The following is a 263,205-nucleotide window of genomic DNA, read 5'->3' as shown; positions in this document are numbered from 1 at the left end:
ATGGCAACCGGTTAATTGCTTATCTTTTGTGGTCACTGCTAGCAATTTCGTGAAGGTCATCTTCCTTAAAATTCAAAGGAGAATGATTATGGTCAAAAATGTACAACAATATAGTTAATTTTATCTCGACCAAATATACTTAGGAAATACTAAAAATGTGTTCACAAAAACGCATTATCATTTTTTATTTTATTTATTTATTTTTAAGTATGTACATCTACGTATAAATGCAGTTCTTGAATCGGTAATACTTAATCCTAGTTGCAATTTTAATGTCTAAAAAGTTATAGGTAATTCCAGCACGTCTCAGTGCTGCAATACATTATTGGTACAAAAGTTACGAGCTCCACTAACTATCAACTATCAACAATCTTTTAACATTCTATTGTTCACTTCACAATTCATAAAAAAATGAAATAAAATAACGCTAGTTATCGCTCACCAAGAGGCTGGAAACAGCTTAGAACAAAGGAACTGAGTAATAAGAGCGCAAAAGAGAAATATCAGAATAAACATAATCGCTCGTAATCAACATCGTTGCAGTTTTATTACCTTTTTCACTACGTAAAAAACTCCACCGGAATGAATTCGAAATTTCAATCTTCATAAATCCGCCATTCGCATTTTTCACAGATCGAGTGATAGTGTCCGACTTCCAAAATTACCTTCAAAATTAATGCAATGCAACAAACTGATGACGTCATCTCAAATTACTGCCAAATAAATATTTCTCTAAATAAACCTAACCTTTGCTAACCCATTTTTTCCACAATACCAGAAAAATAAATTTGGACAATCAAATTTGATACTTTTAGATTTTTTTAATAAATGTTAACCCTGCTGTAAAAGTGAATTTATTTTATCGTGTTTTAGTGACGAATAAATAAATTTAGATCTTCTTTTCACAGTCATGACAAACCTATTTTAGTGTAATTTACCTTAAGCCAAATGTAGGATATTTATTAATATACAGAATGTGCCAATGGTATTTTATCGAACTCAACCAAATGTTTTTTACTACCTATACTGCGAGTACGACGAATGAGACAAAGACAAAAAAGAGAAATAGACCAACTTTGCTAAAAATATTACATTTGATATTTTGCAATTATGACAAATGATAGTATATTTAATTAAGACTGTGTGTTGCAAAATGATAATAACAATAATAACAACCACAAAATCTATTCTTTGTGTGATGTGCTGCACACAGCATTTGGTATTTTTATAAAATCTAAAAACGTGCACACTTTCTTGTAATTGAATTCTTTGTGTTACACATGCTTAAACCAGCGATAACTGATCTGGAATCGCGCCAATCCCACCTTTATTTATCTTACTCATAATTTGGCAAACCTTTAAAACGAATTAATGAATAATTGCCATTAAAAAATGATTTCAGAAATTGAGTGAGTCATCACTCATAAAATTCGTGCAAAAATCAGCAGAGTTAGTAAACACTATTTTTCACGTCTGCTACAGGTCGATATGGTGCCGGAAGCACAACAAAAGCGATAAACCGGAAACACTACATGGACACTCATGAAATTTGTTATGATCGTTATGTACTATTTCATTGCTCGACGATTTAACATTGACGAAATACAATGTAACAGAATAAATTTATTTATTTTTCGACGCGAAAACCAACGTGTGATATGTTTTTGACGCAACTTGTAGTATATTACGTATTTTTTAATATCATCCAGTGTCAAAATTGGCGGGAGAGGAGGCCTACAGCTAGGGTGCAACAAGGGGTTTTGGAAGGGGTGAGTAGTTGCGATTTTTAGGTCATTACTAAACGAACCACCACAGAGCAAAATCATCACTGATGCTGGCAAAATCGTCAACGCTTTCATTGGAATCCCATTCGCGTCTCCTCCAGTGGGAGATTTAAGATTTACGCCACCCCAGAAACACCCAGATTGGAATGAAACGCGACAGGCTACCACCTTTGGGCCTCATTGCCCCCAACTACCACTAAAACCAGGCGTCAATGATCAAGAGGATTGTCTATACTTGAACATTTGGGCCCCTGAAGTACTAAACAATTTAAACTAGTCCAACTGTCTCTCAAAAAACGCTATTTCAGAATGCGGGTTTGTACGCCCCGCTGCCGGTCGTGGTATTCTTCGAAGGCAAAAATTTTTACCAAAGTAGTGAAGTTCCCATCAGTGGACAGGACTTCGCTGCCGAAGGTTTGGTAGTAGTGACCATGAACTACCGTCTCAACGTTTTTGGTTTCTTCTGTTTGGGTATTTCCGAAGCCAGGGGCAATTTGGGAATGCTGGACCAGTACTTCGGTTTGTTATGGATTCGAGAAAACATCAACAAGTTTGGTGGAGACCCCGAAAAAATCACCCTGTATGGTCACCAGTCGGGGGCTGCTAGTGTCACTCTTCACATGGTCTCGCCAAGAACTGCCGGTGCGTTTCGCTTACGCACTAACTTTTAACCTAACGTTGTGTTTAAGGGTTCTTCCAAAGGGTGATTATCTCGTCTGGAAGCGCTGTGGCGTTTTGGCAACACCAAAACGACCCGATTGTGGCCTCTAAACAGATAGTAAGAATGTTGGGTTGTGATGCTTACACGGTTAACCCTGTTAAATGTCTTCGGTCGAAGAAAGTGGAACATATTTTGCAAGCACTTGGAGAGTATTCAGAGGTGTGTCGCAAAAACGTTATAACTTTAAATATAAATTACTTTGTAGTCTTTCACTTGGAATGATAAATTTTTGCCGGTTGTGGATACTTTCTTACCCGAGACTAACCGCTACTTGCCTTTGGACCCCACTAACGCACTCAAAGATGGCACGTACTTGCAAGTACCAATTCTGACCGGAATTTCGAAACCCATAGCCGACGAACAATTCAGTAAACACAAATTTGACGCAAGTGTGTCACGTTTTACCATTTTCTTTCCAGTGCAATGGTTGGAGTTAGCTAGTCAAGGTTACCCTCAGTTGTTACAATATGTAGAAAAAGCCAAAATTCCAGAAATCGTTCGTTTGTACAAACTAAATACATCAAACAAAGACCAAATTTATGATCTGATTAAATGGAAATACTTCTCGGCGAATCAAGGAGACGTTAGAATTTTGTACGACGAGTTAAAAGATCTTGAGTTCCAGTCTAAAATTGAAGCTCCACATTTTTTGCAACTGTCGTACCTTATTTCGTCATATGTGCAACCAATTTATGTTTACTATATGGACGACATTGGGTTTGTTCTTAACACCACGGATTCTACCATCACTACCGACTTATTATTGTTGTTTGGACCCATTTTGCTTAAACAAGCACCCAGGAGACGGTTTAACACAAACGAGAGAAATTTAAGCCGACAGATTAAGCAATTGTGGACTAATTTTGTCATTTTTGGGTATAATGTTGTCGTTACGTGTAATAGTTGAGTAATGGTAGTGTTACAGCAACCCTACTCCCAACAATCAAGCGAAATCGTGGAGAAAATATACAGCTGGGGACTTTTATATCGAGAATTTTGGACCCGTGGTTTCTTACATCAACGAAGAGAATAAGAAAAGGGTTCAAAGAGTGACGTTTTGGAATCAGCTTATACCAAAATTTGCAAATGTTAAAAATAGTTTGTCGAATAACATTCCAAAGGAGCTACAAACTAGTCCAGGTAGGAAAAGATTAATCAAAAATTTGTTTATAACTTAAAATTATAGATCCAGCAGCGGGATTTAGACACGCTATGTACACATTGGTAGCACTTGTTATTGCGTTGTTAGCGTTACTTTTAATTTGTATTGTTTTACTAAAGAAGAGGTCTAAAGAACGCGAAAGTCACTTGCACATGGGATATTGAGAACAATTTTCTAGAGATTATAATAGTCCACATAGACTGGTTCGTACCTGTTATGTTCTGTGGGGGAAAAATCACAAATCATCAGATTAGAAGAAGATGAGTGTTTCCACTTCATAAAATTGATTGGTGATGTAATTATGACACAATTTAAACTTAGATTAATCATTATTTGTCTATTTCCATGAAACAATAACTGTGAAACGAAAAGTAAAACAAAACCTATATTTTTAAAAGGGTTTTGTTTCAAAAATGTAGTCGAGACTTACACACATTTCAAATTTTTACTTTTAGCGTGCAACAGATATGAAAGAGTGACAACAGTTTATTTTTGGATGTTATTCTCTCATACGCCCTGTATAAAAATACGTATCCTAAAATAGTTATTGCTTCCGACCTTGACTGTACATACTCTCTGCTTTGTCATTGGATAAACGACTCCCATGTTTGTACAATAAAGTATACTTTCCACCAATAATACTACACATAGGCAAACGGAGGCACCTTATTTGTCAGAATAAAACAACTGAATTTAAAAACAGTTTTTAAATAGTTGTATTAAAAATAATAAAATTGTACCACAAATAAAAAGTAATGAGATATTTATTTGTTGAGCGTTTATTTTAAACGAAATCCCGACATTCTTAACCCAGAAACCTAATTAACGCAGGTGTAAAAAATATAAATACAGTCAAAATGCAAAACATGCGTCATGGCTGGTTTAATGCAAAATAACAACTAAAGAGGGTTTAAAACCACCGATATACCCAATAAATGTAAAATATATAATATTTTGGCTTTGGACAATGTTAGCATACACATAACCTCACAAACTCAAAAATTTTAATTATAATAAAGTGTTACGTAATAATGTTAATAATCATTGAGCAGTGTTATGTAAACCATAGTTTTTACATTAAAATTGGCCACTGACAATGAACTGATGGACAATAATCTCCGCAACATATATAACATAGTGGACTTTGTGCATCAGTCAGCGATTGTTGCTCAATTAGATAATTATCTTTGATAGCGCCTAGTACTGTTAAAAGGAAAAAATGTCTTCCCTGTGGAATAGTGTTTTAAAACTACGACCTCAAATCAAACAATTTACCGTAAGTTAGCCAAAAACTTCTCAAAAACATGACCTAACCTACAAAACTTACAGGTTCCGGTTCGCAATTTAAACCTTCTAGAGTACCAAAGCAAGCACCTATTACGTAAAAATGGGGTTGCTGTTCAAGATTTTTGCATGATTGACGAAAAAGGCTGCTCCGAATTCGAGAAATTCAGTAAGAACTAAAATCAAAATTTGAGGTTATGTTATCTTTGTTTTTTTAGACGTGAAAGAATATGTGATAAAGGCTCAAATTCTTGCTGGAGGTCGCGGGAAAGGTCATTTTAGTAACGGTTTCAAAGGAGGAGTACACGTGACCACAAGGTATTCACATTCACAGACTTACAAAATTACTAATTGACGCTTTTAGTCGCAAAGATGTGGACTCCATTTCGAAGCAAATGCTTGGGTACAATCTTATCACAAAACAAACCCCAAAAGACGGCATCGAGGTGAAAAAAATCATGATTGCTGAAAGCGTGACTATCAAAAGAGAGACATATGTTTGCATTTTGATGGATAGACAAAGGAATGGTCCTGTTCTTATTGCATCCCCAGCTGGTGGAGTGGATATAGAAGCCGTGGCTGAAAAAACTCCCCACCTTATCAAAAATATTCCCATTGATATTTTTGAAGGTGTCACAGACTCAATGGCCAATGAAGTTGCTCAGTTTTTAGAATTTAAAGGTCCTTTGACAAATCTCGCAGCCGTAGAAATTAAAAAACTGTGGCAGTTTTTCCTGGCCGTGGATGCCACTCAGCTCGAAATCAACCCTTTGGTTGAAACCGACGAGAACAAAGTCATATCAGTTGATGCTAAGATCAACTTTGATGATAATGCGCAATTTCGCCATAAAGATATCTTCGCGTTGGAAGACCTCGCTGAGAGCGATCCTCGCGAAGTGGAGGCTGCTAAGCATAATTTGAACTACATTGGAATGACTGGGAACATAGGTTGCCTGGTAAACGGCGCCGGTTTGGCCATGGCAACCATGGATATCATCAAACTCCATGGTGGTGACCCCGCCAACTTTTTAGACGTAGGCGGTAGCGTAAAGGAAGAGCAAGTTCGGGCAGCTTTCAACATCCTCACTGCCGACAAAACCGTCCGTTGCATTTTGGTTAACGTTTTTGGTGGAATCGTTAACTGCGCTACTATTGCTAACGGAATTGTTGGCGCCATGAAGTCCATGAATCTTAAAGTGCCTTTAATTGTTAGACTAGAAGGAACCAACGCTACCGAAGCCCGCAGAATTATCAAGGAATCAGGACTGGATATCCAAACTGCTGAAGATCTTGACGATGCTGCCAAAAAAGCAGTTGCCAATGCTGTTTAAATGTGATATTGTTTTAGGTTTAAGGGCGCATGCGCCAGCCTTCGATGCGCACTTCGGTTCGTGTTGGTAGAATTTTCAGGGGCCTTCTTGTGTTCATTCCAAGGTCTTGTGTGTTTCTATTTTTTACTGATGTTGATGTTGTGTAATTGACTTGTTTATAATAAATTAGATTTAAATTTTGACTCACGATGTTTTCAATCATCAGACGTAAAGTTGAAATTTCCCGCAAGAAAAGTTGACATTGTTTTGAAAAATGACTGCTGCGCATGTGCAGTGCAGCTGATTTATAATTTATTGCACCATCTTGGTCATTGAGTTGGGTTAAAATGTTTGTAGTTGGTTTTCTGGGTTGTAAAATTTTATTATTTTTTAATTCTACGTTTTTCACTTTGCCACAGTCGTTTGAGATGTCTGAGGAAATTTCTTGGACTCTTCACATTTGTAATTTTGCCTTTTAGTACTGGTGTAGTGTGTTAGTGACTGAAGTTTAATATAAGAAATTCATTTCGTTTTAACTGAACACAAATCCTTACAAGGGATTACTGAAACAACAAACATTCACTAGTAAAGTCTTATTAAAATTTATTGCTTTATATCCAGGAACGGTTTGTAAAATATATTTTAGGAACCATTTTTTATTTAGTTACAAGCTTCATATAAATACAGATGGTTTCTATACTATAAAGTGGTCTCTAAACATGGAACATATTCTTCCATTAAGACAATGTGTGTACTTACTTGGTAGTTTATAACGCCATACCTCTGCTCAACTTTCATATGTACTCAACTTAATGCAGCTTAAAATTTTCCAGCAAGATTCTCTATCCTTACAAACAGCACTTTTTTTGTGAGGACACTTGTAATTGCACTATTATTTTTACGAGAAATTTTGCTTCTACTGGTTAAGTTTATATTAGACAGAGCACCACACAGCAGCTTTTAGCAGCGTTAGAAGTTAGAACTCAGGACACTTGCATTTTAATAACACTTTGTTAGTTTAAATGTTAAGTAAGAAATGAATGAAAGAAAACATATAATTAAGGAATATTTATTACTTCAAAGAATTCCAAAAACCAAAAGAGTAACATAAGGAATTAAACCTTTAGTAGGGAATAAATTAAATTAGAAATATCAAATTTTACAAACTGTCTTTACCATAAGGATCATAATAATTTTACAGTTAATATAACGTTCAACTAAGTCAAAATGAGAAAAAAACTGAAAAAAAATAATTAAACTATGTCATTATGAAACTAAGATAGTGAAAATTGCAAACAAGCAAAAATCACAAACAAATTAACAGTTTCATTATTAAGATTATTTTTGTCTGTTCAAAATTTAGCTTTAATATTTAATAGTAGTAGTGTTTAAAACTAAGCATTGAACAGTAGTAGTGTTGCGATTTTTATATATTTTTTTTGTCGTATGACATGTTTGCAATTTTTTTAATTTTCTTCTTATCTGTGTAGAATGTATTTACTCCTTTTTGATAGCGGCCTGCTTGGCTTGATGGGCCTGCAAGACAGCAACAGCTTCCTCCACCTTGGCTTTGAGGGATTCATTGTGCTCCAGCATATGCAACAGCTCAGAATTGTCAATTTCGAGTAACATACCGGTGATTTTGCCCGCCAAATCAGGATACATGCGTTGAATAAGTGGGAAGAGCCTCTCACCCAGCATTTGCTTTTGCTCTTGAGGCGGGGCAGCTGCCAACATGGTGGCTGTCAAAGGCTCCTGGCCTTGAATGTGGACAGCTTGCTGGACGGGTGCAGCATTGCTGATGCCTAAACCTTGTGGAGGATTACGCATATTTGCTGTATACTTGTAAGTAGTTGGGCGATTACCTGCAGGTGCTACAACGCCTTGGCTAGCTAAGGGTCGTCCCTGTATATTCGGCGGCTGCTGGCCCGTTATGGGTCTCGGCACATTGATACTGCTCCTCATCGCGGCTGATTGGTTTGGCGGGCGCGGTGCGGCTCTGTACGTGGTCGGAATAGTACCGTATGGGTTAGCGCTACCCTGGGCGCCGGGCCGCACGGGGGTCTGGGCCGGCCAGCGCGGATTGGTACGGATCTGGGCCATCTGCGCGGCGCCATAGAACCTTTGCGGCGCGGGGATGGTCGGCACGAAGTACCCACTTGACGTCCCGGGCTGGATGAACTGGCCCATTTGGTGCATGCGCATGTTGGCCATGCGCTGCATGTACTGGGAGGTCAAGTGGGCCTTGCGGTCTTCCTTGCGCTGCGCCAAGGCCACGTATAAAGGCTTCGAGCCCACAATCCGACCATTCATCTCGGTCACGGCCTTTGTGGCCTCCTCAGGCGACGAGAAACAAACAAAACCGAATCCTTTACTCCTATTATCCTCCATCATTACTTTGGCCGAAGTTATTGTCCCGAATGGGGAGAATTCCTTACGCAAACGCTCGTCGTCTATAGTATCATCTAAATTCTTTACATATAGATTCACTCCTTGGTAGCGGTTCAGCCGCTCCATTTTTAGGGCTTCAAAGCGGCGTTTCAGCTCCTGCTGACGCTCCGCTTTCTTTTGAGCGCGACCCACGTACAGAGGTTTGCCTTCAAGGATCTCTTTACCTAAACAACACAAACAACATACAGGTTAACCCTATTTACGCAGTTCCTACGAACACAACATTCCGAACGTAGCTACGAATTAACCAACCAACCACATACAAATCTATACATACGCATGCAAATCGGTTGTGCTACATGACCCGAAGATTGATAGCAACACGGACGGTACAACGTAAAAAAACAAACCAACGCATTCATATGGCGTACCCATTTCCAAAATGGCGACCATCGCCACTATCAACTACAACTTTTTGTTAAATCAAGCATCAACATGTTTTTCCATTATTCCGTTTTATGACACAAAATGAAGTACTGCGTTAGAACGGGCGCCATTTTGGAAACTCTTATCAGTACTTTTAATAATAACGTTATCTTTGCATGCAAACAAACGTAGTTGTGGTTGGCGAAACAAATTCTCAATTAAGGATGCCAAGAAATATCAATTGAAACTCGCATAGACTACTTTACTAGGAACTACGCGAATTCTGGGTCATTCAACATGCAAACGATCTGAAAAATTAATTTACCGTTCAAAGCTTCGACGGCAGTTTCCGCGGCTTCTGGATTTTCGAAAGCAACGAATCCGAATCCTTTGGATTTGCCGTCGTCTTTGCTCATTATCTTGTAGCTGGTGATCTTGCCGTACTTCTCGAACATGACACGCAGCTGCTCCTCGGTCAAATCTTCTCCAAAGTTCTTGACGTAGACGTTGGTGAAGAGCTTGGCCTTCTCGCCGAGTTCCTTTTCGCGTTCCTTACGTGGGATGAAGCGGCCAACGTAGACCTTCTTACCGTTGAGCAACATACCGTTGACTTTTTCGATGGATTTATTGGCCGCTTCTTCAGTTTCAAAGTGGACGAAACCATAGCCTTTGCTGGTGCCGTTTTCGTCTTGAGCTACTTTACAGCTAAGAATATTTCCGAAGGCCGAGAACGTATCGTACATGGCCTTGTTGTCAATGGAACGATCCAAGTTCTTGATAAAAACATTTCCGACTCCGGATTTGCGAAGGGATGGATCGCGTTGGGACCACATGATGCGAATAGGGCGGCCCTTGATCAAATCGAAATTCATAGTGTCCAAAGCACGTTCAGCTGTAAAAAAATTCGCATATTGTAAACGATGTCTCAATGTTGCGAAGTTGTAAGATCGAGGGAAAGGTGGGGGGGAAGGTTATTCTCAAGGCGCATGAAACGATAAAATACCATATGGAACATAACACGGACACAAAAGGGGTTTCCCGAAACATGGAAAACGTGGATGACTCACCGTCAGCGGGTTGCTGGAAATTCACATAAGCATAACCTAAAGAACGCCTCGTTATCAAATCTCTGCAAACACGGATCGAAAGAACTGGTCCAGCAGTGGAAAACTTCTCAAAAAGCATCGCTTCCGTGATATCGGTGTGGAGGTCCCCCACGTAAAGGGACGCCATGGGGTAGTTTGGAGCGCCCGGATTCATTTTGCACGATCTTCACTTGTTCGATACTACACAGATTTAAATGCTACGCGACAACATAAGAAACGAAAAATATACAGTAACCGTTTATTTTCGTTTTTTTCCACTGTTTTTCGATTTTTTTGGGGTTTTTATTGAATTTTTATATTTTTTTGGATTTTTGTAAATATTATTTCTCTTTTTTTTAGGTGGGTTGTGTGTTCTAAGAAGATACACAACCACACGCTTACACCACTAACAACAGTAACAAAATGGAGTATTGGAAGAAGTTTTCGTACTTATACGAGCCGGATGTGACTCATCATGGCGATTACAGTGTTGCCACATTGCGGAAAACTTTAACTATTTACTATTATTTTTGTTATTTTCGCAATAATTCGTTAATCTTAACACTGAACAAATTTGTACAAAAATGGGCTGTGTTTTTACAAGCAAACTATATTTTTTTATCAACAAATTTGAAAATAGTTTTATCCATACGAAAATTCAAATTGTCATAAGTACGACAAAAAGAAACCATTATCGTAATAGAAAAATATATGCAAAATTATGAAATAGTTTAATCTCACATTTAAAAATAATTACAAATATTTGTGTATTTGTGGCAAGTATGAATTCAGTTGTTGCAGGAAACTCGAACTAGTTAAATGTCAAAAGGCGGCTGTGGTTACAGTGCCATCTACGGTATCGATTCTATCCATTAAAAATGACGAAAAACCATGAGTAGTTTCGGTTTACGTTTGAAAAAAGTTTAATATTTTAAATATGCCACAGCTAACTTACATATTAAAGGAGTTTTAGATTTTGTTGAATCAACATGTCCGTTTTCGTTTAATTTTGTAAAAGCAAAACATTATGAAAGATTATAAGTAATGTTGTGCATGGCTCAATTAAAACTAAATATTCTTTTTGTTTCTATTTTTACTACCCTAGCGGAGTAAGATGGAGAAGCTGTAACAAGGTCCAATTGACATGTAATTTTGTTTGACAGCAAATCTCCGACCAATAGACAATAGAGATGTACCGACTGTAGGTCTGGCCGACTAACCGACTAGCCGATTGTTCGGCCAGTAAAAACCGACTAGTCAGCCGACTGTTCGGCATTGCTAAAACCGGTTTATAAATGCAACAGACAGTGTGTTTTTTTTCTATTTCTCTGACTACCTTAAAAAATTGTTTTATTTTAATAAAAGGAATAACTAAAGTTCCTTTGTTTCCAAAAAAATGTGTTAAATTTGTTTGGATAATTTTAACATTTAATTTATTTAGTAACTCAGTACAAAAATAAACAATAACACAATTTAGGGCTAGTTTATACAATATTTTAACTGAGATTAAGTTGATCACGCATTTAAAAAAGTCATTAGTAGAGATGTACCGACTGTAGGTCTGGCCGACTAACCGACTAGCCGATTGTTCGGCCAGTAAAAACCGACTAGTCGGCCGACTGTTCGGCTTTGCTAAAACCGGTTTATAAATGTGACAGACAGTGTGTTTTTTTTTTCTATTTCTCTGACTACCTTAAAAATTTGTTTTATTTTAATAAAAGGAATAACTAAAGTTCCTTTGTTTTCCAAAAAATGTGTTACTTAAATTTGTTTGGATAATTTTAACATTTAATTTTTTTTTAGTAACTCAGTACAAAAATAAAGAATAACACAATTTAGGGCCAGTTTATACAATATTTTAACTGAGATTAAGTTGATCGCGCATTTAACAAGGTCATTAGCGACGTCTGATTGGCGTTGAGTCGGTCACATGGTAATTTAACGCGGGGTTAAAAATTAAATCGCAATTAAATATTTAATTGAGGTTCTGTAAACCGGGTTTAATTGTTTTATATACTATTTTAATTTTAATAAAAAAAGCCGACCGATCGGCTGTTTAGCCGACCAGTCGCCGAATGCAGCCGACGATGAAAAACGGCCGAATAGTCGGCTTATCCGACCGGTCGGCCACTAGTCGGTACATCCCTAGTCATTAGCGACGTCTGATTGGCGTAGATTCGGTCACATGGTACTTTAACGCGGGGTTAAAAATTAAATCGCAATTAAATATTTAATTGAGGTTTTGTAAACCGGGTTTAATTGTTTTATATACTATTTTAATTTTAATAGAAAAAGCCGACCGATCGGCTGATTAGTCGACCAGTCGCCGACTGCAGCCGACGATGAAAAACGGCCGAATAGTCGGCTTATCCGACCGGTCGGCCACTAGTCGGTATATCCCTAGTAGACAATCAAATGCTAGTCAAAATTTGTCTGATTATCTCCATCAACAACTTGAGAACGTCGTTTCAATCAAAATTATCTATGCAAATTCCATTCAATTTTACTTATCGAGCGTAAATAAAAAAGTATAGTAATTGAGTCCATCAAGCGAACTGCCATTTTCATAGTTTCTCGATGTGTCATGACCTCATGATCTCTATCTAGAGTACGAAAAAAGTGGTTTCCGTTTCCGTCTGTCTGTCGTCTGTATCCATTTTATCAGACACGTAATTTGCGGATCGATTGTTGTCAATTTTGTATGTATATAGTCTTTGCCATTGCTATTGAAATACCACTTGTTGATTGTAAATTTGGCAACGTTCATATTCAGACAATTTTCTAGGTAACAACCATTCACAATCAATCGAAAACTGTTACTAAATTTTAAGCAAAATCAACAGATGGTGTTTCAATAAAAATGGCAAAGATAGTATTAGGAATATCACGTAGCTGGTAAAACGCTGTTTCTCAGAATTGTGAAGTGGGGTATTTTATGTTTAATTAAAAAACGACTTATCTATTTTTTCTAAAATTCTAGAAACAAAATGCTGTTGTTACCACTTTTAGTTTATTCCCGTGCACAATGATATATGTACACAAAATTTTAAATTATTTGAAACATACAACCTGTTTCTGTAACTGTTGTTTAATAATCGACCTCTACTCTTAGATCATATAATAAATAGATACCAATACTCAAACTGAAAGCTGTGACTAGACATGAAGCTATCTGTTGTCGTTTTCTACGTCAAGGGGAGTAGTATAATGCTATCCTTGTGTGATCACCACATCTTCATCTTTGTTATATGCATTTCATCTGTATATGTCTATTTCACTTCCATCCTTGTACCGCACCAGCGCAACAAATCGCTTTTGACAGATGTTTCTTCTAACCTCTCTTTCGAGTTGTTGTACAAAAAACAATTTTAGAATTTAGAACAAAGATCCTATGGGTGATGTAGTCATAAAGGATGACAATTGCTGCCCAATAATTTACTATTCCTTTCGTTATCTACTGTGAATTATTTATAAAATCAAGCTGTCAACATCTTTCTTCCTAAGTTAGTTCAGACATACTTCCTAAAATTTAGGCGCGCAAAATTCAAATAGTGATCAGGCAAGGATAGCTTCATTGTAATCCCTCCATGCACGAGAGAGATGTGTGACAGGAGGATGTCGTCACAGGCTTTCCTAGGGAAAGAACACGGCGTGGTGGTATCTATTTATTATATGATCTAAGCCTCTACTTCGATTTTAAGTTACAGGGAAAATAAAGTTCAAGAAATCAAGTTGTATAATTTATCAAAAAGTTGCCACTTTAGGACATTAGAAACGTCAGCGCTCAATATAAATGAATTATAATCTATAGTTTTTTGTTAAAAAAAACCCTTTCTTGTTCTTTGCTTTTGATTTGATGTGTTTTCTTTAAACATGCTGGTCTCCCGCGATGACTGAACGTCGATGTGGCAATAATGCTGTCATCTGTTGGCAGCAATAACAAAATCAATATTATCTAAGTTTTAGATACTCACATTATTTTGTTCTCGTTTCAAAATTTGTCTATATTTTCTCAATGGTGGATAAAAATTCAACTTATGAAGATTCTATCGATATTTTTCTGTGCGATTTTATGTGAAAACGGTTTCTGTCGATATCAAAATTTGCTGTAATTCCTGTCAAAATATATGTATTAAAAGTGTGCAGATGGCGTCACATGTGCGACCTTCTTTATCCCGTTTTGTCTCATGCATGTAAGATGTGACGTAAGAGAGATGGACGAATAATAGTGACAAAAACTCTGGAACAGTACGGCGCGTTGTATTTGGCCTGTCAATATCGTTTCAGTATATGATGTCATAATTTTTTTTCGAATTGTTGTATTAGAAACAAATCAAAACTCGTATGGTTCGTGAATGAAAATGTCCGTGTTATTAAAAATCTGGACAGTACCGTAACATAATAGCATTGTGTAGTGCGAACAAAAAGAGAGTGCAATGGCAGGAATGGATATCGATATAAATTCGTTGTTGGCCCACAAAGACAACACTATTCGGGAACAACGGGACCAAATAATCCGGCTGAAGCGAGAACTGGATGGTGTTGCTAGCGAAAGAGATCTCCTGCTGTGTGAAAACAGCAACCTCAGATTCGAATTGGAAATGGTGGAGCTGAAACGACTGCAAGAAGAAAGGTGAGATGGGTGAAAAATTGGTATAAACAGCGATTTTTATCGTTAGGGCATCAAGGGCGAAGGTTTCCGCGAGTTTGGTCACGTCAGCCCGAGATAAGATTTATAGATTGCATCTAGCTTGATTGTATTGCAAATATTTAGATTAAAGCGTGCCGATAAATTGGCCAAGATAGTTGTTTGAGTCGTTTTATGGTGTTTATTTTTTGTTGTTGGGTTTGTTGTGGTTGTATTATTTATAATTCTAGGACAAGGATGTTGTAAAATGTCATAAACGACGCCTCCCACTGACACGGCTGCAGTACGCATGCGTGGGAACGTCGCGACGCCGACCGTTCACACGGTCAAAGAACATGGCTTTAATTAAATTAACGTAATGGGCTTAAGTACTTCGATTGGTGGTGACGTACGACCCGATTGGGTGTACATCAGGCTTGTGTTGTTAGGGGTTTTTGGTTTTCACCACCAGTTCATTAACCTCGGCACTTTGGTGGCTCCTGGTCGCGGAAATACGCGCTTATGGTGCCACAAAGTGTCATATATGCCACAGTCGAACGTATTGATTTCTAAATAAGGGGAAAGTGAACGGATATCCTCAGGCTAGTCTATACTTCTATAGCGCTGTCATTTTTCAAGCGATCCTTTAACTGTACGTTTCTTGGTATTGGTTAAACCAAACGCACCCACACGTTCGCGGTAATTGCTCGTGCATCAGCCTTGACGTTTGTTTGTTTCGCGCACATGTCGCGTCCTCCTCCTGGTACCCCCATTAGACTTTTTCCACCCTTGAGCCCCCCAACAATTCGTGTTCGTGTGTGTGTGCGCTACCAGTCTTCCACCTCGACAACACAAACTTGTTGTTTGTGTGGTGATGTAACACCAAGGACTGTTTAGTGACGTCAAATACCCCGCTCTCCTTAACTGTGCCGATCGTTCCGAGGCACGGTCAGCTGACATTTACAATCGCAGTTTCTACGTTAACAACCCTATGGTCGCGTGGTCCTGTGCTTCCCCCATTTCCGGCCAACAGTGATTGGCATAAACCAGTAGAAAGTACCACTTTTACTATCGCCGTGCAAGAGAGTGGACGTGTAATCATGAAATTTGTGTTGTGAGTGCTGTAATGCGTGGACAGTCGCCAGGGGGTTTTCCCCAGCCCTACGTCAGAACGACCCCCGTACATGCAGTCGACGTGTGCGATCGGACTGTCGTCAGGGTTAGACGCACGGGGGTGCAGCAGGAGCGGATCAGGGTTGTTTGTACCACCAGAAGACAGCATGTCAGTCGACTGGTTACTGTCACCGACGCCTGTCATACCCTACCACCCTTCAGGAAACATGTCACTGTCATCAGGTAATGCCGTTTCCGAGATTTCTCAATGTCATTACGAGTGCTCAAGAAGGAAATGATTCAGGCAAATTGTCGTTTATACGCATTTGGGTACACCATATAACTGTTACCGCGTCCACTAGACCTGAACCGAGTTTTTGGAAAAACTTTTACATGGCGACTGGTTAATGACGTTGATTGGTAAATTGTTTCAATTATGTTTTTAACAAGGATAATGGAACAGTACAAGCTGCGCGTCATTGTTGCTGTTTTATCACGAAACTTTAATAAAAAAAACTGCTAATTAACTCTCCCAAGTTAAGTGGTTAATGCATTGATAACGCTAAACAATCCTAGCCTGTTCGTCTCTGCACGCTATCTTACTTGCCACAGATTGCGACACACTTCTATTATTAATATAATTAAGTACTAAAATAGAGCAATGAATAAATTATTGAACGCATTCTTGACCGAACCACTTTTTCGCCTCGGAAGGGTAGCAACTTTTATTTATCGCTGCGACAACCGAAACGAGAAAGAAAATAGAACATTGAATAAATTATAGAGCGGTCGGAGTCCATTAAACTCTCCACGAGTTTTAATTGTAGAAGGACCACGGCTAATGTTTGTACACGGAAACGCAATCATATTTGTTGCACAAATGAATTATTCAACATGGTTGTCACATGACGAGACACGAGGAAGTTTCAATTCGGATGGATGTCTGTCCAAAGTCGAAATATACCCGTGACAATCCGCCCGAGTCTACTAAAAACATTACGATTACGTGACTAAGTGATTTCAGTCACGAGAAAAGCCGCCACAAATGGCACTTAATAAAGACGTGTTTGTGTATCCTCCCGAGTTTGTTTGCTTTTAGTTAATTTCGGCATTAAGGAGATATTTTAAGTGTGGCTGGAAGAATAAATACCGAGAAAAGCAGCCGCACGAGTTCGCAAGAGAGGGTGGTGTTTGGATGGTTCACAGCGTTTAAATAGTGTTATATAAAAGGATGTCCCTATTTGGTGCTTTCAATCTATGTAATTGCTTGTTAATTTGAAAAAATTTTGTTTGCACGCAGTCGTGTAATTGTTTCATGGAAGCGACACTTGTTTGTTTAACAAGTTTAAAAACTACACTGGAAAATATCAGAAATTTGCAGAGTGGTAACCACAACGTTAAACAATGTCGCATAAGACGAATATTGTTCACTGTATGACTAGACTTTGAAAAAATATTTTAGTACTTTGTTGCAATGGGTCTAAAACGAAAATAAACATGTTTACACTATCGAAATTCTTTTATTTTGCTACAAAAAGACGGATAAAAATGGATACAGGATTTGCCGCTCGGAACGAATTTTCATAGACTCTTTGTTCTCTTTTGTGGCGAGGAACAACAAATGTCATAAAATGTGAGAAATATTTTTATTACCACCATCTTTCCTGATAGATACCAGTAACGACGTGTTGCAAAACGAAAGAGGGTCGTTGCTTCAGTCTAGAGAAACGCATAAAATTTATAGGCATTGTGACCCAAGATAATGGAAGATGGCAAAAATCCGTTTCGATTATAACGAAAAGCAAATTTTCCGCAGTTAATATAATATTGATACACTTAATGAAATTTATAATAGATGTGTATCTAAAGTACTACAGATCGATCAGTGAGATAAAACTAATCAAGGTCACAAATTTGGATTCGCAAATTAGAATCATGCCATTGTTTGATAATGATAATATTGAATCTTTAATATTTTTGCAACGAAAACGCTCACCTGTGCATGAACAACCACAAGATCGAAGTGTCTTGATATTACGTATCGGTAGTTGTTTTGTGATTTTAGTGTGTGCTATTAGGATTTTCAATATTGTGAAAGCTTCTTTCTGCACAAACGGTTAACAGCTTACCATTGTAACAATGTTAAAACCTGCAAGCCTTTGTTGTACCCATTAACCGGAACGGCCCTCACCATAAAATTGATTTTGACAATACCAGCCGGGGGCGTTTCTTTTCTACGTTTGACGGAAAGGTGTTAAACCATCACTTAAGTCCCATCTGCGTTTGTCAGTTTTTCTGACATAACAAATACTATTCTCCACTTGTTTGGCGACATAAACTTGAAAGTACCACGCATTTTTTGGTTGTTTGTGAACTTTGGCGACCTAATTTATACAAATAACAGTTCATTGATTTCTAGGTTATGTTGACACTTTTTGAACTAAACCATTGTCAGTCGTTTTTAGTGTCAAACCGAATTTGATAACAGAGCGAAATTTTCTTCTCTTTCTAGTAGTTCTTACGTCATAGAACAACATTGGATGAGTCACTTGTACCTTTTAAATCGAAAATTTAAATCCGAATGTGAGGCAGTGTGACATTTTGCGTCGGTTCGATTGGCTCTTCCAATGAATCATGGTGTATAGGTGGGTGAGGAGGGCACGGACCTCGTTGTGCATGTACCGTTGGGGTAATTAACATGCGCCTACCGTATTAGTTTATTTTTGCTTTGTACCTAGGTTGCTAATGCGCCATTAAACCTACATTTGCTTAACTGTAGTCGATTGCGTTTTATATGTAACACTTCGGTCACGTTACGCGGTTTTTACTGAGACAGTTTTCACTGTGAAAGCCTGGTTTTTCACGCCCCTGATCGTATTTTGCAATTTGTAAGTTTATGCTGTGACAGGGTTGCCGGCGACGTGGCAACTATGCGAAAGTGGCGAATGAGGGTATCGGACGGCGTCCCGATATAGTCGGTACCCTAGTTTGATAAGCGGAATGTAGGTACCTTATTATAATAATTGCTTGCATGCTACTATGCTGGGCAGTATCTAGTTAAGCAAACTTTCTGTAATGAAATCAAGGTTGAGTGGAGGAAAAAAGTGGCTTTACGCGTTAATTCGTTAATTAAATCAGATTAATGTATCGAGATCTATAAATTAAATGGAGTAACTGTAACGCTAATTGGTAACGCTTAATTAGTTGTTCAGACACAAAGCATTAACACGCACCCGTCAAATAATATATAAAACTCGTAACGTTATGTCACCTGTTGGACAGATGTTTTTTCACAGATTTAGAAAATCTACATTTGTCATAGCACACGAACGTTGAATATTCGAACAACTTTCTCCTTTATCGTTTAATTATACGCAATTTTAGAATGTAAAACAAACGGACTTTTTCCTAATTTGAATTTATTTACACATAAATGCCATATCGTTTACTGTTATTATGTGCATCGTATCGATTGTATATGCATTGCTTGTGGCGAACTTCCGTCTTCGCATCACTGTTGAACGTCACTTTGACATTTTGTTATTGTACTGCCTATACAAACAACTAACTTGTGTCATTTCATAGTTCCATTTCAAATCAAAACACCATCGCCATACATGCGCGAAATTAGGTCGTTCATTATGAGTTCGCCAAACAACTAAATTTGAGCTATATTTTTCCACAAACAAACCGTTCACGCCTTGACCAGAAACAAAACCCGAAACGAACTAGAATCCATGACCAGCCTTGATCACTTTTTAGCGTTTTATCGATCAGTCTGACCCAAATTTTGATAATGCAGTGGATTCTGTAAGTGACGCGTTAAATTTATGCCGTTAACATTTCCAACTGAACTGTAACAATTTTCTAACGCCGTCGCGATCAATAAAACAGTTTGACTTTCCATACGTCACGAAGGTAGTGTTATCGGTTTAGTTGCTTAGGAACGCATTGAACCCGAGTGTCTTGTGTAGCAAACCATTGTAGCGAACTTTTTAATGATTAAAATAAAGTCGGAAAAGGTTTTTGGGTCCGATTTTTTTTTTTTTTTTTTGTTTTTTGTTGGTTCGACTATCGACTAGCTCGTGAGCCGGATTCGTTCGTCTGGTCTTCCGTGTCCTAGGCGGTTACGCTCCCGTTTGCGTCACTTGACCGCTGCAGAATCAGGAGTGGGACTAATTATCGGAATATTTGCAATATTTGTTATCGAATTAGTGACAGATATTTTTTGCACTTGTTTGGTAACATTACAGCTCTCCGGCAGCTGGTTTATGGAAGTTGTCGCTTATGCAACGAACTGATATTGTGGAACTTTCTATGATTTCAGCAGCCAATAAAGTCAGTCGACATTTTCGTCACGAATTCATTCCGTCCATCCCGAAATAGTCAACAAATTAATTTCGCTTCGACGAGGAAAAGAAAAACACACAATTGACGTCCGTCATTATTACATTCGAACGTATTTCGTTGCGTATGTACGTGGCTAATTTTAAAATTAATTGCTGAATTAGGCGGGCGGAAATTGCTGCAAATTATCGAGGTCGTAAAACCGTACAAGTATATGTCGGTCGGTTTTATTTAAAAAGTGAAAATTTTCGGACGAGAGGATGTCAATATTTTAAGAAAGTGGATAAGGGAAGGAAGGGGGACGAAGGTATTCGAAAACATCTGCTTTTCGTTCGGTCACCACACGCCACACATGCTTAGGGCCGCCACCTGCCGACCCCTCCCTTTACGCCTCACCTCAGGGGTTGCGTGACGTGCTTGCTGGACACGTGCAACGTGTCGTATCTTCGAGAAATACGGCCGACGGACCTGGGGGGTTTCGTTCCCCGAAAGTACAGCGAGTTCGACAGAAATGGAGTAATTTCGACGTGCAGAGGCTCCAATTTAATTGTGGACTTTGACCGAGCGGAGAGTGTTCGGAACAGAAGACATAAACGCGAATCAGTAAAATCGCACTCAGTTGTGTCCGAACTATATTTGTAGAATTTGTAAACGGTAACTGCAAGAGTGGCGATCGTGTTATTTGGTTCCGTTCTTTTGGAACAGCTCGTACTGTCAGTACCACTTTCGCAATTATTCCGCCGTGTATGATTTTGGTGTAATAAAAAACGTCCACACAACTAATAATTTCGGTAAATGTCGCTTCCTGGAATCCCACAATCAAGGCCAGATTTGGTGAGATGTTGCGATAGCAAAAACACATTGTCGATGAAAAAAGAGGCGATTTCCCGCAATATGGCGAGCTAAAGGTCGCGGCACCATTGTCTATTTGTTCATGAGTAACCTAATAATGTCACTGAATGTTTCCAATTGCTCAAAATGTAATAAATTCAGGTTTTAAGAGTTATGTCACGTTTGTCGCTTGAAAATTTTCTGTGATGATGAAACAAACACATGATGCCCGTGTTACCAAATGCGCCAGCTGCTCTTCTTCGACCTTATTTTTTCTTTATGCTTCATCTGACTACCTGTGATTTGGGATTGGAACCATTACCATCTTGATTTTAGTTCGCCAGCTGCCTCCTTAGGGTGTACACACTCGAGACTGTGTTACCACAAACTGTATATGTTTATTTTGTTTTATGTGCCAGTGTTCACGTGGTGTTCACGATGATTATATGCATATCAGGATTTTTAGTGGGAAAGTAAGATTATTATTATTATTATTATTAGTTTTTTCGTTGTGGTCAAAGTGAAATAAAATTTACCCCACGGCTCTTCGCGGTTTCATCCATCACTAATGTATGCAGAAATGATAATTTATTCTCTCAATTATATCCATCCTGTAGCAGAATATAAACAAACCGTGGTTTTAATTTTTCGTAATTAAAATATTTAAATTAATCAACCCCGGTGCATGCTTCACAAGAATTTAAAAATAGAAACTTCAAGGTTCAAGGATATCCGTCATGTTGAGAAATACTCTGATTCGGTTTGTAGTACTATCTAATCTTGACGCGGATTTAAAAAAAATGACAATCATGACGCGTTTTGGTTTGCTTCGTGGTTATATTGCTGCAACAATAAACATTAAGTTGGAATCACTTCCGGAAAACGTGACGTTTGACAAAAATGTATTTAATAGGTCGTGGGTATACGTGGTTTCGATTAATACTTTCCTTAAACACTACTTACCACGATCTAGTTCAAAAAACGAAAACGCATATGGACTTAATAAAATTATTATTCGAGAGCCATGAAACCCGTATTGTTTTTAACGTGCTATTACTACAACTACACTGGTTGTTGCGTCACTCATGGGATTAAGACATAGTTTTTATATAAGTTGTGTTTTTGCGACAACGTTTCAGAGTATGCCATTTTACATTGTAAGGATTATTCTTACGGGTGATCTAACGGTCATTCACATTTTTTTAAGTCCACCGTGACCTAAAACGAATTCCCTGGTAAGTAAACGTAACCTAACATTCGTTTTGATTTTAACAAAAAAAAAAAAAAATCTTATTAAATATAATAAGCATCTGGATTAGACTAGAAATCGTAGACAAACATATGGAGAAGCTTATTTTTAATTAGATGCGATGTCAGAAACAGCAAAGGGCGCTACAGGCGACAAGGATTTAGCGAAGTTTGGGTTCTTGACGTTGCTATTTGTGTTTAAGAAATTCAATAATGTAGAGAACAGCCTGAGGGATATGGAGTGAGCGAAGCTCCCTATTGGAGGCTGATAACAAGTTGGCGAAGCAAGAAGTTAACTTAATTGAATAAAACAAATCTGTTTATTGTTGTCATTGTCGACGATCGCGACAAATATTATACATGCGTAAACGAAGCGGTTGATTTGGCGTCCGTCTTTCCTTTAGTTTTGGTTCGTTTTGGCCGCGTGAGCGCGTAGTGGCTGCAATATTATGTAAAAGCAATCCCGACCCCGCTGCACCCTCGCGTTTCCTAAAAATATAGTTTTAGTGGATTGGTTTGGTTCCGAGCCCTCGCCACACCCGAGCCCTGTACATAAACATAATTAATCCAAATATAAGACGTCAAGATGACGCAACGCGATTTTCAATAGTGAAAATCGTGCGAGGGGCGTTTAGAAATATGAGTCGCGTCGTGTCTGTTATAAAATTTTCCGTCGTTGATTCGAGTGCTTAATTGAATTTATGTGTACAGTCGTCTTTTTGTGCAATTTAACCAGGTAAAGAAATTTGAGTTTCTCTTGTTTTATTTTCATGACATTACGTTTATCAGGTTCCATGATTGTTTTACTGTGTTTATAAAACAGTTGTGACATTAAAATGGTTTTGTTGCTCGCGTGGTAACAGGTCAATAACAGAAAGTTCACAGCTGAATTCTACAAGGTTATCCGCGATATTTTTTACACTATTTGTTCTTGCAGCGTGATCGTTATCCCATTGTTTATTTTTTCAGCTTTCCACCGAAAATGGAAAGGTCCCAGATAGTGAATTCGATGGGTTCTTCTGATCACATTCAAGAACAAACGTACATTCAAGCGCCGAGTTTCGTACAAGCACAGAATTATAGCACTCCAACTCCGAGCCCTATCTACGCCAGAACATCCCCCAACAATTCTACGTACGTCAATGTAAGCCAGCCTCTTCAACCCCTTCACAAGAAGGGCTCTTTGCGGAACGGAGACGTCTTGAAGAGGTCGAGGGTTCAGACAACGTAAGTATGAGAGCCAGCCTTTGGGACAAACCTAATTTGGATGAATTTAGATACGAACTGTCTCAAGACATCCTCGATAAGCAGATCGAAGTGCTAGAACGAAAATACGGCGGTGTAAAAGCACGAAATGCAGCCCTCACGATCCAGAGAGCGTTCAGACGTTACACGCTCCTTAAAAAATTCGCAGCTATCACAGCTATGGCCAAAGCCGAGAAACGTATTAGTCGCCGCTTTCCTCCGAACACTGAAGACTGTCGTAGCGCAATCGGTGAGACTGAACAACAGTGCCCTGAGTACGTTAGGAATTACGAAGGGCACGAATGTTCGACTGTGAGGGTTCTTCCGGTTAGATCGATGTCGCTGAGGGAGAGAAGAAACATTGACAATATGCCGATTCCACGGAGCCAATCCGGTACTCCGACCGTGTGTTGGGAGAACTATTCCTCTTCTTCTCTTCAGCATTACTATTCGCCCGTAGACGCGAAATCCGACTCTGCCGGAACTCAAGTCACCGCAAGTCCTAGTTCCTGTAGTACTCCCACGACTTCCACGAACGGTTACACGCGCACTAGACATTTAAGCAGTAGGAAAGTACCGCCGGAAGTACCGAAACGAACTTCGAGTATCTCGTCGAGGTCTATTGATCCCAGACATCACAAAACGAACGGGTTAACCAAAACAAACGAAAATGGTTCGCTGTCGAGTGTCCAAAGTTCCGGGAGTGACAGTAGCATATCGACCGAACGAGTGCAATGCGAGTTCTCGGGATCGCCAGTTTGGAAACGTAAAGGAAATCACATTTCTGAGTACGCTGAACCGACTCTGGAAACAAGCTTAGGGAGTATCTCTAACACTAGTACGTCTACGTACACTCTGGAGAGAGTTAATGAACAACAAGCACCCACTAGCTACAAGATAACTGAGACTATAAGAAAGAGACAATATAGAGTGGGACTTAACTTATTTAACAAGAAACCAGAAAGGGGTATTACGTATTTGATACGTAGAGGTTTCTTGGAGAACTCGCCGCAAGGTGTGGCGAGATTCTTAATTTCGAGAAAAGGACTGAGTAAACAAATGATAGGTGAATATTTAGGAAATCTCCAAAATCCGTTTTGTATGGCCGTTTTGGAATGTTTTTCAAACGAGTTAGATTTGTCGGGTATGCAAGTGGACGTGGCACTTCGTAAATTCCAGCAGCATTTCCGGATGCCCGGGGAAGCACAAAAGATCGAAAGACTTATGGAAATATTCTCGCAGAGGTACTGCCAATGCAACGTAGATATCGTCGCACGTTTAAGATCTCCTGATACGGTGAGTCACTGATAAGATATTGAGAGTAAAGTAAAAAGTAAATAGCGCAACGGTTAAATTCCACAGAATTACCAAAGCTTTTTATAGCGCGGCAACACCTTTGTCTTTATCTTCGCACATGCGATATGCAAAAGCCATTATTTGCATACTATTGGTCAAAGAATTCATGCACAAAATACTTAAATCTTCAACCAGCAACATAATTTGTGTCAACGGCGTTCTGCTTGAAAAATCACATGACCGAATTTGAAACTTTCTCCATTCCCTGATACCGAGAGAACGACTGTTTTACAATAACGTCGTTGATTTAAATGAAATTTGTTGTTTTTGACGTAAAGGTCAAAGTCTCCAAGGGGTCTAGCGACTTTGGCCCTTACAGTATGTTGGCATCGAGCAGCACGTAATCGTCTGTTTGTTGTTTCAGATTTTTGTTCTCGCCTTTGCGATAATCATGTTAAACACCGACCTCCATACACCAAACATCAAGCCTGAACGTCGCATGAAGCTGGAGGACTTCATCAAAAATTTACGAGGAATTGACGACTGCGGTGATATAGACAGTGATATGCTCACGGGCGTTTATGAACGAGTTAAAGCGAACGAATTCAAGCCCGGATCGGATCACGTCACACAAGTGATGAAGGTCCAAGCGACCATCGTCGGTAAAAAACCGAATATGGCGTTGCCGCATCGCCGACTAGTTTGTTATTGCCGATTATACGAGATTCCTGATATTTACAAAAAAGAAAGACCTGGTGTCCACCAGAGAGAAGTGTTCCTTTTTAACGATTTACTCGTCATTACGAAAATCTTAAGTAAGAAGAAATCCTCGGTTACGTACACGTTCAGAAATAGTTTCCCTTTGTGTGGGATGTTGGTTAATTTATTTGAGGCTCCCCGTAAGTTTATGACTTTTTTTCACGACTTTGTGAAGTAGCACGCTTTGTTTAGATTACCCATATGGCATACGTTTGAGTCAGAAGGTGGATGGGAAGATCTTGGTTACGTTCAACGCCAGGAACGAGCACGATAGGTGTAAATTCGCGGAAGACTTGAAAGAGGCCGTCAGTGAGATGGACGAGATGGAGAACTTGCGGATCGAAGCGGAGCTGGAGCGGCAGAAGTCGAACAGAGGAACACGGACAGGTGGGTGTCCCGCAAGGCTCCCATCGGGGGCCGCACCTTTTCAGCTATAAATTTCGAAATTGTGTGTGCAGGCACCGAGAATCGCGACAGCGGGGTGGCCGACGTGGAAGTGTGCTCCTACCAGTGTCAGTGTGCTCAGAACCAGGCGCTCGGAGGGTCGGAGTGCGCGGAAGAGGCCTGTCATGACACCCAGATCAAGCGCTCGGCTCTCAGTAACTCGTTGTTGGATATCCACGAACAATGTAAGTTGCTTGCGTTGGATTGCCAACCAATTAGTAATTTTGTCAGTGTAGTTGCAGGAGAAAAGGCGCAGCGCCGAGGTAGTGTGGGTTCGCTAGATAGCGGTATGTCCGTTTCATTCCAGTCTACGTCAGCTAGTACTTGTTCCCGCTCTGATAAACTAGCTAACAAAGGTAAAGCAGGTCTGCACAATCATCAATCATTCCTAGGAGGCCTCTTTAACAAAAAACCGAACAGTGTGGTGGTGAAGTCGACCGAAGTGTAACTGTGAACAATCCAAATATTGACTGTATAGGTGTAGTTCTTTTTTGAAATTTAACTTGTGCATGTTATGAATAACCAAATACACTTTCACCATTTATAAGTGTTACCAAATATATTAATTATGGCTGTCTAATTTCGCCCAGTGCGTACTACTTAATTTTTGTTAATTTGTTTTTTTCTTTTCTTTCTTGTTACAAAGGCAAACTTAATGTCCTTTTTACTGTATTTGTTATATTTATTATCGGCGGTTTGACGGCTAATCAACATTAAGGTTGCCTTAAAACAGCTCTCTGTCTTAAATGGCATTGAACATTTGATAATTGTCTTCTAATGTTGCCTGTAAAGGATTTGTAAATAGTTAAATTATTGAGAGAGCAACATGTTCTAGTCGATTGTAAATATATTAGCAATCTCTACTAATGATATTAAATAATTTAAATGTATGTAATAAGTGTTTTTTTAATAACTAATAAACAGTCAAACCTTTGTCAGTTCTTTCCTTTGCGTCAGTTTGATCCACGCTTCAAATTGATCTGTTACTCCGTAACAGACATTTTGTAAACGTGCGCTGATGCTCCTTAACGTGGTTAAACCTCTTAACCTTTAAACCCCCTTCCAAAGTGTGTCTATGCACATAAAGAACTTTGAACCAACGTCATCTAAAGGCAGTTCGATGCTGCGTGCGTTTTATTGTCTGAGATTCAAATTTAACCTCACTTAAAAGACAGATGTGTAACTAAATTATGAGTCACAATCACAATGTAAAAATTTTAGTGGCATAGGTTATAACAACGTACGACTTATTACAAAACAGAGTAAATAAGATGAAATTTTATTAAAATTATTAGCAGATTATACATAAAAAGTTTCAAGTATAAAACGCTAAACGTGTATGTACAAGCTCATTGGCACTACTGGTTACAACAAAAAAGTAATCCTAATCCTACGTACGTCAAAGAAGGCAGTGAAAGCTACATATTTACATGACATTAATTACACTGTTTATAGTACTGGACTCGTTCTCCAATCTTTGCATTGTAGCCATTCATTAGCCTTATCAGCTCTTGCAGTTTGTTCTCTAAACTCTCTAAAATATCATTTTGGGAACTGTTTTCTAACTTATTGATTTCTTCTTCAGTGCTTGTCACTTTGGCAACTAAATCCCAAGCTCTCTTAAATAAATCGGTAGCTTTGTCTTTGGACAACTGTACTTTGTTTAAACTCGAGGACAAATTTACTTGTGCTTTAGTATATTGTGCTTGTAGGCCGTTAAAGTTGTCGTATGTACCTTTAGCTTTTTCTAAAATGTCGGAGGATTCATTAACAACACGATTAGCATACAGCCCATTGTTCGTTATATTTCTTTGGAGCTGATTAAGTTGGTCTCCCAACTGCTGTATATCATTTGAGGTGGTACTAGTTTTTTCTTGTGCAGATTGAGTTTGTCCGTCAATCTACAAAAAACAATTGCACATAAATTTCTAAAAAACGTTTCAATGAACACACTATACCTCTTCTAAGCGCTTTTTAACAATTCCAATATCTTCTAAAGCTTTATTAATGGCCGTTTGCGCGTTCTCTTGCGCAACATTCGTACTTTCAAGAGCCGTATTCACATCTTCAGCACCCGTTAAAATTCTGGTGGCGTTTAACCTGCAAACAGTCATTAGTTTTCTCAACGAATCTTTTATTTAAACTTACTTTGCATTTTCGGCGTTCTCTCTTAGTTCGTTAACTAGAGCTAAGTCATCCTTTGTTTCTTCAATAATTGGGTCTATGTTTGTTAAATGATGCACAGCTTCTTTTATTTTATTCGCCATTTCTGTAATCTTCTCAGGCTCTAGATCAATCTTCATCGCAAGAATCTGTTTCGTCAAGTTCTTTATATCTTCAGGTTTTGTGTTATTCTGTGCCATGAACTCCCGAATTTCTTTTTCCAAATTACGGGCGCTATTCAACGTATTGTTCGACCGGATTAAGTTAGATTGCGCTTTACTGAAAGCATCCTGGGCTATGTTTCTAGTTTCTGTAGAATTAATTTGTGACACCTAAAACACACAGTTATTTTAGACGTTACAATAATCTTAAATTAATTACGTTTCGGATAAAGTCGTTAGCCATTGCCTCCTTCTCTCTCAAAGCAGCTTCTGTACGATTTGCCAAAGTCAGCGCAGTTTTGGCTTGTTGTTTGGCTCCGTTTTCGCAAGAAATCGAATCACCACAGGTACCACAACCAGCACCCCCGCAGATCGAATCGCACGGGTCACCTCTACCGTCACAAATTAACCCATTCAAATCCGGCAAGTCTTTTTTAAGACTATCCAACTTCTCATTTAACTCGTCCAACTTTTTCTCATTGTTTTGTCGTTGCTCTTTAAAGTTATTTAACGTTTCATTGATTGCATTTTCCGTGGCTTTAATCTGACGTTCAGCATCACTGATCGTCTCCTGAAATCGCCGCAAACAGTGTATAACTTATTAAAAATCGTTTCTAGTATTCATACCTCCGTTCGTTCCGCCTTATGAGCTGCCAAGTCGGCCTTAACCTTCGCATCTTGTATTAGCGTTAAAGCCCCCTGAACGTTAGCTTCTTGAAGTTGTGTACCGTTCACTTCCAGCTCCTTTGTTTTGTTTTTTAGGTCTTCGATTCTTTGTTTCAGGTTCTTGAGCTTGAGTTCTGTTAACAACATATTCTCTTTGGTGTTGGCTATAGACTGATCTAACTTCTTGACACCTTCATGATCAGTTTTGTTCACTTCCGCGCGTAAATTCTCGAGCTCTTGGTCAATCGCATCTACATTAATTTCGTGAGTGTTACTCAATAGTTGTTTGATTTCGTCAAGCTGGAATTGCATATCATCAAATTCTTTTGTATAGGCCCCAGTCGCACCGACTTTTTTGATGTCACCAGCCCGGGTGATCATGTCTAAAGTTTGATCTGGAAAAAATATATAGTCAAAATGTCTGAATCTCCGAGAACTTACTCCGTGTTTCCTGTAAAATGCGGTCCCAGTTGTCGAAACACTCTCCACAAGGTGTGCACTCGGGTGCCTGCCCTAAGTAACCCCTGTCGCATCTATCACAGTTGTACCCTCCTATTCCCGGTAGACATCTGCAAGCCCCCGTCTTCATGTCACACTGCAAAGATCGGGAGCCTCTTGCGTCACACTTACACTCTGTAAAGATAAAACAACAATGTGTGTGACTTCACACGACTTGTAATTACCCCGGCATTCCACTTTAGGATCTCCAAAGAACCGAGCCATGCATTCGTTACATTGTCTTCCGCCGAATCCAGGTTTACAATCGCATTGTCCATCGAACTAAAACATTCATTTGAGTATCGTGGTAAACCAAGTGCTATATTTGTGTACCAAATTACACTGTGAACGGAATGACCCTTGCGGATCACAATCACAAGCTTCACAGCCTACACCGCTAGCTATCTTCCAGTGATTTGGAATACAACCGTCGCATTCTAGACCCGTGACGTTAGGAAGACAAACGCATTGACCTGAAGATGGATCGCAAGGGCCAGCCGAGCTATTAGTACCCAACGGATTGCAAACGCACTCTACAAAAAACAAAAAATAACCATCATCACAATGGATTCTTGAATGACTGACCTTCGCACATTTGGTCCTCTCGGTATCGGAAGTACCCGGGTCTGCACATCTCGCAATGATCGCCCGTGGTGTCATACAAACATTGCTTACACTTTCCTGTGTGAGGATCGCAATTTCCAGGTTTCAATACATCAATCTTGTCATTACACTCACACGGCTGACACGAGCCGCCTGGTTCTTCTGGATTTCCGAAATAGTTATCCGCGCAGACATCACATCGCGAGCCTGCGTATCCTTCCTTGCACTCGCAGATGACATCTTTGGTGTGCACCTCTAAGCTACACCGTTCGGCGTAGGAGTGATTGGACCCTGGAATACCCGGACAGGGACAAGGTCGGCATGGAATATCCACGTTTAAGCGCGGATCTCCGTAGTACCCTTCGATACACTGGTCGCAATTATGTGCTTCAGTATTGTCTTTGCAGTTGAGACAAGCGCCGGTCTTAGAATCGCAAATGTCGGCATGGCCGTTGCAGTCACAACGTTGACAGTTAGGGAAATTCCAGAAGCCCGTTCTACACTGGTCACATTCACGGCCGTAGGTGTTCGCGCGACATTTACAATGGCCTGTGGTTGCGTTGCAGAAGTTGTCAAGAGCCCCAATACTGTTACAATCACAAGCTTTGCAACCTTCGGGCCCGAAACCGTAGGTACCCGGGGCACACTGGTCGCAACGGCGACCCACGACGTTGATCTTGCATTTGCAGTGACCCCCATATTCGTCACAGATTTTACTCACGGAACCCGTAACGTCGCACTGACAAGCTATAACAACAATTAGAAATAAAAGGGTTTGTAGGTTAGAAGGAACATACAGAAAGCTCCGTTGAAGATGTACGCTCCAATACTGCTGTAATATTTTTTACAAACTTCCGGAATTTGACCAGTGTGGATTAGATAAGGTGAGTACGACCCGCAATGATTGCGTTCGAAGTCAACGCGTCGGGCTTCAGCGGGAACGGAGCCATAGAACCACGGAATTTTTTCAATTCTTGGCAGCAGCACGACCTGCGGAAATGCCACAAATTACAAATTAATACATGCTGAGTCAGTGTAAGATGAATCTCGTTAAACGGTTCAAGACTTCCGCTTTGTTTTATGCTTATGCAGAGGTTATTCTCCTTCCGTATTCGTATTGTATACAAAACAAAATAAAATTGTGGTGTGAATATCGCATTAATGCTGAGTTAGCGTAAAATTCAGCTGGCGCAGCACAAACAACATCACGATTGAAAAAATTACCGAATCAATCAGGACTGAGGCCGACGGCGTATCTCGTTCGTAATTCGACCGCCTAAACGTCAAACGGATCTTGTAAGTTCTTCCGGCTTCTAAACAAATCGGTGGATACACCGTCACACTTCGGCTATTAGAAGGTAAAGCTACTCTTCGCACGTCGTCTCTTGCATCACGACACGGACCATTCGGATCGACAGGACCAGGACGTTCCAACGTTACTTCCACTTCTTCCCAGTTACTCGGCAACGTGGGTTCATATCTGACAACAATCTCGTAATCCATTCCAGTTTGTATATTATCAACGGTAAATTCGATGAAGGACCGTTCAAAGGCTTTCATAAAACCGATTCCGGTCCAGGTAACTTCGGAACCATCTCTTGGGGGTTCTCGGATGACGACTTGGCAATTCTAGAAAGCGGTTACAGGAAGATGTTTACCAAACGACGATAGGTACTCACGGGTGAAGACCTTGCAGATTCCGCTTCGTACAACAAGAAGTCTAAGCTTGCAGTGTAATGTGTTTGTTTTGGGATACTGCAAGTTCTTCCAATCATCTGTTCTCTACAGGGGCACTGGCCACTAATAACATCACAGTTATTGTCGTAGGAACCGCCAGGATCGCAATCACAAGGTTGGCAACCGTCGCGTTTTTCAGAAAGTCCCCAGTACTCAGGAAGACACTGATTGCAGTCACGTCCGGTGACGTACCGCTTACACGTGCATTCTCCGTTGTATACATTACAACCTTGATTGTCGACTGTTCCAAAAATGTTACAAGTGCACTCCTGGCAACCCTCTGGGTTGCTCTCCGTGAAATTCCAGTACCCGTTTTTGCAAATATCGCATCTGCGTCCTTCCACGTTAGCTTTACAGTAGCAACTACCCGCAACCAGCCCGTTTTCTGCATTAGTGTTTGAGTCACAAATCCCGTTGTCCAAAGAACCGTCAGGATCGCAGTCACAAGCTACAAAAAGAATACAATTTTCGAAACACAGTAGTACTTTTACATACGTCGACACACTTCTGGATCTTGGATATCCCGATCTGGATCTTTGTAGAAAAAGGGTTTGCACTGTTCGCAGTTGGGACCCATGGTGTTGTGTTGGCAGCCATCGCAAACCCCGCCACTGATGCGTCCGGTTATCTCATAAAGAGCTGCGTCGAAGTGACAACTAGTTGCGTGGTTATTGCAGTTGCACTCTACAAAAACACAGTAAAACTGAGTTGGGGGCGGGATTACTTACACACTTTTACAAGCATTGGTTTGTTTTCCTATGGCTGGTCTCCAAGGTAAGTCGTTGAAAAAGTCTTCGCACTTTTCGCAGTTCCGGCCTTTGGTGTTGTGGGTGCATTCGCACCGCCCGTGGACCATGTCTGGTTTAGGTTCGATTCCTGGTAGTGGCAGACACCTATTGGCGTGACCGTAGCATGAACACGATCCTCGGACTACCATGTCAGTGATGGCATAATAATACTTCTCTTGAATGTCCTCCCGCTTGTCGAGAAGGTCATCACCGAGAGTGTGTAATTTCGTGAAATTTATCCTCAAGTTGGTCATTTTGAGCAAATTTTGGACTTGTTCTGAGTACGGGTTGTCGATATGGAGCGTCGGCGGTAACACTCTGTAGATGATTTCTCCGTCAGTTGACGGATCAAGTCCGGAGTAGCGAGATTCGCAAACGACGTCTGTTAAATTATGAGGGTAACGTTCTCTTACATGAGGAAAACTCTCAGCACAGTTATACGCAAAATATCTATAAACGTGCCAAGTTTGCTTAAAATCGTAAGATCGTTCGATTAACATAGCGGCAGGCCTGAATGTCTTGAACGTGATAATCAGATGAGTGAAATGAAACTCGGCTTCCAAGTCCAGTTGGATGTACACGTTTTCTTTGCCGTTTTCCGACTGCCACCATGATTTTTGTCGAGTTCTGTAAAAATCCCACTGACTGCGCCATTTTCGCATCTTTGAAAAACTTACCCTGGGTACATGCGGTAAACGATGTTACTAATATTATGGTTAAATAAGGGATTTGGTTTGTTCGTGGGTCTCGAATCACATCTGAAACACTTCTTCCTTTCTTCCAAATGCGACACTATACAGTATCTCTGCTGTCCGTGGAGACCACAAGTCGACGAAGCATACAACTGGGGTTCTCTACCTATTAACAGGTTTCCTGTTGCTGGATAACACGAACTTTGCTCACATGGGTGCAATTTTACTGGCACGTAACCTAAAACGAAGTCAGTGAAGAAACTGCAGAAACGAGGGTGAAGAAAGACTAGTTAGTTTGGTTATTGATAAACCGACACCACAATCGTCACACCATTATGAGCTTCAACTATTAGTGATTGTAGCAGATAAAAAGCCCACACCTCATTTTTTTATATGAGTTTCACCCACCATGACTATGACCGAACCCGTATGGTCGACGATAACTGAAGACGTCGGTCAAGGGATGAAGGAGGTCGCCCTCTGGGTATTCACTATCAATATCAGGAGGTGGCGGTTGGTCACCCCTTTTTATTGACGCTAATTGAACAAAAGGCTATATGTTTAAGAAAAGGTCATTCGGTTATTACACTGCAGGCAAGGTGGACTGAATCAAGGCCAGTAGATTTTCACTATTTTAAGGTACTTAAGTCATTTCGAGTGTATTTTCAGGTACATGTTATGAGGGAGGTTTATGGCTTGCTATTACTCTATTAATAATCTCCAGCTGCAATGAACGCATACGTGAAAGGGGCAATTTGTTCCGGACTTTTGGTGCGTTCTTTTTTTAATTTCGCTGATTGAGTTTCAGTTGTTATGTCTGGCCATATTCAGTCCTGGGTTCATAAAACGATATAGTTGAAAATATTGCGATTTTATTTTTACAAATTTGGTTCGGGAATGGCGTTCCATTTTAATTTCATAGTACTGCTAGACACTTTTTTTGTTAAAACAAGAAAACCGTTGGTGAATTTTTGATTACAAAATTATTGACATGTTAAATTTAAAAACTATAATGTGGATTTTTTTATTTCCAAGGGGCCAATAAGGTGAGAGTGTGCATCACATCTGTCAATAAAACAGGCGACAAACACAAACAAGGCAGCGACTTCCGACCGGTGCTGTATAACTTGTTCATTAAACTTTAATCAGCAACTTAAATATAAAGTTATCTAAGACAACAAACAGAAGAGCGGAAAATTAGATTCAAGTATTCACCGTTTTCAACATATTTTTATCAGTGTTAGATAACGATTCAGCAACATTGGTGTTCTATTTCAGTTAGACATAGTAAAGCCAATAGAAAAAGTTATCGTGTAATAAAGCTGTAAATTTTACGAACTAAAAATAGATCGAAATTTATAAAAAGTGGCGTCACGGAAAATATTATACAACACATATATTATAACAAGAAAAAAAAAAGGGAAAATACCTCCGGTTGGATTTCCTCGTATCCTTGCGCCCGGATATTGCCCAAATACGTGGAAATCTGTAATAGTCGTTGTAATATGACATACACGGTGATTCAAAATACGTACTATTTTGTACTATTTGGAGAAAAATCAGGGCGAGAGGAGTCCACATTGCCACTCTGGGCCGCGACATGGCTACAGACAGACGAACGGGTCACCCTAAAGAAAACAATAAAATGTATGGCTTAATGCTAAAACACAGCAACTTTAGATTCTAAAATAGTTTCAGTTTCAGCGTCCGTTCTAAAATGGAAACTATAAACAGTTGTTCTGTTTTTTAATTTGGAACGAATGAACATAGAAGGCAATAGCGAATATTGTGCCGCGAAAAAAAGTCTGAAATGGTTGAAGATGAGTTCATTCATTAGCAATAAATGTGATGAATGACATCACTGGTCTGAAGCAATGTTTAGATGCAGACCTATTAGAATAATTATAAAGTGGTCGTGAAAATACAGCATGGTCCGGAGGTTGTTTACCTCCGTGTTTACCTGAAAACACGTGCACATGGACTGAAATAAACTTAAACCAATCACACCACACGACTATTGAAAATGCAAATTTACAAAACATATCACTGCTTATCCGCCTCCGAGGGCGACGGCCGCACTGTCTCTTTCCTGGCCAGGATTTATGGCATCGGAGTCGGATGAACACTTTTTAAACATGCACAAGGTCTTATGGACTTACCAGTCGGGAAGTTGGCCGTCTGTCTTCTCTTTCGCCTGGGGCGTCCTCCTCCTACCTCCCTACACAACGAGATTCCTGCTACAAATTAAAACCGAAGCGAAATGCGCTCAAGCTCAGCTTACTCGTGGTAATCTGAGTTAAAGAAAACATGTGTTGTACACTTGTGAGCAGATGAATGGGACGCGGCGCGCAAAAGACGCTTTCGAACCCTTATCACAACAATTTCGGCCAGTAAACCAATTTTTGAGGACACTGACTCCAGTGATTGATCTTCGACACTGTTATCACCCCAGAATTACTAATTTGTTACAATGCTTGCAAGACCCGGACAACATCTTTTCACGCTATCGTTGACGCGCGCTACAAAATGTACCACAATCATATTTTTATCGTTTCCGAGCACCAAGAACTTCCTTAGCGTAGGAGACGATAATTCACATCCGGAACGTCCATCCCATACATCGTTTCATCTTTTTGCCAATCGAAATAAATCATCCGCGCTGCGCTCGGTAAGTTTGAATTTTAAATTTTCGCGCGCGGGGATGTCATGCTCATGCGCACTCAGTTTGTTATTGGAATGTTACAGCCTACTATGTTTTTCGACTATTACTAATTCTAAGTCATTATTCTTGTTATTTATAAAGAGAAATGCGTTGTTAGAAGGACAAGGGTTACTTAGAAGACAGACTTTTTGTTTTAAGGAGTGATTCAACTTCTTTATTACCCTTTTACGAGCAAAGCGTCACCGCTCCACTGGATACCATTTGGATGATAATTACCCGCGGAGGCGCCAATTTCAAAAATGAACATTCTGAGGCGACTCCCTCTCGTGACGCAAATCAAACCCAAATTAACCCTCCACAAGGGATTCTTTTCGCAAAAACGAAACGACGAACGTTTGTACGATGAAATTTTGAACGACGACAGGTAAATAAAAAAAAATACATCAGTATGCTTTGAATTACAAACAAAAAACGAACTGCCACCACTTTGACATTTCAGCGAGTATTTATCATTCACAGAAAAATACCTTAAGTTAGACCCTTCCAAGACTTGCTACATTATCCAACCGTACGTGAAATGGGGCCCCCAGAAAAAGGAAGGGATTACCCCAGAGGAACAACTAGACGAAGCTAAAGCCCTAGTCAACACTCTCCCCTCTTGGGATGTAGAAGACACCATAACAGTCCCTTTAGAATCCCTTGACAAGAAAGCCCTCTTCGGTTCCGGTAGTTTAGAAAAACTACGCCAACTTATACGTGGAAACGCTGGTGTTAACGCCATATTCATCAACGTAGGGACATTAAAAAAATCTCAATTGTTAAATTTAGAAAAAGAATTCGGTGTTCCGATTCTCGATCGTTACAAAATCGTTATGCAAATTTTAAAATTACATGCGGTTTCTAAACATGCCAAGTTACAAGTAGCTTTAGCTGAATTATATTATGTGCAGAGGACGACGTTTCGGGAAGAGAATTTTGGCAAGCCAGAGCGTGAAAAAGTCAAATTGATGTTTCAAAATCGGGAACAGAAATTAAAAAATGCAATTAAAGAATTAAGAGCTGAAAGAGCGTTACTGAGAAATAAGAGACAAAAAATTGATTATCCAGTGGTTGCTGTTGTTGGATATACAAATGCGGGGAAAACTTCTGTCATTAAAGCCTTAACAGGAGAGGAGAAGCTTAAGCCTAGGAATCAGCTCTTTGCTACTTTGGATGTTACAATGCACGAGGGGATGTTACCATCAGGACTGAAAGTTCTATATGTGGATACCGTGGGGTTTATTTCAGATATTCCTACAAATTTAATTGAGTGTTTTGTAGCAACTTTAGAAGATGCGGTTTTAGCTGTAAGACGAATTTTCTTTTTTTGTCTGTGTTATAAAAAGATACATTGTAGGATGTAATATTACATGTTGAAGATATTGCAAGTACATGTTTTGAATTTAAAAGAAAACATGTTTTGGATACGTTACGAGACTTAGCAGCTAAAGCACAAACTTCTCATGTTTTGAATAAGATTGTAAGTGTAGGCAATAAGTGTGACTTAGTACCAAGGGAAGTAAATGTGGGAATGTTAAAAGTATCATCTAAGAACGATATTGGTAAGTTTTGGGGTGATCTTTCAAACAACAAATACGTGATTGTAGGACTCGACGTTTTGAGACTCAAATTAGAAGAATGTATTTTGAGTAATACCAACAGAAAGAAGTTAAAAATCAGAGTACCAATAGGGAGCGAGGCCATAAGGTTAGTGTCATATTAATTATTCCTGTGCCCTTAATTTCTTCCCTTTTAGGTGGCTTTATAAAAATTCAACTGTAATCTGTGAGATCCCAGACGAAAAAAATAGCCAATTTGTTCTAGCAGATGTTATCATAACCCATGGCAAATTATCACAATTTAAACATCACTTTTCACCCTAGTGTGTAATGTCAATAAAATTCTTTCTACAAAAACTGATTCCCTTTAATATAAAGTCAAATTTTAACATTGTGCACAGTTTCTATGAAAGAGTAAACCTTGTCAGGACAGACATCTGGGTATATCCCATGTCCCAAATTAACAATATATCTTTGGGTCCCAAAGTCATCAATCATTTTTTTAGTGAATTTTATCAGATTATCTTCAGAAGCATAGAGAGCGCAGGGATCCAGATTCCCCTGAACTGTGACGTTTTTACCTTTTAGTAATTCTCTAACAACTTTGGGGTCCACTGTCCAATCAATTCCAAGAACTTCATAACCCAGATCAGCTTGCTCTGGAAGACAATAATGGGCACCTTTTGCAAACAAAACCTACAAAAGAATTTATACAAATGTTCATTTATATGTAAATGAATTCTACCATAGGCACTTTTTCCAAATTCTTCTGTTCAAGTTTTACAAGCACACAATCTCTAATGTCTTTGATATATGGTAGACAGAACTTGGTGTAAAGTTCTTTATTAAGAACCTCTGCACTGCTGTCAAAAACTTGCAAAATTTGGGCCCCTGCTTCTACTTGCATAACAAGGTAATCAACTATTATTCGTGTTAGCAGATACATTAATCTATGGCAGACCTCTGGGTAAGCATAAAGCCACTTTTTTGCTTTACTCAAAGTTCTAGAGCCCCCTCCTTCAACCATGTAACCCAGGAGTGTCCACTGAAGAAAAACATTAGTATATGATTACATAATTATCTGAAAGACATACTGGAGCGCCTGTAAAACCAAACAATGGAACTTTTCCTTCTAGTTTATGGCGTGTTAAGGTAATTGCCTCTCCTACATATTTTAATCTTTCAATAACACCCTTTGGTTCCAATTTTGAGATATTTTCAAAAGTTAGAGGTTCTGGCAAGACCGGTCCCTGCATATCACAAAATTAATTCCAAATAGTTTCAATGTAAAATACATACAACTCCTGGTTTCATTTCAACGACCATTCCCAAAGCTTGTGGTATAACTAATATGTCGCTAAAGATAATCGCTGCATCTAAATTGTAGCGCTTGATGGGCATTAAAGTTACTTCACATGCAAGTTCTGGGTTTTGGCACATTTCAAAAAATGAATGGTTCTGGCGAAGACTCATAAATTCTAAAATAAAAATCATTAATTGTGGTAACGCAACATTTTAAATTAAACCTGGTAAATAACGCCCGGCTTGTCTCATAATCCATACCGGGAGCTTATCTGGGACTTCGCCCCTCGCCACTTTTAGAATTCGGTCATTTTTTAATTGTGGAAACTGAGACATGTTTACGACTTTAAAACAGACGACTTTTTCTCATATCATCACAAGTTGTGGTTTAATCACTATTACTAATTCCAATGTCACGTAATACATAACCCCACTTCTTTTATTTACTCATCGCATCGCAATTTTTGTTGTCAAAACAAAATTGGCCGATTAGTGCTGCCGCCTCACGGAGCTTTTCGTAGCTACCGCTGACTACGTATTTTATGTGAAGAATGCCGCGCCAAACCGGATGTTTTAAATTATGTTTGCTCTTCTTAATCATTTTAAGCAAATATGTTTGAGTAACAATCTTACAGAAAAGTTAAGTGTTTAATGACTTTGGATGGAGATTTTGTTAGTGTTTAAAAATGTCACGATTATTTATGAAAAAGGTCGAAAATGCTTTATTTTATGTTTGTTTCGGAGAAAACGAGCCACATTCTGAAGGTTTTCTCACATTATGACTAGAAAAGCCTTGTATGATTATCTCTTACGTAAATTTATTATTATATGGTAAAACGATTTCGTTACCACGTTTAAAAAGTGCTGTGGTTGAATTTCTGTATTTTACGTAGAAAAAAATGTTGGGTCCTTGTGGTACTAACATCCTTGAGTTAAATTGAAAAGTTTACTTAAAACATGTGACTGAAAAAAATCCTGATAAAGATAGAAGATAAATTTTAGTCGTGTTATCATTTCTGAGTAGGTGTTACAGGTGTTTTTTATCTACAACTTTCCGTAAGCAGTTTTATTTTTATCATTTATTTTTTTACTGAAGATAAATCGAAACGATGAAATCATCAATACGACCAAAATATAATCATGAATTATTTAACGCGAGCGGCAAATTTAGTTACACTGAATCGTCGACAATTATGTCAACCTATTTTCTGTATTTTGTTTACTCACCAAGAGTGCAAAGAGTAGGTTTAATTAGTTGAAGTGAAAAGCAAACAAACGAGAAATAAGTACTTATTTTATTTAAATACATATAAATAATTTACATCACAATAGTGTATAATGATCACTAATAAAGGCGCAGATGCTCCCAGAGCAAGTAAAGTCATAAAATAAATTATGTATAAAAAGTGGTTGTCGATTCAACAGTTCTTAAGTATTTTGGCAAGAAAAAACTTGTATGTATCTAGTTTACGAATCTAATAAATACACGTTAAGTCTCTCGGTTTCGTTTTCTCACAAATATCTAAGTATATATACAATTATACACAGTAAGTACGTCGATTTAACAATCGTAGCTGAACTTGCATTGTCATTATTCTTTGTCTCTGCCCCTGCCGTATCTGAAACAAAATCACAATAGTAATTGCGTGCCAACAATTGTCTTTTTTTGTCACTTAGCCCCACCCATTTAGTAATTTTACGGATAATAATTAAGGAAATTACCAAAATTCCACACTTTCGTCGTGGATTTGACAGTCGGTAACGCGCTGGTTGGTCTTGGGATCTTGGTAGAAGTTCTAAGACCTGGAGGATTCCGCGGCGTCGTATAATTACCTACAATTAAAACGTTAGAAAGAGATAACGCACAGTCGCTATAATTACATGTATATAAACTAGTTTTATTCAACTGCATTCCGTAATGCAGAGGATCTATATGTCTTTGGCAATGTTCTCCCGCTTCCTTTATATAAATTTCTCTATTTGACATTTTCACACCGACGAAGCACTCGTACGTCCCAGCAGCCACATCACGCCTTTGTGTGTAGGTATATAAAAAGTCCGACTCCCGCCAGTGCCCTAAACACTTATACTCTCGCTCCTCGTATATTTCGTTCGTCTTGCAATGAGACACTTGATAGTACATCAGTTCGGAAGTATCGCAGTCCGACCACAATTTGGCACATAAGTCTTCCCCGTCCGGAATCACGCCGACGTATTCTCCTGAAATTGGACATCTCCCCGTGGGCACCGTATCCAACGCGTCAGTTCCTGAAACATCAAAATCAGATACATTCCACGCACCGGACCGTCACCTACGCCCTTGAGTAATCCACGAATCATCTTGGAAATTATCGTCTGAACACAATACGAACACGTCTTTGGTAGTACTAGCATTCGAACCTAATTGAAATTCTAGTATATTGTCGCTCCTCTCCACAATACGCATGCAGTTGTACCGCTCTTCGTCGCTGGAATATCGGTTAGTCAAAAGATCGAATCGTACCGTAAACACCATACCATTGCGTCCTACTGAAGACCAAGTATTTATTCTCATCTTCCTGAACGCCAACGCACTTGATGGTATAAGTTTTAAATGAGGAGTGGTCCTTGTAGATCATGGTATCATCGTCGACTCGAACGTGTTCCCATGTTCCGTGCATCCATTTTGGGAAACTACACGTTCCGAAGGACGCTTCCGCCGGCCAAAGATTCTCCGCCCGAGGTGTCAGTAGAAATGTTTCGAAACCGTGGGTGGAATTAATCAAGTCCGTGGTACAAGTGGAATCGCGGCTTAGCGCCATTTGGATCTCGTCGGTGCGGTACTCGTGGTGGTACAGCTGAAATTTTTCGTTAACGGTTTGGACAAACTCGCGGAACCGAAACCGTCTTGTCCGTTATGATTATACACTTCACAACATACAAAATTGTATCAAGAGTTTTGATTGAAGACTGTACCATAACGAACAAAAGGGTATACAATGTCGGTACTTACAGCGCATCGATATTTCGGCTTTTGCCCATTGAGCTGTCTGTTATTATCGGAAAAAATGAGATAGTTCTCGTTATTCGGACCCTTCCAACTTGCCATGCACTCGAATCGTAAGTCGAAGGTATTGGGGGTGGCCGTGCAACCTCTCAGGCGAAAATTCAGTATAGACCCCGAGGGACACGAATCCATGCTCGAGTCATTCCCGGTACACTCGTTGGATTGCTCGGGATTATTGTTTTTGTACGTGATGGAGTATTTACCATCAATCGGACAATATTCTTTCCGTGTGTAATAGCCATTCCTTTCTAGAATAACGCCCTTGTAATATAAATGTGATAGTCATCTAAAGGCAACTCACTGAATAGCAATATTTCCGCTGCTTCACGATTCGCTAAAGATTCCTCGGAAGGACAATTCTCTTCCGCTAACTTTTCATTCGTGTAGCATTTCGAAATGATTTCCTGATTTAGTATAAACACTTGTAAAACGTTGGCGGATCTTAATTTCAGGTGTAAACAACGAATACAACTTGTTTCCCTGTAGCTGTGAACGCGTTAATTAGATGAGTTCATGGGAACAATTTTGGTAGCAGTTCCACTGGTATTCGTGAGTTTTTCCAAATTACGAAGACTAATTTACACTAAACAAAGTACATTGTTAGTCGCGGTTTTAATAAATAGGCAGGAAGTAGAAGACGTGTCGTTGTTGGTTCGGATTTGTAAAGACCGGTTAAAACAACGAACTGTAAAAATCTACCTTGTATCGGTTCGTTCTTTCAGTCTTTATCACGCGGAAAAAAACGCACCGTGGGCACATTTGGTTCCCCGGAAAATACACTCCTAGATCTGGGACCTGGGACCTCCAAAGTGTCTGTCTAGTTATAATTGTCCCCAAAGCACCGTTGACAGTTTGCAGTCTTGTTCAAGTCACATTAGGGCACACAACCTTAAAGAATTTCCCGGTTTCCCGTTCTAGACTGTGACTCCAATACAATGTGCGCGTTTTTAATATCAATTTCGAAAAAAAAGGTTGAATATTCATTGCCAACTTAACGAAATGCATATTAGAATGGTCGTGGTTTTGTTTTTAGTTTTTTGGGTTGGGCGGTAACACCCTGGATTGGACTCCCTCCTCTCGATTGGGCATGGCCATTAAACTTATCATGCCCATACGGGTTAAGATGGTTTTTGACCTTCATCTTCCGCGGAGCAATTAAAGGTTTAATCACCTCAGTTTGCAAAAGTTATTTAAGCAAAAATACATTTCCGTCCATTATCTGGTTCATTATAGAAAAAAGTGAAGCGGATACTTTTAATACTATGAAAATTAATAAGTGAATTAATGAAGTTTGGAGACAACTTGTTTACATAACGCGGATGTAGCAATCATTAGACGGGCTTAAGCCCCCACATAATGGGGCATAATTAGAGTGTAATAAATCCGATTTCTTCGTAGTGCAAGCGAATTTGTCATCGAATGGCTTTCGGATATAACGTTTTTACGTCGGCAATCAAAGTTTTTTGGCTGCGTTTCCACTTGGTAAATATCAATTTTCAATGTCAGCGTGTTACATAGAGCATGTCCAAATAATTTGACCGCTTTTTTAGCCGGTTATTATGCACTAATAAGAACAGCGAATCGTTTGGTCAAGTTTTTAACAACCAAAGTAAAGTTGGGTAAACGGAATACCAGTAGAACTGTGGTACTTAACATACTTGAGCATGAGTATGAAATTGTTGTTGCCTTTGCGCCGATGGCAGGTGCCCCAAATGGGAATGGACGTGGAGGTGACATTGACAGTGGTGTATTGCACGCCTGTGCCCAGATTCGTCGTCGTTTGCATGACGAATTCCCCTTGGAACTGTTGCGGGAAGTAGCACACAGCCTGCGAGGCTCTCCCTGGAACAAAAACAATGTTTTCTTTCGCCTCACTGGTCAAGTATTTCATCTTGGTCTTGAACTAATTGGGAATTTGGGCAACGCTTCACCGACTTGGGATCGTTCAGTGGGAATGGGCCCAGATCTCTAGGCCGCGCGACCTTAATGAGGGTAATAAGATGGCCTACGCGGCCATCTTTCGCATAAGAACAGGTCATAGTATGGATGGATTGTTATGGTCCGATGAACGCAAAGTCACCGACCGGCAGTGCGACGAAGCCTGGCGAGTTACCATAGTTATTGCTAAGAGATAATGGATAGTAGGTAAAATTGTAAAATACCCCGGATCCTGCTCGCTTATTTCCGTCCTTGTGGAGATTCCAACGACATCCGGCGAATACCTGCAATACCGGTTTAGATACCCGGGATACCGGGATGCTGGACATAATTATTACCACTTTCTCCGCCCAGTTAATCAATCTTTTCCATTTTAATACGCACAGTCGACAGGTTTCAGCAGGATTCACTTTCAAGACCTACTAGATTCATATACCTGAATTGTGTTTATTGTACATTTTTTTTTTATTTTACGAAAGACAGCATTTTTGCAAAGTATTTTAAAAGTGGGGTTAAATTTGATTTACGTGAATGCGAACCACTGAATATACATCCTATAACATCCACTACATTGGAAGTTTCGTGTTTAACTTCTAAGTATTGCCTATAAATTTTCAGTACTAAAGTATACACGATACCCTGTAATACGTTTAAGATAAAAAGAAAAAAGTCGTAATTTTTATACCGCCGTTTGAAACGATGCCCCCGCTACGTGTAGAATACACCGTGATACTTATAGCGGTAGCACGCCAATTTAAAGAATAACAGTGCGCTAATGATTGTAATTCTGGTCAGAACCACAAACCTTAGATATTAATTTAACTATAAACTATTTATAATAATAGACATAATGGGTTAATTTACCGCAGCAGTGGGATATTAAGGCCTACATAGTGTACGTGCATCAAATTCGCAACATCCTTATAACTCTGCAGTCCTTACGTAAAACTCATTATCTACTATTCTGATGGAAGTACAGTATACTTATATAGCTGCAAGATGAATACCAAACATTCTCCGGCTACGGCAACCGGAACAATATCTGAAAGGATGCTATAAATTCGCTTGACTTGACACTGAACGCAAATTCAATACTTGACGGCAACGGCGTTTATCTACCTGCTTGCACTTTTCCTCCAAAACCGTTCTAACCGATTTTACGCAGTCGCTAGCCGTATAATTAATTTAACACAAAAAGTAAGCTTGGCGCCATGAAAAAAAGTAAATAATCAATCTATCTTCTTTTTGTGGAATTTTCTTCGACTGGTGGTGCTTAAGTTTTTTTTACGAAACGTCTACTCGATTTTAGAATTTTAATTGGTAATTTAAAGGGGTACCGTAGTTTGAGGAGTTTTTCAAGCATGTAGGAATATGGTGATTTCTACGCCGGTAAACCTCAGAATTCTTCGAAACCCAATTCTTTTACGGTATTGCATCCGAGGAATTCAAGAGTTAATAAAAATAGTCGAATACTCGACTGCGTTCACACTTTTTGTGCTTAGACAGAAAAAAGCTCGGTGAGAATTTCGATCGGTTCAATCAGGTGGGTTACACATACCTATAACGTAATTTTGATTGGGAAAGTTTGTAACACAATATTGGAAGAAATTTATGGCGTACTTGGGGCAAATATTGACGTTTTGCAGTACGTAATATCAAGTTTCCATACTAAAAATGCTCTGTCTTTGTTCCTTACACACTATGGTTTTGTGTCTTTGAATTAATATGTATAGTATGTATTGCATTCAAATCGTGGTACCAAACGTATTCTACAATCAATATTAAAATATACTTATAGAATTTGAGTTACATGAAAACTTATGCATTTGTGTTCCAAAATATCCGTGATGTTTACCATGTAACGACTTTGTGAAAACCTTGAGACGCCTTTTCCTGAGATAGAACCCACCATGGACTCGCATAGCATATTCACATATTGCATAAAAATTTGCATAATAACAACTAAATTGAAAAAATAGGCGTATAATTAGTGGTTGTTGCGATAATGCAGCTAAATGGAAGGGTTGCATGTTTATCTAATCTTTACAACTTACATAGGTACCCACTTAAACCTATTGTCACAATGTGAGATAATTGCTCGTGTAATTTAGTTAATGACAATGAAAAGACAAGTGCCATTTTGTTGGTATTCAATTAATTTGAATTTGTTTAGTACGCGGTAGTCGTGGCGTGTTTCCGAAATATAGTCGATTCCACATGTGGGAGCAAAATATGTAAGGGGTTAATCTTGTAACGTCAGCAGTAACATAGTTCATGGTAGATTACCGAGTCAAGAAAGGAGATTCTTCTACTCTAGTCGTCCTCCAGTGGGCGGTACGACATAACTTTTCAGTCTGGTCGACTCCTTTATGGGTAAAACTACATTTCGATATGTTACGAAATAACAATAAAACAAAAATTCAAATAAATTTAATTTGAAATTATGATCAAATGGGCGTTAAGTTTTTGAAGAGCAAATTTGATTTGTGTACCGTTTATGCAAACAATACCTCGAAATTACTATGTAAAACAGATACAGAACTATGTTGCGAGCAGCTTCTCGGAACCCATTGTTGTTGAACGAGTTTATTAAATTAATGTATGTTATTTATCCCGCGTTATTAAAAAGAAACTGTACATCGAGTGTTTGCTTTGATGAGGTTGCAAAACTATCGATATTGTTAAAATTGTTTCAACGACAACAAAAAACGCAATTCCACCGTTCCAGTCAACCAAAACTCCGGTTTTTTAAAGTTAAATGGCGTTTATTACTATTTTTAGTTGTTTCAAATTGTAAATTGCCGTATCCTAAAAAAATGGGAGCTGGTTTTGCTCGTGAAAAAACTGGATGCAGTCTTGCTACAGACTTAATTCAGCCCATTAAAATACGTAAGCCGCAAGATTAGGTAGTACAGGTAGGTACTACAATTACAGGCAGGTGTTCAACTGATTTAGAACGGCCTCTTTAAATGAAACACAGGTAGTTGGAATGTCGGAATAGAATTACTTTACCTGCCTCTACCTTTCACAATTTTCTAGTAAATAAACACATAACTGTGCACCCTAAATATTTTCGCAGCGTATCGTACACACCGAGAAATTTCATTGTTAAAAACGCCTCGACACAGCGAATCGGTCTTACGAAAAAGTAGATTGGAAATTGTAGCAGTGGGCTGTGGAATGGCAAAAATGCGACTGTACTTATTCGTACTTTTGACGCTGACTATCTAATTTCTGACGTTTTACAAAAGTGAAGGTTATGTTCTTTTATTCATTGTTAAGGGTGAAGATTAATCACTTTTAAATAGTGTGTATATTTTTGTGTTGATATTTTGTTTTTAGTGATAATTTCAATTAATTGTGGCAAATTTTGAATCAAATTCCATATGGCATAAATCGGTCAGTTGTTCTGGAAATCTGCGAACAATAAAGAGTGAATGCACTTTAACGGCGTACATGGATGTTTGAATAGTTTGATAAAATCAGAAAAGAAACTAATTAAAAGTTTAACTCTCAGCCTTAATTACCGGGATTAAATCTTTCCTTTTTAATCAAATTTGAAGTAAATGGGGAAATGTAGTAATATCTTAGTTTACTAAATGGAGTGAAAAACCTACAAGGCGGAACGAAATATGACGCAAAATGCAAATACGCACTCCTTGGTAACTCTCTTCCGTATCGTGAGCAAACCCCCGATAAATTAAAACAAATAAATTATATACTACATCGAAATAGGGTGGGTCGACCGTATTACCATGCGATAACAAGTTGTACCCATTTCATTCCACGAATTCTTTCCTCCTACTAAGGAGCACCCAGACCGACGTGAAAATATTACCATAAGCGACCACAACACTACATTGTTCAACAACACCGTGCCCAGAATATTTAAATTTCACTCGAAACATTAACCCCACTATCATTGATTTTTTATACGTGCCAAGGGAACCAATTTCGTTTTACTGCCGGAATCTGGTAAATTGCCCGCACCTGATTCGATGGGGTGGGAAAATCTCCGTCCTACTTACTTATGGCCTTTTTAATAGCGTATACACCGTCTCGACGAATCGCAATACCCCATTTAGTTTTTACACATAAAAGGTCCGAGTCTTGCTGCAGCTGCATTATGAAAGCCCGGAACAAAGCACAAAGCTTATTTTAGCCCGGAATGCCACCGCCAGTTTAAAAGCACAAAAGTCGAGGGTTAATTCCTAAATATGAATAGACTTTCCGGCTCTCAAATCCTCGCTTCGGACGTTAAAACAACCCACGTTAAACGCCGAATTACGTCATTCTTGAAAAATTTTCGTTGGGCGGGAAGAGATCCAACCTGACAGGTAGGAAGGAAAGCGGAAAAGAATTAAAGTGTGGAACATAATTAACCGCAATACTTCAGCAGGTAGTGCCAAAGCCCGGAACTCTACCCAGCACTCTTGACACTTATTGATACACTTCAAAATTGTGTATAGGTTACGTAGTTGAATTACCAAATTTGTGACAGTGTGACAATTGGTCATAAATATTCAGCATCCAATTTAGCACATTTTGAATAGTTTATACACCAACTGCTATTTTCTCTCGTGACAAAAGCAAATTGTCAAATAAAAAATCACCAAACTAGGAATCCTAATCCATAAATGGTACGAAAAACTGATTTTTGACTATGTGGATATTACGTCACTAGACGTGGAGACAGCTAGAAATATGATTCTAATTCATTTTGAAGACCACATGATGCTTAGAATACCATTTTCTATAAAAAAACGAACATTTATCAAATGTCAATTTGCCGGTAAGCAAAAAATAAAGATAAGCAGTACTTAATTAGATTTTTTAACTTAAGTCTAGCTAAGTTATTTAATATAAAGAATGTTTATTTTGGTTAAATTAAAAGAGATACAGTTAAATAAGATCACAAAATCTTAACTGGGAGCGAAGTGGTTGCACCGTGCTGGTGCGATCATTAATATTCCTTTCAGGTTTGATAATTCTCAAGCATCTTGATCTGATCAGCAATTATTGTTTCGTGAAAACGTTAACTAACTGTGCTTGGTTCAATCCACTTGTTAGAATAATCTCATTAGGAAGAACACAATGGGATCATTAAATCTCAGAAAAATTATGCAAATCCGGATCGATTCCTTATTTGTGTGGTAAACCTCAGGCGAACATCCCCCTGGGACGACCTCCGAGACAAATATGAATCACGTTTTATTTTTAATGAATCATTACAATCTCCCAAGAAGCCTTCAATTTAAGGAAGTGGTAATTGGCGATCTTCCACTTGTGCCTGTCGGAAGTCCTCCAATTTCTGACTAATTGCGTTTACAAAGAACTCTTGACGACGACTTCTTCGCCGAGATGTTGGCCCGTAATTGCATTTTTTCACATGACATTACATTCCGCGGTACCTCGAGATCGAAATTAGTTTAGTCACCGAGCAAGAATGCGCCTTCGCAGACTAATAAATAAACAAGAATATTAATCACTGCACACTTACATAGACTGAGGAGGGCGGCCAAAAACAATGTCACTTTCACATAGAAGATGTCCATGATAGAGGCAGGGGTGGATCAGCACATGGGTTGGTCACTCGCGAGTACCACCGAGCAATGGTACCGAGCGGGCCGAAGGCTGTGACGTTTCTGGTCGGCCCCGGGGTGGCAGGTAGAGAACACGACAGGTGCACGGCGTGCTTTAGACGCAACGTAATTGAATGAACAAGCCGGAGTTATGAATGAAGTGAAGAACGGCATGGAACGGGCCCACTGACCAGCTAGTACTGAGCCGCGGGCGCAAGCGCAATCAAATTGATGCTTAGGAAGGACCACAAAAGCGCTTCTTGAGAGGATACGAGGATCCTCCACTTTTTCATAGGGCGTTTAAGCTAATAGACATCAACGACATTATCAACGACCAACCGACGATCCACGGACTGCAATTTTAAGCTACCAGAAATGTTCAGTTTTTTTTAATAAAAGTCGCTTCCCATTTTTAGAGCTCTTTCGTTGACAGAAAGCTTAATCTTTATTTTTCGGCACAATCATCACAATCAAAGATGTATAGTTTTTTCAAAATTTGAAAATTTCTATATGTTATAAGGTAAATAACTAAAAGAACAAAAATTTTCATTTTTTTTATTGAGTAATAGTGGGTACTAATCTCGGGCGGTTCTGTTCACCTTGTCGTAGACCTCGGCAAACGCCTCTTTGCACCCCAGCCGGGTTCTCATTTCGTCGTACAAAGAGTGGTCAAACATGCGTCGAAATTCCTCCCTCGACATGTAAGTGTCGGCGTACAGCATCTGAAATCTAAGCAGCCCCATTAAACAAACAAAACAAGGGATCGCCGAAGGCGACTTCATTAGCCCCGAATCCACTCGGGTGCTAATTATTTTCCCAGTTAATTGCCTATCTTTGAGGGAAATTGCACAGTGGGCCGTAATTTTCTGGCCGAATGAAATAAACGATGGTCAGTAAACTGAAAATATTTTCTCTTTGAAATTAATGAGATGTCCGTTTCAGGCGATCTGTTTGAACGATGACAAAGCGGTTTACATTTATTTTAATAAGAAAACGTAAACAGTTTTTGATGGTCCACTTTTTTTCTACAAATTCAACAACACTAAAGATTCCATTTATACGTGACGCGAGTTTTTCTCGCGAAGCGTATTGTTCGTGAAATTATTTCGATTTATTTATTGTGCGAAATTTTTAAGGCTGTTGTTGGTTAGGCTTTTTGTGCTTCAAGTGTGCCGACGGGACGGAAATAAGATAGCGGCATTATTATTAAAGATATCTAAATGCGGTTTTTTACAAGGTTATGCCTGATGATTCAGTATATTTTAAATAATTAGCGAATCATGTACCCACCGAGTTGCTGCAGTCATCTTGGAAATATTCGCAAGCTGTGAGCACGCACCGATGGTCAGCAGAACGCCCTAAATGATTAATTCCGAATGTTTTACAACTGAGACACACTGTGATACCTTCCGGTGGAGTTATAAAGACATTTATTATTATTATTATTATTATCATCAAAATTATAACTGTTGTCAGTGTCTCACTATTAAAAAAAAACACAATCATTATACAGTGATAATAACAGTAATTAATATAACAGACGCTTTTAAATTTTATAGTTATCAGTTCAATATTTAATAACTGCAACACTGTTGCTTATCTAGTCTATATACATATAATTACTTGTTTCCACTTAAAATTGTTTCCTGCATTATAAGTCGTGTTTTCGAACAAAAAGTTGAACAGGAAAACTATTTATAAACGTCACTTTTTATCGACTTTAATTAAATTTTTAGGTGCCATATACAGATGTTGTGCGGTTAATAATAGTTACACCTTTATATTCAAATTTGAACATACGTCGATGACATTTAAGTCAACTTCAACACACACGGCATGACATACTAAAGAAATTTCGACCACACGATATTTACTTACCCGTTGGCATCAATGACGAATTTTTCAATTTTTCTGGTGGCCTCAATTGCTGAGAAATTGGTGGCCTTTGGAACGCCGTACACCCCGATATCAACATACACAGCGGCAGTATTTTTCGCGGGATGTACCATTCCTGGGTTTGCGAACAGTTTAAACGGACAAACCCACATGGGATATATTTCCATAGTTTCGTGAAATTTTTCAATACTGGTTTTAAGAGTTTCGATTGGTACCAACATATCCTGAATGACGTGGTTATTTTCATATAGCTTTTTTATAGCGTCGGTTTGTGTTAGTTTTAGTAGAGACACTTTAGGAGGCACAACCCACCCGAACAAATACCTGAACACTACATTATTTCCAAAAGGAATAATGTCCTAAAACCACACGGTCACACTTATGTTAACTCCCACGATTAAAGAACCTGAAGCTCCCAAAAAATCGACCTCGTGTGTCTGTGATAGTAGTCCCTCAGAGGTACATACTCCACGACGGTTTTATTTTTCTTCAAACTTGCCTCCACGTGTTTGAAAAACCATGGTTTGTACCATTTCCCTATCGCATTTACCTAAAATTTCAACTAAAATTAACACACTTTGACTTAGTCGTACCTTCCGGTTGTCAACATCGTCGGTTTGCACCCCTGTCATTACTACCGCGTCGTCTTTTCCATACACCAACGTTTCGACGAACTCGTTTTCCAAATTTTTGCTCGCCAGTTCCGTCTCCTGTGTTATTTTTTCCAGCTGCCGCACGGGTTTGTAAGTTAACTTTACGTATTTCTTCGCTGGAATCAAGCGAATCTCAACCGCTGTTAAAATCCCTAAAGTACCATAGGACCACGGTACTGAATAAAATAAGTCTGAATTTTCTTCCGACGAACACGTTACGACTATCCCATCACTAAGAACTAGTTCGTACGAGGTGCATATGTGTTGGAACAACCCGTACTGGTGTGAAGACGACTCTATTCCTGTACCCATGACCAAACCTCCAACTGTCAAATCGTCGAGCTCTGGTACTACCGGGATGGTCCAACCCAGAGGGTTTAAGGTCGCCGTTAACTGTCCCATGGTTACCAAAGGCTCCACACGCACAGTCTGTCTCAACATTTTAGTTGTTGTCGTTTTATTGTCAGTACGCAGTTACCTTTTTATCTAAGTCTATGTCCAAAACATCAACGAGGTTCACATCAATGTTATACATCGTTTTTTTGTATTTGGGTCTGCGGAAAGAAACGGTCTGCCAGCCGGGCCTTGCAGTACAAATGAACTGCTTCTTGCCCTTCTTGGCCCATTTTCGTACCTTTAATAACAATATAGCTATAGCGTTATATAATATTTTAATTATTCTTTAATAATAATAATAATGATGATGAATTCGCGCCTGGAATGCTCTGGTTCTGGCCCGGCCACTGGTTCTGTTAATTGCCTTTATTTAAATATAAAAATCTGGACTTACCTGTTCTTGCACGTGTTTGACTTTGGAATTGTGTTGTTTAGGTGCACTGCTCAGCTTGAAAACAATCCAATTTCGAAAATACAGCCAAATGTCAAAAAGGAAAGAAGCCGGTAGGAGAAATAAACAAACAAAAACCCATCTGTAGTGAATTAGGATATACTCGAAAAGGCCATCCGGTTTGTGGGCCATGTTAAATAATTAAACTGATAAAAATTTACTTGTGCGTCCAAGGTTAAATCAGTTCATTTAGATGTATGCGGATGAGCGTACTAGTCTAGCGCGCAGCTGTTTCAGTATTAACAATTTGTTTATCTATTTTCCTTATAGTTGCTATAGGACTAGTTAGAGACGGCTGTCCTTATATCAGGCGATTTTATCGAAAATCGATCACCGAAGAAATTATCAAATCTATGAGGTGGAAATGTCAGAGTAGAGCAAGTAAATATTTTATTTTGTGAGCATGTTTATTCGCTTTGGATGATTAAATGAATTACCCTTTTGTACCAAAGTTTATTAAGTTGACCCGCATTGCTTGGTAATTAATAATTATAATCAACTGGAAAGGTCCTACCTATTGTTACCTATGCCGTATATTAAATATTACACATGTTAACCCAGTTTTTGCTGTTTGCACAGTAATAAATTCCCCTGCTATAACTATTTAAGTGCATAATTATTATATAAACAAAACAATTTGCGTCGACAAGTTGAGATATTTCACGGCCGTACTCACCGATTAAGAATTTAAAAGCACAAGGTAATCGTACCGCATTATTCTTTTAGGGCGGATGTAAAAAAAGGTAATGCAATTTACTGTTTTATACGTTAAAGTCAAAAGACCGTAACTGACTTTACTGCAATGTTGCACAAAAAGTCACAGTTATGTCATCTTGACCTAAAAATTATCGTGTCGTTTAATGTGAAGGAAATGTCAGACCGCCATATACAATATTAATAAAAACCAATAACGGCGTTCATAGAGAAAATATACCGAGTTGGAAGGAAATGTGGTGTAAAAATAGCAAATTTCATACTAAATTATACAATTTTTCAATTTACGTAAATCTGAACAGCGTACGTCACTAAACATGAGACGCCATTAAACAAATTCTGAGAATGAGCAGTTGCACTTTTCAGTATGCGATTGTCAAAACGTGTCACCAAAGTAGGGTGTTAACTTATTACTGCGCAATGAGGAAATGATCATATTACAGCTCTTATAACGTACTTAATGGCATGTTATTACGCTATTAAAGTATTTACGAAAAGAAAACTGCGTTGAAAATTGTAAAATAAATTATTTTAGTTTGCGTTGTCGTTAAGTAATTTGCTTCGTTAGATTATATCACGATTTTGTCGAAAAAGTGGTTTGGTACTCACCACAAATACTCAAATCGTATCAAAGCGCATGCATTTTATCGATACGTTGAACTGTCTGATATGCGAACATTGATTTATTGTTTAAACAAACAACGACACTCGAAAGCTTCTTCGTAAATAAATTCTTTCCTATAAATTTTGTATTTCGTACGTATTTGCACAATTCGATTTATCTTGTCTTTGAGTTCCAGCTTTAATCTAAAATTGCTGATTTTAATAAAAATTTGCATATTTAGTCGCCCGACGACATATTTCATATTCGAATTTTGTATGTGACGTAAAAATATTATTATTTTGTTTTACAATTTTGGCTCATAATTTCGTGTGCTTTAGAAACGATACTATAAATTTGCTTTCGTTCTAAAAATATACGATTTTTTTCAGCTGGGAAACAAAATCTCACAGGACCACTCTGTCCCTTGTTTTATTCATGTAACGTCCGTGGAAATTTATTTCACAATTTTTTGTTTTACAAATGGAAAACGTAATATTTTGAAAGGTATTACGTAACGTGAAATAAGAATACAGGCTGAGACGTCCTTGCTACTAATGGCGTGTTCGTAATGCCATCAGTATTCTAATTAAATATTAACCAAGTTCAATTTTCATTTAATTAAGGTGATGCTGATGTCGTGTTTGTCGTAATAAATCTACAAAGTTTTAATGATTAAACTCTTAAAAACTTTCATTCATTTCCCCAATATTCCGGAGTTATTTGGGAAATGCTACTAATTCGAGATAAATTATATTAGCTGTCAGGTGACACGAATGAATAAAACTGGAGGAGATCGGGGGCGAAAAGTATGTGGAGAAAAATGTGATAAATAGGGGTGATAGGTCGGCGAACGTCTCCACTGACCGTTCGCCCTTCATTTCCACGTAGTGACATTCTGCCAATTTCGGGTCACTGACCTCGCTCCCGAATTTCGTCGCCCGGAATGAGCGTCGTCGGCGATTTTAGAAGGGTTTCTGTTTCAGGTTAATTGCCTCTTTATCGAACCGAGGCGAATTAAATAAAGCAACGGCATCAGCATAGAGTCCATCAAGTGTAGTTTATAATTCAGTGTCCTTTTTGTGGATGGCGCTCCAAGTAACGCAGTTGGAAACAGGAGGAGAAAAAAAAACTGTAGCGCAACTGGCGCAACGATAGAATTGCATAGAGCAGGCGCCCGTCTATTGATTCTTAGCTTCACTTGAGCCGTCGTCGACCAGACCACGGATTGCCAATAAGGTGGGGCTCCTGTCATGCTGCACGAGCTCTCGTGTCCATCGAGTCTGTCGGCTCATTAAGTTTTCGCGACCTACGCCGTCTCCTCTCGCGTTTTCTGGCCGACCCCGAAGCTGTCCGGTGTATGGCTTCTTGGGCCGAAAGTTAAAACTTGGAAAAAATCAAGTGTCCACTCATTAGACCTGATGATTGGCTCATTCTGGAATTTGTGCAGAGCTTGCCCGTCGATGCCTGTCGATAAGGTAAGAGGGAGCGAAGATTTTCGTATTTATCGTTGCGACGTTGATTTTTTTTTTTAATGAGCCGGGTTCGTTCCAGCTGCACTCCGAGTACCGGAGTACTTACCGATGGCACGAGTACACCGGGCCCAGGCAGGAGGTAGTGCGGAGGCCACCCCAGCCGAACGCCGCTTCAGCCGCCGGTAAGCCTTTTGACACGATAGTTTACCAAATCGATACTACCCCCAGACATCACTTAATCACGTCGACGGTTTTAGGCGAAAAAGCTAATGACACTCAGCACTCCTCCAAACAAGAGGATGACGTTCATAACGAACGTAAGTCGATTTCGTGAGTCTGGTGGCCTAAATTAGTTTTAATAATGTTTTTGGGGTTTAGTGCCGAAGTTAGAGCCGGCGATGCCGAGACGAAAGAAGTACCCGGACTTGGCCTATCGTCACCACGAATTTTTGATCAGCGACGGGGAGATTCAAGCGAACGGGGTCTGCAACACGGAATCAAGAGCTAGGGTAAGCGTTTTAGAAATCGTGCACGCATTTCTGCATCTGGTCTATTACCTCGCGCGTCGCTCAACCGCTAAACGTAAAAGTAGTACTACATTTTTCACAGTACCAGTACTTGTAGAGCGTTTTGTAACGAATCCAGCTAGAACGCAAACGTAAGTCCGTTCTGATGAAACGAATGGCAAGGCTATACGTAAGCACTCTGGTGCGTAATATGACCGCCGTGAAGTCTCGAAACCGCCACACGCAAGACGCAAGTAGTGATTGCACCCGCCGCCGCTCCCGAGAGCGTCGACCGCTAGGCGCTGACGGTAGTTAAACCAAAACCCGTAAGTCCAGTAGACCAAGTTGCTCTCTCCGCCTTGCCTGCATGACGATCCCGGGCCATCGATCGAAAGGAGATCGATTCGAGGGCCAGCACCCGGTAACCAGTCCAGTATGAAAGACCCTAAACGGGACGAGTGCTGCATGCGACGGTAGACGGTACACGAACGACTGCAAGAAAGAACTGACCGTATCGCCTATTAAAATGAATACGTTTCCGTTGTCAAGGCATGATTGTAAGAAAATGTATTCATTTTAATTGCAGTCGGAGGAGCGAGGCCCGCACTGGAGGCCTTCCCGGCGCAGCAAGTCGGAGGGACCACGCTGTGGCGCCCACGGGGACGGCATGCGGGAGCGGGAGCGGCGTAGGGAATCGGACCCCGATTTGGAGAACATGGTAATAACACACACGCGACACGATCACACTACCGTACCCCTCTCTTCATCCGCTTTGATCTTACCATCCGCAACCCCTTCGGTCCATAACATTTATTTACAGGGACGCGAAACCGGACTTCTCCGGAAGGCCATTTCCAAAATTAGCACTGAATACAGACTACAATTCGCTTGGCCTCAAGGGCATACTTCACGTAGAGATGCCGCCGATTCTTCGGCACCTCGTAAATCCCAATCTATGGGAGCCCTTAAACCAGCCACCAATGCTATGGTGCACAAAAAACGCATCGATTTGGAAAATAAGGATGGTAAGCATCAAACTATCCTCTTCCCGCATTACTTACACCCTAAACCACCATAATGCACTATCAGCCAGTGAACTCGAACCATTAGTCGATGAAAGAAATACTCGTGAAGACAAGACTCACATATTCAAGGATGAATTCAATACCGAGTACAAGAAGAAGTTTAGACCCTTCTCCCAGTACGAGTACTCCGAGGGGCGGTTCACCAAACGCGGCGGCTCCGCCGAGGACGCCGATGATTCGGGAGGCCAAAATTCGCTGCCGCCTCAATTCGAAAAGAACGATTCTTGGTACAGAGAGGTCGTAGAACTGCGCAAGAAAGCGGGAGAATACAAGGTATGATACTAAGCGTAATGGACCCATCTCTCCTGTCATCTTCTATCCGAAACGTTTTTTCCACGTCACACTCAAAAAATCAGCACCTACAGCAAATATTTTTCGATTTTCCTCGGCGTACGACCGTGGCTAATTCGTATTCCACGCAATATTCACACAAATGAATTATAAATGAGGCCGAAATTATTTTACAACCCTTTCTCATTCGCTTCGCTGTTTTCAAATTCGCCTGTCTATTAGAAAGTTCTTTTGCATATTTAGCAATTTACTCTTTAATTTGAGGAAGTTGACAGAATTAAAGCGATGCAGCTCTAATATAGCGAAATTGCTTGTTACGCTCAATAAACAGCCGCAAACTAACGGAACTGTGCTCGTTTTTCTTTTTCATTTCGCAGCTATAATTAAGAGGGCAGGAGCGAACGTTCATCGTAAAAAATGTGTTATTTTCACGAATGATCGATCGATCGAACGAACTATCAATCCCAATTTGTCAACTTGTTGTATTTGGAAAGCGTCTGTAAATACGATCACTGATTTAGTAGGGCGAGGGTATATTCTTGTGCATACCACTTGTACACACTACGTTGATTAAAATCAACTTTGCACATGATGAAAACTATTTATTCCATGTGAATATTTGTGACAGCACCGCGGTTGGGGTAGCGAACTTGCTCCAGACAGGCTTTCTGATATATACAATAAGCAAGTTGAACTTTGGGATCAAGTTTCACGGAGAAGTTCTCTATCAGCCTTATCTCTCGCTTCCATGACACACAAGTCCTATACAAAAGAAGAGAAGGAAGTAGATAATAACAACAAAACTTCTCCGTCGAAGGCAGCTCGTAACGCAGAAAACTCTGCCAGGATTATGCGCGACATGATCAGACATCATCTAGAAAGAACAACCGGAGGTTCAGGTATCACTTATTAAAATCCCTCGTGAAAAGTCGTCGTTTACGCCCGAATTTTCTCCAGAGCTTGACGGTTTGATTCTATCTCCGACTAGAGAAAAACTCGAACCGACCATCCCACGAAAAGATGACGACTCTAGAGGATCCCAGAAGAACAGCCCCAAAAAGAATTCTCCGCTGAAATCATCATCCTTGAAGCGCCATAACCAAAAGGCTTCTTCGAAGGGAGGTCCCAAGAATCGTAAGTTGACGGTGTTTTGACACTGTTACAGATATATGCTATATTTTTCGTTACAGTACGGTCACAGTCTGTTGGTCCTATAACAGATACTACCGAGAAGCGATCTCCAAAGCGTCAGTCAAGGTCTGCCACAGTAAAAGAAAGAAAATCTTCGGCAAATCAAGCTAGCATCAAAAGACCTCGACCTTGTAAGCTTCAGCATGTGATTAAATCGTCAGTGTGTGCCAAGACTCGTGATGTTTGGCTTGGCTCATTTCACTCTGCAATATTTAAATGCTTTTAACGTGCAAAATTCAATCGGTCCTCACATAAATTTATTTTTTTTTATTTTTTTCGTGGTGTGTGCAACGCTTTGGAAGCACATCTTATGTTCGAGCGAGTGCATGGAAACATCATGATAAGATGATCTTTCACTGCAGTTTATTGCTTTTGCAACTGTGTGAAAATGAACGATTGCACAGCTTGTGGTGACTGTACTATTAGTAACAAATTTCCGGTGTTTTAGCATCCTTGAACACCACTGCCTCATCCCGATCTAAACCTAGTTCGGTTACCTCTAAAAACGAAGACGACAGATTGGCCAAAGCTATTTCAAAATCTCAAATCACTAATGACTTCTCTAAGCAAAAGCTAGGCTCTAAACAGTTAGAAAAAGGAAGTACAGGAGGTAAGAATAAAGGCACGACCCTTGGCACACGCATTCTGTTTTAACTAGGATCAGTTCGGCAATCTCCTCAATTATATAATTGTGTATCAATAGCGGAACCGCCGAAAGCCGAAACTACTAACGATTCAGATGCGAAGAATACGACCGCGGTCGAAGGGCCCGAAATAATCGATTACGAACCAGTGGTGAAATCGCCTCCGGAACCCACTAGGGTTAAATCTCCCGAACAAATTCTGATGCGTTCTCCTGATCCCGTCAACTGGACTGTGCCACTCGACACCGGAAAAACTTTTACGGTCACGCAAAACGTCAGGGAGGGTAAAAACGAGCTCGAAGCGTCCGGCCAGACATGATTAATTAACGGAGGAAGTATTTTGTTTCAGGGGACATTAGTAGTCGTCCTCATAGCGAAGTAAAGGCTTGGACTCCTCCCGATGTACCCCCTCCCATTGCCCAGTCTGCTCCACCGACTTTAACTGATCAAAATAAGGAACAAGGCATGTCGTAAACTCGGACCCGATTTCTGCTTACCGTATTCGATTTGGTTATGTTGCTTTAGGTATGGATTTAGCAGTGAAAGCATGAACTCGGGCCAGGGCAGAGTCATCGCTGCACAGGCAAGTATTTCTCGACGATCGCCCAAATCTTACTTATTGCGCAATCGGTCGATTACATTTTCCCTTTGGGGGAGTTTTATAGCTGTCCACTCCCCGACCCCGATAATCCTATCGATTTCGTGTCAAAAATAACCAACTTAACAACACAATTCTATTTACTCGAAACAAACGTTCGAATTAAAAGGTCGCCGCAGGGTGGCCTCGACGAAAAAAATATATTACTTTTTAATCCCCGCGTCTCCATTTACGACTTTCGATGTGTTCTGGAAGGATAATCGATCTTTGGTCTTGCCAGATTACGTTGTGAAAGTCAGCCGAGGGTCCCTTTTAGTCACTTCGTGATTTATGTTTCAGCTGAGAGACCTCCAATCAACGGTAGAGCATCGTACGGACCGACTTCGTCGGTCCTTTAGCACCTGCATAGTCGTACGACGGTTCCATCTCAGACTCGTGCCAGTGAGCAATTTTGCTCGTTCCTTCAACAGGGTAGTAGCCAGAAACTGTCGGTGCTCGTAATGGCAACACGGTTTTGTAATAAATTCCGTGGTGTATGTTTTCTATGGACAACGTAACGATGAATATATACCACGGCCAATCGCGCCATTTGCTGAACCTTATTTAAGCCGTTTGCCCAGCTTTACCTTTGTAATAATCAACAACTGCTTATGTTCCATGCCATCCGTTTACTAATCCGTCAAGGTGCCAGAAAAATCGATTTCGTTCAGTAAATCATGGACGTCCCCATTATACAAAAATTTGTGATCTCTAATCAGTGCACTCGTGTTTTCTGCCACAAGGAAGTCAGACGAAAACTATCTATGGTTGACATATATTCATATATTTTGTGTAGATGCGTTTGCTTGCCAACTCTCTGGTTAATTTAGTGACATCGAACGCACTTATATTATTTATTATTAATCATACAGTAAAGAGTTATATAAAAGTTTCTGTTATCCAAGACTTTTATTCTATTCTCTCTACCCTTCCCTTCCTTTCCTTTCCGTCAAACAACAACTTTCAAAAGGTATTGTGTACTATTGTAAGACAAAATCAATACTCCTTTACAAAATCTTTATTGATTATAAAATAGCTTCATAAACTATATATAATATATGCTATGTAACATGGAAATAGTCATAAATAAAAATAGTTGACGTACAAATTTAAAGATTATATACGAACCGTATTGCACATGTGATATGTGGGAATGCTAGCAATTAGGATCGCCGGTCGAAGAAACGGTACTTGCAGCAGCAGATCCAGTAGACGGCGTTCCAGTACCTGAACTATATTTTAAATCGCCATCGCATATATATTTACCAGAAATAAACCGTCGCTTGACTAGAGACAATCGATACCCAGATCCTACCAACTGAAATTCTATCCCCGATAACGTCGTACCTTCGCAATTGAACGCAGCCGAAATAGTAGCAGGTGTTGTCGGACCATTTTCAAGATCAAACCGACCTAATAATGATCCGACGCCATGATTATCCGAGTGTTGTGACAGTTCCGTGAATTTCCATATAACCCTATTCGTATCGGGCGCCCTGTAACCCAATCGGTCAAAATCGGCTATTTCATTAATTACCTACCGACCACTGAGCCGCAGGTTTTAAGTGGTGATTTTTGACACCACCGTCCACAGGAACTGCCACAGTAACGTTCAATAATGGCGTTGGGGAACTCATCGAGTGTGAATTATATTTGTAATCCACTTTTAAATCTGTATGCGAGCTTGTACACTTCCAATAGGCCACAAGTTGAAAGGGGCACGAATTTGCCCCTGGCTTAGGTTTTATCTGTGGACAAGTCACATTGTTACCGAAAAAAGTACTCTTCCGAACACGAACGGGTACTTTCAACTACCTTCAATGGTACTTACTTGATACTTCAAAATATCTACATTGAAATAGGAGGCGCTAGGATTCTGTTCCGATTGCTTCTTCAACAAAGCACTTAAAGCAGACATATTAAATTCCAAGACTAAATTATCAGTTGCTGATTGTCCGTTATCACTGTAAGAAGCAATTGAAGATTAGAAGAAACAAGAAACGAGTCCTTACATGGCCACTAATTGCTTATTTGGTAAAATACTGGTAAGTCTTTGGGTATTCTTTACCCGGAATACCAACTTCGCCGGATTTGGATTATTTGCAAGAATTGTAACTATGCCAGCCGGGAAAGATAGCATCATTTCGCCAGACATCTTCACTTGACACCTGCGGGAATACACCTTTTGGTGTCGAACCGAACTCCTACAAAATCCCTAGCCTAAAGATCGGCCCGTTTTTCCAACACAAATTCGAAAAAATAGTGTACCGCCGCAAACACGGTAGTTGTTTTTGGCGCGTTTTAGGCTAGAGGTGTTTTGTGTACCTGGTTTCGTCGGCCCCTCGGAAGTACGAGTGAACAATCTCATGGAAAGCGACGGCCAAGGGAATAGTATCGGCCATTCCGATGGTAAGCGGCGAGGGTCCTCTAGAGACTCCCACAGGAACACAAGCAGTGCGAAACTCCAAGCTATTAATGCTATCAGCTCTTGAAATATTACTTTGATTCATGTGTCGAGGATCTGAACGACGAGACGGCGGTCTGGGAATAGACATATACCCAGACGTGGGAGTTGGGGTTTGTCGTAGTGGTTGTTTTGTAACACCACCTGATGGAACTTCACCGTCTTCGGATAATAAATCACCTAGATCTGGAAAGGCTTGGGTGAATAGTGTCTGGTTTCACCCGATTCGTAATTACCTGCATATTTGGATGAAACTGAAAGAGTCGGAGAATTTAAGGCTAACTGAGACGGGCTCTGCAAGGGTGCGTAAGGATGTGAACTGGTAGGTGTAGAAGAATTAGAAGCGTTAGGGCTTTGCACAAAATTTAGACCTAATAAGTCACTACTTGGTTTACCAAGTTGTTGGGAGACCGACTGTGAACGTTTCATTGCTAAATCTTGATTATCTAAATTGGAACCGCGTCTGCCATAGGTACTTCCTACAGGGGATAAATATATATTTTCTACAGTGGCTCTTAATTCATCTACTGAAGCGGACATAGGTGCAGATCCATTATTTAGCGGTTTTATTTCGACGTGGATTTTGCGTTCACGTTCATCGTCTAAAAAAACGTTTGGTTTTTCGTTGTTGTTATGGGTCTCTAGTTTGAATTACCGGTATCAGAATCTGAGGACGAATAGAAGCTTCCTTTTTCGTTGTTCCAACTATGAGGAACATTCGGTGGTATAACGTAACCATCTTCGTCTACTTCGGGTGCTCCTGGTTCCACAGCCGTGGTAGTTCTTTGAGATTCGTCTTTTTCTTCCCTACGTACCAACGTCATTACAAGTTTTAACAACGCAAAGTCAACTTACATATCAGACTTTTCTTCTTTATTGCTTTGAGTATCAACATTGTCTTTGACTTTCTTTTTCGATTTCTTTTGTTTCGCTTTTTCGCGCCTACTACGTAAAAACCCTACAATATGCCATCGTGAGTAGAACATAATAACGGTCAGAGTATGAATAATGAGATGTATATGAGTCGTGTAAGCAATGGTGAGGGAATATGTATGTCTGTAGCGTGCTATGCCCTGCCAACACAGCCTGATTTAACAATAAACGTGCAGGTGGTTCAGGGTACGTAAGAAAATCCGGGTCTGCTACCTGCTAAAAGCCCAACAGCACAGTGAGAGTGGTAGCAAGCATAGAATCTGTGAAAGATGACAAAATAACCGCCACCGTCATAAAACAGCTCGAGCCGACGCCAGACATGCAGGACATCTAGTAAAAAGAAGTTGAGTTACACTTTGATCCACGGTGGGGGTGTCGAGTCAGCTGTTGGTCCCCTTCTGGGCTCGTAGGGCTCGAAGGCGCGCTGCATGGGCCGGCTCGGCTCTCGCGTGATCCTGAAAACACAGCCCTTGCCCGGGTTAATAGTGCTACAGCGACCAGGAAACTGACACGTACCCTGGGAGTTAGACATGAAGAGATTGAGAAGGGAAGTTGTACGGCGGGATGTTTTGGCATGTGTTGGCACGGTCTGGTCGCTATTGCCATTACCTTCACGCTTTGCTGGCTTCGAGCTCTCAGAGTCCTGGGTCGGCGACATCAGCGCCTCCTCTATATCAACTATACCTTCAACAAAACCACACGTTATCCAGCGAACACCACAAGGCGACGGGATAAACACATACTACAAACCTTATCGCATGGATAATCGGCTCGTGTAAGCGGCTTAAAAGGACACTGCTTAACATTATCGTATAACAATGCGACCTAATAAAATAATAACCACAATAATTTATTTAGTGGCCTGTTTACGCACGAAATGAGTCAGCATGAAGTCCTCGACGGGTTTCAATTTATACACCACGAAAAGGACGCAACTGGAAGGACGGAGCGAACGAAGCTCGTGACTTTCATCTATACGTCAAACATATAAATAAATGCTGTGGGCGCCCAGTAAAACGTCAATCTTCTTTCAAACGAACGCATAACAAACAGTTCTTTAAAAGCTTTATTGGCTTCAACCAGTCACAAAATACGTTACGGCTAAAAGTGGAAAGCATGAAACCGTATGAATTGCAAATTTCATTCGCAATGATAATTTACACAAAAACTTTCATTATATAACAATATATCGACGAACTTGCCACGCATGCGTATATTGACATGAGGAATTTCGCGAATTTTCTAGTTCAATCGCCCCAAAAATCGTTAATTACGATCTTCAAGAAACTCGTCCGAGATTACCCCTTTTTTCCTTGTAACGCGATTTTCAAGAAACAACACCTTTCATGAAGAAAGAATTTTTCTTAGAATATTTATATCGCCTGAAATATTTTTTCAAATTAAATCCTGTTAATGAGATTGCGTCATATATCAGACATTCGATCACAAATTTAATTATGCACCAAGCAATCGTGAGCAAATTACTCAGTCTACTCACAAAAACACGAAATTTCCAAAAAACCTGGTCCATAAGGTGTGCTAAAATACATAAATATATGTACATACACTAGTACCCTTCAAATCATTTTTGAAATGTCCTGTTCTTGTTTTTGGGGCAACAATAGTTGCTCCACAATGGACACACACTCTACAGCATTTTTTTAAAGATTACTGTTTCCTGAGTACTAATTTTAGGTTAAGATTATAGTGATACTTTCCAACAAAGCGTGCAATCACGTTGCCTCGAAACTGATTATTGTTGGATACAAAATGATCAACAAATCGACTTCCTATAATTAGAATAACCCCGTTTCAGCAATTGTCAGAAAAATTTCAGTTTGAATTACGTAAGACAAATTACGTGTAACTGTATTGAGAAAACGATGACCTTTCAAAATAATGACGTAATGTCTTTCTACGTAGACAATAGTTTTTGACAGTCGTTCGGCTGAGGCATTCTTTCTCACATTCAAGCTTCCGTGGGTAAACGGCACGTTTTACAAAATTATGGTTCACATTTACCTGGTCTCTCTAGTCCGGTGGATTTGTTGCGAACGAATTGGTCCAGCAACTGATCCACCGTCAGTTCAACGCACTGTTGTTTGAATTCTTTGTGTACTTTTCCCATTTGTTCGTGTGTCCATTCTACGACTTCAGCATATGAATTGAGGAACTCTTTCATGTGGACCAGATGTGCAACTTCAAGCTCTTGAAAATTTTTACAAGTGACTGACATTTTCTTCTCGAAATCTTCTTTAATAACGGTATATTTTTCGACATATGACTTGTACTCTTCCTGAGCTTTTTTCAACTTTAATTCGGCCTTTTCTATTTCTTTAGGGCTAGCATTGTCTTTTCTTAACTTTTCTAATTCTATACCCCTTTGGGTATAAGTGTCTTTACATTTTTGTACCATAAGAGTGACATTTTGCATTGACTGTACAGATTCGAGAGTCCCGGATTCGTCTTCCTTCACCTATAACCGAAGCGTGAAATTTTGAATTAACTTTAGAGATTTTTGAATTACGGTTTTGTGTTTTTTATGCAATTCTTCCGAATATTTGTTAACTTCTTTAACCAAATCCGTGACTTTCTGCACCATTTGCATGTGTAAAGCGGACAGCCGCTCGGCTGATGTTTTTAAGACTTGCCATAATGGAGCGAAAGTGCCTTGATTACAACAACTTCCTGCCTGTTTAGCGAATTTGCTAAGTAATTTAGAGTTGTTTTCTTCAATGTTTGACCTGGTGTCAAGAGCGTGATTAAATTGACGGTCAAAAAGGTTCGGGCACTTACCGCTCTCGAAGTAATTCAGCGAAATCTTTGCTTGCTACTAGGCCATACTTCATGTTATGGTATAGAACATCGAATCCATTGTTCTTCTCGCCCTGTGGACATTAAATTTCGGGTTTAATAATCTTAATTAGATTAGAAACGGACGTCAATACAACTTCCTGAGATAGGTTATACTGTTGTGACACTCACCCAAAAATAATCGTTGAAGTCGACGGTCATTGTTCTGCTATGATCATGCCAAATGACCGAAAATTAGTTATCACTAGCCGAATAAGTAAGGGCACATTACTCTGATTAATTCTTGGCGAATATAAACAATCACAACCGTCATTCGTTTATTACTCCCTCTTCGAATCACGCACCGAAAATCACATAACAACTAAAGACACCCAACAAAATCAACAATTTACGCGAGTAATATTCAACAAACATCAACCCTCCGAATTATTTTACCATTTAGCATTTAACGACGTTCGGACGATTGACGGTATTTAATTGCGATAACAAGATCGTAGGGGGCGGATCATCTCGAGCTTGTTATAAGTCAAGTGACGTATGAGGGCGTTACCGTAGTGTCTATGCAACCAAGTATACACCAAACTGACAGACACGTATGAAAATTACGTTCAATGCAACCAACAGTACACTACGTCGTTTGGACTACATACCCCACGTTACACTTTTAATCAGAGAGTAATAAATTCATAGTTAGTGTGTCGATTTCGAATCAGTAAGGCGCGAAAACATCTTCCAATTAGCAGTAATTACTGCGATAATAATGATGGATGTCTGCTGATAACAGCTTTAAATAATGGTTTTATGTTTGAACACAACACATTTGTCATAGCGTGTTCCGACTATTGTTAAAACTTTTTTTAGCGTTAAGTGTTCTCTGACGGTGTATCAAGAGCATCTATTCGAGTCGTTAGATGGTAGCCATAGAACATCTTTGGGTCATAATTTAATTTAAAAAGTGGGTGTTCAGTCAAATTGATTATTATCCATAGATTACTACTGGCTTTTAAATGGTCGTTGACCCGTCTGGGAAAATCGTTTCAGCAGTAGAACAGGAATGGCACGTCGTAAGTGAAACATCTGGTATGATTAAAAAGTTTATTTGAATAATTAAAATAATAAAATAGTTAGCACTATATAGAGGCAACAGCAATAATCAGTCAAAATGATAGCTTGTAAATTCAGCAATAGCTAAACATAATTAAAAAAAAAATCAAAAACCAGTTCCCATTAAGTGAATTATTGACGAAACATGGTCCTCGCATAATTACGATTTGTTATAAATGAAATGGAAAATGGGTAAGTCCGAAGCTCCGCGAAATCGAAAAACAAGCGCCCTGTACCTCGAATGTGAAATCCCCAAAATGGAATCAGGTTTTTGCGTGCGTAATTTTAAATGCCGGAGACGCACTTAAAATCGTCAGTCGGTCTCCCGCCGCATACTTAGAACCGGCCTAAATATCAAAAAGCAAGAGATCTTCAAAGGATACTTGACGAGTTGAGAAGTCCTATTTTACAATATCAACATGAAACATTCAATAATTTACTTATCATAACAAAAACAGTCTCACAAAAAACTTAACATATAACGTACAAAACGCAAGCGAAGCGATTAACTGACGTTGACTTGGGTATGAGCAAGGATGAGGATGTCCTTTTTCTCTTTGGGGAAACGTAACTCGCGTCCTGCAAGTCTCGCCGATTCCAGTTCCCGTTCGGCTTGGTTCAGCTCGCGACGGAGAGATCCGGCGCACTCCTGCTCCCGAGCGATCCAGTCTAAGGCCATCTGGGATCGCATGTCGTCGTCTAAAGCCCTGTTGGAGTAATGCGCCACCACTTCTTGTCGGCTGCACTGCCGCTCTCTCATGGCCTTCAAGCTGCCGTTCCAATGCAACAGCTGAAACACAGTCATCAATTCTTGGAACTCCAGCATGGTGCGTCCCTTGTTCGACTCCAGCATGAACCGGAACGCGCCTATCCCGGTGTTCGGGTTGTCCGCCTCTTCGGGATCCCCCTTGAAGGAATTCCGAGCCTCGGCGACTGCCTTCTCGATGAAGTCGTCCGAAATGCGACGGGACGGATGCTCGTTGAAAACGGAGTTCATCAGTGCGATCTTCGCTGCGCTGCGGCGGGCCTCAGCTTTGGTCGGACAGTTCTAGAATGAGCACGAGAGGGCTGTAGTACACCTGAGGGAGCATTGAAAGAATTGCAAAGAATGCCCGGAGTCGGACTGGAGTGCCGAACCGTGGTTGTATGAAAACAAATAAGAACGAACAAAAGTAGTGCCTAAAGAAGATATATCGCAAAGGTTGTCCCTTTTAGAGCGTGCAGTCGACCCGTAACGACGATGGCATTCGTGAGGGACTCGAGTCATTGTGGGTTTCCCGATGTCAAAGATGTCTAATTGGATCCTAGTGACTCGCTGCATAAATATGTTGCTTTATAACCTGATTTCACGAGCCGGGCCGAGCCAGGATAGGTTGCTTCTCTTTAGGTAAACGTCGGGTTATTGAAAGACATGTATTCTATTTTTGTATGGTCTGTATTGTAGTAGCGAGTTATTAGTAGCAGGGTGGGGAAGTTGGGTTGTGGGAAATTAAGTGGATTGAGTGTTTGTAGTATCCATTTATTGTTTGTCTGCGGTTAGATGGTGTCGGTGCGACTAACCTGGAAGCTGCCGAAGCAGGAGCCTCCAGGAAGGGTGACGTAGCAGACGTAGGGTTGGGCGTTGGAGGGTACGGATTCGTATATGACGAGGGCCCCGTTGCGGAGGTCGGCGCCGCGGGCATGCTTCATCTGCCAAAACTCTTGCAAGGCTTCGACGACGTTTACTAGAAAACGAGTAGATTAATAGTCGATTGTGAGTAACGGGATGTCATATGCGAGATAATGATCTGGTTCTTGTGATCGGGATCGCGAATGTCGTTGACATATTTGTAGAGGCATGAGCGGTCGAGCGGGCCATCTGAGGCATGAGCGTGTCTGCACGGAGCCAGTTTTTAAAGATTTAATGGTACGAGTTACGGTTTATGCCGAATCGTGGTGTTTTTTGTGGTCGCGAATGCATGTGTGGAGCGTTTGACGCCCGACCGGTCGTCGAAGTCTCCGCGTACTCACCTCGGTATCCGACGTCGTCGTACAGCTGGAGCATGGGTGCCGTGGCCGAGCAGCTCCACTGGGGGTCGGGATAGACCATCATGTCCGTCCGGGCGGCGGCGGCGGCGGCGGCCGCGGCGTCTGCTCCGGACGGTTCAAGAATGCGCCGCGAGACGAGATCGCGGCCCGCACATGCACTCCGCATCAATGGTCACTGGAGCACTCCGGTTCTGGGCGCTGCATCTCGACTGTCAATGCTGTTGCTAAGGCACCGGTTGCAGCGCCTCTACGGTCTGCGTCGGTCCGACAGCGACAACGGCCAACCGCCTACCGCTCCCCGACCGGCACTGCCGTTGCCCTTGCTCCGGTTCCTCCTCTTCCTCCTCCGGCCACGGATTCGCGATATCACCTCCGCAGCTGCGGCGGTCGCACCAAAACGCTTCCAATCGCCGCTTCGGACAGAGGTCAACTCGCAGATTGCACCTCCGTCTGCGCTCTGCGGTTCTCACATAAACGCTGCACAACTACGCGCTTCGGCGCTTCTTTGTCGCACAGCACTCGCGACTCGCGACTGCTGCAAATTCGAAACCTCGAGGAAGAGCAACGCGGCGAACAGATACGGCAACGGGCGGCGAGGCGACGCCTCGCTCTCGAGTGTTGATGTTGACCGAGTTGCCCGTGTTGACTCTTTCTTGCTTGTCTGATTGTTCGACTGCCAACACTGCCAACCGGCTTCTTGGCCTCTCGACGCTCGCTGTCTCTGCCACTAGCACCACGGTCACATGATTTTTGCATTCTAACCATTTGCCTTTTTTTAATTAAAACAGGTATTTCTTCCCAACCTACCGTTAACTTGTAAAAACGACATTCTAATTAACCAATCTGGTTCACCCACGTCGCCGCGGAACCTTCGCCACACACTGCACCCAACAATCCAACAATTCGCAACAAATCTCTTTTATTATTGCTAGCAATAATTACAACAGGTAAAAAATATCTTACAATTTCTGTTACATAGGTGTTTTGTTACTAACTACATGCCCTGGTTTCTCACAATGACTCAAGGAACTAGAAAATCTCAAAATAAAATATCTCTTGCTTATCACACCATATCACTTGCTAAACCTTCGTTGACGTACGCAGCTTTAGATGGTTCGATCTCTCCTTCCTTCAAACCTTTGTCCTCTTTTATCAAATACTTGGAACTTATCCACAACCTTAACTTATGTAGTGCCCAACAGATAATATGCACGATCACAAGAAAACCAAGGACAGCTATGCAAACTGCACTCGTAATTCCGGGCTTACTCCAGTCCAAGATGTTATAGATGAAAACTTTCCCCTCTCTGGAACACCGATTAACTAAGACGTAAATTCGATCATCACTCCAACTCACCTGCTGATGCCACCCGCTGCGTAAAAAATGACACTAAATAGTGCGTAACATATTCCAAACACAATGGGGTAGCAGCAGTGGAGCAGCCGAATCGGATGCGCCACAACGAAGAGATCTATCATCATCAAGATCGAATTATTAGCGTGAACAAAGAAGTTCATCGCGTCCAGATCCATCGACTTTTCTGCAACACCACGATTAGTTTCGAAACGAAAAGTCCAGGGACGCCACTATTCTTCCAAACGATAATTCTGTCTCTCCTGCAAATAGAATTCAGGAAAGATAGTGGCGTCCCGCGTCCCATTTCGATCCCGTACCGTCGTAAATCAAGGACCAGTATAGCGACGTGACCCCGAAGGCGATATCGGTGCCTACGACGTTGGTCACCCAGTAGAATTTATGGAGTTTGAGGGCCGAGCTTTCCAGGTTGGGTTTGCTGTGCAAATAAGGTGCCAACACGCAAATTGACAGCATAATAGCGGCGAGGAGAGCTTGTAGCGTGCACATAGTGTAGCCCCAATTTGTCAAGTAAATTAACCATTTCGCTCTAAATGAAGACGAAGCGTCTGGGTGCTTCAAGTCGATGATTGATATCACGAAAGTAACGAAGAATATTATCGCTATCGCCCATCTGTAAACGAGATAAACGATGCTCGGCTTCGGCTCCCTTTGCCACTGGAATTTCATCATTTTGTTATTTTGTTATAGAATCAGCGAGCTACTTACTTGCGAAACCACGAAGGTGATCGGTTTATCGTGCTGCAAGGATAACTGTTTCAACGAAAATTGTTTTTTCCATGAGTCTAGCATTTTATTTGCCAGGCGACTGGGGTGGCGCTTGACCAGTCGCAATCTGAAACAATAAAAACAACCAATTATTAAAAATAATAATTAAGGGAGGGGCGGCATTTACACTTATGGTAAATGTGACAGTACCATACGAGAAAACAATTCAATCGAACAATGGGACAATTGCGCCACTTACTATATTTACTAACCGACAACTACATTCGTGAAAATGCCCATCACACACAACCGCCGCATCGCGTTGTTACGACACGACTAATATTGAGCATTTCGCTTTCTGTTATTACAATTATGTAATTGCCGGGAAATTTCACGTAACAGCTAGGTTATGATATAGTTTTCAAGTTTTTGATGACTTGTATAGAAACTGGGAATGGAAGAAATCATGCTGACGGTCGTATAATTTGAAAGGCCAAAGGAATTTCCGGACGATTATTCATTTTTAAAGCTCACCGAACAATCATCGTAAAATTATTAAACAAACGAACAAAACATAATCATTTACCTCTTTGATCTTGGAAGCCATAAAACCTGAACAAATGAAACTTATTATGTTGACTGATCAACCGTTATATACAGATTATTCCCATAAAGGTGTTCACAAGATAGATTTCGCTAATGCAATGTCTATTGACAGCGCTACTAGTTAGTAATTTTACTTAAACATAAAACAGTGTCTGCAAAAGAACCGCATAAATATGTATATTCATGTACTAATAAAAGTTGGTGAACGTAATATAAACAAGCAATGTCATTTACTACTAAATTTAATATAGGGGGTGCCAAATTGGGCGTGACACAAAGTCAGCTGAATCTCTAAGTGGATTACGACCTGTACGAAAAACAGATTATTCGATAGAAAATCTGCAAAAATCTGTTCAGGAACGTCATAAATTTCATGGATGACATTTGTTAAAATACACCGAAACGCATTGTTGTATAGGGAAATTTCAAGTTAAATAGAAATATTAAAAGGATTCAGTTCCATATGATTGAAAAAAATGTCGTCTAGTAGGCTCTGAAATTAATTTTTAAAATAATGATGTTGATATTACAACTTTTTGATATTTTATTTGACAATTATTTGATCGTAACTGTCAAACTTAACAAGGAACGCGTTGGTGCTACCAACATATTCTTTTAACATCAAATTTCAACGGTTGCTACCTGATTTTTTTTTATATGATACATTAAATGTACTCAGTCTTACTTACTATATACAAAGTGATATAAATTGTGTGCTTTCGTATTTAGAGTTCGTCGTGTTTTTGTACACTTTTTATTATATGATTTGTTTGGATCAAATTTGGTGTGAAAAAACTATAGGTTTAAAATTTTTAAATTATAAAGCTCTTTACAATATTATTGTTGGTGCAAGCATTGTGTGTGAATGTTGTAACATCTTCCAATTTTCTAACTTACGTTTTCCTTAATCCACCACGCATTCCCGTCATCAAGCATACTAGTAACAATAATTAAAATAAATAAGGTAATAAAAATTTTTTAGTGAAACATATTTACTTAAAATGCTCATAACAATAAAGGGGACAATTATCGACGTGAAACACTGCACTTATTAAATCACGTGACATTCTTAATTAATAAATAAACAAATATTTCGCAAACAAGACAGAATGCAAACACTTTTATCACTGTTTTTATAAAGAAAAAACAAGGGAGAGATAAACAGGCGAGAAGGTAACGATTTACTTACTGCTTCTTCATTTTTCCTCAGGCTTGTGTACGTTTCTTTTATGAGATTTACTGTGTTTATAAAACCTCTTTACTGCGTAACAAAACTTAAAAAACTAAGCCATCAGTTTGACAGTGATGTGGAAATTGACAAGTGGTATTGAATTCTTTTTAATTAACTTCTTTGCGCAAAATCTACTTGAGTCTTTCGTTATCAACCACGGATTTGTGTGTCAATTTCCGCTTAATTTTACACAAGCTATACTATTAAGGATGTAATAATTGCAGCTTCAAAATTTTTGCATCATCACTATACCAAGAGTGATATTTTAAATCTACGCTTTATAAATTCCATCGACTTTTGTTTGTCTAACTGTTGGAAATTCAAAATTCAAAAAAATAGAACCAAAATTTACCACCGCAAGTGTTGGCATTGTGCGATCGAAAACAACGGGAATTAAAATTGGCTGTGGTTTTGATATCTGGGTTGGTAATTCTGCGCTATGACGCTACGCAATGATGTAGTATATTTCGAGGTCTTATTATATTCCAAAGGCATAATCGTCATAAATTATATTTGTAAAAATGTTAATTTTTAATTGTTATTTTAAACACAGGATGTGGAAGACAAAAATATAGAATTTGTTCTTTACGGTTATTACAAAGATAACAATATCTCCCAAAATTTAAACAAGTTGAAGTTTTCATAATAATGCAGTCTACTATAATAAAGTATGCCATTGTATCAATCCGTGAGGTCGTTCAGATCGCGATAATGTACATCCACTCTTTATCCAGAAAGTGTTCATACTCCGACGTTGTCGATCGTCATTATTTTTGATCGCTCACCATCTTGGGTTTTTCCTTTTATACGTAAAAGTGGTTACAGTAAACCTATATTTAGAAAGAGTGACAGGCGACAGTACGAATTACGACCTTATACAAACATATTGTTAACGACGAGAAGCACGAATTTATTCGATTTAACGCTGCAACTTTATTGATTCATACTAATTACATTATGAATCGTCGAGAAACGGATTTTACGTTAGTGGATTTTCTATTTTGTTACGTAATTCGTTGTCATTTCTGACAATTTCTCCATCGAGTGTTCCTCAAGGATAGCATTTAAAACTTGCTCTATTCACATTATTTGTTAATGACATAAAGAATATTTTCGAGTTTTAGATGTCTTAAGTGATATGATTTAAGAGTAATTACAGAGTCGCGTTTAGAATTTAATTCCACTGACAGTTTTTATTGTAGTATATATTATTGTTCTTTATAACGCCTACGTTGATAGTTTAACAAATAATTGTTTGTTTTCATATTAAGGTTACTGCTGCAACATTCTGTTTTCTATTGTTGACAGTCACGTGATATCATAAACTGCGAAAAAAAAATAGAATACTTTTCATTTTATGTAGTATACAGTCAACTGTTGCATGTTAGTGGACATAAACTTTATATGGCGCCAATAAACCTCTCGATCGATGTAAGATACATACAAATTCTCCAAGCCAGGTAGTCAATAAATTTGATGGTAATCGTTTGCATTTCCAAAAATTGTTTTGATGTAATATTTATGATTATTTCTGTGTATGTTCATTTTACCACTGTAATTAATTACCAAAAAATTAATTGGCACATTGAGTTAAGTAAGTGTATTAACGTTGCAATAAATTTAACCTCAATTCGTCCATAACGTCACACGACGTTTATGAAACAGGAGTGCCAACTGCAGTTTTAAAGCCATGACCGACTCTCATTCCTTCTTTTAACGCGCATTATTTCTTGTAAACGCGTACGTGTTGTTTTAAATCAATCTTAGCAATCACCCTTTCGATTAACGATTTACAACACTTTAACTACTTCTGAAATGAGAATGATACTTGTTTAAAAAAAATTCTCATAAAGTGAAACTTCTCCATGCTTAATTGTACATTTATAAGGAAGATAAGAACAGTTACTGCTTTGCGCTAAATGTGTAAATGTACAGCCATAATTACCTTTTGTTCTGGTCATAACTTTATTTCTTCCTAGAACCTCACGTCGATGATTGACGCTGTGTATACGACGTGCTTTCCGAGTAAATGATATACACCAACTCATTAAAACAAGTGTACACAAATGATTGTTCCATCAATCTACCGCTTGAAATTTCAATTTTTCAATTTTGCCGCTTACTTTACAACGACACTAACATTAAACATTGACATGTACGTCAATTTAACAATTTAATCGTAATCAGTGTTTCGACAAAATGACGTAACTCGACGCCTACTTTGACAATTATTTATAGACATTCTGTATTAACTAATTGAATACACAATTATGAAAACTGGAATACATTTATTAATTATTTCTAGTGACTGGAAAACTTTAATACCTGATTTGTCGTCTATATCGAGTATGAGAGTGCAAAATGTGGTAAAACAGGTGAAACACGATGATTTTCACTTTCTCATTTAAGCGCGTAATAAAAAATGCTCCGTTGACAACAATGAAAGTTCGTTTGGGAATTACCTACCACACTATAATTACTTTTGATGTGGCGACGATCAAATTACAAACAATTAAAGAAATTGGTTGCGTTGAGTCTATCTTCATCCGACAAAGACAAAAAATAGAGATGCGACGAGTCGATTGAACAAAGCGCTTAAAAAACGAAAAAAAGTATATCCGTCTCTAGAAGACAAGAAAAGTGTTTGTATCCCCTTACTGTCCTTAAATTTCGTAAATAAATGAAAATGACTCCACTCTCTCATGTCATAAAAATGCGCTTTGCGTAGGTCATGTCTGACAAGTGTTGGTAATAGAGTTCGCGTTGTCTTTTTTGTCGTTAATGAGAGAATAATTGTCTTCATGGCCGCTGCTAGATCAAACTAAGAAAGAATACAGAAACCTAAGTTTTAGTTAAATTTAATTTTTTAAGTAAAGTTTTGGAGTGGCAACAATGCACGAGGCATTCTATAAAATTCAAGGACTATAGACTAATAATGGTAAAGAGACCACCGGAAATGCGTCTGGTTCTTTCTCACAGCATGCGATCTTATAGTTACCTCAGCGTGTGGGATATTTGCACCTCTACTAATTTCAAATTTCTAACTGTAAAACAGAAACTACGATTTTTTTTTTTCTAGTTTTTGGTCTCATGATTAAGTTGTATTTATTTCGTGTGAATAAATGTTTTCTTTAGTTTTAATATAATATAATCGTATTAACTAAAGCAGGAAATACACATCCGAAATCTCGGCTTCCAAACTTCGGTTTTGCTATCTGATTCCTATTTGTTCGAATTAGAAAAAACGTGTCGTCACCCCGCCGGCGGTCATATTGAAGTAGGGGTCAAAATTAGCCGTTTTCTGAATTATTAACGCGGTAGTGCTTTCAAACGGAAACACACTTTCCAAATTATCGACTCCCCTTACAATTACGGTGCGCTGAAATATTCATCTCCTTAATAAATCATGTTCATGCGTCGGCTAAGCGTCGATTTTTTCTGAATTCGATTAATTCCTTGCATGCAACTTATTTTAAGCAAGCAAAAGAAAGAAAAAAAAAAAGCGCGCGTGGTTTGCGCCAGCGTGCAGACTAAGTTTTAACTTGTGTCTATCAGATATTTGGTGATCGCAATAAATTGGGCAATTAGAAAATAAATTGCGTGCAATTGAGTTTAAAGTGTGTTATCGATTCGCTGCAAGTTGCACTCCAGTTTGCTCACGTGTGTTGCACAAAGTGCCGGTTTTGGGTGCATTAAACACAACTTACTGAAAAGCGCGCCTGTTATCAGGTAGGACCGGTGGCAGGTAGTTGGTCAGTAGCGCGGCGAGGTGATTGTTGACGTGACCTGCACGAGGTGGTGGCAAATGATCTCCAAGTTCGTAGACCCCAAAAGAAGCACTACGCACCACCGCAGCAAGCAACGGGTGACATGTTCGACGTTAGTGCGATTTCGAACGAGGACCACGTGAGGGCTAAAGCGGCCTGCGCTGTAGACGATGGCCTAACCAGCCCACCTGCAATTGACTGGACCGCAGGTCACCGTTTAACCTCTGCCAATTGGGAAGATACATCGGATTAAAACGAACAGGCTGCGATTGCAACGAAAAAATTACAGATTGCTTATTTGCTTATTTGATTATTTAGCCAGCGCTGAGGACTGCGCACGCTGATACGAGGAACATATTGACGCATATCCTGCATTCATGTTACCCCAATTTACGTCACTACTAAACGTGGGGTAGTCATAGTTGGGGTGGAATTGGAGCGACACGGCCACTTAGGGGGCGTCGACTTTAATAACTTACACTTGACAGTAATAAGCACTTAACGGAAAAGTTTGCGACGACCCCAACTTTTCTCAAGTGCCTTCGGCTAGCTTGAGCCTCGCACACTTGCGGTTTTAACCCCCAGCTAACCGTGGGCGAAACAACCCAATTCAACGATGACTCATTGTAACTGAAACTTCTAAAAATTGCCATATACATATATTACATAGTTCCATATGTCGATGTCTGTATGGCAGGGAAGTTATAAATGCGAAGATAACACAAAAACTCCAATCAACTGCTTACAGTTCATCAATCGCAAATCTACGTTACCGCAATAGACAGGTGACAGATACCATTGTCATGTGACTTTACTTAAGTATAGTATAAGTTTATACACAGGTGCCATGTTATGTATATATATATTTTTTTAAAGCTACGTATATAATTTTCCTAAAAGTATCATTTGATGTTCATGAACCTAACGCCAAAAGAGTCGCAGCAGTTTTAGCTGCATCCACGGCAGTCCACTAGAGTAAGAAAAAAAATTTAAGTCACTGTTGAAAGCAGGAAGCCAATGACTCGTAGTTAGTTGGTTTAGTGAAGGATAACATCTAACTCAGGCGTTAGTTAATCTACAAGTAATTATTGTATTTTGTGTTTTTGAAACAAATATCTTCAAGTTTAATCTCAACCATATGTACAAAACTCTTAAGACGCAACAATGTCAAACAACTTTAAGTGGTGAAAGTTTTTGTACTCTAAATACTCAGTTCGTTCAATATTTACAAGTTCGTGCAGTTGTCCATCGCTTGAAGATGTCAACTATTCACCTTTTTCACCAAAGTAAACACGTATATTTGGTGTTATGTTACTTAAGCCACTGACCAAATCATTATATTTTCAGTTGTCGCAATAAACGTAACACTACATTTCGGAAAATGAGACAAAATTTTTCAACAATTGTATAGTAATAATAGCTTACCTCTTAGAAACTACTTACTTTAACAAAATTATTCGTAATGCGGCAAACATGTTGGTTTCAAGTTTTGCATTCGCTGTCAAATCGTAGAAAATAGCCACTACCAAAAATGGTGCAAGAGAGATACGAGATACGGGTTACACAATATGTCAAATATACACATAAAGGACACAAACTAACACCGTAAAAGCAAAACTGTGTTAATATGTCGTTGTTTCAGCAAGCAATGTTATTCGACTACGAATTCCACACGTTTATGCATATAAAATGCACAATCAGCGGCATATTTTAAAACAGTTCTACAATTTAAATCGAAACCAAAAATATAGATATTAAAATTTCATTAATCTTAATAAAAACTAAAGCGCTTTACTCTCGAATCGCGCGATTACATCTTCATCTACATCATAATTCAATTTTCATGAGTTAATTGTTAAGTAATCTTGAAAGTCGCACATTAATCCTGAGATAATTGGTTTGTTACAAATAAAATCTACTTCGTATAGTTCAGTTTGATCTTTCATTTAGCTATTCGGGTTACTACCAACAGGCAAAAATAAAAACAACTTTATTTGCAGCAATAAAAAATTGAGGTTAACAGTATTATTATATAACGTTACTTATGTATTTGACTCGATCATGTTATGCGAATGCAGAGAGAAAGTGGGAATCTTGTCAAGAAACTTGCAGAAATAATTCCGCATTCGCACTTTCCGTTAGCAAGCACTTGAGAAATTCGTATATACAGGGTGTAACCAACTGTTTGACTAATTTTGAAGATGATATTATTTTTTGCGTGATGACGTCATGCGCCAAAACCGCAAGTAAAACTATCACTGCATTGCGCACCCTTGAGTGAAGCTTGTCAAAATTTATCAGATTTGATACAGGTCTCTAGATGTCAAACTAGTAAGGTCCCTTCAGAACATATCCTAGGAGTTTCATTTTAAAGAATTTATCAAGTGTTTCTACGCATTTATTATATACTTCAATTGAATCACTTCCAACAATTAATAGTTCAAGGCGTTCTACCAATTCTTTCGGATCTGAAAAAATACCGATTCCTGTTTGCTATCTACTACTACCCTTTTCACAGAAATGAATTTTTCGAATGTCATCCAAAACACTTTTATATTTTTTCAACTGTAAATACACATTGTAAATTATCAATTTTTTCTTGTTTTTATGGTTTCTGTGCGTTTGTAATGTTTTTAATTTAGTTGATATTTTGGGTATCGTTGTATCAATTTTTGCATTTCGATTTCTTGTCTAATGATAATAAATGTGAAGGTTTTTCAAATTTAAATTGTTTTTCAATAATATCAAAATTTAAATCTTTATTCGGATCTAAACTTATTGAGGAAGCAGGTGAAGGTGATTTTGGTAATGGTAATAAATGATCTGATTCGCTTACATCATCGCCTTTGGCCTGCGGGTCATTGGCTTCTGCATTCTTTGAAACATTTTCCTCGATTGCTAAAACATTTTTTTTGTCCAAATTAAGAATTTCTTGCGTAAATTTGGTAATATTATCAAGTTTGTCAGTTACAGGCTTCTGTAGTTTTTTAATTTCCTCCTTCGTTAAATGTTCTTTAAATTGTTTTAAATGGATCCTATTTTTTATTATTTCACGATTTTTTAAAATAGCGTCAATTATTACAGTTTTATTGTCAATGTTAGTCAAAAAAATATATTCCGGAATGGGGATTCGAACCTTGGACTGATCAAAAAGTTTGTAACACGTTGACCACAACTTGATGCCATTGCTCTATCAATTCTTATTCAATTGTAATGCATATTGTTAATAAAAAAGCGACATCTAGCAGGTAAAGCTTGAATAACCAGAAATTCCTAATAAAGAAATCACATTTATATTTTATTTTTGATAATAATTTTAAATTTTGATATTCGGTTGCCTTCAGAATATTTAATATCAAAGTTGATAATTGAATTATCAACGGAGTCGCTTTGAAAAAAAGTTTTTCCGTGATCAGGATTTGAACACGCAGCAAATGAATGCACATCTTCCGCGCGCGACTCTTAAACTTCTGCGCTAACGCGGTTTAGCTATGAACGAATGCGGTTTGCATTATATAATAATTATAGGACTAAGCGGTTCTGGTAAAACAAATACTGTTGTCAATCTGTTAAAATATATATTTTTTGATACTTTGTATTTGTGTGCGAAAGATTTAGAAGAAGACTATTGTCAGTTACTACAAAATGTATTTGATGATGAAAAAATTCGGCCTAAAGAACCTCATGAACAAAGCGAAATTCAAAATACGCGCAATGCACATGAAGGCCAAAGACCGATTATTGAATCGTATTTTTCATCAGATATAGAAGACATAGTCAATGTAGACGAACTAGATAGATATAAACAAAACTTGATTGATGTTGATGATTTCGTAACGGAAAAAGATCAAAAGAAATTTATAGATTTAGCTATACGCGGAAGAAAAATGAATGCGTCATTGATTTATATAACGCAGGATTGGTATAGAGTACGAAAATCAATTCGTTTACAATGTAATTGTATTTCGATATTTCCATTGTGGTGACCGAATTTAAATCAAAATTTTCGCGCTGAAATTAATTAACAGGGGCGCGAAATCACATTTGAATAATTTGAATTTGAAAGAGAAAAAAATTCAATCACAAAAAAAGAAATCGTTAAACATAGGCAACCAGGTGCACGGTAACGCTTGCTGGACAGGTTGGTTGTTATACAGAGGGCGGCATGGCGGAGCGTCAGTCTGAATGTGTTTTTGTGAATGTAAACACGTAGTAACAGCTAGTTTAAATTAGTTGGTTTGGTAGTTAATAAAAGGGAGGAAGCCTTGAAGAGGGGTGCAGGCTTTGTATAGATTCAGTGGGAACGGTCTGGACGATGGGGTGTTGTCGGCTTGACTTCACTCCTAGTTTTCGACCGAAACGACATGTTCGTAATGGAGAGATGCTGTGCGGTAGGCTTACCGATAGATTGAATCACCGTCGCGGGGGTGGGGCCAGCCCGAACCGGTAGCCCCAAACTCCGCCTGTGCTAAAACGCCACAGGGGTACTTTTGTTGTGCTCCTGTTAACTGCCGTAACTTAAAAATCTGCCGCCACACGCCCGCAATAACTTGTGTATTTGCATCCAGTTACTTTAATTCAGATTTTGCTTTGTTTTTATTAAATTTGTGATATGTCTGTCAATTCACGAGAGTCTTTTCTTTCATATTTTTAAGGTGTTTCATTTGAAATGTAATATGTCCGTGAATATACGATAGGGGGTTTTTGGGGCTGAGAAGTGAATCTTCGCAGTTGCTATTTGTAAATATTGTTAAAGTATTAAAAAATTTAATGCTAATTGTCTTGATCGCATATTATTTGAATTCTTAACTGATGGAATACTAGACTTTGTTAACGTGTAATCTTTTTTAATTAATATGTTTATCTTTTGTTTAGCTGATTGGCTTCGCCCTGAGCTGACTGTGGAGCCGTAGTCCCCTTCAGGGACGCTTTGTCAGATTGTTCCCTTTTGATATTATGAGTCATTTATTATGAAATAATATCTTCCTAATAAATGGAGAGTAAAGTTTGGCAATGCCAGCCCAGCGGCAAGGCCGAAGTTTGCCAGACTGATCATGAACAAACATCTCCGAATAATGAGTCGTTATTAAAAAAATATTTTAATTGTAAAACAATTAAATCTCATTCAAATTTTGTTAAAAGTAAAAATCAGAAATACGGAATTGGATATATGTATGTTATGACTGTAAAAAAATACAAAATGATAAATTTAGTTGTAATATATGCTTTATAGATGTACCGACACGATATAAAAAAAGACATTTAAAAAATATATGGCATGAAAAATTAGAAAAATATATTAGTGAGTTAAAAGGTGAAGACAAAAGTATTAAAAATAACATCTTGCGTTTGTGATAACCCACACAATACAAGCTGTATTTATTTTTTTTGCAGTAACACAGATGGGATTGAGCCCTCCTGCCGTTCCCCAGTCTCATCAACAACTGCATCGCCCCCGTCCAAGTCGTCGCCAACATCAAACTCATCATAATTTTTATATTCATTTAAAATAAATATTTTTAAAAAGTTTGTAGGAATTTTGTTATTATTATAGAGGAATCACAATAACGAACGTTTCGCTGAAGTGACCCAACAAAAACAGGGACAAAAGGGCGAATTTTAAGTGTTTTCAAAAGTGAATTCGCTTCGCATGCTACGCACTAGTCCACTGTGTGGACGCTCATGAGGACTTGTCCGAATTTGATTGGCCGAAATCGTATTCATGTGTGTGCTGAAGTGGCCCAATAGAAAAAAGGACAAAAAGCAAATTTTAACTTTTAACAAAGGTACTTTGAAGAGACGGGGGTAGATTTAATAAAAAAAAATGGTGTGCGCTGAAGGGACCTACTAGTACAAAATTCAAAAACAGGGTAAAATCTTTGAAAAATGTTAATTTTAAAATATACAAGACAAAAATGCTTAAAAAAGCAAAGTGTTCTGAAGGGGTCTTACTAGTAGTTTTATCAGGTTGGTTTTGCAAATTACAACAAAAAAACAACGTATCAATGAAACGTAAGTAAAAAAACTGCTGACTTACGGTTTATATTTTGTTTCCATTTCGCAGTGAGCCACATTTAAGAACTGTTCCATCACTTGCATTTTACTTTCTTTCATAAGCATTTGACTTAACAATCACCAAATAGTAAAAAACATTAGTGGGTTAAATTTTGTAATGTTATAACCATTAGTGAGTTCACGTATGGCTTTATTTAAATAAATGCGTTTCTAAAAATGCTCGTTACGTATAAAACGTTACAAATGGTCAATACATGCATGAAATATAGGTGCAAGGACGAAAGTGATTATTTTGTGTGACACCGGAACTAATGACTAATGACTTAATGTGTGTTTTTAGATTTACTGATATGAAAATGAACGCCCATGTTGGAGAGGGATTTCCAGCTTTGACGTTTTTGTGATCTAAATAATTTTTGAAAAATCCAAACGTTAAGGAAACTCATAAAAATGTCTAGAAATATAACTTTTTTAAGTTTTTTTGACTAAAAAATCCTAATTTTGTCTATACATATTGTGATTATTTTGTTTTCCATAGGCCTATATTTCAAAATCTTTGCAACATTCATAAATTTTGTAAACAGTTATTTTCTATTATGAAATGTAAATCGAACAGTTAATTATTTGGGCTCCGCTTATTGTTAGTGTGTAGACGCAAATATAAACTCCCACTTATCTGATTCAAAATTTATTTATTATTGTAAGATCTTTTGAGCTAGATTCGGCGATATTTATGACTCAAGATTCCTTTATTAATGGATTTGGCTAACGGAGTGTTCGAATAATCGAGTTAGTCATTTAAGCCGATGTAATCAAGCGAACTGGGAGTTTTTGAAAAGATACGTTTTAAAATTTATACTGTTACTGTATTTTTATAATCACCTAGAGCAAACTAGGCGGTATATGTATTCTCAACAATCTAAACAGGAAATTTCATTGGGACCGGAAATTCATGAATGTTATTACAAGGCTCCAAAGTTCTCTTCTGTAATAATAAGGTTATTATTGTCTGTTATACTCAACATGTTTGCGATCTCCCAAGAATATAATTATTCCGTTACAAGATTCCACCTGTGACAGTAGGCGAAAATAAAGCCGGTGACACTCGCAAAACCGACGTTTGATGAACAAATTTAGCTATAGGTCCGTAAATCGGCCGAATGAATCAAGATCGGTTATATCTACCTGTTAGTTTATTATTATGATTAGCTTGTACGATTGCCAACATAATAAATTGCTTTTATTGATTAAAGTTTGTGAACAAAAAATACCATTGGTTCCCAATGAATCTCGTTGAGCTTAACAAATCTGATTGATTCAATTAAAATCTCATTTATTTTAATTTATATAACTATTATGGATACAATGCGAAGAGCACGAAGTTAAATTAATGACCTCTTGTATATAACAAATTATTCCTGGAAGAAAATTAGTAAAGTCATCATTTTTTTAACTAAATATCAACAATCCATCTCTGTATTGCAACTAATTATATTACTTTGTCTTCGTTTCACGATTACGTTAACGGTTGTCGTCGGTGTCAGATTGTCGCCGCTAAAAACTTACCTACTCTTTCGTCATTCGCTCTTTAACGAGAAAATTTCTATAATTAAGTACAGCTGGAACTCGACTTAAGTACGAAATTAAAAATCTTCACTGCACAGACGAGTTGCGGAAAAAAGCACACTACACTTTTATGTCGTCGTTATTTTATTACCGATACGGATAATTATATCACTTTATCAAGAGATAATGACGTATGGTTGTTAACAATGAATGAAATTTTAAGCCAGATTAGTGTCTCCTTGAACAAATGACACAATAACGGTTGCGTGTTGTTAGAAATCCTCCCTTGGTAGTTCTTTGTTAATTTTTAATTACATGATTCAGCCGCTAATGGCAATGATTACAACGATAATGCAACGATTTTAATAGTTGAAGACACGATATTCTTCGACTACTTGAGACTAAATTGCTACCATTGCGGCCACAAAAGACACAATTATGTTCAAGGATGCTCACATTATTTAACAAAGACGGCGGCGTCTGAATAATGACATTTGTAAAGAAAGGAGAAGGTGTGAGAATTACTCGTCCACTCATTTCGATGTAGAACACACTGTAAATACAGCTTACATACCACCAGAACTAACAACCATAAAAACTTGTTAAAATCTACAATGGTTTTTTAGTTATGCACTGAAAAAACTTCGTTGTTTATTGAGAATTAACGGTATCTTTTAAGTCAACAAATCCTTGTATTCCATCTCATAATGACGCAAGTTACCTACCTGTATGTTACTTGACGTTAAATGTATTGTTTATCTACCACATAAAACTAGTAACCAACACTGCAAGCCACCCTAAATAATACACTTTTACGGTACTCATTCAACATCATAAGGGCTTGGTAGGTATCACACACGCATTTCAGAAAGTAACCCCAGCGGCAAACGAGATGCACTTTTTTTTCTGGCGTTTGATCGCTGTCTGTGCTCTAAATTCGGCAAAACAACAAATCAATTTGCGAATTTCTACCATCGGGGTTAAGTGAGGCCAATGTCGACGCTAGTTATCGCAAATCTTTTAACTATTAGAATACATTACCCATTGACGATAAACAATAGCGTTGCGTTGATCCTTAACGGAAACGTGACCATAGTGAAATAATCCGCAACTACGGCCGTGAAAACCTACGCGTACAATATACATATTTTTAAACTACTTGTAATAATTCCATTAAAACACGTAGGAGGTTCCAGTTGATCAAAGAACCAGTGCGAAAGTGCAGCGCAACTGCTGTAATAATGGAAGGCGTATTAAATATTTTTCTTTTTTGGCTTTTATACCGGCTGACCGCAAAAACTGTCCCTGCACGCAACTGAAATAATTACGTCGGATGGATAACCAATTATGTATTTTCGATCCCAAAACGAGAAAAAAACTTGTCGGATGGAAAAAGAAACACATTGTTAGGTAGAATAATCTGGAACTGCATGTCGACTTTCTCACGAGACGAGATTCATGCAGAAATGACGTCACTTTTGCAATTGTTTGGTTAAGATGTACACGGGCTATATGATACCGACAAATGCAAAAATCATCCAAAACAATGGGGAATAAAATTAATGATTAAACACAAAACAATTTAACCATTCTGGCTGCTCTGCCATTAGTATGCATGTTACACAAGCACTTTAAATAACTTGATGCTGCTAAAGTGAGATGAGCATATACTTGATTTCTGAAAATGGCAGTTGTCTTTTATTTAATTTACTTTAGTAGTCTAATATATGTAATGTTCTAACTCAGATTATTATGCCTAGTTTTCTTAGTCATTTTCCTATTTTCTATGCATTTTTTTTCAACAAAAACCCGTATTTCTACCAAAACATCAAAAAACAACATTGAATTTAATTTTTAACCCAAGTTCTAACTCAGATTTTCCCAAATCATCAATTTTTTTAGGAAAATGAGTCGATTTTCAAGTTTTGTCGTTAAAGTTTGTTGAGCCCATTGAAGTCGGTTCAAAAACACAAAAAATTGAAAAAATGGCTTGTTTTTAGGCTCATTTTATCTACTGAAACATCAATTTTTTATGGAAACTACCCCATTTTTTATAGTCTTTTTAAAAATGTGAGCCAGACGTAACAACTGAATCTGTGGTTTTTGTTGACAAAAAATGCATAGAAAATAGAAAAATGACTAAGAAAACCAATTAGTTTGCATCAAACAAATATAGAAATATCTAGCATTGAATCATAAAAATAGAAGATCAAACTGGTTTAGAAATTTTAAAAATCGAATACCATACAAATTTTAGTTATCATTTAAAAAATACCTTGCTCACCCATCATTATCAAGTCATTATATTACTAACAAAAAATTTTGATAAATAAATGGATAATAATCAATCGAAGTCTTGTACAAAATGTAAAACTGAAAAGACTTTAGAAATTATTATAGGAATAAGAATCATTCACATGGGCATCATGCAACTTGCAAAGAATGTTGGAGTTATATTGTTGATAAAATTTTAGTCAATCAGTTCCAATTTAAACCATCCCGCCATAGTTATCACGACGTGGACTTACTTTAAACTGCGCATGATAGCGACACTGGCGGCACAAAATGTCACCATCTTCTAGATAGAGAATTTTAGATTTATAACCAAACTGACAAACTTGATAATCTGTCAACTATGTGTCAACTCGCCTACTCCCCTCTGCCAAAAAGATTCTCTGCTCCCTGTTCTCTGCCATTTACGTTCTGCACCCTCTTCTGCAATATACTCGTGTTTCTCCCAATCTCGAAGGATATTGTCACAACATGGCGCTAAAGTACCCTAAAATCGCGCGTATAGTCCGCAGTTTTTAAATCTCCCTCCTAAAAATCAGATAGTCCGCAACCTCGCGTATAATCCGCGGACAATGTGCGTGTCTGTATGGTTCGATAAGGTTCGATATTTGCTATTTAGGTACCTAAATTTAAGTATCTAGGTACTTTTGAGAATCTTTTTATTTTTGTTATATATTTTATTTTTCATTTATATTTAGAATGCCCAATAATTTTTTTTATTTTGCGTTTAAATTTTTTGTTGGTTTTCCTACAGAGTATAGTCCGCTCTCGCCTATAGTCCGCCCTCGCACATAGTCCGCACCCGGCGTCAGGGAAAACAACGTATAGTCCGGGGACTATACGCGCGATTTTAGGGTAACTAAAATTTGTATGGAATTCGATTTTTAAAATTTCTAAACCAGTTTGATCTTCTATTTTTATGATTCAATGCTAGATATTTCTATATTTGTTTGATGCAAACTAATTGGTTTTCTTAGTCATTTTTCTATGCATTTTTTGTCAACAAAAACCACAGATTCAGTTGTTACGTCTGGCTCACATTTTTAAGAAATCGTAGAAATCAGAGTAGTTTTCCTTATTTTTAGCATAAAAATCTGGCTCACACTTTTAAAAAGACTATAAAAAATGGGGTAGTTTCCATAAAAAATTGATGTTTCAGTAGATAAAATGAGCCTAAAAACAAGCCATTTTTTCAATTTTTTGTGTTTTTGAACCGACTTTAATGGGCTGTTTTTCCAAACTCAACAAACTTTAACGACAAAACTTGAAAATCGACTCATTTTCCTAAAAAAATTGATGATTTGGGAAAATCTGAGTTAGAACTTAGGTTAAAAAGTTAAATTCAATGTTGTTTTTTGATGTTTTGGTAGAAATACGGGTTTTTGTTGAAAAAAATGCATAGAAAATAGGAAAATGACTAAGAAAAATAGGCATAATAATCTGAGTTAGAACATTACATATATTAGACTACTTACTTTACGTGGGTTTCAAAGTGAAAGGGAAGCGGCTACTGCTTCGGAGTATGCAACACACAATACACTACACAATGTCAAAAGCCGCACTACCAAAAATAAAACAACGAATAATTATAATAATTTATTTAAAGTTAAAAGCTGTTTACTAACAAATATAATAAGTTAGCTATCAAAAGTATAATTCCACGTCAACTATTGCACGAGAAGAACAAAGAACTAAGAACTACACCAGTCGTATACGACATAAGGCTAGATGTTTCAGGAATGTTGTCATATCCTGCAACATTCACAACTCACAAATAATTGATAAATTTAACTAAACTATTGCTTTCTGATTACAAACACACGTTCTTCTCACATCCCTTATATTCCTTAGCGCATAGCTAATATGCGTTATGAAATACAAAGAACTGAAATTACCACGATGAGCAGCAGCTGGACGGCTGAAGAGTGGCAGAAAAAACCTTCACATAACTTGTAAAATCTGACTGGCTTCAAAAGCCATGCCAGGCAGTAAAATAACAGGACTTGACACATGTCCAGACTCGACACATACCATGTTTGGATATTCGTCGTCTCCAAAATCGTTCATTTCCTTGGCATGATCCATCCAAGGATTCCAAATGACAGTGTCAGGAAAATTGCACTTTTGTATGCGCATCTTACGCCCTGAGACAACATTTGTTATTATGTGTTCATGTGGTGTGTTTTGATAAATTCTATCAGTCCATTCTCCAATGGTGACAACGTCACGAGTTTCTTGATAGAGAGCCCCTTCGTTCGACGTTTTATCTAGGAATGTACAACCCTGTAGACCTGTTATTTGGCAACGTCGCACGTCAGGAACTTTGAAATAAGTGTGCAACAACAAGTTAAAACTAAACGTTGTGTCTTTACTTGGGTTGTACACGGCAATGTTGGAATGTAACTCCTTTTCGCGCAGGATTAGTCTGTACGTCAATTGGAATCTGCATGAACAATAAAAAAAGTCGTAATACATGTAAATGAACAAATTACTTAGCAACTACTGCGCACTATCATCAAACATCTATTATTATAATTAATTGCAGATGAGTAAGCTTTTTCGGATTATTATTGACTTGACTAGCTGCTACAAGCGATTATATCCTGTTCAAAGGAAAAATGAGAAAATTATGACTTTAGTAGTTAACAAAGTTAATGAAAATGGATAAATAAAATCGTTACGTTTTATAGACCAATGTCGTGTTTTCAAGTTCATTGTAAAACTTCAAAACCGCGACTTTTCAGTGTAATTTCAAATATATTTTGTATGTTATCAAACTTTGAGCGACAACCGACGTCATATTTTGATTTCCCTGAAAATGTTGCGCAATGCAAATATAAAAACCTGTTCTATTCTCCTTTGTTTAAGTCATTTCATTGTTATAAGTACACAGTTTCATTCAAAAACTATAACTTTTATGCATATCAAAACCCAATTTTTTATTTAACCTTGAAAGATTTAGACGATTATTAAATATTCTATAATTGTTGTTGTTGTTCTATACTGGACTAATAGATTAAAAAATACAATCGAATTCGTTTGTGTAACCTGATCACCAACATTTTTGTAGTAAGAAGTACCAGATAAGATTTGAGGCATTTAAAAATGGTTTAGACACAATTATTGTTTTACATTTTAAGAATCGTCATTGTTGGAAACATAATTTTGATGAATAGAAGATTTGAGCATTTATTACCAAGTCACTGTCAAACAGCGACACATAATCATTACCGCACCAAACTATACTTGAAAGTAGTGTGAAAAAACTTTTTGAAATGAGTTGACGGCCTTTGAGAAATATACGCTTAAGCGAGTGACACTGTAAATAATCTTGAACCGAAAAAGCAGCCTTGACAAGCGCCTAGCATCATGCTGCTCATTACAGTTCTCATCCTATTTCTCTGGATTAGTGTGCATTAAATTAAGCCTTTTTGTTACTGTCCAAGTCTCTAAATCCCAGTGACAAAAAAGTACAAAAAGAACATGCGCACCAACCGTGAAGTTGCAACCCGTCCATAAGTTGTAAATCGCGGCGGCACGACTGCGCATGTGCAAAGTTTGAAAATTCTCAATACTCAAAAACTCACTCTAAAATCAAGTTTGCTTTGAACATCAAAAACCATAAATGACAATCGGTCTAACGTGACTTTTAGTTCGTGTGTATGTTTGCGGCGGGACGCCAAATTTTGAGGTTAAGTTAGATACTTACGGGAAGCTCCAAATGGAGCGAGTAAAATCCGAGTCCATGAGCGAAAATATGGCCTCAACATCTCCACTTGCTAATCTCTCTGGAGCTTTCTCCAGATTCCAGCGAACAATCCTCGCGAAACCGTGTTGTGGCCCAAACGTCCAAGGACCGAATTGTGCTGGAACAAAAAACTAGTCACTATGCGCCCAAGCGAGTTTTGGGGGAAACTTACGAAAGACGAAGGGAATTCCGCCCCGTATGGCTTTTTTACCGTCGAATACTGCTTGTTTACTAAAAAGGTACAAGTTTTGAAAAAAACGTTCAATGGTGGAAATAGTGGTCACATACCTAACGAACAACTGTTCTTGATTGTTGACTCTCCAGGAGACAACGGTGGCACCTGTAAGTTAGTCATAGTTAGCGAAACGAATACATGGAGAGGTTATGTTTTTATTGTTTGGGGGCGGCATTCAGCGGGGTTGGGGGCAGTATTGGCGCAAAGCTTGGTCATACCGTGCAAGTTTATGGTGCAGGTGGTGTTGTTGCCCCTGTCGAGCACGACAACACTCGTAGCAGCCATGACCGATGTATGTGTGGCCACCGGCCGAACACACGATGCTCCCGCGTTGTTTTGCTATTCCCGCACTTGGTTGCTTGGTTCACACTTTCACGCGTTGCTACCTGCGCGGTCACACGACAGGTGCAAGTCCCTCTGTTGGTAGCGAAAAAAATAAGATCCTTATCGATGGACAAACGCCCCGACGAATAGCTAACGTCGATACAACGAAACTAGGGATGAGATGCGAAAGCGCACTGGTTTCTATCCCCAGTTCTTAATATGCAGAAGAACGGACGCGACTAGTTTTTCATCATTATACAAAAAACCGAACAGTACAGATAATGGAAGCCAAGAATTCAATTTGCGCCATCTATGGAGCAGTAGCTCTTCTAAACGTACAGGTGGTGTACCGACTGGGTTCGCGTAGAAGCCCGCGAATCAGTAATCATCATTATCCTTGTCTTTGTGCTATAAGAAATAAGTGTACAAATGACATACGCAACAGTTTCAGCGATATTGACGTCGAAGAGTATCTCAGAAATATGTTGTCTGTGAAGTTTTGGTTTTTTACATTGGCAACCAAATGGTTATGAGACAAACAAGAGTTCCAACGTCAAGGACACTCATGTCGATTTTGTTGGCAACAGCAGTCGGACACTCGGACATGGAGAACCAGTGTATCGGTAAAACATCTTTCATGAAAAGTTGTTTGCTTTATACGTTTATAATTGTATTTAATCACAATAATACGATTATCGATGGGGGATGTCACGAATGTTAATAAAAATGAGAATGCAGTAGGCTGTGAATATCAAATGGTGTCAATGACTCATTAGAAATATCCAATTTTCCGGTTTCACTTAAAAATTGTGATCAATATTTCATAGTTCAACTTGAGATCCAAGTCATTCAATTCAATTTTTCATGTTAAAGCGCCTCTGGGTTCTGGGAAACCAATGCTGAAACGCTCTCCTAATTTTGCCTAAATAATATTCATAATATGCTACAATTTATAAATCCGAGTCACAGGACACCAACTTATGCAAAAGCGTAATTTGTGACAAAGCGAAATTGGACGAAAGGGAAAATGTGTACCGTAAATAGAAAAAAAGGAGAAGGTGAAAATATAAATACGTTGATCTTGTGTTATCACTCTATTATATTGTTGGTTGCATATATATTCGTCTAAAGATACGTGATCTTGTAGCTTTTTCTACTTTCCAACAAAATTCCGGTTGTATATTCTTTTTTCGCCTAATTTCCGTTCGTTACAAATTACGTTCGCCTATTACGCGCGTCCTCAGAAAGTTTTTTCTTTTAATTTATCAAAAGTACAACACCGCTGCATAACTTTATTGCCGTCTGCGACTGTTCTTATTTGTCTTTAAATTCTATTAGTCTAGACTTCGGTGTATTATACACTAAAGTTTCCAACTGTGTTTGAAGTTTGCTTTGGTATTGACCAAGAAGTCGACGAAAGTTGGGGACAATAGAAAGTATTATTACATGAACAAGTGGATCCAACACAAGAATTTTAAACAGATCTTGATAGAGCAAACTCAATTTACGTAATAATACAGTGGGGCGTGCTACATTACCACTTTTCCCTGCCTAGAAACTAAACTGTTGCTTGTGAATTTTATTAAAATGTAAAAAAATTAACATAATATGACACTTAAACCTGGTAAATTTGGTTTAACTGATAACTCAGACGGTTTTAAAGTAATTAATCGTCGGCTGCATGAAAGCGGGAGGTAATGTTGACCTGCTTATTGAGTTTTGCGTTTTTCGCTTTATTGACTGCAGGTAGGACCCATCCTTGGGGTGCAGTCGCCAGTAGTTCCATAAATTAATGTCACAGCTGTTCGTCAGACGTCGTTCGCTTCCGCGGCACGGCATGCTGCTGGTGTCTATAAACTTTGATTTTACGAAACTTCGCGCGCTTTCTGGTTTTCCTCTTTTTCGAAAATTCACACGAAACCTTAATGGTGCTTACTCAGCAGTTATTTTTAAATAGTGATGAATTCGTTCCTGCTACAATTATGCATTGTATGGAAATGAACCAAATATATTCACTGACGTCATTGGGGTTGGCGAGCAGTCCGGTCGATGTTCATCGTCGTGGTGGTAATTGAAGTTGTTTCAATAATTTTGCAGCGAATTTCGATTTTGTGCCGAAGGTGTAGGTGTGTTGTATAGAGTGGGTGTTGTATCAACTTGCATTCTAGATTCAATTTCATTATTGGTAGCGGTTCGCAGACGTGCGTGATCAAATTAGGTATTCAGTGGGGGATAAAATGTCGTTTTTATTTATATTGCAATATAAAAAGGTATAAAAGAGCGGTTTATCAATATTACAAGGTCGTAGGGCTTAATCGCGTCTAGAACAATACGTTTTAATAGCACGAGTGCGATAAACTCTATTTACCGTAAACAAAAAATAGTAATTTCGTTATCGTATTTGGATACGATAGGGGGATTAAGGGATTCAAACAAATATGTATACTATGTAATTTTATTTAATATTTTTATCCAATGAACACATTGTCAATAATAAGATAAACAGATTGCGCCATTTACAATATGGGAGAGATACCAGGGTGAAACGATAATAAAGGAACGTAGAAAAGTGATAACGACTTGTTTTGGACAACGGAAAGTATATTGAACGCCACTTGGACGAGGGCACCAACAGTCATAAGTGGTTGATGTACAATGGCGTAATCTGGCAGCAGCTAATTTAGTGACACATAGATATAAATAAATAGAATTTAATTTCAAGGTACCTTTAAGGCTAGTTGAGATCACTAGTGCACTATTATCTCTACGGCAGGCCGCACGAGACAGAGTCGGTCGCAGCATGCAAGAGAACTGATCGTGAGTGAGCACTGTCACCTGTCACAGCACGGAGAGCCCGCCCTCCGGCGGTCGGTATAGATTGTACATGTGAATATCCTATCACTTCATAATTAATTTGACATTTAATACAGTAATTATTAGTTAATATTGCTCAGTAATGTTCTTATAAGTATATACCATATACTCGTACTTTACCACCTAATGAGATTGAGATGATAGCGTACTTAAGTACACACCAGTTTATGTTTATTGAATAAAAAATGACACTCTAAGTACCGATATTAGTTGAGTGTAAAACAAAGAGTCGCTGGACATTAAATGTAATATGATATATAACATAACTACATGAATACACTCGTTAGTGTTAGCAGTATTAGGCTATTCTACTAAGTCTTACGCTACACCCTATCATAACACTGCATGCACTCAAGTGGCATTTGGCTTGGCCCAGCCGTTCTTATGAAAAGTGAGCACTTCGCGGAACATCATTTTGATTTGATACAGTATTACATAGGATAGAGAATCACGTCGGTTCCAGTAGGAGACGGTACAGAAAAACGATTACCATCATTCTACCTGTACGTTCTCCAACTTCGCCGCTCATACAATCTATAACATTGAGAAGAATAAATAAGTATCTCTTTGGCATAATCACTATCCAGACGTGGTAACATTTTATAATTAAAATACTGTTCGGCTATCGCCATTTCCATAGCAAAAGTCCTTTGATTAAATGCTTGACTGTCGGTTATCAAAACCGACATTCCTACTTCGAAATATACTTAATCCATACAACAAATTACGAATAAATTGTGATAACTTCTTGGCCACCGCCGCGGACCATGAGCACGCGTTCTAAGCCTTCAGTCAGTACTTCTAAAAATTCCATATCTGAAACGAAAATCATGAAGAGAGCGCAACACCAAAAACGTCCCAAACTCACAATTAGACTCTCGTTCCATCTTGGTGTCTTTTGGAGGGCCGGGTAAATTCAGAATCACTAGTTGAGCTTCATGGGAACGATTTACTATCACTTCGTTTAATTTCACAGCAGTGTGCATTCGACGCACGTTGCCTTCGTCACTAAAATCACCAAACGTTTGAAAAAAAAAAAAAAAATTAAAATTTCAAAAATCCTTACGGGGTTATCGTGACAGGCTTCTTCTTTTCTTCGGAAATTGAATTTTCCTTCGTTTCTTCGTGGCATTCCTTTTCCGAGAGGTCCTCTTTCTCCGTCGTCGAATTCTCATTATCCTCCGTTTTGGTTTGCGAATTAGGCTGAAATGAAATTAATCTAACGCGTCTTCCAACAATTATAACATACCTCGTTCGTCGGTTCATTTTCCGTAACCTTGTTATCCTTATCACCGTCGGCACCGGGTTCCTGGAACCTAACTTTCGTGGCGGTTTTAGCGTCGATGTTCGGATGGTGTTGATCTACGATTGATTGTACCTAAAAATAAATTCATATGATTTGTTTACACGAATTAAATCTGGAATGGGCGCGATAAGTCCGTGTGGACGGGAATCAAACCAAAGTTAAACACACTCAATGATGATGTATGGAAACTCAACAAAAACGTGCACAAATCAATATACCATGAGCCAATCTAGCAAAACATGGTGATGCTTTACCAGAGGCAGCTTCTCTTCGGTTGACATTTCATTGAAATCCACCAAATCCACCTTGCATGTCAAATTATATATTAGTGAGTAAGACAGTAAAAACAATTTCCCTCTGTGTATAGCATTACGAAAAAACTTACCACACCCAGACTTTCTTTTTTGTTGAGGCGCAATTCCCTCAACATTTGGTTGCGCTGTTCCATCATCAGTGTCCTTTCGTACGTATACGCCGAAATGTCGCTATCCATCTAAAAGTGCACAATCATAGTTGGAAGAATCGACTCGTCGAATACGAACCATTTCGACAACTTCGACTTCCGCTTCTATTCGAAGATGATATAAGAACGTTTTTAAGTCTTTCTTCATTTGGATTGAATTGTCTTCCATTTGAGCAACAGTAAAGATTCGCATTTTGCAATTTTTCCACGTGCGGTGCTGTTTGAGAAGGAACGGCAAAAGCATAAGGAGACCGCCGTCATGCACTATCCACCAAATATCGATATTGCCGAAGACTTTATCCGTGGAGTCCGGGAAGAAGTTAATGCCTTTAGGAACTAATAACGCCATCCGAGCGGAAGTTACGTTTCGAACGGTTTGCAAAAATACTTGCCACGTCCGATCATCTTCCGATTGCCGCCAACCATACGGCCACCCTAAGATGACCGTATTAGGTTTCATACCGCCGAGACCTGCAGTTTGCACCCTAAAAATAGAACGTCGCAACCGAGAACAGTATCAAGGGCAGGGCTTACAGATTGGATAATCCTTCGGTAATGTTGCGTGCCACTAGAATATCGACGAAACCCTTGACCCGTTCCTCGTCCATGGTTTTTCTCAAACTTTGTTTAGCTGCCATTGCTTCTCCGTAGGACCGAGTAAAGTCTCCGCCAATAACAGCCGCGCATACGGTCAACCCTTTGCCTAAAAGTTTCTGCTTGTATTTTTAAAGCGACGGCTGACCGCGTCGATAATTATTTACCGGCTTTGAGCTGTGACGCAAAAGCGAACAATTTCTTGTATTTGGGAACCAGATCGGATGTCAGTTTAACGAGAATGAGGAGCTGAGGCCTCCAATTCTTGGTGTGGGGAGGACCTTCTTCTAATCTCAGTAATGAGTATCGCGCCGCTGACAACGCTAGACCTCGAATACCGTCACCCCATTCTTTCTCGGCACTGTGATGAATTGCCCGGTTATTTAGCGATGATTTTGTCGCTTAATTAACTTACCCTCTGTATTCGATGTATTTATAGATCATTCCCGCCATTCCCATGGCGAGCAGCGCGAAATACCAAGACGTCATGAACATTATTGCTATACACAAAGATAAGCCGATGAATGATAGCGACCAGTGGTAGTACTTGAATCTCGGTCGCCAATTGGGTGTTCGCAGTAAAGTCTGTAGGGCACAAGCGAGATTTACGAAACCGTAGCACATTAAGAAAAACATCGAGAGTAAAGGCGCCAAGAGATCAACGTTTCCTAATAATATACCACCTTGACAAATTACGATAGTTAAAAGTAGTGCTCTAGTTGGTTCGCCGCGACTAGACGAAACAGCAAACGGTGCTAAAAACGGGATTATACCATCCTTAGCGATAGCTTGAAGTAAACGAGGTGCTCCAGTCAAAGATTGAAGGCCAGCACCGAGGGTAGAAAGAAACGATCCTATTAATATTACCCATTCGTTTGGCCACGCCATATTGGCTACAACTAATTTACCACCTATAGATACACCAAATCTGAAAGAAATCGAACTTAGATGTCGTTATCGTAGCGGAGGATACTAACTTGTCTCTAAGTAGAAGGTTGTCAACGGTACCAGCAAAGAGAATCACAGATGATAAATATACAGTCGACGTGGTCAAAATGGCACAAATTGTTCCGATTGGAATAGATTTTTGGGCATCGGCCAAGTCACCAGAACGATTTGATCCGGCCATAATGCCAGTTACCGATGGGAAAAAAATTCCGATTAAAATTGTAAACGACGTTGTGATATCTGCCACTACTTGGCCGTTTTGTCCACCCTCTGCGATCATCGGTTCAATATCTTCGGGATTCTTTCCAACAGCAACATACTGTCCGTTTTCCAGAAAACTATCGTAAATATTGTCTAAAATAGGAACTCTTTAGTTGCGACTCGGTATTTTTAAACGATTATCTACCCAAAAGAACACCCGACGATAATCCTTTGATTCCTTGTATTATCGATACATCGTGACTTTCGTAGTACGGATCGCAGGAGTGAGTTCCATTTGGACAAAACATTTGGTATATGGCGCCGGAAATATTTTTATGACAATCGGTAATGGCTACTCGTAATAATCTTTTACCGAGGACACACAGTCTGGAAATAATTAATTCTAAGTACTATCGTCGATATGTACGTGTCGTAAAACCTTTCTAAAGTACCTATCATTTGTTCTCCAAAAAACAAACAAACACGTCCAGGGGGTCAACTACAAAAGCCACACCAATTTAACGATGGATGCAAGACAACTTTGAGGATAGGGTACACACGTGCACTTTTGGAATATGTTGAATGGTGAGGGTTAGTATGTGCATGCTTACAAGGGAGGATGAACAAAACGTGCGAAACGGTTATACTAACTGCAAATCATCTTTGCCGTTGATATTGCGAAATATTCCAATGTACACAGCCATTATGGAGAGGATGACGCATGCAAGAGCAACTGCGGCAAATTTGTTGACAAACTTGACACCGACGAACACAATAGTTCCCATCACCACGAGTAAACCAGTTCCATATACCCGGAAATTGTTGTACATTGCGTCCTGATCTTTCGTAAAATCCCCAAAAATCGATAACCCAGGAGCCATGTAGGTCTGGAAAATATTTTCCCGAAAAGGCCAACAGCGATCACTTGACAACTTACCAGCACGATTTCCACCGCACCAACGATATACATGGCGGCCGCTAACGTCGTCCCCGTGTAAAACAGCATGCCGACGGCGCCGCCAAACTCCGGGCCGAGGGAGCGGGATATCATGAAGTAGCTCCCGCCCCCCGGCACCACTCCGTTGGTGGCGATAGCCGACATGGAGATGGCCGTCAACATGGTAACGCAACAGCAGCTCAACACGATGAGGAAGCCTTGCAACGCCCCCGCCGTGCCCACCACCCAAGTCAATCGAATGAAGAGGATCACACCGAAAATATTCTGGATGCAGGGGAGATAGACACCCATGAGGGTACCCATGCGAGCGCCCCCGCCGGCCGGCCGCGCATCGGGGTCATTAGATGCCGGAGGAATGGTGTTCGAGTAATTCGCCAACGAGCTAATGAGAGTAGATATCCTAGGTCTGTCCTCCATCTCCTCGGAGTAGAGGTACAAGTTCGTCTCGTACCCGGACATCTTCTCCGACACGAATGGCTGCTCTTCGGCGCCATCTCCTGCAAGCATACTACAAATCAACAACCCCCGTCACACGAGGCGGCTTTACGACGCGGTCAAAACTCCTTCGAACACACAGATTAATGGCTGTTGGAAAACTTCTCGAACTAGAGCAAGCTCAAGCTTTAACGCGCAGCTGACTCCCGCCATCGCACGACACGAAAAACCATCGCCAAAGTGTTGCGCTCCATTTGAGAATGCAAATTTCTGTTTAGCACTAAAGGGTCTACTAATCGAAGCGTACATTTTTTATCAAACACTTAACTTACGAGTTAGTAAAGAGCGGGCTACGAGTAACTTTTAAGGGTTTTATTAGAATTTTATGGCGCGCTTTAATGCCTGTTACAGCAGCGTGATGGTCTACACAAGTGTATGGAACAGTTAAAATAAAATGAAACGGTCGAAAATGGTTATTGTTCCTGCATCCTATATGTTGTCTTCTTCACTCTAGTATTTATCATTGTCATCCGGTCTGATCTCCACGGAGGAAATGCAGCTGAAACTTTCACTAAAAGTAGTTTGCGAACTTCCACTACAACGTGTAAGGGACTAAATTGCGGGAATCTACAATTCAGATAGTTTATTACACAGGCGTGTAACACACATATCTGGGGAGGATATGCATATGAATATTTAAATCCGTGTTTATAACTATTTAACATTCAATATGCATTCGACGGCTCCAGAATGTTTTTGGCATGATTTGAACACGTGTTTCTTGGTTCCAACACGATTGTATACTGCATAAGTTCATATGCGGATGATCGCATATATCCATTTTAACAAAACATGTAATCTATTCTTTGCTAGTATAATGATACAGGTTTTGAGTTCTCGCTCTCGTCGATGCAAGAGCAGAAAATTATCAGAAGCAAAAAGCTGTTCTAATAAAGAAAAAGTGTGGTGTTCGGTAATAGTACCTAAACCAAGGTTGAAAAAGTATTCCAATACTGTCAAATAGGGTGTAGCTTCGGTCGTACCTCTGTCATCCATCTTTCCTATGCCATAGGCTACATTTTTCTGACGATTTAAACCCGAGAAGGTATCTTGTTGCCAAGTTTACAATACGAATAGACTCTTTAACCTCAGAGAGACGCGACTTTTATCAAAATTGACCTAAGGGGACTAACATCATGGAGGTTAGGATAAAACCAATTTGAATTTGAGTGAAGTACCTTAAATGGTACTACTGCTTCACTCGGTGTGTCAATCTAATCACGTTTGAAGAAAAAATGAAGCGTTAAAATGTTTGGGGCAAGTTTGTATATTCATTAGTTAGTGAAGATGAAGGCTAATCGCTGTGAAATTTCACGTGACAAGGTTCTCGCTGGGTGCAGGCGAGTAAATTAGCACCTTGACTCCATTATCAGTCAAGTTATTATCGTTTAGCAAAATGTAACGAAGATAATTTGCATCATTTAATTAGAAAGTCTATTTCCATCATGAAAACTTGGCAGAGAATAAATTCCTGACAATCTTCTAAATAGTTAACTCGAAGTGCACGTCAAACTTTAATAAGTTACAGTTTCAATTTAAAGTTCGCCCCACACGTGTAAACCAGAGGCAAGGCTTTATGTGAAGAGTTTGTTTGCTTGCTTTTTATTTGCGGATTGCTCTGAAAGCATTCATCATAAAACGAAGTTGAAGTTGTAATATAAACGTCAACAACTCATCATATGCAGTCAAAGCTAAACATTAGAACGAGAGAGACGTAAATCCGTGATTTTCCACCAATTTTGAGCTCATTCAGAAAATTTGCATCACGCCTATACCAGATTCTTATTATAACAGGATTCCATCAAAAATTCATTGCTTTTGCTCGAATATTCGTAATGGGAATGTAAAAAATGATTGCGTCAATATTCGCATGAAATGAGGTATTAGCGCAAACGTTCAAATCACACGTTGCTTTTTGCTTTGAGTGTTTTCTCTTTTTGATCGAAAAGCAGGTGATTAGCCTTTGTAGAGCCGTGGGTAGTTTGTCGTAATTTGGATTCCAATTATCCTTGATAACGCAGTCGATCGCTATTTAGTTCATTTAAATGTCAAAAAGCCGATTTGTGAGGTACAATTAAAGATAAAGTGATACCGTTACGTAATAAAAAATATGGCAAGACTTTGGACGATTATACATCATAAATCTAAATGCACGATATTAAAAAACAATTGTGAAGCAATGAACGTCGATTAGTTTAATCGCTGGATCAAGTCGAGACGCTTAATCCGGGGGTGTTGTAATAAGCGAGTAAATAATTTTTAAGTTGATTTTCCTCGATATGAAGTTCCTTTGCTTCTCGCCGTCAGCAAGAATGGAGTTAAAATATTAAAGGCGCCGAAATTGAGTGTATATAACTTTTTCTTAATGGGAAACTTATTAATAAGATGATGAAAAGTGGAGCGAGACCCTCGAGGCCAAATTATATTGAATTTGCAAGTATTTCGCAAAGCGATGATTCTGCAAGAAAGTGTTGACTACACAAAGGAAAGTTTATTTCTGCCTTCCTTTTCCACGTTTTGATTTATTTTTGTTGCGTTGGCGTTGATCCATCCATTCCACCCGAGCGGAGTTGATCCTTTTAATTTAAACTACATTTACCGCGCGCTTACGACAGTCAACAGAAAGATTATTGGTTTAAGATGTGTATCTTATCATTGTTACTCACGCAGCCTAAGTAGGGTAGTTCCATTAGCGTTATTAAACTGTAAAAGTTTTTTTAAAATAGCTAAGCGACGATCGGAAATAAGCGGATGAATTATTGCACATAATCCTTGACACTTTTATGGTAAAACGTATTGTGCGAGGAGCTAAAAGGAAGCCACCGAAATGAGCTAAAGGTGAATTTTTTAAACGAGAAATCAACAATTTATTCAAAATTCAAACCTTAGGTTCATGAATTTTAACCCCGCTCGGAGGATTTTTGAAGATTCGGACGATATCTATGTTTTATTTATTCAAATGCACCTGAACAAATTCGCGGCACAACTTCACGTCGTGATAAATAAAAGATGGAACTTAGCGATGCGACGACAAGCCCGTGAAAAATAAATCGACGTCGGGTAATTTACGACGGCTAAATGATTTTCGCCAGAAGAAAAGCTTGAAGAAAATGTAATTAAGGAAAGTACGATGGTATCTCCACTTTTTACACCACACCTCGGGACAAAAACAAATATTTTTCAATAAATCAAAAACCTGGTATTGATTTCCAGTCACTTTTTACCCGCGTTATGTAAGCGATGAGAAAATTTCGTATTTCGAGTGTTTTAATTTATTATAATAGCAACTCCCGCAAAAACATGATTGATTGCTAGGAGAAGACGCGTTCGGATAAGAACTCCAAGAATAATCTTTCTGAATTTGAGTCAGACGTGTTGCGCTTACCGAACGCGGAATTAAAAGCAAAACTAAAAGTTATTAAATCGGGAAGACTCCGGCGTTTATCAAAGATTGAGCGAACGTTCGGGGTTGGTAACACTGCGAGATGAAAGAGAAGAGGCGACGACGTCGGTAATCTAACGAATTTAATTATTAAAGTTAATTAATCCACGTATAAATCCTTCCCATTTTAGATCAACCAGAAAATACCGTCTTCCGTCGGCACGGAAACCTGTGTGACGACATCGATCCCAGGTTTTGGTTCATTTTACCGCCACATTGATGACTTTGGCTCAATTGCCACTAAATCTCGACACAGAGGGCGTCCTGCTGTCACGGCACGCCGTCAACTCATCTCCATGAAATAAATAACTTCCACAATAACACACACGGTGCTCGCTAAGGAATCCGTTCACAATTTAAAACGTCAAACTAAAGTGACATTTCCAACTTTTCCACACCCCATATGTATATATACTTTTTCAAATTCGATTTTCTTTTTTAGGATTGGCGGCGTAATAAAGACCGCCCTACCTGGAGTACAATGGCACGGTTAATAAAACGGACCCTCGTCATAAATTTTGTCCGTCTAATAATTCCTCCAAGACTTTCTCCAGTCGATACTCAAAAATTGACGAGCGTGCCTTGTCGACGCCCGAATTTACCCGTCGTTGTCTTTACAACCCATTCGATACACCCTCACCATGCCATAATGGATACGGCATGCTGTAAAAACGGAAACAAATTTGGACTGCCATGCTACATGTGGCCTGAATGCATTTTAAATGCGATTCCCACGGTGCGGTGCGACGGATAAGCACACGACACGCGATCAGCTGTTTTAGAACAATACCAGACGTCACCTGTCGCACGGTCGTACCGTGCGAGGTGTCACAAGCTTCCTTTATAACTGTCGTCTCTGTTAAACATAGAGACAAAAAGTTTTATGAGGAAATTTAACGGAAAAACTTTGTCCCAGGTTCTAATAGCTGTCGAATGCTCAGTGGACTGGCTACAGTAATAGGATGATGTTGTAAATGGAACTCTGATGAGTAAGCAATAACGGCAGATGAAAAAGCTCATCGTTTCTTCGATGTTACTATTATATGAAAAGAAACAGATGTTTAATTATAGCGTCGACCGAGATTTCGTTTTTCGCGCTAATTTAAAAATAGCGCGGGAACACCCTGTGTATGTCGACGTACATTTATTAACGACATTAACATTTAATCGTAATTCCACGTTTTATTTATTGTTACCATTAGTTTTAATTACTAGTCGCACGGTGAGTAGTGCTATTAGAATTTTTGCAAAACGAGACAACATAATTCAGCCAATTAAACTTAATGATAACTTGTTTGACCAAGTTTATCCCATAAATATCGCATTTTTTATAAATAAAAATGTCACGACTGATAACCATTTAAGCTTTAAGTGTATATTTTTGGCACGATTTAAAATTATCCGTTGATATTTACGTAACTTCAGCTTTGATTTATGCTTCTAATCCAATTTGTATCTGCCGATTAAAAGATATACGCGAAATGACAAGATTACGCCAGTTCCGAAATTAACATCAGATCCTACACAGTCAAAATTTCATATAATTAACTTACATTACGAAATTAGAGAGTATGAAGAATAGAAATGCGCACAAAGTGAACTGCTTTAATTTGATTCCGGCGTGTTTGAAACTTTTGCTGTTGTGGTAGAGTGTGGCATAACTAAATTATAAACGATATATTGTAACAAGAGTGGAGAGAACACGAAATGACAAATTTTACAACCCCATTCAAATTTTAATGGTGCCGGTGTAGGCTGTAAGAAAAGCGACACCAAATTCGGCTTTGAACCCGGATTTCGGTCGAAATTAAGTGGGTATATTTATCCCTAAAATGGTATTATCACAAATGCTGTCGCACGACGTAACAGAACGAAAAGGAACTTGATCTGTTCCGAGCAAAAGGAGAATTATACGGTGATAAATTTCGTTTCATTATAAGAATAGAGTATGCGGGTTACGCAAAGTTTGGACGTCAAATTTACAATTCTACGGACGGATTTGTCTCGAGGAAAAGAAAAAGCGGCTACTAATGGCAACAAAAGCCGTTGTTCTTGTAGAATCCTTTTGTGATAAATTTCAATGGGCGCTATATATAATATACGTATTTTATTTTTTTCGTGGGGTCGTGTTTTGTTGGCTGCCTGACAGTCAGTCAATTGTGACAAATCTGGACAATGCGAAATCCAACTTGTTGGATTAATCCGACGCTTTCGTCGAGTTTTATCAGGAGCGTCTCGGAATAGTTCGATCCGGACAAATAAAGGATTACAAAAAGGTCCGTCCCCCGAGAGGCGAAGAGGGAGGGTCGACTTTTCCTGCAGGGGTGACCGAGTTAATAGAACAATGGATCAGTACCAATCTGTGACACGGGGTATCCACACGTAGATGCATATGGAATAGCTATTATCTAATCTAAAAATGGCACGACGATCGATAAGGCAAGGATTATAGAGCCCATCTTAAATATTATGATGATTTATTCGCGTTCGAATTGTTGGGGCGGAACAGACCTTGTTAGATGAGAGCATGCATATCACGAAATATAAAAAGCTTATTCGAAATCGACGTGTTCTCTTTCGTAGCCTTACAGCCTTACGCAGGCTCATCGATCCGATCCGGCAACCCCAGAGGAGGATTAAGGAAGTCCTAGGCAAACATGTAGCGAAAGGGCGACACCGTGCCAAATAGACACTAATTGAGTAATGGGTACCCTGTTTTCATTATTCAGCGATTCGAATCATTTAACTCGAGAGAGGAAAAACGCTCCTGCGGCTGCTGCATTTCGAGACGTTCTCGTCCCTGCGGTCTTTCTAGGTCAAAGTTTGCATCGAGGCATGACCTACAAACAAAAATCTCCACCCTCTTCTCACAGATTCATTTCGCAATTTATCTTATCGATTATTTGTTAAGTGCGACATGGGCTTAAAGGCGATATTTGAATAGCGCAAATAGCCGACAGCTCCTCGGCCGAGTCGTGTAATTAAAGCTGTTGTTGGTTGTTTTTTTTCTTTTGTTTTTTGTCGAGGGAGAGAATCATGGTGTTGTTTTAATAACAATAAAAGTCGAATTAAGTGAAATAATAAATTCTTCCGCGTCGTTCGATTCTTTGTACAACTTCCACCACTTCCTTTGATGTTATTAAATTCTGGAACTTCAAGGTATGCAAACAATTCAAATAAAATACGAGGGAGCTCGGCAGTACTTACATACTTGGATATATAAAGGAATTCGGAAGCTTTTACGAATTAATCTAATTTACTTAGTTTTATTAAATGAGAATCTGAATTTTGAATGAAAACCTCAAGACGAGCCGAATTTAAATTAGCGTAAATTAGTCATTTCGGGGCTATTTTTGGAGAGGTAAACTTCTCGTTGGATTTAATAATCGCGAAGTCGAAGAAAACTGTCATTTGCAGAGCTTAATGAGGCCTCATTATGGGGAATGGCGGGAGGTGATAGCGTATAGAGTAGTGGTGATGTCAACATATCCCAAAAAGCTCTATCAAATGACTACTAGATATATGTATCTTATTGATTTTTCGTCGAATTTCGGTCAACGAGTGACTTCCCGTCTTGTTTGAGGAATTTGCGGCATTTATTTCCGGCGGCATTCTTGACGTCAGTTCTTACTTTGTAGAATTTCTGGAAAAAGGGCAACGACGGAAATTTGAATTTTTCTGAACAATCATACTATCTGTCAGTGGAAATAGCTGCGTTTTGTCGAGCGTTAAACGATCTACACCACCACCATCACCACCACCGTTGCGCAAGGTGGGATGAGTAGAGATAGTTAAACGGTGCGTAATAGGTGATGCAGATAAAAGAGTGTTGTTGTAGGCAATAAAACGGCGATAACAAAGTTATTAAGCGAGGCATTAATTTGTTAAGTCTCAACATGACAATTAATTTGGTCGGGCTTGATTGAGCCAGAAATTAATTGGCTTAAACGTTTTTTAACAGAATGATTTTGCGTTAATTACGTAGTGGGTCAGTCAGCAAGGCTATATTTATAATCGAATTTGCGAGCGGCATACAAATTGGTGGATTCGGATTTTCGGATGGCGGCGGTGGAGCATCGAGGAGGAAGATCGTGATCGGGACGGCGATGACCGCGTGGTCCGACTAAGAAATCGCACGTTGTGCCGCTGAGAGGGCGAAAGTAGATCGATAAGTTATTTATACGTTTGGTGGATGCCGGCATCCGAGCGCAGAAGGGCGAGCCGAGGCAGGCGGACGCATGGGGCGAGCGGTGCGAGCGCTTGAGCGGCACGCGAATCGTGCGCGCCGCGCGCGGCGTAGTCGGTGCACGCGGAGCAGGTTAGCGTAGGTCGCAGGTTGCGCAGCGCGCTGCCTTTGACGCCGCTGTCCAGGTGTGCTGGAGCGCGATCCGAAGAGGATCGATACGGGGCGATCGGGCCGGGGCAAGGCCGGGGCGAATGTAGGTTAGCCGAGCACCGGCTGGGCGGTGGCAATCGATACGGGCGCCCCGGGCCGGCGCCCCCACAGTACCTGTTCCCTTTGCTGGAGAGCAGTGGCCGTCGGCGACCGGCTTGGCAGCTGGGGACGCTGGGGCCTTGCAGTCATCTTCGCCAGCGGACATGGCGGGAGGCCGGCATTCACCGAGTGCGCTGAACGAGGGCCAACTCCAGCACGACGCGCGACTCCGACCGCCGCTGCCGCCGCCGAGTTACTGAAGCTGAGTCCAGCGCAGCATCCCTGCCGCCGCCAGCCCGGATCCCGATCCCCGCCCCCGACCCGGCCGGATCCGGGACCAATCCGCTCCCGTACCACAGCTCCCGTACTCTCGTACTCCCGTGCTCCCGAACTGCGTGCCCCACTTCCACGCTACGCGGACACCTGCCGGCGAAGCTGCCGCCGCCACCGCCGCCGCCGCTCCGAGAGCGATCTCCACGGAAGCGCCCGGTATCGACCCTCCGACAGCGAGCGGAGATGATGCCGACTCCGCCGCATACATACGTACGTATCGACGAACATTTTTTTGCAGAACATTCAAAAACCCATACACCTACGATGCGACAAACTTTGTTCGCGTCCTCCTACGTGTTTCGAGCGTTCCGTGACGAGATCCGCGGACCATTATTGCTGCTCTCCGCTCTAATCAATGACATCCTCAGAATTTCTCCTCGTAACAAAGAACCTCTCGAACGTATTTCGAGAGACGGGTGCAATTTTCTAGTTCTGAACTCCAAATGATAAATTTTTCGCCGTTTCGCACCTACGGACTCTCGACGGTGATCATCTTTCCGAAAAGCTCGAGAAAGACTCGACAGAATTTAGACGCTTCACGGTCAAAAAGCTTCACACCAAAATCCGACACGATAGACCATGGAGGAAAAGCAGCTACCGTAAATTGATAGGAATGTCGCTGAACTGACAATTGAGTGACATCTAAGAGATAAGTTTAGACAAGATCCAACACTTCGGAGCCTACCTTAACAAGTTTTTTCGACAGAAAGCCATAACAATAATTCCCTAATAAATTTTCATCGATTTTACATCTGCTGTCAATAAAGCAATGAGTAACGAGGTTTTGATTACTATCTCAAGGGAGAATTTGCATTTAACGTCACCTGTAGTAAAAGCGTGTCTGTTAACAAACAATTTTTTCTTCGTCCGCGTCGTCGAACTCTCGCGATTAAAATTTTCGCTAATTATTTTCAGTTCGCGGAGCTTTTAACATAACGCTCGAATGCTACGGATTTGTGTGTAATCATCATAATAATGATAATAAACTTAATAACCTAAATATCTCTGCGAGATTAAAGGCCGGAAAGAGGAGCCGCAAGCTATTGTTTCTGTGTGATCAATGATATTATGGGAGTGATTCTAGCCGAGCTTTTGATCACTTTTGAACTTTTGCAATCTGGTTTCGAACGAACAGTGCCTAGATCCATTTCGCATTTCGCGATAAATTTCCATCGATTTCGCACCTCGTGCGAAGTGATAGCATCCCATTCAGGCGGAATGAAATTTTCAAATGAAACATGATGTAACGAGTTTCGGGTTCTTTAGATGTCTAATTCAGAGGTTACCTACTATATATTCCATTACTCGCCCAGGCTGTTTATTATATAGACCTTCTGGGCTAAAATGTTCTCTCTTTGTACATTACGTTTCAGTAGCTTTTAGGCTTTCGCTGCCGGTTCTCGTTCGCGTTTACCCTCAGTTCATTTTCACTCTTCGATTTCCTATGCCGTTATTTGTATTTGATGATTCTTGTTTCGCGTTTCTTCGATTTCGGCGCGCTTTGATAATCTTTCATATCTCCGTTTGATGTTGCGATATTATCGGATCGTTTCTTTCCTAAATCCGCGATGCCGTCGGCTGTTTAATAATAACATCCGTCTTTAAAGTTACACGTCTTGGAATTGTATCTCCGCGTAATATTTTAGTACCTAGATCCATCACCTTAAAGCTCAAACAAAGGACCAGAAACGTTGAAATTTGCATAACCCTTCACACAAAGGAACGACACAAGAATCATGTCTAGCTCGCAGCTCTCCTTCGTCGCCCTCGTTTAACTCGCATATCGCCACCGCGAATTTCACAAAAATAAAATCAATCCCACAAACTCAACACACGCCACAAAATCTTTTCAGGCTCATTTTTTTTTATGCAAAATCAAGACCGAAAGTAAAATAACTCGATTCGAAAGTTTCCCCATTTTCTCGACTTTATTAAGACAAACAGTGTCCAAACTCGTCCGCAAATTAGGATAACTTTGAAGACTGGATAATTTCCCCTTCTTCCCATCAAGACGAATGTGCGTCAACGTTAACATTTGCACAACTTAAAATAATATTTTTGGTATTTAAAGTAGGCTCTTAGCGTCATGAATATGCAAGGCGCATTATGCAAGGTAGATTCATCGCAAAGACAAATCCACAATTATGTTAAAATTTATGATACTGAATACTTATGTAATGGGTTTTTTAATTATTGCGATACTTCACTAAACTGGTCATACGACATACAATTAATTATTTTTAAAATACAATCGGGATCGACCCACGTCAACTCTTACAGGTGTTCTAAATTCTCTTACCTTGAAAATAAGGCCACACATGACAACGAGTGCTGTGACAGTTGACAGTTTGAGTACTCCAAATGACAGAAGACGTCAACGCACTTGAGGTATACACTCTACGGCATAAAAGTGCCGTTCCATGACCCCAAAAATTTTCCACAAAAATGTGACAACGTAGCAGTTTTTGAAAAATTTCGAATGAGTCATTTCGTTGATCGTAAATGTGGGTAAAAGTCAGTGTGTCGAGGTGTAAAAGTTATTGTTTAAAGCGTACAGCACACCTTTGAGTTTTATCGCCATGCAATTACCGTTGATTGCATTTTTGCTGCATAAAATGATATTTGTTAATGTAAGTGCACGGGTATTTTAAGTGCGACGTTTATGGTTGATAAATAAACCGAAGCACTCGCATCGTGCTCGATTTTTTCCAGTTGGGTCCCAATTAAAAGTTGAAAAATACGAAGCGAGTTAATCTGTTTGTGCTCGAGTGTACGAAAACACGAAAATTCCACTATTTAGGGCGTATCAGACTTATTAAATATGACAGTGAGAACTTAATACCCGGTAAAAACGACACCCCTTAAAAATTCGAAATTTAAGAGGCGACGGAACCCCGACGCCGCTCAAGTGGGAGGTGGAACGCGAGCAATCTCTCTTAATTTAACAAAATCTCCTCAACTTCAAACTGAATGATACAGTCAATTATTTTTTAATTATTTCACCCTCTGACGTGGCAATTTTTTCCAAATTAATTTGTTTAGACGTAATTAATTGCGCTCTTTACCACCACCACCACTCGCCGATATTTATCCTGAAATCATGTACTTATAATTTTCCATTTCGTCTATCCACATTAGCAGCGCGTAGATGATCAATAACGCCACAAAACGCGTGTTGGAATTGAACTTGACTGTAATATCAGCTGAAACGTTATATTTAAATGCTACCAACTGCAATCAACACTGTTATCTTATCAACTACAACACGATTACTGCTACAAACCGTCTTTTATTGTACGACAAAAACACAACTAGCGACTCGTATTTCAGGAATTTACAACAATAATGGGAATTTTTTTCGCTTCCTTTTTATTAAACGCTCAAGTATAATACTACAGATTTTTTTATCTTGTCTTTTAGTATTTCCTTTTCATTAGAGAAACCTTTGCGAAGAATGTTTTCCTCAAATAAACCGCTCGCGCTTCTCCAAAAATGCGCAAGATTCTTTCAATATATCCTAATAACATTATTCCTCGACAATAAAACCAACTTCCACTTCTCGCCCCACAAAATGAAGCCACGTTTCCAACCAAACCCGACCAAATGGAGAAAATTAAAAAGCCGACAAATTCACATCCGCCCGCATCTAATTTTACTAATCTCGATCGCACTATATGAATCAGCGATTTTGGAATTTTCTAAAATTAAGTATCGATGAAAACGTCGTATGATTGATGGCCTCATTTTGAAAAATACGGGTAAATAACTTATTTTGGTGAAGGTGCAATTTCGGTTATAATTAGAACGCGCTCTAGACAGAAATTGTCTCTAGGTAAAAGAGATGATATTCCCAAGTTGAGTGATCTTGTAACCTTTACACTCTACACTTTGTTGCCATTAGACTGCGGTAATGGCGCCTGCGAGGCCTGTAGAATGTAAATTGACTCCTGTCCAATATTCGACATGGTGTTGTGTTTATACTTTGTTGGTCTTTTTGCGGCAGCTAAAAGAGCTATATCGTTGTGACCCTCATTATATTCTCTTGCTAAACTGTTAAATGGCACACCTTACGACGAGAGTTACTTGTTGTAATTGTGCGGAAAGTTTCTGACATTTTAGGGGAACAAGCAAACAAAGTTTTATCTGTCTGTCTGTGCGTGTCATCGCGGGTAAGTTTCACTCGATTTTTCTCAAATTTCGTGATGTTACTTTCAACTGCCATCACGATGAAGTAGACGAAAAAACGATGATAAAATGCACTCCAGTGCACTAAACTATCAGTCTTCGAATGGATGAGAATAGTTCACTAATAGGCTTCTTCTACAAACTCGGTTAACACAGATAAGCAGCAATTATTATTATTTGTTTCCGATAGCTAAGGTCCACCAAGTACTTTACTGATATATCTTCGAACGAACCGAAACGGATTGATGCCATTGTTATAAGATCTACGTGCAGGTGCGCACCACCTTGTGAAGTACTAAAGACTTTAGAGTACTTCTCACAGCAAAGTTATTTCCTTCGAAATATAGGACCGTCAACCGGAGTACTAATATGAAGTGGGATCAAATTTCCTTTACCGTCTGCCCGACTTAAGACTGCATTTAGTCCAGAATAGTTGTGTAGTGAGCCATGAAATAAATTTTGGCGAACCTTATCGAAAGTCCAAAATTTGGGCAACGTGCTGCTTTGAAAAAGTATTGTGGACGTGGAGTTTCTAATGGGTTTATTTAAGCTGTTTTTGTGGCAATAATGAACTATAATTACAGGTGCATTAAGAAAAATAAATAGTAAATATGGAAATTCCTGTTATAACAACAATTTATCGGTGCTAAACAAACGTGTTTAAAAAAACAACTGCACACTCATGAAAATCAATTACGAGATGTGTTATTCAAATCACGCATTTTCCCCGGCAACATGCAAATTAACAAACTCAAATATTTATCAAGATTTTCAAATTGGTAATTTGTAATATTTAATTAATGAGCACTTGTAAAACAAATATTACCATAATCAGTTAAGTAAAAACAACAATAAATTTACATTGTGTGCTTCTTATCAACGTCTTTATTTACATTTATAATAAGGAAATAAAGTGCTAATTTGCATTAGAATTTCCATTTGGTAAAATATGGAAATGTTTTCATTTATGGATGGAAGGTGGTGATTTGATTACTTCGAAACAAATGGGAAATGGATGACGAAGGAAATTTATATATCATTTTCTTTGTATCAATAAAACCTTGAAACATATAGCTTAGACTATTTTTAACTCAATTAATTTCTATTTGTTTCGACCGGAAATGACACTAACTATGTATTTAAGCTGACACTAATGGACTCATTGGGGTACAAATCATGTTCGGGCAATGTACAAATTGGGGAATTTTTCGTAGAATTTAATAAAGAACACAGAATTTGCACGACACGGCATTTCGCATTCCCCCTAAAAAATTAATTAAACGTCAATCACATTCCCAATTCGATTTTGGCGACAATTTTAAAACAGACATTTTTTTATTAAAAACTTTTTAAACTTCGCGTAAATCACATCCAGACCATAATTTAGAAAACTCCCGCCGTTTATTTTGATTGATTCGATAAAAATCTTACACGACGTGTGAATTATAAATCGCGGCAAGCCCCAATTGGGGCTAAAATTTTAAATAACTCATACTATATTTGTCGTAGCGAAAAAGGTCTGATTGATACAGTCCTGTTATACAACGGAACGGACAAATGGCCCGTCGAGTATTGTGCGGAAACACATTTTCGAGAGTAAAAGCTGTTGGAGAAGTGAATTCAAATTAGTTTCCACGGCCTAACAAAATAATATAAACAAGCCCATGTCAAAATCGAACGAGCAATTTCGTCGCCGTTCAATGAATTCGTCTCTCGGGATCGTCGCTCGAAATTATTAAATAATTTTTAAGTGCGTCGGGCAGGCACGCGAATCACTCTTTCAATCTAGTTAAATAAATAATAACCTATTAAGCCTAACACGGTTTGTGTCGTTTATTAGAGCCACACTTTATGACTATGTGTTAAACGTCTGCTTGTTTATTTGATTTGACAAGCGGTTCCTAATCACTGCTAAGACCGCAAGCCGAAATCACGCTCATAAAATTACATTAAGTGCTATAATAGCGTACAAGATGCCCATAATATCGGTATATTACTCCCAGTTTTATGAAGCAGGTGTTTTGTCACTGCGTATTAAAACACCATCGTAAATATTTGTTGTCGTAAAGTGAAAATGAGCAAGGAAATTTCTCCCATTACTATTAACTTTGATAATGTATATGCTGTTAAGACCTAGGTCAAGTCGTAGCTGAAACTCTAGAATGGCGTATGTTAAGAGACGCAAAGGTTATAGATAGACCTTGCCTTCATGGTGGTATCTCTGGTACACGTTAAGGAACGCAGGGTTGCAAGTGCCTTAAGGGTCCCTAACCTTCCAGGGTGAAAATTAATTGTGGGACTGACGTCCTCACGTTCTAAAAGTACACATCGGCGCGTTAGGTACCTATGCTAACTCTGGCAGAAGAATTGCTGCCCCTTTAGAGTCTGATTTAAGCGCAGATAAAGAACCCTCAGGGAGAGGGATCAAGCAACAAAAAGATAAGAGCATGGAACTGGGATGTGGGAATAGGATGCTGAGGGTAGGAATTGGTAAAAGGCCCTAACCCTCCAGAGTGAGAATTAAGCGTGGGGTTGACACCCTCGTCTTGTAACAGTAGAAATCGGACGCCCCTCGGGAATATTTACCAGACAACGAATGAACAAGCATAAAACTGGGATTAGGACTTGGAATACGTTAGTGAGGAGTAGCTTAGTCGCGGAATAGAATAACCGTAGACTGAATCTAAGGCCTGCCGCCTCGAGTAAAGTATGGTAACCCTGGTAAAACCGCTGATCCTTCAGAGTGGGATTTAAGCGCGGGACTCCACTTTGTAAACGCAGAAAACTGGGAGCTAACCACTATGAGGGTAGAAGATGTGGCACGCTTGGATGAGGCACGAGATATGCTGACACTGAGGGTGGAAACCTAACCCCTGAGGTAAGGTATAAAGCAATCTTGGTCGGCTAGAGTGAGAATTAAGCCGACTCCACCCCGGAAAAGTAGAAGGAGGCCGACCCCCGGGAGTCGAACCAGGCAACGAATGGACAAGAATATGGAACTGGGATTAGGAACTTGGAATGCGATGCTGAGAGTTGGAACTATAGCCAGCTTGGATGAGGAGCAGCGTTAAGTATCGATTGAATATAGAGGCACTGCAAGAAATTAGATGTATCTGGACGGGAAGAAGTGGAATTTTGTGACCGCAAAAAAGTTAAGAACTTCATGTTTGTTTCAAAAGGGTAAACATAATTAGAAATACGGTCAAATCATCTGCAGAGTTGTTTAAATTGTGGTCGACTTTTACGACTGAGACGCTGCATTTGATGGTGATTCCGAGACAAGGGGAAATATCGCAAGAATAATGGATATAATTCAGTCCACGTACCAAAATCAACTTAGCAGTTTATATGAGCGGCGGTAAAATAAGATAGTGAAAGCACAAGATTGGCGTGGCCTGGGCATGTAGCACGAATGGAGGAATCAAGATTTTTAATGAAAATAATGTAGTAGAGGCCAGTGGGAAGGAGGAACAAGGGAAGGTCTGGGAAAATATTTCATTAGATCGTATCAATGAGGACTTATAAATAGTTGGCCGTAGTCTTACAACAAATATGTTGGTAGAATTCCATCGAAAATAAGTAATGGGATACCTGTATTCTGTTATCAAACAACAGCGTAAACTGCAAATTATGGATAATGTTAAAGCCACATAGCTTCCATTATTTATGGTAGTTATCACCGTAAATGCTTAGTTTCTGGTGCTAACAACCTACATGAATTGTGAATCATACAATCATAACACTTCTTGATATGAATAAACAAATAAACACGGTTTGCACAGCTTTCACTTAAATGTTCGAAGTCCATTATAATATAAACACGATAATTGCTGCTAAAATTGTGTTTCTCTTAAAGTGAGGTTAAAATATATATATTTTTTTTCTTTTCGCAATACAACAAGCCGTCGGAAAATCGAATAAAAACAAGGAACCCAATTCGTGTAGCACTGTTGTGTATACAGTACGACTGTCGGATATTGAGTGTTTAGGCGTCTTCCCCACTTTACCTTGTTGTCTGAAAAAACAGGTTTGACTTATCGTTTCCGATAGAAGCCCCTAATTGAATCTGCACCTCTTGTTACAAATCAATAAAGATGAATCCTGTAATTAACAGTAAACACGAGTTTGATGGTTGTTTTAAGCGATCGAGTGGCTCTGTTTGGCACTCAAATAGTTAAATATCACCTGTTGATGTTAAAACCATGGAAATATTGCAAAGTTGCGTGCTTGCAAGAATGTGACGGAAAAACCGATTTAACGCGGCGGATTGCTATGCCACTTTTAGATATTGTGACGGATTGTTTTCACCCTTGTCAAAATAAAAACTGATTTGCGGTAAACAATACGTCTCGGGAATGTAGCACCTGCCGAGTTCGCAACTGACCGAAGAATTAATTATTTTTGGGGCGAAAACGAGTTCGTTTCTGGTTCTGGTGGTGGTGACTTACCGATGATCGATGATTTCTTGGCCATGTGTGACAACAAACTGCTCTTTACCAAAATGAGGACTAAATGAAGTAAACTCGTCGAAAATTGGAGTTCGAACTCCGGACAAGCGACCAATAATAGGGCGTTATTAGATTCGAACAAATATTTAAAATAATTGTCTCGTAGCGGTGATAATAGTCACGTGATAAATTTAACCATTAGGAAGCAGTGGCGGCTCGTCGGTGGCAACGATTTCATGAAGGAAAAATTCTGCACGTTCTTCTCGGCTCGCTTTTGCTGGAATTGCTATATTTCCGTGGGGACTGTTTGCTGAGAACTGTTGGAATTTGTGTAAATAGCTCTCTAGATTAGGTCTGAGAATCGACATATTTCAATGAACAAATATAATAAATCTACAGGAGTGATTGATGCGCGTGCTGTCCATAACAATTGTGTCAGCGGGATACGTAGAAACGCAACTTCGTTATCTTTTTATTTATTTTTTATTATTGTTTTTTTTTTTTTTGAAAATCAATATAGGATTGAAGACTGTGTGTAATGTGGGTAGCGGTATTAAAAAGTTTTGTGGATTAATGACATTGTCGTTTGCCCAATGTACGTGCGACCAGCTGCCACTGCTTTTAAATTTACACCGATTGCCGTTGGCTGGATGAAAACATTAAAATTAATAAGAACGCGGGAACTTAGCTCACAAGATGCGGGAGCAATAAAATCGAGCCGTCAAAAGTGGTAAAAAGCAATCTTTCACTACCCCCTTATCTATTCATGAATTATTTACCACGCGACCCTGAAGGCAAAGCCTTGACCGAATTTGTGTTAATATTATCGGCACATCGATGCGTTCAACCATTTCCACTAATGTGACAAATTCGACCATTTAATAAACAAACCCTTTTAAAAGCTTTTGAATAATTAATGACCAATTAGAAAAGTGCTGTTTCTCGTCTAACAATATTTGAACTTTATAAATGAATTGGAATTACGAACCCCTCTAAAAGCAAAACCCTAATAACTTTAACATAAAGTGTATAAAACTGGCTATTGACGCAGTCCTTGTCGCCTCGGTATTTTCAAATGCTGTAACGAACTCTTTAATACCGGCGTCTTCATTAAATTCCTCACGCCCGATGAAAAGACAGAACAAACCGCAAAGAAAATGAATTGCGCGAAAAATTTCAACGCAAATAACATAATAAAAGCCGGAAACACAAAGAAAAATACGAGAAAAGAGAGGGCAAGGAACAATGATCGTAAAAAAGGAGGATTGTGACAATATAACGGCAAACAATGAGGAAAATGGCTACAGAAATAATTTAGTAGCTCGAAGAGAAGAAACTCGCAGGAATTAAGCAAGGATGCTCACTCGATCCCACGTTGTTTGCTTTATTTATGTACGCAGGAATTGGAAACCGTATTCTGGTGGTAAAGACGAAATCCTTTACTCCTTATAGTCTCCTCGTTCAGGTTTATGTTATTGTCAACATCAGAATTTCATAAAGATGCTAAAATTTTAAGCGGAATAATAATAGCCAATGCCAGGTGACGAAAACGCTCTTCCACTCTCTAAATTGCGAACAACCACTACTTACTTTAAAATGGAGGGTAATTAAACGCCTCCTGCAGGTTATAGCGTCTTAAATCGACACTTGGACCTAACTTGATGAAACAATAAATCCTGCAAAATTCGCACAAATCTGTCTTTTACACAGTAAATGTATGTTTATTAAAATTACAAAGTAACCGGTTCGTTAGTTAAAAAGACAAAACACAAAAGCGCGCAATCTAATACAATTATACGAACGTTAAAAGCGGTGTTCTCTAAAAGTTTTAGTGAAGAGCTGCATTTTCCATTTAGCTCAGGATAAACTTATCAACAGCTTACTGAAACGATGAGAAATGGGAAAACGCGCTTTGAAAATTAAAGGATCGGGATTTAAGCGAATCGTCCTAATGTTTTCGAGTGCATTGACGCACAATTTATTTAGAATTTTTAATTGCCAATTAGAGTAAAATTCATAAAATGACTCAATTATTAATTAAAATTGTCATCGGGGCTTTCACGTTTCGATGAAATATGTCGCCGTCATGTAACCGTCTGGTAGCCATTAGGATTACCAATTTAGCTCGAGTGCTGCTATTTATTGACACCAATTATGCCTCATACAAATACCCGTATTTTATTTTTTGTAATACGTAGCGACTGAAATCGCTCAATTTGCCGCAAAAACTGACGAAATTAACGAAATTGTGAGGGGAAATAATCGCAGACAGTTAGCATGAAGACATGGAGAATTGAATAATTTGTAATTAATGGAAGATTCCGTCTTGTTTGGTTTGTCGCCGTAGCAATTACTATGCAAACGACGGTGTACAAGAGAGTCATTTCGACGATGTTTATTTTCTTGTTTTCTTGGAAAATTGCACACCTAATGCGAAAGCTGTCTGTCTCCAGGACTACCGCACCAATTACTTTGAAATTAAACGTACTTAGTCGTAGTGTTATCGAAACGATAGCCGAATCAACTTATTTTATCGACTGTAGCGAAAATGAACGCGAGTTTTTTCATGACTCCTAGACAGGGAAAAAGTAGGTCCCGTTTCCGTTCGCTGGACTCACGCTAACCAAAATTTGTGTGATCAAAATTTGATGAGTTAACTTAAAGTTTCGTTAAGTAACCATATTTTTGTAGTGATATACAGGGGTTATAATGGAAAAATGAAACCTGGAGGATCAAGTCCGCCCAGACCTAATTAATGTTTCCCAGACGTGACTTGAAAATACCGCCGAAGTAATTAATTAACCTTTAGGTGTGTTCTATAAATTTACTGTGTAAATGGAAAAAAAAACTATTGTCATTCGTAACATCGACCTGTTGAACGTGAGGGTATTAACAACGGAGTATATATCAATAGATTATTCAGAAACATATCTGAGCCGAGTCAATATTTAATTAAGTATGGTCTTAATTGGGTGTACCAAAAGTAAATTTGCTCAAAGTGTGTAAACTGAAATAACGCAACCGAAGTTAATGTGTTTTTTGACAAATACAAGCTATCATTTACGAAGTAATTGGGTTGTTTCCTCTCGAATTATTTTTAAAAGCTTGAAGGTAAATTAAATATGAGCACATTTGGTTAAGACAATTTAATTAAAAGGAAAACGCTACGTACTCGTGTCTATGTAAAGGAGAAAAAGGCAGACGTCGAGAACAGTGAGAATGATTTTTTTACCTGAGTACAACCGATGACAAAAACAATAAAGAAGAATAAACGTTAGCCGACGTACCATAAAAGCCCCACCAGTAGTGAGCGGTTAGCATCATAAAGTTCAAATATTGTTGAGTAAACATTATGGGAGACAATGAAACGAGAGGCATCGCAAGCTGCGATAATTAATTGGATCTGCCATTGGCGGTTATATTAATGTTAACGAATATAGCACGTGATTAACTGAAGAAGTGTAATTAGCGAAATCCAATTATTTTTTAACAATCAAAGCAAACGCAGCGTAATTGGATTACGTTAAATGGTCGACTTCAAAAGCTCGCACTGTCACAAAGAAATTATTAACAATTTTTTCGCGAAAAGGCCGGCCGGCACATGGAGCACGACTGCTCGTATTGCTACTAATAAAAATTTTACGATTTATCTCAAATGAGGCGGCCATCTGTTATTTTTTGTGCGATATTTTACACAACTAAACAATATTTTATCAGTTTAACAAATTATCACATTAACACTAGCTATAAATTCAGACAATGTAATTCCACTCAATAAAGGCATAATTAATTTTCGGGCGAACTTTCGAACTTTCGTAATTTATTGAGATAAACACAAAGCTTTGATGATGGAAGCTAACTCCGGCGCATCCACCAATTTCATCGCATCAAATCCAAAACAAAGCAAAAATAGCCAATCAAAAACACATCGTAGTCGCGCGTGAACACGTATTTCGTATTTTTCTCAATTTTCTCGAATTTTTAACGTAAGGACGACGGCGCGCAAACGAGTTTGTTAATAAAAAACGACCCTTTTCGAGAGCTATTCGCAGGAGCATTCAAAGCGGCACACACGTTGCTAATTTTGTATTGAGCAGGGAGAAAGAACTCGTTTAATTCGCCCCATTTTTAATGAAATCACTGCCTGTCGCTGCTTTTCTCTTATTAAATTCGTCGATTTAAGCGCAAATTAATGGCAAACGGGTTAATTGATTCGATAAAAGAAGGGTATTGTGCGACGCCGATGACGTTTACAACTTCCTACCATATGTACGCTATCGATTTTTTCAAGTAAACACGATTTGCGCTCGGCTATTAATGAAAATAACTATTATTTAACGAGCGCTGACGACGGACCTCGAGCCTGCAAAAATTTACCCAAATAGAGCCGACGGACACAGACCGGAAATTATGTGCATAATTCTACATTTTTAAACGAATCAATTTACTGAACCCACATATAATGAACACAAAATTTTGCGGTTCTCGTGGGAGCAAGCGCTTTTGGCCCACTTCGGACATCTTTTTTTGATTTATTTCGCTATATATGGGGGGTTCCCGGGTCTCCGCCACCCTAGATAATCGATTTGGTAATCACGGGATTGCCGAAACGATGCCTGTTTGCCTGCGATAACGCAAAACATAATATATTTAAGATACTCATGTTTTGCACCTATTTTATACGTTTATACTATCCTCTGCGTTAAATTACATTCATTTGAATTAATTTTAACTGTCGACATGTATGTAGCAAAAATTAAATTCGACACTCGACACTTGGTCCTACAAACGAGTGCAGCGTCATTGTATTACTTACATTACTTCAACGGAACGGTGTATTCTGCGTCCTCAACGTTGCCGCTCTTATCTTTACAATAAAATTTTTGAAAAATCTAGATGAACGTTACTTCGCGCATTTTAAGTACGACTTACGTCATCAAATTTTTTGTGGGGATGGACAGACAAGTTACGGACATTCTTACAATTTGATTTTCTGAGACCTTCCTTATAAGGACTTCAAAAAAATAAAAATTATATTTACGAACTTCAACCAATACCGCATCCTATGGTGTATATCTCATTAAACATTTATCGCAAAAATAATACCATCAATCTTTTGAAGGCCATACAAAAAATAATTTCAGATAATGTTCAGTAATCTATAAATTAATGAAGTTTGTTACGTAATCTTTGAGATAAACCTTTTTTTTTAGAACAACCCATATATGTACGGTTACTACAACTCGTTTTGGAAATCGGAAAGGATGAATTATAGCCGCGATTCACCAACGACGTGGGCATCATTAAGATAACTGTTTTGTTTATGTTTTGGGGTTGTTTTTTCAGTTAAGTAAAGACACAATAAATATGACGTAATAAAAAACCCCCACAAAAAGCCAATATAGCACGTAATAAAAATTAACGAAGTGTGAAATTAATGTAAAGCAAAACAAGACAGTATGGCGTAAAAACGGATAGAATTAAAGTGGCTGAAACAACGTTGAAAGAAAGCCCACTTGTAACGTATGTTGTAAACAGGGTAAACATAGTTAGTGTGGTAGCTGTGCTTCATTATTTGCTTCCGTTTAAACTACCCACAGGGACAACACGTCTTAGAACCACGAAGCAACATTTGTTTATCATCACATCCATCTCCTCTTCCAGCAAAGTTAAAAAAAGCAATTTTCTCTTTCGCACCAGTTCCAGTTTATTTAATTCAAGCAAATTATAAACAGAATCAGACAAGTTTTTATAGCTTTACACATCAACGATTGTGTTCGCATTCTTCCATCACGATAAAACACATTTTTTTTTAATTTTAGAGAGGCGATGGATCCTTGGAAAGGGTACGCACGAGTTTCCTGCATGTAAACAGGGTAAACAATTTGCGTGGGGGTATCACTCTTGTTGACTCGTCCAACCAGCTGAAAAATATACAAGGCGTAGTTCACCCCGCATTCACCCCCGAAGGAAATATTTATTTAATTCGAGTAAATGTAGTTATTACACAACGAAGCATGAGTAGCTATAAAAAGCACCGTACGACATAGCATCGCCTTGATGACTCATGAAATAATGTGGGGTTAGAGTTACGTGCGCGGTGGGGGCGGATTTTACGATCGCTCTCTCCCGATTCTCCCAAGATTTAAAAATTCCTGGTTAGATAATAACTCGCGATTTCGCTAAACTGACGCTGACATTAATTTTGACAAACTCCATTATTTTGTTTATGCGAATTTCGAGCTAACATGGTAATCCCACGCCAACCGAGCCACCTTAAAAATTTTATTTTTTTATTTTTTGCTAAAGGGTACATTTGTTTGGCTTACACGAAGCGCTAAAAAATAATTATGTTTCCAACAAGCTTTAACAAATGTTCGTGCCATTAATAATTCAAAAAGCAAAAAAGTCTGCGAGTTTTTGCAACGTGTGCTCTTTGTGAGTGACGCTGAGTGAAGTGGAGCTTGAACTTCGCCATTGTAACAGCCGATTTCAAATTTAAATTGCTCGCGACTAAAGTTCGCTACATGGACCCTAACGTTATTTTAGAAAATTTAAATAGCATTTATTATGCAAAATTTTGAGATGACGCCATCAGTCAGGAAATATATTGACTCAAGTGGTAATAACGTCTTTAACTTTTATGTTAGTAAATCGCTAGAACTAAATTAACAAAATCACATGTGACAGAACGTGCTATAGAGGCAATCGTAGCTTATTGCGGCTTTACTACATATGTGAACTTATCCATTGATTATTCCGTAGGAGCTAAGAAATTAAGCCCAAAGTGTGAATTAGAGACGTTGTGGTCTTAAATTGTCGCTACTCGAATCCGTTCAACAAATCTCGGGACTTGTTTACGACTTGTAATTAATTAAGTGCGAAAACAAAGGGTATTTTAGCAAGTGGCATCTGTTCTAAATTCAGTAAACACTGTTTTTTGGCCTGAGATTAAAATTAAACTAAAGTAAATATACTCAAGCGAAAAGAACCACTCCATATAGATTTCTAACAATTTGAATATACATTTTAAAAAGCCCGTTCTTGCTCACAAATTTATGGAACATACAACGATTCGCATCACAAAGGAACTTAATAAGCTGAAAGCACTAACACGCAAGTAGATATTATATCATACTCGACTTATTTAATTGCATTTAAACTGGCCATCTTGAGAGGGTTAGGGATTTGAATTTAATTTTCGCAAATTGCTTTGTAGGCTACACCACATCAATTGAGCACCTGTGAACGCCTGTGCTAAATGGTAGCGGCGTCTAAGCATTAATTCTCCATTTCTAAGACATTTGTAACATTGGCCGTTCTAAATGCGAACAGTAATAAGATGTGCCTTGTCCGTTTATCTTAATTATTTTTGAGAAGGGTCCAGCTCGGACTGTGCTTGTATTCCGTGATATGATTAGTAAATTAGCGCTTATTTTTACTTCCTGAGTGACGTTTCTAGAGTATGGAAAAATAGGTCTTCCGTTTCCGTCTGTCCGTCTAGGTTAAGAACAAGTTGGAACGCCAACCGAAATTTGCTTAGTCATCCCCAGTAATAATTTGGTGACGTCACCTCAAAATTTTGCATGATAAATGTTATTTAAATTTTATAAAATCACATACGTCTGTATTGTGGTGATCTTGCCATATTTTCAGTTGTGTCGGTTGACGCAATAGGCTGCATCAAAATTCGGGTATGGTGATATTTCCCTCCTACGTGCTCCTTCCATTTGAGGTAAATTTCGCGGCAAATTGCCGGATGACTGTCTCGCAAGCCCAATTAATTAATATCGGATCGATTCAGATTTGGGATGATCCTTCTCGTGCATTTCGTACATGTATTTGCCTTTTCGTTAATCATTTATACAGTGTTCCATTTTAATCAGCTCTCTGACGACTCTTCAAACTAATTAACACGACACTTGCCAACCCCATCACGTATTAATTCTTCGGCTTCAGTTACTGATTTCGAGCACTATTGGGATCTTAACACAGTATTATTTATTCATCTAATTAGGTCCCTTTTTTCCCCTCGCACAATAGTCTCGATCAATATAACCTTTTTTTGCACACCACAAATATAGAGCTCGGAAAACTTTGACGTATCGAACGAACTTCCAGAACAACGCAATTCGAATATTTTAAGCGAATGCCGACAAAACAATTTTAAAGTTAAATGCTTTTTCTTGTTCGCTGACGAATTTAGCGAAATCGGTTTAAACGAACTACGTACGAGGAGGTTAATTGAGACACTTTTATATCAAATATTTATAGCAAAGTTTAACAAGTTTCCTGACTTAGCGGATAACGTGAAAGTTTTATTCGAAACATTAGAATCGGAGGGATTCTAAGAACTTCTATCTACATCAAACTTGAAAATTCCACTCTTTAAATCCGCTCACCGCAAATCGCGGAATTTATCAACGCCTTGAGGTGTACACCGCGGAATATACAATTAGTGTTTTATGCAGGTTATGTAAACCTCAAAAAAACCCGCCACGGTTATGTAAAACCACCAACCGACCGAATATTCAATTTGCGTTTTTATTCTTATTTTTAGTACGTAAGAAGAAACAGTCGATCACAAAGCAGACGTCTTTCCCAGCAAAAAATAAAACCTGCATTTTCAATAAAACCGTTTTTACGCATAAAAGGAAGTTTTAAATTTGCAACATACGAACGACAAATTGAGTTTTACACAAAGATTGAAGTACGCACGCATGAAAATGAAAAATACCTTTATTCAAATTTTATGATTGTCAACAGCATCACTCGCAATAACGAATTTAATTATAGCGCTCTGCGAATTAAACAAACTTACGCATTCTTGGTAAAACAAACCGCAATTGGCTCACACAAGCGCCGCCTTCTCGTCTTCCAATTAGAGTTCTACCTCACAAGAGCTCCCGAAAAGCTTTCAGCAGTAATTAGTGGCTTTAAACAGATTTTAATATTTCAATAGCTCCCAGTTAATAAACAGCTACGAATAAATTTCGAAATGCTCAAAAGGAGGCGGTCTTCGATCGATCAATAATATGCCTACGTTTCACAGAGGGCGTTGTCTCTGCGCCGATTCGTCACATGATTAAGAGGCGGGGCTGGAGTTAACCAATCAAACAAATCGATCGGCGGCGTTGTTAACCACTAGCTTAGCAAACAAGAGGGAAAATGTTTACCACCGAGCGTCTGAATTAGGGAGGAGAGCACGCAACGGGAGATGATTGAAAAAACTGATTTAAATACGATAAACCGAAATTACTTATTATCGGCACCGATGAAATTACATATATATGAGATCATTAAATTTTTGCGCATAAAGCCAACGTTACGTGACAAAGAGGACAAATTAAACGTTCGTTTTCCATTAACTAGATCGCTTATCTGCTGAGTTATGTCTTCATTATGCAAATATACATTATTTTAAACACAAAATACATTCAAATGGCCCCCACACTTTTGGTTTAGCACAAATAACTATACATTATGAAACTTAAAAAAATACAACTTACTGCTGAAAAAATGGTTTAAGGTTATTTAGACACAATTTCCATCGCCGCTGAAATACATTCGAAAATATGCGACTTCGAAAATTTATAAAATTCAATTTTGCGAATTTTGCTGTTGATTTGATCAATAAAAAACTGCAGCCCGGGATTAATCACCGGACCTCTCTGACGCCTGGACTATCGCTGTTCTTAATAAAAAAAGCAAGGTAGATTCATAAACCACAAGTACAGGAGTATTATTTCCTAAAATTTTAATGACCTTTACTAAGAAGCATTTGACGTGGACCGCCCGATGATTCCTATTCCAATACTTTCTTAGTTTACGCTAGGGGAGTAAAAATTCAAGCAAATTAATAAATCAAAAGTATAGAAATATTGTTTTATAAAATTTAAACAGGATTTCCTGACCAAAATTGTATCAAATTGCCGATCGTGGTTAGCGTTTTTCCAGCTACATGATTTCCTAAAATACCTAAAATGTCACACTAAGGCATACTTTGTTTCGGGAAGTAAAAATCTTCACGAAATCAGTCGACCGTGGTCGAAGTAAGTCGCGCATGCGCACGAGTGCATATTTTCCAGCCAAAAGTGAACAGAAGCCCCACTATATAACCATTTGCAATTTGCTTATGAGTGAATTAAGATTTTCTCTTTTGGGGCGATTCTTAAGAAAAATCTGACAACGTAAACGCATAAACATTAAAAACTGCGACAAAACGACAGCGTGGCTGTTGAAACACGTCGACAGTCGTGTTTGGGACAATAACGGGTTGTGTTAGCGAATTGCAACAACGACGATGGAAATGAATGGGCGAACAAGAAAATCATACAATATGTCGCGATTTACGTCTGAAGGGGAGTTCGTCGGTGGTAATCCTCAAAAATGTACATCGTGGGTGGTTTTTTGTCGAAAATAAGCATTTCTCGTGAAGTAAAAATTTAAGAGCGCGTTTGAAGTGGCGGATAAGGGCTGGAAGCCCCTTTTAACGTATCTCCGGATTTCAGAATCAGTGCCATGATCGTACAGATCCGTGCTCGTTTTCGAGATACGATCCATCAAAGTCAACTTTTGAACAGGATCACGTACGACAAAACCGGAAAAAGTGCACATCATAAGACCTGTTTGAAACGTCGACAGCTATCAAATTTTTCGGGTTGAAGTATCGCAAAGGAGTAAATCCACACGTGGGAGCTTTAGCACTTTTGAAAAAAAATCGATTCATTCGGTGAGTAATGATATAAGTTGTTTGCAAAAGAGCGACTATTATTTGCGTAGTTTAAATAAGCACGGAGCGTAGGGTATAAATTTCAAAACATTTTTTATCGCGTTTCCGTCATGACAGATACTTATAGAACAGTTTACAGCTAATTTTTCAGCGAAATTGACATTTCCCCTGAAAACGAGAAAACGAAGTTGGGTTTTGATGATAGGTTTTATTTTTAGGCGCGCATCTTCTTACGACGTTCCCTGAGGAAATGTGATATGAGTGTTGTACCTCCGGAATCGCAAAGGCCGCCGATTCTCTGATAAATGAGATCTGATGAAGTCGCAACACACGTCACGGTTTGGTTTTTGTTTATCGCCTGTTCTTTTCCCGTCGTGTAGCCAAACGCTTTAGGCCAAAAGATCGTGCCATCACGTAAACCAAATAAACAAATACCGGGACTATCCGGCCTTTCTTTGAATAACAATCCGAAGCCAAAGAAGTGCAAAGAAAAACAGAATTGGGGTCAATAATAGCACAACATGGGTAAGCTCGGGTTTTGTTTATTTTGCAACTTCATACAAGGTGCGTTCGTTTGCAACGGAATTTTCCCAGGTCGGGAGAAACTCGATGCATTTAATTATCGCATCGTCGCCTACATCAAGAGATAGCCGGCGCGTCCGCCAGGACTAATCCCTCCGAGTTTATGTGGCGTTGCGAGTCTAATTCCTTTGTCATTTGATAATGAACAACGGGGGAGAAAAATACAGGCGCAGATGTTGCCTGGATCTATGCTTTATAACGTAATATCCTACCTGGCTCATTTTAACGGAATAAAAGGGTTCCAGCCCTTCCCATACGACAATGCAATCGATAAACCATCACGCGGAAAATGACGATCAAAATTATTAATAAACACAACGATAATTGAACTGTTAGCTAGGCAATTTATGCAAATCTATACGAATGACGTTCCACCGCCTGCAACCTGAGCAAGGTGCATGTGCAGGATCGGATTACACGCAAAAACAAGCTTCCGCTATCTCCGCAGTGCATGTTCTTGTTGTTACAGCGCCAATTTCGTGCTGCGAGTGTCGGAAACGTCTAAAACCAGCCAGAATCACATTTTTCCAGATTCTGACTACCTACGCGTTTTCGTTACACTTCGCCTAAAAATTATCCACAATCTACTACGTTGCTGATAATAGGGTAAACGTCGAGTTACCTACGTGATATATATAGGCTCACACGGAAATGGCTAGAAATATGTTAACACGGCGCTCCTCCGAGATCAATGAAGAATAGAATTTACCCTGCTTTGTCCCCAGCGGTCACGCTGGGGAATTTAAGAAACATTTACAGCGAAAAGGTCCGCAGACAGAGCCATAATCGGAAGTTTTTGCTTCTGAATGTCATTATTACACCGGAATCTTGACACCTAAACGAATACGATTAGCCACATTTACCTACCGCGGTCGAAGTTTAGCGGTCACGAAACGACGAACAAGGCCGTATTTGATCTACTATGTAACGAATTTAACTGAGATAACTATAAGGAGCTTCGAGTGATAAAACTTGTTCAGTGTGCACGTATGTGGGTGGTGAATTTCCGCCGAACTACTGTTTTTACTGTTTTCCCGAATGCATAAATATACATAAATTTCTATATATATAAATAAATTTATTCATTTTACAAAAAAAAATACATATTAAACATGTAAATTTGATTACATATAAATACAAAAATAGTTTTCAAAGAATATAGGCATACGTGTTTGGTTATATTATCACTATAGAATCACTCCAGAATGAACTGGTATTACAAAAATACAGCCTGGTGTGAACAAATCGATACATAAATAATTGATATCAAGTTTATTCAAATTTCCCCTACGAAAATAACCCAATGAAGTACCCATATATATGTAAAGCGAGACAATTTGCGTTTTAATCTTCGCCGTTATAAATGAAAACGTTTGAATTGATGAGGCGTGTACTTGTCGGAACTTCATCAGGAATTTTTAAATAAACTTGGCAACGCAATTTTGACTCCAAATTAATTTATTGGTAAAATTGTGTTACACGTGTTTCGATACAAAAAGCGCATGACAAATATGGGTTACAGTTCCCGTTTTGCAGACGTCGTCGGTGATTAATTTGGCAAATATTAGTTTTTTCGTTGCTACGCAATTATTTTTGTTTTTTGTTGGGGAAGTCGCTCGGCCGAGCGCAGCTCCGATTTCGCACACGATAAAATTCCGGCGACTTTTTGCCCGAAAAGCAATGATGGGTCGATTTAAGGCTCATCAGTGGCCGGCGAATCTCGGCGTGATTAATTTTTGCATCCGGGAATAAATTCTCTTGAGCGTTTTATTTATATCGCCGTGAACAATTAAGAAGAGGGTTGTTTCCAGAAACCGTGGTACCCATGAATCACTTTAATTTTGGATTCTTGCGTGCCCGGAGTCGTGAAATTGTCACGAGGCTGTCAACTTTTCCATTTCATTTCAGTAATTTTTTTCATACAAATGCGAGAATTAAATAAAACCTTGGAGTATCAGCTTTCCGATCCGGCACGACGTTCGGAATAAATGAAGCGAAAATATGGCAGTGTTCTCGTATGATAAACGCAGATTGTTACGCAACAACGCTACATATTTTATTTAAGAATATCCGGGTGTACGAACATGTAAAATGGCCAGCAAAATGCTATATTTTTCGAATAAATAAATAAATGGAAAAACTGACACGATGCTCATGGAGGCGTGTGTAAAAATAAATAATTGACGAGGTTGAACATGATGTGAAAGTGGTGGAAAAGAAATTTTTCAAGTGGAAGAAGAATGATCGAGTTTCATAACGAGATATATTGCGGTGGAATTTACATCAAGGATTTTTCAAAACGATTTCGCAAATCGAGTTGATCTTGCACGAACCTTAAGGCCTGTTATTAAAAGGCTCTCCATCTTATATTAATTTGTAATTGGAACGAGCAACCATTATTTTAAAACGACCTGCAATAATATCGAAACACCGACACAAATAAATTTGTTCTTTACTTAAGAATCAAGAGATGTATTTTTCGTTAAGCACAATTAACTCCCGACGGGTATTTTTCAGCTGAGGGGTTTTCACAATTTTCCGAATGAGATATTTCTTGTAATAGTATTGTTAACGTATAACCAATTAAGCCGTTGTTTGTTCAACAGTGCTCAGCCTTTAATCATATTACTTCCACTTTCTGTGGAAATGAGCAATTTTTTTCAGAACATGCCTATATCTGACCGCAATAATATGTAATACCGAAAAAAATGTTCCTCAACAATGGGTCTATTGTGACATTGTTATTGTTAAAATTAAATATTTACTAACAGCCGTCGTGGTCATGAATTTTTAGGTGGAAAAGTTCGTAGTCAATGAGAAAGGGCAGGCCCGTGACGTCACCATTTAAATTTTATTCGAATTTTCCCGCCATCGATAAATGATGCCGAAGTGGTCCGTGCGACTTGGGGTCCGTAAGAATGCGAATTCCCCTCTGCTGCCCGCCGCTGACTAGACTTTAGAGCATGACAGTTCATATATGCCATATCGCGGGAAACCCAAGTCGGCAGCCTCACAACTACGATTAAAACCTACTTATCTTTAGAGGAATTGTGCATAACAACACTTAAGACCTTCAAAAGTGAAAAATCTGGCTGGTGGTAGCGACATCCGTTACACAGATTGGCTGTCGCGATACGAAGGGATCTAGTTAGATATGCAAAGTTGGGACGCCACTACAAGCTAAACAATCAATTAACATCAAATTGAATTAAGGGTCAAGTTATAGAGTCGGGTTAGGAGACAAAGCTAGAAATGAGTGAAGGGATTAAAGTGGGCCAAAATGAAATGGAGCGTAAAACGAAAAAGTTGCTTATGAAAGTTGGTAAAAAATGTAAATCGGTTCGTGTTGGCCGAAACAGCGTGAAAAAACTGTTGAAACTGTGGCTCGCCGAATGATGGGGACAAGTTGGTTTAAAACGTTCTTTCGTCCGACAACATTAATCAATGACAAGGCCACCACCCTTTGAGAGAGTGCGACGGGGCTAATAAACTCGCATCGAACGAGTAGTTATGATTGATGTTAATAACTTCATACACCGCACTCTTTGTGTGTATTTAGCGCAACATTTTCAAGTTTCTTTTTGATTTTCGTGTTTGGAGGTGCACACGACCTTTGAATATCAATAAACTTGAATAATGGTGCTAACAATTGTGGCCGAAACTATATAAACAACCAAATATGGAGGTTATTTAGAACACAAAGGCTACTAAAGTTAGCATGTCTGGCTGTGTTTTGGTCGTAAAAGGGCAAGCGATGCAGCTGAAGTCTGGTGTCTGGTTTTGCATGATGCAAATGGTCGTAATGGCGATATTGAGTCGGGGAGCAAAACATCGAGCTAGGGGTGCTAGGTGGGGGTTGCGGGGTGGTTCGGTACCTTCCTCGTCTTCGTATGATCTTCGTACGAGTCGAATTCCCACTCCGTTCATCCTGAAGGAAGGGCGGTTTTCTGAGAAGTACGTCCCTCGCAACGGACGCACGCGGTTTAAGCGGTGGGAAATTTGCGACTACCGCAAAGGTCACCATGTATATGTTAATTCAGAGGCGGATTGATCGACCTGCGTGATTTTTAACAAAGTGAACATCAGTCTCATTCCGGCACTGTTTTACCGGCCCCTTAATTAAACTGAGCCGGCCGTGAACTAAATATCCCTAGTCGATACAATACTTATAGATTTATTGACGGAAATAGAAAATTCGTCGTGTAAACACGTGATCGACAACAGGTAGAATAGGAGGGTGAAACACGCGTCACAACCCTTCCCAAAGATAATGGAATTAGAAGGGAGATTAAACACCCTTCTACACGTACAAGCAAACTACAAATCACGAATTACACCGCAAATTTGTCGATACAAAAATAGATTTTCAATTGCTGGAGTATACCTTGAACGTGTGTCTTTCTGTGGCCGGCATTGTGCGATGGCAGCAGTTTCTCCCTCGCTCGGTCTTCGTCCTCTAATATAGTACGACTATCACTATATTTTCCAAAAATATTATTTGGCTCTTCCGATTTTGAAACGCGGAAACGTTCCGGCATTTTCAAAACTAATCTAATTCAAATATTATGGACACAAATCGTTAGTTAATAGTCTTTTAGGCATTCCACAACACGAATTATTAATTCAAAACAACTACTTTTCAAATCAAACCATTGACAAACTAGTGCCAACTTACAAAGTTTAACTCTCTGCCGTCTACACTTTATTGTTAAAGCGCGCACAATTTCCGAAACTGACAGCTGTCACTATTTATAACAATATTTGTTTACCTTCCCAGCGCCATCTATAACGCAAGAAACACTCACATCCGCGCCATCTACACCACAATAGCTACGTATTAGTAAGGTCGCCACCTTAAAAACAGACAATGAGCTTTGTACTGCACCTCGACTGTACCTTCGACGCTCATTACAGAGTCCACAAAAAACACCATAAAACATTCACCGCCGCCAAACACGAAAGCCAGGTTCACACAGCCTGAACACCACCCGATTCACACATGCGAAATTTTCATTTTCAAGGTCACAACACTTGACGAAATTCGCGCAAATGTTCATAAATCACGTTTTCATATCTGCATTTGAAGTTGTGCAAGCTTCGAGCGGTTGTTTTTCTTATTGTCAATTTTAGGGCACCACGTTTACCGTCCACGGCTGGATATGAATGAAAAGCGTGTGTGTTAACGTATTATAGATTCATATTTCGATAACTTTGTACACAAGTCTAAAAGTACAACAACAATAAACATCCTTGAAAGAAACTGCACTTAATACAACCCTATAACCACAACACAGAACATGTAAAATTGAAACAATCTTGTAGCTAGAAAATTTTAGTAACAGGTTATGCGTACACGAGTTGACACTTCTTCAAAGATTGCACTATAGAAGAATTTGAGCATTACTGAGCTATGATTAGACTATCTAAGTGAATGCAATGACTTGCATTAATCATTTCACAACAAATGAGCTTCACGCTCAAGACTAGGATAATTTATCGACAGTACATTCTTCACAGTAAATTTGGCGTCTGTAGATATGCCGAAGCCGAGTTAAGTAACCCAATTCTTTGCTTCTGCTTGCGTTGTTCCGCCATTTGATCCTTCAACTCCATCAACTGCTGGGACAGGTTGGTGACGAGTAGTTGCGTGTTCTCCAACTGGGCTTGAAGACTTCGCAGTTCGATTTGTTCGCCTTCTCCTTCGACGGCGGCCAAAGACATGGCCCTCAGACGCGGGAACCAATCCAAATTCGACGCTTTCACCATTGCGTACACGTAACTCTCCGGACCTGTAAACTCGGTCGGGTCCTTAACTTTCGTCAAAACTATGAAGTACAAATAGTGCCACATGTTGTGTTCACACTTTATGTGCTCCTCGAAACTAACGGTCTTGTTGTCAAAGGCGGACCGATTCAAACCTAAACAAAGTCAAACATTGGGTGGGTTCGTGCAAAGAAGGGCAGTCTTACCGCAAATGAAGCAAGTGTTTTTCAAAATTAACTCCTTTTGTTGTTTTTCGGATCTCAGATCGGCGAACGTATCGATAATAACACCAAAAATAAGGTTAAGTACGATGATGATCACAACGAAGAAGAATAGAAGGTCGTAGACGACGCGTGCCACGAACAGAGCCTCCTAAATAATAAAAAGTTGAACAGTGTTAGATTGGAGCCAGTTTTTAAGGTTAAGGTTAATTCAGAACGCATAGGGGTAATGGTTCACACCGCGTTCAGAACACCTAGGAACACTCATTGTAGACATGTTGAACTACGTACCTCACTACTGGGAGCTCTCAAAATATCACCAATTCCGCCACCATTTCGCAGCCCCTGATTTAACGTCGTAACAATACACATAATCAACGAATCGCAAGCGCGTTCCTTCTTTTCTTCACCAGGGTCGACAACCTTACAATACTGGGCATGGTCAGGTGTATACTTATTACCAGTAGTATCAGAAACAGTTTCACAGATTGTTTCGTCTAGAATTTTACTTTTTTTACAAAAAGTACACCGAGTTCTATCACTTACCATTTTTCTTTTTAACGCTTACAATAAAATCTTCTTTGAAGAACATATAGCCAATAATTGAGAACATATACACAAGAATTAATGCAAGTACTGCCGTCAAAATGATAGAACGTCCATTTCTCGTAACCGATCGGATGACATTCAGAAGAGTTTCTTCACGGTATACGACGTCAAAAAGCTAAAAATGAGGTTATATGGTCATGGTAACGCTGCTGCGGTTGTAGTTACCAGAACTGAATAGAAGAAAGGGTGCATTAGTAGTCCCAACATGCAAAACACAAGGTATGCTAAGTGATAAACGAGTTCCGCATCGGTGAGTATTTGTTGATAGGTTTTAGTAAGTGTACCATGATTGCCCATTATGCTGACTAGATGTATTCCTTTGAGTAAAATTGTAACGGTACCCAGAAGCCACAGTGTTGGTTCTGGACCTAGAGAGAATATCAGTCTCAGAATAGTGGAGGCTACCAGCGTTCTTATGCCCGTCTCCCTGGGCAACGTGACGACTATGGCAGTTGAAGCCAACATCGCAACCCAGATCAACACCGAAATGCTCGAGCTGATTTCTGAAAAAATAAGCGTGGTTTTGCAGCTAGGTTCTGTCACCGGCGCACAACTTACTTGGCAAAGTGTCTTCAAATGGATAAAAGAAGGCGACTATCAAGTTAATAAGTACGGCACAATTAAACAAGATATTGCTCCACAGCGACATGTAACTGCTAACCCAAAACAAGACCGGTTGGGCCCTCAATTTCTTCTGCCATTTCATTTCGTTGAACATGGAATCCGTGCGCTCGAAGAAATCCACAACTTTGGACCCTTGGTCGTCCCTTTCTGCCGTATTCAGGACTTTGATTTTCGTGTCGGTCGTGATGTACTCACAGATTTCGGGTATAGGGAACACGATTTGTTCCAGTGTGCGGTCGTTTCTAACAATTTCGATTTGTGCGGTATGTGTGGCATAATACACTAGTGCTTTTTGGATTTTTGGGTCGCTTCCAAATTCCGCCGGTTTTAACAACGCGGCAAGTTCTTTATTATGTTGGGCGAGTTGGTGGCAAAGAATATAAATATTGTGACCCACTTCCTTCGGCGATACGGCGTCTTCGACACTACCGTCGTCGACTTCTTCGTCGTCTTCAGCGGTTTCTTGGTGGAAAGCGCGACAAGCGACGTCTACTAGCTGTTTTGGGTTCATGTTGTACAAAATTCTTTCGGCGTTTTCGCTATCGCCGCGACTTTCCATGATGGCCAAGAGCAACTTCGACGCGTTATTCTTGAGTTCGAGCACCAAGTCCATTCGAGTTTTCCCTAAAGGGTTAATGTCGTTCAAAATAAGCGCGGTGATTATGTCTAATCCGTTAGATTCATGGGTGGCTATACAATTTTGATTTTCGTGACAAGGTCCCTGGCAGTATTCAGTGAGCGTTTCAAGAGTTTGATTAATTAGAGAGACGTTATTTTCGTTTATGTACAATCCTAATAAACCTAAACCACCGGTCGTCGACCCACATATACAATCCAAAAACATCAATGTCTCTGACACTAAATTATAGTTTGTTTTATTATTCTGATTACGTAATAAATTTTGTAACGCGGGATTATGATTTTCGCACAATAGTTGCAAAAATCTGAGAATCGGTTGCATTATTAGCACTTTATTCGATAAACTACTCTGATCTTCACGGTCTCTGTGTTTTTCTAGTTTCTCGGCGAGTAAATCTTCGAACGCGGATGCCGTTCCTGACGTCACAGTTCCATCCTCCCCCACCGCCATGTTGCGAATTTGTGCGTAAGCCTGTGACGTTGACTCAGCAGCTCGACTTAACTCCTCCCTTAACTCATCTGTTATGAGAATTCCGTTTGATTTACCCCCTTGCTTTTTCGAAACTTTATCCAAGTCTTTGCCGTCTTGTTTATCCTCGTGCGCTTTCGCAGCAATGTCGGAGGTGTTGACGCTTACAGTAGACTTGATTTCCTGTTGCGAACTCTTCATTTTATCGTAGAACACCTGCAAGGAGAGCGTCAAAACAGGCAAGGTAGGTGTGACCTCTACCTTGAAGAAAGCCTGACTTAAGTCGCCCCCCACTAACTTGTTGAACATGCTCTTTTGGATAATGGGGTTCCCACCTTCCAAGAGAGCGATTCCTAGTTCGACGGCTTCGCCAAATATCGACGGCGAGTTGACTGAGTTTATCACCAACTCTATAACTAAATCGGATGCGCCTTCTCGGTCTAGGTGGGTTTGTACTTCGTGTAAAGTCCGACCAGCCCGACTTAACACTTTAGCTAATAAAAACGCATTAAAATGTTGGAATAAAAGGGTTAGTTGTTACCTCCCGGTCCGTGCATCACCGACGACAGTTGATACGTTCCCAACTCCACCGTGTCATGTTTTTGTACAAAAGCTTTTCCGAAATATCGTGCCAGCAAGCTATTTCGCAACACGTCCCCCTATAAATCTCTAAATTAACAACGGTCTACAACACGTGTACACATCAAACAAAAATTGTGTAGTGTGGAAAGGGAATTTTGCAACCCAATAACACAAAGAAACAAACATAATCATACCATATCGGTTTCAGTTTTGTCACTTTTATCATTCTGAGCAGCATGTTAGAAATAGATAAATAAATAAATGTAACAATGAAATAGAAGAATACGAAAATTAACCTTCTCTCCGTATTCCGGATCGATGGCCATCATCTCACGTAACGTCTTCAACACTTTCACACATAGCTTCTCCTCTTTTTCTTCCAACAAGGTTTCGGTATGCTTAATCAACCTGGAAATGGTTGTGTAAGTCTACCTTTAGTTTGTAAGTGTGACAGCCAGTTTCACCGGAAATGACATAAACCATTCAAGTTTATCTCATTACAGGTGTAATTACTAGTTTTGTAACAATTACCGTCTAATAAACCCCCCACTTTCACATTTTTTGCGGGATTCGGTCCCCGGCGGAAAAAGAAGTTCCGGTCGATATAGAACATCAACTAAGAGACTCAATTCGGATTGGACGAGTGGTTTCAGTTGGTCCTCTAGCAGCGACACTATGTCTTGTAACCCCTCGATTATACTTCTGTCCAAACGCATCAACTAAAATTCGATGTTTGTCTTTGCTTTATTCAATTTTTTTTAGTCTACCTGAGATTGCGACCTCTCCATCTTTGGAGTCTTTGAAGCCTGCAGCCATTTGCTCGTTTGCCTCGTTAAAATTGTTGCCTTGTTAAACATTGCGGCCACTTGACTTTCCAGGTCGAGTGGGATCGCGATTCCTCGGTTTTTCGCTAAAATGAGGCACTTAAGGTTTGTGGTTGACGGATTAAGGAAAAAACTAACCCACTTCGGATAAAGTTCGGATACAATTTTCGACGTTGAAGCGTTGTGAGGCTGTTAGCCAAGGGCATTGAGACACCCTGAATGCTGATTGCAATAATTGCACAAAAATAGGTTGTCTTGTCTGGAAAATACGGTGAATGTGTTTTTAAAAAAAGTTCAGGTGGTAATGTATTAGAGGTTATAAAAAGGAAATGGCTTTCAAAATTCACCTCCAAAATTAAGCACATGATGACATGCATGACATCCTGTTAGAAGCACCGTCGATTATTAGAACCAAATTGGGCACAGGAAGCGAAATCAAGTAATAACCAATCTTAGTTACGGTGAAGGGATTAATGATTGATTATTAGCTGATTGAGGAAGCCAACTGATACTTACATTAGAGGAAAGTGGCGAATGTTTGAGCGGAACGTTAACAGAGAACGGATCATAATCATCCATTGTAGAATCGCTCCAGAAAACCCTTGCTTCATGCAGATGTTTCTAATAGAATCCCCATTTAAAGGCACCATAGAAAACGCCAGTTGTTATATTGATAGTTTTTTTTTTTCAAAATAAATAAAAACACTACTCTAAATGCACATCTAATAAAACTATCAATACAAACATAAAATAATGTATTTTTAAGCACAAGATGGAAATACCCAAAGAAAAGCACATGCAACTTAAACGCAAAGTCTTTACAAAATGGTACCTGTACTGTAGTGCTTTGGTCTGAAAAGGGGCTACTAAAGAAAGTGGATATTATGTTCATCACACAGTTTGTCACATAATTCTCTAACGCTTTATCAGGATGTTTTCTGTCGGTGGGGGCGGTTGCTATATCTGCCATATCTACAAGAAACGACTTTTCGAAAAGCGTCCACATATGATTAGATGTATAGATCTCCTTCATTTCCACTTCTGTGTCAATATAGCAATGATTCAAAAACCCTACGTAAGCTTCCTTCACTTCAGGTATACAATCAGTGTGAGTTACCATAGCCACAATATCATCCAACGGCAACAAACTATGACACTTAATTTCCGTATACACATTTTTACCCATGGTACAACACGCTAGCAACTTCACCAACTCCACGTGATACTTTAAAGGACTACCCTCATCCATACAATGTCGCTCAGACCGCATCATCTCAATAAAATGATTAAAAGACGCCTTATCGTTATAAAACACCAAAACATCTTCACCAGCGTTAATCAACTGAAAGTACAGCAATAAATACCGGAAAACTTAAACCCACGAAAATTACTTCTTGCATCACCATATCCTGACTCTTCCGTATGAATTGATTTTCCGCCTTCACCACAGTCTGTAAAAACTTCAAATATTGCACGTGCCGTCCGTGACTCTCGATACAATGAACGAAATGCTGGATAACTTTATCATTCACTTCATTGCACAAAGTGGAATTATCTTGGAATATCGAACAAACGGTTTGAGCCTCCCTGATCTGTAGTCATCACACTATTATCAAACCCGCGGCTCCCCCTTTCTACTTACCCCAGGATTTAAAAACAAATCCAAGTGTTTAAACAACAACACCTGATTCTGCTGATTCCCCAAACAAAAATTTTGAAGAAATTCATGCGCCAGTCTCATCAGTTCGTTCATCCTTATATCCTCCTTTTCGTCGTACGGTATCTGAAGCAAATCTAGCACGACTGTGTGTACTCCGACGTTTCGGAGCAGACGCTGCTCGTGTTTTCTGGGTTTCACCATGCCACTGGGTGAGCCTTGAGTGCACAACTTATTCATGCGTATCAAAATTTGCTGGATCTTTTTATATTCGTCGGCTTGCTCTGGATGCAGGGGCGGGCCCACATCCAGATTAATCGCAGACCCTTTTTTCTCCAACACGCTAAGAGTCGGTGGTTTCGTAGCCACTTCTTCATCCTCTTCTTTATTCTTTTTGCTGCTGGTAGTGTTGTGTTCGTCTATACATTTTGATTTGTATACCCACAACTCGGACTTTTCAACCGACTGTCTGAGGACGTCCAAGTCTGCTTTGATTTGTTTGTATGATTCGACGTCGCTATCAGAAACGAGTAGTTGGACCTGGAAGGAGTATCCCGAGTGTCACTATTACTATGGTAATAGTCTTGAAAAAGACTGGCATAATGAGGCATACCTGTCTGAAAGCTTGTAGCACTTCTTGTCTCTGACTGAAGTGCCGGAAGAGCAAATGTAAAGCCCCTGAAACGAGCGGTGGATAGTCGTGCATGGTCAGATGCAACAGGACCCTCAGAAACGTGCGACCTCCATGTCCGTCGAGATCTAAGACGGCGCATTCTTCACTGCTACCGAAAATCCCTTCCGCTTGACTCCCTATTAATTCTAAGTCGATATTTTTTTGGCCCAAGTTTAACGAATCGGTGCTGCTGTTTTTCTCCGATTCGTCAAATTCCTGTTTGAAAATACTGAGGAGGCAACTTATACGATAATCGAGACGTACGTCAAGAATAAACTAAAAGTAAGCAAGCCAATAGTGAATACTCTTCTGATTCGTCGTTACGTACTTGTAAAATTTCGATTATTTTTAATTTCGTGTCCATGACGAGCGGGTACTCTTTCATGTACTGTGAACCTTTGCCGTGTTGGCCGGCGTTGGTTGTGACGACTGAGCGGCCAACCGGTCCTAGAGCTAGTGACGTCATCACGGCGCCCATGTCTCCGATTGAGCGCAAGACTCCGCCTTCGGCTGTTGTAAAAAACACGAATAAAAATGATGTCAGAAAATGTGACTTAAGCTGAACATGGTAAGCTCTACGGGGTGCTAAGGATAAGCTACATAGGCTTATCTTGGGATTCGTTAATGGCGAAAATACAAACACACACGCACACACACACATAAATCTCTACCTTTCTCATCCCGCAGGGGGTCTCCAGCTGCATAAAAAATTAGCGGTGACTGATTGATTAAGAAAATCGTGAACACTTACAATCGATATCTCCAGTAGGTAATCGACCATCAGCAAAATCGTTTTCAGAAACACAATCCAAAATACTTAGCAAGGTTTTGGTTAATCTAAGCAAATCAGAGAAACTATAAAAGCCAAAATAGATTAATTCTCTAGCTAGTTTCACAACCTAAAATTCAAAAATCAATCCAAACGGTGCCGGATTTCGACTTACGCACCTCGAAAGTCAACTTGTTTTGTTCCTGATCGGCGAACGACCACATTTTGGCAACAACGTTGCAGAGGTAGTCTTCGACGAATGCTATAGTTGAGCAAAATCTTGCACGGACTGCTTCTTTGTTGAGGTCAGGAGTTTTATTGCTATCGTAGCTGAAACGAGGGTTGACTGAGTTGGAAATAATATAGTACGAAACCTTACTCGTTAATCGACATTTTTGACGGTATTTCCGACCACAGTCGGGCGTATTTGACAGGCGTGACGGGCTCCTGTGGGTCTCGATCCACGTGTAAATGCAACATCAGGCGACAAAAAGATGCCCGAAGATCAAAATTCACAGATTCGTCAGCCATGCACTTGAGTATTAACTCTATATCTAAATGCGGCGACAGGTTATTGAGAGCTAAGTATTGCCTATTTAAACACATATTCGAAAATAAGTCCAACTGGTGCCTGTAGTAGTCCAAAATGGCTTGATCGTCCCGACTTCCGAGTTTGGCATTCTTGCACAACTCAGACAACGACATGGATTTCTGGCGGTTATTCCACAAGAGAATTATCTGGCACTCTTCGACGACCGTAACTAGTTGTTCTAACTCGTCGTCCCCTTCCAGAGGATGCTCTTCGCTCACCTCTTGGACTTCAACCTGAGTTTTCATCATGCGCGTTTCGATCAGAATATCCGAATTCTTCTGACTTAGTACGCTTTTACAGATCAATTCTTGAGTGACGGGAATGGCTTTTTTATTTGAAATGCATAAATCTGACAGATAATCTAGAAAACGAGATTCCCAGTTACTCATATTTTTGCGAACCAAGCCCACAAACGTCTCGATTTCAGCAGGAGTTATATGCTTTTCTAACAATTTCCGATTGTTGTGTAACAGTGCCGTTATCGTATCCTCCGCCAAAATGTCATAACCGATCTGTTTTTGCATAAAACCGAAATGTTTCGCGATGTACTCCTACCGGGAACACCGTGGTTAGTATTTTCAACGGAACTCTAAATATAATCGACCCTTACCTGATTTTTTCGATAGTCCTGCTGACTCAGCCGCAATATCCTGTAGCATAACCTGAATATATACTTATAAGATGCGTGTCGTGGGTCGTTGAGTTCCTCTATTTTTAAAAAAGGCCCGTCCCCGTTGATATCCAAAAACGGGCCCTGAAATCTTACCGTTAGTCACATTCGTGCGTCAAAAACGACCGCGTACCTGTAAAATCTTAAAAAGCTGTTTGAGAATAGCTTGTTCCCTTAGTAACTTCTGTCTATCTCTATTTGGATTAGTAACAACTAACTCTAAAGCTTCGGTTTTGTTTTGTTCGTTTTCCAATTCGGCTACAAAATAGACTATATCTTGTAAAAGCGTTGTCAACGATCGTCTTTCGTTATGAGAAATGGTCCCTTTTTCCAATTTAACAGATAAAGCCGACAATAGCTTGCACGCGTCGTTGGCAAAATCTAAATCACGAACTTCAACCGGCGAAACAGAAATTAAAGCGAAGGCTTCTTTGTCTTCCTTCATTACCGCGCAGCCCACCTTCGACATGACCGGTTTCTCCTCGTCCTTGTCGATCGGGATGGACGTGGAATGCACCCAACTATTCGTGAACAAATGGTGCAACCGCACGTAGCTGGACTGTGGAACGAGGGAGTCGCCTCGGGTCAAACTAGTCGGATCTAATTCGAACAACGACGCGATTTCGTTAGGGTAAGCGACAGGAACGAGGTGATACACAGTGGAATCGGCTGAATCAGCCCTAAGTTTACTCCTCATCTGATCGGCAGCTTGGTCGCTGTCGACGTCTGCAGCCAGGTACTGTCCAGTAGCGAGATGTTTGAAGCGAAAAAGCGAGTCCCAATGTCCTGCGCCACCTCGACATGGGTCGTGCTGCACCACCTCCACCTCCCACAGCGCCTTACTACTCGTGGCAGCAGTGGCACTCGTCCTACCCGTGGTCCGCAAGAACACGTGGTGGGTCTTCTTGTACTCGTCCATCGTCAAGAACTTCTCCTGTTCGGCGTGAAACAAGCGAACCACGTCGCCGCCTTTAAGTATCTCGTCCGAATTCTCCCGGTGTTCCATGAACAAAGTCACCTTCCAGGAGGTGCTCCCGTTGACGACGTTCACTTCTTTACAGCCTGGGTTATCCGGGAGTTCGTGGTTGGCGGCAACGTGCAGTACTTGTTGGCCTGCGTTCACAGGGTTTAAGATTACTTTGTCTCCTAACACTATGTTGTCACCAGTCGCTCGCAGCTTGTAAAATGGTAAGATATAAAACCAAGATCCTTCGTTACCGTTGCCGTCTAAGTACACTCGCATTGCGTTCTTTTCGAGAAGAGCGGGCAATCTTTTGTTTACTGTTAAGTACTTGTTTGATTTTAAGTGCAGAAGTTGGACCACACTACCGTATTGCACGTTGGTTCCAAGGAGCTTCTTGTTCTCAGTGTCGTTTTGCTTTTTCTCGATCTCGGCAGCGTGCTACAAGCCAAAAGAATCATAGAGCTCATTAGTAGCGCAATTTTTGAAAACAAGTATTCTATCCCCACCGTTTCATTTTTTTATGGAACTACCCATCATGTGAAAGGTGATTGTCAAATCTTCGAAAATTAACCTAACTTAATTTATACATTTCTTTAAGAAAATAGCTAAATCCTAATGAAAAATACAGTTAGTGCACAGGAAATGTTCCACTAAAAATTTTCGCTAGGTCACTGCGCCTTAAATGGCATATCTTACACGATTAAATAATTTGGTTATATAATGTGATATCATTGATATTCCAAAGAAAGCTCATCCTCCCGAGTTCGAACAATTAGCTTTGTCTCACGGAAGGATCGTTTCGTATTTCCATTGATGGTCGTGAATATAATTTGGATGTCCAATTCCATAACGGGTGGGTCATTCATACGACGTAAATATCGTATTGACAGTGATGGATGTTCTATATATATGTATATACAATTTGAAAATTTTTCAACCCTCGTGTTGAATTCTGCGTCACGGATGATCGAACACGTAAAAAATTAAAAGTGAAGGCACTGAAGGTAATGTATTATACAACGAATAGTTGGAAAGACGTAACCTTCACGTTTCCAATGTCAGTTGGCGTTTTTCATTCATTTTTTCCCGTCTGCAGACTTCGTCGGAATTGTTTTCAAAAGAGCAGAAAGTTGGGCGTCTGTGAAGTTTAATTTAATAAAAGTATGACGTCATCGTGTTATAAACAGAAGAGACGACACAATATTTACTTTCGGCGAAAAGTCTTGTTTCCAAATTGCAGGCATTTTATTTGTTTGAATACTGTTCATCTTAATCTGTATTTGCGGTATGAGATAAATTTATGAGGTGGTTTCTTGCATAAAATCCAAAAATATAGCCGGAATTTTCCACATTATATTTTCCTAATTAATTTATAATAGAATAAAGCTTTCAAACGAATTTTAATCAGTCTTAAAATATCTAAACGTATTTAAGTATACCTCGCAGCGAATATTTATAGCTTTGAAGGTTAGATTTGGGGAGTTCACAGATGTGACATTTTCAAAGGCCGGGAAATGCCAAATGTCAATTAGGAGTGATGGTTTAGTCTGCCGTCCGCGCCACCGACGCCGACTTCGAATTTTGAATATTTATTGATTGAATGTATTTTTAACGATCATTCATTGTGCTGCCATTTCCGCAACATTCCCGGATCATGTATTAAAAATAGTTTTAATTCCATGATGACCACCATTTGTGGGTACTTACATGTAACCTTTTCAACAGGTTGGTGTCCGTATTTGAGCCCATGCTTTGCTTTGCAGCCTTCCAGAATTGCTTCTGGGCTGAGTACCTGTTCATGGGACATATTTTAAAGAGGCAGTCTGAAAATGAGACTGTAGAATTGCGAAATTTAGCATTTTGTGGATATAACCTCTGAATTTCTTCGGTGGATTTGACAAGTCCCCTGCCTCGGGACACACGACCGATCGATCATCAACTAACCTAAAATAAAAACAATCTATATTTGGATATGGAAGATGGTCAATAGCTTACCCTAAAGTACTGAGGAATCCGCTAACTGTACCTTCTGCATATAAGGAGACAATGTCTCCCAAATGCAGAAGGCTTGAAGAACCCATTTCATTCATTATGAAGGTTTATTGGTAGATTTTCACAGCTCCAGCATTGCAAACAGTGTACATTCTATGAATAAAATGAAACGCTTTCTTGAGAAATCGATTGTTTGCATTATTCAGTGTAAATCGATACTCGATGCGATAAAAATTAGACTGTTATTGGTGTAACTCGGCAAATAACGATAAATTATGAACCAATAACACAATAAAAAAAATTGACAAAAATTAGGTTATGTGGTTAAAGTATCAACTTACGGATGTAATCGATAAAAATTCTTCCGTTTTTTTTATCTTCAAGTTATAAGCGACATATCAAATGAATTTTCATTAATATTTAGCGCAAGTAAATAGAAAATTTCGCATAACACACAATTTGCTTACACTGCACAGCAAAGAAACAAACCTTACAGAACAGAGACAGATATTGATGAGTTGCTCAGATTATCTAGGTGTCATTTAATCGATGTAACAGACGAGAGTGGAAGCATATGTCTGTCTTTCGCTTTCTCTCGAACACCCACAACGTATGTCCGTACTTGTACAAATACAAATAGATAAAGATACATAACAGGCAGGCGAACAACAATAAATTTCCTCCTTCGTTGTTTAACTGATATATCGCTAAATAAACTCACCCAAAGATAGATAGCATTGTACGCATTTAAATTTAGAGGTGGGTTTGTCTAAACTCGGGTTAATAACACCAGAGGCTAATAAATTTAGTTCTTTATTACTGTTAAATGCTACCAAATGACCTACACTTATTACCTTAGTAATAATCAAAATTACAAACATTTGGTGATGTGGATCATGTTGTATGGACAATGTTTTTGTTTTGACACTTGAACCAAACATCAAAACAATCTGACTATTTTTTCTCTGTGCAGTTATTGTTGATAAATACACATATTAAAAATATATATAAAGATTAAATAAGACACAATGTATATACAATGAGACCATAATGATATCAATGGTGAAGATTTGAAAAAAGTTAATACAAGTGACAACAACTTATCCTATTGCACTAACTATACCAGTAGAGGAAATATACTGTACAAAATGTTTAATAATTGCTAATCAAAAAATACACATCACAAAAAGTTGATTGGTCTTCTTCATTGGTTGTACATTTCTTAGATAAATTAAAAAAAACTTTTTATGATGTGTATACCACAATAAAAATTTCCTCTACCTCTGACTAAATCTATTAAATAAATATGTCGCTACGCTCATCATCACAATATTAACTTAATAAGGCAAATTAATGAGATATTAAGTCGCTACAACTAATTTAAGCTCAATTAATGTAAAACTTAAATAATTCACTTGAAAATAAGCATTTTGTAACTTGTGCAACACAATAAACTCTAGAAAATGCAAAACAACATATTTCAAACCTAATGCACATCACATATAACACTAAAAAAAAATTATGATTCTTAGCGAAAGGAGGATTGAGCGAGCTTTTAATGGTAGACAGCCTGCGTTATAATTCCATATCTTCAGCTTCATTTTCTGAAAAATCTGACATGGTTGATTCACTATCTGAACTGACATTCTCTTGCCCTCGTAACGCCTCTTCAGTTGCATACTTACGTACATACTCTAAAAAAACACCTCTTAACACCTCAACAACGTATTAATTTCCCGTTACCAGAGACTTTTTTCTTGTACTCTTCTGGTTTATGTAAATACATTGCTGCTGCGTCCCCGTTTAAGGGATCGATGGGATTTGGGTAAGTTAGCAGCTGTGGAAGAAACGATTCAAAAATATTTGATAAATCTAGAAAGAAAAAAAAAAGTGAAAAAGTCGCTATTTAGTGTGAAAAAAAGTACCATATAGAGCAGTCCAGGCTTGGTTAATGACGTCCAAACAGACTGTACCTGAGACTTCGTCTATATTTGGATGGTATACTCTATTCATAAATCCTATACTAGGTGATTTAAAAGGGTAGTGTTCGGGCAAGTGAACACGGACTTTCCAAACTCCTCCTTCGTAAGGAGCTACAACTGTCACAGTGAGAAAAAAGTCGCGTTAGCGTCAACTCCTTACTCCCTCTGGGTCCGTAAAATTTGACACAAAATTCGTTGAGTCCCCCAAGGATCGTGACTTCATGTTTGCTTTCAATTCTGCGTTTTGTTAAGGAAATAACGACAATAACATATTGTCAAATCTTATGGCAGTTCGTGTATATAAATAGCACGTTATTGAGTAGATCGAGTACGCACCCACAAAGTGAATGCCCCTATTAGGGAGTCTCACACCGTGCGATTCCTCAATCAGCTGATACAAAGGATAATGTTGTTGTTTACATTTGGACAACACACAAAGAAAGGATACAGCTTAATAACATCTGTGTCCATACGTCGTTTTCCTGCACTTGGAGACGACATACTTCTATTGTCATAAAAATATTACCATGAATTTAGTATCCGAACCCACTTTCCTTCACTCAAGACGTAACCACTTCGACAACACAATGGCCGTGGCGAAAACCCAACAAGGAATCCAACCAATTACTGATGGGCGATGTTCATCGATATTTGAGAAACAGCCTCGATGTTCGCAATGTAAACATCGATGTAGCGCATACATCGAACATGTAGAGTCGCTTCACACGACGTCGGCAGCGCGCCCCCGCTGCTATTGGTCGCCGCTAATTACGTGACACCATCCCACTGGCTACCGCTCATCACGTGGCCCCGAAGCACGCGTTGTGTCACACACTAGTGGAACCGCTCTTACCTCGTTCAACGAACTTTCAGACATTTTCTTATGCGCATGACTCGGACTTTTTGGGGGGGAAAAATGTTATTCGAACAAAAGGACTACCAAATTTCTCCAAATTGCGTTCAATTTAATTATTTCCCACTCACTTGCGTTTACAAATTCGTCTGCGCGATTGTAATTATGGAAATTAGAGCGTCACACTAGAGAGTGGATTTTTGTCACGCATGCTTTTAATTATCGCGATTGCAATTAGTCGAAGGATGAAGAGAATACGGAAATCATGCGGGGTCTTAAGTGGTGATGTCCTTTCTCGTCAAGGTTTAATGGGTATTTTCGTTTGATATTTGCCACTCTGACACATGGTTAATCGCTATTTATAATCGGTGAAAATGACTTGTATAATATTAACATTGAAAAGTGTTAATTATAGTTTTTCTATTGAGGCGCTATTAAAATTAATGATGATAATAAATGAGTATGGTGTGGTTGTAAATATACTACGGTGTACTTATAGAGAGCCTGCGCTTCTCTACCATGACTTGGCTTTTAAATCTCTCGATTTCTTATGTCTGTCAGACTGTCAAAATGCAAATGACAAATGGTTCAGCATTTCGGGTTTATTTATTTTTATTCCGATAATCAAATTTGGAACAAAGGGAAATAAAAATAACCGATTGTGACATTCACGTCACGAAAAATTTAAAAAAAAGTAAGTAACGGCGTGCATTAAAAATACATTAAAATATTTGACGTGATTTGAAAATTTTTGACAGAAAAAGGGGGAAAAATCGCACTCCTTTTTTGTAATTACCTTTATTTAAAAGTACAAAATTTTTTGTAATTTTGCCAGACATAACTTAATTCGGTTTGCAGCTTTTAGTATCTGCAACCAACAATACAACGGACGTACTTTCTATTTCAGTCAAACGCTCACAAACAATGGAAGCAATATTAAATAGAACAGTAGCTACTAACATACGAAAATAAAACTTCACAGTGGGTAACATCAAATCACATTTTGTAATACAAAATAAATTAAATAAATAAAATTATCTATTGCGCGCGTAACAACTGCTCAGCTAAATCGTCCGTCTTTGGAGTGGGTGGTGTGTTGAGTACATACTCAGAAACAGAAATGTAAATAGCCACGGCTATACCAACGATAGCAGCCACAACGGTATTTTTGTTGAAAATAATACAAGTAGCGATGCAAAGACCCAAATATGTTAAATAGCGTGTCAAGAAGACGTGCTGTTTCCGACTTTCTTGTTCCGCATCTGTAGCAAAAAACAGTATTGTAGGGTGTTTCAGCAGCTACGCTGTCACATATATACAAACCTGTGCACATGTTGTTGACTAGTACAAAACCTGGCGCGCACTGAGTACACATATCTGGCCCATCTCCTGTGCATGCAGCACAAGCCCTATCACAGTCTAAACATTTATATGAGCCATCATTATTCACACAGAACTGGTTATTTTTGCATGGGGACTGTGAATCAGCGCACTCGTTAATATCAAGACAACCCTTTTCTTCACTCATTAGCCAACCCTGTTTACACTTTTCACAACCTGTGAAAAAATATGTAACAACAAGTAACTAAATTCGTCAAAATTACCCGAATTCCCTGCTTTCGTGCACGGCCCGTCACAAGCCACATGACATTTCGAACACAGCACCTTACTACTATCCTTATAAGATTCATAATACCCTTCTGAACACACATTACAAGCTTCCCCTGTATATCCGGCATCACAACTACACTGACCATTTCCCTTTCTTGTTCCAGCACCCTTACACTTCCCATTGTTACTGCAAACGTTATCCGGGAACCCCAAACAAGGCGTGCAGTTGGCCCCAAAGTGTAAATCCGGACAGCAATATTTGATGGTTTTTATACAAAAATATGAATACAAATCGGGTTCGTCTGTTTGCAAGTTGAACCACCAGTCTTCAATTTCGGCATCGAAGTGTTCGTGGAGGGCGTAGCACTGGTCTTTGCCCTCAGGCACGTCTGAGCAAACATGTTCCTGGATTTCCACCAGCCGTATTTCACTGGTGGCGTAACTTCCGAGTTTTTCTTCCTCCCATGCGGTGTCGCCTCCTTCAAATTTCCCTTTCTTGGTTTTCTCGATGCCCTAAGTTGGGGGTTAGTGGGGGTCATTTTAAGTGAAGTACTTACTTTTTTGAAGGATTCTACGAATACTTTGCATGCGCGACAAGGGGGTAGCTTGACGGCTTTCGAGGCATTTTCTTTGGATGTGCTGGACACGTAGTGAATGTTTGAGGTTATGTTTACGACTAAGCAGAATACTACGAGCTTTTTAAGCATTGTTTGAAGCACTGGAATGTAGGTTTGAAGCGATCTGTTATTTGTTTCAGCAAGTTGCGATTAATTTTGTCAGTTTGTCATAGTTTGAAGAAGTAAGTGACAGAAGAACGGCCATACTACGAAAATAGCAACACGAAACTGATTAGTGGGGAATCGACCAATCGGAAGAAAGCACATGCTGACAGGCGACTGTTCAAACAATTAAACAAATGACATTTACAATGACCGTAGTTCTATTGGTGGATTGGAGGAATGTGACTTAAGTTAATATCTAGATATTACGCAAATTTAGTACATGTTCTTTAAGGATTAATATCTGTACTGATATTTTTTAGTTTCAAGTTTGAGTAAAATAAGTAACGTGTAGCAATATGATACAGCCACGTAACCAAGGGGGCCCTGGGGGGGGGGGGCACAGGCCACCCCAGCAACACCCTGTGCTACCCCTGGTGCCCCCTTAAATTAATTTTAAATTTTATAAGTAAAGCAAATTCGAAATTTCAGATCAACAGTAAATTTTAGCTATGAGTAATCTTATGTTCTTACCTTGTAATATAACTCTCTGAAGTAAAGCGATACTGATGCTATGAATTTTGTCGATAACTTTTTTAATCAATTAGCCGATACAACTGATTTGCCTTTTACGCACTATGCAGATTAGCACGCAGGCTTTAAATGAATTGTCATAGTGTTAGTCAATTTCAACTATTTGTACCCCATTAAATTTATTACTGGTTGTGATCCAAGTAAAATGTTGATTTATACTAATGAAGACTTTTTTAAAGGCCCCCTTATTTGAAATTAGTACCCGGGCTGGGCCCCTCCAAAATAAAAGGCTGGTTACGTGCCTGACTATGAAGTTACTTTCAAACATACGAGTTTTTCCAGTTCATAGTGAATATTTTAACAAGTATATTCCAAAAGTATAATGCAGAACAATTTCTGTTAAATATTCAATTTCAAATTTCAAGTTTTAGTAGAATTTTTTTCTAATATGACGCTAACGATTGAAAAAATCCATATTCACTATATTCCAGCCCAAGTGCGCCAAGTCTGTATAACATGGTGTAGTCCCCAACCATTTGATGATGCCATCTCAAATTTTGTTAGGCAAATTCTATTTAAATGTTATAAAATAATACAGCTCAGTAATAGTGGTTCATTAATCGGCCTTTATTTTTTTTGAAACGTTTTACGGTTATCATAAATATAATAATTGGTAAATCAAAATGTATCTGTTTCCCCTCCCCCCCCCCCAAACTGTGCCAGATAAATCCTATCTAAATTGTATAAAACATTATAGTTCCTAGTCTCATTTATACCGGGAATATCCATATTGATTTATTTGTATCTACCAACAACTTGGTAACGTGGAAAACTCCTAATTTTAACTCATCATCATTTTGACGAATGTCTAATCCTACGTTTTCCCGCCATTTCACAACTTGCCGAACACGAAAATGTTGGTCTTCCATTTTCGTTCATTTGTTGTCTACCTGACAGACAATTATCATGTAGATTGTAAAACGCTAACCCAATTTATACGTTATTTCAGAATTTATAGTGTTTTCAATAATGCTGCTATGTCTAAGTTTGTTAAAATTTTACTTTGTTCATGCACTAAAATACTGGAAAAGAATCGAAAGCTTTCACAGTCAGAGTCAGAACCAGGTCAAGGTTTTCCGGGTTTGGACGATCCTCCAGTGTCATTCTTTTCTCTCCCGGATTTTCCATTTTCTAGTCGTTGAATTCGGGAAGATACCCATTACCAAAGGGCGCGAAACATTTTCCAAGCGTGACACGGTCCAAACCCGGAAAAATCTTTCTGGTTATCAACGTTGAACAATGGGACTTAAAAAAAGTACTCCTAAAACGGGAGTCATATGATTATTTATCACTGACAGATAACAAAGTTTATATATTAAATTATAGATAACGTATGTAAGATATTAGAACTCTGTAATCTTATCAGTAATTAACTGTAATGAAATAATTTGTGTTGTTTTGTGATATGCTATTCATGTTATCTATCTATTTTAAATGTAGCTACAGATCATTACAGTGTGTATTAGGCAAGCACCTACATTTAGTGGGACTATTCGACGTAAGATGGCGACAGCTCTAATTTTAATAAGAGTTTTTCAGTTTTGCTCACTATTGTTAGTTACACTATAGTTGTAAAAAAAAATCGGGACATATTTTTTCTAACTAAAAATAAATATATCTGTGAGAAACATTGCAAAATAAATTGATTAAAAATAAATTTGTATTTATATTCCTTAATTGAATTAAAATATGTAGCTAAAAATTGTAATCCATAAATTGTAATTAAAAACAGAGAAATAAAATATACATTTACAAAATAATTTAATTTTGATTGTAATTAATGTGTTTTAAAATTAACCATTCGTCGCATTTGAATGTGCCACAAGGAAATTGCTTTTTGCAAATAATAATATTAATAATAATAATAATAATTTATGCATTAATGAACTGCACATTCGGTCGACTTTAGGCTCGCTTTGACTACGCCCACTTTCCCGGCAACTCAAAAATGCCCTCCACAAGAAGCTCCTGGCAAAAACCATAAATACGGCACACAATGTATCGTCATTCAGCACGCATATTCGGAGATAAAAGGGCGTTATTCAATGGTCGGAGCACGTGGTGCGCGGAGTTTAGGGGTGGGAGTACAACGTGGGTTTTTAGGAGAGGGAAATTATTTCTGTCAGTCTTATCCGGGTGGTCGTTCATGATGCGTATGCAATTTTCGAGTAAGTTTTGACTATCGTAAGCGAAACCGCCACGCAACCCCGCGCAGGTAAGCGAGATTCGACCAAAAAATATCTCCGCATCAACGCGATTTTTTCAGCCATGGAAAACTCGGCGTACGTCCCGAGCTCCGGACACCTCAACTCCCCAGCCCTCGTCGTGTTTTCGCAAGCAGCCGGTGGCCTGCAAGATGCCCTTCGAATACAACGTCCGTTCAATCCGCAGGTTAGTTAAAATCAGCAAGGAAGCGCGGCGTCAAGTAACAAGTCATTGACAGATCATCTGGGACAATGACTTCGAAATTTGAGAGCTTGATGAGGAGTTTAATTAACGAAAGACTTTCAAAGTTAGATGTGCAAGGGCAAGTTTGAAAGTCGAAACGACTAAATTAATTCTTGATTTTGTAACTTTGTTTTCCCATGCAATTTGCGGTATATCATCAGTGTGGCTGCATTTTATTGTTTTTTTGACGTCTGCGTTTATGACTGAAGATGCCCGCAGACAATGACCAATTAGTTTGCAGTAGGATATCTCAGTCGACATATTATATACATTATGACTTCTCCACGTCCTTACTTTCGCGACTATTTACCTCTCGAGACACACGAATCGAAATGCATTTATCGCGGTCATTACTACTACTACTATCGTGCACCAAATTTGGAAAAAACCGACCAAATTTGGACCACCCGTGGTCACAAACGAGATCTTGAACTTGCACGGCTGTTGCAACTGGGGTTGCTTCAGGGGGCGGGATTACAAAAATTTTGTCCAAGCCCCCCGCTTTGTCCGCGATACAACTAATTATCACAGTCATTGTTGTTATTATTGTTGTACCCGAAATCTGGAAACGCAGGTTTCGCCCCCGATTCACCGGCCCTTTGTGTTGTAGTTCGCTATGTCGGAGGCGTCCAAGGAGCTGCACCGGCCCTTCACTTCCAGCTTCGGGCTGCGGCACATGGAGGCCTACAGCGGGCTGCCGGCGCACATCCTCAATCACCTGCAGCCGCAGTTCCTGCACCCGGGGCTGTCGCTCGGCTCGGGGGCCTTCCGGCCCCTCGCCGACCTCAAGGCCTTTCCGTCGCCGTCGGCTTTCGCGCCCCCCAAGTGTTTGAAAATCGAGACGAACAGTGACGCGGTCCACCACGGCCACGGTATTTTTTCGCCGTCGGAAGAGCGGTTTCTGGGGCCGAGCCCCCGAACTGACTCGTGTTCGCCCGCGAGCGCGTCGATGTCGCCGCAGCCCCAGACCACGGTGAAGGAGGAGAGTCTGGACGCCCACATGTCGGAGGACGGGGATGGGACCCATGGCCCGGCGACCGACAACGACTCGCCCGGAATTCATGACGACAGCAGAGGATTTCGGAGTAAGTCGGTTTTGCTTGTTTTTGCCGCGCGGACGAGATCAGATGCATGCTGCGATAATCATGCGGAAAAAACGCGTTGCGACGGTAGTCGAACGCGCGGTTTTAGCAAAAATGGTGTCGAAGGTGGGAGCGAAAAACAAGCAGTGTAGCGGCGGACGGTGAATACTTGAGATCTGATATAGTGTGCATGTTCCGTTTAGCTTATAATAACAACATAAATTCATACTTTGTTATTTTGACATTCAAAACATATTTTAATTCAGCGAAGTTAATATATGAAGTTCTCATTTTTCTTGCTCTAAACATTACAAAGTTTCAACTTAGTTTTCGTCACGCTATCAATAAAACTCTGAAAAAACAATAAAGTAATGAAAAAAATTGCTCGTATTGCTTAGTGTGTTTAAATTCCAGTTTCGAAAGCTTTCAAACAGTGGGATTTTTTTTCTATTATTATTTAATGCATAAAGTAACTCACAGAAATAGTAAGTAACCAAAATTTGGTTTAATAAACATTTCATAACAATGTTTTTTTCATAAAACGTTGAAATTTTGTTTAACTATATGTGATTCATGTTTACGTAGATATTTTTTTTACTTTCGAAAACACTCTTTTTTTGGGATGTTTTATTTTTTTGGCGATTGGTTTCGGCTACCCTACAAGAAACAATCAGATTACCTATATCAAAATAAGTTACTTGTAATAAGCTGCCTTTACCAAAAATTTTCAAAATTACCAAATATAAAAAATATTCGAACATTTCTCATGTAGTGTACGAAATATCTCTTCGGGGCGGTACATTTAGTACAGCCATCTTTAAGGCTAAGCGGCCCATTCAAAATTAAGTGGGTAATTACTCGGAACACGTAATTTTTGAATCTATAAAAATTAAAAAACTCGACATTTTCAGGGTCTTTAAGTCATTTTAGGCAAGTTAATGTTCAGGTTATTATTAATTAGAGTTTAAAGTACCTACTAATAATTCAAAATTAAGCGAATAATGCATTTTAAATTACACTTATATAAATGTCTAATTGTCACAGGTGCCCAGTTGAAAATTTCTTGATTATAATAAACTCTTAAATAAATAATAATAATAATAACAATAAACCACTAATATAGTATATACAGACGGTTTATTTTTAACAATGTATGATAAAATTAATCTAATAATCGTCAGTGGTGCGCAAATAACCATTTATAATTGCTTAATTGTACCTTATGTAACGAAGTACAAATTGTTGCAGATATTTTTAGATGCGATTAAGCTATGAATGCTATTGTAATTGTGTTATTACTATTATTATTATAATTATTGGTGTTCGATGTTTATAAATATAATTTGTTGAGTAACATTAAAAGGTTTCTTTTATGGATTTTCTTGTCCTTGCGTAAATAAAATGAATAAAATTTTAAAATTCTACTGTCGTCAAATGTGCAAAAAAATAGTCAAAAAACGGCACCAACAATAAGAGACAAAAGCATTTTTTTATAAATTGTTTACGTGTTTTGAAGATTCTTACTTTTGTAAGAATCTTCAAAACACGTAAACAATTTACAAAACTAAAAACTAGTAGTTTTGACACCGGTGGCAATTACATCCGCCGGTTCGTCTCAACTCAATTAATAATTTCGTCTTAAAAACCCGTCTCCGCTGGCCCATCCAAACTCCCGAACAATCCAAACCACGCCGAAAATTTTCTGCCGAGTGAGACTATCCCAAACCTATATAAAAACTCACTTATTTCATGGACGTAAAGTTGGTAGGACAAAAATAAATATATCATACAGAAATGAAATGGCTTTTTATTTGTTTGTCTAAGACCGCTCAGTTTTGTTTATATATTGAGATGGAACCCAACTGCTTAGGCTAAATAAACAGATAATGTTAACTATTGTTCTTCCGCTAAAGTGGCTTGTGGCCACCTGGAAATGTAACAAATCGTTTACACATTAATATCCGTAGAAACATCGACTTGGAACGTTTTTATTACTCACCAGTAGCCAAATTTCGACAAATTTCTGCTATTTATTGTTTGATGAGGGGATAGTTTAATCGATAGCCGCAAGCGGATATTTAGTATTTTCAAACTATATTATTTTCGTTTTGTTTATGTTGTCGACGTTATAAACTGCACTACAGAGATTTTTACGTGCATTTGAAAAACAATGTTTGTGTGGACCGTCAATTGAAGACAACAACACGGCAGACATTCTTAGTACTTGTAGTAGGCAGTCGATTTCGTTGTTGACGTGTATAACACGCACAACGGCAATGGCCGGTGTATATTAATGAAATTCTTCATTTTTTGTATTACGACCGAAGAATTCAGGAAAAGTATGTCCATGCGTGTACGTCTGCGATAATTCAAAAACATTCAACATTTGCTACTTATCTAAAATTTTCCGCGAAATCCGCTATTTCCTGCAACTTTTATCTTTTTCGGTACTTCATCGCCACTAGTGGGGGCGATATACAAAAATAATTGGAGAATAAGTATGTAGAGTGTAAGTAAAAACTAAAAACCACAAAGCACACAAACCGCCATGGTCGTTAAAATCACGCGTAAACCCAATTTCCCTCATAACACCGCGCATTATGTTAGCATTACATAGACAGTTAAAATCTGTTAGTAAAAGCTTACATATGATTTGTTATTGCGGCTTTTCACACCGCAAAACACAGTACCATCCAATAATGTTTCTAGATTGCTTTGCCCCCGGTCTTCGTTGGCGTATTTATTGGGGGTTGGTTTTCGGGAATTATTTATGTAAGAATTCCACTCGGCTTGATTTGTGCGTGAATTACGGCCAATAACGGTCTTTACGTTTTTAATTTCGATTGTCATTAATTGTGGGTGAGAATGATTTCTCCGTTCGGGCCCTCGTTCCCCAGATGGATTGCAATTGATTCGAAATGAAAGTAATATATCCTCAGAGGAAGACCGTTAAACCATAAAAATACTTTTCGTATTGTTCGGTGGCAATAATACCACCTACACCCACATACCGGCCCTAGCGTTAACACCCCCCACCAGTTTCGACGGCATGCATAATTAGAGATTCTACTTGGAACTGGAAACTGGATGAAAGTTCAACGTTTTAGAAAAAATACACCGGAATTTTTAAGGTACAATTACACATACGTATATGTTTTACGGTCCTGACTTGACACATAAGAAATCAGAGGTATCGAATTATCGATACAACTTCGTAAACGGGCGCCGTAAATCGGATCTACGTGATTTGCTATTTGCCAAGCTTGACTTCGGAAATGTGCAGCAGTGTAATTTGCACTTTAGCCCTTTTGTTTCTATGGACACTCAGAAATAACTGCATATATTATGTTTTCTGTAACCAAAATTTATAAAAATTGACAAAAAAGTTTATACTTGTAGCTAATGCTTTGAAATATTAAAAGCTCTTTATAATTGATAAATTCATGTTGTAAATGGAGAAAATAAAATTTTCAATTTTTGCTAAAAAAGGAATGCCAGGTCTTTGCACTCAGTTACCATGAAGCTATATAACATTCGAAAGTATTTGCTTTACGAAGTGCCGCAAGTTTATAAAAATTGGTCGAAAGTTATTTCGACAGAACTTCTGGTTTCACTTTCTTTAATAAATTGACTGATTCATTAATTTTTTTGGTCACCCTGTATAAGCAAATCTACAAAACATGAATGCAATGATGAGTGACAAGTATAGTCTGATCATATTTTGCACATTTTCGAAAGAATTTATTCGGCAAAATTTTGAGATGACGTAATTAAATTTTTGGGGTTGATAAACAGACACATTTTGATTAAAAACTTAACATGCTTACAATAAATTCAAAGCGTCAAGATTTCAAAGTATTCAGTTTCGCAATTCTTGATTTAATCAATAAAATAAATTGAGTCAGTCATTAATTTTTTACAAACACCCCGTATAAGTTAATGCAGTGTTAGAACACAAGTATACTTTTTTTCAGCAAAATTTTAGGGCGGCGTCATCAAATTTTCAGGGGGGATGAGCAAATACATTTTGGTCAAAAATTTACCATGCCTATGATAACTTTAAAACATCTCCAAGATTTTAAAGCATTCGGTTTTGTAGTTCCTGATTAACACAATAAAATAAATTCACGCATTCATTAATTTTTTTGGTTCACCCTGTATATGCAAATCCAAAAAAGTATGAATGGAATGATAAACCATAATTACAGACTCATCATATTTTGTATATTTTAGACAGGATTTATTCGGCAAACTTTTCAGCTGACGTCATCAATTCTTTGGAGGGGATAAGTAAATATATTTTGATTAAAAATGTATCATACTTATCATAACTGTAAACCATCTGCAAGATTTCAAAGCCTTCGGTTTTGGAAATTCCAAATTAAATTGCAAAATGTTGTTTCAAAATTTTGGTGTTTTTTTTCCAAAAATCTGGACGTTTCGGGTAAAAATTCAATTCGGTACCATAAACTACATGTGTAGGACTATGTTATTGTGTACACTTTAAAACCCATTTACTATGTACAATTTTGAAGTGACGTCATCATATTTGTGGTGGGGATGATTATTCAAATTTTGGTTAGCGTTTTACCATCTACATGATATTCTTAATATAAATACAAAATTGGACAACAATCGACCCAGTACTTTCGGAGATTATTATCTGTCAAATAAACATCCGGGACAGCAGACAGACGGACAGACAGACAGACAGACAGACAGACAGACAGACAGACAGAAACGGAAGACCTATTTTAAAGTAGAGAGTCGGCCGACGGACTCGATTACAATACTTCCTTTGCTTACTCTCAGAAAGTAAAAAGAAAATATATATAACCACTCTTGATATACATATATCGAAAGAAAAAACACTGTTAGTATAAAGACGAAAACAGGTTCTAAAAATGCATGTATCTACGAGATTTATTATTTGCCAAGCTTGACTTGGAAATCTATAGCTGTGTAAGCTGGACTTTACACCTTCTTGTTTCGATAGACCAGTGGTTCGCAAACTTTTATTATTGATGGCACCCTAAAATATTAAACAAAATTTGGCGACACCCCGCCAAGAACAGTTTTAATTGTAACTAATTTATTATCAAAATCACTATCACATGATTGTATAATATGTAATTGATGTTAAGATTGTTTTATAAATATTTGTTTTCCATAATTTAAGCTTGTCTTTTAAAGCCAAAATTTTTTCACTGGAGGTTAAAATATTTTCATGTCTACCTTGCATACTTAAATTTACATATTTTATTTAAGTGTTAAAAAATATTAGTTAAATATGCTAGTTTTGCACACCAAACGTGGTCTTGAAGGAGGTCAAAAAATTGTTCAATATTTTCTGATTCAAAAAACGTTTATATCTGTTTTCTTAAAAAAGAACACGGCCTTTAGATAGCCATCTTACTTCAGTATGAAGAAAATTAACATGTTCAGAACACATTTTTTTAGAGCATCAATTATTATTTTTTAAAGTTGGTTTTGTGCTTATATTTATTAAAATCATTATAAAAATTTCACGAACCCTCTTGGGGGTTCCGCGGCACCCAGTTTGCGAACCACTGGGATAGACACTCAAATATGACTATAATATGTGCCCATAACTTTATAAAAATCGGTACAAAAAATGCATTTTCCATTACTGTTTTTACTTTCCGAGCGTAAGCAAATCCAAGTCCATCGACCGACTCTCTACTTTTACGTTTTCTTGACCTGTCATGACCCCTACAGTACGAAGAAATAGGTCTCCCGTTTCCGCCTGTCTATTTGTCTGTCTATCTGTCTGTCCGTCCGTCTGCCGTCCCGGATTTTTATTAGACAGATAATCTCCGAAAGTACTGGGCTGATTATTGTCAAATTTTGTATTTATATTAAGAATATCATGTAGATGGTAAAATGCTAACCAAAATTTATCAAATCATCCCCACCACTGATGTGATGACGTCACTTCAAAATTGTACACAGTAAATGGGTTTCAAATTGTATAAAATAGTGTAGTGCTACACATCTAGTTTATGATTCCGTATTGAGTTTTTACCCGAAACGTTCAAATTTTTGGAAAAAAATTACAATCATAAAACAACATTTTGTAATTTCATTTTAAATCTGCTACACCGAATGCGTTGAAATCTTGCAGATGCTTAAAGAGCATAATAAATTTTTCTCAAAATATATTTGCTTATCCCTTCCAAAAAAATTGATGACGTCAGCTCAAAAGTTTGCCGAATAAATCCTAAAATTTAAAGTGTACAAAATATGATGAGTTTGTACTTGTAATTTATCATTCCATTGATATTTTTTGAATTTGCTTATACAGGTGACTCAAAAAAATTAATGAATGAGTATATTTATTTTATTGATTTAATCAGAAACTACAAAACCGAATGTTTTAAAATCTTGGAGATGTTTTAAAGTTATCATAAGCATGGTAAATTTTTTATCAAAATGTATTTGCTCCTCCCCCCTAAAAATTTGATGGCGTCACCACAAAATTTTGCTGAATAAATCCTACCTAAAATGTGCAAAATATGATAAATTTATACTTGTGATTAATATTCCTTTAATATTTTTTGGATTTGAGTATACAGGGTGACTCAAAAAAAATTATCATTGTATTTCAGGTGCGAGGGAAGTTCTGTCGAAAGAACTTTGAACCAATTTTTGTACCTAAAGTTTTGGAAGCGAAAATTTAAAATCAAAAAAACTTTAATTAATAAAAATCAAAATTTTGAATAGAGAAAATATAGTTTTCAGTTTTTTGTTTCTACAAAAAAAAGCTGCAAACAAGTGAAAGCAGTCTTATTAGTATTACAATATAAGTAATATTGGTCACATGTTATTAAACAGAACGCAATATACGTCGATAGAAAAAATATTATAAGTATAACGAGAGGAAAAGAGATTATATACAAAAAGTATGCGCGGAAGCTCGTACAAAAACGGTTCTAAAATTCTGTGACAATTTACGCTGTAATTAATTATAGTTTTTCGTTTATCTCGGAACTTATATTGCAGCACCTTTCAATAAGATCCCTAAAAAAATCCATTCACCGTCTCCTATCCACCCGCGTCAAAACAAGATGTGGGAGCCTTTATGGTGGCGAACGAGTTTTTGCGAGTGTTGCCACAGGACATTAAAATATTTGGCGGTCATATTTCAAAAAAATTTTGAGTGAAACGGCGTTGAATGTTTTAACTTTTGGCACGGAGCGGCGAGAGGGCAGTGACGTAGATAACGCTTATTGCGTTGCCGAAAGAGAAGGTAATAATTACGAAAAGAGGGTATCATTGCTCGTCTCGAGAAGGGCATTCATTAGGGGCCGTGGCTCGCGTCCGCCGCCGCCGCCCCTAACCGCGTCGATTATCAGGCGTCTTATTATATCTGGTTTTTAAACTGAAATATGCCTTTATCTCGCGCAAAGTGCTTTCATAACGAGCGCGGCCAACATTTCACTAACACAATCAATTACGGAATTTCGCCGAGCATAAATGACGAGCTAATGTTTGCACATTTTTAATTGAAATGCAGAAACGGTCGTAACTTTTTGCAAAACGAATGCCGCGGTTTGTTAGGTATGCATTTTTGTGACAAATGATAAATCCTACCAGTGTTTTGTCAACTTACCGCTTCTGCAGATTGTATAATTTAACAGGTCTGGTTTCAATTACATTCGTCAATCTCGTCGGGTTAGTTCTCGCTCCCTGCTGAATCTATTAAGTCGCGGCTCGGCGGCAGCCAGGTGCTAATTAATGCGATTTTACACGTGATTCAGCGCCCTCACGCCGCAATTCACGCAGGAGACACTTCTTTAAAGCGGTTTCACGCGAAAACAACGCGGATTTTTCGATTTTCAACACGCAGAAATTTTATTTACAAGCCGGAGGCGCTGCGCGGAGAGTCATCAGGTGCGAATCCTACCGACTGCTCCAAACGAGGGATTAAACTGAAGGATCACATAAACATGAACGCGGAATAAAAAATGGAGATTTTTAGGGAGATGTAAATCGCACCAGAATAAATATTGAATAGATAAAACATACTTAGTTCCCTTTATCTCTCTGGCTACACAACTTGGTTTATAATTATTTCGATATTTTTTACAAAACATTAAATTTAACACCAAAATTACTTCTATCACGTTGTCAATCACACACAATATCAATTTTATGTAAATTATTACACGTTCATTACATCGTGTTTACAGAACGACTTTACAGCCTGAAATTAAACAAATTTATGTGAACAAACATATAATTTCATGTTTCTTGACATTTATTGGATAGAACACAAAAAATCCAGGTTTCTCGTTTTTTTTCTTTGAACGCCAACTATCGTATAAGAAATTTTTGGTAAAAATTCTACTTTGTTTTCATCATTTTGAACCACACTAATATAATATATATATAAAGTGGAATTAACAAAATTTAGCGACAATGTCGTGTGATTTTTTAAATTTCTGCTCTAGTCGGCCGTGACGTTTCAAGTGAAAGTCATTTCTCAAGCGCTAGTTTGAGGGGTATTGTCAGTGGCGCACTCTTATTACGCGTAAAAATAGCAATAAGTTGGTCGTAATTTCGTGTAACATTAGTGCCCGTAGTGATCCTGTGGTGTAAATCAGGGTTAAGCCTGTGAACGGCAGTTTGTTTTACTATCGCTTTTCCCGTCATAGAGTTGGTCGGCGGCTTAGCGGCTATAAATAAACGTAAACACCGTCGATCACCAATAAATGGAAAAACAGCAATGCTATAACAATGTAGTTTATGGTGCGCGATGGGATCTGATTGTGGTGCCTTTTTTATCTTAGTACACCCCTGTCCGCATTAACAATTCAGATCGTCGCTGAGCCGCCGACGCTCGAAGGCGTCGACTTTAACGCAGATGAATAAGTCGACTCTTTAACACTATCATAACATGCAGAATCCCCTTTTTACGTTTGACAACCTTTTTTGTTATGTAAAGGATTTCTTAGATGCGGGGATCCCCGCCTCTTAATTGAATTCGTAATGCGACCCATGGGGATGATGGTCAAAGCTCGTCTGGATCCGGGAGGGACCGATCCAGTTGTGGGTGGTTATAATGAGCAATCTAAAACGAAGTGTATTCAATAACAAGTTAAACTGGCGTAATCAAGCGTCGGTTTGGCAGAACCCCTCGACGCCTGCCGTAACAGTTACCACATAGCGTCGACCGAAAGCGGACATGCACCCAACATTCAAATTGAAATGTCAGTGTCATTTTCACTAGTGTGATATCCTCCATACCCTGTTTACACAGACAAATCACTCTGTTTACGTCTGTCGCCTGAAAGAACCGCCACGCGGGGCCGAGGCGAAAATACGCGCCCAAAGTACACTATTTTTACTATTATTGTCAATATTATTGTTATTACGCACACCCCCGATAACTAATAATAGACACAAACGCGTATCCGAGAACACTAAGCACGTCGCACTCTTTGCGATAACGTCGCAAACATGATTACTTTTTATTAACTCTCATTTAACTATAATAGCTAGGCACTACGACCTGAACATTCAAACTACAAGTTTCAGATCATCTAATGCCACTAACACTTATCGACATTTTTTCTAATAATTAACTATAATGGTTTTCATTGATAGTTAACTCTTACTAACTAAATTAATAGTTAAGTGTCAACAACACACATTCACTACGAATTTTTTATCATTAACTATAATAAGTAATAAGAAATTATAGTTATTCTAATCTTTAATGCGATTGTTAATGCATCTGCTGAGAAGCTCTTGGAGGTGCAAACTTTTCGTAGCTAATCAATATTAATTAATTATATATTATTATATTTTGCCCTTTCTTCTTAATATATGTAGTCTTAATTTCACAACAAGAAACGTAAAACATATTAAACATTTTTGTAGGGAAACATATATTCTGCAATTACGCTCCGCCCATCGATTTGACAAAGAATAACAAATTCATCAGGACATGATAGTTAAATATGATTTTAGTTTCCTATTGGGAAAAGAAGGTTTCAAATATTAAAAAAAATGTACGAAATATAAGCCCCGCCCACCCACCCCCTCTCTGTTGTGATGATTTTTTTATTCATCGTGAGCCGAAGGCGGAACTTAGTTGCAAAAGAGTAAAATTTTGTAAAAAAATATGGATTTTGCAATTAAATTCCACTGCTCGGTTTGACAATAAATAAAAAAAATCATTACAATTGAGGTAGGGTGGGTGTGTGGGGCTTATATTTTGCCCTTTCTTCTTAATATACGTAGTCTTCTTTTCACAACAAGAATTTTTGTAGGGAAATATGTATTTTGCAATTGCGCTCCGCCTCTCGGCCTCACAACGAATAAAAAATACATCAGGATTGAGATCGGGACTTTTTTTAATTACGTATAGTTTTCTTAGAACAACACGATAATTAAAATATGTTTTCAGTTTCTTCTTCGGAAAAGAAAATTTCGTATATTAAAAAAAAATGTAGGAAATATAAGCCCCGCCCACCCACCCTATCTCGATTGTGATGATTTTTTTATTCATCGTGAGTCGAGGGTGGGGCTTAGTTGCACAAGAGTAAAATTTTGTAAAGGAATATGGAATTTGCAATTAAACTCCGCCGGTCGGTCTAACAACGAATAATAAAATCCTTACAAACGAAGTAGGGTGGGTGGGCGGGGCTTATATTTGGTCCGTTCTTCTTAAGGCTGGCGTCTGGTTCGGTTTAGCCCTATACTAAATACATTGAAAACATCGTCGCGGTTTCCGGAGTTGCATTTTCAAAATATGAGATATATGGCTTTAAAAAAATTATATTTCGAATTAACAAACTTCAGTCCAGGGGACCTCCATATTTATATTCATATCTAGTATGCAGTTTTTACAAAAAAAAATTATAAAGTTGAACAACTTTTACATCACATTTTAACAACACATTGATGCATTTTTTGACGAAGTGCTGAAGTTTTTTGCATTCTGAGATAGGAGGTCCTCTGGGGAAAAGTGTCAGCTTTCTTTTGATACCATTTATAATATTAAAAAATCCACGACTGAGGTAAATAACTCGCGAAAAGTCAAAATTTATTGAAACGAGAAATCGGCATTAAACGAGCTGTGATGCGGTAGCAGAATGCAGGTTTACTTAGATTCTGACTTGGTTGGAGGTTTCAGTATTTTAAAAATGCAATTCCGGAAACTACGACGATGTTTTCAATGTATTTAGTATTGGGCGAAACCGAACCAGACGCCACCCTTAATATACATTGTCTTCTTTTCACAACAACAAACTTAAAACATGAAAAATTCATCACAATTGAGATCGAGACTTTTTTTAGTTACATATATTTTTCTTGGAACAACACGATAGTTAAATATGTTTTTAGTTTTTTGTTGGTAAAAGAAGTATATTATTAAAAAAATGTAGGAAATATTGATTAATTAATTAATTTGTGGATTACTCATATCAAGAGATAATTTAACTAAATGCTAGTCACAATTATAAATGCTTCTACTTCACTAAGCACATCGCGCACTTAGCGATAACGTTAAAAACAGGATTACTTTTCATTAACTCTCATTTAACTATAATAGCTAATTGGTACTACGAGTTGAACACTCAATCTAAAATTTTCCATAATGACACACCTTCAGATGATTAAATGCCACTAATACTGATCAACATTTTTTGTAATAATTAACTATAATTATTTTCAATGATAGTTAACTCTGACTATAACTGAATTTAATAGTTAAGTTAAGAGTTCGAGAATTTATACATTTGTCGATAAGTCGATATCAACGAATAACTACATGCTAGTGACCAGCTAATTATCCTTTATCAACCAATTTGTAAGTGATAGTTAACAATAGCTTAGACAGACTTGAGTTATAATCTTCGAAGTTCGAATGTTGTTTATAGTATGACAGTCATAAGTATGTGCATACACATATAATGTCGCGTACGTTGCAACAATTAACTATAATGGTTAGTTGTTCTAATGTCTAACTATGGCACCGACTTTTTGCAAGTTCTAGAAGTTCGCGGTGTGATGGTTAAGGAGTGATTTGTCGTGAGGGATAGGTGGTGTCGGTGCATTCCTGGCTAGTAAGAATTCGTAACTGACGTGAGATAGCTAATTAAGGGGCGTTAATTGAGGCGTACGTGTCGGCGGGTTAATGTGCGGGTCGATAAATTCGGCTGTAATTGAAATGTGGAACATGCCAAATAAAATAACCGTTTTAACTGTTTGAAATGAAATGATGTAATTACGCATTTTCCAGGGAGCAAAACGTGATTTGGTATGCACGCGGTGTCGTACTTGTTAGTGGTTGGGCAATCGCGGCGTGAGGACGCATCGCGACGCCGAAATTCCCAGCAACACGTACAGCCTAATTGCGCACTGATGAGAACGTGCGTTTTACTCTTTGGTCCTAGAGTTATAGCCGATTTGAGGTTGCAAAATGGTCATAACGGCCCCTGTTACGCAGCAATTAAACCGTCGGTTTGCATGATTCCGGCGCGACAAACTGTTGAACCGTTTTTTCTTCTCAGGTCCAAGGCGTTTTGTCGCCGATAAATTATGCCATTGCATCAATCAGGGATATTTTACGACGACTTTATGGCGAACGTTTAGTCGAAGTGTTGCAATGGGATAGCAAATGCGACTTCACCCCGCAGCGTTGCCAAAGTGGTGACGCAAAGATTTTACGTTGATGTCACTCCGAGTTATAACTCTTGCCTTTATTTATGAACCTGTATCCCGCGGCCGAAAACATCGTGGAAGCTGTAATGTGCTGTATGCTGTCTGTCGGTCAAGATATATAGCACCTGGGCGAACCACAAACTCTATAAATTCCTTCTAAACAATCACGAATTTATAGTAGCGTCGTCTACGGCAAAATTTTCAGATCATTTCGCGCGCTAGATCCGCGACAACGCAAAAAAACGACACGACCACTCACAGCTGTCATTAACTATCAAAATTACCGCCCCACCTTCCACCAGTTACTAACTGTCGCAAACGCAAATGGTACTAAATTTTAAAAATATCACACTTAACCATGTGGTTAATTGAGCGAGAAATTATAGTTATTGTACGAATTTATATAGTTATCGACCAGCTACTTTTTTGTTTTTTCCTGTTTTACATTTTTTGTTTCAAGATTCAAAATATTTGTTTTATTAACTATCAAAAATTAGTGCGCTTTTATCATTAATTATCAATATTTTGTTTAAGCTAGTAATAGTTAACACATAAATATAGTTTTAATGAACGCTAGAAATATAATTGTTACATTCAATCTTAATACGTCAATTAACTATCAATAAACTTTACTGTTGGAGAAGATTCACTGTTATCCAAATATTATGTTATTCACACTTTTATGTATAATTTCAAAATTACAGTTAAGTTTGAAACATAAATTGTCAACTATAATTATTGTGATAGTTAAATTTGTGTATGAAGCTTCTCGCTGTCGAGACGTAGCACGTAATTTTTTATATTTTTTGTATCGTAAGCATTAACTGGTAGGAGCTAGGGACGTTCTTAACGAATCGGATAATGTAATGCTCGCGTAATTCATTTCGGGATTTTGCCAGCAGCTTACCGTTTTTATTTGATCATTCTAAATTCGTGAGTAAATATTGAACCGGTTGTTAGCTTTTTAATCTTCAAAGGGGTGTGAATGGCAATAAATTTCAGTAGGTAAAGAGAGGAAGTACATAAAATCGTAGGTACAAATTCCAGCAATTCAAAAGGACCGTAAAAGGTAATGACGTTTGGGCATTTCTTTATGTGGACTTCCGGCCGGTCGCACTTTCAATAGCCATTCACATCTTGACGTTTGATTTGTGGCATTAATAGTTTGGGTGAAATTCGCCTTTTTAGTTGGGTCGAGGTGGTTAAGACAGAGGCGTCAGTCGAGATTAAAAAACGCGAGGCAGGGTGTTTGCGGATTTTGTTCGGACTCGGTGATATTTCATTGTTGACAAATTGTTAGCTTTGTAGAACATGAAATACATCCGTCTAAATAGTGGTGTTTATAACGGTTACGCCTGAATTATCGGTCAAATACGAGACTCGTAATAGGATTAATCTCGGTGGAATGACACTGTTGGTTCGGGTCGAGGGGAAGTTACCCTGTCGAGGACTCGCCGTACCTTCTCCCTTTTCAATGACTCGGTGGCACACTTAAAATGAGCATTGCAAACGGCTATTTAGTGCAGTGGACCGTAAAGCAGGTGTCCTGAAGTCACTTATGTGTGTGCCTGGCTGACAAATAGTGCCCTAATTGATTCCCGCTGAAGCTTATTTGCCACCGTTCATTATTTTTTAAATTGATTGTCGTCACACCGCGCGGTCCATTGGGAGCTAGTCATGCGTCTTACGTTTATTTCCGGATCCTACCGACTGCGCCAATTTTATAATTTGTTTTTAAAAATTTCGTTCCGTAGCAAAGGTGGTGTCGCTGTCGTCTCCAGCTGTGAGCCGGAGGGGACAACTCACCCCATGCCCCGTGAGAAATCAATTTACATTTTATTGTTATTATATTTACTGCAAACATGGCTTTTTATGTAAGTTTGTATGTGTTCATATTTCAAAATTCCTTTCTAACAGGATTACCCGACAGTAAAATTTTTATATCTCGTTGGATTTTTTGTAATACGATTCCGCGCCGGGGAAGCCACCCCGCGCGACACTTTCCTCACCAATTGATCAAATTATTGTTTGATGATGTGTGCAGTTGCGTGCAGTAGAACTTTCTTGCAATTACAGATGAACATTTCATTTGAATATAAATTGTATTCAAACGCTGCTTTCAGAGTTTGGAATTGTATTGTGTGTAAATTGTGACTATTAATAACAGCCAGCGGAGTATCAATATGTCCAATCGAGTAAGTACACATCTACATAATTCATGTATTTAAATATTGGACTGGTCTGCTTATTACCTTATCATCCAGTCATCGCTCGTGCAATGCGACTTTTACTCGGTCCCTACGACCACATCTGCCGACTGTCAACTCACTCAAAGCTCGCCGATTTATTCGAATCCTTCATTTGACTTGCAGCATTTTGACTTCGCTACATGTCAACTCCGACATACGTTTTTTGTTGAGCGTGCATCTCATAAAACCAATTCTGCACTCGGGTATTTTACGACGCAATCTTAACCCCAACCAGGGCATCGACACCCTCGTCTCCTCGCAAAACCTGTTCGCTTTTCGTCCACTATCCCAAAATTCCGAAACACACAACGCTAAATTCAACTTTCATACCAACAGCGTACGGACATCACGCCGGAAAATCGCCAAAAATATAGACAACTTTAGATTTTCGTTGCTGTTCAAACTCAACGGTTGCGTCAACAGCATACACTTGAAAATCGTTAGAAATTATTCTTATTATTATAATGTTAATCACCCTCACTGATAAACCAAGTGCTATATTATTATAGTTAAAAGTCAATATACTTATTATGCTGTAATTTTTGACGATTTTTTAACGCTTTTTTCAAAAACATTGAGCATTTTCAAAAATTTGACTTTAAAACCGAATATTTTGAAAATATTGCCCCACAACGATAAACACTATATTTTTAGAATCAGCACGTCGAGATCTATATCCCAGAATTTTTTGTGGATTTTTAGACAACTTTTTTAAAAGTGAAAATTTTCAAACACTCTTTTTTTGGATGAAAACTGGATTTTATATTGGTAACTACTGGAAGCTAAACAAAAAAGGTAAAGTTAGTCCCACCCACCTCCACTTTTGAATTTCATTGGTTTATTTTGTTTATTGTGAGATGAATATTGAATTTTATTTTGTCAACTGTTCAAATCTACGATTAAGAAAAACCTCAAAGTCGCCCCGCCCACCCACCCGGTTTTCTTCTCGATCACTCATTTTATTGGTCGAAAAGTGGATTTTATATTGATAAATAGTAAAATCTAAACGAAAAAGGTAAAACTAATCCAACCCCCACTTCCACTTTTGAATTTCATTGGCTTACTTCATTGAACAAAAACTAGATTTTATATTGATAAATACCTGTGAAATGAAGATGGAATTTTATTTTGTCAAGTGTTCGAATCTGTGATTGAAAAAAATTTCAAAGTGGCCCCGCCCACCCACCCGGTTTTCTTCTCGATCACTCATTTTATTAGTCGAAAAGTGGATTTTATATTGATAAATAGTAAAATCTAAACGAAAAAAGTAAAACTAATCCCACCCACTTCCACTTTTGAATTTCATTAGCTTGCTTCATTGAAAAAAAACTAGATTTTATATTGATAAATACCTGTTAAATGAAGATGGAATTTTATTTTGTCAAGTGTTCGAATCTGTAATTGAAAAAAACTTCAAAGTGGCTCCGCGCACCCACCCGGTTTTCTTCTCGATCACTCATTTTATTAGTCGAAAAGTGGATTTTATATTGATAAATAGTAAAATCTAAACGAAAAAAGTAAAACTAATCCCACCCACTTCCACTTTTGAATTTCATTAGCTTGCTTCATTGAAAAAAAAACTAGATTTTATATAGATAAATACCTGTGAAATGAAGATGGAATTTTATTTTGTCAAGTGTTCGAATCTGTGATTGAAAAAAACTTCAAACTAGCCCCGCCCACCTACCCGGTTTTCTTCTCGATCACTCATTTTATTAGTCGAAAAGTGGATTTTATATTGATAAATAGTAAAATCTAAACGAAAAAAGTAAAACTAATCCCACCCACTTCCACTTTTGAATTTCATTAGCTTGCTTCATTGAAAAAAAACTAGATTTTATATTGATAAATACCTGTGAAATGAAGATGGAATTTTATTTTGTCAAGTGTTCGAATCTGTAATTGAAAAAAACTTCAAAGTGGCTCCGCGCACCCACCCGGTTTTCTTCTCGATCACTCATTTTATTAGTCGAAAAGTGGATTTTATATTGATAAATAGTAAAATCTAAACGAAAAAAGTAAAACTAATCCCACCCACTTCCACTTTTGAATTTCATTAGCTTGCTTCATTGAAAAAAAAACTAGATTTTATATAGATAAATACCTGTGAAATGAAGATGGAATTTTATTTTGTCAAGTGTTCGAATCTGTGATTGAAAAAAACTTCAAACTAGCCCCGCCCACCTACCCGGTTTTCTTCTCGATCACTCATTTTATTAGTCGAAAAGTGGATTTTATATTGATAAATAGTAAAATCTAAACGAAAAAAGTAAAACTAATCCAACCCACTTCCACTTTTGAATTTCATTGGCTTACTTCATTGAACAAAAACTAGATTTTATATTGATAAATACCTGTGAAATGAAGATGGAATTTTATTTTGTCAAGTGTTCGAATCTGTGATTGAAAAAAACTTCAAAGTGGCTCCGCCCACCCACCCGGTTTTCTTCTCGATCACTCATTTTATTGGTCGAAAAGTGGATTTTATATTGAAAAATAGTAAAATCTAAACGAAAAATGTACAACAAGTCCCACCCACTTCCACTTTTGAATTTCATTAGCTTACTTCATTGAACAAAAACTAGATTTTATATTGATAAATACCTGTGAAATGAAGATGGAATTTTATTTTGTCAAGTGTTCGAATCTGCGATTGAAAAAAACTTCAAAGTGGCCCCGCCCACCCACCCGGTTTTCATCTCATTCACTCATTTTATTGGACGAATAGTCGATTTTATATTACTAAATAGTGAAATCCAAACAAAAAAGGTAGAACTAATCCCACGCACCTCCACTTTTGAATTTCATTGGTTTATTTTATTTTCTGTGAGATGAAGATTGAATTTTATTTGTAAAATGTTCGAAAAACTTCAAAGTGCCCCCGCCCACATTTCGAAAATGTTGCTCCGTGACTATTAACACGCTATATTTTTGGAATCAGCATGTCGAGATCTACGTTCCTGAATTTTTTCACAATTTTTAGATAACTTTTTTAAAAGTCAATTTTTTTCAATGGTCCCCCCGCTTCTTCAAATTTCGGTCAATTTTTGACATATTCGAAACCTAACTAAATACATTTTCTTGTAGATTTCGAGCTCTAGAACCAGTTTTGACATCGTATCTTTGATAACTCCCAACAGTTTTTCCAGAATCGTCCCTTGAAATATCCAAATTTTTAGAAATTTTCAAAAATTCGCATTTCGTACCGATTCTTTCGAAAATGTTGCTCCGTGACCATCAACACGTCATATTTTTGGAATTAGCATGTCGAGATCTACATCTCTGAATTTTTTGAGAATTTTTAAACAACTTTTTAAACAGTGAAAATTTTCATTCCTCAGATTTCGAGCCATTGTTCACCATTTTCGAAACTTAACTAAATATGTACATTTTCTGGTAGATTTCGAGCTCTAGAACCCACTTCTGATATCGTATCTTTGATAATTCCAACAGTTTTTCCAGAATCGGCCACTGAAATATCGGACGAAATTAAGAACGAATTATTAAAATATTTTAATATAAAACCGAACATTTCGAAAATATTGGGCGGTGAACATGAACACGCTAAATTTTTGGAATCAGCACCTCTACATTCCTGAATTTTTTGAGAATTTCTAGACAATTTTTTACATTTTTGAAACATAACTAAACACATTTTCGTATAGTTTTCGAGCTCTAGAAGTCATTTCCGGTCTTGTTTCTTCGTTAGCACACGGTTTTTCCAGAATCCCCCATTGAAATATCGCGATTTTTGGAATTTAAAAAAAATATATTTTAGAACCGAATATTTCCAAAATGTTGCTCGGTGAATATAAACACCCGATATCTACGTCCCTGAATTTTTTTAGAATTTTTAGATAACTTTTTTAAAAGTGAAATTTTTCCGATGGTCCACCCTTCTTCAAATTTCGGCCCATTTTTGAAACTTAACTAAATACATATTTTTGTAGATTTCAGGCCGCAGATGTCACTTCCGGCCTCATTTCTTCTATAACTCTAAGCGTTTTTCCAGAATCGGCCATTGAAATAGATATCGTAATTTTTAAAAATTCCAAAAAATTCGTATTTCGCTCCGAATATTTCGAAAGTATTTCTCTGTCACCCTAAACACGCCATATTTTTGGAATCACCACGCCAAGATCTATAACCCTGAATTTTTTGAGAATTTTTAGACGACTTTTTCAAACATGAAATTTTCAACCCTTATGCAAATTTCCAGGCATTTTTGACTACATATTTTCGAAATTTAACTAAATACATTTCGTGTAGATTTCGGGCCACAGGAGTTACTCCCGGCCTTGTTCTTCGAACACTCTAAGCGTTTTTCTAGAATCGGCCATTGAAATACATATCGTAATTTTTAAAAATTCCAAAAAATTCGTATTTCGTTCCGAAAATTTCGAAAATATTTCTCTGTCACCCTAAACGCGCCACATTTTTGGAATCACCACTCCAAGATCTATAACCCTGAATTTTTTGAGAATTTTTAGACGACTTTTTCAAACATGAAATTTTCAACCCTTATGCAAATTTCCAGGCATTTTTGACCATTTGCGAAATTTAACTAGATACTTTTCGTGTAGATTTCGGGCCACAGGAGTTATTCCCGGCCTCGTTCTTCTATAACTCTAAGCGTTTTTCTAGAATCGGCCATTGAAATACATATCGTAATTTTTAAAAATTCCAAAAAATTCGTATTTCGCTCCGAATATTTCGAAAGTATTTCTCTGTCACCCTAAACGCGTCATATTTTTGGAATCACCACGCCAAGATCTATAACCCTGAATTTTTTGAGAATTTTTAGACGACTTTTTCAAAAATGAAAATTTCAACCCTTATGCAAATTTCCAGGCATTTTTGACTATTTTCGAAATTTAACTAAATACATTTCGTGTGGGTTTCAGGCCACAGGAGTTACTCCCGGCCTTGTTCTTCGATAACTCTAAGCGTTTTTCTAGAATCGGCCATTGTAATATGGTAATTTTTAAAAATTCCAAAAAATTCGTATTTCGCTCCGAATTATTCGAAAATATTTCTCTGTCACCCTAAACGCGCCATTTTTTGGAATCACCGCTCCAAGATCTATAACCCTGAATTTTTTGAGAATTTTTAGACGACTTTTTCAAAAATGAAATTTTCAACCCTTATGCAAATTTCCAGGCATTTTTGACTACATATTTTCGAAATTTAACTAAATACATTTCGTGTACATTTCGGGCCACAGGAGTTACCCCCGGCTTTGTTCTTCGATAACTCTAAGCGTTTTTCTAGAATCGGCCATTGCAATATCGTCATTTTTAAAAATTCCAAAAAATTCGTATTTCGCTCCGAATATTTCGAAAATATTTCTCTGTCACCCTAAACGCGTCATATTTTTGGAATCACCACTCCAAGATCTATAACGCTGAATTTTTTGAGAATTTTTAGACGACTTTTTCAAAAATGAAATTTTCAACCCTTATGCAAATTTCCAGGCATTTTTGACTATTTTCGAAATTTAACTAAATACATTTCGTGTAGATTTCGGGCCACAGGAGTTACTCCCGGCTTTGTTCTTCGATAACTCTAAGCGTTTTTCTAGAATCGGCCATTGAAATATCGTGATTTTTAAAAATTCCAAAATTTTCGTATTTCACTCCGAATATTCGGAAAATATTGCTCCGTGACCCTAAACACGCTATATTTTTGGCATCAGCACGTCAAGATCTGTAACCTGGAATTTATTGAATAGTTTTAGATGACTTTGTTCAAAAATGAAATTTTCAGCCCCTATGCAAATTTCGACACATTTTTGACTATTTTCGAAATTGAACTAAATACATTTTCGTGTACATTTCGGGCCACAGGAGTCACTCCCGTCATTGTTCTTCGATAACTCTAAGCGTTTTTCCAGAAATTCTTTTTTAAGTGATTTTTAAAAATTCCAAAATTTTCGTATTTCATTCCGAATATTCGGAAAATATTGCTCCGTGACCCTAAACACGCTATATTTTTGGCATCAGCACGTCAAGATCTGTAACCTCGAATTTATTGAAAAGTTTTAGACGACTTTTTCAAAAGTTACATTTTTTCAGTGTTCCAAAATTGATCAATGCAATTTACAAAAAATATTATTGTCCGGTCAGGAATATAGGATTGGCATAAAGTCAGAGTAACATAAATAAAAAATGATTGATTGATAGTATTCTAATCCAGAAGAATTTTGACAAGTAATACGTTTATAAAAAGTGTATATACTTATGGTTTTTATGCCATGTGCCAAAGTGATCTAGAAGTAAGTATCTAGAACGTAATGAAGTCGATATTGTCGAGTAGAAAATGTTGAAAAAGGTATATAACTATGTCACGAGTTAGAATAAGCAGTCCAGCTGCTACCCTTTTTGTTCTTGGTGTCGAAGAAGAGTGCTAATGTTTCGAAAGCACCGTAATTTATTTCCTTCCATATCTGCGACCGGTGTTCACGTGTAGCAACAAGCGGCAGCGTGTATCCCGCATTCTGTAGACCGAAAAGCTGCAGACAACTTATTTATGTCTGAATTGTTTTCAAAATGCCGACATTTTCCCACTACTGTTTGTAGAACGGGCTTATCGCCGTAGGAAATTAAAAAAGTCAAACGATTTCACGGAATCTTCGTTCGAGTCACGAGTGCGGTGGTTGATAAGTGGTCGGAACGGCAGGGATGGCGAAGACACCGTCCCGGCGTGGATTTCCTGCTTTACATACAAGAGGAAGCTCTTGGATCGGATCGGCATGCGGCTTGCCCGCTTTAATTGATTTATGGTCGGGAATTGTGTGATTTGTCGATGGTCGAGATGCAGTATATATGTTGCCGCGGAGGCTTTGTCGCGTTCTTGGCCAATTACGTTTTTTCGTGGCTGAGGCACTTCGGGTGCGTCTGCGGCTAGGGTCGTTCGGGTGAAACGACATACGTGCTTTTTAATATCTGTGTGTTGTGTGCAGCGAGCTGCGTTCGCGCGCCGTCAAACTGCATGCTGATGTGTTCCTTTGTTGCAGTAGGACCGTTGTTTGGGGGTGGATTCAGCGGGAGCAGCGCTTACACGTTCTCGGTGCCGGGTCTGCCTCCCGCCGCCCACGCTCTAGCGAAGACCAGCTTCCTCTTCGACCACGGTAATTATGCCCTTATTACTCTCATTGTCGTCAATCACGCGGATCCTCCCCTGACACGCTTTTATGTTTTTATTTTCGCGTAGACAAGATAAGAGTAAATGTCCATCTGTTCAACGTAACCCTCTGGAATCGCGATCTGACAAGAGTCGGAACGAGCTCACCGTCTCTTCTTTTTATGGTCAAAAATCTCCTCTTAGATCTCTGATGAAATTAAATGCCGAGTTTTAATGTTCATCGGGTGGAAAAAGTTCATATCGTCTCCCTGCCGTGTGGCGCTCGCTCTGTCGTCCGCCCAAAGAAGGGAATTTAATTAAGTAAAATTACACTGCTTGTACTTTAATTATGTTAGTATCAGACTTTTTACGGTGGCTGTCCCCTTGCCGTTTACACCATCGGCTCGAGAGCGGATCGGCTCGGCTCAGCGATCAAAAGGTGGCGTTCAAAAGGAGGCATCTGTGACTCTCGCTACGGGTGACACTTCGCCACCCCAGGACTCACCCTCACCTCGCCACTTTTAAAATATTGCCGACAACAATCGGAAAAACGCGGATAAAGATAACGCGGAAGGGTGAGGACGATCTAATGGAATACCTGTCCGCTGGATTAACGCGCCGTCTCGCCACCTAGCGCTACTTGCCGCGTAAAATATGGTAATTGCCCGGGCATTGCCGCGTTAACATGCCTATTACCTTCCAAGCTCCGCGCTATGTCTTCACCACTTCCGGAAACTACCATCTTGGATAATTCCAGACTACGGCCAATAGCAGAGCGCACTGTTTTTCTTTTATTTCTACTCTTTTCAGCTCGCTCCACCTGAAACGCTAACGAACGAGACACGATTTGCTTCCAGACGCTAAATATATATTATCTACACTTTAAAGTATTGCTCTCGCACGGGCCACGCCAACTTTACCGTAACTTCTTTACATAACGACCGGCTTTTTTTCTTAATGGATCACCACATTCAACGCACTTTCGTCTTATGCATCACAACATTAATATTAATTTCACTACAGTGGCAATTTCACTATTTCTACACCCCCATACCTGAAAACTACGACGTCAAAAGGACGTCAGGGTTATCTGTAGGGTCTTAGAAGTTAAAAAACTGGTGCTCGAGTCCACACCAAAAAACAACACATAAAACTGGCACGCAGGGATTTAATATTAATTTCAGTGGAAACGAAATAGTCATCCGCTCTCGCAGTCGAATTACCAAAATGACGTCATCGTAGCAAAAAACTGGTGCCCGAACATACACCAAGTATTAGTTATTGTAATTACTATTTATACTCATATTTTTAAGTTTAACGTCACCACCGTCCGCGATCGTTCACACTTGTGCACTTAGCATAAATGCAATCTAGCCACCGCAGTTACAATGACGCCAGCACCTCAGTGACATCATCGTAGCAAAAAAACTTGGTGCCCGCGCGGACACTACGAAACAAATAGGCAACAATAACTAAGTAGTGTTCTAGTGTTTTCTGTGCACGGTATTCTCCTTATTATAAACCTTATTATTTTGAGGTTCCACGAACCGCCCGCTCGGCTTATCTGTTTCCCAAAATTCCGTCGTGCATCGTTGATGATCCTCCTGTTTAGCACCTATCCTTTATGGCCGAAGCCGAATTCCGGCGAGAAAGCCAGCTTCTAAGATATGGTAGCGACATATTGCCCAATCACATTAAATTTATAGCTAGTCAGCGGTAAGCCGTTCAGCGTGGCACCGCAAATACCTGGTTTTATTTTGAAATGTGGCCTTTCCTATTGTCGCGACTGAGACAATAAATACTTAGGTAATTGTGGGGACGGAGCTGCGATTTGTGACAATGGATAAAGTGGTGGAAATGCACGGAATGTGATCTCGCTAAATGCCGCCATAAAAACTAAACGCGTGTATGAGTGTCTCGGTCTCGGCCCGGCTCATCCTCCCTTTCTGACAACTCAACCGGAACCGGTCATTCTGATTTTCTTCTAATCGAATCAACGAATGCATTAGTGCAATGGGAGGGAGGACGGCTCAGTCGGATCTACTTAATGATTTTCTCGTAAGTCGAAGTCGGGCCGGTTTTTTGCAGTATTCCATACGAAGAGTCAATACGCGGCAGTTTTTTGTTCGCGGACGCATTACCAATACGGAAGTGTACTGTATAGAATATTGATTATCGCATATTCGTATGCAGCGTATAGATTATTCTGTATGTATACAGTGTGTATAAATACGACTATATTAGACGAATTGTGTCGTTTTGAGGTGAAAATGAGCAGGACGTGTATGTTTACGTTCGTTCGTAACGATACATTGAAAAGTAATTTTTTGTGGACGTGGGGTTGGACCCTTTCCCGGTAGTCGTGAGAGAGGCATCCATAAATAATTCCAACAAATAGATCGAGTTAATTTACATGTTTTAAATAATAACCCACAAAAAAGGTAATACATCTTAAAGGACGTTGTAATAAGGCGCTCAATACCCTATTATGTCATAATGGTCTCGAAAACTACCCTCCCGGCATCCCTATTATCCCGCTACATAAGATATGCAAAGAAGTGTTTGTTTATATCGTATCTTCTTAGCAGCATGTGTAACCATATGTCAGAGCCCTAGTGTTATCGGACCACTTTGCGGCAAATTGCCACGATCTACAGCAATCTACCCGAGAGAGAAGGCGATATGTAAACTCCCACTAGTCGGACAGAGAGCGCTCAAACATCGTCAACCGCGAACTAACCTGGAAATTGCTTTTCGCGAAATACGTTGTTGAAGCTTAGAGCAGTTCAAGGGTTACTTCGGTACCTATTCTTTAATATAATCTGGATGATAGTATGCTTGAGGGTAATAACGCCGCTGCCAGACAATTCCAAAAGAAATAAGATTTTCTTATTATGTCGCGAAGGAGATGCAGTGACCAGGAGGTGTTTAGCAGGGTTCAGCTTTTATCCCATTGTGATGTAATCGGGTTGACACAAATTAGTTCCGTCGAACGAGAAATGGCAAAAGTGACAAACGCTAACAAGTTATTACATGAAGTTGATATGAAATAGGGGATGCATGTAGGGGAAGTCATATATGCAGTTTGTGACAGTTGACTTGGACCCTGCAGTTGCATTCATGCTCGTGTCAGAGCATTGCACTTTTACAAATATGTCACTCGTGTATATAATTCTGACGAGTACCGTAATAGATGAATCACCCCTTTCGCTCCCGAGCGGAAAGTGCGGTTTAGAGAAGGGCTGCGATGCAGCAATTATAGAAATCAAATGTGTATCGATACATTTTTAGACCCGGATATCAATATTTTCATACCTATAAATATCCGTATACATACATGGTAGTATTTATACACAATGAACATTTAAACGTGACATTAATATGATAAAGATTATCTACGTATAAAATATGCAGAGATTATTTATACCGGATTAAATTGTGTGTGATTAAATGGCGAAATTTTTCGCAGTCTTATGGCGATTTCGAGTATCGATCCTTGCGGGTATAGCGATATGTTATTAGTAATCGATACGTATATATATCTGTCCGGATTTGGTGTGTCGTCTGCGGTGGTTGGTAAAATGGCGTGTGGAGAGCGGCGTGTCGGTTGTGCTTTCGAGCAATTTAGCGTAAAAGTTGAACGGGCGTCTTTGCAATCGGACGTCCCGACGGCGGCGTCGCTTTCACATTCGACCGTCTTCTGAAGCTCCGCCTTGCGCCGCCTTCACAGCTAGGCTAACAAGTATATCTAAGCTGGCGTAGCGAACATATTACATACATTGTAGCACCAAGTCCGATACTTCCAATCGAGATAACATTTTAAAATATCGCTGCATTCTTTCGACCCTCTTTGTACTTTTAAATTTAAACTATCTCGCTCTGTTCGAACTCTCTGAAAATCTAAATAGGGTTCACATAGGGATCTCTCCTTTGTTTCCCAGGGAATCTGATAAATTGCGACCAATAAATCCTGATATTTGCAATACAAACTTGAACATATGTTCGCCGAGACACAATAGCGCGAAATATCCAAGTGAAATTCTTAATTAAATTATTTCACACAAACCAGTTTGATTGCACAATAAACGGCGCAAATTAAAGCAATATAAATGACTAAATAGGATAAGAGGAGATACAATTGCACCTCCAGAAGCAATAAGAAAGAAGTCACAAAGTATAAAAATAAATGAAAACTTAGCTCATTCAGCTACTGATTAAATTAAACCGAGGGGACTGACTTCTTGTCACTTCGCCGTTTAAAAACGTGTAAAGGAGCTTTTACGCCGAGATTCATCTAATTGTGTCGCGACGCACATCCTCGACATATACGCGAATCGACAGGCTCAAAATCCAAAATTTCGAAACTACAGAGTCGCTTACTTTGAAATATTACAAAATTTATCTATTAAATGTATATCTGGATCGCGCAGCGTGCGCCTTTTTTCGAAACCAAGTGTGACGTTGATAATTTTGTCGTGGACGACGTATGTAAATCGGAAGGAAGTTTTGTGCAACTAATTTTGTGTGTGGTCTTTCGCCCGTGTACTAATAAAAACGTCTCCGTCGTAGCGAGCGTCATTTTTCGGTTAGTTTTGACACTAATTGCTCGGTTTGGTATATTTGCGGTGAACAGGAGAATGAAAAGTAGAGGGCGCCCCTGCGGCAATAATAATCCCGTTTAAATCATTGACATTTATTTAGGAAAGTAAGAAGGCGGTTATTGCTTTAGCAAGACAGACGTAACCACAACGGAAATATAACCTTCTAAACCACGCTGTCAGAAACACGACCTAATATTTGGGGACATAAATTTACAAAACATAACTGGAATGAGTGAAATGAAATGATACAGAAAGAGCAGGGATTGTTACGACCTATAAATATATTACTGTGATAACATTTGTAAAATGGACCTTTTATTTGGAAGAAGATATTGCGAGAGTTAGTATTTATCATCGGACAGGAATGCGATTTCCACCAAATTATTACACTATGTTATAGGGGTTATTCCGCATCAATGGGCTCGGATTTCATATGCCTAACCGCCATAATCAAAACTCGAATGCTTCATGCAATTTATAATTAATTAATTCCGCCATCTCAAGCACCGCTATAGCCATAAAAAACCGACGTTTTAATATATCGAAAATTGCATTAGGCATCGCTGATCCAGTTTTTTTTACACTCGAAACAAAGTAGTTTTCTTTAGGGACTTTTTAAAACTGGAATCTGGCTACAAATTAAAGATATTTTATGAAATACATTTTGTGACTTTTTATTTTTATGGATGCTAGCCATGGTAATAAAATTCAGTATTCATTTTACTGTCCCAAGGAAATCAAATGTGTAAACTCAACTTTTCACGACTATTTATTTTATAGTTAGCGATGGCATTCTTTTAATAATGGCGTTGTTAATACAAACATGGCGGCGTCACAGGAGGTATCAAATTTAATTCATTTTACGTTAGGTTTAATGAAGGTAAAAATATCCCGTTTACGTCATGTTCATAAAGGTAACTTTGGTATTTCTGTTTTTTTTTTAATTGGCTTAAAAATGTCTATACTTTATTTCCATTCTTACATTTTTATTAGACGTAACAGCATGCAGTCGAAAATGTTTTGACTTAAAGTTGGCTCTGACTGTGCGATAGCAGTGACCTAGAGATATTTCATTTTAAAATTAATTCGGGGCGTCTAGAATATCATATATATAGTAAAACGTTAAAAAAATAGAGAATTTGTCTACTCTAAAAAAGTTAATACCCTCATTTAAAAATTGTGTTTTGTCTTTTAGAAGTGATATAAAATGTCTTAAAAAATTAATTCAGAAGAAACTGCTTTTCCTTCCCGAGTATAATAAAGGTAAATTTGGAGAATTACTAATTTCATGTTTTCTCGACGTTTCATGACTCCCACAAGTTCTAGAGTAGAAAAGAAACACTAATCAAAATTTGTATGGTCGTCCCCACCAACGGTTTCATTACGTCATCTCAAAAGTTTTATATTTAATTCGTGTATAATGATATGCCTTTACACCTGTGGTGTATTAATTCGCTCCTATTTTTTGATATCCAAATTTTGAAAAAATAAGCAAAATTGTATATTTACCAGTTTAACTTTAACGATCCCTACCATGTTTAGAGTGAGATTTTCTTAACAAAAATTTTGTTTGAGATGACGTCATCAATTTTTTGGAAAGGATGAACAGGTAAATTTTGCTTACCGATTTACCATGTATCAGTGTGTACAAAATTTAAAAGAAATCATTTTTGTCGTTTATAAGATCAACGAATGTTTTCCTAAAACCTAGATATGTAATGTTAAAAATAAGACTGTACGTATTAATAAAACACAGGTATAAAAACATATTATTAGCAGACAAAGATTGAGTCATTTATACGATATTCTTAAAGTAACATCTAAAATTTCACAACAATCAATTCAGTAGTTTTGAAATTACTAATAAAATCGCTAATAGACGACAGACAGACAAACACAAATGAGGGATCTACTTTTCCATATTCTACGAGACATAAAACGTCGAAAAATCATGAAAACTGGTCAATTAGAACTTAATAAGTACAATACTTAGAAGTAAAAATTGGATCATTGTTAATGTATTAACACAATTTCAAAAATTTCATTCTACAATTTATATTGAGTCCATCGGGCGATTGGCCACTTTCATGTTATCTCGACTTTTCATAACCCCTAGAGTACAAAAAAATAGGTAGCTCGTTTCCGTCTGTGTGTCTGTCTGTCTGCCGTCCGCTTGGCTTTTATTCACAGATAATTTCCGAAATTTTGGACCGATTGTTGTCAAATTTTCTATGTATATTAGGAATGTTATGTAGATTGTAAAAAGCTAACCAAAATTTGGCTAATCATCCCTACCAACTATTTAATAACGCCATCTCAAAATTCTACATATAGTAAATGGGTTTTAAATTGTACAAAATAACAGCCCTCGCGAGTGGTTTATAAATCCGTGTTGAGATTTTACCCGAGACATCTAGATTTTTGGAAAAAAAATGAAAATTGTAGAACAATATTTTGCGATTTAATTTTGAATCTGCAAAAGCGTAGTAAGCACACCAAATTTTTAATAAAAATATATTTAATCAATACATATAGGTATCCCCCAAAAACTGATGATGTTATCACAAAGAAAAACTCATTTGAAACTTACGCACAGCACGCTTCGTTACATTTACTTTAATATTACGTACATATCTTAATTTTAATTTATAGGAGTTCTAATAAAACTAGATATAATTAGAAAAATCAAATTTTGTAATTTTTGAAAAAGTTGAATATGATTTATTGTACTTCAGGGGTGGGGGAAGTTCTATCGTAATAAGCTTCGATTAATTTTTTAAAATAAGTTATACAGGATGTTTAAAAAATGAACTGAAATAGTTTATTTTAGTGCTTAATCGAAAATTTTGTGAATACTGGACCTACCTAAAATTATTGTCAGAGTCAAATTTTATAATTTATGTAAAATATTGAATTTGTTGATTTAAAAATAATTTTGGATTATTTTTTTAATTCGCTGTTAAAAAACACGTCATTAGGTACATTTGTAAATGATAAGTTGCTACATTTCTTTTGATTGGTGGATGTCGCATGTCGTATTTAAGTACAGCATAATCGATAATCAGGTGAGATAAGTCGATCTTGTGGGTATTTTTTGTTGGGAATGCATAGGTTGTTTGTCATGTATTTAGTAGTAAACATATCCAAGTGTAGCTCGTGTTGCAAAAGCCTATAGTGATAAAGTTCCACATGCATTCCAAAGATAAAGCGTTTAATAAAAGCGAAAAACGGGTAACAAACTGATGAACAAAATAACCTAATAAATTTCAGTTCAGGATAAAAAATGTCATCGAGATACCACAATGTTCTACAACAATAAAAGGTTCGGCGAGAGCGCTCCCCACTTTCTATTCTGTAACCGTTTGTTGTCTAAGTTCCATCAATCATGACAAATTTTAATATCGCCAGAACATATTATGAAACAGTAAATTGTACACAATATCGGTGACAGCTTGCCGCTTTTTAGACTTTCCGACCGTCCACTCGGTAATTTGCTTTCTCAAGATGAATATGAGTGGGCGTGGCGACGTGTGTTATGTCAAAAACAGGTTCCATCTGTCAACGATTCCCAACGCACTCTAATGTTTAAAATATGAAGCGATGATTTCTCGCGGTTTAACGTCTTTATGAATAGCAAATTGGAAAACAGGCGTGCCAATCTAAAATGTAGATGTACGAGATGCACCTGTGGAGACGATTCCTTTTGTGCGAGTTACGACCTCTAATGCCGCATTTTTCTCCTATTCCCTTCTGGGGTAATGTATTCAAGATAAAATATTCTGGTCTCATTTCCCCTCTAAAGTGCGCGTTACCCTGTTATTACAATCGGATGACCCCTTTGCAGGGCATAGATTACCCGGGGCAAGACGCGTCCGCACAGGTGCTCATCCGTTCCTCCAGGTGGGCAAGCCCCAGAAAAACGCCGAGACGAGCCTGATTGCAGGAAGTGAGGCTGTGAAATGCAAAAACAGGAACTAAACAAATACCACTTGAATATTACGGTTCAGGTGCAAGTTCGATCGAGGAAGGCGTGGTTTACGGCGGCCACGCCGCGAGGACTGCGTTACACGCCCTCTATCCCCGCTCAAATAACCAACTAAAAACTAGCTCAAACATTTTGCAAAACATTATGACATTATGGCCACGTTCAAGACATATCGGGGTCCTCATCATTACGCGATAGAGGATGCGATGACCCTGGGTATTATGCAACTTAATTTGCACTCTATTGTGCGGATAGTCTATCGGGTCGATCGCGCTTTTTGCAGCATGGCTTCGCAAAATTCACGATTTGGTAAATATGCAACCAGTTGTACAGGGCTGGGCGGACACCACCTGCTGGGCAATCTTACACCCGGGTCTTAATTAGGGGCGGAGGATCATATTTGCCACCACTGTCATAAGGAACGAATGCAAACGCAGCAGAAATACACTCCTTTGTTTTTTTTTTTCTTTTTTAAGAACAAAGAATAAGTAAATCCTTCGGAATATTAATTTTCACAATGCAAAATTAGAAGTATTTAAATTAGAATTATTTCTTAAAAACTGCAAAACTCGCGACCTTTTAAAATAGTTTTAGGTTACGTGGTCCTTAACAAAAATTTTCAAAAAATATGTTCAGATTTATAAAATTTTAGTAAATCTGAAAGCTGAAAGCTCTTGTGGATTGATCGATTCCACAAGAGCTTTCAGAAAGTACTAATAATAACAATAATGTGGAATCTTTTACATTTAAATGTTTTGTTTGGTGATTTTGATTTACGTTTAGACCAATTATTTATATAAAACGAAAGAGAATAGGTCCAAAGTTAGATTTTTGTGTAATTCCTGCATTGTTCCTTAACGATTTTTTTTATAAAACTTAATCTTGGTTTCTAGCGTAGACTAGATATAATAATAATAATGATGTCCGAAACTACTGGACTGATCGCTTTATACTTCGTTATCCCCACCAAAGTTTGATGACGTCATCTTGATTTTGCTGAGTTAATGTCCTTTAAAATTCGTATCGTATCATGCCCTTTATCTGTGGGTTAATACTGTACGGAAACTTTTAACTTCACGTGTACAGGTTACCGTAAAAAAAAATTGGGCGACAGAATTTCCCTCGCGTATGAAGTATAGTCTAACAAATCCCCCATTTTTGAAAAATTATAAAATTTGATATTGTGATTTTTGTTGTGATAGCCTCTATAAAGTAAAAACCAGGAGCGCAAATTCCAATGTGGACAATATAAAATAAATTTAAAACAGATAATTAACAGGAAAAAATCTTGTCAACAGAAGTTCCTTCGCTTCTCAAATACTGCTTCTCTGAAAAATTATAAAATTTGATTTTGCCGAATTTTACAGTGTAATAGAAAAAAAGAAGGTTTCACCTTCTTAAATAAAGACAGTTGGGAGCCCCGAGAAGATTTAATATTCTTGAAAAAAGACACTTGGGGCCCCCGTGAAGGTTTCGCCTTCTTTAAAAAAGGACAGTTGGTAGCCCTGAGAAGGTTTCACATTCTTAAAAAAAGACATTTGGCTCCTCCGAGAAGGTTTTACAAGTTTAAGAAGGACAGTTGGAACCCACGAGAAGATTTCACATTAAAAAAAAGATATTTAGGGCCCTCGAGAAGGTTTTACAATAAAAAAAAAGTTGAGACCTCCGAGAAGGTTTCACATTAAAAAAAAAGATACTTGGGGCCCCCGAGAAGGTTTCGCCTGGTTTAAAAAAGAACAATTGGGACCCCTGAAAAGGTTTCACATTCTTAAAAAAAAGACAGTCGGTACTTCCGAGGTTCCACATTCTTAAAAATAAGACATTTGGGGCTCCCCCCGAGAAGGTTTTACATTTTTAAGAAGGACAGTTGGGAACCACGAGAAGATTGCACATTAAAAAAATATATATTTAGGGCCCCCGAGAAGGTTTTACATTAAAAAAAAAGTTGAGAGCCCCGAGAAGGTTTCGCCTGCTTTAAAAAAGAACAATTGGGACCCCTGAGAAGGTTTCACATTCTTAAAAAAAGAAGATTGGGACCCCCGAGAAGGTTTCGCCTTCTTTAAAAAAGGACAGTTGGTACTCCCGAGAAGGTTTCACATGCTTAAAAAAAGACATTTGGCGCTCCGAGAAGGTTTTACATTTTCAAAAAGGACAGTTGGGACCCACGAGAAGGTTTCACATTAAAAAAAAAGAGACATTTGGGGCCCACGAGAAGGTTTTACATTTTTAAAAAAGACAGTTGGGACCTCCGAGAAGGTATCACATTAAAAAAAAAAGACACTTGGGCCCCCCGAGAAGGTTTCGCCTTCTTTAAAAAAGGATAACTGGGAACCCCGAGAAGGTTTTACATTCTTAAAAATAGTCATTTGGCGCCCCCGAGAAGGTTTTAGATTTTTAAAAAGGACAGTTGGGACCCACGAGAAGGTTTCACATTAAAAAAAGGTATTTGGGGCCAACGGGAAGGTTTCACATTCTTAAAAAAAGACAGTTGAGACCCCCGAGAAGGTTTTGCAATTTAAAAAATGACAGTTAGGATTTCGAGAAGGCTTCACATTAAAAAAGAAGCCATTTGGGGCTCCCGAGAAGGTTTTGCATTTTTAAAAAAGACAGTTGGGACCCCCGAGAAGGTTTTACATTTTTAAAAAAGCCAGTTGTGACCCCCGAGGAGGTATCACATTAAAAAAAAGACACTTGGGGGCCCCGAGAAGGTTTCGGCTTCTTTAAAAAAGGACAGTTGGTACTTCCGACCTCCCGAGAAGGTTCCACATTCTTAAAAATAAAACATTTGGGGCTCCCGAGAAGGTTTCACATTCTTAAAAAAAGATGGTTGGGATCCCAGAGAAGGTTTCGCCTTCTTTAAAAAAGAACAGTTGGTACTCCCGAGAAGGTTCCACATTCTCAAAAATAAGACATTTGGCGTCCCCGAGAAGGTTTTACATTTTCAAAAAGCACAGTTGGGACCCACGAGAAGGTTTTACATTAAAATAAAAGAGACATTTGGGGCCCACGAGAATGTTTTACATTTTTAAAAAAGACAGTTGAGACCCCCGAGAAGGTATCACATTAAAAAAAACGACATTTGGGGATCCGAGAAGGTTTCGCCTTCTTTAAAAAAGGATAACTGGGAACCCCGAGAAAGTTTCACATTCTTAAAATTAGACATTTGGCGCCCTCGAGAATGTTTTACATTTTTAAAAAGGACAGTTGGGACCCACGAGAAGTTTTCACATTAAAAAAAAGGAACATTTGGAGCCCACGAGAAGGTTTTACATTTTTAAAATGACAGTTGAGACCCCCGAGAAGGTACCACATTAAGAAAAAAGACACTTGGGGCCCCCGAGAAGGTTTCGCCTTCTTTAAAACAGGATAACTGGGAACCCCGAGAAGGTTTCACATTCTTAAAAATCGACATTTGGCGCCCCCGAGAAGGGTTTACATTTTTAAAAAGGACAGTTGGGATTTCGAGAAGGCTTCACATTAAAAAAAGAAGCCATTTGGGGCCCCCAGAAGGTTTTGCATTTTTAAAAAAGACAGTTGGGACCCCTGATAAGGTTTTACATTTTTAAAAAAGACAATTGAGACCCCCGAGAATGTATCACATTAAAAAAAGACACTTGGGGCCCCCGAGAAGGTTTCGCCTTCTTTAGAAAAGGATAACTGGGAACCCCGAGAAGGTTTCACATTCTTAAAAATAGACATTTGGCGCCCCCGAGGTTTTACATTTTTAAAAAGGGCAGTTGGGACCCACGAGAAGGTTTCACATTAAAAAAAAGGAACATTTGGAGCCCACGAGAAGGTTTTACATTTTTAAAAAAGACAGTTGAGACCCCCGAGAAGGTATCACATTAAAAAAAAGACACTTGGGGCCCCCGAGAAGGTTTCGCCTTCTTTAAAAAAGGATAACTGGGAACCCCGAGAAGGTTTCACATTCTTAAAAATAGACATTTGGCGCCCCCGAGAATGTTTTACATTTTTAAAAAGGACAGTTGGGACCCACGAGAAGGTTTCACATTAAAAAAAGGCATTTGGGGCCAACGGGAAGGTTTCACATTCTTAAAAAAAGACAGTTGAGACCCCCGAGAAGCTTTTGCAATTTTAAAAATGACAGTTAGGTTTTCCAAAAGGCTTCACATTAAAAACGAAGCCATTTGGGGCCCCCGAGAGGGTTTTGCATTTTTAAAACAGACAGTTGGGACCCTCGATAAGGTTTTACATTTTTAAAAAAGACAGTTGAGACCCCCGAGAAGGTATCACATTAAAAAAAAGACACTTGGGCCCCCCGAGAAGGTTTCGCCTTCTTTAAAAAAGGATAATTGGGACCCCCGGGAAGGTTTCACATTCTTAAAAAAAGACATTTGGCGGCCCCGAGAAGGTTTTATATTTTTAAAAAGGACAGTTGGGACCCACGAGTAGTAGGTTTCACATTGAAAAAAAGACATTTGGGTCCCACGGGAAGGTTTCACATTCTTAATAAAAGACAGTTGAGACCCCCGAGGTTTTGCAATTTTAAAAATGACAGGATTTCGAGAAGGCTTCACATTAAAAAGAAGCCATTTGGGGTCTCCGAGAAGGTTTTGCATTTTTAAAAAAGACAGTTGACCCTCGATAAGGCATCACATTAAAAAAAAGACACTTGGGGCCCCCGAGAAGGTTTCGCCTTCTTTAAAAAAGGATAATTGGGACCCCCGAGAAGGTTTCACATTCTTAAAAAAAGACATTTGGTGCCCGCGAGAAGGGTTTACATTTTTAAGAAAAATAGTTGGGACCCACGAGAAGGTTTCACATTGAAAAAAAAGACATTTGGGGCCCACGGGAAGGTTTCATATTCTTAAAAAAAAGACAGTTAGGGCCCCCGAGAAGGTTTCTTATTCTTAAAAAAGACATTTGGTGCCCCCGAAAAGGTTTTATATTTTTAAACAAGACAGTTGGGACCCCCGAGAAGGTTTTACATTTTTAAAAAAGACAGTTGGGACCCCCGAGAAGGTTTTACATTTTTAAAAAAGACAGTTGGGACCCCCGATAAGGTTTTACATTTTTAAAAAAGACAGTTGACCCCCGAGAAGGTATCACATTAAAAAAAAGACACTTGGGGCCGCCGAAAAGGTTTCGCCTTCTTTAAAAAGGGATAATTGGGACCCCCGAGAAGGTTTCACATTCTTAAAAAAAGACATTTGGTGCCCGCGAGAAGCGTTTACATTTTTAAAAAGGACAGTTGGGACCCACGGGAAGGTTTCATATTTTTAAAAAAAGACAGTTAGGACCCCCGAGAAGGTTTCTTATTCTTAAAAAAGACATTTGGTGCCCCCGAAAAGGTTTTATATTTTTAAACAAGACAGTTGGGAACCTCGAGAAGGTTTTACATTTTTAAAAAGGACAGTTGGGTCCCGGAGAAGGTTTCACATTCTAAAAAAATATCTGGCGCCCTCGAGGAGGTTTTACATTTGTAAAAGGGCCAATTGGGACACCCGAGGTTTCACATTAAAAAAAAAAGTACATTTGAGGCCCCCGAGAAGGTTTCACTTTTTTTAATAAGGAGAGGCGTAGTCTCATCATTTCGAGAAAGTGGGGTAATTTCATCAATAAAATATTTGTTATGACGTCGTAAACATCGATAATACACAATGTAAGCGAGAAAGAGGAAAAAAACGAAAAACCAAAACTAAACCACGACTGGGAAGCCTTACGCTAATGGTAAATTGTTATTATACCGAGATTACGTATCTAATAAAAATGGATACAGACACCAGACAGACAAACAGACAGACAGACGGAAACGGGAGACTTAGCTTATGCTCGGGAAATAAAAATGTGCTCTCAGTAATAATAACATGCTCAACTTCGTTTTATCGTCTACATGATATTCCTAATATACGGAAAAAAATTGACATCGATCGGTCCAGCAGTTTCGTCAGATAGACAAACAGGCGGAAACAGGAGACCCATTTTTTCATACTGTAGGGTATGAAACGTCGAGAAAACATAAAGTACCCAGTAGCCCAATGGATTATTAGCTTACGCTCGAGAAGTAATAACATTTATAGAATGAAACTTTTAAAATTGTGGTAATTTATGTACATTAAGATTTATCTCATTTTTACTTCCAAGCATTGTAATAAGTTTGAATTGACCAATTTCATGATTTTTCGACGTTTTATAGCTCACAGAATTAGGAAAAATAGGTCCCTCGTTTTGTTTTGGTTAATCGTCCCCACCACTGATGGGATGACGACATCTCCAAAATTTACAATAGTAAATCTTATTTAAATTATCTAAAATAAGGTACTTCTGTACTTGTGGTTTATGAATCCGTGTCGAGTTTTAATCCTAGAAAGTATAATAAACAAAATTCGCAAAATTTAATTTTATAATTTTTCGATGATTCTGCATTTGTTTGCCTGTATTTCAAGAGCGGGGAAGTTCGGTCTAAATAACTTTAAATCAATTTTTTATTATAATTTGTGGTTTTATTATTTTGTTGTTCTACAATGTTTTTTTGTACTATTCCACAAACGACCCATTTAATTTCCCAGAAATGTTTACAATAATGTCGTCATGTTAGTCCATATGCTATATATAAATATATATTTGTTCGAATATGAAGCGAAACTGATTGGGGTTCAGGAGCGAGGAAAGCTCTGGCTATTGGGCTTTAACCTTGTGTTTTCGTCAAAATTGCATAAAATCAGTTAAATATTTTTCGTACTTTCACTAATGATAACTCATACAATACAAGGAATATCGTTGCTAAAATACCAAAAAGGAATAGGTCTAAGGTGAGGTCTCGGTGCAATTCCTAAAATTACATTATGATAAACGATCTGTGCGTGTTGACTTCGCCTGAATTATAAAATGATGATTTCATGAAAATTCACAGTAAAATGCGTTACAAGGAATACTTAATCAGAATTGTTGAATCAACGTTGTTTTTAACGCAAAATAGACACACAATCCGCCGATAACCTGTATATAATACTGCAATGTTGCAAAACTATTTCTCATTAAATATTAACTCTCAATTTGTTATTGTAATTAATATAAGCGGAAAGAAATCCGCGCATTGCAGTAAGGCAGCAATTTTCATAAATCATAACCTGCAATAAAAACATCGACAGGTGAAAAGACATAGATAAATTGATCGTAGAAAAAATTTCAATTATTTGCTAACATTAGAAAATGAATTATGTTGGAAAAACACCAGCAGGTGCTTACATAACTCCGCTTACACAAGTACTTTACATATTCAGGGATAATCTGAAAAATACAAAAAAGTAAGGGATTTGATTTGGATTTTGTACTTTTTTGTCTTTCATTATGTCAATTGTTATCGGGTGGTTAAAACAGAGGTTATGATCGTGAGCGTTTCTAAGTTGTAATGATGTTTTCCGGGTATAATAGCTTTGATAGCACATCATGTGGGCTGAATGGTGTTAGTTGTCGCAAAGAAATAAGTAAGAAATAAAAAGTTCTGTCTCATAGTAGAACTTGTGTTGGTGGCAAACAAAAAGTGCTAATGAAATAGTTCTTTATCACTATAGTCGACGTTCAACATTAATCGACTCTAACAAGTGCTTATTTAGGGGTGCACCAAGATGATAATCTTTTAACGTCAACCCTGACGCCCCTCTTTGTTAAGATTCATGTTGTTTACTGATCAAAACTCATGACAAATTTAAATGATCCGCGATCTTAATCTCCGTTAAATTCTGTCGTCGATATCGAGGGTCGCGTTATCCTGGCATCGATATCCTCGTTGGCGCGTAATTGGCGAATAAAGATCAATAAAACTCTGGATAAGGAAATGGAATATCTGAGATAAACGCCGCGAAGCGAAGTCGAACGTTCGGGGTTAGCGTGATAAATGAAAATGACTTGTTGCTCTCGCGGCGGCGTTTAATAACTGTCGATCCCGGATTTATTAAATATATAGTAAATAAATCAACCGGCAATTAAACAATCGAAAACGCCCAAAAATTACAGCATTTCAATTGAGAGAGCGATGGGTTATTTGGTGATGACGCATGTCGCGTCAGTGGCGGCGAGGTGACACGGGAGATAAATCATTCTCGAGAGCTGTCGCGTTTTCTGATAGATGGCGCTCGCCCCGCCGCCACCGCCGCCGCCGGCCGGCAATCGTAATTGGGGACTGACACAGGGAAAGGAATGCAAAGACTGGCGCATTCCTCGCGCTTTCATATTGTTTTATATCGGTAATTTATTGTATTGCTTTGTTGTAGATGTCACGAGATTAAATTTCGGCGAGGGGCTTTAAAACGAGCGCGGCTGTAAAATGGCGTAATTCACTGTATATTTGTTGTTAAATCTTGCCGTAATTGATTTGATGAGAGCGGTTATGCCGGCTAATTCCCTATTAAAATGATCGCGCGCTCGACTGCCGTCGGGATACCAACTGCGGTGAATATTAAATCCCAATGAGAGGAACACGTGTTAAAGCAATTAAACTTACGGAATAGGTGTGTGCGGTCACATTAGGCCATAACATGTGCCAGAATGCAATGACACACAGGCACACGATAAGTATTTCCAGTTCGACGATTTCAAATTCAGAATTTTCCCGCCGGTGGATATTGTTGGTTGCATAACCCTAAAAATTTTCATTTTAAAATTTGCACTCACTTTTCTAAGAAACTCACTTTTGTTTGTAAATTAGTCACTCATTCGGGCTTTCATCAAAACATTCTGCCCTAAAATGCCGTGTTTCGAAGCACTAACGAAGTTGTAGTGGAGGAAGAAATTGTCGTTATCTGTCAAATCAAACATCAAATTTGTCATGAGAGACCGGAACTGTATGCAACAATTTTGACCAAAATGTGGTATATGTGCATACAATTAATAAACTGTTGGATTGATAGTAATTCAGAGTTTCAAAATTATTTTGGGAATAATTCGTGATTTGTTGTCAATTAGTCCCTTTTTAAAACTGATTGACACTTGACTGTTGGCTTCTTTTTCAAAATAAAAAAAAAACTTTAAATGATTCAAAGTTTCCAGCTCTCAGTTTTGTTCCCACGTCAGAAATATTTGCATGGATATTTTAAATGTTTGTACTTCAAGTATATATTCTTTTGTATAATAATAATATGCAAAATTAATCCTACAGCATGCCTTATGTAAACAAGCTACATGCGAACTATACTCCGACGGGTTAAAACAGGTTCGATTATGACGTCATCGTTTGAACCAGTTTCAACACTAAGATTTACCGTTTCGTAACAAATGCGACTATAATTTCGTTTCAGTTGCACCCCAAACGGTAGCTTCCTTATTGGTTGAAATAACTCAGTGCGATAAAAGTCAAGTTTAATTACAATTGCAAGTTTTACGGTTTTTTTGAAAAAATACGTATTTTCTGTTTCTGTCTGTCTGTCGTTTATCGTTCGTCTGTTGGTGATTTTATTGGACAATTATTTATAAAACTAAGGCCGTGATTACTACGAAATGTTACGCCAGCTATATCTACTTATTCGTTCCACTTAAAAATTGATGAAATCATCTCGAAATACTTCTTTATCTGTGGCTTACTAACGTACCCATACTTTTATACTTACACATACGTGTTATGGTAAAAAATGTTCATGGTCATTGGACAGAACTTCCCTCGTCCCTTGAACACAATCGAACAAATGCAGTTTTTTCCAAAATTATAAAATTAGATTTTGCTAATTTTTATTTATTTTATGATAACCCATATAAATAAAAACAAGTATAGATAATATTGTGAAAAAAAAATGGTAAAAACGTTAAAATGTGTCTGTGTTTATCCCAGTTTTTGGAAAAATATCAGAACAGTAGAGCAAAATTTTATTATTTAAATTTAAAACCGTTGAACTAATTGCTTTGAAATTTTGCACACGCTTTACTCTTATCGTGTCTTATACAAGGTAAATGGCTATTATCTCTTCCAACAATTGATGACGTCATCTCAAAGTTGGTTAACGTAAATCTCGTTTGAAATTTGGAGTATGATATAATCCGTTATTTATGGTTTAATAACTTTCATAATAGAAAAAAAAGGAACAATTATATATATAGGACTTTGAAATAAATTCGGAAAATAAAATCACATATTTCATCATTTTGTTCATTCTAATGCAAAATATGAATAAAAATCTAAAAACCCACGCCTCATTCGGTGCTATTGATCGGCATCTAGTTAACACCAACATAAAGAAAACAATTGGACTGTTTTTTCTGAATCTATTTCAAGATCGGTGATAACGTTCTAAAATAAATTATTAATTAATTTCTTTACTTTGTAAATCAACGTGATCATCAGAAAAATAACAAATAAAACATATTGAGTTATAGGAAATTCTTACATAAGTATATTATATATACGCGGTGACTTCCAAATAGATTGGGAAAAAAGTCCTTTAACTCCTCTAGTTTCAAGAAATAAATACGGAAAATATAATTAAATGTCAATGATACCCTCTAAGAAAATAGCGGGCGGGTGGGCGGGGCTAGTACTTGTTAATGTATGACTGATTTTTGCAAATGATATAAGCTCTAATAAATAGAAGGGTATATCATTTCCCAAAATCAGTCTTATCTTAGTAAGTACTAGCCCCGCCCACCCACCCTCTATTTTCTTCGTGGGTACGTCATTTGCCAAAATCAGTCTTACCTTAACAAGTATTAGCAATTTATTTACTTAGATGGTATATTATTTGAAAAAGTCAGTCTTATCTTAATAAACACTAACCCCGCCCACCCGCCCTCACGAAAATAGAGGGTAGGTGAGCAGAGCTACTACTTGCTGAGATAAGACTAATTTTGGCGATTGTATATCCTCTAAGAAAATAAAGGGTGGGTGGGAGGGGCTAGTATTTGTTGAGGTTAGACTGATTTTGGCAAATGATATAGCTTCGAAGAAAATAGAGGGCGGGTGGGCAGGGCTAGTATTTACTAAGATGAGACTGAGTTTGTCAAATGATATATCCTCTAAGAAAATAGAGGGCGGGCGGATGGAGCTAGTATTTACTAAGATGATACCGACTTTTTTAAATGATATATCCTCTAAGAAAATAGAGGGCGGGTGGGCGGGGTTAGTAATTACTAAGATGCGCGTGAATTTTTTAAATGATATATCCTTTAAAAAAATAGAAAGATATCATTTCCCAAAATCACTCTTATCTTAGTAAGTACTAGCCCCGCCCACCCGCCCTCTATTTTCTTCGTACCTATGTCATTTGTCAAAATTGATTTGATACCATCCAATAAAAACAATATACATTGTTTGAAAAAGTCAGCTTTATCTTAGTAAATTCTAACCCCGCCCACTCGCTCTCAAGAAAATAGAGGGCAGGTGAGCAGAGCTACTACTTGCTGAGATAAGACTGATTTTGGCGATTGCATATCCTCTAAGAAAATAAAGGGCGGGTGGGCGGGGCTAGTACTTGTTAAGATAAGATTGATTTTGGCAAATGATAGACCCTCTAATAAAATAGAAGGGTATATCATTTGCCAAAATCAGACTTATCTTAGCAAGTACTAGCCCCGCCCACCCGCCCTGTATTTTCTTCTAAGGTATGTGATTTGCCAAAATCAGTCTTACCTTATGAATGCAATGATACATCACAAGTAAAAACTCATCATGTTTTGCACATTTCGGGTAGATTTAGGAATTGTTTGAAAAAGTCAGTTTTACCTTAGTATGATACTAGACCCACCCATCAGCCCTTAAAAAAATAGAGGGCAGGTGGCCAGGGCTACTAGTTGCTATGATAAGACTGATTTTGGCGGTTGCATATCCTATAAGAAAATAAAGGGCGGGTGGGCGGGGCTAGTATTTGTTAAGATAAGACTGGTTTTAGCAAATGATATACCCGCTAAAAAAATAGAAGGGTATATCATTTCCCAAAATCAGTCTTTTCTTGCTAAGTACTAGCCCCGCCCACCCGCCCTCTAGTTTCTTCGTGGGTATGTCATTTGCCAAAATCAGCTTACCTTAGTAAATAGTCTAATAAATCCCGCTTCTTCGAAAAAGTATAACATATAAAGCACAACAATTGACTCAAAATTTTTGCACATTACGAATGATTGAACAAAATTTGACAATGGCGTCACACATTTGGGGGGAGAGAGGAGACAAAGTTTTATTAGAAACCATTCGGTTTATGGCTTCAGCAAGTCAAATATTGTTATACAATTTTGAGTTTTTTGCAAACATGTGGTAAAAACTCAACACGGATTCATAAATCACAAATGTAGGGGTATGTTATTTTATACAATTTAAATAACATTTACTATTGTAAATTTTGGTGATGACGTCATGCCATTGTTGGTGGGGGTGATTAGATAAATTTTGGTTGGCGTTTTCCCATCTACACGATATTCGTAACACACATTTAAAATTTAACAACAATCGGTCCAGTAGTTTCCGAGATTATCTGCCTAATAAAAATCTGGACAAACGGTAAAGAGAAACAAATAGACGGAAACTTGGAACTTATAAAACGATTTTTTTTCTGAAATTTTGCCAAAATACCATCACTGATTTATTGGTTATAAAATTTAATTGTTTATCCTCTTGAGAAAGTAATGAATGAATCAGTTAATTTTATTGACCCAACAAAAAATCTACCAAATCTTATTTTCCTAAAATTCTGGACGTACACTCTTCTTTTTTGTTTAAATATAAATGTCTACGTTTGCATTTGAAGGGTTAAAATGTTTGGTAAATTTTTATTTTCTTTTTCAGTTTGTCTTAATATAGAGTTTTTAATCCTCGTTTTAGTATTTATCCGTACAAAAATGACAGAAAAGTGAGCGGCGAAATACCATATTAATAAACACGGCGTCACCACGCTATGGGAAGAATTCGTATCGATTCAATAAGATGCAATTCGTGGAACATTCCCCAATCACGCAATATGTTAAAAAAAATGGCCTTGACGCTACAAAGTTCAGCTTGTGTAATAATATATGTATTTGATTATTAGTTAGTTTGCACAACACCCGATATAAAATATCGGTAACGCATCGTTCAAAAATTTGTTTTCACACCTTAGCATGATCATTTTTCAAGTCATGTTCTGCGCAGTTCAACATCTAAATACACATATTTCGTAAATTGTTTCATATAAAATCCTGTAAAAATCTGATACAAGGAGCGTCGACGACCGCTCCATCACTGTCACAATTTTATTCGAATAGAAACAACGAATTTACATAAATATGATATACGCAACCCGTTAAACATTACGGGGTGCCAAACAATTTCCTTTTTTTGTATTAACTAGCACAGTCTTGCAATTAAGTTCAAGCGGGTGCCGCTAAAAATAATTAAACAAGAAAGCGCCTCCCAGATTCTTTGGGAAGGAGTTGGGGGTGAGTCCTGGCCTGGAAGAGGCGTCAAGGCTTAGCCAAGCGCCCGCGGGGTTTAATGCTTGAGTGCAGAGCAAAGGTAACTTCTCGCTGAACGAATTTGCTTCACTTCGCCACGGAGCGCCGTGGAAATTGCTATGATAACCGGATTTAGCTTTTCATTTTTCTGCCACGTTGGTTTGATGATCGGCGGCAGTTGCATTTCGGTTTTATACACATTTCTCATTTCCTCTCTCTCGCTTGACTATCTTGTAATGTAATACTTTTACTTTGCGGGACTTCAGACGACGAGGTTTCTCTCGTGATATTTTGGTAAATGGTGGTAATCGAATCAGAGGTATTATCAAAAGAAGGTGGTTGTTGTATTTCAATGATCGTCTGTCTGTTGCTAGTTTCGTAAATTATCAATTTTGATATTAGCGACCGGTGTTATCAAACCGGTTTTTGTGGCTATTTGTTAGAAGATTTAGTGTGTAGGGATCAATTAGAGCCGAATGCGTCCGTTTTCACGTGTCGAGAAGGATCAGAATTAAGGGAATAAGTCTCGATCCACCTGAGGTAAGACTGATATTTCCATTCCGTCGCCTATATCCCCTGTCATAGGCTAAGACGCCTCGGCCCTTTTTTATTGTGTTTCCAATGCATTCAAAGCTGGGGAAATTTAAATGTCAACGTGGATCATTCGGTCAGAGCGAATGACGGGCTAGAGACAGAGTTGATCCCTATACAAGCAAACCATTCTTACGCGCTGTCAATCAAGCATTGTGTACAAATCCTGTTGAATTAACCCTATGAGAAGTTGCTAATCAATTTTTGGGAATCAATTGAGCGAGAGTTTTCCATAATGAGCTTAGAGCGGATTCTTGAGCGCTCGTATCTCTCAATTAGCCCGATTTGATCAGTGGCCACACTGCTAATTCAATTGGTATCCCTTGTCCAGAAATGGATCGATTTATAATCGCATTAAGAATGCTTCAAGAATCAAACGCTCCACAGGATAATGGCAAGTTTTGTTGAAAAGAATTCTCAACTGTAATTTATTCATAAAAGCTTGAATAAATCGACGTATTTGATCTACTAACGGCAAGGTAAAGCTTGTTCGCTCTGTGTTCTTTTTAACCCCCTATTCTTCCTGTTTAAAATGCCGACAAATATTTGACTTCACAGCGGAGTCATATGCTAAAGAGGGGATTATCAAGAAAGGGAAAATTCTATTACTTTTTCTCCTCAAAGAAAGAATTGCGGCTTTCTCTCTACGATCATTAAATAGTCTATAACATTAGTTAGAATTCGCCCGTGGTAGTTAGGTTTGTCTTAGGGGTTTCGTAACAGCTGTTCTTGTGTATGATTACTTTGATCGACCGCGGCAAATGAAGGTTTAAGATTTATAGCACTTTAAAATTAACGGAAGGGTTAATTTGGGGCAATTAATTTTACATTTTGGTCGACATTAAGCAGTCGCGATTACGTACGATGAAAACTTCCTGTTAATGCAACTTACATTCGTTTACAAAAATCGAATGCTAGCTACTTAAATTTACAAATAGGATAAAACTGAATTAAAATTTTGTACCCAAATAAAAATTGATTATTTTGTATCGTACAGTTAACGAAAATTGACGTCAAGTTAGTAGTCGAGGGTCGAATGTTTTATTCATTACGCATTGTAAACAAAGTTGGTTGATTTGGTTTGCATTTTTCGGTGACGATAAGGTACGGAATTGGTTTATTAAGATTTGGAAGATACTTGACAATTATTTGTAAATTTGGAACACCCTATAATTTGACCCATTCTCGATTTAATAGATTTTTTCTCTTAAATTTACAAATGGTAGTCATTTTTTCCTAAGGTGAGTGCATGCCGTCACCTCATGCTTAAACAGCTTGACGTCTTCGATTATCTTTATTTTTAAAGAACTCTGCTAGGGTCTTTGTAAAATAAAAAAACAAAAAAAATAAAGTGTCATGATATTTCGGTGATGATGTGACTACAGTACTTCTGAAATCATGTCATCCAAAAATGACATACTCGCCTCCCGAGTCGACCATCTTGATTTAATCTTAATTTTGTTTAAGTTAAAATTGTTATTTTTCTAGAATTTACAAACAATTCTAATATCTCTTTTAAATAAGCAAATTAATATTCGATGAATCCTCTTTACCTGTAATTATGATTTTACAAGCTCGTATGTTGGCAATATACGATATGACGTATGATAATTTTAATCAAATGCCTTTACTATCGTTCATAGTATTCCTGTTACATAATACTACATTTTATCTTTCGAAATAAGTAAGCAAAAATCACCTACAATTTATACTGAACTATCGTACGGCAATTAGTCGATCGTTCGGACTCGACGTCAAAGGATTTAATTTATATACGGTACCATTTTGCCGCCACTTCCGCTCTCGCGTTAAAAAGTGTCATTTAAAGAAGCGGCAAGAAGACGCTCAAGAAGGACGACGGTTGCTTTGCAGATCCGAAATAACAAAAATGTGCTAATTTCTGTGAAACAGTGAGTGTTAAGTGTGTGTGTAAAGTGAATCCTTTTGAACCAAGTTCTTCGTCAAAGAAGAGTTTTTTAATTTGAAGACGCAGCCGACGGTTTGGGCTTTACAGGTTAGGATGGATCCTAAAGAAAACTTTAACTCGGATTACCAAGTCGTAAGTATTTCAGTACATTCGACTGCATAATTTTACAATAAGGGGTACTGGAATAAATTAGTTTGAAGTAGGATTTGACTTCAATTTAACTTCTTGTGGATGCAATTCTTCAAAGCGTCACCTGAAATGTACAGTTAAACTGTCATAGTAGGGTGTGGGGCCCCATAAAATTGTAAAGCTACCTCTCAATAAACATCCTTTATGGGTTTTATTGGGTTTATCGTCTAGTTGTGCCCAAGAATTTCCTTTGTCGTCATTGTAATTTTACAGTTTTATGGGGTCTTGTTGCAAGTTTTGCTGATAAATTCATGGTAACAGTTAGTTGTAACGAAATTCTCACAGTAAATTCCCTATTAGTTACTTCTGTATGCTTTAAGAGTTTAGAAGCACCTTCAAAGTGAAATATTTAGAACACCCTTAAGTACATGGTGTGTAGATTTGCCTATGGTGTTGTAAATTTTTTTCTCCAAAGTGTACCGTGTCAAGAAATAGTGATAAAAGTTGATGGTATATCAAATTTTTAAAGATAAAAGACGACACCAAGGTTTATTTAGTCTTCCAGACTTTTCTCTTTCCTCAGTTCTACATTCTTTCCTGAAGATATCCTACAGGAAAGCGGACCAAACGTCCTCTTTCTTGATTCCCGGAATTTTTTCTACAACATTTTCAATTTTTAGCCTACAATTGAAACAGTAGTGCACGTGGAGGGGTCCGCTGAACCAGAACAAACCGCCACAAGCGAACCCGAGCAGACCGACCCTCTGGAACTGACGACAACTGATGAGCTCCCTGAAAAAGACGAACTCCTTTCGGAACTTTCGGAACTCGAACTTGCAAAGCAGCTGCAACTCATTGAGTCCATCAACTCTATTCTTCCAGTTCCTGTACCACTGGTTGAAGGAGAAGATCCGCTGTTACTAATACCGAAGATTGAAACGGTTAACGAAGATGAAGAACTTCAGCACCCGTTGGAACCCTGTCAACCGCCGGAGTTGTCGGATCATATTCAACTGCTGGAGTCCGTAAAATCGATTATTTCGATCGAGGAAAACCCTCTAGGCTCGCCTTCCACTTCGGCAGAAGAACGTATCCAGCTGGAAGAACTAGAGCAAGAAATTCAGAAGCTCAAAGCGGAAAATTTATTAGAAAACGATAACCAGCAGGAAGAAACTGAACAGCAAGAATTGGTTTCAACTGAGGAATCGGGTGATGAACCGGTTGAACTAGGTGCACTGGATCAAGTGCAAGAACCAGTTTTTTTCCCGGCGGTGCAGGAGGAGCCTATGGATCTCAGCACAAACAATTCTCGATCAAAATCATCACCAGGTGTGTATTTTTTCAGTAGTTGGTCGGTCGAGCGTTTTCTTTCTTTTCCTTTAGAAACCGAGGCTAATTTAGATGTTTTTGCTTTGTTGTCGTACTAACTTTGTATGTTTTATTTGAAGACCTACGCGTGCGAACTGTTGCAGAAGTCAACGACTGGTTGGTGAAAGTAACCAAGAAGAAGCCCATGGAGCGCAATACTTGGTATATGCCTCCCGAGCAACCGCAAAAGAAGAAGGAGAAAACGCGTAGTAAGCCGAAAAAAAAGATGGCGGTTGCTCCTCAGGAGGCAACGACCTCAAGTTGCGGAGAACAGCAAGTGGATCAACGTAGGAAGAAGGTGCCGCCGAAACCCCGGTCCGCGCAAACGACGCGCTCAGCGCCTCGTTTTCGGCAGCCAGTTCAAAGGTCGCAGATACAACAGGTGCCGGTGCACGTGCCAACACGAGAATCACGGCCCATGCCACCGCGACAAGAGCAAGTATATACTTGCCGCCAGATGATGCAAGCTACTGTCGCCCTGACGTCAGCACACGTGAACAGTAACCCATGTCCCTGCTGCAAGTTTAGAAGAATGATGGAAGCGCAGGCGCAGGCTCAAGCGCGAGCCCAAGCTCGAGCTGAAGCTGAAGCTGAAGCTCAAGCGCAAGCTGAAGCGCGGGCTCAGGCGCAAGCTCGGGCTCAAGCGCAAGCTCAAGCGGAAGCGCAAGCGCAAGCCCAGGCCCTCGCTCAAGCACAGGGGCCAACTCCAGAAAGGCGTCGGCCACCACTGCAAATGTCAGAAGTTCGATACAGGGCAGTTCAAAATTTCCAATATGAAATGTACAGCTCTAGACAACAGATGTACAATGATCTGCAAGCCAACAGAAACAGGCAGCTGGCGGATGAAGGATGGCGTTACATGTGGAACACCATGAACCAGCAATCAGCGCCACAGCAGATGCCACCACGGAATGTGGCACCAATGCCACCACGGAATGTGACACCAATGTCACCACGGAATGTAACACCAATGCCACCACGGAATGTGGCACCAATGCCACGGCAAATGCCACCACGGGATGTGACACCAATGCTACAGCAAATGCCACCACGGAATGTGGCACCAATGTTACGGCAAATGCCACCACGGGATGTGGCACCAATGCCACAGCAAATGCCACCACGGAATGTGGCACCAATGTTACGGCAAATGCCACCACGGGATGTGGCACCAATGCCACGGCAAATGCCACCACGGGATGTGGCACCACTGCCACGGCAAATGCCACCACGGGATGTGGCACCACTGCCACGGCAAATGCCACCACGGGATGTGGCACCACTGCCACGGCAAATGCCACCACGGGATGTGGCACCACTGCCACGGCAGATGCCATCACGGGAAGTAGCACCAGTGCAACGGCAGATGCCACCACAAGAAGTAGCACCAGTGCCACGGCAAGTGGCACCAGTACCACGGGAAGTGACACCAGTGCCACGGTTCCAACAGCATTTGCCACCTTTGCCACCACTGAGACCCATTCGCTGGGAGAGGCCTTTCGAACAGATCATGATGTGGGAAAACAACAACTGGGCATCGCCAGAACGCCCGGGAGGCCCCCCGGAGGTCGACCCATTGAGTCTTCCGCCTTTGAGGCCTATAAGACCCAAGAAGGCTAAACTTTAACTCTGAGAGTTCGTTTAGCAAATATTCGATTGGAGGAGCACCTGTTCTTGTTGTCTCAGGTAAGGTTTTGAAGAATGATAAGTACGGTGTAAATTTAAGGTTGATATTTTTTCAGGAGGGGCTAAGAAGGTGACTTAAGATATTCTTCGTTTTTTTAGATTAATGTTATATTTTAAATGTTTAAAATGTTTTAATTAATGTTTTTTATTAATAGTTTTAATCGTTTTATAGTTTTTATAGTTTTAGTAGTTTCAATGTATTCAGGTGATAAAAAAAGCCAAAGAAAATTTACATCTTTTTCTCTGTGGAGTTTGTTCTTAAATGAAATGCTCAAGGCGGTTCAAAAATTAGCTATATATATATATTTTATTCTTGTTTTTTCATTCTTATAATATATTTAATCTTAGAATAAGTAAAAAACCATGTAATGGTCTATAATTAGTATTTTTGTAACCAGTTGATTAATAAAATTTTTTGAATTGCATATTAAGATGTTACATATTTTTAAATTAGCCCACTTACTAAACACATATAGGTAAAAAATGATCATGTGTAGCAAAAATAACGTCGCGATTGCACATAAATGTTATCTATTACACTGTGCGTGTGAACGACACAAATTAAACCCAGGATTTGCCTACCTTTGTAAACAAGCCGATTAGTTGCAAACGTTTAAACTGATCCAGTAGAACCCATTTCGGTGGAGATTAGGGCGAAGTGAGTAAAAAGTGAAGCCACCAGGGGTCAGCGAATGTAAATACGGTGATCGATCTCTCAGGGCGGCTGTAAATAGGTAAATGGGGAGGTTGAGGATTTTGCGAGATGTCAATCCTGCTAATGATACCGCACGACCGCACCAAATTACCCCGGCGTTGTGAAGCCGGCAGAGGTGAGGGGAACCCCTGGAACCATATGGCGCCTATGAGAGTTAGTTTTCCCGTTTGTAATATTCCTAATGACGAACACACGCGCGCTCGTCTGCTGCACTGCAAGCACACGTACTGCATGAAAACGCAACTTTTCGCGCGATCGCTGGCCCCTGAGGTGAGAAACGGCCTCTATAATGAACCACTCGATCGCTGGGGGTTCACGATCGACGAGGGCTGCCTGAAATTAATAAACGATTCTAGTTCGATTGGAAAGCAAACTTCCTTTTTCTGAATCTTCTGGACCGGTCTTATTAATTTTTCTGTTGAGCAAAAAAAAAAGACAACCGAGTATGCTAATCTCCCTGTCGCACCTTGTTTCATTAAATCAGAGGGGCGGCTAGGGGGATTAAAATTCAACGAGGAGATTCGCGGGTGTTTGACACAGATACAAGTCTTGCCGTTCCTCACTGAGGAGACGGATTAAATTTTCGACTCCCAGGGAGAAGTCTATTACAAGGAAAATTAAGGGCCAGCGGCTAGGGTTACAGTTGAAGCAGTTAAAAACGCGAAATAACATTTTAATTATAGATCGCCAGAGATCGAGAACAGAGTAGTCGTTGTTAATCACGCATAAAGTCCCTTTACCGAACAGATGGAGTGATCACATGCGACTCACTTACCTATAAAGGTTTTCGGCGGGATGTTTGAAAACAGTGTGTTTTAGTTAAATTTCTTGTTTTTCAAATAACATACAGTATGATCTAAAATGTTCCTCATAAGGGGCGAGCAAGAAAAACAACATCTCAACTCTGCCCCTTTCAATAATATTAGAGTTTTAAAATATAGCGGCCATCATATTTCCCATTGTATCTACATATAATCTTTTATTTACATAATTAAAATTTTCCACCCTACGAGTTTTAAAGACATGAACACATCTTTTATATTTTAAATTGAAAATATTCAACGTCTTTCTGTTCAAATATACGTCACGGATTGATGTGTCCTACGCATGCCCAGTGCGTGCTGTAAGCGGAAGTGAATAAAGGGTTGCATTTTTTGAAAGACAAGATGTGAGTTTAAGCATTTAATTCTGAGGTACCCTTTATTGATTATGGTCAGGAATAATTAATAATTAAGTAGATGTTGCTTTAATGATGTAAAATTTACGTTTTGAGGTAATTTTGACGTGTTTAAAGTTCGTGTTCTTTGAAACGATTGGTATAATTTCCATGTGTCACCTCAATCTTTGGTTTATTTTAAAAATAATCGTTTTCTGTCAGATCTCAATAGGTGTGGTGGTAAAACCTGGTCTGAATGGACTTTTTAAGTTATAAACCATCCGCAAAAAGGATTCAAACGAGGCAAACTATTGTAATGGTCAAAAGATCGAAAAGCTCGTCGAGGTCATAAAACATGACGAGAGACGAACATATAAATGGTGTCAGCACACATAATGTTTTACAATCTACAATATATCTCAAAAACGCATAAGCCAAGCAGTTATATTACTTATATGTATGCGTATTTGTATCATAAAATAACAATGTTTAAAATGTCCTTCTTTTCAGCCAGTATTAATAAAAAAGTTGTGTGTTTATGGGAATTTTTATTTTTAGTAGGTTGGTGAACGTTTCTGGTTTCTCCAACAATAAGAAACGCTCATGAAAAGTTGGACAATTCGAGCTTCGGTTATACTAACTCTCTACATGAGAGGGTCCCTTAATCGACAAACTTAATTCATTTCAGAACTAGTCGCAGCGGTCGCACCATTGTCATTAATGCCATCGGTACACCACAAACTCCACTCGTTTCATTCCAAAGCACAAAATGCGATTTCGCGCTTTTATCAACGCAGAATGCAAAAGACGCAATTGATTGTTACACGGTGTTATTAAGGTTCAGTTTGTGTTGTCACTCGGAACTACATGTGATAAAATAATATACAAATCCCTTTCTCTCTTTGCTATGAAATGTATTTACATTTTTACCATTTTCCACCTTTAAAGGATCTCCACATCTTTTTCTCGTGCCGTCGCGACACCCTGTGCTGGGCGGACCGCAAGAGGGAAATAGAAGATCGCAAAAAAAGGGTATGTGGAGTCTGAACCATATTAAATGTGAAAGTTTGAGTTCTTTCTGTACTTTATTTCTTACTTACAAAATTAACATGTAAATCGCGACACGTCACCGTTGTAACGTAATATATACTAATACGCGCTCTACCCGTCTCTTTCTAACTCATCACCGCTAAGCCGCAACCTCTTCCGCCCCGAAAATGAAAAAACTATCAAGTTTTCGGGGATTTAAGCGCATCTACATATAGATAAGTGTCGGCTATTATCTAAACTGTCAGCAGATGCGGTCCTCAAGCGGTGCCGTAGGAAAACGGTGTGAGATAATCCTGCGGATCTCCCGTTGGGGAACCGCAGAGAGACGCGGTGTGTAAAGGATTTGTGAAATGTAATTGGTTCAGCTGGTTCAGACACGACGGAATCATCAATACCTCATCAGATTGAACGTCCAACCTGAACCCGCTGCTCTTTCGGTCAGGGTCTTTTCCGCCTCTTCCACGACTTCCGCCACCGTGTTAGCTGTGTTAGCTCTGCCACTTATCACCTACTACGACAGCCTTACCGCAGGATTGTGTGTCTGGTCTACCGTAATCTGCTCGCACGCTGGAATGTAATCCCGGATCCGCAACTGTTTCGAAGTATGCTGCGAATTGAGATGTCAGCTTTACCGTTTCGGAAACTTAAAAAAATATGCACAACAACGACAAAAACGTGCGTGTCAACGGATGCGAATTTCGTGTTTCTTAATTCCTAGAGTGTGAAAAAGTAGGTCCTCCATTTTTTACTTATACTTCTTTATAATTGCAACTAGTACGAATAAATATCATTCGATATAACGTTTAGCTTTTATGTGACGAGGGATGCAACGGAAAAGTATATATGTGCTCGGACAAGCTATAGCTTGTAAATTTGCCATTTCGTTGTGTTGGTATTGAGGTATTTACGATGTTCGGGGTGGTTAGTTGTTCATAAAAAGCGGTATGATTGTAAGTGGCTTTTGTAGACGCGGGGATAATCTTGGAAAAAATGACATAGGGATTTATAGGGCTAACAATGTTTGAAAGAGGGCGAGAATGTCCGTTCGGTGCGGCCAGTGGAGATTGGCGGCTTTAAGTGAGGCGTGTGTTGGCTGTTAAGTAGCGCAATTCACAAATCGATCATGGCAATATCGTTTCTGTAAATCTTGTCGCGTTTGGTAGAGTTGAATTTATGAGAAACAAAGAATGAAGGTCATTGGCAGCACTTTTTTGAAAAATTTCGCGTTACTTACGTTATTTATTAAAATAAAATATAGTGTGTGCTTTTATGTTGGCTGCGTCGCTCGCACTCGTGTGCAACTAGGGGGATTCGCGTTCAAGAGAAGTTCGCATCATTTATTAGTCGCGTTTATTTGATTTTGACATAATTGTGTTACGAAGCGTTTTCAACACACTCACGCTTTTTATTCGTCGAGCGTACGCTAGGGAGTTTTCCGTTTCCGTTCGTCCGTCTGTCGTCTGTCTGTCTGTCTGTCTGTCTGTCTGTCTGTCTGTCTGTCTGTGAATTAGCGATTTTGTTAGGCCGGTAATATTGGTCCAACTAATAATAATAATAATAGTATGTGAAAGTATGATTTCTGATATGTGTGTAGTTACACTTTTATGAAGTGAATGGAGCGATGTAGGTGTGACCTGTTTCCGTGTAGTTGGATTTTTGTTTGGAATTTGCTGGAGCAAACGAGAGTGTGGCAGGGAAGTGCGGAGCAACTCCTGGCTATATCCAGGATGATAATTTTGTTTGTAGAGGTATTACGTTCTCGAAGGAGGCTTTAAATATTCAAATGAGTCTATATCTATATCGGAGACATAATATGGGGGCAGTTTGCGGTAGGGTGGATGTGTGAATATGAGAACATGTGAGTGTGAAGAACAGTTTTGGAAGGAAATGGCCCGCACGCCATTGCTTCCTACCCAAGTTCAAACCGCTCTGTTAACCCTACAGCCCGGAAACAATAGCATCCAAGTTTATGTTAAGACATTTGCTACATTTTCTATGGATTTATTTTATTGCCCCCCACTCAGAGTGTTATTTTTTTCTCTTGACTCGGGTCCAAGTTGCCCAAGAATCAAAACAACAAGACGAGAGACGAATAACCCTTGCGAATTAATCACGCGAGCACTAAAACATTTTAATTTGATATTTAACATCCCTGGTCATAAATTTCAAAGATCCCGTTTTATGGAGGCCTAAACATGCCTCAATCCAAACACAAAGACGCGTAATAAAACGCAGCAACAAGCATTGCTGAAGAAATGCAAAGGAAATGGGGAACAATCACATATGATGACGGTCGGTGGTCGGCCGTCGGAGCTGCTGAAATAGGGTGTCTAAAGAGCGAGGGCGGGGGCGCGAATGATAAATGGTCAGTCATACATACAGGCGTTTAGACCCGGACTCGTTTACAAATCCGGGAAAGGATTTAGTACGCTTTAGAGGTGCGAGCAGCCGTTTGATGTTAAACACCGACTCAAATCACCAACCAAATCCCTAACGTACAAACTTGCTTTTTTTGCGCACGGAAAAACTTTAATATATGCATATTTCCTCGTAGACCTGTCACGTTTTATTTTAGAAAACAATATTTTATACCCGGTTCAAATTCTCATACATCCTGATGAATTTATACACGGCTTCGCCCGCTTCTGCATGATTTACACAAAACGCACAAAACTCTTTCATTACGCTAATTATAACCCTCTTCAACGCTCACAAAATTTACCGCTTTTTAACTTTTTACAACCACGTTCCTCCCTTCCTGGACGCGTGTGCCCGGGGATACGTGCGATCATCACTTAAATCAACTACTTTCAGGATTGACATACGAAAATTTGCATGCCCACGGTGTCGTCCTGTTGCACCGTACGCCAAGCACATTATCCGTCAACCGGCTTTTATTAAAATTACAATCGAGCGTGCATCAGACGATGATTGTTTGTCAAACCGGCTTGAATCGCCTGTTTTCCCCAAGGGCCGCAGCGTATGTCGCTCAGACGCGCACGTGAAATTCGACCTTAACTAGACATATTATTTGACACAAAATCTGTGAATTTTCGATCATAATTTGGTAATTGTATTCCGATGAGTGTATCGGTATCGGAATGTTTGTGAAGGAACGGTGTTAGATAATGTTCGGTATGGAGTGTTCCGATAATGCCGGAATGAGATAATACGCCGTCAGTGATGCAAGTTTGATGAGAATAAATTACACGTCTAAGTGTTGTAACATATGCATGGTTAATATAAATGTAATATCGAATCGGCCATATGCTGGGATCTTAAAGCTGTCAAATGGCTTTTTGTTAGTCAGATTAAAACATAATCTACGTGAAATAAAATACATCAGGTGGATTGATTCAGTAGCCTAATCTAAATTAAGTGAAATTAGTTATTAACGTAATCATTAGAGCTTGTCAAACACGTTTATGAATTGAAGTCACTTGATGGAACAATCACGAGATAAGCCTTTTTATATATGCTTATAATTTTTTAATATGATGCGGAATTTATGGAATTGGGGTCATTCCGCAATCAGTTTATGTTAATGGCGATAGTTTTGGGATAAATCCGAAATTAATAGCTTTATATACCTACCCTATGTCCGGCCGCATCAAAACTTTGTTAATATCTTGTTTTGTGGACAGCACAAGGGCGTGATGCGAAAATAAATCAACTTAGTTTCCTTTATTCAACACATCGTCATCAACTAAAATGGTCTACAAGATGGACTTTTTGCCCGTTCATTTCAAATAAATATTATTTATGGTGATAAGCTTGCTCGACTGGTAATTGAATCGAAAAAAGTGTCTGCAGCTTTTTCGGATTTTATTAAACGTCAGTGGTGTCGACATTCTCAGTTATAAGTAGACGAGTTTATCGGTATGTGCTCCATCAATAAAATTAATATAAGAACTGCCTGAATACACCAGTTTTTGCTCGCCCATCTCTGAAAATTGATGCGACCGAGCATATTATGCACGTGCAACAAAACTACCTCTGCAAAAATGAATGACAGCTGTCAAACGACCGTCCTATAGAAATACAAATTTTGCTTAAGTTCCCATTACATTTATTACTAACCGTAATTAGATAATGCCTGAACATGACGCTTCAGCTTGTTGAATTATGTCGGGATAAAAACACTGATAATATGGCCATGTATGTGTATACGGTGGCACAACTGTCTATCAATAACGCGATTAGCCTGCTGACACCATATGTTACTAAATGCATACCTGCGAACGCAGAAGCAATTTCGACCAAAATCTATCTTGTTCAAAAAGCACTAAACACAAATTCATGCGGTTTACACTACTTGATAGTTCATTGCGAAAAAGGGTTGATATGCCGCCACCACAGGTGCCACTGACGGCCCCACAATACGAATCTATCGGAATCTCACCCAATTCAAATTATCATCATCATCATTATTGTTATTGAAATTTCTTACATCGCAGCTGACTTAAAAACAATCATCTATCGATTTGCCGCTTTCAGTAAAATGATACGTGCTAGAAAAATGCTAAAAATGACTTTGGTGGCACATAGTCAACTGATTTATTTGGAGTGAGAACAAAGGAAAGTCAAATGGAAGACCTCCATGAGTGGAACAAAACCCACAACAGGATTATCCTAGCAATCAAGAGCATCACTAAGCTCTAACATCAATCAAAGAATGTTGCAGAAGATTTTTGAAAAAATGGGGCCAGTGGAGGTTTTTCTTTGAGAAGATTTCGTTAATTCATCGATTCTTTCCATTTCGTGTACAAGAGTTTGTGTGCAGACACCCAAATTCACTTTTTATTTGAATCCCCTTGTTTATATGCAACCATATAAACACGTCAATTAATCTTCAAATAAATAAGTACACTAAAAAATGTAGGCGGCAAATATCATAAGACGCATTTATAAAAATTGTGTGTTGCGTGGCCTGTGCTTGATTATTTTTCAGTATGATGTTTTTTGTTGACATCAATGACAGTTTTTTAATAGTATGGCATGATGCTGCTTGTACGACGGCAATGTAAAATCCTCTAAATTGCTTGTAACAGGTCATTTTATAGGGGCAGTTTGGTTATATGGCATGTTCTGGTAAATGATGATATAAAAATAATGTACGCTGCTTCATAAATTGTGTGGGGTATCCAGCTATCCACAGGTAATGCCATTGTGTCTGTAGCAGCGTTATAAGAACATAAGCTTTCATAAGGGCGACACACGCTCTTAAATAATATGGCAGTTCGCAGCGAGGGGCATTTTATGAAGATATTAATTTTCAAATTGTCGACTAGTGTTACAGTTATTATACTTACAAAGTAATAACTGGCTGTAAGATTACGAAAAGGCTGTAGAGCGCCTAAATTAATTAATTAAATCTGTTATAAACACTAAGTGGGCCAGCGAGCATTTAACAACACTCGTTTGAAATTGTCTGTCTAAAGGCACGGATATAATCTAAACTTCTAAGACCTCTCGCGAACTTCGCTGCACTTCAAACTCTTATTAAAACCGTTATTGTTGATTAGCGTTCCGTCCTCAGTGAGGCATAATCGAAAATTAGAACGGCATCGAATCAAAGTGACCATTTTTCTCTTAGCAACGACCCGGTGACAATGACAATTCTTCAACCGTAGCAAGATCCCGAATCGATACCGAAGATGCACTTCCTCTACGTGTCGTTTCTGCAAAATCGGCTCTAAGTCGGGTTCGTGGAGCGCGGCCGGGTTGCGGCGGTCCGCACTTATTCGCCGTTATCAGCAGGGTGTAACGTGTAGGTGCGGGCGAGGGTCGATCGGTTCGAGTTGTAGTGTAGGTGGAATTAGTGGAGCTCCACGCGGATTAGAAGAATCGATGCGCATTTGAAAGTGTAAATCAAAGCGGGTGTTAGAGGATCGTCGAAGTTGTGCATTTAGGTCTGTGTCTTAGGGCTCGGTGTAAATTCAGCGCAACGTGATGACTTAAGCTCATTTCATCCCCTTTTAGCCGGTGCTGATTTACGTTTGGGGTACACACGGGCACGGGTCTAGTCGGGCAATTAACAAGGTTAGCCCGGCTAATCCCATGAATGATGTGCGCCTCTGACGGATCGGCGAACTCCGGCGAGCGCGACGTCGATGCCCGCAGGTGCGGCGACATGCGGGTCCCGGCCCCGGCCCTTTCTGAGCGCCAAATCCGCCAATCTGCCCCCTGTGACTATTAACATGACAAATGCTAATATATTTCACGGCTTTCGTCGGATCACGCAGATGAAACTGATATATTTTTCTATCTTAGTTTTCTTTGTTTTTGCTTACTTACGGGGCGGCGAGCCGCCGCTACGTAGCTTAAACGACTCCCGGAACTTTCAGGCTTCATTCCCAACACTCACAATGGAACAGACACGATAGACCTTTTTTTCAAAACCACTCGTAAATTGTACTATGAAGAGTCTTAAGGGAACTGGAGTGGGGAAGGCTCGTTAAGACGATCAATGTAAGGGGATGGAGATTGTAACACATCTTAGCATACCGCTAAAGACTTTCTAACTCGAAATGAAAGGGAGTTTCAACCTTCTTTGGACTCATCAGTACACCACTTTTCGTAGTTGTTATTCGAGAGTATTTATCTATAACGACCGGGAACAAACTTACATAAGTGAGTCCCAAACACTCTTCTTCTTTTTCTTCTTAGGCCTTTGGTCTATTTTCCGGTATGGTTCGTATTCGGGTATTGTGTTCTTGTCTGTAGTCTTCTTGACTTTGTGGGTTTTCCATCTCTTGTTATTCGAGTTAGTCTTTCTCATTCTGTTCACATGTTAACACCGTCTGGATCTGACACATCTGATTCTTATTTCTGCGTTGGGACCCTATCCCTTGGTATCTTGTCAAGTTATAAACCTCAATGTCTTCATTTCAGTGGTTCTAAGCATTCTTTTGCTGCAAATTTCCATGCCCTAGTAGTTGAACCTTGGGATATGTTCCAGTGTTTCCTCAAGTAAGGTAAATTCTCTCTGATGGAACCAAAGCATGTCGAAATTATAATCTACAGCTTTTCAATAAGTTGGCTAGCCTTTGAGTTAAAAACTCTTTAACGGTATAAACGAATTAAGGTTTTTCGTAAGAAAGGGATGACATGTCAAGTGTAATCCAGGGATCGGAGTTTCACTGATTTCAAAAAAAACTGTGACCCATCGAGTAACTACCGATAGCTTGTAGTCTAAAAATCTTTTTGCTTCCAGATATAGCGCTCAATAAGAAAAAAAGGGACCCGTCATGCTGTCCAATTTGTGGTATGACCATTTCGCCGGGAGACCTAGAAGCTCATTTAGGACAAGAACTGGAAGTACTATGTAAAATTAGTGGAACAGGATTGGCGGCAACGAGGAAGCGAAGGCAAGAACCTGGACGTCCACCTGCACTTCCGGGAGACAGCGGTCCTGAAGGACGCTGGGAGGTTAGTACCACTACACTATTTTCCGTTACGTTGTATAAAAAAAAACAAAAACCCGCTATATATATGTGTGTTTTTAGACTTTTCAGAGGATAAAATCGAATCGTCAAGGCCGCCTCCGAATGAAAACTCGAAAAAGGAAAATAGACGACGGATGTATGATTTGTGTAGGTCGTTTACACCGAACTCCGGAAGAAATGAACCTGCACGTCGAGCAATGCAGAAAGGTTAGTTCCCCGGCGCGACAGGTTTAACAAAGCGGTCATTTTTGAGATGGCATAACACTAAACACGGCACTTATTAATCTACAATCAATGAATTTCTATACTCACGCGCCATAAAATTTGGCTGCGATTTTGACGCGACTACGTCACGCCGTCTTTTATTCTACTTCGGTGTGTTTCAGAATTCCGTGAACGACGAAGACGAAACTGTGGACGTGGAGGGCGATTCCGAGCTCGAAGAGTGGGCTGATCATCAGCGACGAACTTCGACGTCCGCGTCAAACGCCGGTAACGGTAACAGCATTGGTAGCAGCACGGGAAGGATCACTTCCGACGCTGATAACGAAGGAGATGACGTCATCGTTGACGGAGACGAACCCGAAGAGTCGTCGTTTGGACCCTCGCAGTACACCGAAAGTGACGTTGTGATTAAAAACTCGCAAGAAAAGAATAAAAAGGAAGGGGTGCAGTCGCAAGTTGCTACTGTGAATTCAAGTGGGGATGTTGAGGTTACAATGGATATTATTGTCGAGAGTGACAGTAATGTGAGTACATCCGATGCCGAACCGAGTAGTCGGACGCAAATGCTCGAGGAATTAAGGAATCGGATTCGGCCCCTAAATACGGAGAATACGGGGGAAACGGCGACTAGTACAGAAACCGAAGACTATAAATGTTTAATATGCCTGGTAAGATTTGTGAGGTTTAATTCGTCAATAATTACTCATTAGGCGAATTTGTTTAGGAGCACTATAAGAAACCGGTTATATCGACCGTGTGCTGGCATGTGCATTGTGAGGACTGCTGGTTGCATGCCTTAGTAAGTACAGATGTTTCGCGCTCGTGTTTCGATGTCCGATTTTGACGAATTTTTGACTAAAATGTACCGTTTTTCTTACAGGGTAGTAAAAATATTTGCCCCCAGTGCAGTATGATTACAACTCCTACGGACCTCAGACGTATCTTCATGTAAGAATGAATGTGTTGGAAGGAGCTACACTTGTACGCATTTATGTAAACGCACCGTACTTCATTATGCACTATACTATAGCTTAGCTGAATTCGGCGTTTTCCGACAACATTTCTAATCCTTACCAACATATCCTACAGGATTACACTTTAAGATTACAGTTTGGTTTCGTTTGTTTGTGATATTTTGTCGATTTTGCTTTCAGAGTACTTAGGAAAAACGTAGTGAATTTTATTTTCGTTGTTGTTATTATTGACAGTTATTTGATATTAAGTGGCGAATATTTAAAAAACTAGAGACTTCAACTTCAGTAATAAATGTTGGTGGCGATTATGAACATCTACGAACGGTTCATTTGTACTTCTACTGTTGCAACCAATGTTGTTAACAACTTAAAAATTTTGTTTTGAGACTACCATAACGTTACTTTTGTTAGAGGTGTTAAACCGTAATGTTAAAATTAAAATGTTTATGTTACTAATAATAAATATATATATTTAAAAATTTGTATAATATGTCTATGTACATTATTTGTAGATATCTCTACACATAAATAAATGTCATCACTAATAACTTTGTCTGTTTACACCTTTTGCCACTCCCGAAGAATAAGCCGTAGTGAAGGTGGTCGACATTCCTTCAATACTTTTAAAAAAATATATTTACTTACCTAAGAAATAAACTGATTTAAGGTGATTGTTTTCCTACCACTAGTGAAAAAAGTCAAGATGAAACACTCTGTATTAATAGTTCGGGATTAGATTTCAATTGTGTGACAGGCGCCACCTATTGCGCTACACTGAAAGTTCCCGATAGATATGGTGGGAAACATAAGGTAAGTAAACTTTTTTTATCAAACTAATAAGAAATTTAAATTTTCCCAATATATTACTAACTTTTGTAGCAACATAAAATAACAAAACGTCAATTTTACAATCTGGTCACACTTCTTGTTTCGACAAGCTAGCAAACGAAGTAATCTAACTCGTCGTCATTTTTAATGTAAAGTAGTACACATGAAAATGACGTTGGACGTTGTATTTTCTCCGATTTGAGACAGATGGCCACATAGTATATTTTTATCATACTAGTATTATTTACCTCGATTTTAATTGATAAATTAACTACTTAACAATATTAAAAAAAAAACAAAATTAATTGACTAGCGTTTTATTTTAAATTTGCCGCCAAATAAAAAACAGATGTCTAACATAAACAGTTTATTATATTTTCTACGTTTTCATTCGATTAAAAAAGAAATGATACAGATATTTTTTTAGTTCCTAGTAAACATTACTTTTGTAAGATTTCATAATGAAAACAAACATAACAGAGCTTCTTAGACATACATCAAAAAAGTTAAAAATATTATTATCCAAGTGGGACGAAGTTGATATGAATGAGAGTGAAACCTTGCTAGATAGAGATACATTATTATGACGTTTGACAAACGTTTTCAAATCGAATCATTTTTCGATATGAGCGACCTCTGTAGATGAGAAGCTAAATTTATTTAATTTATATAAAATAATCTGTAATTTAAATATAAATTACTAGTGAGTGTATTTTATTACAGTGTTCGTGTTTTCGAAACATATATATTTCGAAAATGCTTTAATTTAAAAGAAAATTAAGACCAGGTTTAGTTTTATAGTTTTCAATAAGGCGATGGTCTTTAGAAACGACTACAGATGTCGTTGTACGAGTTTCTAAGCTTATTGGATGTCGCTGTCTCTCGCTAGTCGTTTGTTTCACCTGATTGTCAAATGTTGGCTACTCCCAAAATTCACGTGATACTATAAAAGTGTAGAACAATTTTTAGTTTTTAACCATAATGGCCTATCACAATTATTTTTTAATTTTTCTAATAGCTGTGTTCAATAGTAATTTAGCTCAATGTGCAGAATTTCTGCCTGTTTTCATGTGGGGTACAAGCAAGTAAGTTTATTTTTTTCTACTATCGTAATAAATTGCCAATATTCATTACAAAAGTCACATATAAGTCAATCATATTTGCAATATATTTCTTCTCCAAATCATCCGTTTGGATAACCTTCACAATTCCGAAATCTAAAGTCATATGACTCCTTCCAGAATGCCAGAGCATGTACCCGCGTTGCATAAAATCAGCCAAGATTCATTTAAAGATACCCTTTTAGAATATTTAAAGAGAGACCCTTACATTCTTGTGTTCACTGAAAAAAACGTAAGTACTTGGGTTATGTCATTGCAAAAATAAAAGGGGTTTTGTAGTTGAGTCCTGAAGATTTTGTTCAAAGCGACCAAAACGGGGTCCCCGTATTTACGAATATTCAACAACTGAAAAACGAAGGTAACCATGTTCGATATTTACCCTCTGTCCAAAACCCTCTTGGGGCAATAAAACAAGTTAATAAACCCATCACACAAATTTCAATCTCATCTATACTGAGTAGTACTAATGTGCCTAAAGACAATATATGGATTATCGACTTAGATGATGCTAAGGACGACGAGTCAAGATCCCATATGTTGAAACGTCACGGTAAGTAGTCAGGATGTGTTTCGGGTATGACTCGGGCGGAGATTTTAATGTACGTATTTTTGTAGATTTTGATATTGTCGCTATATATAAAGGTGTTTTGAAGCACCACGATAACGTGTTGGTTCTGTACACAGCCAACCACACCGCTTGGGTTTGTGATTGAAACTGGGGTCAAACAAGTTTTCTCGAAAGTTTTGTTTTAGGTAGCACCTGATGATGTTACTCATGGTAGATCAAGGAATTTGCTTGAAAGTGACGATACGTCAGCAGATTCTACCTCGCCGGTTGTTTTCAATACAACTGATACTTTATTGTACTTGAGTTACGACGGCGCTGTTTGGACTGGTGAACAAATGTAGACCATTTTCGCGGTTATTTAACACATATATGTATTTTTGTTTTTTTCAGTGTTAATGTTAGTAAAGCTTTTAAACTCACGGGGGCATCAAATGATGGTAATGTTTCCTTAAAGCTGACAAATGATAAAGTGACTATAGAGTAAGTGAAACAGTTACGCCAACGTTGTCTTCCATTTTTGATTTTTTAGAATTCTCGTTACACAAAAGCAGGGTTACTGGTACGTGAATAACATAACTGTAGATGGTCACAACTTGGTAGTGGGTGCAAACATCTATGCACCTGTTGGGTTTTCCTACCATTGTACAACTTCCAACTTCACAACTAAACCAGATACAGCCGGCAAAGTCGACGCCTTTTTGACGTTGCCAGGATTTCAAGTAACCGTGAAATTGAGTAAAACTATTGCAACAGTTTTGTTTTTCTAGATTCAAACTTTTATGAATAACACTGAGAGTTTTGGAGATGCTTATGACTGCGTTGGATTTACGTCGATTCCCATTTGGTCGGGTTTGTTTGTAACCGCCATCTTACTTTTCATTATAACCTTCGGGCTGACGATGATGATGGATATTAAAACCATGGATAGATTTGATGACCCGAAAGGAAAAACTATTACTGTTACCGCTTCTGAATAATCCTAGGCGGTTATTGTGTGTTGGTCGCAACATCCAATAATCGCCGTTTAGTTACGTCTTCCAAAGTATTGCACCTGAACAGAAAAATTTTTGATGGTTCTTGTGATAAAACTCCATTGATTTCAGTCTGCCATCCATTTTCTGTCAGGTTGGCAATAATGGAACTGCCATGTGGCTTGTCTTCAAATTTTTTAGGACCTAAAGCTTGTTATACAATGAAGTACTCCACCAATGCGTAAATAACGAATTAGTGTCCTGTAGATCAGAAGACCTAATTTATATACACAATTTATATATGTATATGACAATAGTATTTTTAACAGGTTTTGAAATTTCATATAAGTGGTAAATTGTTGTTCAGGTAGATGTACAAGTACAATAATTTGTTAACTAAAGTAGCCTTGACGTTGTTATTGTATAAGATAAGCTTTGTAGGTTTGCACATAAGGCAAACTGTATATACCCCAAAATTGTCTTATTTGTTGAATATGTTTGTAAATAGTATATATTTTGTAGCCCTGTTATTGTATAGTATTATACTTTAAAAGTGACCTTAGTCTTTAGTTCTATTTCATTCCAAAAATTTCATAGTATTTTTAGAACGAAAACGAACTTCATTTCAACTAAAATGACTCAGTCGCGTTAAGTTAAACGGTGATGGGCTGTTTGTAAATATGTAACGTAGATTTTATAAGTACATTGTTTGGGTTCGCATGCCAAAAATGTAGAAAGTATCGTCGATAAGATAATGTAGGCGACAGGGGCCTACTTTACCACACTGTAATATAATAAACCGTAGATAGTAACACTCGTTTGATTTCATAGCAACACGAATTTCAATTTAATTGCAATTTGGGTAACTTGTTTTACGTGCTTACGTCAACCTTAAAGTTTTAGTTTTTAGTGCCGTCACACGATGGCGCTGTCCGCGTGGGTCAATATACGTCAGTAATGATGGCGGAATTTGTTTAACTGTCATAACTTCCTTGGTTTGCAAATTGTCAGTAAAGTAACGAAATGTTGAATTTCTAAATATGTTGGTTCTTTCAGAATGGATCCTAACGGAAATGGCAAGCGGGGCTTACCTAGGTTAAGAGAAATAATTAGAAGACAGCGTCAAGATTCCGATGTAAGTCTCAAATTGTTAATAACAAACAACTCTTAGGTTAATCCTTCCGGACACTCTTTACAGAAAACCATGTTTTGTTTTTACCCTCGTTTTCCCACCCTCAATCAAGCATTCTTTCAGATTTTCGAAATTTAAAAGCACGTTTTAAAAATCTCGAAAAATGGCTAGCGGCGGTGACAAACCTAGCATCCAAGAAACACTCAAACAAATTAAAGATGTCTTGAAACAAATGGAAGAAAAGCGTACCGCTCTCATGCGGACAGTTAGTGACGAGCAAATCAGACGGGTTGTTGACAACGACAACAAAGAATTTGATCTTGAAACCTTGCGCGGACCCCTCTCTCCGCCCTTTGTTAAATCACGCAAAAGGGCTACCGCTCCTGAACCTGCACCCGGACCCTCTGGGTTGTCGCCCGATCCCAAACCTTCTTCTTCCTCCTCCCAGACATGCGTAAATTTTCGTTTTCTCCGCTTCAATTGATACTAACCCATGCTATATAATTTGCTTTGTTTTTAGGGTGGTGGAACTGATTCCCCTGACCTTGAGTTTATTTACGATGACACTGACACACACCCCAATGAAATTTCCGAGTTGTACAGCTACACGGAGCAGCCAGAGCTCGCCCTCAATGTTAAAGCCTTCGAAGACCAAATGGAGCAGTATAGTTTGCCACCAAGTTGGCAAAGGTTATCGCTCGAACAAAGAAAATCGGTAGTAATGAAACTACTCGATCAACTGGAAGTTAGCAGCAAACCTCTGCGAATGAGAGGCGCCAGATGTATTCTTTACATAGCTCAGGGGTGTTGGGCAGAAATGCAGTCCGATGCTGAACAGCAGCAGTGGGCACGAGTCAATGTTATGTTGCTTTACCAATTAGGAGTTTTTAGCGCATTTACTGATTTGCTTAACATAGAAATTGAGTGAGTGTGACGTGTTTCATTGTTCTGGTGTGTAAACGTGGAGAATAAGTGAATCAACGATCATATTCATATTTTCTAACCCTACTTTTGTTTTTGATGAATGATGAAATTGTATCAAGGGTGGCTGTGGATGTCGTTTGTTAATTACGTTGCTGCCATATTGTCACAGCAAGTCACATTTTATTCAAGACCGCCTTTGATCCAGAATCATTCAGAATAGACACGTAAAATGATGTTAAAATTCACACACCTGCTTTTTGTTTGTTTATTTTGAGTGTCAATTTATAGTAATTTGAATTTTTGTGACCAGTGTTTGTTTAATCCCTTTTTCGCGATTACCTTGGTAGCCGGTAGCACGAATGAATGAATGACGTCACTTCATTTAGAATTCACTTATTGTTCATAGCCACCCATCTTCGCGCGCATTACATATACAACGAAACAATTTGCTCTTGTAGAAATAGTACAGCAGCCCACGTTGCGATGAGGAAGATCGCAGTTTCCTTAGCAGATTCTCAGGATTTGCGCGTTATTCTATCTGTGTTATACACAATAACTGAAGTAATCAGGAATGAAAAAGATTCAGGTTCAACTGAATATCAAAACGACGTTGAGGCTTTTTGTACAGACCTCGGTATTTCAGTTAAAACTAGCACCGAATTCGTACTTATTGTCACGTTTGTAGCGAATACGCCCGACGAAGAGTTGCTAATAGTCAAGTTACTAGGAATGGTAACGCGATTTTGTAGCGGAGCAGCTCCCCACTTTCCTATGAAAAAAGTGTTATTGCTTCTTTGGAAGTTGATTCTTGTTACTTTAGGGGGAATGTGCACTTTGAAAGATTTGAAGGACGAGAAACGTGCTAAAGCAGGGCTTCCACGTTTGGACGAAGACACCATGGAGATTGCCAAAACCATGAGGGCTTCGTCACCACCTGCTAGTGCCTCGGATCTGCTGGAGGCGCAGAATCAAAAGAGAAACACAAGACCCTTCAGAAGGGTAAGATTTTCCTTGGTTGTTAGGTTCTACCTGACTGTGTGAACTGTAAACAACTAACTGAACTGTTTGCATTACATTGCGATGTTTTTTGTAAATATTGCAAGAAATTAGGGGAAAAGGCGCAAATGGAAAAGCTTTTTCCTTGCAACTGTAAGTTGTGTGTGAAACTTTGTAGACTTTGTAGTGGAAATGTAGACTAACACTCGTGAATGTAAATAACGATAAAGTCACCGTGAAGTTCGTCACGTTATCTGAAACCCCTTCTGGGTCCTTCGCTTTTACGAATTAACCTGTCTGGCGAAATGTGATTGTTTTATCTAAAATTGTCTTCTCTACCTTACAAACACTATATCTTTCCGACATTCTATTTTCTGTAGGTCCCATTGCTTCCAAACCTAGATTAGTCGCTTTATTAAGGCGCGGGTAGTGTCGGTAGAGTTTGACATTGTGTGTCTATTCACTCGCCTTTTTGCTTGGACTCATTTGCAGAATTTGATGAAACAGAGCAGTTTGGACGATCACGAGTCTTTGGGCATGGAACTAGATGCTACTCTAGTCGCTAGTGACAACGGGGATGACTTGGGCGAACTGTCCGACTTCGATGAGCGCCGCCCTCCAGAAAACACGGAAAATAATCAAATGTACAGCAACTACCAGAACAGACCTTCGTCGCCACCTCTGCAGAGTTCGGTGATGATACCAAGAGGATTACCGTGGAAGCCGAAGGTGCGCCAAAAAGACATAGACTTATTTCTGGACACGGCGCGGTTGAAGTTCGTCGGGTATAGCTTGCAAGGTGACCGCGACAGCTTAGCTGGATTACCGTTACCGATTCACGAGGGAGTGAAAACACTCAAAGAGGTGGGGACGTACATTGATTGTCGTGTACAATGTGTAACTTGTGTATTGTAGCATGTTTATACTTCCTTAGCTGAAATGCAAATCCAGAAGGAGGAAGAAATTGCCCGAAATCCACTCTCTACGTCCGAAGGCGAAATCGAGATGACTCCTACGGAAATTTTGTACCAGGCGATGTTGCCGAACCTACCACAGTACATGATAGCTTTACTTAAAATATTACTAGCTGCAGCTCCTACCTCAAAGGCTAAAACTGAGTCTATTAATATAATGGCTGATGTGTTGCCAGAAGAAATGCCGTAAGTTTCGCCGGACTTGACTAACCATCATTATACTCCCGTTGTTGCAGAATGACCGTTTTACAGTCAATGAAACTGGGAATCGACGTGAATAGGCACAAGGAAATTATCGTGAAAGCAGTGTCTGCGATCTTACTTTTACTTCTAAAGCACTTTAAGTTAAATCATATTTATCAGTTTGAATTTATGTCGCAACATCTAGTTTTCGCAAATTGTATACCGTTAGTTTTGAAGTTTTTTAATCAGAATATTATGGCATATGTGGGTGCCAAGAATGTGTAAGTAAAACTTGTGTATCTGAGTTACGACCTCATGTCGCCTTTTCAGGATTCCTATATTAGATTTTCCGTCATGTGTCATTGGCGATCAACCAGAATTGACAGCTGAGAGTTTAGAAATTGGAGACGCGGCACCATTTTCTTGGAGAAATATGTTTTCGTGTATTAATCTACTGAGGATTTTAAATAAATTAACAAAATGGAAGCATTCAAGGATTATGGTACTGTAACCATTGTAACACTTCGTGTGGTCAATCATGTCATTTTTTAGATGTTAGTGGTGTTCAAATCTGCTCCAATTCTAAAACGCACATTGAAAGTACGCCATGCCATGACTCAATTGTATGTTTTGAAATTATTAAAAATGCAGACAAAGTATTTAGGGCGCCAGTGGCGAAAATCCAACATGAAAACTATTAGTGCTATTTATCAGAAAGTTAGACATAGGTTAAATGATGATTGGGCATATGGAAACGGTAATGTAGAATTACTAAGTTTTTTATATCATTGACACTTTTTTGTGTAGATTTAGACGCAAGGCCGTGGGATTTCCAGGCTGAAGAATGCGCGTTACGAGCTTCTGTTGACAGATTTAATAATCGAAGATACACACAAGCAAATGTAAGATTTTCCAAACGTTAAAAAAAAAATGTCGTCTACTAAACCATGAAATTTGTTTTTGACAGTTATTTAGTGTTGCCAACTTAATTATTAAATTTCACTGGTTACTAGACGACTTTTTTTTTTTCTCGGTCATGTGGTCCTAGTTTGGTGTTTTTGCAGCAAGACAGCGAATTTGTACCTGTGGATAACTGTCTAAATAGCGTGCTTGGGACCACGTACGATCTATCAGATAGTTTTAAACAACACTATCAATTATGGTTAGAGCAAGAAGTATTTGGGAATACAATAGAGTGGGAGAAGCTCTTGTTAAACCAAAAAATATAGATATTTTGATATGGGTTTGATCTGTTTGCGGTAAATATAACTCTATCGGATACATCACTGCAATAAGGGTCATTAGTTCTCGTTGAATATGATATGTTATATTTATTGCACTTCCTGATGTGTTTGGCAGATGAATGATGAACGTACATAGATGTGAAGACAGATGGCGTTCTACTTCACTTGCTTTGTGTTTAGTGAATCTTTTCTTTCCGTTGATATTATTTCTTTATATTTTGTGTAATTCGGTCAGTTTGTACTGAAAATTCGTTGTTTAAATCCGTATGCAACAAATATTGACTTGTTACTTGTGCACCTATTTAGTGTTTTTTTGCTTGTGTATTTTTTGCATAAGGGTTTAGATTATTTTATAGGAAAAATGTTCTTAAATTGACAAAAATACTTTGTTTACTTCAGTATTTAAATATATTTGCTATATAAAGAGTTGGACTTTTATTTATCCCTCCATATTTGGCGACTGATGACAATTTCAAAAACAATTCAATGATTTGTTGTGTTATTTCGGGATCTGTAGGAGTCTGTAAACAGAAACAAGAGATGGCGCTGTGTTTCCGAAGATTTTAATTTGGTGCATATTCAAATACATCGTTATCTGCCGTAAACATCATCTCCTAATGGGTTTTTATTTTTGCAGCGAAAAATTATTCACGTATTTGCAAAAAAATCAAGTAAACATTTGATGTTTTTTTATCACTGTGTTTGACTAAAGGGGTTACTACGCGCTATATTGATACATTTGGTGATCTGGTACTGGTATTTTGTGAGAAAATAGTGGCGTTTGTTGATTGTTTGGTCAAAATTTAATACAATGAAAACACTATGAGTAAGTGCAGCCGTTTTAACATTTGATATCTATTAAAACAACCGTACTGATAATTTTACATTTTCCTGTACACCATATGTGGTCAAGATTCATAATTCATACTTTCGCGAAACACAGGACTGGCTTCAGATTGATGTGCCTCTTGGGATAGAATACAAAATTATTGCGGAGTCACAGCCAGAATCGACGGTAACCTGTAACAAATGACATCCAGATTTTAAATTAAATTACACTTAGAACTCGTTCAACAAATAGCTCTGTTGGAATTTAGTCAAAATATATATCGTTACGTATCTACTATTATATCATTAATTCAAAGCACGTTAGTTATACACCAAGTTTGTAGTTCTGATTTATTGGTCCCTAGTGTCCTTAATCGACGTATAATGGAGTTTTTAGGAAATGTTGCTAACATTTTTGAATTACGAGATTAAAAAATACACAGGTTGCGCTTGCAGTAATCATTTATTTAAAACGGAATGTACGGTTTTCAATTATTTTTAAATAAATAATTCTGTAATTTTTTATATGATACGTCAATGGTGTCATGGCAGTGATTAAATTGAACCTTTTTAATTATTTTTATTCCCGAGTGTAAGCTAGTTTGTAATTACTTTTATTAATAAACAGTACGTGAAGTTTTTCTGAAGAGCGGCACATTTATAACTTACCCGTTTTTGAAGTAGGCGGCAAACCCCGAATGGTGTGATTTCAACTCACTTATTAGTGACGTAAAAAATATGTAGAACCAATGACTGCCTCTTTCACCCGATTGTAAACTCATTATAAACCTCCTCGCTGTAAACTTGGTTGCATATTGTTTCCAGGCAAACTTCCACTTTTTCAATTTACGAAGAATGTAAAAACGAAATTTATTCAAAACTTACCCAACCGATCCGACTAAGGTTTTTTCTTACTGATTTATATGAAAATTTTGTTTCAATCTGGATGTGGGATCCGAGTGCGCTTACTAATTTTCCAACATTTCCCAAAGCATTCCTCGGAATTATTTTTAATGTCGTTTGCGTACAAATCCCTAAAGGTAAGAACTGAGACTTGTTTAAAAATAGACCAAGTTTACTGTTTAGTGGTGGACGGGGATTTATTTACAGAAGTTTATTTTTATTTACACCGTTTCTCACAACACGTCTTATCTATAACTTTATAAGTTAGGACAATAAAAATCTAACGTCGGTGGTGTTTGCACGAAGAAAGCTAAGTCCGAGTTCTAGGCGACATTTACTTTTCAAGGGTCAGCTGTTTTTACGTTTTTGTAGTAATAAAGTTACTGCAGTGAATTGCAACACTCGACTGTAATGCACATATTTAGTGCTGTGCAATATATACATTTTGTTAGCAGTATCTAAGCTTTGTTTTGCTTTGCTTTGAATTGTTCTACAAAGTCCTTCTTTTATTTCGAATCGAAATTTTTTTGTTCCTTCACGTTTCTTACTACTATTTACTCTAATTTAGTTTCACTTCGGGCACCAGTTTTTTTAAAGATGATTGAACTTTACTTAAGTTTGTTATCTCACAATTTTAATTATTATAACTTTCAAAGGTGGTTCTAGTGTTCTAGAGTGAACTGACTCTTGATGAAATTTACATATACATATATCACGTTAATGTGTATATCCCTAGCAAGTTAAGAGGTCGTTTTGAAAACTTATTTAGCGAACCTTGTTTGGTAATGGTGCGAGGGATAATAGTGTTTATACTATATCTTTAAAAATTTTTAACGTAGAATTCAATCCGTGTAGTGAGTGAATGGGAAGCGCGTCTCATTTTTGGGAGGAAAATTGAATTATTGTCGGTTCTGGGGCATGTACTGTCATATTAGGGCTTCGCCTATATTATGCATGTATACAACACTTAAATTACCCGCTCGTTATGTCGACTTAATACAATCAACCGTCTAGAAATGCTATATTCCGTGGATTTCCCCGTCGTTTCAGTTCCACTCAATCCCGGACCAATTTATTATACACCCGCCGTTCGTATTAATACCCTCAGACAAACAATTAACACCAGAATGAAACACTCGTAGGAGAGCACAAATAACAAAAGCTACCCCGAATTTCGAACAATACAAACAATGGTAGAAAAGACGGAAAATAGGTGAGCTTTCACGCCGCCGTTCACCATTCAAAAAATAATAACTTTTACAAATGGTCGTTTTAGTTGGCAGCCGATAGATTTAATCCACTTTCTCTGCGTTGCAAATTGATCGAAATGGGAAGAGTTGTGAAACAAGAAGTCATCAAAGAGGCTCTTTCTATTGGTTCCATTACGTAGTTTTTCTTTTTGGTTAGGTGGATTATGTTTCTACTTTGTGGGAAAAGAGAGCGAGCGAAGTGAATCTCGAAAAAAGCATGTAACAAGTGCCGACACAGGATCTGAACAAATGGCCCAATTGGTGTTGAAATTGCAAAGGAACATCAAGAGACTCGTTGCTTCGGATTATGTTGTAATACAAATAGATATCACCTGATGACGTATTTGGGGTGGGACCGGGAGGGACACTGACTTTATTTGGCGAACCGAGAACGATCGAACAAGGGACAAAATAATGAGGCGATGTTGGACGTGCTGGTATTTATTGAAAAGAAATTTCCATTTATACGTAATCAAAATGTATATTGGTTCCACTAACTCCGTTTTGAAACAGGAAATGGTAATTCACATCGCTTGAGGAACAGACAACTTTAATAACGATATCGTTAATAACGGAGCAGTCTGCTTTCACGTGAGTTATTGGGAAGATGACAACCGGAGGATTCGATTACACAATTGGCTGGCTTGCACACATTGCCAACACATCAAACGGATGCTGACTAATTAAAACTTTCCAACAACTAGAAGACTTTCCAGTGTACTTAGTCTGTCTTTTGAACGCCTTGACCTTCGTAAACTTTGAAATTACAGAGACGCACATCATTTTTTTTTTAAATAGAGGTCCAGACAGTTCGAATTTACTCCCGTCTACGATTTGAAACTTAAGACGATTGTTCCATCGTCGAAATCGTCTTTTCTCTTTTTTGTTCACACTAATCCTGGAAAGAAGAGTTTCGTGATTAAATTGTTGTTCATGTATGGTATAGAGTAGGACCTCTATTTTCTGCACGAGTTGGTAAGGAGTTTTTTAGTTCGGTGAGTTCAGTGGCGTGGCAGACGACGAGTTATCACGAGAGACGACGGAGTGTGGAAGACAACACAGAATTATAACAGTTATGTAGCAGTGGGAAAGTTGTCTGAGTAAATCACTTCATTGTTTCACAGGGTTTCGTCTTATTGTACGATGTAAGACTTCGCAAAATCCACATAATGAGGAAGGTCTGGACTGAACGATGTGTGTAGTGTTCCGAACAATGGTTGCATTCATGTAAGGGTGTGTAATGGAAAATGTTTCTCGAATCTGCTATAGTGAAGATGAGGATTCTTTGTTCTAATGTTATATTTCGTCCCAATTATATAAATTAGCGAATTAAGAGTGTTTTCTGCGCCTTTGCGTGCGCTTAGCCATAATTGGATGTTCCGATTACTTGTTGAGGCAGAAATTATGGTTCGAGTAGCAGTATTGTGGAAATGCTGAGGTCGAGTTTGAGGCGTGAACTGAAGTATTGATAAATAGATGGCGTAAACGCGAATCCCGGCATACCGGTGGTAAACGGACGGACGTATTCATGCAGATGGTTGTCCCTAAAAAGACGAAATCTGTCGGAGCTGTAGGGATTAGGTTGTTAATTTGGGTTGGTATTTGAAGCTTCGGAATGAAAGTATGGCCCGAACCAGTAATAAAATATTTACGGTGGAATTGTGGTGTTTGGCATTTCGCTTGACGTAATGCGGGACGTAAGACCGCAAAGGGTCCCGAATATTTGGAATTTAAATAAATAGGGAAGGGCGAGGCGGAAGACGAGGGCGAGAGTTCCACATCCGTCACCGGGATTACGAATTGGAGACCATCTGCGGAGAGAAGTGCGCTCTGACATTCGTTAGTTGAGCTGGGAATCGCGAGGATAAGCCAGGCCAATCTGGCCGGGAACTGTTTGTGTGATTAATGCATCCAAAGCCTATCGACTAAGACCATGGGCACACTGGTACAGCGAATAACTTCGGACGACAAATGCGCTAGCAGCGGCTTCGCCCGTCACCAACTCACCACCCCTTTTCAGAGCCGGATCCAGCCTATTCACGCTTCATCCACCCATACGCCAATTAGAAAAGTTAGACCCCGGACACAAACTCCATTACCGACTGTCTCACAACTTGCACTATTACACGTAACAAACGTAAAATGACCAATAGAACCACCACACCCTTATGACAAGTGTAAAACACCTATTCTGTTCATGCGGTGCAATATGTGTCTGAGCCCAAAATTCCAACATAGATGAGGACATAAAAAGGGTGAAGTAACAGCTTCAAAGGTTAACTTGTTGACGTAGATTTAAAAATTCTATACAATTACACGAAAGTAAGCTCTGTATGTGTAGGGGAAAGATCGAGGGGCAATAAAATTTTGAAGCAGACGCAATTTACTTTTGGTGACATTCTCCTTATTTCAGATACCTTTCTTATTTCATCTGTCTCAGCCTGTGGAAGATGTCCCTTGGGAAGTTAGTCGAAACGTCAAATTTGATCCGGTTTACTCGCAGACACCGTTTTTCTATTAGAACAAGTGCATTTCGGTACAATTTTGAGATTTGAGTGGAACGCGGCATACATCTTGATACGTTTTAGTCGCTCTACAGGTGGTGGAAAAGCAGCAGCCATTATTATTATAACCGTGAATTGTGAATTTTTTATATCTTAACGCATTTTGGCAGTCATCCCCGCGTCTTCTTTTACCACCCAATCGAGTCCTATTCTGGCATTAGATTGCTTCTTATTTCAAATTTTCATCAAATATTTAAACCGTCTTTCACCATAATCCACCCTTCCGAGACACTTTTAACGTTCTAATGTACGATTTAAATATTTACCTTGAGTTTGTCTGCGTACAATACAATATTAAAATCTCGGATGAGAAATTTTCAATGTGTGTTGAGATTATATATCCGTAAATTTCTTTGACCTGTTAGACGAAATAGATTAAAGCCTGCGGAAGGCATCATCGTTTTCATATTAACGAGCCGAAAGCTCCAGAAAACGCTTACCATCTAAGATATAATCCGTTAAGCACTACACAGGGTAAATATTGCACAGGTTCTGCGGAAAACAACACTTCACAGCTACAGCCTGTACGCTTAAGCCTCACGAGGGTACTAGCACATCCTGTATAAAACATTTACTTCTTCAACCATTCGCCATCAGCATAACACAAACTATACACTCAGCAAACCGATTTACATTTTTATTGCGCTAAATTTTAGGGGAAATCTTTCGTTCCTCTTCAATCTTTTTCACTTTTTCGAAACATGAATTTCAGGGGACGAACACATTTAACTCCCTCGATGGGGAACTTATTAAAATCAGCATTTCGATACTTTGACTTCAACGGAATCAATTCGATTAAAGTAAAATACTCTCGGCACCTTACGGTGACTAATTCTGATGTCACTACTGCGAAAGACGTAGACGAAAGATTAAATAAAACAGTTTATTTTTCTCGGATTATAATAGGGTGTGAAGCAGACGTGATGATGATTAGAAGAGAATACAAAAGTGTATTGAATGTGAACTACTATCTCCGTGTTTGACGGAAAATCGATGCAACGTAGCCAGGCCGTGGTAAATGCGGGAATTCAATGTATGGGTTGGATTAAGAAGGCATTAATTAATTGGACTGTCATTGAACTCGCATATCACCATCAGGCTTTGGATTAAATCATCGTTTGGAAAATGGAACGCCCCGAGAAGTTTTTTTTTTAATATTACAGCATTACTCCTTACTATTAGTATTACCAAAAACCGTTACGCCACTTATACATATGACGTGCGTTAGGGCGCAGAATACGGAAATACAGATTTCCTCGTTGTCTTGTTCTTGGATCAATAATATCACCGTTCTGAAATAAACGGCAACAAGATACCTCCACTACCGCCGGTTTAAATTTGCAGTTCTGATCTGACCAGGTCTGAGTGATTCTGTTTGAAACGGGTCGGGTTGACTTGATCGAGAAAGGCTATGTGTCCGCATAGACCTGTTGAGTGAAGTCAGACTGATAGCTGTACCCGATAAGATCATGTTGGCCCTCATACTACCCTGATACGAAGGTAAAGCCTACCAAGCCCATATATTAATAGTTATCCACATGACAGCGGATAGCTCATCACTGGGTCAACTTACACGCAGTAGGAATGCTAAGTGAGCAACAGACATTCAATGCAGTCATCGCGCGGACTTATCCTGAGCCGTGTGTTTCCTCGTATCGTGACTGTTTTTCATCAGTTGTGCAAAATTTATCAATTTTTTTCGTGTAAACGTGGGTAAAACTATAGTGCGACAGAACGGCACTAAAACGAATTTATATTAATGGTTTTTTGCTGTATACCTGCGTCACAACCGCCTTGATGCTGCAGAAGTAGGGGAGTTCCGGCAATTTTTTGTCTTAATACGAGAAATTTATGTCGGATGCGTTAGCGAGATGGATATTGATTCATTTAGAGGCCGGAACGCGCTTTCTGGGTTGGGGTTATCAATATCAAATGCAGAATTAAAAATGGAAGGCTTGTGAAAGTTTGAAACAGTTATGGATGACGGAAAGAATATAACGAGTCACCTTTCTTCGGCGAGTTGTTCCAAGTTCAATGATGCTACAATTAATTTAGAAGTCAGGAAAATAAAATAGCTCCGCAAAATTTCAAGTGGTCTTCATGAATACTGTCGTGAGGTTGAAAGGCATAGGGAGACCTTTTTGATCATTAATCATACGTCTGCTCTTCCGCATATAATATCAGAGATACTCGTAACTGGGTTTGAGGGTGATCTACTTAACCGTTTACTAACTCATCATTAATTAACCGCTAAATAATTAGCATTGCTGCTGCACTACATTGTGTTGCAGCGAACTGTGTCGTCTTATTTGAAGTTTGACAACTTGTGACAACCACACTTCCAACAACCAGGCCCAGCTAAATCCCCCAAGTTACCGCACTGGATTTGCTAAAGTCGCAGACTTTCATTGTCCTTAGCTACTTTGTGCAAGAACGTTACAACTTTAAACATCACTCTCGATTATTCAATTATTAATCGATACGACGATTAGGTTTTAATGTGCGGGTAGTTTATTCTCCCTTTTGATCTACTTCAACCTTCATTATAATTTTTACTGAATTATTCAAACTATTTGCGACCCTCGTAAGGATAACATGCTCAAGGTTTTAAAGGAACAATTTTGTCCAAATAAATTCAACCCGACACTATATGGAGCCCCAAAGTACTTCCGTTATTTATTCAAACTTTATTCGCCATTTATTAAATTGAACTATGAAATTAGAATGTTAGGGACCACTTCGGACGACCGAAAGTCTGCAGAAAGGTTCTGGGACGAATTACAAACGAAAAAGCTGTAGGAGATATTATCGTAAGCCAGGGCCGGCTTAGGCAGCTCTGAATAGGCAAAACATTATTCATTTACCACGGTGTACGTTTATCTCTACTAATTATACACAAACATCCGGTTCGAAGGACCACTAAGTTATTTTACAACTACATGTACGCGATAATTGCAAACTTGTTTTACTCGCTTAGAATGCACGATATTTCGACACAGTTCGTTGTTCGCAGCATATTTTTCCTTCCTTTAAAGTTGCTGATGTTCAACACTGCCGATTTGAGCGAGTTCTTCTAAAAAATTAATTATCTTTTCCAAATATTTGTTTTTGATTCGCGGATATTATCGGCTTCATTCGTTGTTTTAACAACGGACAAAGACAGATGATACATTAATTAAAAAATGGTAACTTGAAAGTCGTTTTTTCTAGAACCGATTTTAATAAATTCTAATCGTCTGATCAAGTTTGTTTGGCAGAAATTAATATATGGATATGTTGTTAATAAATATTTAGAGTTTGTTTACTATGATACTATTGGTTTAAAGTTACAACTACAGTGGCATATTTGATTTGTGGATTTGTTGTTAACCGAATTAACCTCCAGCGAAATTCGCCAACCACGTTGTGTTTCTGTCAGAGGTATGTAAACACGGCGTTACACCTTGCTATAAAATGACCATTGATCAGTGCTTTCCAGCCTTAATTGAGTCTTATCATCTAGAAACCGCTTTGTAACGTCACTGTATTATAGCACATCAATAGAATATTATCAATTGCAATGAAATTTGAGTGCTTTGTATGTTCGATAGATGCAAATACACTTCATAGACAATATTCAGTATATCGAGTTTAATTACAATTGACGTAGTGCACTCCAGTTCTTGTTTATATTTGAGATAGTCTCAGCAGGATTAAATTCGTTAAAAATAACAAAAAATGCCAAGTGTTTTTATAATTTATTATTATTTTCATAATTATAGCGAAAATTAATCCTACCGACTGCGCCACTTTTGTAAATTTTTTTCAACCGTTGTAACAGTGCGTCGAACACTTTTATAAACACCCAAGCCCGTTAAGATGAAAAATTTATCAAGGTCTGCATTTATTTCCCGAAATTCCGATTCGATTAGGTATATCGACAGGCCATTTTATGTGTCAGCAAATTTTCCACGTTGTCGATCTACTAGTTCTTGCGCAGCTACAAGGGTTGTGTGTAATTTAAAAGACTCGTAAAATCTGCTGGTAACTAAGGGAAAGTGAAGGTGAAGCCTTTATGAGGTTAGACTGAGTGCAAGGATTAGCTAGAGATGTAATGGTCCCCCCGATTCCGCTTAGGAGTCCGCAAGCCGCGAATTTCGAGTATTAAAGAATCCTTGCGCCGGCCACGCAAATGGAAACTCTTAAATTATTAATTCAATCTACACTATAATAGCTTTGCTACCAGCTCCCAACAAACGCCATTTTCAATCCTCCAATCTCCATAACGCGAACAATTGCATCGAACTACTCTTGGAACCAGTCCACGGCCAATTTCATCAGAAAAATATAGACCAAGTACAAAACGAAAAACAACGTAGCAGACGATTACACTAAACGAATTGTGCTCGCACATCTCACTTTTTGCCGCACGCGATTACGTGCAGGACTTGCATAAACGGAGACGGATTATAGCCAGCTAGTACAAGTTCTGACATCGTCATGAGCGATAGCTAGAACTCAATAACGTTCATTAAACTCTGTCGTCTGTCTGTCTGTCGTCTGTGTCGATTTTTGTTAGAGAGATGATCTCCGAAGCTGCTGACCCGGTAGCTATAAAATTTTAGACGCATGTTCGGACTATCGTGAAGATTTAAATTTTATAAAATAACATATTCCTGTACTTGTGGTTTATGAATGCGCTTTGATTTTTTAACTTTGTATAATTGTATAACGACATTTGCTTCTGAAACACCCTCTAGTGGTTGCGTGATTTGTGAGCTGATGAAAGCGCTGGACGTTCTATTTTCAATACGTTTTTCGTTCGGCTCGTATTGAAGTTATTTTTATCGAGAATATTTTATCCGCAGCGAATAATGAATCTGTTGATGCGTAAACAAGTTAACTATTGATTGGCAATCGAGCCGGGGTTAGATAATTCACTTGGAAACGTCAGCGTGATTTCTGCTAGCGATTAGAAGGGCATAAAGGCTCTCAAACCGTCCCACAGTGGAACAGGAGCTACAGCTTTCCACGTCATTTTATGGAAATATCAGTAGAACGCTGTTGTAGATTGCGCTCATTATCCCCATAAACAAGAGCCTAAATGTCATTAACAGTGCTTGAGATTCCCGGAGACATTCCTGCTGCAGGAATTATACATATGCTAAGTGCTTCTCCAGTTTGATAGCTACGTGTGATGTTTTCGGTGGTCCCTCACCTAATTGCGATAAATGTGGTTAATGCGAACCCAGGATTGAGATTGACAAAGCAAACCTTTCCGCAGCGCTGGCAGGAAGACAAACTTCCTACTGCTGGCCTGTTGTATATGAACGCCGCAGATATTCACAGGGCATTTGTTAACTGTCACCGGTAAAAACTGCCGCGAAAAATGCCACCACGTTCTTGCACTTGCCTTCCGAAATCATGACCCAAGGAGACAAGCCACCGGCGATGTACATACATTACATCAACATAATTTGGTTATCAGGAGCGAAAGCGGAGAAGAAGATAAAAGCACCACATTTGAATATCTAGAGAAAGTTTTCAAACTGTCGAGTAACGCCAAAATAATTAGGGACAAAGTAAATAAAGCGACACGTCGTTAAAAAAATTACACACTTTGTTTATTTTAAGTTTTGAGGTAAGCCTTACAATTTTAAGCAAACTATACTATTTCAGTTTCATTTGAGTTTGGTTTCTATTCAATTTGCTATCCTGTACCTTGTTGCGGTCGTTCAAGTACTTGTTGGCAGGATTTTGAAAGGTCAGCTGTGCGCCCGTTATTCTAATCCCGTTTTTTTGTGTCCAAAGGTTGGCCGACGTGTTCTTGCGAGGAAAGTACGTCGCTACGAACTTGCCAACGTTAGTTATAAAGGAAAACCAGAACCTTATCGAGATGGATAAATCTTTTTTATATGGTCGCTGTTCCCGCTTTCGTGTACTTTAACCGAATCCTGGCGTCGTTAAATTTAATAATATCTTGTTGTTTCACCGAATACTGTAACTAGTAAAGTTGTACAGACTGGCTAAATTATTGTTTATTTTTCCGGAGTCATGTAACGTACATTGTAAGTTCAAAATTCAAATCGGGTAGACGAGCTCGTTTTGTGCTGTGACGCCACACTATATGCGCAGCGAGAGTGCGCATTTATTTATCTTTTTTAAAGATACTATTATGACTTAATTTCTAAAAAATGCGCGTGAATACATATTGTAAAAATTCCTAACCTACGCATTCGCCAGTTTTAGTTTCATAAAACTGTATTTCGCTCGAACGAACATCTTGAACACTTTTAAAATATTTTTGTGGGCGAAAAATAAATGAAAATTCATATTATGCATAGTCTCTGAGATTCTATCGACCGGAAAAATTTATTTGCGTAATAAAAACAACAAGAATAAAGTGTTGAAGTAAAAGAATATGATGCATATCATAGATTACGAAAATATGAATATCGAACACAAACTTGGGCACGACAGGTCGTAAATCTTTGACTTTCTGTGGTTGCACAAATAGTCTTTTGTTGCGTAAAATTGCAAACAACTATTTAGAAACCACGAGTACAAATTAAAAGATGCGTTTTTCAGGCTTGCGGTTAATATTCATTGTTATTTTATACTTTGTTTCTCGTCGTTACAAGCTCCTTTCGTTTTGTTGTCATCTTATTACAGACCCTCGAGTTCAAAACAATAAAAATTTAACACCACAATAAAATTTTGAATGCATCAAATTAAGCCATCCGGTGGCAGTTAATGACTAAATTTTAATAGAAATGTAGTTAGTGTGGTAAATTTGACCATGTTTAAGTCGTGCTTATCTCTTCATTTGAAGGTAGGCGGCGTAATTTCACAGCAATAATTAATTGATTTCACTTATGAATTACTCCATTCAACGCTTCCTTTTTTATTTCATTCAAACGTCAATTAAATTAAAGAAGTGAACTGTTGATATGCTTGTGTCACGAAAGGATTTGACTCGAGCGATTGCTAAATGTGCGTGAATAATTAGTAGAATGAATTGTTAAAAGTTTTTATTTCGTGAAAAATTACGTTGTAACGGGAATCTGTGAAGTGGGAGTTTAATTAAGAGGTTATGGAAAGACAGTACACGCTTCTGCAGGAATCTGGGATCCATTAAGTAAGTAACGTTGTGCTTTTCACCCATTTTGGTGCCTGGTGGCAATCAACTTGTCATTATTATTGTTATCATTATTATTATTATTAATTAAAGCGAAGTGGTGAGGCTGCCGTCTGTTATGCTCGCGCTGTCAAATAATAGGGCAACACAGATATCTTACAATGTATTTTGAGAACAGTAATTATCGACTTTTAATTACTTTTTCTGGCAATGCGCTCAGTATTCGAAAACCCCTTTGGCTAGAACGAATTGACGCGTGGTTGTTACACAGTTCTCATTAGCCAAAATTAAATGATGTACACGTGTTCTTTGATCTGAACTGATGAATTGGAGAATGCGAATTGTATAAAGCTTGAAAAACTGTGATCAAATCTCCTGTTTTACCTGTCACAGACAAACAGTAATTTTAACAGAGACATTCTTTCTGAACACTGTGGTCGAAATCTACCTTACTCCTTACTCTATATCTATACTTGTTATGTATTTATCCCACTGCTGACACCAATACATTGTGAACCTTTGTTCTTATGGAGAATCATTTTTTATTGAGACGGTCACAGCATATTGGTGTCAGAAGTGGGATTACTAAGACAGTTTGCGACTAGTTCTGGTTACTCGCTTCGACTCGCCCGCACTACGTAGACCCGGTCAGACCGCAGTTTTCCAGTTTAGATTCCCCATTCCGCGAATTTTTGTAACGGTATTCGGCTAAATATTTTATGGATGCATGTTTCTCTTTAAAATATGTTTTTGCAGTGCGTTTTTTCAATGAGGGTGCGAAGTGGCGAGTGTGGGCGTTTTAAGCGATGTTTATAAAAACGTAAAATTTCTGGCGCTCCTTTGAAAATGAAAATCGTGTTAAGAAAAAACTGTATCCCAAACCGGCACTTGCCCCCGAAGGAGTTCAATTACAGCGCGAATCGATACTTACGGGCCTCTGATAGTGCGAGCCGCCCCCCGCCGCCACAACTCATACAGAATCAGAGTAAATTAGCGCGTGTTCGGGTTTAAGCAGTTTATTTACGTCAAATAAATTATGTTCTTTATTTATTTTTGTAGCTTGTAAACGTCGACAGTTTATTACATGCATATTGAATATGTTTATCCCCCTTTAACCCTTGAAAGGGGACCGCTACATTATACACAAATCTCATATGAGATATGTTCAAACAAAATCTGCCTTTATATCCGACTGTAGACATCTTTCTTAAGCCAATAGTAAACCTCACTGAAAGGAGTATAATTGTGACATTACTCAAACCGATTTTGCATATTTAGGGCGGCTAATGCGGAGACGACTTAAAAATGATGGAAATGACTTAGGGATGCTGCGTTGCAGCTAAATCGCAGATCAGTCGATTTTGTAAATATTGACTTGAGGATGAACACCCCAAATTTTCGCCACGTATTATCTCCTCGATCGGGATCTTGCAAATTGTTGGTTTATAACTGAATTAAAAATGCCCCTCTGTTTATTTATTTTCCGCTAAAGAAGTATCCGATAAACAAAGCTTCGTTGTTCAAACAAGCGTAAACAACTCTTCTCCGAAAATATTACGAAATTGTTGTTTTATATTTTTTGGCAAAAATGACTTCAACGGGTGCTGATTCGATCAATCGATTAATCAAATAATCGTTTGCTTCATCCATCAACTTTCTACAATCCCAATTTAAATTGCTTTTTGAACGCATGCGCCCCACCGCTAAATAAATATTAATTTGACTGTTATTCACACACAGGAGTTTTTACAGCGTGTAGGCGGCACGGCTTTAATACTCGATTAAAGAGAACGTGTACTTTATGCTTCTAAATAATTAATTGTTTATTGTAACCTAGCGAAATTACTAAATTATTTCATAATCGTCAGCTTTAACAATTAATTTTTCTGCCTTTACAAGCAATAAATTACCGTTTACAGGCTTGCAGCTACATTATGATTAATGAGATACATTACGCTGGTTTCTTATAATTGAAAACAATTTTTCTCTGGTTGAGGCCACTAAGATGCTAGCTGGACTGTTTAAAATGCACGTACCGAGAGTCCGTGGACTTAAACATCAGCCACCGGAAACAAAACTCAGTTGGCAATTCTGATCGAACGTCATTTCATGCTGTTTTCAAGTTATCTGTCTAATAAAAACCGACACAGACAGACGCTAGACGACAGATGGCAGACGGACGGAAAAGGGAGTTCGTTCCTTAACTTACCTTAACTTGAATATGTTAATCTTGAGGTGTATAATATGACACCCCTAGAATGCTTTAGGTATGAAAAACTCGGTCTCCCCTTTCCGAGGGTTTAAAATCTTGCAAATATTTTAAGGTTATGGTATGGTAAACATGAAACACCGCTGATTAAAATTTGCTGTTTACCTCTTCCAAAAACTTGATGACGTAGTTTCAAAATTTTGCTAAGTAAATACTCTTTAAAACGTGCAAATTAATAGGTGTGTGGTTTTTAACTTATTACCCGAGCAACTCCACTGGAAATGTTAAACTTGCGAGCTTTTCCAGTTGGAATATTTTTAAAATTTATCTCCAGGAACAGTCAGTCACATTTGAAGTTTGTTTAAATTACAAATTGTATTTTTCGCTTCATGCGTGGACCAGTTTTAAAAACAATATTTTGTTTGCTGAAGCTCAATGGAGAACTAAGTCCCGCGTCGCCCCCCATTTTAATTACAACCCTTTTTGTAGGTTGTTTGGAATTTGGCGACATAAATATGCAAATTTGTGAATTCTGTATTGCTTGATGACGGATCGGAATTCGTATTGATTGACACAGCTAACATCGTTTTTAGCAGAAAGTCGATGTTTGTCCTTAGGTTGAGTGTAAAGAGTAATCAAATCGCTACTTTTCCATTACCCGTTTGACGAGACATCATTTTGCCAGCTTTGATCAAGTTGACTGTACGTATACTGTATATATAGTTGATAAGTAGTAAAGTACGATTGACAAAAAACGACGTCAAGTAGGTATGTCGGAAGCAGACTTGAGTATTAAGATATAGTTTTGCGCAAGAGCTCAGGAAGCGGATTAGTTTAACGACTTTCACGTAAAATTGAGTTACTTTGAGACAGCGTACTTTGTTTGTCGTAAAGTGGATGATTCCAAAACGAAAATATTGAGTAAGTTCAGCGAGCATACTGCGGCTTACGTTGAAGTTAACAGCTTGACATCGCATGCACACTTGACGCCGTTTGGTTTCACGTTCGACTGTCTGCGTAAGTCTCGTTTTACCCACCTGTCTTTACGTGGGTGGCAAGCGACAATGCAGCCGAAATCTTCCGGAATAATTATAAGTCACGGAACGGCGTTTTAAATAATGTTCGTCGTGTAGGCAAAACGAGTCTTTTGTGCGAGATGACAGTGTTATAAATTCGGGTAGTAATTTGGTAAGCAGAAATCTGAATAATCAATCGCGCACTATGAGAAGGCTAATAGAGACACGTGCGGAGCTTCCCGCTGCCGACGTAGGTTGGGGGCGGTCGTCAGCGTTCCTCTCCATCTAACATACTGGCGCGTTCCAAGGTGGCAGCTTCCAATTAAATTACTCTTCATTTTATAGAAAACGAGCCACACGCATTAATCATGCCCGGCCTTGCTGTCGACTAAATTCATTTGTCAACGGTGCAACTCGCAAACAATTTAGATTATTTTTGTCGCACACTGCGAAGAATCGTCTGGAAAAACTCGGACTGTCAGGGGGCGATTACATGGGGCTACCTAACAATAAATAAGAGAACCACCATTAGGACTCGTCATCGCTCAGCGCCGTCATAACATCTCGAGATTTACGCAAGCAGCCCCAGGGCGCTGCTTTGGGGCCGCTGTTGCTTCACACGCCAACTCAGTGAATTCTTCAAGCCTAAACTTAAACAACACTTTAGGAATGACGTGCGGGTGAGGACCACACCAAAAATAATCCATTTCGTCTAAAAAGACGGTGAATTCCGAGAGTCAAAGTGAAACATTTGTGCGGTAATGGTTCCTTATCTATAGGTAATTTGAAATAATTACCGAATGTGGGTCCACGAAGTCTGGGTTCGGCAAACTTCTTTATGTAGAAGTATTTTGAAACAAAAATTAATGCAACTGAGAAACAATGTCTCAGGCGAATTAGAATACATTCAGTTATGTTCACACTGATAATACAGGTCATTCAGTAGTGCCTTGCTGGATTCCACTGTAAACCACTATTCTGACAGATGCTACATTTTGACCTTCTGATAACACGGTCATGCAAATGAAGCAACCTTTAAACCAATGTTTTTTTTATGCGTGCGATAAACATTCCATTTTTATAAATAAAACACAATTTTTAAATTACAGTAATGTTAATAAAACATAACACGCTCCTCCAATTAGTCATCATACCTCTGGAATGGCTCTCAATTCGTGAATCTTACAACAACTAAAAAAAATTATAAACGAAGTCCTGTTATGTCTGCCGAAGTTAATTACAAATTGCTGACTACATCATAAAAAAACGAATAAAAATACTGTGTATATAAGTTTCGGTTATCAAAATGCGTGCAGTCCGTTGAAACTCAAAAATGGCAACGTCCAAAATTTGCAAGTTTTATAATAATCAAAACGTTTTTATTACCGGGGGTAGTGGTTTCGTGGGAAAAGTGTTAATAGAGAAACTACTGCGAAGTACCAACGTTCACACTATTTATGTTTTAATTCGAGCCAAGAAAGGACACGATGCTCAAAAGCGATTTGACGACATTTTTGACAGTATAGTAAGTACCAAATCCGTATGGATGGTCAAAGTACTACTTTGCACGATTTAGATTTTCGACAAATTGAAGAGCAAACAACCTGAATTTAAGAACCGGGTGGTACCTATCTGCGGCGACTGTGTTACCAATGGTTTGGGTCTTTCAGAAGGAGACAAAGAAAGATTGATATCTGAAGTGAACATTGTGTTTCATGTTGCTGCTTCTGTGTACTTCGACGAACATATTTGTAAGGCCTACACTATTAATTGCAAGGGAACAGAAAATGTGTTATCACTTTGTAAAGAAATGAGTGTTTTAAAGGTAAATTGACAGTTTTTATTTAACTGGTAGTGCGCTTATTTAATTCTAGGTGTTTATGCATGTGTCTACGGCTTACTCTAACTGTAATCGTCCTTCAGTCGATGAAGTTATATACGACACTCCAGTAAAATACACCCAAATGGAAAATTTAGTGCATAAATCTACAATGGAAGAAATGGAAAAGTTGACCCCTAAGTAAGCATCAAGTACTCATCAACAAAATTTAAAGTTCATGTTTTCAAGGTTATTGGAGTCGTGGCCTAACACTTATACTTTTACAAAAGCTTTAGCTGAAAATCTAATACAAGACAATTATGGTAATTTTCCGCTAGGAATTTTTCGTCCAGGGATTGGTAAGTCCTCCCGGACATAAATTTCGGTGTCATAAATCAACGATTTCAGTAACATCCACCTACAAGGAGCCCCTCGAAAACTGGAGTGACTCCAACAGTGGCCCTAACATGGTCCTACGTTGTGCCTCGTTAGGGTACACCCAAATCTTCTCCGCTAATCATTCCAAGATCGAAATGGTACCCGTTGATTTAACCGTAGCTGCTCTAATAGCAACAGCCTGGGACGTTTACTTCAACCAAAACCAACAACAACTACCCATTTACAACTACGTGTCTTCCACAGACAATGCTCTTACAGTTCACGAATTCTTTTTACTTATTTGTACCCAACTTCGAAATTACCCATCAAACAAAGCTGTTTGGGTTCCAAATTTTCAAACAATACCAGGCTCTCCTGTGACCGACTTTCTCATTTACTGCTACCACCTCGTTCTAGGGTTGTCACTAGATTTCCTTCGGTTGTTTTGTCTTAAGAAGCCTAAAATTTTTCTAGGGATGATAAAAACACACTTGGCTATGACACGGTTGTCCCATTTTGGTAATCGAGAGTGGACATTTTCTAACAAAAACGTTAAAGAAATGTGGGGACAAATGAACGAAACGGATAGGAATTTGTTCAATTTTGATATAGGATCAGTGCAGTGGGTTTATTATTTGAGGAACTATTTCAAGGGATTGAAGGTACATTTGATGAAAGAAAATTTGGAAACGCTACCAGAGGCCAAAACTAGATTGAAAAAGTACTAACTTGGTGTGGTATGTTGTATTACGTTCTAATGATAACTTTTTTTTAGGTTGCAATTTTTGCAAAATGGCATGCATTTTCTAGTGATTTTCTTTGGAATAAGCACTATTTTTATATTGATGTTGAAATTTTATTGTTAGTTTGATTGTAACATACCTATAAATATTTGCATCTGGAGACAACATGGCGCTGAAATGTGCTTACAACACAAATTTTGATTTACTTATCAACTAATAACATTGATAATTGTAATAATCATTTGTTGTTATAAATATGAATATAACTTTTTATATATGTGTACTTTTTTGCCAAAACAACGTTTTAAACGTTTTCAACACTACACCGATAACCTAAGTTAAGTCAACGGTATACGATGACCATAGGACGAGATTTTTAGAGCAGAATTATAAGTATCTACACTTTTATAACCTATAAATTTCTTCGAGATCTACTTCCTAGATGCCTCAGAAATGTTTTCTTCCGAACTACAAAGTGACGTCCGTATACGGTGGTGTATATGATGGTAAACGATGAAAGCACTTTTTTTCACTAGCAGCCAGGACGCATGCAAATGTCGACTCATTTAGTGGTAGCAAATTCAACTTTTGCGACCACCGGCTCAAAAAGAAAAATTGAGGTTATGTACGCAATGTTTGATGTGATTATTTCTTAAAAAATGAACAAATGTGTGCTACAAACCTTACTTGAGTATACGCATGGTAGTTGGTAGACGGTAGAAGATAAAATGATTAACTCAGCGACAAGTATAAACGGTTTTCTTTGTGTTGAAGATTTAGATTAAGTTTGATTATAAATCAAAACAAAATCATGTTGCGTCAAAAAATTGAACGTTTATTTTTACTTCCCGAGCGTAAGCAAAGGAAGTATTGTAATCGAGTCCGTCGGCCGACTCTCTACTTTTACGTTTTCTCGATCTTTCATGACCCCTAGAAGACGAAGAAATAGGTCTCCCATTTCCGTCTGTCTGTCCGTCTGTCCGCCTGTCCGTCTGTCCGTCCGTCTGTCCGTCCGTCTGTCCGTCGGTCCGTCCGTCTGTCCGTCTGTCCGTCTGCCGTCCCGGATTTTTATTAGACAGATAATCTCCGAAAGTACTCGACCGATTGTTGTGAAATTTTGTACTTATATTAAGAATATCATGTAGATGGTAAAACGCTAACCAAAATTTGTCTAATCATCCCCACCACTAATGCGATGACGTCACTTCAAAATTGTACATAGTAAATGGGTTTTCAATTGTATAAAATAACATAGTCCTACACATGTAGTTTACAACTCTGAATCGACTTTTCACCCGAAACGTCCAGATTTTTGGAAAAAAAATCAAAATTATAAAACAACATTTTAAAATTTAATTTTTAATCTGCTAACCAGAATGCTTTGAAATGTTGCAGATGTTTTAAGGCTATAAAGAGCATCATAAATCTTTAGTCAAAAAATATTTGCTTATCCCCTCCAAAAACTTGATGACGTCAGCTCAAAAGTTTGTGGAATAAATCATATCTAAAATGTACAAAATATGATGAGTCTGTACTTGTGATCTATCACTCCATTCATATTTTTTGGATTTGCATATACAGGGTGACTGAAAAAAATTAATGAATGCGTAAATTTATTTTACTGATTTACTCAGAAACTACAAAACCGAATGCTTTCAAATCTTGCAGATATTTTAAGGTTATAAAGAGCATAATAAGTGTTTAGTCAAAATATATTTGCTTATCCCCTCCAAAAAATTGATGACGTCAGGTCGAAAGTTTGCCGAATAAATCCTATCTAAAATGTACAAAATATGGTGAGTCTCTTCTTGTGATTTATCATTCCATTCAAATTTTTTTCGATTTGCATACACAGGGTAACTCAAAAAAATTAATGAATGCGTGATTTTATTTTATTGAGTTAATCAAGAACTACAAAACCGAATGCTTTGAAATCTTGCAGATGTTTTAAGGTTATAAAGAGCATAATAAATGTTTAGTCAAAATATATTTGCTTATCCCCTCCAAAAAATTGATGACGTCAGCTCGAAAGTTTGCCGAATAAATCCTATCCAAACTGTTAAAATATGATGAGTCTGTACTTGTAATTTATCACTCCATTCATATTTTTTGGATTTGCATATACAGGGTGACTCAAAAAAATTAATGAATGCGTAAATATATTTTATTGATTTAATCAGGAACTACAAAACGGAATGCTCTGACATCTTGCAGATGTTTTAAGGTTATAAAGGGCATAATAAATGTTTAGTCAAAATATATTTGGTTATCTTCTACAAAAAACTGATGAGGTCAGCTCAAAAGTTTTCCGAATAAATCGTATCTACAATGTACAAAATATGATGAGTCTGTACTTGTGATTTATCATTCCATTCATATTTTTGGATTTGCATATGCAGGGTGACTCAAAAAAATTAATGAAGGCGTGAATTTATTTTATCGATTTAATCAGGAATTACAAAACCGAATGCTTTGAAATCTTGGGAATATTTTAAAGTTATTATAAGCATGGTAAACTTTTGTTCAAAATGTATTTGTTCATCCCTCCTAAAAAAATTGATGACGTCACCCTTAAATTTTGCTAAATAAATCCTATCTAAAATGCAAAAAATATGATGAGTTTGTACTTGTGATTTATCATTCCATTCATATTTTTTAGATTTTCTTAAGAGGTGGTTCAAAAAAATTAATGAAGTCAATTTATTTTATTGATTAAATCAAAGGCAACACTTATTATTAGTATTACACCCCAACCAACCCAATTTGGTAGACACAAAATTTGTTAAAGGAAAAACTCGGTTGAAACATAAGGGTAGCACGCTTATTTACATCGACTTTAACATTACAGACCTTCATTTGTTTTATGCGTTCACTTGATTCCGCGAATGTGAAATAGACATGTTTATCATCAACCAATTGTGAATTTCACCGTCAAGAATTAAAATAAAACCCAATGTTTTATATAATAAGCGGAAGTCGAAGCAATAAAACCGACGGTCGTTTTGTTTACAGTTTCTCTGTTTGGCTCTCGCGTATGCTGTTACACCTGTCATCTTAAATTAAGAATGTTTATACATACACGATTTTCAGTTGCCTCTGATACGTAGGTATACGTGAGTAAATTGTTTCGTTATTTTATTGATTATTACAAATCAATATTCAAACGACCCAATTCATTTTCCCGAAAATTTGAGAATATAATAATTTTATTCTTAGTATTACACTACATCTATCCCAACTGATATACGTGTCCTTGCAAAAATGTTGATGACGTCATCGCATTTTTTTTTTAAATTCCCACTACAAAAATGTAATGAGAAAAAAAACACAATAGGCATGCAGTCGTCAAGTTTCCGATAGCGAGGGAAGTACTGTCTAAACTCTTTAGACCAATTTTTTCAGTTTATTGTCTTATGGTTTCTACTAGTGAAAAAAATAGTATATTAACCACGGTTGCAAAGCCACTTCTAGACCTCGCGCTTCAGAGCCCTCGACGCTGCGCGTCTCGGGTTCTAATTTGCGCTCGGTCTAGAATGCTTGGCTCTGCAACCTTGGCTAATAATATACTATTTAATACTGAGTTTCTTAAACAAAAAAACCTGAATATCCTAACAGGTTTACAAACTAAAATATCAACGTATTGTGTTAAAAAATAATGAGCCTGTTATGTTGTAATTGTATAATTATATTATCTAGGATAAACTGCTTATGAAGAAGTCGACCAGTTTTGTTTTGTAAAAAAACAAAACTGGTAAACAAGTTTATATATATAAACTTCGGTTACCAAAACCGGTGCAGTCTGCAAATATGTCTGCGTCAGAAATTTACAAATTTTATAACGATCAAAACGTTTTTATTACGGGGGGTAGTGGTTTCGTAGGAAAAGTTTTAATCGAAAAACTACTAAGAAGTACTAACGTTCGCACTATTTATGTTTTAATTCGACCAAAGAAAGAATGCGATGCCCAAAAACGGTTTCACAACATTTTTGACAACATAGTAAGTATCAAAGTGCATATGGCAAATTTAAAGTACTACTTTGATATAGCTTTTCGAAAAATTGAAGAGCGAACAACCTGAATTTAGGAATCGGGTGGTACCCATCCATGGCGATTGTACCACAACAAATTTAGGTATTTCAGAAAAAGACAACGAAAGACTGAAGTCTGAAGTGAACATAGTGTTTCATGTTGCCGCTGCTATTTTCTTCAACCAGCATATTAGTACGGCCTACGCTATTAACTGCAAAGGTACAGAAAATGTGTTATCACTTTGTAAAGAAATGAGTGTTTTGAAGGTAAATTTCCTAGTGCTAGTTGATTAGTTCTTACGTTTATTTAAATCTTCAGGTGTTTATACATGTGTCAACGGCTTACTCCAATTGTAATCGTCCTTATGTTGACGAGATTATATACGACACTCCCAGTAAATACACACAAGTGGAAAATTTATTAAACAGATTGACATTGAAAGAAGCTCGAAAGTTGACTCCTAAGTCAGTACCTAGTACGTATCAACAAAATTTATAGTTCGCTTTTTCAAGGTTACTAGAGTCGTGGCCCAACACTTACACTTTTACAAAAGCTTTAGCTGAAAATCTAGTACGAGACAAGTCCGGGAATTTTCGTGTAGGAATTTTTCGTCCAGGGGGTGGTAACCTCTTCCAGAGAGAAATTACGTAGTTATAAATTAAACGATTTCAGTAACATCCACCTACAAGGAACCCCTCGAAAACTGGAGCGATTCCAACAGTGGCCCAAACTTTGTCATCCGTTGTGCCTCTTTGGGATACATCCAAATTTTCTCCGCTACTCACTCCAGAATTGAATTGGTTCCCGCTGATTTAACCATAGCTGCTCTAATAGCAACCGCCTGGGATGTTTACTGCAACCAGGACAAAGACAAGCTTCCCATTTACAATTATGTCACCTCAAATGACAATTCTCTCACGATTTGTGAATTATTTTCAGTCGTTTGTCTTCAACTTCGAAATTACCCTTCGAACAAGGCTGTCTGGGTTCCAAATTTTCGAACAGTAGAAGGATCTCCCATGGTCTATTTTTTCATTTTCTGCTACCACATGATTCTAGGGCTGATACTAGATTTTCTTCGGTTGCTTTGTTTTCAGAAGCCTAAAATTTTTATGGTCATGTTAAAAACACAATTAATTATAAAGGACTTGTACTACTTTAGTGTTCGAGAGTGGAACTTCTCAAACAAAAATGTCAAAGATATGTGGGGGCAAATGAACGAAGTTGATAAACACTTGTTTAACTTTGATATGGGATCTGTGCAGTGGATTTATTATCTGAGGAACTATTTTAAGGGACTGAGGGTGTATTTGATGAAAGAGACCTTGGAGGCAGTACCAGAAGCCAAAACTAGAATGAAAAGGTACTGACTTTATTTCATGTATATTATAAAGTTTTTTTAATTCTTTATAACCTTGTAGGTTGGAATTTTTGCAGTATGTCGTGCATTTTCTAGTGATTTTTTTTGGAATAAGCACCATTTTGATGTTACTGTCGAATCTTTATTGTTAGTTGTGATTGTAAGATACTTATAACTAATAACATTGCTACATTTTCCTTGATAAACAAGAATAGTAACTGACACGAGTGGATAATTATCATATTATTATTAATATTAATATTAATATTATTACGTTATAGAAAAATACGCAATATTAAGTACAAGTTTTTCGGTGGGTTCTTGGTCAGTCTTTGATGCGCATAAGTTTATAATTTAATTGTTAAGACAATTTAAACATAAACATACTTAAAAGACAAAACTGGTCTTTGTAACATGTTTTTCTTTTAATCAGTCTGCAAAATCCTGTTCTCAGAAGTTGTTAACCTTCCTGCTATAATTAAAACCAATTACTCGTATCGAGAGAGGGCAAGATCATCGCGAACGCGACAGTTTCACTTCAAACCAGACTGTTGGTTATTTCTCAGTTTTACGATGGCTCAGTCTCAAATAAGTGAATTTTATAATAACAAAAACGTTTTCATAACAGGCGGGACCGGTTTTTTAGGAAAAGTTCTGATCGAGAAACTGCTAAGGAGTACAAAATTGAACAAAATCTATGTTTTAATCAGATCGAAAAAGGGGCAGGGTGCCAACGAGCGCTTGAAAAACATATTTAGCAGTAGTGTAAGTACAAAACATCAAAATAATTCGTTGAATTAAAATATCTAGTCATTTTTAATTTGCAGCTTTTTGAAAAATTAAAAAACGAACAGCCTGATTTTCGAACTAAGGTAGTACCTGTTTGTGGGAGTTGCGAGCTTGTAGATTTAGGTCTGTCAACTCAGGATAAGGACTTGTTGATATCCGACGTTAATATAGTGTTTCATTTGGCCAGCAGTGTGAGTTTTTTTGCAAATTTGGTTACTCTGTATGAGATCAATTGTAAAGGAACACAGAATGTGTTAACGTTGTGTAAGGAAATGGAATTTTTGAAAGTAAGTTTCAGGGTATGTGAAGATCTGTGATTATTTGAGTGTTTCAGGTGTTTATATATGTATCTACGGCTTATAGCAACTCTAATTTGTCTTCTATAGATGAAATGGTGTACGATACTCCTTTAAAATACACTCAAGTGGAACAAATACTGAAGAAATCGTCTGTAGAGGAAGTTATTAATCTATCCCCTAAGTAAGCTGTTTTCAAGTAGTATAACAAAGATTTACACTCTCGTTTTCAGGTTGATAGGGACTTGGCCCAATCGTTACACTTTCAGTAAAGCCTTGGCCGAAAATGTGGTACGAGATGGTTCTGGGAGTTTTCCGATTGGAATTTTTCGACCGGCAATGGGTAAGCATGGATGTCTCACGACTCGTAGCTATTTTATGACTTTTAGTCATACCCACTCATAAGGATCCTCTTGACAACTGGAGTGATTCTAGATCTGGCCCAACCATTATTATAGAATTTGGTTTATTAGGATGGATCCAATTTTACACTGCCAATCATACACACCTCGAGATAGTTCCAGTAGATTTAACCATATCTGCTCTAATAGCAGCAGCTTGGGATGTCTGTTGTAATCAAAACCAAAGAGTTCTACCCGTCTATAATTACGTGTCATCACCAGACAATCCAATCACTAATCATGAATTTCTCTTACTAACTTGTCTCCAATTTCGTAATTACCCGTCACAAAAAACCATATGGGTTCCAAATCTTCAAATACAAGATAAATCCACTCTATCTACAACTGTTCTTAATTACTTCCATCATTTCTCTCGAGCGATTTTCCTGGATTTTCTTCGGCTACTTCGTTTCCAAAAACCTGAAGTAGTGCAAGGAACGATAAAAATACTCTACTTCATAAAATTGTGTGTTTATTTTGCCAACCATGAGTGGTCCTTTTCCAATAACAATATTCACGAAATGTGGGACCGAATGAATGAGATTGATAAAAACAAATTCAATTTTGATATGAAAACAGTACAGTGGCCACAGTACTTGAGAAACTACACCAAAGGATTAAAAACATACTTGTTGAAGGAGAGTTTGAGCACGCTACCCGAAGCAAAAGCTCGAGTGAAAAGGTATGCCATTTTGGTTGCAAATTCAGTTTCACTTATTGCAATTTTCAGGTTTCAACTTGTCAACAACGTTTTGCAATGTCTGTTTTATCTTATTGGAATTGGCATCATATTCATTAAGCTGCTATAAATATTTTTGTTGACTGTGGGTACTTAAGTCTTTAAAATAAACAAACTAATAAATAAAATACATATATGTTTAAGCTAGCTCACTCTGTTGGTTTGAATAAGGCGCGCTCTATCTCGCTTTCTTGTTTCTTTGTTACGTTTGGTTGTGATCACGTGGTCTTAACCGACTGGTCCATTTTCGCGTCAGTTTGAAATTCAAAAATGCGTTTCACAGAACAATAGAGAGCAAGACTGCAAACTACGAAATCTCCAATTTCCGGGTAATTGCGGTGCAAAACTGCGAAGGAAAAAAGCCTCTGCTCTTTAGTTTAATGGCTGATTGTGTTAATTCCCACTCTTATTTAAACAAATCAGAGTTAATTCAAGTGAACGACGTAGACGTTTAAGCAGAACAAAAACGGCTCTAAATTTGCATGGACCAAAAACGATGTGCAAAGGAAGACGAATGAATAATAGATGACCGTAAGAGTAAGCCAACTGGGATGGGAAATCGGGCGAGTGTCCAGCGGATGCAGCGCCGGATTTTAATGAAAAACCAGAATGGGTAGAGCATGTGCGTGCCAGCCCGGTATAAACCGTACAAGGGAGCAACACACTAATACAAATTCGTCGACCATTCAGCAGCGATAAACGAAATAATCAGACAATACGGTGATAGATGAAATCGATAAACAAAAATGGACGCCTGGAGCACGCAAAGAACAAAGCCGGCAATTCTCACTACCAAAGGGCCATCAAACGCAACGTGCTAAAGACGCAGGACCAAAGAAAATAAATCGTAAACTTAGAATTAAAAAAAGAATAAGCAAATACTTTTGCAAGCAGCGGAGCCAAGGAACGGATTCGCGCCCGAATACTCCTGAGGATAAGCCGCGATCTCCCCAAACAGCTGAACGAAGCTTTCAGTTCGACCAGAAATTACAAATGTTTTGTTGTAGTTGTTTTTTGTTTCTGATTTAATTTGTTCGTGTCAAAGTGTCTCCAGTGGCCGTTTGGGTGCACTCGTGAATCAAAGGGTGACGTCATGCGCAAAACGAGCTCGTGTCTCCAATATTCAGTGTTAGTGTCAAGTATAGTAATCGAGTCCATCAAACGAAATGCCACTTTTATGTTTTCTAGACGTTTCATGACCCATACAGTACAAAAAAAGTAGATTCCCGTTTCCGTCTGTCTGTCTGTCTGTCTCTCTGTCTGGTGTCTGTATCCTTTTTTATTAGACAAGTAATCTCCGAAACTGCTGGACTGATTGTTGTCAAATTTTATAATATGTGTGTTAAGAATGTCATGCAGATGGTTAAACGCTACCCAAAATTTGGACAATCATCCCCACCAACAATTTGATGATGTCATTTCATTGAATTGTAATTTAAAATAATTTTAATTTTATACACAAATATACTCCTGTACTTGTAGTGTACGAATCCTCTTTCAGTTTTTTCGCTAAACGTTAAAATTTTCGCAAAAACATTTCCACGGTATATTACCGGTATATGTATTACCAACACCGGACATTTCATTGATAATACGCTGCGACTACTTTTCTTTTGTGTTGAGACTAGTATTATCCATGTTGACGACTTCATTATAAATTTTTTATTGGTCAAATTACGAACGAGTCACTCCAGTTAAGCATGGTAAATTTTTGAGCAAAATGTATTTGCTCATCCTCCCTAAAAATATTGATGACGTCACCTCGAAATTTTGCTGAATAAATCCTATCTTAAATGTGCAAATTATGCTGAGTTAATACTTGTGATTTATCACTGCATTAATATTTTTTAGATTTGCTTATACGGGGTGCCTCAAAAAAAATTAATGACTGAGTGAAGTGTGTACGATGTTAGCAGTATTTGTGTATGCATTGATTTGTGCACTACCTGTATTGCATATGCATTCTTAGTCAGATTACGCATTATTTGCATGACGTTCTAGTTAAACGATTCAAGATAAACACAAACATGTACTTGGCCAAGCAATTGACGTTCTAAATTGACGAATGCGTCAAGAAAAACAGGATTTGGAACCTTCTTAACAACGTTTGTCATACAATTCTGCATTATTTTGCGCGAAAATCCTCGGTTTCTTGAATAAATAAGTTGGATTCGAATTGCTGCTGGGTTTGGTGTTTTAGTTAAATAAAGTAGCCTATAAATGAATAATTTGCATATGGCGGAATTTGTGGTAAACTAAAAAAAAGTCAGACTAATTAGTATTAATTGGTTTATCCGGTAAGACAATCCAAATTTGATAATTACTGTGAAATAATGGGTACTTTTGTTTGTGGTTGACGTCAATAGTGACTTTTTGTTTTTTATTTTGTTATAACTTGTATTCATGATGTTGATGTCCCATATTCATCGATCTCAATCCTACTGGTTTGAAAAAGCGGATCATACATCAACAGATAGAGACCCCTTTAACAAACATGATTTTTGCAAACTAGAGACGAAAAATATTTAAGAAGAATAAAATTTTATAAAACTGAATTGTTTTTAATAACTTCATGTTTGTAGGAAAACGGTTGTCGGTTTAATTATGAGATATTTATACTTATCATATTTAAACAGTATAAATACTTCATTTACAAAAGTCCCCTTTGCTCCATGTTGGCCACCAACGAGCGAATTTCACGAATTTTGGGCAACTCTGCCGGCTCTAAATATTTGATTTTTTTGGCCTGGATCGTTGATGCTCAGCGAGAATCACGGGAAGGTCTGGGGCAGGTCTTGCCAGGAAAGGAGACGGTTAGGATTTGGTAATGAGGGATAGAACGTTATACAGTACAATAAAATACAATACAAATACAATACAGCTACAATACAGAATACAATACAGATACAGATGCAGAAATACTACAGGTACAGATATAATACATATGCATAGTTAGTACCTAAGCACATACACCACCTGAAGAAAAGCTGCTACCCACTTTAAGAAAAGTGATACCTGCATGTTTGCAAAATGAATACCCATACAAGCTCACCGATGAAGCTCGGACGAAAACTATAGGATCGCAGAACTCCCACGTCCAAGGGAAGAACGCAGCCGCATAAATCCAAGGCCGACTGACCTCATTTCTCATAGAATGATGCGATCCAGCGTCTAAGAGCCAACCGACCCCCCCCCCAAGAGCGTGTGACGACATGGAGAATTCAAATTTGGAACCAAAGGATGCACTGTTGCAAACTTAATACCCAAGCAAGTACGCCATTGAAATCCAACCTACAAAGCATTTACAGCACTGGAGCTAAATTAGCAAGACCCACTGTTGCAAAGTTAAGTTAGTAATACATACAATATACAGTACAATATGCTTCAATTACAAGAATTACAATATACACATTACTCCACGTTTGCCACCAAAGAGCGATGACTGTGCTCGCTCGTTGCTATTGCCCGGAAAGAACTAAACAATACTCGGTCTGGAGCGCGTCTTGCCATCAAAAGAGAGGATTAGGGTTTACAAGGGTGGGTGAAGGACACCGCATTTTGTAAATTATGAAGGCTGGACTTTATAAATTCAAACGTTGTGCTTTAAAAATGATGAACGCCAAAATTCGGACATTTTTGGAAAAATGTTCTTTGTATTCACAGCACTAATACAGCACTTTTTTACCAATATTTATTAGCAATAAATTAGAAATTCGCAAAAACGCGTTATTTTTACGTCAAAACGACTGGAAAGTATATTTCCAGGAAGTTTAGGTAGCCGACTAGAAAGGGTACAGTAGTTGCAGGTGCGCTACCTGTATAGGAAAAATGTACAGTTAAATCCATTGTAAGAACAGGTAGCTCGGCTCCCTTTTTGGGTATAAAAGGCCCGTATTTTGTATATACTTGATCTGTTGTCTTGTGTCCGTTGCCGAAGTAAGTTCCGTGTAAATAAATCAACAAAAACCACAAGTGTTGTTTTTTATTCTCGCCACCCAACAAAGCGGAATCACGGCGAATGAAAAGCACTAACATATGGTCCTTCGAGCCGGATGTGTAAATACACGAATTTAGTGATTCGATCAGCAATGTCGCGACATCATAACTAAGTGATACGCAACACGTGAACATACAACGGGCACATCAACATATCAACAGCAACAAGTATCAGGTGAGTGGTTCGTTTCCTTTCCAATCCTTATTATAACCAAAAAAACACACTTTTTTAATCATAAATCAGTTAGGAAATGGCGCCCACTTTAGATCAATTAATCGTTAAAAGAACCACGATCAAGTCAAAATTTACACGAATTCAAACTTTTGTTAATTCATTCAATGCAAACTCTAATATTCATTTATTAAAAACGCGCGTAACATTAGCCAATCAAGCATTTCAAGAATACAACAGTATACAGGATGAAATCGACTTGTTATTAGATAGATCCGACAAGGCGCTTGTCGAAAAACATTTAGAATATCGCGAAGAAATCGAAAATAAATATTGCGAGATAATAGCTACAATCGAATCAAAAACTGAAAGTCGCGACGATGCACAAACGTCTAATTCAGGTAATCACGCACCTTTTGCATATCTTCCTCCAATCGCACCCATTAATATTAAACCATTTTCGGGTTGTTATAAAGAATGGTTAACATTCACTAACACGTTCAAGTCAATTATCGAAGACAATTCTTACAAACTAACCGACTGTCAACGGTTCCAGCATTTAAGATCGTGTTTAGAAGGTGAAGCAAAAAGGTCAATCGAACAGTTAGAGGGATCCGACGAAAATTATCAAGAAGCGTGGAAAATTCTCGAAAGCAGATTTAAAAACACGCGACTAATCGTACAGGATCATATTTTATCCATATTAAAACTACCTACTTTGTCTAAAGCGTCACATTATGCAATTCGAGAACTTTTAGATACTATAATCAGAAATGTCACAGCCTTAAAACAATTAGATATTAAAATAGACGAGTGGCACGCGCTAATCGTCCCAATCATAATCGAAAAACTAGACTATGTCACAATTAGAGACTGGCAAGCTACGTTGGACAAAGATGTTCCGACCTATTCATCGTTAATCATATACTTAGAAAAACGGTATAGAACATTAGAATCAATCAGTTTAATTAATAATAAAACGAACACGCCTCAAACTTCTAATGCAAACCAAAGTATTAACAAAATACCAAGGGCCGTAGCTCATGTAGCTACAAACAAAGACAGCAATTGCCTTTACTGTGATAAAATTCATAGTATATATCATTGTCCAGAATTTCGAAATTTAAGCTCACAACAAAGATTTAATTTCACTAAAAAATTGAATTTATGTACTAACTGTTTTCGAAGCAATCATAAAACACAGACTTGTTTTTCAAAATCAAGATGTCGCGAATGCGGAGAAAAACATCATACACTTTTGCACCGCGATGGACCCGAAAACAGCGAAACTCAGCACGTAAATTCGGTTGTAAATCATTCATTATTGAATTTAAAGCACACTGTAATTCTATCAACAGCTCTAATCCTAATTAAAAATGCACAAAACAAATACATACAATGCAGAGCTCTTTTAGATTCGGGAAGCATGAGTAATTACATCACTACATCGCTATGCAAAAAATTAGGTTTAAAACAAAATCCAATACATATAGATATCGGCGGTATCGGAAAAACCAAATCTAACATAAAATATTCGACGAACGTAGAAATAAAATCGCGTTATGAGAAGTTTTCGGCAAACATAAATTGTTTAATTTTGGATCAAATCACTGAAAATCTGCCGTTAGCGCGAATAGATCCAAAACATCTGGTTATTCCAAACGATAAACTATTAGCAGATCCTATGTTTTACGATCCTGGACCAATTGATATCCTCATTGGTGCCGGTCTGTTTTGGGAACTTTTGTGTCCAAACGAAAATTCGCCCGCTGGCGAACTTAAATTGCAGGCAACTCAGTTAGGTTTTATTGTCGGAGGATCCTTGAACGTTCCGCATTCAGGTAATCTAAATACGTCATCCGGCTTAAGCATTACCCTAACATCCGTCTTAGAAAAACAGGTAGAAAAATTTTGGGAATTAGAACAATGCCGAACCGTCCGCACGAGGCTCACTGATGAAGAGCTTAAATCTGAAAATCATTATAAATTAACAACGAATAGGGCAGCTGATGACCGTTTTATAGTTAAATTACCATTTGTTAATAATCCGCCAATTCTTGATTCAAATCGCAAAAATGCATTAAGGCAATTTTATAATCTTGAACGAAAACTTGTAAAAAAACCAGACCTGAAAGCTGATTATTCAAAATTTATGCGCGAATATAAACTATTAAACCATATGGAAGAAGTTCCTCTTAGTGAAATCGAAAATCAAAAGGTCACATATTTGCCACATCACGCGGTGTTCAAAGAATCCACCTCGACCAAATTGCGCGTAGTATTTAACGCATCATCAAAATCCGAAAACAGTCAAACTCATTTAATAGCAGCCAAAAGCAGAAACGCACCACTTAAAACAATCACGTTACCACGACTTGAACTCTCAGCAGCGTTGTTATTAACTCGCCTAATGAACGTTGTTTCGCAAGCTTTACATATGGAAATAAATCGAAAATATTTCTGGTCAGACTCCACTATTGTCTTAGCGTGGATTAAGGGAACTCCAGCATCCTACCAAACATTTGTAGGGAATCGCATCTCCGAAATACAAACACTTAGCCCTAAAGACGGTTGGTATCACGTCAAAAGTGAAGACAACCCCGCCGATATAATTAGTCGAGGTTGTACACCGGAGAACTTAAAAAATAACTCATTATGGTGGCACGGACCACACTGGTTAAATCAAAACTATTCCGAATGGCCAATACAAAATGTCAATTTAGAAACCGTAGAAACCCCAGAACGACGTACAATTTCGCTATTATCATCCGAAACACCAACAGTAGAGCTGCCAATTTTAACCAAATTTTCATCCTATAAAAAAACAGAAAGAGTGCTCTCATGGGTACTAAGATTCATCAATAATTGCAAAAATCCAAATTCTAAAAACCTGGCTAATCATTTATTAACAGAAGAACTTCAAAATTCAAAATTCACTATCGCACGTCAGTTACAAAAGACAACTTTTCAAAACGAATATAATTGTCTTCAACAAAACCAAGCGATCGACAAAAAATCACGATTGCTAAGTCTAAACATATTTTTCGATGAAACAAACCAATTAATTCGCGTGGGAGGGCGACTTAAAAAATCGTCACTATCTTATGACATAAAACATCCGATTTTATTACCTAAAGGTCATCACATTACAAAAATTTTGGTTCAGTACGAACATGAAAAACAATTGCACGCAGGACTTCAAGGTACATTAGCTTCTATAAGGCAAACATTTTGGATACCAGCTGCTAGAACCGTTGTCAGAGGTGTGTTACACAAATGTTTTAATTGTTTTCGAACAAACCCAAAACCTTTATTCCCACCAATGGGTGACTTGCCTAAATCAAGACTTGAACCTACACGTCCCTTTTTAGTCAGTGGCGTAGATTACGCCGGACCTCTGCTAATTAAGGAATGTCGTGGTCGTAGCAAGCGTCATGTCAAGGCGTACATTTGCCTATTCGTATGTTTTTCAACCAAAGCGATCCATTTGGAACTTGTAAACGATCTGACAACCGAATCATTTTTAGCAGCCTTTAATCGACTAGTGGCCAGGCGTGGTCACGTATATCATATGTATTCGGACAATGCTACGAACTTTGTAGGTGCTCGAAATAAATTGAATGAACTAACAGAATTTTTGAAATCGCAATCTTTCAGAAATGTCATTCAGAATCTTGCAAATAAAGGAATAAAATGGCATTTTATTCCTCCAAAATCACCACACATGGGCGGCCTTTGGGAAGGCAACATAAAATCTGTTAAAAAACATATCAAACGTTCATTGAATTATGAAGAGCTTTATACCTTTTTAACTCGTGTTGAAGCAATTTTGAACTCCCGACCAATTACTCCCCTGAGTAACGATCCCAATGACCTTCAACCTCTAACCCCTGGTCACTTCCTAATTGGCGAACCACTCACAGCCATTGATGAGCAGGACATCACGCCACTCAAGGTTAATCGTTTATCACAGTGGCAAAAAATCGAGCGCCTTCGTCAGGACTTTTGGCATCGCTGGAACAAAGAGTACCTAACTCAGTACTCCCTTCGAAATCAAAAATTCGCTACGCAGCCTGATGCAATCGCCGTCAACACCATGGTCATCCTGGTTGAAGAAAACACCCCGCCGTTGCAGTGGAGATTGGGCCGAATCCTGGACGTCCACCCTGGTACCGACGGCGTCGTTCGCGTGGTGTCCATAAAAACCAGTGCCGGTGTTGTGAAAAGAGCAGTACGAAAGTTATGCGTTCTGCCTATGTAAAATGCGCCCCAAATCAGCGGGCAACGTAGCGGAGTGCATTTTAGTTTAAGCTAAACACTTGAAAAATTGTCGATCCCGTTGTTTATATTATTTAAACTTGTATCTTAATGCCATTTTATTTAACGTAAAAGTAATATGATTTATTTTTTACCAATCAAATGCTTAATTCAGGTTTACAAATTGTAATCTCCTGTCAATGTAATAATATCATATGAATCTTGTAATTGAAGTTAGGGTCTTCAAGGTGGCCGGTATGGAAAGTATATTTCCAGGAAGTTTAGGTAGCCGACTAGAAAGGGTACAGTAGTTGCAGGTGCGCTACCTGTATAGGAAAAATGTACAGTTAAATCCATTGTAAGAACAGGTAGCTCGGCTCCCTTTTTGGGTATAAAAGGCCCGTATTTTGTATATACTTGATCTGTTGTCTTGTGTCCGTTGCCGAAGTAAGTTCCGTGTAAATAAATCAACAAAAACCACAAGTGTTGTTTTTTATTCTCGCCACCCAACAAAGCGGAATCACGGCGAATGAAAAGCACTAACAACGACACGCCGAAGTTGTCGCCATCAAATCGAAATTAAAACTGAACACAAAATACCGAAATAGTGACCTTTACTTACGTAGCTCAAGTCACAGGGACGTTATCGATGGGATTGCAGAAATTATTTTTCATATTTTGGCCGGAAAATTGCACATTTTCGGGGTTAATTTAATAATATTTAAACAAATTGAATTGTTTTTAATAACTTGATCTTTGTAGGAAAACGGTTTTCGGTTTAGTTATGACATATTAATACTTATTATATTTAAACAGTATAAACAATATCAACTATGTTTAAATATTATTTATTCCTCGGAGAAGCTATCCGCTTTGACTAGCCAACTTCGATCGTCTTCCAAAAGTTCCCAAACACTTAGAAATTTGTCAAAATACGAATTACAGACTCCGATAGATCGTACTTGCTCCGTTTTCGAGCCGTTTTGGAAAACTATGCACTTTGATTCGTGTTCACAGCACTAACGCAAAACATTTTCACTAATATTTATTAAGAGTAAATGAAAAATTCACGAACACGTACTATTTTTAAGCCGAAAGGGAGTTCCGAATGCTCCGATGTTGCTGCCACCAGACCGAAACAAAACCATTAGCGTATTTTCTCTTTTTCTTTCGCATTGTGTATTATTTATGTTTATGACGTCATAACAAATTTTTTATTAATGATGTTACCCAACTTTCTCGAAACGGTGAGAATACGCCCCTCTTTATCTAACAATGTGAAACCGTTTCGGGGGCGCCAAATGTCTTTTCTTGTGAAACCTTCTTTTTAAAAATGTAAAACCATGTCGGGGGGCCCAAAAAGCTGGATTTGTGTTATTGTATATCAGAGGCGAGGGAAATCCTGTCGAAATAACCTTCGACCAATTTTTTTGAAAGGGTGTTTGATGTGCTATCAAAATAGAGTTAAAATTTGATAACAATTGTAGCCGGAGCGTATATATATTTTCGTATATGTCTGTTGTTAGCGAAATCCATTGTTTCACTAATAACAGACGTTTATAAATTTGAAAGCTTTCCTTTTGCGCTTTGGCGCAGCGGCTCTAATTCTCGAATAGTGCAATTTAATCACACACATATCCTCATCCTGCGTCAGACGAAACCAACATATACATCAAGAGGAAATTGAAAATCCACTTAAATCTGATACGTAACAAAACGAGGGTTTATTATCAAGTTGTAATGAAATCTTCGATTGTTTCTTATTAAATTTAGTCTGGTGAATTAGTTGTAAAGATAAAAGTTGCCGGTTTTACTACTTCACAACTATCGAACTTTGTTATTGTTATCGGAATGGAGTTACGGTGACTTTAATTGCCCCACGCTCGCTGCACACAATGCAAAAGTAGCTAATGTTATTTTTAATTAACGCAAATTCTCTCAAACTTTCCAACAAATTAAGTCAACAGTAATTACGCAACTAGCGTTAAATCGTATTTAACAGAACGCACACAAAGACTCCATCACGGATGATCCAAGTGGAGTCATCCTTTGTTCTACGTCATTTATTTTAGTAATAACGAAACATTCTTGAAACGGCGCACCTGCCAAATATTTCTCTTTGTACCAACTACAGTGAATGGCATCGCAGATTTACAGTACACAACCGGTATCGAAAAATGTCTTTGTTATGTAGCTCCTTTGGAGAACCGATTCAAAGCAATTCCTACACACAAATATTGTTATTGTCACCTGGAGCACGCTTACGCAAAAATCTTAAAAATACTCACTCAGACACGAACGGATTTTTAGAGTTCCGGTAACACATAGGCAATCAAATCCCAACGCGTTCATTCATGTACCCAAGACCAGGCGTGTGCATGTCGTTTGCTTAATTACCCATGATTGTGTGTCATCTGTTGTCTGTTCCCTAATTATCAAACCATTTATGACACGACGCAATTTTTATTAATTTGCGTCTAACAACTCACCTCTCAACACCCAATTAACCCAAAAATGTTGATCACGCTTTCGTGTACTTATGTATCTTGAGTTTGTTCATTATTTCTAGAACACAGCAACACATTCTTCTTTGTCAGTGCGAAAACGTTGGCTCCACCAAAGTCTATGGAATTTTTTGTCCAATATAAGTGTAAGCACGACCAGCTCCTGACAACGACTGAAGCAACAAAAATATGTATTATTATAGTAGTATTGTCGCATAGAAAATATAACGTTTGGGAACCGCTGTTCGAATTCGATTCAAATTCAGAAGAGCTCTGAAAGTTTAAGCTGAGTGAGTCCTACATGTGACGATTTATAGAATTGCCCTTAAAATTTAATCTCGCAAACGCTTGACCAAATATCATCTTAAGCATTTCCAAGTTTGGGGAAGTTTTCCATGCATATACCGTACGTCCATTTTTTGCTTATCAAGATGATGTTATAATGGAATATTTTAGTTCGGGCGCATTCAAAACGACATGTTTGGAAACGGGGTGAACAGATAAAGCGCGTTGACAACGTTCCAACAATTACGTTTTTCAACGAAATGAAAAAATAAATTAAAAGTGAGAGATCGCTTGCAAAACACATAAATCGGCGATGATAAAATTTTCATTCAACGTAATTTTTTTAATTACAAATAAATGTATTGTTGTGTATTAAATTGTACGTTTGTGAAAATGGTGAGTCATGAAAGGGCGCCGCCTAGTTTTAAACATAAAATAAAAAATCAAATAATGTTTAAATGTATGTTTGTGAAATAATTAGTATTTAGAAGGATAATTAATACGCATGAAAGAACGATTTTTACAAAACACCCTTTTGTGCTCGACTGCGAACTGTGATTCGTTAAATAATCGACTGTCGCCTGTCGTCGAAAAAATACTTAATTGGCGATTGTGATAATCTTCATTTAACGACTAACAATTTCCATAAAAATAAGAGCTTTTATCCCTTTACGAAGCCGTGTTGAGGAAAGTTAGGTAGGATTTTTCGTTAAGCGCTGCCTATCTGATATAATTTACAAATTTTAACAACGTATTTAACGTAAAGATAAAATAGCGAGACTTTTATTTACTTTCCATTATATCAAGGATGGAGTAAAATGCGATGGCTTGCGTATATCAAAGACAATTATCTGACTAAAGAAAAACCGTTTTACGAAAGTTTATTCAAGACAGTGTCATTTCCAAAACGAATAAAAAATCCGGGCAAAACGCCAACTCAGAAATTGTAAAGTATGGTCACAAACAACAAGGATGGAATTTTAAAGGTGAGTGGTCGAAAAGGAAATGTGGTTATCAATAATTCGTTGTTTTGTGGTGGAAATGCACTTTTCCATAAACACATGTTTGCCAACCTTATTATAATATAATAAGGGGACCCAAATACAAGTGTTCCATCCTCATAAACATGCGGTTTTGGCAACCTTTCATTTAGATGCATCTTACATGAGATGCAGCTTGTTTACGAACATCATATTCTGGAACGGCGAACTGGGACTCCTTTGTTTATCTCCCAGGTTGGACCGGAAACTATTAAACGCAAAAAACGGGAGACTAAAAACGGCACAGTTTCATAAGACGTTTTACCTAATTAAACACAAAATTAAAGATTAGCCAACGTGGAAATAACGTCCAAGAACTTTAAATTTAACTAAGTTACATGTAGACGTTTATTCATACACGTTATATTTACATGAATGAACAACTTTTTACAAATACTGTAACAATAATTAGAGATTTTAAATATTATATGCGATGTTTACGTCAAAGTGTGTTCTTAAATTTATTTCTTGACTAATATTAGTAAGAATCGTTAGTGATGTTAATTAAATACACAGCTACATTTAATAAGGTTAGCGCGTTGCATAAACATAGTTGTTGACAAACGTTATAATAACGTCGAACATAATTAACTAATCATTTTAACGAGGTTTCTAAAGTTAGATGTTATTAGGTAAATGCAACTTACGTAGAATGTTGATTCCATGTTGCATCTTGGTAAATCTTTCT

The 263,205-nt window shown here is 38.4% G+C and overlaps 26 protein-coding genes across 72 annotated transcripts; 13 read left to right on the top strand and 13 right to left on the bottom strand.

Moving 5' to 3' along the window:
• The first annotated feature begins 1,510 nt into the window (after positions 1 to 1,510).
• Positions 1,511 to 4,434, top strand: LOC135141676 (carboxylesterase 4A). Its single transcript, XM_064072981.1, has 8 exons — positions 1,511 to 1,769; positions 1,816 to 2,040; positions 2,093 to 2,426; positions 2,474 to 2,664; positions 2,711 to 2,873; positions 2,925 to 3,381; positions 3,431 to 3,645; positions 3,692 to 4,434. Exons 1-8 carry the CDS (start codon positions 1,659 to 1,661, stop codon positions 3,829 to 3,831), a joined length of 1,836 nt encoding a protein of 611 aa, XP_063929051.1. The 5' UTR covers positions 1,511 to 1,658; the 3' UTR covers positions 3,832 to 4,434.
• Positions 4,435 to 4,686: 252 nt separating this feature from the next.
• LOC135141574 (succinate--CoA ligase [GDP-forming] subunit beta, mitochondrial) lies at positions 4,687 to 6,464 on the top strand. The gene is made up of 4 exons (XM_064072797.1): positions 4,687 to 4,943; positions 4,997 to 5,120; positions 5,170 to 5,269; positions 5,316 to 6,464. Exons 1-4 carry the CDS (start codon positions 4,887 to 4,889, stop codon positions 6,280 to 6,282), a joined length of 1,248 nt encoding a protein of 415 aa, XP_063928867.1. The 5' UTR covers positions 4,687 to 4,886; the 3' UTR covers positions 6,283 to 6,464.
• Positions 6,465 to 7,314: 850 nt separating this feature from the next.
• LOC135141882 (polyadenylate-binding protein 1-like) lies at positions 7,315 to 10,588 on the bottom strand. Of its 2 annotated transcripts, XM_064073458.1 has the most exons (4): positions 10,146 to 10,588; positions 9,404 to 9,970; positions 8,127 to 8,876; positions 7,315 to 8,072 (listed from the first exon to the last, which is right to left on the bottom strand). In XM_064073458.1, exons 1-4 carry the CDS (start codon positions 10,336 to 10,338, stop codon positions 7,759 to 7,761), a joined length of 1,824 nt encoding a protein of 607 aa, XP_063929528.1. In that variant the 5' UTR covers positions 10,339 to 10,588; the 3' UTR covers positions 7,315 to 7,758. The 2 variants fall into 2 exon arrangements, with proteins under 2 accessions (XP_063929528.1, XP_063929527.1); XM_064073457.1 differs by having other exon boundaries at positions 7,315 to 8,876.
• Positions 10,589 to 14,384: 3,796 nt separating this feature from the next.
• Positions 14,385 to 27,006, top strand: Siz (schizo). Of its 4 annotated transcripts, none has more exons than XM_064073534.1 (7): positions 14,385 to 14,796; positions 23,299 to 23,556; positions 23,607 to 24,870; positions 25,295 to 25,769; positions 25,822 to 26,016; positions 26,088 to 26,258; positions 26,310 to 27,006. In XM_064073534.1, the coding sequence occupies exons 1-7, from the start codon at positions 14,600 to 14,602 to the stop codon at positions 26,519 to 26,521; spliced, it is 2,772 nt and encodes a 923-aa protein (XP_063929604.1). In that variant the 5' UTR covers positions 14,385 to 14,599; the 3' UTR covers positions 26,522 to 27,006. The 4 variants fall into 4 exon arrangements, with proteins under 4 accessions (XP_063929604.1, XP_063929607.1, XP_063929603.1 ...); XM_064073537.1 differs by lacking the exon at positions 14,385 to 14,796 and adding an exon at positions 15,261 to 16,146 and having other exon boundaries at positions 26,305 to 26,396; XM_064073533.1 differs by lacking the exon at positions 14,385 to 14,796 and adding an exon at positions 15,264 to 16,146.
• A 330-nt stretch (positions 27,007 to 27,336) lies between these two features.
• Lanb1 (LanB1) lies at positions 27,337 to 36,288 on the bottom strand. Of its 3 annotated transcripts, XM_064073107.1 has the most exons (20): positions 36,265 to 36,288; positions 35,541 to 35,599; positions 34,917 to 35,009; positions 34,811 to 34,867; positions 33,790 to 33,918; positions 33,367 to 33,619; positions 32,634 to 33,316; positions 32,397 to 32,585; positions 31,844 to 32,349; positions 31,389 to 31,793; positions 30,962 to 31,154; positions 30,147 to 30,911; positions 29,895 to 30,094; positions 29,747 to 29,843; positions 29,505 to 29,696; positions 29,025 to 29,458; positions 28,618 to 28,968; positions 28,222 to 28,568; positions 28,032 to 28,173; positions 27,337 to 27,974 (listed from the first exon to the last, which is right to left on the bottom strand). In XM_064073107.1, the coding sequence occupies exons 3-20, from the start codon at positions 34,981 to 34,983 to the stop codon at positions 27,510 to 27,512; spliced, it is 5,475 nt and encodes a 1,824-aa protein (XP_063929177.1). In that variant the 5' UTR covers positions 34,984 to 35,009; positions 35,541 to 35,599; positions 36,265 to 36,288; the 3' UTR covers positions 27,337 to 27,509. The 3 variants fall into 3 exon arrangements, with proteins under 3 accessions (XP_063929177.1, XP_063929178.1, XP_063929179.1); XM_064073108.1 differs by lacking the exons at positions 35,541 to 35,599; positions 36,265 to 36,288 and adding an exon at positions 35,342 to 35,513; XM_064073109.1 differs by lacking the exons at positions 33,790 to 33,918; positions 36,265 to 36,288 and having other exon boundaries at positions 35,541 to 35,882.
• LOC135141737 (putative GTP-binding protein 6) lies at positions 35,980 to 37,992 on the top strand. Of its 2 annotated transcripts, XM_064073112.1 has the most exons (6): positions 35,980 to 36,049; positions 36,242 to 36,467; positions 36,543 to 37,389; positions 37,440 to 37,644; positions 37,690 to 37,789; positions 37,839 to 37,992. In XM_064073112.1, exons 2-6 carry the CDS (start codon positions 36,343 to 36,345, stop codon positions 37,963 to 37,965), a joined length of 1,404 nt encoding a protein of 467 aa, XP_063929182.1. In that variant the 5' UTR covers positions 35,980 to 36,049; positions 36,242 to 36,342; the 3' UTR covers positions 37,966 to 37,992. The 2 variants fall into 2 exon arrangements, with proteins under 2 accessions (XP_063929182.1, XP_063929181.1); XM_064073111.1 differs by lacking the exon at positions 35,980 to 36,049 and having other exon boundaries at positions 36,119 to 36,467.
• Positions 37,984 to 39,415, bottom strand: LOC135141738 (uroporphyrinogen decarboxylase). The gene is made up of 5 exons (XM_064073113.1): positions 39,168 to 39,415; positions 38,941 to 39,119; positions 38,736 to 38,891; positions 38,387 to 38,686; positions 37,984 to 38,337 (listed from the first exon to the last, which is right to left on the bottom strand). Exons 1-5 carry the CDS (start codon positions 39,277 to 39,279, stop codon positions 38,020 to 38,022), a joined length of 1,065 nt encoding a protein of 354 aa, XP_063929183.1. The 5' UTR covers positions 39,280 to 39,415; the 3' UTR covers positions 37,984 to 38,019.
• Positions 39,416 to 39,927: 512 nt separating this feature from the next.
• On the top strand, positions 39,928 to 60,953 carry LOC135141725 (nuclear protein MDM1). Of its 8 annotated transcripts, XM_064073085.1 has the most exons (16): positions 39,928 to 39,999; positions 55,207 to 55,698; positions 55,775 to 55,877; positions 55,953 to 56,012; positions 56,074 to 56,204; positions 56,788 to 56,919; positions 57,022 to 57,226; positions 57,291 to 57,559; positions 58,206 to 58,476; positions 58,535 to 58,711; positions 58,768 to 58,899; positions 59,217 to 59,378; positions 59,472 to 59,696; positions 59,762 to 59,875; positions 59,938 to 59,995; positions 60,350 to 60,953. In XM_064073085.1, exons 2-15 carry the CDS (start codon positions 55,642 to 55,644, stop codon positions 59,961 to 59,963), a joined length of 2,064 nt encoding a protein of 687 aa, XP_063929155.1. In that variant the 5' UTR covers positions 39,928 to 39,999; positions 55,207 to 55,641; the 3' UTR covers positions 59,964 to 59,995; positions 60,350 to 60,953. The 8 variants fall into 8 exon arrangements, with proteins under 8 accessions (XP_063929155.1, XP_063929159.1, XP_063929160.1 ...); XM_064073089.1 differs by lacking the exon at positions 56,788 to 56,919; XM_064073090.1 differs by lacking the exon at positions 57,022 to 57,226 and having other exon boundaries at positions 57,356 to 57,559.
• Positions 40,251 to 49,692, bottom strand: LOC135141727 (uncharacterized). The gene is made up of 9 exons (XM_064073091.1): positions 49,428 to 49,692; positions 43,648 to 43,831; positions 42,291 to 42,475; positions 41,936 to 42,237; positions 41,461 to 41,780; positions 41,260 to 41,411; positions 40,825 to 41,211; positions 40,666 to 40,776; positions 40,251 to 40,562 (listed from the first exon to the last, which is right to left on the bottom strand). The coding sequence occupies exons 1-9, from the start codon at positions 49,480 to 49,482 to the stop codon at positions 40,456 to 40,458; spliced, it is 1,803 nt and encodes a 600-aa protein (XP_063929161.1). The 5' UTR covers positions 49,483 to 49,692; the 3' UTR covers positions 40,251 to 40,455.
• LOC135141728 (delta(24)-sterol reductase-like) lies at positions 50,051 to 53,128 on the bottom strand. Its single transcript, XM_064073092.1, has 6 exons — positions 52,849 to 53,128; positions 52,537 to 52,692; positions 51,999 to 52,487; positions 51,812 to 51,955; positions 51,388 to 51,764; positions 50,051 to 50,238 (listed from the first exon to the last, which is right to left on the bottom strand). Exons 1-6 carry the CDS (start codon positions 53,035 to 53,037, stop codon positions 50,085 to 50,087), a joined length of 1,509 nt encoding a protein of 502 aa, XP_063929162.1. The 5' UTR covers positions 53,038 to 53,128; the 3' UTR covers positions 50,051 to 50,084.
• Positions 60,954 to 61,052: 99 nt separating the features above from the next.
• LOC135141224 (F-BAR domain only protein 2) lies at positions 61,053 to 66,778 on the bottom strand. Of its 2 annotated transcripts, XM_064072117.1 has the most exons (14): positions 66,432 to 66,778; positions 66,243 to 66,334; positions 65,974 to 66,190; positions 65,469 to 65,922; positions 63,963 to 64,130; positions 63,800 to 63,901; positions 63,369 to 63,471; positions 63,169 to 63,320; positions 62,750 to 63,115; positions 62,375 to 62,699; positions 62,062 to 62,217; positions 61,881 to 62,013; positions 61,595 to 61,797; positions 61,053 to 61,545 (listed from the first exon to the last, which is right to left on the bottom strand). In XM_064072117.1, the coding sequence occupies exons 1-14, from the start codon at positions 66,459 to 66,461 to the stop codon at positions 61,206 to 61,208; spliced, it is 2,841 nt and encodes a 946-aa protein (XP_063928187.1). In that variant the 5' UTR covers positions 66,462 to 66,778; the 3' UTR covers positions 61,053 to 61,205. The 2 variants fall into 2 exon arrangements, with proteins under 2 accessions (XP_063928187.1, XP_063928188.1); XM_064072118.1 differs by lacking the exon at positions 63,800 to 63,901 and having other exon boundaries at positions 64,056 to 64,130; positions 66,432 to 66,777.
• A 563-nt stretch (positions 66,779 to 67,341) lies between these two features.
• On the bottom strand, positions 67,342 to 70,104 carry LOC135141232 (protein limb expression 1 homolog). Its single transcript, XM_064072140.1, has 3 exons — positions 69,375 to 70,104; positions 68,925 to 69,088; positions 67,342 to 68,412 (listed from the first exon to the last, which is right to left on the bottom strand). The coding sequence occupies exons 1-3, from the start codon at positions 69,556 to 69,558 to the stop codon at positions 67,870 to 67,872; spliced, it is 891 nt and encodes a 296-aa protein (XP_063928210.1). The 5' UTR covers positions 69,559 to 70,104; the 3' UTR covers positions 67,342 to 67,869.
• A 190-nt stretch (positions 70,105 to 70,294) lies between these two features.
• Positions 70,295 to 85,815, bottom strand: LOC135141231 (protein rolling stone-like). 13 transcript variants are annotated; one of them, XM_064072127.1, is made up of 8 exons: positions 73,078 to 73,207; positions 72,979 to 73,018; positions 72,062 to 72,087; positions 71,476 to 71,602; positions 71,067 to 71,424; positions 70,750 to 70,933; positions 70,479 to 70,699; positions 70,295 to 70,421 (listed from the first exon to the last, which is right to left on the bottom strand). In XM_064072127.1, the coding sequence occupies exons 1-8, from the start codon at positions 73,146 to 73,148 to the stop codon at positions 70,414 to 70,416; spliced, it is 1,035 nt and encodes a 344-aa protein (XP_063928197.1). In that variant the 5' UTR covers positions 73,149 to 73,207; the 3' UTR covers positions 70,295 to 70,413. The 13 variants fall into 13 exon arrangements, with proteins under 13 accessions (XP_063928197.1, XP_063928196.1, XP_063928199.1 ...); XM_064072126.1 differs by having other exon boundaries at positions 70,295 to 70,699; positions 73,078 to 73,200; XM_064072129.1 differs by lacking the exon at positions 72,062 to 72,087 and having other exon boundaries at positions 70,295 to 70,699; positions 73,078 to 73,105.
• A 2,720-nt stretch (positions 85,816 to 88,535) lies between these two features.
• On the bottom strand, positions 88,536 to 91,546 carry LOC135141277 (uncharacterized). Its single transcript, XM_064072242.1, has 5 exons — positions 91,154 to 91,546; positions 90,989 to 91,040; positions 90,873 to 90,931; positions 90,662 to 90,818; positions 88,536 to 89,395 (listed from the first exon to the last, which is right to left on the bottom strand). The coding sequence occupies exons 1-5, from the start codon at positions 91,218 to 91,220 to the stop codon at positions 88,894 to 88,896; spliced, it is 837 nt and encodes a 278-aa protein (XP_063928312.1). The 5' UTR covers positions 91,221 to 91,546; the 3' UTR covers positions 88,536 to 88,893.
• Positions 91,547 to 93,700: 2,154 nt separating this feature from the next.
• Kcc (kazachoc) lies at positions 93,701 to 131,990 on the bottom strand. 7 transcript variants are annotated; one of them, XM_064072238.1, is made up of 16 exons: positions 131,640 to 131,718; positions 131,131 to 131,311; positions 98,583 to 99,100; positions 98,297 to 98,532; positions 97,851 to 98,032; positions 97,474 to 97,798; positions 96,912 to 97,424; positions 96,664 to 96,857; positions 96,437 to 96,605; positions 95,982 to 96,387; positions 95,825 to 95,932; positions 95,658 to 95,744; positions 95,383 to 95,511; positions 95,200 to 95,336; positions 95,002 to 95,141; positions 93,701 to 94,949 (listed from the first exon to the last, which is right to left on the bottom strand). In XM_064072238.1, exons 2-16 carry the CDS (start codon positions 131,180 to 131,182, stop codon positions 94,858 to 94,860), a joined length of 3,288 nt encoding a protein of 1,095 aa, XP_063928308.1. In that variant the 5' UTR covers positions 131,183 to 131,311; positions 131,640 to 131,718; the 3' UTR covers positions 93,701 to 94,857. The 7 variants fall into 7 exon arrangements, with proteins under 7 accessions (XP_063928308.1, XP_063928304.1, XP_063928305.1 ...); XM_064072234.1 differs by lacking the exon at positions 131,131 to 131,311 and having other exon boundaries at positions 131,640 to 131,988; XM_064072235.1 differs by lacking the exon at positions 131,131 to 131,311 and having other exon boundaries at positions 95,694 to 95,744; positions 131,640 to 131,988.
• A 442-nt stretch (positions 131,991 to 132,432) lies between these two features.
• Positions 132,433 to 144,786, bottom strand: LOC135141275 (inositol 1,4,5-trisphosphate receptor). Of its 9 annotated transcripts, XM_064072227.1 has the most exons (29): positions 144,645 to 144,786; positions 144,307 to 144,456; positions 144,185 to 144,255; positions 144,019 to 144,134; positions 141,481 to 142,749; positions 141,288 to 141,431; positions 140,465 to 141,228; positions 140,265 to 140,415; positions 140,068 to 140,215; positions 139,988 to 140,014; positions 139,645 to 139,826; positions 139,257 to 139,592; positions 138,629 to 139,183; positions 138,378 to 138,578; positions 137,819 to 138,328; positions 137,503 to 137,607; positions 137,125 to 137,245; positions 136,930 to 137,072; positions 136,694 to 136,881; positions 136,459 to 136,570; positions 136,357 to 136,389; positions 136,122 to 136,239; positions 135,842 to 136,074; positions 134,407 to 135,796; positions 134,014 to 134,351; positions 133,786 to 133,963; positions 133,531 to 133,736; positions 133,225 to 133,390; positions 132,433 to 133,173 (listed from the first exon to the last, which is right to left on the bottom strand). In XM_064072227.1, the coding sequence occupies exons 2-29, from the start codon at positions 144,399 to 144,401 to the stop codon at positions 132,767 to 132,769; spliced, it is 8,307 nt and encodes a 2,768-aa protein (XP_063928297.1). In that variant the 5' UTR covers positions 144,402 to 144,456; positions 144,645 to 144,786; the 3' UTR covers positions 132,433 to 132,766. The 9 variants fall into 9 exon arrangements, with proteins under 9 accessions (XP_063928297.1, XP_063928294.1, XP_063928296.1 ...); XM_064072224.1 differs by having other exon boundaries at positions 134,407 to 136,074; XM_064072226.1 differs by lacking the exon at positions 136,357 to 136,389 and having other exon boundaries at positions 134,407 to 136,074.
• A 314-nt stretch (positions 144,787 to 145,100) lies between these two features.
• On the bottom strand, positions 145,101 to 146,959 carry LOC135141596 (ubiquitin-conjugating enzyme E2 H). Its single transcript, XM_064072838.1, has 5 exons — positions 146,734 to 146,959; positions 146,446 to 146,522; positions 146,229 to 146,396; positions 146,047 to 146,175; positions 145,101 to 145,997 (listed from the first exon to the last, which is right to left on the bottom strand). The coding sequence occupies exons 1-5, from the start codon at positions 146,784 to 146,786 to the stop codon at positions 145,879 to 145,881; spliced, it is 546 nt and encodes a 181-aa protein (XP_063928908.1). The 5' UTR covers positions 146,787 to 146,959; the 3' UTR covers positions 145,101 to 145,878.
• A 1,161-nt stretch (positions 146,960 to 148,120) lies between these two features.
• LOC135141281 (cysteine-rich with EGF-like domain protein 2) lies at positions 148,121 to 149,687 on the bottom strand. Its single transcript, XM_064072249.1, has 4 exons — positions 149,307 to 149,687; positions 148,743 to 149,262; positions 148,462 to 148,695; positions 148,121 to 148,400 (listed from the first exon to the last, which is right to left on the bottom strand). Exons 1-4 carry the CDS (start codon positions 149,454 to 149,456, stop codon positions 148,177 to 148,179), a joined length of 1,128 nt encoding a protein of 375 aa, XP_063928319.1. The 5' UTR covers positions 149,457 to 149,687; the 3' UTR covers positions 148,121 to 148,176.
• A 2,514-nt stretch (positions 149,688 to 152,201) lies between these two features.
• On the top strand, positions 152,202 to 215,297 carry LOC135141475 (E3 ubiquitin-protein ligase RNF220-like). 2 transcript variants are annotated; one of them, XM_064072606.1, is made up of 10 exons: positions 152,202 to 152,277; positions 152,329 to 152,453; positions 153,121 to 153,595; positions 175,553 to 175,666; positions 206,131 to 206,214; positions 213,449 to 213,663; positions 213,741 to 213,887; positions 214,067 to 214,573; positions 214,630 to 214,704; positions 214,786 to 215,297. In XM_064072606.1, the coding sequence occupies exons 2-10, from the start codon at positions 152,331 to 152,333 to the stop codon at positions 214,855 to 214,857; spliced, it is 1,812 nt and encodes a 603-aa protein (XP_063928676.1). In that variant the 5' UTR covers positions 152,202 to 152,277; positions 152,329 to 152,330; the 3' UTR covers positions 214,858 to 215,297. The 2 variants fall into 2 exon arrangements, with proteins under 2 accessions (XP_063928676.1, XP_063928677.1); XM_064072607.1 differs by lacking the exon at positions 206,131 to 206,214.
• Positions 197,909 to 202,471, top strand: LOC135141306 (uncharacterized). The gene is made up of 6 exons (XM_064072290.1): positions 197,909 to 197,929; positions 198,070 to 198,150; positions 200,156 to 200,260; positions 200,938 to 201,586; positions 201,730 to 202,382; positions 202,451 to 202,471. The coding sequence occupies exons 1-6, from the start codon at positions 197,909 to 197,911 to the stop codon at positions 202,469 to 202,471; spliced, it is 1,530 nt and encodes a 509-aa protein (XP_063928360.1).
• On the top strand, positions 202,436 to 203,403 carry LOC135141755 (uncharacterized). Its single transcript, XM_064073156.1, has 2 exons — positions 202,436 to 203,311; positions 203,368 to 203,403. Exon 1 carries the CDS (start codon positions 202,475 to 202,477, stop codon positions 203,243 to 203,245), a length of 771 nt encoding a protein of 256 aa, XP_063929226.1. The 5' UTR covers positions 202,436 to 202,474; the 3' UTR covers positions 203,246 to 203,311; positions 203,368 to 203,403.
• Positions 215,298 to 216,586: 1,289 nt separating the features above from the next.
• Positions 216,587 to 219,179, top strand: Vhaac45 (Vacuolar H[+] ATPase AC45 accessory subunit). The gene is made up of 8 exons (XM_064073420.1): positions 216,587 to 216,792; positions 216,949 to 217,060; positions 217,108 to 217,378; positions 217,444 to 217,529; positions 217,582 to 217,733; positions 217,787 to 217,876; positions 217,926 to 218,115; positions 218,164 to 219,179. Exons 1-8 carry the CDS (start codon positions 216,689 to 216,691, stop codon positions 218,371 to 218,373), a joined length of 1,215 nt encoding a protein of 404 aa, XP_063929490.1. The 5' UTR covers positions 216,587 to 216,688; the 3' UTR covers positions 218,374 to 219,179.
• A 60-nt stretch (positions 219,180 to 219,239) lies between these two features.
• Positions 219,240 to 224,246, top strand: LOC135141863 (striatin-interacting protein 1). Of its 4 annotated transcripts, none has more exons than XM_064073418.1 (12): positions 219,271 to 219,373; positions 219,424 to 219,502; positions 220,020 to 220,423; positions 220,882 to 221,057; positions 221,109 to 221,422; positions 221,927 to 222,283; positions 222,335 to 222,579; positions 222,630 to 222,857; positions 222,907 to 223,078; positions 223,129 to 223,333; positions 223,384 to 223,478; positions 223,641 to 224,246. In XM_064073418.1, the coding sequence occupies exons 2-12, from the start codon at positions 219,425 to 219,427 to the stop codon at positions 223,803 to 223,805; spliced, it is 2,439 nt and encodes an 812-aa protein (XP_063929488.1). In that variant the 5' UTR covers positions 219,271 to 219,373; position 219,424; the 3' UTR covers positions 223,806 to 224,246. The 4 variants fall into 4 exon arrangements, with proteins under 4 accessions (XP_063929489.1, XP_063929488.1, XP_063929487.1 ...); XM_064073417.1 differs by having other exon boundaries at positions 221,912 to 222,283; XM_064073419.1 differs by having other exon boundaries at positions 219,240 to 219,373; positions 220,882 to 221,422; positions 221,912 to 222,283.
• A 16,621-nt stretch (positions 224,247 to 240,867) lies between these two features.
• On the top strand, positions 240,868 to 242,778 carry LOC135141570 (fatty acyl-CoA reductase wat-like). Its single transcript, XM_064072794.1, has 6 exons — positions 240,868 to 241,232; positions 241,284 to 241,532; positions 241,582 to 241,727; positions 241,776 to 241,885; positions 241,935 to 242,625; positions 242,680 to 242,778. Exons 1-6 carry the CDS (start codon positions 241,041 to 241,043, stop codon positions 242,768 to 242,770), a joined length of 1,479 nt encoding a protein of 492 aa, XP_063928864.1. The 5' UTR covers positions 240,868 to 241,040; the 3' UTR covers positions 242,771 to 242,778.
• A 3,676-nt stretch (positions 242,779 to 246,454) lies between these two features.
• Positions 246,455 to 248,260, top strand: LOC135141542 (fatty acyl-CoA reductase wat-like). Of its 2 annotated transcripts, none has more exons than XM_064072742.1 (6): positions 246,455 to 246,646; positions 246,696 to 246,944; positions 246,997 to 247,142; positions 247,191 to 247,297; positions 247,351 to 248,041; positions 248,100 to 248,260. In XM_064072742.1, exons 1-6 carry the CDS (start codon positions 246,455 to 246,457, stop codon positions 248,188 to 248,190), a joined length of 1,476 nt encoding a protein of 491 aa, XP_063928812.1. In that variant the 3' UTR covers positions 248,191 to 248,260. The 2 variants fall into 2 exon arrangements, with proteins under 2 accessions (XP_063928812.1, XP_063928811.1); XM_064072741.1 differs by having other exon boundaries at positions 247,191 to 247,300.
• An 82-nt stretch (positions 248,261 to 248,342) lies between these two features.
• LOC135141543 (fatty acyl-CoA reductase wat-like) lies at positions 248,343 to 250,388 on the top strand. Its single transcript, XM_064072743.1, has 6 exons — positions 248,343 to 248,803; positions 248,866 to 249,114; positions 249,162 to 249,307; positions 249,357 to 249,466; positions 249,513 to 250,206; positions 250,255 to 250,388. Exons 1-6 carry the CDS (start codon positions 248,612 to 248,614, stop codon positions 250,331 to 250,333), a joined length of 1,470 nt encoding a protein of 489 aa, XP_063928813.1. The 5' UTR covers positions 248,343 to 248,611; the 3' UTR covers positions 250,334 to 250,388.
• The last annotated feature ends 12,817 nt before the right edge of the window (positions 250,389 to 263,205 follow it).

The sequence above is a fragment of the Zophobas morio genome, unplaced genomic scaffold (genome assembly GCF_036711695.1).
Source record: "Zophobas morio isolate AGI-343-1 ecotype UQ-CSIRO unplaced genomic scaffold, CSIRO_AGI_Zmor_V1 ptg000044l, whole genome shotgun sequence".
Taxonomy (NCBI): domain Eukaryota; kingdom Metazoa; phylum Arthropoda; class Insecta; order Coleoptera; family Tenebrionidae; genus Zophobas; species Zophobas morio.
The sequence above is the reverse complement of the archived record's forward strand: the minus strand, read 5'-3'. Positions and strand labels throughout refer to the sequence as shown.

Coding starts and splice junctions, on each gene's coding strand:
- LOC135141676 (XM_064072981.1), top strand. CDS start 1,659: ATGTTTTTGACGCAACTTGTAGTATATTACGTATTTTTTAATATCATC. Junction 3,382..3,430: donor ACTAATTTTGTCATTTTTGG/GTATAATGTTGT, acceptor GTAGTGTTACAG/CAACCCTACTCCCAACAATC. Junction 3,646..3,691: donor GGAGCTACAAACTAGTCCAG/GTAGGAAAAGAT, acceptor TTAAAATTATAG/ATCCAGCAGCGGGATTTAGA.
- LOC135141574 (XM_064072797.1), top strand. CDS start 4,887: ATGTCTTCCCTGTGGAATAGTGTTTTAAAACTACGACCTCAAATCAAA. Junction 4,944..4,996: donor CTCAAATCAAACAATTTACC/GTAAGTTAGCCA, acceptor CAAAACTTACAG/GTTCCGGTTCGCAATTTAAA. Junction 5,270..5,315: donor GGAGTACACGTGACCACAAG/GTATTCACATTC, acceptor TGACGCTTTTAG/TCGCAAAGATGTGGACTCCA.
- LOC135141882 (XM_064073457.1), bottom strand. CDS start 10,338: ATGAATCCGGGCGCTCCAAACTACCCCATGGCGTCCCTTTACGTGGGG. Junction 9,971..10,145: donor TTTCCAGCAACCCGCTGACG/GTGAGTCATCCA, acceptor ATTTTTTTACAG/CTGAACGTGCTTTGGACACT. Junction 8,877..9,403: donor TGCCGTCGAAGCTTTGAACG/GTAAATTAATTT, acceptor TGTGTTGTTTAG/GTAAAGAGATCCTTGAAGGC.
- Siz (XM_064073533.1), top strand. CDS start 15,917: ATGCGTGGACAGTCGCCAGGGGGTTTTCCCCAGCCCTACGTCAGAACG. Junction 16,147..23,298: donor AAACATGTCACTGTCATCAG/GTAATGCCGTTT, acceptor TTATTTTTTCAG/CTTTCCACCGAAAATGGAAA. Junction 26,259..26,309: donor GTTGGATATCCACGAACAAT/GTAAGTTGCTTG, acceptor TTGTCAGTGTAG/TTGCAGGAGAAAAGGCGCAG.
- Lanb1 (XM_064073107.1), bottom strand. CDS start 34,983: ATGTCGCGGCCCAGAGTGGCAATGTGGACTCCTCTCGCCCTGATTTTT. Junction 31,155..31,388: donor CCTCAGTCCTGATTGATTCG/GTAATTTTTTCA, acceptor GCATTTCCGCAG/GTCGTGCTGCTGCCAAGAAT. Junction 27,975..28,031: donor TTAAAAAGCGCTTAGAAGAG/GTATAGTGTGTT, acceptor TGTTTTTTGTAG/ATTGACGGACAAACTCAATC.
- LOC135141737 (XM_064073112.1), top strand. CDS start 36,343: ATGAACATTCTGAGGCGACTCCCTCTCGTGACGCAAATCAAACCCAAA. Junction 37,390..37,439: donor TAGAAGATGCGGTTTTAGCT/GTAAGACGAATT, acceptor GATACATTGTAG/GATGTAATATTACATGTTGA. Junction 37,790..37,838: donor ATAGGGAGCGAGGCCATAAG/GTTAGTGTCATA, acceptor CTTCCCTTTTAG/GTGGCTTTATAAAAATTCAA.
- LOC135141738 (XM_064073113.1), bottom strand. CDS start 39,279: ATGTCTCAGTTTCCACAATTAAAAAATGACCGAATTCTAAAAGTGGCG. Junction 38,892..38,940: donor TTGAAATGAAACCAGGAGTT/GTATGTATTTTA, acceptor TGTGATATGCAG/GGACCGGTCTTGCCAGAACC. Junction 38,687..38,735: donor TTGGTTTTACAGGCGCTCCA/GTATGTCTTTCA, acceptor GTTTTTCTTCAG/TGGACACTCCTGGGTTACAT.
- LOC135141727 (XM_064073091.1), bottom strand. CDS start 49,482: ATGGACATCTTCTATGTGAAAGTGACATTGTTTTTGGCCGCCCTCCTC. Junction 42,238..42,290: donor AGCGGAAATATTGCTATTCA/GTGAGTTGCCTT, acceptor GCGTTATTCTAG/AAAGGAATGGCTATTACACA. Junction 40,563..40,665: donor GACGAAAGTGTGGAATTTTG/GTAATTTCCTTA, acceptor ATTTTGTTTCAG/ATACGGCAGGGGCAGAGACA.
- LOC135141728 (XM_064073092.1), bottom strand. CDS start 53,037: ATGGCCCACAAACCGGATGGCCTTTTCGAGTATATCCTAATTCACTAC. Junction 52,488..52,536: donor ACATAGACTTAGATAAAAAG/GTAACTGCGTAC, acceptor ATGTTGAGACAG/ACTGTGCGTGTGGAGCCTTT. Junction 51,956..51,998: donor ACGATGTTGACAACCGGAAG/GTACGACTAAGT, acceptor TTGAAATTTTAG/GTAAATGCGATAGGGAAATG.
- LOC135141725 (XM_064073082.1), top strand. CDS start 55,642: ATGATTGGCTCATTCTGGAATTTGTGCAGAGCTTGCCCGTCGATGCCT. Junction 58,712..58,767: donor GAAGGGAGGTCCCAAGAATC/GTAAGTTGACGG, acceptor TTTTCGTTACAG/TACGGTCACAGTCTGTTGGT. Junction 58,900..59,216: donor CATCAAAAGACCTCGACCTT/GTAAGCTTCAGC, acceptor CCGGTGTTTTAG/CATCCTTGAACACCACTGCC.
- LOC135141224 (XM_064072117.1), bottom strand. CDS start 66,461: ATGACCGTCGACTTCAACGATTATTTTTGG. Junction 63,116..63,168: donor GTCCTCAGATTCTGATACCG/GTAATTCAAACT, acceptor ACGTTTTTTTAG/ACGATGAACGTGAACGCAAA. Junction 62,014..62,061: donor AATAAGCAATTAGTGGCCAT/GTAAGGACTCGT, acceptor TGCTTCTTACAG/TGATAACGGACAATCAGCAA.
- LOC135141232 (XM_064072140.1), bottom strand. CDS start 69,558: ATGCGGAGTGCATGTGCGGGCCGCGATCTCGTCTCGCGGCGCATTCTT. Junction 69,089..69,374: donor CGACGACGTCGGATACCGAG/GTGAGTACGCGG, acceptor CTCGTTTTCTAG/TAAACGTCGTCGAAGCCTTG. Junction 68,413..68,924: donor CCTGCTTCGGCAGCTTCCAG/GTTAGTCGCACC, acceptor TGCTCATTCTAG/AACTGTCCGACCAAAGCTGA.
- LOC135141231 (XM_064072126.1), bottom strand. CDS start 73,148: ATGTCACGTGATTTAATAAGTGCAGTGTTTCACGTCGATAATTGTCCC. Junction 73,019..73,077: donor TATTGTTATGAGCATTTTAA/GTAAATATGTTT, acceptor TATTGTTACTAG/TATGCTTGATGACGGGAATG. Junction 70,700..70,749: donor GCAGCGGGTGGCATCAGCAG/GTGAGTTGGAGT, acceptor TCGGTGTTCCAG/AGAGGGGAAAGTTTTCATCT.
- LOC135141277 (XM_064072242.1), bottom strand. CDS start 91,220: ATGGCTGCTACGAGTGTTGTCGTGCTCGACAGGGGCAACAACACCACC. Junction 90,932..90,988: donor CAAGAACAGTTGTTCGTTAG/GTATGTGACCAC, acceptor GTACCTTTTTAG/TAAACAAGCAGTATTCGACG. Junction 89,396..90,661: donor CGCTCCATTTGGAGCTTCCC/GTAAGTATCTAA, acceptor TTGTTCATGCAG/ATTCCAATTGACGTACAGAC.
- Kcc (XM_064072234.1), bottom strand. CDS start 131,793: ATGCCGGAACGTTTCCGCGTTTCAAAATCGGAAGAGCCAAATAATATT. Junction 98,533..98,582: donor GTGCGGTGGAAATCGTGCTG/GTAAGTTGTCAA, acceptor AATATTTTCCAG/ACCTACATGGCTCCTGGGTT. Junction 96,606..96,663: donor TGCGTCACAGCTCAAAGCCG/GTAAATAATTAT, acceptor AGAAACTTTTAG/GCAAAGGGTTGACCGTATGC.
- LOC135141275 (XM_064072224.1), bottom strand. CDS start 144,401: ATGAATGAAATGGGTTCTTCAAGCCTTCTGCATTTGGGAGACATTGTC. Junction 140,416..140,464: donor TCAAAAATGTCGATTAACGA/GTAAGGTTTCGT, acceptor CCCTCGTTTCAG/CTACGATAGCAATAAAACTC. Junction 133,737..133,785: donor AAGCGTTAAAAAGAAAAATG/GTAAGTGATAGA, acceptor GTAAAATTCTAG/ACGAAACAATCTGTGAAACT.
- LOC135141596 (XM_064072838.1), bottom strand. CDS start 146,786: ATGTCGTCTCCAAGTGCAGGAAAACGACGTATGGACACAGATGTTATT. Junction 146,397..146,445: donor ATTTTACGGACCCAGAGGGA/GTAAGGAGTTGA, acceptor TGACAGTTGTAG/CTCCTTACGAAGGAGGAGTT. Junction 146,176..146,228: donor AGCCTGGACTGCTCTATATG/GTACTTTTTTTC, acceptor TTTTCTTTCTAG/ATTTATCAAATATTTTTGAA.
- LOC135141281 (XM_064072249.1), bottom strand. CDS start 149,456: ATGCTTAAAAAGCTCGTAGTATTCTGCTTAGTCGTAAACATAACCTCA. Junction 148,696..148,742: donor CACGAAAGCAGGGAATTCGG/GTAATTTTGACG, acceptor ATTTTTTCACAG/GTTGTGAAAAGTGTAAACAG. Junction 148,401..148,461: donor AGTCAACAACATGTGCACAG/GTTTGTATATAT, acceptor TTTTTGCTACAG/ATGCGGAACAAGAAAGTCGG.
- LOC135141475 (XM_064072606.1), top strand. CDS start 152,331: ATGGAAAACTCGGCGTACGTCCCGAGCTCCGGACACCTCAACTCCCCA. Junction 153,596..175,552: donor CGACAGCAGAGGATTTCGGA/GTAAGTCGGTTT, acceptor CCTTTGTTGCAG/TAGGACCGTTGTTTGGGGGT. Junction 214,574..214,629: donor ATAAATGTTTAATATGCCTG/GTAAGATTTGTG, acceptor GAATTTGTTTAG/GAGCACTATAAGAAACCGGT.
- LOC135141306 (XM_064072290.1), top strand. CDS start 197,909: ATGGTGGTAATCGAATCAGAG. Junction 201,587..201,729: donor TCGATCAAAATCATCACCAG/GTGTGTATTTTT, acceptor GAACTGTTGCAG/AAGTCAACGACTGGTTGGTG. Junction 202,383..202,450: donor CAGAAGTTCGATACAGGGCA/GTTCAAAATTTC, acceptor GCAAGCCAACAG/AAACAGGCAGCTGGCGGATG.
- LOC135141755 (XM_064073156.1), top strand. CDS start 202,475: ATGGCGTTACATGTGGAACACCATGAACCAGCAATCAGCGCCACAGCA.
- Vhaac45 (XM_064073420.1), top strand. CDS start 216,689: ATGGCCTATCACAATTATTTTTTAATTTTTCTAATAGCTGTGTTCAAT. Junction 217,061..217,107: donor TTGTGTTCACTGAAAAAAAC/GTAAGTACTTGG, acceptor GGGGTTTTGTAG/TTGAGTCCTGAAGATTTTGT. Junction 217,734..217,786: donor GTTTGGACTGGTGAACAAAT/GTAGACCATTTT, acceptor TGTTTTTTTCAG/TGTTAATGTTAGTAAAGCTT.
- LOC135141863 (XM_064073419.1), top strand. CDS start 219,425: ATGGATCCTAACGGAAATGGCAAGCGGGGCTTACCTAGGTTAAGAGAA. Junction 221,423..221,911: donor ACACAAGACCCTTCAGAAGG/GTAAGATTTTCC, acceptor ACTCATTTGCAG/AATTTGATGAAACAGAGCAG. Junction 223,334..223,383: donor TGATTGGGCATATGGAAACG/GTAATGTAGAAT, acceptor TTTTTTGTGTAG/ATTTAGACGCAAGGCCGTGG.
- LOC135141570 (XM_064072794.1), top strand. CDS start 241,041: ATGGCAACGTCCAAAATTTGCAAGTTTTATAATAATCAAAACGTTTTT. Junction 241,533..241,581: donor AAGAAATGAGTGTTTTAAAG/GTAAATTGACAG, acceptor ATTTAATTCTAG/GTGTTTATGCATGTGTCTAC. Junction 241,728..241,775: donor ATGGAAAAGTTGACCCCTAA/GTAAGCATCAAG, acceptor CATGTTTTCAAG/GTTATTGGAGTCGTGGCCTA.
- LOC135141542 (XM_064072741.1), top strand. CDS start 246,455: ATGTCTGCGTCAGAAATTTACAAATTTTATAACGATCAAAACGTTTTT. Junction 247,301..247,350: donor AATTTTTCGTCCAGGGGGTG/GTAACCTCTTCC, acceptor AAACGATTTCAG/TAACATCCACCTACAAGGAA. Junction 248,042..248,099: donor GCCAAAACTAGAATGAAAAG/GTACTGACTTTA, acceptor ATAACCTTGTAG/GTTGGAATTTTTGCAGTATG.
- LOC135141543 (XM_064072743.1), top strand. CDS start 248,612: ATGGCTCAGTCTCAAATAAGTGAATTTTATAATAACAAAAACGTTTTC. Junction 249,467..249,512: donor AATTTTTCGACCGGCAATGG/GTAAGCATGGAT, acceptor TATGACTTTTAG/TCATACCCACTCATAAGGAT. Junction 250,207..250,254: donor GCAAAAGCTCGAGTGAAAAG/GTATGCCATTTT, acceptor TGCAATTTTCAG/GTTTCAACTTGTCAACAACG.